Source organism: Eriocheir sinensis, chromosome 39 (genome assembly GCF_024679095.1).
Source record: "Eriocheir sinensis breed Jianghai 21 chromosome 39, ASM2467909v1, whole genome shotgun sequence".
NCBI classification, from domain to species: domain Eukaryota; kingdom Metazoa; phylum Arthropoda; class Malacostraca; order Decapoda; family Varunidae; genus Eriocheir; species Eriocheir sinensis.
In genome coordinates, this window is record NC_066547.1 from 15324584 (window position 1) to 15537083 (window position 212500).

A 212500-nucleotide genomic window follows, 5' to 3' on the forward strand; every position below is an offset into this window, starting at 1 on the left:
CATAAGAGGCGTGATGAAGCAGTGCATGGGGTGACCTTACGTCTGCTTATCTGTGTGTTGTTGGAACACGCAACAAACGCCGACGAAGCCAAGTCCTCGGTGCATCCCAAGTACTCTTTTATTACCCACCACCACTATATCGTCGGAAAACATTTGTGATACTAGTTTATATCTGTCTCACGCACGAAAAAGAGGAGATAAAAAAATACTAAGTGTCCGTTGGGGTCAGTGTGTTCATTTATCAAGAAGTGGTTTGCCTGTTAGCGATTTTCCGATTACAAAAGTTCAGTAAGACTTGTAGTACTTATTTATTTATTGGCGATGGTGGTGGTGGTCTATGTCTGTCTGTTTGTCTGTCAGTCTGTGTCTCTCTCTGTCTCTCTCTGTCTCTCTCTCTCTCTCTCTCTCTCTCTCTCTCTCTCTCTCTCTCTCTCTCTCTCTCTCTCTCTCTCTCTCTTAGGTTTAAGGACAGACCACCTAGTCTGGACCATGGGGTCTGTGTGGTCTGATTTTCTATGTAAATCTATGTAAATCTCTCTCTCTCTCTCTCTCTCTCTCTCTCTCTCTCTCTCTCTCTCTCTCTCTCTCTCTCTCTCTCTCTCTCTCTCTCTCAAAATGCATGGCACATAACTTCATATACACTCATCTACCATTTATTTCTATTATTTTAAATACATTTATTAAGTGTCACACACGGTGCCCCAAGTTTCCTTTTACCGTAATTGGAATATGAATAACTCACTCGTGTGTGTGTGTGTGTGTGTGTGTGAGAGAGAGAGAGAGAGAGAGAGAGAGAGAGAGAGAGAGAGAGAGAGAGAGAGAGAGAGAGAGAGAGAGAAATTTATCCTGCTGTTCCTTCTATTTATCTGAATGATATTTATTATCCAGTATTATTTTCCTTTTCGTGCGCGGCCAGGAACGGCCTGGAACATCCTGAGCCTCTCCAGGCATCACTGATTGCTCTTCCCTATTGAGTGAGCTCAAACGGCCGGGGATGGATATAGTAGGACTCTGATATGATGAGACCTGGAAGTAGCAAGATCAGTAAAGAGGAGAGTAAACCTACTACTGGTACAAGATGAGCAACAGCGCCCGTCTTAGGGAGGTAGCTACAGACATCTCCAATAAACTGCAATCATTACGTATTGTGCTTACGCTGGTTGACTAGCATTTCTGCACCGGGGGGCAGCAGAAGGCAACAAGAATGACGCCACTATAAACTACTTGCCCGCACCATTAACGGGCTGGGGCCGGACAACAGGCCCTATTTATGAAAAAAAATGGCGGGTCACGTCAAAAAGTCTTACGGCGGATTGGCTTAGCCTACAGTGTTATGGACTCTCAGCACACGTATATGGCGTTGTCGATATCTATACGGAAGTACAAAGAATATGATCTAGTCGCTCGTGCTCTTACTCTTTGGCTATGAGACATGGACATTGAATAGTGACCTGAAGGTGAGTTGATGCCTTTGGTAATAAGTTTTTTTTTTTTTTTTTTTTTTTACGTCTATGCCTATAGCGCCGGTAGGTTTGCTTGAGGGGCCTGGATGGTATTCGGCCCCAGCGCGTGATGGCGCAGGCAAGTGTTTATAGTGGCGCTATCTTCTCTTGGCTCATGCTGCCCCCCGAAACTCCTTCTTGATTGATTCTTGGTTGATGGGTGGTCTTCAGGACAGCATGTGGGTAGTTTTAAGCCACTCGGCGGTGACTGAAAAATCCGAGGTGGTAGCGTGGGGATTCGAACTCGCGTCGTCCGTCACGTGGTGAATGTGGGCCCAGCACGCTACCACTCAGCCACCGCCTACCGTTTACGCAGAATCATAAGATGTTGGAATGACTGTGCTAAATCAGCTATTACTGAGTGATACTGTATCGAGGCCTGTTGCCTGCATAGTCCTTGAACGCCAACACCGGCTATTCAGACGTACGGCATGCTACCTAACAGTTTATTTTGTTCACCATGTTGTTTATGTAATAGACAATACCGAGTGGAGGCGGCCGCAGGGACGCCCACAAAGCTTTCAATCCTGCCATGAGGTATTTTGGACGGGAAGGGGGTCTGCATGAAGACTTTCTCGGACTGTCCTCCTGGGCTGACATCGTAGAGAGTGAGGCGACGCGTCTCCCAAAGTATGCGGCTAATGACTGACTATTTGATTAATTGATTGTGTGCTTACGTGTCGCAAAAACTTTAAAAAATGCAACTGAGGGAAAAATTACTGTCAAAAGTGATGAGAAAAATTAAACAAGCAGAAAAAAAATATTAAAGTAAAATATAAAACGTGAATAAGTAAGAGAAAGGTCAAAGGATAATGATACAAAAGTACAAGATGAAATTTTATGATAAATACACCCAAAATACGGAGTGTGTGTGGTTTGTGTGTACATGTTGAAAACATGTACATACATGAAAACATGAAAACATCAATAATATTAGATTCCTACTACCCAATCTTAATATTACATTAGAGCATCGCCGGTTGGTAGGAAGTTTGACATTTCTATATAAAACTGTTAGTAGGTACTAATGACCATCCCCTTCATAGGAAACTCTCCCCACCTTTTAACCATGTTTGTGCTACTAGGTTCACAGAATCCCTTAATAGTAGAGCTTTTTCATATATACGGTGCAAAACTAATCGGTTTTCAAGATCATTTATCCTTGCCCTAACGAAACTATGGAATTCTCTTCCAGAAGAGGTTTTTAATTCCTGTTCATCTAATTTATTCAAAATTAGGGTTAATTCTTTTCTTCAAAAACACCCTATCTCATTTCTATAGCTATGCTGGGCCCTCCTTAGAGACCCAATCACGTTTGGGGTTATATTTAGTAATTTTGACTCTTTTGGGGGGCTCCCTCATGGTTCTGATAATAATAATAATAATAATAATAATAATAATAATAATAATAATAATAATAATAATAATAATAATAATAATAATAATAATTAAAACACGCGTATGTTTATGTGCCATGAATGAATAGGAAGAGATGGCAGAGAGGCTGGGAGGAAGGAGAAGAGAAAGTAAATGGAAGAATGTCTGACACGTAGAGATAACAATAAATGAGAGAGAGAGAGAGAGAGAGAGAGAGAGAGAGAGAGAGAGAGAGAGAGAGAGAGAGAGAGAGAGAGAGAGAGAGAGAGAGAGAGAGAGAGAGAGAGAGAGAGAGAGAGAGAGAGAATTATCATGAAAGTTCTGACCCTACAGCAAGGACCAAATGGCCGAGACTAGGTGGCCTGCCCTTAAACTTGAGTGAAACTACATCCAGTCATTCTAGCGGCTCTCTAGACGCTGCATTTATTTCTTCTTTTGCGAATCTCAAGGTGGTGGAAGTGGCGGTCGAGTTTGCTTTACAATCTTGTTACATTAAACCACTGAAGATGGAATTTTATATCAGTCACGTAAAACAACGTTGGTGAAAAAAAATGGTGGTCTGAATCGATTTGTGTACAATTACGTTGTGTGCCACAGTATCTCGTTCGCGACGCGTCAACGACCATAAGCAATTTGAATTCATTCATATTCGTAAAGCCATTAAGTATTCTGAAACATTCGATCAGTTTCCCTCGGAGGCAACGTATTATTAATTGAAGCCCAACATTATGTTCGTTTTATTTTCGGCTGCAATATACTATAGTGCTGTGAAATTTTGAGGTACGTTGTGATTTTGACACCAAGATCATTAACACTGTACGCTTTTGAGTTTCACACCTTATATATCGTAATCGAGGGAAAGTAGGGGGGGGGGGGATGAAGTAAAATGGGGAAAGGGAGGCCAGAGGTACGCGGGTGAGGGATGGTAGAGGGAGGTAAGTGGATGAGGAATGGTTGAGGGGAGGCAGGGAGAGAAGTGGACCAGAGAGGGGAGAGGGTAGGGAGCACTTTCATCCCCGTTAACAGCATCACTCTGGACCAATATTGCATTCACCTGGGCTCGAGTAGGCCCCCTCGTGTTCCCGCTTTGTTTCTATATATTTCTACATATCGCCGAATAGCTTCATTTTTTTCCTTTATTTCTGCATTCTTTCACTGCTGCTGTGGAAATTTGTAATTCGTCAGGGACTGAAAGATTTATTCCAAACGAGGTTCAAAGAGCAGGATGGCTCAAGACTCAACAGTTTCGTCTCTTTTCAAATTATTCTTTTACACACAAGGAGAAAATTAAGAACCAAATTGTATACTTAAAAGTCTGCAGCACACTACTACCGTCAGGACAGACGAAGATGTCGGAACTAAGAATGATCGACTTGGGATCTTAATATAACTATCTTCTTAATATAACTATAACCTACAACCATTCACTAGCAAGTGTGCAGATATGAGGTCCCCTTCACAACAAGCCTATTTGTTTGTGTGTAATCTTTCGACACTATAGAGCAGAGGTTCTCAGAGTGGGTGCCGCGGCACCAGTGCCAAGGGGTGCCACAAGATTATCATGAATTTTGAATCATGCCTTTTTTCTTCTTTTTATGTTTGTTTGCATTTATAACTCTTAAGTTAATCTAATTCTGCTGATGAGTTCTATGTTTGGGCATGTATTGTACTGTACGTTAATTTTGGTTTGAGTATGGATAGTAATTTTAATTAATTAATTAATTTAAACAGGTACAATTGTGTATAAGAAGTTAATTCATGTGAGGAAGGGGGGGTGTTGAAATAGGGGTGCCACAAAAGGGTTTATTAAGTTCAGGGTGCCATCACTGAAAAAAGATTGAGAACCACTGCTATAGAGGTTGAACTGAATTGAGTGTGAAGACCTCACCGATAACTCCCTCCCATAATGTTGCTCCCCGAGCACCGCAGTGAGGTTAAGTACAGCGCGTGGACAGTCTTGGTGAGGGGCGTGTGTCGCGGAATGCTTGCGTCTTTCCCCTTCAAAGCAGGCACGTGCGTCGCCGCCTCGTGTGTGCGTGCGGTTTGCTTAATTAAAAACAAAAGCGACATTCGTGACAGGTCGTGGCATTCGTGATAGTTATTACATATAATTAAACCGACTTAGTTTACCCTTCCTATCCGTCCATGCCTATATCTACATATCTTTATATCTCAATCAGTGAGAACACACACACACACACTTTTTTTCTACTGCGCGTGTGACTGTCTTCAACGCAGCAAGTGAAAAAAACTTTCCTTCTAGCACTAAAGGCACACTAGTTTCCTAGCCTCTAAAAGATTCCACCCAGCCACTCATGCTTGCTTGATCTAGTGATCTATGACGCTAATAGTTGTGTGTTAATAAAGGCTGCAAGGATAAGCTTGGCTGCGTAACGTGCTTTCTAAAGATCATTCTAAAATAAGCATGCTGTTGATATTTATTTTGGGGGGCATGTGCTTTTTTTTTTTTTTTTTTTGCTTAGAAGGGTATTGCAAGTTTCTTTCATTGCCAAGAATTTACAGTCATCAAGCTGGACACATCACTGTTTTGGTGCCTCGATCACTTCCATGCTTAGATCAAGTTCGTGTTTTGCCGTGGTTTTCTAAGCAAACTAGTGAACATTACTGCGAATGGTCCAGCATTCTACCTAAGGGTGTTCTATTCTCTACTGGGAGCGGTGACAGGCATGCAGAGTGGAAGGAAAATACCAAAGTCACTGTCGGAAAGATGAGTGAGGAGGAGTGAGAGTTGAGAACACCAGCAAGAGACACAGTGATGCGGTGGGCTGGGCGAGGCGCCTCACACACGCCCCCGCCGCCCCGCTGCCATACGTAAAACTCGACCTTTACCGCTCGTACTGCATCCCACGCAACAAACAAATCGTAAGTATATCTGAACACTACAAGTCATCAGAATCAAAACGATAACTCATATATTTGTATCACATATACTACAACCTTCATCCACATTTGCTAAGGACAAAACGTCCGGATATGAGTGTTTTGTTACGGCCAGGAGAGCATGGCGCATGTGCGGGGCCAGCGTGGGACGACAGCCTCTGAAAATTCAATAGAAACTTTCTCTACTTTGTAATGTTTAGCTGAATGCTTCCTTCAACATAGCTCAAGACTAACGGGACCAATATGAACCAAGAATCATCTAATGGCGACTACGAGACGGCGGGAACGGCTAAGGCGTAGTATCATGCCTGTAAGTAGCTGACATCATTGATTCCGGAGTGGTGTAGTGAAGCAACCTGTTACAGTGACGCCGCCCACCTTCCTGTTGCCACAGAACCCACGTCTACCGCTCACTGATCCGACGACTAATTGACCTCCAAGCACCTGCTTATATTATTACAGTGCTGGTATGGGCAGCAGTAAAAGTAATAGTGGTGGTGGTTAGTAGTAGTAATTGTAGTTGTAGTGGTGGTTTGTAGTTGTTGTAGAAGTAGAAGTAGTAGTAGTAGTAGTAGTAGTAGTATGATAGTGTTGGTGACAGTGGTGGTTGTAGTAGTGGCACTAGTTGAAGTGTTAGCAGTGATAGTAATAGGAAGAGGATGAGTAATCGTGGTGATGGTAGATACTGGACAGTAGTAGTTGTTCTATGATAGTTGGAGTAGTAGTAGTAGTAGTAGTAGTAGTAGTAGTTGCTGTTATTGTAGTAATGATTAAAGGGAAAGAGGCAACAGGCTCTATATGCTTAACTAAGCAACTAAATTGTCGCCTCTTAGCAAGGTGTCGCTGGGTAAAAAAAAAAAAATAAATAAATAAATAAATAAGTAAAATGTTTGCATCAGTACCAGAGATTGGAACCTCTGGTAACGGAGCTCTGGTAGCCGCGGGGGCTCCCCAATGGAGCTTACCAATGACATTAATTAGTAAATAGTATAAATTATTGCTCTCAAATGGTTATATTATTTCTTTAAATAGATGTGAAAAAATATTAAACAATACAGCAACACGTTGAACGGCTTCAATGGTAATGTGAGAAAAAAATTAGAAGAATTCGAATGACACCTGCTGACCAGTAAACGTCCTGCTGTGAATTTCAATTTGATTGACTGATTGTATATTGTTGCAAAAGTACACAATTAAAGAAGGGAGGACTTTAAGAAGTGGCTCTCCCGTCTCCCGTCTTGTCTGGATTAGTTTCTCGTTTGTTTAGTTACACGCGGTGGTCGTGTGGGAGTGGAGAAAAGAGAAAAATTCTAGCATTTCATAAGCAGCAAACAAATAGCAAGATCCTTCATCCACCAAACTAAGCTGGACAAAAAATGGATGTAGTGTATGATATAACGTGTGTAAGAAGAGTATCACCGGTGTCTCAAATATATTCACGTCAAAACCCTGACACGACATACCAAACAAAAACATGAAACAAAACACAAAAATATGAACACATTTCCTGACGCGACACGACACGGCGGGTAGATCACGCTGAGGGATGGTGAGCCACTTCCTCCGGGTTTAATGCCTGTACTGAATTTTGTTGGCTGACAACCTCGCAGTGCTTTCCCTGTATGGAAAAATGTGTTTTGACAACGTATCGAAACAGGTGATTGAATCGGAATCGAACAAACGCTCGAAGCTTCGAGCAAACAATTAACTTTTTCAGTCTCCTCAAACCAAAGATTCGAACAGGAGCAAAATAAACGGGAGAAAAAGACATTAATTCACATCACGTTATATACAAGGGCCTTGTCCGCCCCTATGGATTATGCCTCTCATAAAAGAGGTCTCCACGCTCTTTTGACAGAGTGAAGTCAAAGGCTTTTCATCTCCTCAGCTCCCCTCCTCTTAATGGCTATCTCTTCCTGCCTGATGTTCGTTGCAATGCTGTATCTATTTTTATCTTCTACCGATAAATCCATTCTAACTGCTCCTCTAAAGTTGCTATATGTATGCCTCCTTGACCCCTCCTGTGGCCTCGCTGTACTCTACTTCCTACTCCTCTGCTGCCCAAATTACTTCTGCAAGAGTTAACCAGTATTTTCATTATTTCATCCCTGTTACTGGTCAACACGAACTGCTTTTCTTCGTCTGTATTTCCTCCTTATTACGACTTGAAGCCTAAGTGAGGAAAGTAACAAGATATCTGTATCCGTCCTAGAATACACAGTTAGTTTCTTCTTTTATTTTTTTGTTTTTTACTTTTTTAAGAGTCCCTCATTTACCGTGTGATGAACGACGCGGGTTCGAATCCGCCGCTACCACCTGGGATTTTTCAGTCACCGCTGAGTGGCTTAAGACTACCCACATGCTGCCCTGTAGACCACCTATCAACCCGGACTCTAGAGGAAACCGTCCAAGTGAATCAAGCACGAGTTCCGGGGGCTGCATGAGCCAAGAAAAGATGGCACCACTATAAAACACTTGCCTGCGCCATGACGGACTTGGGCCGACTACCATCCAAGCAACTCAAGAAAGCCTACCGGCGCTATAGGCTGACACGTAAAAAAAAAAGTGCTACCCAGGACTTTTTTCTTATTTATTTTTTTGGCATCGAATGCCGCTGCGTGTCTTCCAAATGCACTCGTTTCGTGTTAGATTATAGGGAGGCTCAGTTATTTACTACATCCTTTCTTTGACACGGTAAAGGAAATTTAATAGCAATGGGGAGGTGATGGCTGAGTGGTAAGCGTCCCGGCGCCGCGTCCAGGAAGACACGGGCTCGAGTCCTGTCTGCCGTACAGCTGGGACTTTTCAGTCACCGCCGAGTGCTGCCCTGAAGACCACCTATCAACCCGGACTCTAAATTCCCTCTCTAAAGAGAGACTCAAAGATGAGCTCCGGGGGGCAGCATGAGCCAAGCAGGATGGCGCCTCTATAAACGCTTGCCTGCCCCAGAACGGGCTGGGCCGACCATCAGATCTCACCAGGAAAGCATACCTACGCAATAGGCCGAGACGTAAAAAAGAAAAAAAAAAACATACCAAATAGGTATACTTATTACTGACAAGAATATTCAATCTGACATATTATTATCCAATTGAACGGTATCACTACTGAAGTGAGAGCAGCGTTTGAGTCCAATACGTCTCTCGTTCGGTACGTCATGTCCATTACATTCATCACATGACCTCGCTATTACTTGTAGCAGATAGGAACAAGTCGTCAGAAGTCAGTCAACAGGGCGAACATATTTATGTGTTTGGGGACCGTGCTATATTATGAGTAAGTGAGGCATCCAAGTAAGAATATAGCACTGTGTTAGGAATGTGCAGTCCGTCCACCCTTCAAGGACAAGCACGGAGGGTGAGCAATCCCCGCATTGCAGCTTCCCAGCCCAAGGCAACTATGAACGATGGAATATAAGGTGTAACCACTGGGATACAAAGATCAGTCTATGCCATAGTGAAAGGGGAAACGAGGAATTATGTAAATCTCCTCTTATAACAGTATATATTACATTTTTCCTGGTCACTATATTAGGTATAAACTGTTCATGCAGCAAGTAAACATATGTTTATTAGTAGCATATATAACACAACATCTATTAAGAGTTTAAAATAAAATTATGTACATGGTGAATATATACAAATCAGTAATATTTATTAGTATAAAACATCACATTTAGTAAAAGTTAAGGGAAAATCGAAAAATATCGAAAATTAACACTAGTGACGACGATAATTAAAAAAAAAAGTGCAAACTTTCACGCGCGTTTTTCTCAACATCTTTTTTTATCACGCTTGACTTGTAATCAAGCTACAAATATTTATCAATCTTTTCAAATTTTAGAATTTCAGTATTATTATTTCCTGGATAATTTCGATGCACACCATCTGTATTGGTGCATTCTTTCAAACATTACAAACATTATTACATACAAAATTTATTGAATTTAGTTTAATTTAACATTTGAAACAGAATTTCTCGGCAACTACAAGGAATGGATTTGTTGAAATCAGGCAAGAATATTTTACACTCTGGTGCTTTACGTCCGTGCAAGGTTTTGACACTGGCAGCATCAATTTTTCCCGGATGTTTTTCTTTGCGGAAGGGTATTATTTTTCACATCTTTTTTGGCTTTTCATTTCTTTCAAACGCTTATAATGTACATAGAGCAATGAAACTATGTCTGTTAAAAGCTCCAAGATAACCTCAATTAACATAAAAACCAGACTCTTACTTTGATTAGGAATCATATTTGAGGTTCTTCTCTTCAATCAGTGTTAAATAGTGTACATTTTAAGCAAATTTCATAAAGTAAAATATGTTTATTACTATATTACACCACATTTAGTAAAAAAATAGATATACCTTTATATACAGATTAAGCATGATCTATAAAATAGAATATTCATTCACCTTGGTCGGATTCGAACCCCTTCCGTCTCTAGTGACCCTGTACTTTAACCTTCCAGATACCCGAGGTGCTCCAACGCCCCATCAGAGGTTCGAATCCAGACGCGGTGATAGAACAATATGTCACGGTATGATTACATTTATTATGAGCCCTGTGCCGCGATAGGCACCTAAGGCAAGCCATCGCTGCCCCCAGTTAGGTGATGCTGGGCGGGAGGAGCTTAGTGAAGCACCTGATCCGATGCCCCGTCAGGGGGTTGAATCCGACAGTTGTGATGGAACGGTTCGTCATGAATTATAGAACAGCTATGTTTATTAGTATATCACATCACATTTAATAAGAGTTCAACATTTATTTATGTTCAAAATAACCATAATGTTATATTGAAAGAACCTATATATACAATTTACCATAACACAGACGAAAGTTTTCTCACCTGTCCTTAGTAACGACTCCTGACGATAGGGGCAACACCTCATGTCTGCAGGTAGTGCCAAAAGGTGGTGGGACCCGGAGTCTTGAGTGCCAGGCCCCAGTGGGAGAGGGTGATGGCGGTGTTATAAGAGGGCTCATAGGTACAGGATTGGTGCTCTGAGAAGCTGCCCAGGTACAGGAGCGGCCCTAGCTGCACTCGGCCCACGATGTCCTCACCTGCCCACTTGTTTGTGTATATCACCTGGGAGAGATCCATTGTCAACACCCTCTCATATTTCATCTGCTTTTTTTACGTGCTATTAAAGATTATGACTTCAGAAATTAAAGAGGGCTAAAAAATTTGAGGTTGGTGGAATGGGAGCCCTCGATGGACCACTGGAGCTTGGCCTGATTCATCCTGAGAGGGCGATCGTCAAGTCGCACACATGTTTGTGACATCATTTTTCTTATTCGAGTTCCTCAAGTAGGTTTCGTTGAGTATGATATCGATAATTAAATTGTCTTTTTTACAACAAAGGAGGCAGCTCAAGGGCACAAGAAAGGAAACAATAATATAAAAAAAAGCCCTCTACTCGCTGCTCCTAAAAAAAAAAAAATCAAAAGGGGTGGCCGAAAGAGGTCAATTTCGGGAGGAAAGGTGTCCTGATACCCTCCTTTTGAAAGAGTTCAAGTCGTAGGCAGGAGGAAATACAGATGAAGGAAGATTGTTCCAGAGTTTACCAGCGTGATGGATGAAAGAGTGAAGATGCTGGTTAACTCTTGCATAAGGAGTTTGGACAGTAGAGGGATGAGCTTGAGAAAGTACTTGAGAAAGTACGTGGAATGTATGCCTCCATTTCAGAGACAATCACCTCTGTGATGCGCTGGGTACACACGGAAGGGTCTCTCTCCTGGAAGCAGTAATCATTCCACGGGATATCGGAAAAGAACATCCTCAGATCGTCTTATGAAGACAAGCTGAAGCATTTAAATCTACACTCTCTAGAAAGGCGAAGGTTGCGAGGAGACTTGATCGAAGTCTATAAATGGATGAAGGGCTTTAATAAAGGGGATGTCAATAAGATTTTGAGAGTAAAAGAGCCAGGTAGGACGCGTAACAATGGTTTTAAATTAGACAAATTCAGATTCAACAAAGGCATAGGCAGGAATTGGTTCACCAATAGAGTGGTAGTTGAATGGAACAGGCTTGGGAGCCATGTTGTGAGAGCCAATACCATAGATACATTCAAGAAGAGGTTAGATAATGCCATGGATGGTGAGGTAAGGTGGGGTTGATTGTACAGGAGCTGCCTTGAATAGGCCAACCGACCTCTTGCAGACTCCCTATATATATATATATATATATATATATCTATATATATATATATATATATATATATATATATATATATATATATATATATATATATATATATATATATATACATACATATATATATATATATATATATATATATATATATATATATATATATATATATATATATATATATATATATATATATATATATATATATATATATATAAATGAATTTCCGAATCTTAGTAGGGGGGGGGAGGTCTAATCAGTGAGGTAGCGGTTATGCAAGCAAGAAAATAAGGTTGGGAATTCATGGCCTAAGCTGAAAGTGTGGGATGAGATATCTGACCTTGAGGATGATGGCAGCGTGCTGCAGACTGTTCCGGGGCAGTGTGAAGACAGATCGGGTACGGATGACAGGGTCCTGGGTGACAGGCAGCTTGACAGGGGTGGAGGTGACCCGCTCAGTGCGATCCCCCTTCACCCACAGGCCAGCACGACACACCACCTCCACGTCATCTGCACCAGGCGGCGAAAGCTTAATAAACTATGGGATCAATATTTCACCAACAGGATATTTATATCTGAATTCCCTTTCACGGGAAGAAATCATAGATGAAGGATTGTTACTCGGAGCTCAGCTGAATCATTGCCCAGACTGATATCCAACAAATACATTTCCTCGACTATTTTCATATCATATTCAATATCATTGCAATACTGGTCATCATTATCGTTACTATTTTTGTAAGGGTAAAGTGGGAGAAGTGCCAACACAATGAGCTGCCTGTTCAGCATCTCCCAAACACCTGAGACGCCGAGAAAGAGATAATGAAAGCGAAAGCGACGAGAGGAGGAAGAGAAGGAGAGAACATATATATGATAACAGAAATGTAGGGAGAGCGAGGTAGGGTAATAACTATCTTAAGATACACAACAAACAAAGAAACATAAGAAAATGAAAACTGTATATATATATATATATATATATATATATATATATATATATATATATATATATATATATATATATATATATATATATATATATATATATATATATATATATATATATATATATATATATATATATATATATATATATATATATACAAGCACAAATCCCCACAGCCTCTTGGCAAGCTCCCACCTCTCATCCTGGAGGGCGCCGCCTTCCCTAGGGTCCCGGGGTGATAAGGCCGGAGGTTTTTTGCTCTAAGTACTTCGAGAATGAGTCTGGCCTCCCCCTGCCCTGCCCTAGCGCCTTCGTCTAGCACGCCTGGGTACTCGCAGCGCAGTGACACCTCGACCAGCCCCAGCTCCTCCGTCAGCTGTGGAAGTGATGGCGGTGGTGATGGTGGTAGTGGTGGTGGAGCAGCAGCAATAGCAGTAGAGGGAGTATTTGAAAAAGGAGTAGTAGTAGTAGTAGTAGTAGTAGTAGTAGTAGTAGTAGTAGTAGTAGTAGTAGTAGTAGTAGTAGTAGTAGTAGTAGTAGTAGTAGTAGTAGTAGTAGTAGTAGTAGTAGTAGTAGTTGTAGAAGTAGTAGTAGTAGTAGTAGTAGTAGATAAGTTTCTATAGTGTACTCGTAATATGGCCCGGAAGTAGATTAAGACATCAAAAACCTTTTGCTTGACGCTAGAATATCTGCCTCACGTCTTGGCCCGGGTTCACATACCGGGCAAATTTTGGGATAAAGTACAATCTCCCGAGTGGATCAGTTTCTTATTCCATTGATGATATACAAATAGCTACTGTTACAGTGTAGTGTGTCACCCCGATGGGACAGATCATTATTGGCTGACTCGCTATCCACCTGAGGGATTCAAGTCTTACTGCCATAGGAGACCGGCCCAACATACTAGACCTCTTCCTTACCTCTAACCCTTCTGCTTACTCTGTCAAACTGTTCTCTCCGTTGGGCTCCTCCGATCACAACCTTATTTCTGTATCCTGTCCTATCGCTCCTATACACCCTCTGGACCCACCGAAGAGGCGATGCTTCTGGCATTTTGCTTCAGCTGAAATGCCTGAATTTGCTCTTTACTATGCTCCCACACGACCACCGCGTGTAACGAAACACATGATAAATTAATCCAGACAAGGAAAGGTTTTACCGGCGCCGGGGATCGAACCCGCGACCAGTGAGACGGGAGAGCCGCTCCTTAACCAGTCGGCCAAAGAGGTACCCCACTGGCTAAGTGGGTTATGGGAGGCTCGCCCATCAGGTAAGTCAGCACTACACGGCTCCCCATTCCTATTTAGATTAATTTTTGTGTGTTGAGTTCCCATTTTCTATGAGCTTCGGAGAGCATGGGCCATCACTCAACCTGTTACCCCTTCGGGGAGACACAACAGAATCACAGGAGAGGATGCTACCGCCTTGCCACCAGTGAAATACCTGAATTTTCTCTTTTCTATACTCCAACACGATCTCTGCGTGTAACGAAACACGAGAAATTAATCCAGGCAAGGAAAGGTTTTGCCGGCGCCGGGGGATCGAACCCGCGACCAGCGAGACGAGAGAGCCACTCCTTAACCAGTCGGCCAGAGAGGTATCCCACTGGCTAAGTGGGTTATGGGAGGCTCGCCCACCATGCAAGTCAGCACTACACAGCACGGTGGGACGACCTGAGGATGTATATCTCCGATTTCCCTTGGAATGATTATTGCTTCCAGGAGAGAGACCCCTCTGTGTGTGCCCAGCGCATCACAGAGGTGATTGTCTCTGAAATGGAGGCATACATTACATGTACTTTCTCTATTCCTCATGCCAAAAAGCCAAAAAGCCAAAAAGCCGAGCTCCGCCCGCTACCCGTCTTCTTCACTCTTCTTGGCGCTGCTCACTCTTTTTATTTGCGTTGCTGGTTCGCCGGAAGTGTTGATCTTCCGGTGATGACTTTCCGGAACTTACAACGTTCCGGTGCTGATGAGTGCTGATTTAGCGTCAACCCAGCTTGGTTCTCACGATCATAAGCACACCATAAGCACACATAAGCACCTACGTGTCCACTAACAGCCTGTGGTGACACTGACCTTGTGTTTCGACACATACAGTCATACATTCATATGTACATGATAATATATATGTTACACTTTATAAGGTTACCTGGGAGTGGTTGTGCAGAGGCGCCGTGATGTAATCCGAAGACTCAGCAAGAGGGATGAGAGCCGTGCCGATAGCCGCGTGTTTCCATATTCTCCCGCACACCCACACCGAGACGCGCACCACGCCCCGTCGCTTCGCTTTGGCCTCCCGCGGCCCCTTCGCCAGCACCTCCAGCTGCAGGCACAACTTAGTTTATTCTTCTGCTGAGTAATGTAATCGATTTTTTTTTTTTTTTTTTTTTTTGCATATAATGCGTTCGTAAATTATACAAATACACTTGTATATATATATATATATATATATATATAGAGAGAGAGAGAGAGAGAGAGAGAGAGAGAGAGAGAGAGAGAGAGAGAGAGAGAGAGAGAGAGAGAGAGAGAGAGAGAGAGAGAGAGAGAGATCTTTCTATCTATCTATCTATCTATGCCCCTTGTATTCATAATTTATAGGATTTTTTTTTTTCACCGTTATCGAATTTGTCGTCTTTCAATTTTTGAATCTGTGACATGTCTCCCTACGCAGTTTCTTCAACATTTACCTCTTTACTTTAGCTTTAAAATCTTACATGATAGCATTATAGTGTACATGCCTTCTGCCTATAATTAATTGAACATATTCGAAAAAACTGCCCATGTCCTCAACATGTTAGGGCATACAATTGAATTATTTTTTAGATTGTTAAATGTAACTGATGCCACGAACTCCTTTATACTAAAGAATTCGATCAAGTTCTTTTCTAGCCTTATACGAATTAAAAATCCTTCCCTGTGTCCCATCTTGCTACCCCCAGGCTTGCCTCTACAGTAAAATGCATGACCGTCCATACGCACTTTTTTTCCTCATACAAACCCTCTTACCGCACATCCCAGTTGATATTCGAAAGCCTCTCCATAAGTACTAACAGATTCTCTCCTGTAAGTCCACAACTGACAGTAGGATTGAAAGTGCAAGAGTTCTAATGTTAGCCTGATCCATTACCCTGGATATTCTCTGCACCCTTTGTTCCGGAGTGACCCTGATAACCACCGTATTCAGACAGGAGGTTTATGAGGCGATATCTTTTTAGAAAAAAGTGTGTCATAAACAATGAAAATACTAAATAAATTTATTATTTGTAAGTTCTACTGTTTCTATTGTGTTTCTGTCTGATTATAATTTTATGTTTCTGCTTTTTTATTTGGTAGTTTAGTTTCTGATTAGTGTTTAATATGATTATGTTTTCAGCTTGCACTTCAAGTGCAATTTTCTATAGATTTTTAGCGAAGGTTTTGTAAATTCCTTTAACGCCACGATTTATTTGTTGCTAAGGAGGCATTTTCATTATTTCTAGGACGATGTACTCCTTGCAGCCACCATTTTAAATGCCAAATGCAAAAACGGTGATGTCCTCTATCTTCATAGTAAATGTGCATGGAACAGTGAATGGATGATTTTTCGTATTGCTTTTATTACACTAAATATACTCAGAAATATGAAACAATATAAAACTTTCAATCACGGCCCAGTATGCAACAGATTATCTATAAAATGAGATATCAATGTTGAATATTGGAAAAAAAACAATTAAGGTATTTATTTTTTCCTGAGAAGCAGTTTTGAAAAAATACTGAAAGGAAACAGGCAGCATTCTGTCACTGACACATGAATACTCTAACTCATAAACAACTATACACTCTTTGTCGGGCTACTGCTACTGTATTAGGTCATATAATTTCCTGTCCTGGCCGTACTAAATAAATGCCTCACGCAAACCTGTCGTTCCGGGAATAGAACAAACATGAATTAAATATTCATGTTCATTTTTCAGTTCAGCAATAAAGCAAACAGTAATTAATAAAGGATACGGTTACATACCTTAACGTTTATGGAGGGCCCGTGTGCGTGAGGCAGCGCCATCCAGCGGGAACGACCGCCGGGGTTGACGGCCACCTCCAGCATGATGCCCCCCGACCCACCAACCCACGGCAGGCCCGTCAGCCCGTTCACGCCCACGCGCACCCTGGCCAGGAGGAGTTTTTCATTTGAGAAGCTTCAGTTTTGATGATAGTTTTCTCTGGATTACATTCCCTTTACGTTTAACACGGAGGTATTTACAAAATAATCACCTTACAATCATATGGTTGGACTCAGTGGTGGGCACGGTTCCGCTAATCCGCCAACCGCTAATTAGCGAAGCTAACTTTTTCGTTTGGAAAGAGCTAGCGGGCCAATTAGATTCCGCTGAATGTAGTTCTTCCTCCGCTAACTTTGGGTCCACTAAAAAATTCATGTAGGTTTGTTTTTATCTTCGAGCGGGGCTCGAAGTTGCCGCCTGTTTGGCCGGGAAGCCTTGCAGCGCGGCGCTCTAACCGATTGAGCTACCGGTGTGTGTGTGTGTGTGTGTGTGTGTGTGTGTGTGTGTGTGTGAAACATGAAATTCTTCATCATCGAGCTAAAACATGTTAGTTATGTCTTCTGTTTACTTTCTTCCGATAAACTTCACACACCAGTCTAAAAGCAATACCAAACCGTTTCGCGGCTAATAAGAACATCACCAGCCACATTGTCTTGCCACTCACCGCTGCCATGGTTCTCACATACTGTTATTCACCGAGCAAGTGTTCATCGCGTGCAAGCATACGAACAACCCTTCCTCCTAATTCCTGGGCTTTGTATGTTAGATTGGTTACCCGGCGATCGCGACTTACCAGCGGCCCTGCCAGCCCAACACAGCCAGAGTGACAGCGCCGTAACATTCCCTGGCGGGGTCGTCGAGACCTCCCGTGGCTGGCCTCACCGCCTCCGGCCCCTCGTCTGACGCCTGACTCTCATCGCCCTGACCTGGAAGTAAACACACATGAACGCTAAAAGTCGTGCCACTTTTTTTCTTTTACCATCAATACATTACAAGATCGAGGGGCAAGTGAATTTAGAAGAAAAAACGCTGTAATGCTGCATGCGCTATAGTCATCATCCCCGAAGATAAAATTAATCAAGTTACAAGTCCATTCGTACTTTCATAGTCCCTAATGATATTTGCGGTTATCCTTACGATCTTTACAATGTATCAAGGTCAAGGTGCAAAAATCTGAAAAGTAGCGTCGATACGCACCGTATTTCATCTCTAGTTTTTGTGCTCACAATCCTTTTTAATTAAAGATAATTGTGTTGGTGTTGCTCGGCGTCCTTTTTGACTGAGGCGGGGAATGTGTCACGCCGCCAGAAAAGCACACAACTGGCCTACCGAGTGTCGGAACACTTGTGATCTGACAAAGGAAAGGGAAGGTACAGGCAACGGTGCAGGTGTGCTAATAACAAATACACTTGTTCGCGGCGGGTGACTGTTCCACTTTTACCCCAAATACGGGTCACATCTCACAGATACAGGTCAGAACCTTTCCTCCTCTCTGCGGATGCGTATCAGCCTGCACCCCAGGGAATAGGGTTGTCCTTATCTGTACCAATGGCCGAATTAAAAGTAAACAAAGTCACTCTGGAACAGACTTCTAAAACCCGTCTGCCGCTGAATCTCAGGGACGAACATGCGGGAAGACAGTAACTTTCTTTCCCTTTTAGAGTGGTGAAGCAGAGGACCAGACTTTTTATTCATATAATCCAAACAACTCACAGATATAACAGAGGGGGAAACATCACAATTTTTCATTTATTTAAGAATTTTTAATCAAAATATAACTGAGAAAGAATGCGTCCCTGGTTCTTTAAAGCTTTCAAAAAACGAAGCCAGTGAGAAACCATTCCATTAAAATTTCCTTTTCACCGCGCTACAGCGTTAGCTTCCTGAAGTCCCATATTGTTACCAACTTAGCATTTGGTTTAAATCGAATTAGAAAAAAATGTCACTTAAAAATTAAAATTCTCGGTCTGGCATTTCAAGGAGTCGTTGTTTGCCTCCCGGGAACACGCCATGAGAACAAATGATTATGACCCCTGCCTTCATATGAAAGTCATAATATAACATAGTCTCACTCCTAGCATTTTTTTTTTTCAATTTCATGTGACGAAATATAATTCAAAATCATCGTCAGATGCGAAAATGACAATCAAGGAAGGTATTTAGCAAAGACATAAGCAGAAAAAAAAAGACATCTCACGAAGCATGATTTTACTTGGCTTTGCAACAGCATGAAGACCAGAGGCCAAAGTTTTGTTTTCCTCTCATGTGTTATTTCTCAAGACTTTTTTTCAATTATTTGCATGATAAAACGTGTTATACAGGTGTGAGTATGTTTACACACGCAGAAGTAAATCACTGTCTGTATATTTACACACACACACACACACACACACACACACACACACACACACACACACACACACACTCCGTGGCGCAACTAGTTAGAGCGCTGCACTGCCAGGCTTCACGGTCTGACAGAGCAGCGGTTCTACCCCGCTAAGGCCGGATTCTTTCCGTTGACTAGGAGTGGTTACTGTCCCCCCTTCAGCAAGGGTGTGTGGTGTGTGGGGTCCTGGCAGTACCCATAGATCGACGATAAAGAGCACTTGCTCATCTCGGGAGGGTACCTGCTGGCGATTACGAGTCCAACACGTGGTCAGGCCGTGGTGGTGAATTACACACACCTAAGTCTCTACATGTGTCTATAATTACACACGAGAAGTAAAGCTCTGTGTCTGTATATTTACACACGCAAAAGTAAATCTGTGTCTGTACATCTACACACGTAGAAGTAAATCTCTGCGTCTTTACATTTACACACAGAGATTAGTCTCTCTCTGTATATATACATTTACACGCGCAGAGGTGAATCTCTATGTCTGTACATTTACACGCGCAGAGGTGAATCTCTATGTCTGTACATTTACACGCGCAGAGGTGAATCTCTGTTTCTGTACATTTACACGCGCAGAGGTGAATCTCTATGTCTGTACATTTACACGCGCAGAGGTGAATCTCTGTTTCTGTACATTTACACGCGCAGAGGTGAATCTCTATGTCTGTACATTTACACGCGCAGAGGTGAATCTCTGTGTCTGTACATTTACACACGCAGAGGTGAGTCTCTGTGTTTGCACGTTTAGTTCGGCGGGGCTGCATGAATTACTTTTAACAGTGATAGTGACAGACGCCTTCACAAGTCCCAAACTGGATATGAATAAAACACTCAGAGCGCAATATTCGCATGCTCACTGCGAAGTTAACTAGCCTGCAGGTGGGCAATAGATCACTTTTACCTGTGGTGGAGAGGCTCGATTCAGGTCGAGACGTGGGTGTGACAGCTCTCATCAAACTGGAGAATCCGGCCTTCACCACCTCCCAGCTGCCAGAGCGACTGCGGGGCGTCAAGGGCGTGCTAGCAGTCGAGCCTCCCGTGGGTGTGGGAGAAGAGCTGTCTCTGCTATGAATGGAGGGAGAGGCGAAGAATAGCTGCGTTGGGCGGGCAGGGCGAGGGCTGCTTGACGGAGTGGAAGGGAGCCGTCGGGCACTACCTGGGGACGCTGTCAAGGGAGTCTGTTGGTTGCTATGGGAAGGACTCTCACTTTCCTGCCTCCCGAGCCCGTCTCCTGACAAGCCTGGAGGAATCAGATGATGGCGATGATCAAAATAAGTGATGTAACATCAGAAGGCAACGTTTTCAACTGAATTTTCTCAGAACACATAAAATTGGCATGAATAAAGTTAATAAAATATCTATATGAAAAGTCAAATATCGTACCAATTTCAAATGTAGGCTACAATTTTCAGGATACAAAAGTTTTCATATGCAGGAGCCTTATCTTTGTAAAGAAAATTAATATTAAGAAATAGCAATGGTCAGGACACATATGTAGAGGAAGGACAAAAGAGGGACAAAAAGAGTGACAGACCGGGAAATAGCCGATACGAGAAGACCAAATGGAAGGACACTCAGGAGACGCTGTGATGATATTAAAAAGTTTAGGGAATGTTTACACAAAAAAATGGAGACTGGAGGCACAGAATAGCAGAAAAACAAAAGAGAAAAAATAAAAGTGATTAAGGAGCTTCCTTCAGCGCCCGATTTAAGTAAAATCGTATATCTATATAAGATTATATGTCGAAAGATGAAAAATTAAAGAATCACAAAGTATGAAAAGATTGAAAACCCCCGGAGATGATATTAGTGTAGATTTTATTAATGGACGTCGGAGAACTCGTCGTCGAAAATCTATCAAACCTTTCACTATGTCTCACGAAAGGAAAAATACCGAAAGTCTGAAAAAATGTAGCAACTATTGATACATAATTATGAAAAGAGTCCTTACAGATCTCAAGAGCTATTATGCCCTATCAGCTTTCTGTCAGTTTATCTAGTACAAATTATTCATAAAAAATGTCACAACCCATTTCGAACACATCAGACTCTAACGAGCCCAGGAAACAAGGTTGTTTTCGAAGTGGGTTCTACACCACAGATCACATCGAGGCAATGAAAAAAGTAACAGGGAAAACATATGAGTACTGAAAACCCTTTGTTTAGGACGCATTGCCTACGAGAAACTCTTCGACTCAATGGAAACTGTAGCGATGCGATTCGACAAAAGACCGTAGCGTAGGGAAAATTCATTGCAGAATTATTGAAGACTCTAAAGCGGCCTGATCACGAGTCCGACTCGCAATCGCCAGCATACCTTCCCGATTAGAGTAAGGCTAATTAGTCAATCTCTGGGTACTGCCAAGACCTCACACACCGCACGCCCCATCCCCCTTGCTCAAGGGGGGACAGTAACCACTCCTACTCAGTGGGAAAAAAAAACGGTCTCATCGGGGCTCGAACCTCTGTCTGCCACGCCGCAAAGCCTGGCAGCGCAGCGCTTTAACCGACTGAGCTATCGGAGCGGTGTGTGTGTGTGTGTGTGTGTGTGTGTGTGTGTGTAATTTACCCACGGCCTGATCACGAGCTAAACTCGTCATCGCCAGAAAGTACCCTTCCGATCAGAACAAGGGTCATTATAGGATATTTGACGGCGGTGATGCGAGAGAAGCCCTTGCCCATACTTCTCCGGATCATGTGATGGGTGTCACGGAGAGCTGGAGGCCTAAGACGTCAAGCGGCTCCCGAGAGGCCGTGTTGCAGGTGCCAGAATGGGTCTCCAGGCCTTCTTTTTTATTGTGTGTGCAGGGATGGAGTATTCGTATTCGGTATTCGTATTCGAATATTTTCGAATACAGTGATTTGGTGTATTCGTATTCGAATAATTATTGATAGGATTCAAAGTATTTTCATTCGTATTCAAATACAAGGGAAAAGTATTCGTATTCTGTGAATGATCTGACGAATACTTCAAAATTTAGGATCAGAAATAACAGCCGTTGTTCCTTACATGTTGTAAGGTAAGTGTGATAACCCTGTATTGAATAATGGCACCGGTCATAAGTTATTGTTCATGAATTAATTTTCCTGTAGCGTAACTTTAGAACAGTGCTGTACCCAGTTACGTCAAGAAGGTATTTTTCAATGAAAAGTATTCATCAATGTATCCATGAATACTTTAAAAAAGTATCGTATTTGTATTCGAATTAAAACCATGCAATGCATTCGAATTCGTATTCGTATTCGTATTCGTTGAAATTTGAAGTATTTGTATTCGTATTCGAATACACAACTCTTATATTCACTCCACCCCTGTGTGTGTGTGTGTGTGTGTGTGTGTGTGTGTGTGTGTGTGTGTGTGTGTGTGTGTGTGTGTGTGTGTGTGTTTCACTTATGCCTATTTCTTTCCATAAATCTAAACACTTGACCAAAACTGAAGTGACCTTGGCCGAGGCAGCCCGCATGGCAAGTCTCGCGCGCCCGCACTTTCGGCGAGGTAAGTGGGTCACCGAGCCGCATGTAACACAATGGACCTTCACCCCGCCAGATGGAAACGGCCATGAGGGCACCGCTGCGCAAACTGTTATATCATCAGGGGCGCTGGGTGCTTCTCAAGGACGATGAATAAAGTTGATCGATAACCCAGAACTACATATACTTCGGGCAAAGATGCGTTACATCAGATGTCCTTGATCCTTTTATCTTGGTGTTTTCGACGATGAAATCTTATATTATTACGGTACTCTGTTGCTCTACTTGTGTAATGGGTGTATTGATTTACATATGATTAGGAAAACGTTCATCTCGCATACGAAAATATTCATGCAAATCTTTTCGTTTAATCCATCAAACGCTTGGGTGATCTAAATATACGTGATACTCAGTGACAATAGTAACAACAGTGTGATAATGATGACAGTGACGATAAGAAAATAAAAATAAAGTTATAATAATAGTAATAATAATAATAATAATAATAATAATAATAATAATAATAATAATAATAATAATAATAATAATAATAATAATAATAATAATAATAATAATAATAAACTATAACAAGTAAGACAACTGAGTAGGACACGTAGTAAAGGGATTAAAGTGGATCAATTCGGATTCAACAAGGATATCGGCAAGAAGTGGTTTATCAACAGGGTGGTAGATGAGTGGAGCAGGCTTAGCAATCATGCTGTGAGTGCCAATACAATAGTCACATTAAAAAAATAGATTAGATAAATTCATGGACACTGATGTTAGGTGGGGTAAGGTTCACAGGGGCTGCCTTGCACAGGCCCACCGACCTCTTGCAGACTCCTTATATTCTTATAATGCTGATGATGAATACCACATGACTGATCTTACCATTCGTCTTCTGACCGCATCTGAGGTTCAGTGGGGTTTGCAGGAGGTCCAGAGGAATGGACGGCGAGGAGGAGGCAGAAGGCGAGGTCGAGTAGAGGCGGTTGAGGGCGCGGACGTGTTGCAGTTTCTCCTGAGGCGTCATCTGGTCTAGGGACGTGACGAGGGGGACGGTGACGGTGGGGCTGGGGTCCGCCTCCCCCGCCTCCTTGCCCAGGGACTCCGCCGATACCACTCTAAAAGTACGCCACCGGAAGTGTTTCAGGTTTAATCAATTCTTCAATCAACTCATTAGCTCGTAAAGGTTATTGAAGCATTAGTACTGCTACAAGGACACATCCACTACTTATATTTTGAGAGCGTGTGTATTTCACTGCGGCCTGATCACGAGTCCGACTCGCAATCGCCAGCATACCTTCCCGATTAGAGTAAGGCTAATTAGTCAATCTCTGGGTACTGCCAAGACCTCACACACCGCACGCCCCATCCCCCTTGCTTAAGGGGGGACAGTAACCACTCCTACTCAGTGGGAAAAAAAAACGGTCTCATCGGGGCTCGAACCTCTGTCTGCCACGCCGCAATGCCTGGCAGCGCAGCGCTTTAACCGACTGAGCTATCGGAGCGGTGTGTGTGTGTGTGTGTGTGTAATTTACCCACGGCCTGATCACGAGCTAAACTCGTCATCGCCAGAAAGTACCCTTCCGATCAGAACAAGGGTCATTATAGTCGATATCTGGGTACTGCTGGGACTTTCACACACCACACACCCTTGTTAAGGGGAAAAGTAACTCCTCTTTATCAGTGGAATAGTCCCGGGCCTGAGTGGGACTCGAACCTCTGCCTGCCAGGCTGCGAAACCTGGCAGCGCAAAGCTTTACCACTGAGCTACCGGTGCGGTGTGTGTGTGTGTGTGTGTGTGTGTGTGTGTGTGTGTGTTTTCTCTCTCTCTCTCTCTCTCTCTCTCTCTCTCTCTCTCTCTCTCTCTCTCTCTCTCTCTCTCTCTCTCTCTCTCTCTCTCCGATAACGCCAGTCAGTATGCAATCCCCTCACCTCGAAATCTTCCTGTGGGTGACCACCGAGGCGGGCAGGAGCGGGTGCTGAGGGTACAACGAGTCCATGCAGCAGAACAGACGCCTCCAGATGGATGTTGTGGCGGATGACCTCCCCCAATCTTCATCCCTGTTGTTCTCTGAAGGTTCTAGCGGACCTTCGTTCTTCTGGTTTTCTTCGCTCTTGGGATCGTCAGCATTGAACGGCCCATAGCCTTTGTCTCCAGCTCTAGCCTTTACGTTTGACATGGTGTTTTTCACCTGAAAAAGATAAAGAAATGGGTGGAACGCCTGAGAACGTCCATCCTTTTTTAATTGTTTTCTTGCTTTTGGTTATGAAGTGTGAATTGTATTAGTTGTCTTGCCTGCCATTAGTATGTGCTCGTTGTGTACCGTGGTCTATATAGATGTACTCAGGGTCTTGCAGTGATGATACATGTCCATAGTGTTGATGTGTTCATCCTGTATGTTACTGTCTCAGAAGGTAAGGTGTGTTCCAAAAGATAAGCTGATTATGTTCAATACACTAAATTGCGGGCTGTGTCATTTAAATCCATTGCAGGTTAACAACTGAGAGCTTAGCTAACAGAAAAAAATCGGAAAAAATAACAATCACAAACTGCTTTACGATCACATACATGCATATTCAAGAATTATGACACGATACACCCACTAAAAATCACTTGTAAGTTACACCGTGATGTTCACTGCACATTTGTACCTTTATCGAAAGTGTTCGCATCATTTTTCTTCGTATTAATCATTTAACGGATACAAAGCAAGAGAAAGAAGGTCATTGCGACCGCCTTGGAGTGCGGGAAGTAACACACTGAACGCCAATCGTGAGCAGGACCTGGGAGCTAACATCACACACACACCACCCGCACCTACCGTAATTATCATAAAAAATGACTCACAGAGCACATAAGCTTGGCACTTCGGTAAACGCATAGTTCCTACACTGGCCTCGAGCGAGTACACGAAATATGTTTTTTTTTTTTTCCGTTCTCTGATCTTTCTTACGTTGTCGATATTGCGAGATGGCGATAGAAGCCGACTCCAAGCGATAGGGTCGGGACGGTGGCACACTTGTGAGGCCACAGGTGTGGAAGGGACCATCCCTTAGGGAGAGCTGCTGCAGTGCATGGACTACGATTTCTACCTCATGTGATTGGGATCTCTATCATTCATAAGGATGAATAACGTACAATAAGCATTTAGCAAGTTCTTGCAGCGAAGCATGTAAGTGACGATCATACATATATATTTTTTTCCAACATGTTTCAAAAATGCAAAAAATAGAAGTAAATCATTATCACCGTTTTTATGGCGTTGTGTGTGGAGGGGGGCGTGTGTGTGTGTGTGTGTGTGTGTGTTTCACCACGGCCTGATCACGAGTTGAGCTCGCAATCGCCAGCAAGTTATCTACTGCTTAGCAGGGCATATAGTGAGGTAATGTTCGGGACAGTATTACGGGACGGTACGGTTATTTTGGGGCCAAAAATACGGTTAGATGTATTTCTTTAACTACGGTAAAGTATGAAAGTACGATTCTTCTTTTCGTACTTACTTCGTACCATTTCCGTACCCAATCGAGTTGCTAGAGGGATAAAAAGGACGAGGTCAAGTCACCTCACCTCAGTTCAGGGGAAGGCCAATGAGTCATAATGCTGGCCACATAAACGCTGGGCTGTAACCTCAATAGCTGGGTGAAGTTTTCAGTCCAGGTGCTTGACTGTGGACCTGGGCCATATACATACATGCATACATATATATATATATATAATATATATATATATATATATATATATATATATATATATATATATATATATATATATATATATATATAATATTTTTTTCCGGCCGTTCTATCTCTGCTGTGGTAGACGGTCACTGCTCTTCGCCTAAACCTATCAAAAGTGGTGTTCCACAGGGCTCTGTCCTATCACCCATTCTCTTCCTGTTATTCATCAATGATCTTTCCATAACAAACTGTCCTCTGCACTCATACGCTGACGACTCCACTTTGCATTATTCAACTTCTTTCAACAGAAGACCCTCTCAATAGGAATTACAAGACTTCAGACTGGAGGCTGCAGAACGCTTAACCTCAGACCTTGCTATCATTTCCGCTTGGGGTAAAAGGAACCTTGTGTCCTTCAATGCCTCAAAAACCCAATTTCTCCACCTATCAACTCGACACAATCTTCCAAACACCTATCCCCTATTCTTCAACAACGTTCAACCGTCACCTTTTTCAACATTAAATATCCTCGGGCTATCCTTAACTCAAAATCTTAAATAAAAACTTCACATCTCTTCTCTCACTAAATCAGCTTCCTCGAGGTTGGGCGTTCTGTATCGTCTCCGCCAGTTCTTCTCCCCCGCACAGTTGCTATCCATATACAGGGGCCTTGTCCGCCCTCGTATGGAGTACGCATATCACGTGTGGGGGGCTCCACTCACACAGCTCTCTTGGACAGAGCGGAGTCTAAGGCTTTTCGTCTCATCAACTCTCCTCCTCTTACTGATAGTCTTCTACCTCTTAAATTTCGCCTCCATGTTGCCTCTCTATCTTCTATCGATATTTTTTTTCACCCTGACTGCTCTTTTGAACTTGCTAACTGCATGCCTCCCCCTTCCCGCGGCCTCACCGCACGCGACTATCTACTCAAGCCCATCAATTTAAGCCCCTTTCACACGAGCGGTTTTTGCCGCTCCGGCACATGCCACATGGTTTAGCTTTACATTGACACTTATGGGTGCATTCACACGAGGCGCTCCGGCAGCCGCACCCTGCCGTACTGCCAGCAAGACCGCAGCGCCAAAAATGCCGCACAACGGTTTCGGTGGACTGGTCGTGTTGCTATGGGCGCCGTCACACATCCAGTATTTGCCGCGTGCGGCGAGGGATAGTTGTCTGTCAACACTGGGAGGAAGGGCACCCGACCACTTTGTCTGCATCATTGGAAAAGCTGGTATGCACTATATTTTCCATCTTATGAATTTTCAATCAATGTATATTGAAAATGTAAGTCTCTTACATATTAATTCACTCGCGGTCTTCGTTCTAATTTTCATTTGTGGAACACCATCTCTCCTCCTCTAAACCTCACCTTCTCTTCCTCACCGAAACACAGGTTTCTGAGGCTACTGACAGCAATCTCTACTCTGTTCCCTCCTACTATCTCTATCCTAAATTTCAAAGCTGGATGTTGCGCCTAGGTGCGCAACGACATCACTTGCTCTCGTGCCCACGACCTTGACTCTTCAGAATTTTCCACCATCTGGCTAAGACTTCATTGTCATTCTACTACTAAATACATCTGTGCTGTTTATCTCTCACCTAACTATACTAACTATGTAAAATTCTTTGACTACTTGAACTCTAAAGTGGAGCACATCTAGACCCACTCTCCCTCCGCTGAAATCTCCATCTTGGTAGATTTTAATGTTCACCACCAGCTTTGGCTTTCATCCTCTTTCATTGACCAGCCTGGACCTAGAGCAGTTGGTTCAACACCCTACACGTATTCCCGACCGTCTTGGAGACCGGCCCAACATACTAGATCTCTTCCTTACCTCTAACCCTTTTACTTACTCTGTCAAACTGTTCTCTCCGTTGAGCTCCTCCGATCACAACCTTATATTTGTATCCTGTCCTATCGCTCCTGTACACCCTCTGGACCCACCGAAAAGGCGATGCTTTTGGCATTTTGCTTCAGCTCAGTGGGACAACCTGAGGATGTACTTTTCCGATTTCCCGTGGAATGATTACTGCTTCCAGGATAGAGACCCTTCTGTGTGTGCCCAGCGCATCACAGCGGTGATTGTCTCTGGAATGGAGGCATACATTCCACGTTCTTTCTCTACTCCTCATGCTAAAAAGTCTTGGTTTAATCACGCTTGTTCTCGTGCTATCAAAGATGGAGAGGCAGCTCACAAAAGGTACCAGAGCCTTCGAACTCCCGCTAATCATGACCTCTCAGACTTACCAAAAACTCCTTCATTGATAGAAAATGTCAAAACCATGCTTTTTCTAATCCTTCCCAAGTTCCCATGACCTCTGTCATCTAGCCAAAAAACATCTCCTCCAACTTCACTTATTCATCTTTCCCTCCTCTCCTTAGTCCTGACGGCAACACCGCCGTCTCATCTATCTCTAAGGCTGAACTCTTCTCTCAAACCATCTCTAAAAACTCCACTCTGGACGATTCTGGGCATATTCCTCCTACTCATCCCCCCTCTGACTCCTTTATGCCTGTTATTAAGATTCTTAAGAGTGATGTTTTCTATGCCCTCTATGGCCTCAATCCTCAAAAGGCTTATGGACCTGATGGAGTGCCTCCTATTGTCCTTAGAAACTGTGCTTCCGTGCTGACACCCTGCCTGGTCAAACTCTTTCGCCTCTGCCTGTCAACATCTACCTTTCCTTCCTGCTGAAAGTATGCCTTCATACATCCTGTGCCTCAGAACGGTGACCGTTCCAATCCCTCAAACTACCGTCCTATAGCTTTGCTTTCTTGTCTATCTAAAGCTTTGGAATCTATCCTTAACCGGAAGATTCAAAAGCACCTTTCCACTTCTGACCTTCTATCTGATTGCCAGTATGGGTTCCGCAAGGGAGGTTCTACTGGTGATCTGCTTGCCTTCCTAACTGATTCTTGGTCATCCTCTCTTAGCAGTTTCAGTGAAACCTTTGCTATTGCGCTGGACATATCAAAAGCCTTTGACAGGGTCTGGCACAAATCTTTGCTTTCCAAACTACCCTCCAACAGTTTCTATCCTTCTCTCTGTACCTTTATCTCCAGTTTCTTCTCTGACCGTTCTATTTCTGCTGTGGTAGAGGGTCACTGTTCTTCCCCTAAACCTATTAATAGTGGTGTTCCGCAGGGTTCTGTCCTATCTCCCACTTTCTTTCTGTTGTTCATTGATGATCTTCTTTCCAAAACAAACTGTCCGATCCATACTTACGCCAATGACTCTACTCTGCATTATTCAACTTCTTTTCATAGAAGACCCACCCAACAGGAACTAAATGATTCCAGGCTGGAGGCGATAGAACGCTTAGCCTCAGAACTTACTATTATTTCCGATTGGGGCAAGAAGAACTTGGTGTCCTTCAATGCCTCAAAAACAGTTTCTCCATCTATCCACTCAACACAATCTTCCAAACAACTACCCTATTCTTTGACAACACTCAGCTATCACCTTCTTCAACAGTAAACATCCTTGGTCTATCCTTAACTCAAAATCTCAACTGGAAACTTCATATCTCTTCTCTTACTAAATCAGCTTCCTCGAGGCTGGAAGTAAGTTTCTATTACTTCCTCCATTTGAACATTTATCTTATCATCTCGTGGTTCATTAAATTGTGATTCTTTTGTAAAAACTTGTTGAAACTTCTTGTTTAGTAGCTCAGTCATGTCTTTCCCTCAGGTGCTGCGTGGACTACCGAGCCCTCAACGATCTCACCATCAAGGATTCATTCCCACTCCCACTGATCGACGACACGCTCGACACTTTGGTGGGCTCCAAGCGGTTTTCAGCATTGGATATGAAGTCTGGGTATCATCAAGTCAAAATGGCTAACCAGTCTTTTCTTCTCTGACTCAGTTACATATTTTTCGTTACTTTATTACCCTCTTTTATTTTTGCTTTTTTTACTCTCTACCCTGTATCTGCATGAATTAAGTTGAGTAATGATGACATTGAGCATGATGATGCCTTAGTTTATCTTTACAAAAATTGCCTTTATTTTTTTTATTTTTCTTTTTTTTTAAATTTAGGAGTGGTCTTTCCATGTTCTTTGGAAACACAACAACCAAAAGTTCTTACATTTATTTATAAAATATAATATGCATGTCATCCCTCATCAACTAACTGTTAAAAAGTGCTGGAGCATTTGTACAAGACTAATCTAGTGCCTTGCAAGTTTCCAGCAATAAGGTTTATATAAAACACATAGCACACAAAATTTTTCTGCATTATATTTCACTACATTTCTTTGTTATGATGAGTTTTTTCTGAAGATAATATATTAAGGCACAAACATTTGAACTCTTAGTCCAAGATCAATATCTCAACAAGGAAGGGGAATGACTTTAATTTTGTCATACTCTTAGTCCATCACCTGTCAGCCAAAATTCTTGCTGTTAATATTTTCTTATATTAGAGTTGATTAACTGCACCCATTTTCACTGCATTTTGCAAAATAGTTTGGAAATGTTGTTTTTTCATTATTCCTTATATATTTGAATATTTTAGTCAGCCAAATTGAACACACTCAAGTTTTCATGAATATTTTACATATCTGCATTTATGTGTAATGTAAGTTATTATTGAGCCTAAATTTTTTTTTTACGGGGGGGGGGGGGGGGATACACCCCAATGGAGGAAGGCGGAGCATGCCGCACAACCCCCCAGACGGCTCAACAACAGGGCTGAGGGTGTCGGAAAGAGCCCACCTTTCCACCCCCATGGCACAGGATAGATCTCGAACTCACGCTCTGGCAACCCGCCGAAGCTCAAGGCGGAGACTCTACCACGGGACCACGGCCTAAAATTTTAAACTTAGCAATTTTATATACCTACTGTTGAGGAAAAGTGGAACAAATACTATCAATTTTTAAAAATGGGATGGCACCCCATTGAAAACACTTAATATATCTTACTTGAAAAGAGTCTGATCAATACACAATGAAATTTCCAAGATTTCACATGGAAAACTTTACTAAAATAATTAAATAATGTTTGACCCTTTCCATGCCAACAATACATACAAAATACTGAACATTGCAAGTGTGTAACCATACAGTTTACATCTTAACCCTCTCACACATCATGGCATGAACTGCATCAAAACTTAATCATCTATGACTCAGCTTTTCATGCAAATCATGTAAAAAATTATTTTTTAATTTGCCAAAAATAAAGTTTTTGACAGAATTGCATAAAAAATTTGGTGCATTAAAGATCCAAGCGAGGCCTATCAAATAACCTAATTGTCAACTTTCTTGTGAGGGTAGCTTTGAAGTGACAATAGGAAAAAGTATATACTTAAAATAAATTTTCCAATATGTGCTGCATTTTTCCTCCATTTTCTTAAAAACTATTGGTCATATAAAAATTCTGATGGTAGCGTTGAAAAGCTCATAAACATCCACTGTAATTGGGATATGCAACATAAAAAGTCAACTCAAACTTTTGAGCTACAAGGTGGTGAATATAAGTATTAATTTTCTTTACACAATGTATATGCAGTCAGTAAAATTTACTGTATATTTCCATTTCTTGGTTCTTTTTCTTTTAATAATGCAGAATAATCCATTACAAAGCCAATGATGTATAAAAATGGCAGGGAAAAAGAAAATTTGTTGGTGAAATTGATAATAGAAAAAAATACATTTTACAGCGAAGTCAGGCCATTCCAGCGAGCCCCCTCAGGAGCCCCAAGCGTGTTGCAGTGGAAAAAGAAACTTGTTAAACTTTCAGTGTGTGAGAGGGCTGATGTAAATTAAAGGTATTTTACCAAAATTGTTGTGTTCAGATTGCCTGATTCAAATGAACGAAGAATAATAAACAAGTAACTTCACAGAACTGCATACACCACAGAGAGGAATATGGGTGTAGCTGATTGATCCAGAATGTTATTGTTGACAGCAAGAATTCTGTTCCTCCATTTCTATTTTCAGTAAAGACATCTTTTTAAAGTTTCTCCTACAGATCTATGGGACAGACTAAATGACTCTTCTCCCTTCACTTTCCTTTCAAATAAACATAGTTGCTTTCCCTTTCTGTCCTATGAACAAAGTCATGCTTTACCTCCCTTGACATACTTTGCCAGAATGGTTACTCTACCCATTCTTTTCATGAACATCTTAAGGATGAAAAAAGTCACTCTTAACTGCCTCTTATACAGGCATGAGATTGATAAAGTCAGTCAACCACCCTCCCCTTCTCTGGTTTAATAGAATGGACAAAGTCAATTGCTTTTCCCATTCTCTAGGTCTACAGGATGAACAAGGTCATTCTCCCCACCTCTTTTCTTAAATTTCTGCAGAATAAGCAATGTTACTCTCCCCAACCAGCAGTGCCCTCCTCTGAGCCTCAATGGCATTTTGCACAGCCCTCACTAAGGTGGTCACTGCTTGCATCTCATTTAGTGTTGCAAAGTCAACTGGTATGGTGTCCCCTGAAAGTGCCATTGTCAGCTGTAAAGAAGACAATACAAAACAAAAATTAATTAAAAAAAAACATACCTCAATTAAATTATCTTATTTTCAATGCTCCATATCCTGGGTTAAGCACAGAGCCTTAAGAAAAATGTTTAGTAAAAGGAGAAAAAGAATCTAACAAATTGGGCAAAACAGTCACACACATCACTTAAGTACTGTTGCTAAAATAATGACATGAATATATCCAAAGCACCATTACTGACACCACATAATATTGTTCAAATGGTCATAGGTCAAAGATTTTCAAGGTCGAAGTAAGGGTCAGTCTTGATTTATACATTCTACCTTGTATTTATTCTTTACTCCAATATTCACCTCCCTCTCATGACCTCCAACTACTCTGCCATATTGTTGTTACCCTGCCTCATTCAATTCTCACTGCCTCTACCACCCTCCCACAACCTCCTCATTCAGTCTCCATCACTCCACCATGAATCCTCCCCTTTCCTCCCCTCCCAGTCATCTACGGGAGGCTTATTTCGCCCCTATCCTCCCTCCTCGTCCCTGTATTCCCTATGGGTTTTCTCCTTTTACAGATTTGATGGGAGGAGGGAGGGAAAGAGTTGGGGCAGGAGGAGGGTTGGAAGGGGTGAAGAGAGAGGGGGGATGGGGGGTAGTGAGGGTGAGGAAGTTCAAGGGAGGGGAGGAATGGAGGAGGAAAGGAGTGGAACCACAAAGAAAACAAGTCACTAAGTATTTTCTTCACAGTCAGGGTTGCAAAAGGTAACTTTTCAAATTTGACGGGTCATGGCTCAGTAACTATTTGGTCTAGAATGCTCTGGTTTGGGTATTAGGTGTGCAAATTTAAGCTCTAAAACTTGGGCATAAAATCTTTTACTTCTGTAAGAGCTGGAAAAATTACCATGAAATACAGTCTGGGAGTCACTGTCAAAACACTGCACACCAGAGGGGTTAATATTCACCATTGAGCAGTAATTTAGAATAAAAAATAAAGAGGAACAGAATAGAGACTGTTGATATGATCTAGCGTTATCAAGATGATGGTGATAAAGCAACAAAAACAACTTCACCAACCTTGTATATCTGATGAACAACTGTCTTCATGTCATCCTTCAGAAGCCGAATGCTGGTTTGAAAGCCTCTTATATCAGTCTTGCGCCTTTCATTAAGCTTCATATTTTCATTTCTAAGCATATTAACCTGTTTCAAAAGTTTCTGGTTTCTTTCCTGAGAAAATAAATTCAACAAAAGTAAATTCTAAATACATTAGCTATCAAAGCAACAATACCACTAATAAACAGTAAATACTTTATGGATCTGTGTTGATTTTCACTAATGAAATCACAGAAAAGTATATATATATATATATATATATATATATATATATATATATATATATATATATATATATATATATATATATATATATATATATATATATATATATATATATATATATATATATATATATATATATATATATATATATATATATATATATATATATATATATATATATATATATATAATACCTTCAGCTTATGTTTCTTTTCCAAATCATATGAATTTTAAGATATTCCCTAATGAAGTAACAACAAATCAAAATTGCTACATGTTGCCTCACCTTGAACATTTGCTCAGTTGCCTCCTTCTCTTCCCTAAGTTTGCACATTCTCTGCTCCAGCTGTAGACACTGTGCCTCATACACAACACGCAGATCCTCAGCTTCTGCTGCCTCAACCTAGAAGGCAGATAAAGGCACAAAATGCAACTCCTCTTCATAATATTATCTTTTAATCTCTATTTATTAATCAATCCCTATCTCTAAAACTCTAATGCCTTGTTTTATAAAGAAGTAAAAAAAATGTTATCAAAGGGAAGGTAGCCATGACAAGTCTCAAGAATTTACAAGGATATAAGGAAACTACAAGAGCCCTGTCAGCCTACACAAGGAAGCTCCTGAGTGTTGACCTGCTAATGACAGCTCCCTACACATTTCCATGTATATGTAATATTAACACCCACCTACCTCTCATGTACTCCTAAATCTATTAATCCACCTAATTAGTATCACTATGCCACTCCACCACCCTGAATTTGATTATCATACACCCTCTTAACCCGGTAGCAGCGGGGATCATGTTTCTTAAAGGCCCCTCTCAGCGAAAAAAAATAAGAAAAAATCATCACTCACACAAACCATTTCATGATATACGGTACCCTCTCAAGTTTCACGCTTGCTTCATTCCGAAGGTATAGCGCTAAACTCGAGGATCACGAAACTCGAGGTATTGAAATACATGAAAAAGCGCTTATTAGTTCCGGCCTGTGGATTTTTTTTTTTTTTTTTTTTCCACTTGACTCCCTTATTATCACAATTTTTTTCAACTTTACTCTCTTGGTATCTCAAAATACGTACCTTCGTAATAGGCAGAAAATGTGAAGTGAGAACACGTCGTTCTGAAGCCGCAGTTGAAGGCGGCTGCCTTACAATTGGCTGGCAGTTCTGAATACACGCTTGTGATCCACATGGACGTGGTGTCATCTGTTAATGTAAGGGTGGTTGCTCGTGGTCACCCGTGTACAGTTGGACAAACCTATAGCTTCTGGTAGTTTTCTGTGTGTTATGGTATACTCTGCAAACTCTTTCTGTTATATATCATCAAATCACTGACATCATGATTGACTTGTCAATGCCTATTGAACGTAAACTGCCGCCGCAATTGCAAAATAGCTTGCAGAGAGGTTCAACTTGCTTACTGTTTCCATATTTCCCTCACCACTCATAAAGACCACAAGCGGACAAAAAAGAACAAATCCAGGCAAATTAACACTTTTAATGCTGTGTATTCCCACAGCGCGCATGCGTGGTGGACAGCAGAATGACTAATTTCAGCGGGAAGATATTTCTTGCAACACCGGCCAGTGTATAGTGGACCTTCTTCTTCCTTTGACTTGTAATGCTTTGTATCGCTTCTTGGGTCCTCCTTCTCCACACTTTTATACTTCACAACATGCACTTAGGGCCACTTTCACAGTCATTTTGTTTGTATTGATCGTTACCAATGGCGGTGATCGCCGCTCTAGTATTTCCACGTGAAACTGGCCGATGGGTAGTGATGTGATGTGATGGTGTCGGATGTATTGCCTTTACAACGGCACCTCGTGGCAGTTGCGGGGTTAGCCTCGCCCCACACCTTACCACACACTCTCAACACCTGTCGCTTTCTCTGCAGCCACCAACTACCCCATCAGCCAGTTTCACGTGGAAAACTATAGCGTCGATCGCCGCCATTGGTAATGATCAAAGCAAACAAAACGACTGTGAAAGCTGCCCTTATTGACTTCACAGTGCGCACTTATACACTTCACCCTGAACTTAGGTGTTTTTCTGTTATTTTCTTTCCCTGATTTTGGTTTTCTATGCCCTTTTGCTATTTTCCACTGTTACTTTTCACCGTCGCTGCCATGCACTACAGGTCAAAAGAAGAAGAAGAAGAGGAAAACATCACTGGGAGACCTACAATTTTCATAGACTCAAGAAAAAGTCTTTTGGACTGTGGTTCCACAGCACGGAGTGTTCTCTTATCTTGTTAATCAAGTAGTAAGCAAAGCAGCTCTGCCAGTCCATTTTACGAGTCTCTTGGTGGGCCATCTTCCACTGCTCCTCACTCCTCAGCCACTGCCGTCGTCTGTTTGTTTACATACAGCCGTGAGGTACTCACGTACCCACGCTTGTACCCACAACCGTTTTCCATTCATACAGACAATGAACAACTCGCTCCCGGTTGTGTATACGGGCAACCGCGGTTGCCCATAGCCCCAATGGTTGGTCACCACCTTTTAAGGCAGCACGCATGACGCTGACGGTAGGTAGACGTGACACGTACATGTCAAAGGAGCGCGAAACTCGTGGCGGTAATGCACGAAAGTCGTAATGGTAAGAATTTAGGACTAAGCGATAAACTCGAGGATCGCGAAACTCGGATAGTGCGACAAAACTCGAGAGGGTACTGTATACCAAAGCATTTGTGATCATTTTATGTATCTTCTATTTTAGGGGGTTTATATCATGGCACAAATTTGGCCCGTCGCTGCTACCGGGTTAACTAATGCTAAAGTCTTATAATATTGGCATACCATCACAGTTTACTACACTATGCCTGTTTCATCACTTTACACTCAGCACCTTCTGCTCTCCCATCCCACCCAAATTTCTTATACATTTTATCATTATTCAATCCATCCCCTTCTTGGCAACTCAATCATCCTCTTCCAAAATAGATAATTTTTACAGGAGTAAAAGAAAATAACACAAAAATACAGTATAAAATATGAAATACAAACACTTTAAATTGAGCCTAAATTCTTGGTCAAAAAAATTATATAAAGTGAAAGCTAATGATAGTTGCAGTACCCCCCATTCCCATAGCAACTTTCCATAGCAGTAGCTACTTCTTGTACAAACTTTTCTGGTCACAATACTGCCACTGTACAAAGTACACTGCCATATTAGCTATGCAGCCCATCTAAATAAACAGTTGACCATTGCAAGATCAACTTTAGTCACAAATCTACAAATCTCAAATGACCACTTAATTTCTAAAAGTCTCATACCTTTAATAGTTCATTATCCCGTCTTAAATCCTTCAGCTCACAAGTGGACTTCACTTTTGTCAGGTCTGTGTAGCTTCCTGATCTATCAATAGCCTGTAAAAGCATCAACATAATCATCATCCTCGTCACCATAAACACCATTACCATAGAAATCCTAAGAAAAGAAGGAAAAATAGAGCCTTGGTAGATAAGATATTGATAATAAAAAATATAGATACAGTCGAGTCGCGTATGGCGCAGTTAATTGGTTCTGAGTAACGGCCGCGTCATAGGAAACCGCATCATAGGATAACTAAACCTATGGAGAAAATACAATTTGGTTCTGGCCCTTGCCATTTTGCCCCCCCCCACAACCCCCCTCCCCCCCTTTTTTTTTCTAGCCCGGGTGCACCAGTAGGCATTATCTGCCTTTTGATGTTGCTCAGTCAGACCCCACGCTCACCACCTTATCCACTCAGCCACCACCAACACCAACTTTTTCACTCGGTACGTATGGGGAAAATACAATTTGGTGCTGGCTAGCCGCCAATTTATCCCACTTGCACTCAAATACGTGGGCAAATCTTGCCCGTGGGTTTCCCAGCAGGCTTGCAAGCCATTGTGCAGCATGTGCGTGGTAAGCGAGCAGACTCCTTGCCATGCGGGGGCAGGGGGGTTAACTAGACGTGTACTCGTCAGGTCAGGACCGGGAACCTGCCGCACCGTCGCCACATTCCGCCCAATCCCGCCCAACCATTTACTTTTCCCACCAACCCGAAATCAACAAAAATATTATTTGGCACGCATATTAATGCAATAATTAGTGGTGACCAACCACTTTCAAAGATCTCTCTCCCTCTCTCGTTAGTTTCTTTATACACCGTGTCTCTGATTTCTTCCCTTTCAGACTGGGCAGCGAGAAAGGCAAAAGAAGGGAAAGGCTCTGGGAACACCAATTTAGATTTTTAAAAGCCAGTTTGCCAGCAATCTGCTTACCTAACCATGCTTACCTAAACATAGCTAGAGGGGAAATAGGAAGGTACCTTCTTGTGGTATCCCCCACCTCTGGTATATTAATTGCCTGCGCTTGGTTTCATCCCACGTGCCTATCATACCTTGCCTTGAATGCAGAAATTGTAGGGGCTGTTACTACATGCTCTGGGAGAGCATTCCAAGGATCAATGGTTCGGATGGCAAACCAGTTCCCCTTCGTGTTCGTTCTCCAGCGGTCAGGTCTCACTAGTTTCAGGCTGTGTCCTCTGAGATTGTTGTTGCTGAGAGTGAAGAGTTTTGTGTATGAAATATCCTCATGGCCATGTAGCAGCTTATACACTTCTATCATATCCCCTATCAGCCTCCGGTCCTCTAAAGTTGGTAGGTTTAGGGCTCTGCATCTCTCCTCGTATGGCAGGTCCTTAAGATCAGGTACCAGCCTTGTCGCTCTTCGTTGTACCTGCTCAAGGAGTTTTATGTCCCTGACCAGGTATGGAGACCAGCTCTGGGCACCATAATCCACGATAGGACGGACTAGTGCTAGGTAGAGGGAGCGCAGAATCTCTCGGTCAATGTAAGTGAAGCTCCTCTTGATGACACCTAGCCTCCTGTTTGCTTTAGCGGCTACCTTGGCTGTGTGGTCTGATGATTTAAGATCTGAGGACACGCACACCCCAAGATCCTTCTCCACTGATGATGTTTCGAGGACTGTGTCATGCAAGACGTAGCTGGTGCCCGGATTATGTCTGCCGAAGTGCATGGTCCTGCACTTTCCCACATTGAACGACAGCAGCCACTTCCTGCACCATTCTTCGAGTCGACCTGGGTCTCGCTGCATTGCCTCGATGTTTTCTTGGGTGGTGATGGAACAGTATATCTTTACATCGTCAGCGAAGAGGCTTACTTCAGATTCCAGACCATCTGCCAGATCGCTGATGTATGCAATGAATAGGACTGATCCTAAAACAGACCCCTGTGGTACTCCACTCTTTACTGGCAACCTATCTGAATGCCTCCCTCTGATCCCTACCCTGTGACTTCTGTCCGACAGGAAACTGGCCACCCAACAATGAATGTTGCCCCGAATACCCTGGGCTTCTACCTTGGCTAAGAGTCTCTTGTGGGAGACTCAATCGAACGCTTTTTCACAGTCGAGGTAGTTCACGTCCACACACTCCTTCTGGTGTGTCTTTGCTCCATCACTTTTCAACATTTGAATGTACTGGGTATTATGCAAAGTTGCTGATCAAAGTCATTGCGGAGCATCTGTTGGCAATGTCAAGGTCACTGATCTTGTTTTTGTTGATGATGCTGTACTCCTTGCAGAATCATTGGTGGTCCACCAGGTGATGGCTCTCAAAGTGCTGCGTGACAAGGTGAAGCCTCAGGGACTGAAGGTCACCTGGGCCAAAACCAAGGTCCAGTTGTTTGGAGGCTTGCTGAATGACACAGGTGAGTCTGTCCATGCATGTAGTGAGGATGTCAAAGTCACCAAAAGCTTCACACCAATAGCATAGTGCATAACAATGGTGGGTCTCACCAGGAAGTCACTTGATGGATTGGCCTGGCCCACGGTGTTATGGACTCGCTCAATACGAGTATATGGCGTTGTCAATATCTATGCAGGCAGACAAAGATTTGAATCTTTAAGTTGCTTTATACTCCTCGCAAAAAAATGTCCTAGGAGTTCAAATTGAATACAATGTATATGAAAGAAGGAAAGAAGGAAGACAAAGTTAAGGTCAATTAATTCAAACTATAACTTGGTAGATAAATAAGGTTAAATCTATTCTTAAACATTAGGGCTTCCACTTACCTCTAAATGAGAGATTAGAGACATATTGTCCTGGACTGAGGCTAAGACAGAAAGGAGGTGGTCCTTCTCAGCAAGCCATTTCATCTCCTGTTCTTGCACCTTACACCTGAGCTTTATGGAATCTTCAGTAGTTTCTGCTACAAGGTTCTGGGATTCTTCCAGTCTATAAATGGAATGTATATTTTGTTAAAAGTTAGTGAAAGACAAAATAAAAAATTGAGATTAAGAATTACAGGATAGATTATTCTTAACAAACTCCTTTCACTTTCAAACTTTTTTCAGCCTAAAATATTTCAGAAATATACATGAAGGAGGAAGGTAAAATGAGCCTAACATATCATGTAGCAATCTTAACAAGAAGACAGAAATGAAGGTGATATTTGCAAAAGGGAAGATGAATAACAAAGTCAATGAAAAGAATGATAGCACTAGAAAATAATGTAACTAAATTAAACAAAACTTGTATCATGTAGCCAAGACCGGAACAAGAGGCAAAGTAATGCTTGATTAAAATGTTTGTTGCCGCCTTTGTAGGGGTACAGGACGCATCTCTACAAAAGACGCACCATGCTTTACGAGGCTATTTTGAGGAAAATTCTTTTATTTTACTGTTTCATCATAAATCTAATTAAAGTGATTTTAAAGTAGCCTTATAGGAGAAAACATGATTTGATGCATGTAAATACAGTATATATTGAAATCAAGTACATAAATAATTTGTAGCAATATTATATTTGGCCACCCAGACAGTTGAAATAGCAAATGCTTCCAGCACCAAGACTGCATCCTATCTTCTTGCATCTTATCTTGTATACATGTATTAGCTGAGCAACTGTTTGTAGTAATGATCCAGTTTTTGTTACTCATTTTATATATATTCATTAAGTGACTATTACATAATAAAAATTCATTAGTAAATAATTCCCAGTTGTATAATATGTTTTAAGCATCTGGAGATGAAAAAGAAAATGTTGGATCCTTCATAACCACTATCGATGCTGCATCATTTCTTGACATTTAATGCAGGTCTTTGAATACATTGTCTTGATTAGTTTTTCTTAACCCTTTCCTTGCGTGCGGGACAGGACACAACTATTCCCTCAGGCGCAGTCAGGCAGCCCATTGGGGTGTCTCTTTTAACCTCTGTATCTCAAAAACTATTCATCACAGCCAAAAACCAAAAACACCATTGGAAAGAGGAGCTCCAGATCTATAGGAGTCAGTTATGTATGCCTCTCTTGTGAACGTACATGCACGTTCAGGGAGTGTTGAATGTTAACACTTACGTCGGTGCGTGCGGGATGATCAGCCATATTGAGGGAACTGCGGACATCTCTCCTTCAGATTCTGGCACGGGAGTATTGCCAACTGCAATATTTACAACTATTTGGTCAAAGAATCAGACAGGTGATAGGTGAAGCTATGCAAAAATGCCGCTATATTGGGCAAGAACATCCACCAGTTAATCGTCTGTAGATTTGCTGTGCTGGGCTGATATGATTTTTCACCAAATTTAGTGAAGAACCCACTCAATTGGCAATCCTGTGTTGTGGGAATTAGTGTTGGAACACTTTCATACGCGGGAGATTTGAGTGCGGGTAGAGCTCGCAGCAAGTGTTTAGCACCACCAGCAAATACACCTAACGCTCGCTGCGAACGTTAAGCAATGAAAGGGTTAAATGTATGTATATCTATCTATTTGATCTTTACATTTCTGCCTGGAATCGTGCCAAATCTATTCTTCAACTTACCAAAAGCTCTTTCATTCTTGCTTTTTCTAATTCTTCCAGAGACTTCTGGCATCTGCCCAAAAATATCTCCTCCAATTTCACTTCCTCATCTTTCCCTCCTCTCCTTAACCCTGACGGCAGCACCGCCGTCTCATCTATCTCTAAGGCTGAACTCTTCCCTCAAACTTTCTGTAAAAACTTCACTCTGGACGAATTTGGGCATATTCCTCCTACTCATCTCCCTCTGACTCCTTTATGCCTGTTATTAAAATTCTTGAGAAAGATGTTTTCTATGCCCCCTCTGGCCTCAACTCTCAAAAGGCTTATGGACCTGATGGAGTGCCTCCTATTGTCCTTAAAAATTGTGCTTCCATGCTGACACCCTGCCTGGTCAAACTCATTCGCCTCTGCCTGTCAACATCTACCTTTCCTTCCTGCTAAAATTATGCCTTCATACAGCCTGTGCCTAAGAAAGGTGACCGCTCCAATCTCTCAAACTACCGCCCTATAGCTTTACTTTCCTGTCTATCTAAAGCTTTTTAATCAATGCTTAACCAGAAAATTCAAAAGCACCTTTCCACTTCTGATCTTCTATCTGATCACCAGTATGGGTTCCGCAAGGGGCGTTCTACCGGCGATCTTCTTGCTCTCTTAACCGACTTTTAGTCATCCTCTCTTAGCCGTTTTGGTGAAACTATCTCAGTTGCGCTAGACATATCGAAAGCTCGGCGGCCAACCGATGTGTGTGTGTGTGTGTGTGTGTGTGTGTGTGTTTTGCGTGTAATGCATGTGTGCGTGTGTTCATGAACTTTATACTTACCTTGCAATTAGCAGCTTGATGTGTGCCTCATCCTTGGAGGCCTGGAGTTTGCTTTCAGAAGCCTTCAAAGTTCTATCTTGAAGAAGAACATCTTTTTCCTTGTGCCAATTCCTTTCTGATTCTTGTAATTGTCTCTTCAAGGACTTCATCTCCGCCTTCAGTCTTAGCTCTGCGTCACTCTCCACTGGCAGATAGAATATACTAAATGCTCCCTGCTGCATGAAGGAATACAAGTAATATTCAAATAAGTCATTTATGAAAACTTATAAATCTCAAACTGAGTCAACTGATTACAGTACCCTCTTGAGTTTCGCGCTCGCTTCGTTTCTAAGGTATAGCGCTAAACTCGAGGACTGCGAAACTCAAGGTATTGAAAACACTGAAAAAGTGCTTATTTGTTCCGACCTTGGGTTTTTTTTTTTTTTTTTTTTTTTTTTACGTGGCCTATGGCGACTCTTACTTTTACTACCCTTTACCATCCCATTCTAAGACCAAGTGCTGCCCACCTGGCTGTCCTGGTGTAGGTTGTGGCAAGTCCTTCCTCAGCTTCTTGTGCAGTGCCCTGAGGTGAGGTGGCAGCCTCTGCTTGACAATGTGAGTGTGCCGGGGGTCACGCATGAATACCTTCAACTCTCCTTCTGTTAAGCCACTCAGAGTCAGCAGCAGCAATACCTTCTTTTCAGCTTCAAGAAGTGCCAACTAAAAATTGAAGAGAAAAGGTGTAAATTGGGGATTTATTTCTTTGTGGAGTAACAAAATATAAGACAGTATGAAAGCCTCATAAATAAAGAGCAAGTCATGAAGAGCTCTGGATGACAGTAGTGAGCGTTTCAATGGACAGTCTGCCATGTATGTGGTTTCCTAATCATTCTAGTAAATGTTTTTAAACTGGCTTTGTTTGAGGCTTTTTGGAATTCCTATACTTACTCTTTCTCTAGCATAGGAGGTTGCCTAGGGCATAAAAAAAAACAAAAAATAATCCCACAAAATATGTCTGCCACAAAAGAAAATACAATTTGTAAAAAGTTGAATTAAAAGAGATCGATGAGGTGTCTTGATGAGCGTTCAAGATGTAAGAAGAAGGAAATACACTTGACCCTCAGTTTCCCAGGGGGGCGGGGGTGAACCTGTTCAGAAACCACAAAAGTATGGGACTTGGGAATTGCTACAGTCCATAGGCCATGGCCCATTCCCAGAGGTTTACTATCCTCAATCCAGAAATCGACAATATTCAGTACCTGCCCCGGACTTTTACCACACTTTGTCCAACACATTTAGTGGCATATCAAAGTGAGTAACTAAAACAAGGTATGATGACTCGCATTATATGTCAACAAAGGACACACCAGCAGTGGTGGTCACAAAAGGTCTGACATTTTCTCTTTTGGCTTCAGCATACCATACCAAGCTTTAGCATACCATACAACGCAAATTATTTACTAATGAATGCTTTTTTCTGTAAAAATCAGTTAATGAAAATATGACATAAAGGGTAGGCGGTGGCTGAGTGGTTAGCGTGCAGGCCCTGCATTCACCGCGGGCTGGACGACGCGGTTTCAAATCCCCACGCTACCACCTGGGATTTTTCAGTCACCGCCGAGTGGCCTAAGACTACCCACATGCTGCCCTGAAGACCACCCATCAACCCGGACTCTAGAAGAAACCGTCCAAGTGAATAAAGAATGAGTTCCAGGGGGGCAGCATGAGCCAAGAATAAATGGTGCCACTATAAAAATTGCCTGCGCCATGATGGGCTTAGGCTGACCAACAGGCCCCTGAAGAAAGCCTACCGGCGCCATAGGTGAACACGTAAAAAAAAATATATATATATATATATATATATATATATATATATATATATATATATATATATATATATATATATATATATATATATATATATATATATATATATATATATACAGTACCCTCTCAAGTTTCACGCTATCCGAGTTTCGCGATCCTCGAGTTTAGCGCTTAGTCCTAAATTCTTACCATCATGACTTTCGCGCATTACCGCCACAAGTTTCGCGTTGCTTTGACATGTTCAGTTCACGTCTATCTACCGTCGGCGTCATGAGTGCTGCCTTACAAGGCGGTGTCCAACCATTGGGGCTATGGGCAACCGCGATTGCCCGTATGCCCAACCGGGAGCGAGTTGTTGGTTGTCCTTATGAATGGAAAACGGTTGTGAGTACGAGCGTGGGTACGTGAGTACCTCACGGCTGCATGTAAACAAACAGACGACGGCAGTGGCTGAGGAGTGAGGAGCAGTGAAAGATGGCCCACCAAGAGACTTGTAAAATGGACTGGCAGAGCTGCTTTGCTTACTACTTGATTAACAAGATAAGAGAACACCCCGTGCTGGGGAACCATAGTCTAAAAATCTTTTTATCAAGTCATTGAAAATTGTAGATCTCCCAGTGTTGTTTTTCTTTTCTTCTTCTTCTTCTTTTGACCTGTAATGCATGGCAGCAACGGTGAATAGTAATAGTGAAAAATTGCAAAAGGGCATAGAAAAGCAAAATCAGGGAAAGAAAAGGACAGAAAAACACCTAAGTTCAGGGTGAAGTGTAGCTATAAGTGCGCACTGTTAAGTAACTTAGAGCCGCTTTCACAGTCACTTTGTTTGTTTTGATCTTTACCAATGGCGGCGAACGCCACTTAGTATTTCATGTGAAACTGGCCGATGGGGTAGTGGCGGCTGCAGACAAAGTGAGAGATGTTGAAAGTGTGTGGTAAGTGCGGGGCTAGGCTAACCCCGCAGCCACCACTACCTGATCGGCCAGTTTCACGTGAAAATACTATAGCGGCGACCGCCACCATTGGTAACGATCAAAGCAAACAAAATGACTGTGAAAGCGGCCTTAAGTGCATGTTGTGAAGTATAAAAAAGTGTGGAGAAGGAGGACCTAAGAAGCAATACAAGGCGTTACAGGTCAAAAGAAGAAGAAGAAGGTCCACTACACTGGCCGGTGATGCGAGAAATATCTCCCCGATGAAATTAGTCATTCTGCTGTCCACCACGCATGCGCGCTGTGGGAATACACAGCATTAAAAGTGTTAATTTGCCTGGTTTTGTTCTAGTCTGTCCGCTTGTGATGTTTGTGAGCTCTGAGGGAAATATGGAAACAGTAAACAAGTTGAACCTCTCTGCGAGCTATTTTGTGGCGGCGGCAGCGGTTTACATTCAATAGGCAGTGAAAAGTCAATCATGATATTAGTGATTTCATGATTTTAAACAGAAAGAGTTAGCAGATTATTTCATAACACACAGAAAACTACCAAAAAAATATAGGTTTGTCCAACTGTCCCACGGGTGACCGCGAGTGACCGCCCTTACTTTAGCAGACGACACCACGTGGATCACAAGTGTGTATTCGGAACTGCCAGCCATTGATAATGATTAAAACAAACAAAATGACTGTGAAAGCGGCCCTTAGTTGGGAGAACCATAATGACTGGATGTTTGGTTTTCAAGCCCAAGAAATGTAAACTCCTGCAATAAATCCTTGATTCCTGCTAAATGGAGCCTTGACCATATTTTATTTTTATTTTATTTTATATCAAATATATATAATTGTTGACAACAAGGAAACCTGAGTCATGGCCCTTCACTTCACCTGCAACTGTTCATTTTCTGCATGAACACGAGTGACTTGCTGTCTCTCAGCATGCATAAAAATATTTATATCTGAGAGGGCCGACCGCAACTCAATCAGCTCACACGTCATATCCTGCCGCTCACTCTCCTCAAATGTGGGTCTTGATGCCTTCTTGTATCTGCAAGTCAGGAGAGTAAAGAATCACCTCCAGGCCAAATAGACATTATCAACTATTATCATTAATCATTACTGCTTCTTTTACTAGAATGGAAAACGTAAAAATAATCTCAAAATAAATGGAGGTACAAAAAAATGTTAGTAGGTCGTAAAGTTCGGTTGGAGTAGTTTAAATAAATATGCTCCCCGACCCTAAACCCTCTGCGAGCTATTTTACGGCTGCGGCGGCTGCAGCGTCGTCGCGGCAGCCGCCAGAGGAGACGACGCGCTTCCGTAAACATTATCCCCTATTTTCAAGAGTAAAAAAAAAGTCCTTGAATTGGATTTTCAAAGCATTTCCATGACTGTTGAAGGTTTGTAGAAAAGATATATGGAGAGATACTGATGTTTCATAAAGTAGATTATGAGATACTGGCACAGACCTAATACGAATCTTTACCGGATCTGAATACATGTGAAACTTTAATAATGACCTGATAGTGGGGAGGGCTACATATGTCGGGCGAAAAATCTTCACCCGACACTCATGATTCAAACCCGTTTATTAATTTTTTTTTCAAATGTCTGCCGAAATTAGAGGGTGCGTCTTATAAGCAGTCAAATACGGTATGTAAGTATCTATCGGCAGACATCCATGGATCCTCAACCCCCTCAGGTGTGTCCCTTGCCTAAGCTCAGAGGATGTTGAAGTTTGACTTTATTTTGTGGGAGAGAAAGAAGGAGCTGCTCCCATACGTCAGTAATTTGTTTAAGTCGGCAAGTCCACTGCCCCTATTGTGATGATTTTAAGAGGTTTTACTGTATTAACTTTAACAAATTTGCTGACATAATTTTAAAGCTTTACAAGCTTAAACATTAAAATATATCACAAGCTGAATTAGAGAATAAACACATAAAACTCAACTGCATTACATATTTCGCAGGAAAAAATAAAGTAGATTAATGTACATATGTATTTGAAAAGTTTTAACACAAAATTATTACTCACATTAACTTTTATATTTATACTGTGATCAATATGATTATGTATAAATCTCTCACCTTTCAAGTAATTGCAACACATCATTGTGTTGTGTTTCAAGCTTAGTGACTTTTTCCCGATAAAAGTCAACAAGCTGTTGTGATGGCTGCAGTTTGGCAAGCTCCTCACTGACATCGATGACCTGTTGAAAAAAAATGCAAATATTTGACAAAGCAAATGAGGCATCCAGCAGAGAGGGGGCATAACGGGTAAAGTCCATTTTTTTCTAGTTTGCCATGAGGAAGGTGGGCCACACATACCAGAAAAAGGAATTAAGAATTACAATGGAGAAGCAACCTTGTATTCAGTGAACTGAGGGTCGGGAGTCATGTAATTTGTTCTTGGTGCAGTAGCTGTTCTCAAACTTTAACCTAAATTTACTCAAGTAAATCATTGTGCCTTATGCCCCTTATTATCATAACATTCTGTTAATCTTTTTAGCTATTTTAGCTGAAATCAAATATAAAATACAAGAATTCATTTCTCTATTTTCATTTGAATATTATAGAAAAGAAACATCCATTAGGCCAGTTATACTCTGTATATTCGTAGCTTGCAACTGGATCCTAGGCTGTTTTTGCAAGCTTGTCGCTGATTGAACAGCAGCCTTAGGCAGCCTTTTTCTCACACATCATATAAACCAAGGAACTAGGTATTGATAAGGTACCAGTACCTTATTGATACCTAGTTCCAGAACTGGGTATCAGTAAGGTACTGGTTGGGTTCCAATATCGCTTTGTTTCGCCATTCCCGTCTGGCTGTGGAAAAAAGTCTTGCTGCCAGTCTTCCTGCCATGTTGCCATCTCGCCCTACACTGTTGCCTCCTCCCTCCTGCCTCCTTGATTTTATTTACTTAACTTTTAGATAATTCTTCATGTCCGAATCTTTTTTATAGGTTTGCTAATATATAGTTCTTGTTATTAGATTATGAGTTCAACCATAATAACTATACAAGCTGATTTTTTTTATCAAAAAAGTTAATATTCAGGGGGGGAAAAAAAGAGAGAGAGAGAGAGAGAGAGAGAGAGAGAGAGAGAGAGAGAGAGAGAGAGAGAGAGAGAGAGAGAGAGAGAGAGAGAGATATCCATATCACTGAGATATTACCTCAGGTTCTCACTTGTGTGAAGGGGAGCTGAGGGAGCATGAGTGACTAGTAACAGTACCGAGCAGTCTGGTACCGGTATTGTACCTATAGCCAGTACTGTTAGACCGCTACCGGTACCAGTACCTGCCCACCCCTACTATAGTAAGACTCACCTTAAAGTGCAGCTGTGTTGGTGCCTTGTGAGGAACAAGCAGGAGTACAGCGTTGCCACGTTTTTAACTCCACGTTGGTTGCCCCTCTCTCTCTCTCTCTCTCTCTCTCTCTCTCTCTCTCTCTCTCTCTCTCTCTCTCTCTCTCTCTCGTGGTGTTACCGCCACGAGGATTTGAATGTATTTTTTCTTACTTGTGTCAGCTTATTTTAACATACATTCCTTCACGATATAATCTAAATATAATTTTGAAACTACTTACACATCCCAAAACGAAAGGGAAACTCAATAATAAGTAGTATAGCATTTTTTTAGCAACAATGTAAAATACGTATGCCACGTTTCATTATTTGCTTATAAATATCTTATCCATATGGCGGTGGCTGAGTGGTTAGCGTGATGGCTCCACGTTCAGGAGCTCCAGGAGGGACGCGGGTTTGAATCCTGGCCACCGCACAGCTGAGGTTTTTCACAGAGCTGGGCGCATTACTGGATTTCGGGTAGTCCGCTACCGCTCCTCCACACCTCGGATGCAGGTAATCCACACCTGTACTTCCACGCCTAAATTTTTTTCGCTCGGTCCGCTACCGGACCTCCGCTACTGTACCCAAAACTATTAAAGCGCGCCTGAAAAAACTAGTCCGCACCTCAATAATAAAACAAAATAGTACAAGGCAATAATACATCAGAGGCTGAAGGTGCAGGCATGCTGGTTCTGTAGCTCACGCTATTGACGCAACTATCCCCAGACACACTCCTGCTCCTGTCGCTATCACCTCTTTTCACGTATCTGTCCATGTTTATTTGTAAACACTAAACACTAAACAATCGCAGTGAGTCACAAAAAGTCAAAAGATTCTGAAAAGAAAAAGAAACTTGACAAAGTGATCAGCTGGTAGCATATAGCCCGCCAAAACGCTTGAAAGTAATGCTGCGGACTGCTTGTCATCTTCGTTTTTTTATCTTTGAAAATCTCAGGTGCGGAAGTCTAGACCCAAAATTTTGCCTGTCCACACCTGTTACTTCTGCACCTTTGAAAACTTTCCACACTTCCGGACTTCCGCACCTCGTTTGGCGGTCTAAAGGTGCGGAGGAGCGGAGGTCCGGACCGAGGTGCAGAAGCACCCAGATATGGTTTTTCGTCACCGCCGAGTGGCCTAGAACTACCCACATGCTGCCCTGAAGACCACCCATCAACCCGGGCTCTAGATAACCTCTCCAAAGAGAGGCTCAAAGATGAGTTCCGGGGGACAGCATGAGCCAACACAAGATGGCGCCACTATAAACACTCGCCAACGCCAAAACAGGATGGGCAAACCATCAGGCTCCACCGGGAACAAGTCTACCAGCCCAATAGGCTGCAACTTAAAAAAAAAAAAAGTTAACTGTTCTTTCATACGTTATAATACTAAGACTAAATGTGTATGCATATTTGCCATGGTTTTACTTATATTAGAACATTTCTACATCGGGGGCTAGGAGACACGCGGCAATGTTGTACAAGGGGATCCCTTACGCTGAACCCCCCCCACAACCACACGTTTAGCCGAGCCAGGTCTAGTTGCAAGTAGACAGAGTATAGCCCATCTGCCTCAACCACATGCAAAGGATAAATCTTATCGCCTTTTTCCCCTTTTCTGTTTCCCTATTCTTTATCTTTATTTATACGTCTTCGTGGTCTAGTGGTCAGCGTGCCTGGCTTCTACTCCGCAGGCCCGGGCAGTTGTTGTTGTTGTTGTTTATCATTATTATTATTATTTATATTATTAATATTACACAAATACGCTTATTATTATTATTATTATTATTATTATTATTATTATTATTATTGTTGTTGTTATCATTATTATTTTTACTACTTATTCTCTAATTATCATTGATATTATTACTGTTATTATTATTATTATTATTATTATTATTATTATTATTATTATTATTATTATTATTATTATTATAATCATCATTAACATCATTAAAATAAAACAACAAATTATGTTGCCAAGGGCCTTCATTTATTGTCACCAATGTGGCCTCTTGCTGTCAGTTTCATGTTTATACACCTTTCTGAGACTTATGATGTTCCATTTCATATTTTTTTTATTTTCAGCAATACTGCCACATTACCTTCACTAATGTCCTAACACTGAACTTTGTCAGGGTAAGATTTGAATGGTGCCCTAATTGTACCCATAGGTTCTTAGCATCCCTGCTCTAGAAGACTAGAACAGGCTGGACTGTTGCCATGGCCTGTTCCTACCTCACTGCTGGGAACTGGGAGCAGCAGATACATCTAACATGATATGGAAAGGTTTAATCGTTCCCCAAAGAAAGAGAAGAGAACTCTAAGACAAAACCACAATGGACATATAATGGAGAAAATAATAACTTACATTAACATTTCTGGTTACTTCTGAGTTTCTTTTCTTTGTCAAAATACTTTGTTTCTTCAACGAACTTCTTAATCTGAAAATAAAAAGACTTGTTACATAGCTATTCAGACTCCTTCTCATTCACTTTTGCCCATATAATTCAACATTTAAGGGTTGATTGAAAATTTTAAAAAATAAAGAATTGTTACACCTAGGGAACTACTCATATACTGCTAGATTTAAGACCAACTGAATATTGAAAAAGAAAGATTGAATATTGAATACAGAAGCCCCCCGCCGTTCATGACCTCACTGTTCACGGATTCACTTATACGCAGGTAGGGTATTTGTTTGTTAGTTGCTTAGTTAGCTAAAGGTCCAGTATAACTCCAGCGCCTTAATTTTGGTCTATTTTCTTCCAAACCTTCACAAAACCCTTTGTATATATATAATACATTAGTAAAAAGTGGCGGACACCTAAAACACTCGGCAAATAGGTTGGGCTGCGTGTTTTAAAAAAATATAAATAACCACGCGTGATGAACCTGGTCTCACATGCATGGGCTAATCGCTAACCAAGTGTGCCATCGCTAACCAAGCATACCATTGCTAACCACCCTAAACACAACTCAAGGTCATCCAGGGCTCAGGCTGAAAGGGCCAGGGACCCGGATGACCTTGAGTCATGGCTCAGGGCTGTTTTAGGGTCGTTAACGGTGGTACGCGTGGTAATTATTATTATTTTTTTTAGGACACGCAGCCTAAAGGCTGCCGTGCTGAGGGCCTAAACCCTCTGCGAACTATTTTGCTGATCATCACGCACGCACTAACATAAGTGTTAATATTCAACACTCCCTGAACGTGCATGTATGTTTTGAGATACAGAGGTTAAAGAGACCCCCATTGGGCTGCCCGACTGCCTATAGTCGATCCACACTGGACATCCTATACTTGAGCCTTCAATTTTGGAGTATTTGGTTTTTAGCTGTGATGATCATAGTTTTGGCGTGGAGTCAATCTCCACTATTACCTTCAATTACTGGCAACACGAACCCTTGAAGCAGATTCGAAATGTGGTTAGTCAGGATTCACGTGTTCAAACAGCTCGGGCAGGAGGTTCAAGAGCCTGCATTTGCGATAGAACCCACAGTACTCTCTGGGGCGTGACGTTGGACGGATCACGGGTAGCTAGTAGTTTTGCTTGTGTCAGTGATCAACAACGAAGATACACCATGTTTGGTTCCACAGACTCTACTAGCAGGACAGAAACCTTACAATGAGGTGACAACCTACTAGAACTGGTGGTAGCGAGAGGGCATGAGTGTGGTGTAGGCGGTTCATGTGGACGCAGCTGGCCGAAGGCGCCTCACCAGACCGGTGAGGTCAGCATCGTTTGGTGGGTTCACTACGCTTCTCTCTCAAAACAAGCTTGGCTTCCAGTGGAAATGCATTGTTTCCATGTGGGAAACATTAAATTCGTCGCAAACACTTATTCTAGTGGTCGTTGGAGGATAAAAATCCCTAAATGTTGGGAATCTCCCTAGATCTAGGGTATTTTTTCCTCCCCCACACACACTAAAAAAATATGCGATTGCGACGGATTTCATGTCCCCCACCCGAAACCCCGAATTCCCACAGGTCCCCAAGCTTGTTTTTGGGGTGAGGGGGGATTAGGGCAAATACTAGAATTTTACCCAATAACACTCAAACACTTAGAATCACAACACAGATCGGTAAATCTTAGGAATAGCGGTTCCTAGCGGGAGCGCATTTAGGGCACGGTGTGGTGGTAATTACAACATTTCTAGCACGTACGACGGGGTTTTGACAAACGGACAGGCGTGTCTATGTCTCAAGGGGTGTATTTTTCCACGCTGGCCTCACGATTTCTTCCAAGTCAATGGGTGATGAGACTGTGAGCTCCGAGGTGAAGAAAGGGAAGAGCCCACACGGAAAAATACACCCCTTGTGACATAAACACGCCTGTCCGCTTGTCAAAACCCCATCATATGTGCTAGAAATGTTATAATTACCACCACACCATGCCCTAAACACGCACCCGCTAGGAGCCGCTACTCTTAAGATTTACCCACAGATCAAACAACAGGTAAACATGAAGCCACTTAACATTTTCTGGCAAGCACACAGACTTACTTATGTACCAGATCACACACTCACATTGACATATATACTTACACAACGCGGTCATCGTACTCATAACACACACAACCAAAAATACCACAAACACTGACGCATACAAGCGCCCATACTTTTCACACACCACACATACGTGACTGGAACAGCCTCCCTCAACGGACTGTAGGCTACTTCTTCTTCTTCTTCGTGGGTGCTTTATGGGGCTAGTTAGGCTGTGGTACAACAGACAAAAAACAAACACACACTTGTCACCCCAACACTAACAAATGCACGGGATTCCCTTCCATCCTGCCCCTGCACACTCGGCTCCCCCTACCCTTAACAGTCAAGCTAAATATGCGTGTTATGCGTCTGTACAGGTGTCCTGCGTATTAGTCATCAAAATAAAGAAGATGCCACATTAGTGACACTCCACTATTGGCACAGTGTTGTTTGTTTACGTCTGCACCCACCTGTCCCCCATGCTGCCGTGTTTACAAGTGGCGCCCAGACCTTCTTCTTCCTTTGACCTGTTCGTTCCGCTCTTTATCGCTTCTTACGCCCCAAATACACTGCCGAATTTTGCCTCACGAATGTGCGCGAATATTCAAGTCATCCTGTGTCGCGAACAAGTTTGGCATCTTTCTTGCCTGTTCTTGGCCGTTCGGGGACATGTCTGCGTCCACCTCTCGACTTTTGACAGTTGGTCACGACCGCCACGAAAGTTTCTTGTTGCATGAAAAATTCGCTGCCGCTCGCCCAATGTGCACGAATGCAAAATGGACGCCGAATTGTCGCCGACATGTCGCAGACAATTCGGCAGATCTTTTTGTTGATGCATTCCTGGTGTATTTTCTTCTGCTGACTTATTGAATCCTTATCCTGTTCAGCATTGACAATTCATTTATATTTAATATATTTAGTTTTGATATTTTTAAAATTGAGATTATCCTTTCTAAGCTGAAATCTTCTGCTTGTTGTGGCCCTGATGGTATACCTTCAGTATTTTTAAAGAGATGTGCCCCCTCCATTAGTGATCCTTTGCTCTTGTTGTTCAGAAAATCTCTTTTATCAATGCAAGTCCCATCTGACTGGAAGGATGCTAATGTTATGCCACTGTTCAAAGGTGGAATCCATTCTGATCCCCTCAACTATAGACCAATCAGTTTGACATCAGTGTGCTGTAAATCTTTTGAAAGAATAATTGTGTCTCAACTTACTTCTTATTTGGAAGATAATAACTTACTTTCACAGCATCAGTATGGTTTTAGATATGGTAGATCAGTTTTCGACCAACTGTTGTTTACTTATGACTATGTGACTCATTTCTATGAAAGTGGTATGTCAGTGGATGTGATATTTTTTGATTTCAAGAAAGCTTTTGATGTTGTTAATCATAGATTATTACTCTTAATGCTGTCTAGTATTGGGATTGGGGAGTGTTTGCTGGGATGGCTGAAAGACTATTTGAGTGGGAGAAAGATGCAAGTAGTTGTCCATGGAAGTAAGTTATAGAGCGGATGTAAGCAGTGGTGTTCCCCAAGGGTCTGTAATTGGTCCCTTGCTTTTTCTCATTTACATTAATCATGTTGTTTCAGAACTAAATTGTAAGTTTTGTTTATTTGCTGATAATCTTAAATTATACCTAGCTACTGAAATTTCTAAGTCTAACCAATTAATTTCTCACAGTATTTTGCAGAGACATCAACACTCTTACAACACAAGCAGCTCTTGGGGTTTATCTTTCTCAGTTGGCAAATGTGCCAGAATGAACTTTTGTAGGAATTTCCTTTATGCTCCTGCTCCTTTACCATATTTTATTGGTAACCAACCCAATAAGATGTAGATAACTATAAGGATCTTGGGGTCAGGGTGGATTCCTCCCTAAAGTTTCATTTGCATGTAAGAGAAATCACTGGCAAGGCTGGAGGCATTAGTTACAGTATTCTAATGGGTACCCTTTGCAGATCTCCTGATTTCATAAAGACAGTTTTTATCTCGCATATTCGCCCTATCTTGGACTTCGCCTGTGGTTTGGTTCACTGGTTATACAGGAGACATTAGGCTTTAGAAAATGTTCAGAGGAGGTGGACCAAGAAAATTACCGTTTCCATGATCTGCCATGCAATGAACGTCTCGCTAGATTGAGTCTTTATTCCATTAAAGGAAGATTAATTAGAGCTGATCTTATTATGGTGTTCAACATTCTGAAAGGGTTTTGTCCGAATCTAGGTCACCTCTTTGTTAGAAATTTCAACAGAGACACGAGAGGCCACTCCTTTAAGCTTTTCGTTCCTCGTTACAATACTGATGTTCGAGCTCGTTTCTTCTCTGTGCGGGTCATTAGCATTTGGAATAATTTACTGCGCATGCGTGGCCCGGGCGCCCGATGTTGTATGAAAAAACTTTGGGGTATGAAATATCTTCGGTGAAGATATTTCATACTTTGATCATCAACATTAAAACACTAGGTTATTTTTTTATGTTAGACTCAAAAATCAATATATCAAGGAGAAAAATCATTTAACTTTGCCCAAAAAATTATTATTCACTGCCTCAAATTTGATATTCCATATTCGTTTGTGAGCATGCCCTGGTATTGAAGGCACCGCAGTGTTGTGTTATTTGGTGTCCCATCGTCAAAAGCGTCAGTTTACAAACACTAGTCTCTCGTGAACTACGCATGTTCAGACCAGTAAGCATAGCCCTGTACAGTCTCACAAAGCTTTTTAACACATTAAGAGTAGTTGCTGGAAGGCTGAATCAGACATACAGTACCACCATCCTCGCTGTTTCTATGTAGAACGACACTCTGTACATATAAATACAACTCGTACAGAGTGTCGTTCTAGAAACAGCGGGGATGATGGTAGTTGTACTGTATGTCTGATTCAGCCTTCCAGCAACTCTTAATTACGGTTAAAAAGCCTTGTGAGACTGTACAGGTCTACGCTTGCTGGTATGAGCATGCGCAGTTCACGAGAGACCAGTGTTTGTAAACAAAAGCGCCTTTCATTGCTAAACGCTCGCTTCGAGCTCCACCCGCACTCAAATCTCCTGCGTATGAAAGTGTTCCAACACTAATTCTCACAACACAGGGTTGCCAATTGAGTGGGTTCTTCACTAAATTTGGTGGAAAATCATATCACCCCAGCGCAACAAATCTACGGACGAGTAACTGGTGGATGTTCTTGCCCAATATAGCGGCATTTTTGCATAGCTTCACCTATCACCTGGCTGATTCTTTGACCAAATAGTTGTAAATATTGCAGTTGGCAATACTCCCTTGCCAGAATCTGAAGGAGAGATGTCCGCAGTTTTCTTGATATGGCTGATCATCACACACGCACCGACGTAAGTGTCAACATTCAACACTTCCTGAACGTGCATGTACGTTCACAAGAGAGACATACATAACCGACTCCAATAGATCTGGACCTCCTCTTTCCAATAGTGTTTTTGGTTTTTAGCTGTGATGAATAATTTTTGAGATACAGAGGTTAAAAGAGACACCCCATTGGGCTGCCTGATTGCGCCTGAGGGGATAGTCGCGTCCACACCACGCGCAAGGAAAGGGTTAAATGTGCATTGCGTAAAAATCACAATAATTAACCTTTCATGATATATTTAGGCAATTTTATTTATAATGTTTCTTTCAGATTTACTAGATGATGTGCTACTCGGGACTTGCAGAGAAAGATTTTTCATTTGTCTTTCTGCTCCTGCAGGAAAATAATAAATAAATGCATGGCTGGAGTGCACCAAGCTTGTAGTGATTATGGCTTTAGCTCTGTAGCTAATGGGGAAGTCTCAGATTTTCAATGTTTGAAAAAATGCCTTGATAGGACAAACTGAGTCTCATTTCAGGACAGTGAGGCTGAAGATACTTAGAATGAAATCCTGATATTGGATGTCACATAAAGTCAAGTTTCATTAAACCTTTTATATCTCTTAAGCTTTCAATGTAACAGGAAATAATTGGTGTATCTTGTTCGAATGACTTTCTATCTGTCTTCTATCTGTGCTTCATCCCATGGTCCATAGATATTCCTGGAAAGGAATATATATAATTAATGGCAGGGCTTTGAACTTAGTGTAGCTTGTAATACTTTGCTTCAACATGTGATTGGTGGAACAGCTTTCTAGTCTGTTTATTACTGCAATGTTACAATAGTACTTTTGTGTGAAGTAGAGATGATCATTCCATATGAATTGGTGTTCATGGCAGAAGTCCATGCTAACATGCTATAATATATCAGTACCATTTAAGAACATTTACATACTGTTTATAACCCTGGAGGGAGATGTACATCACTGGAACAAAGAGGTTGCAGACAAACAGTGCAATCAGAAACAGCAGCAGGAGGTGAGGAGCAAATGACACTATTCCTAATGCTGTGAGTACCACCACCACCACAGTTGATGCCATGTGCCACCACTTTCCCAGCTGATTCTGTAAAGAAACATTACTGACTTTAATATTGTCTTTAACAATGGCAAGGTACATGACACTTGTATTAGATCTGTTCTGTCAAATGAAATGTGGGTGTGGGGTTAATGTAGAATCATTTAGGTTTAGGGACAGATCACCTAGTCTGGACCATAGGTTCTGTGTGATCTGATTTTATGTAATTTTTTAAAAATTTATCTCTCTCTCTCTCACTAATTGGAGAGAGAGAGAGAGAGAGAGAGAGAGCATGCATGAGTGTGTGGGAGTGTCAGTTTTTTGAGTGACCCCTTAAATGGTTTCCATACCACCATTCTCACCGCTGGTGCCGCAGGTGAGTAGAGTTTGGAAATATACGCCCAGGTACAGACATGCAAACAACGCCGTATCATAATAAGGCTGTGTTATGCAACAAAGATATGTGTATCAAGGTGGGGAAATACTGACTCCGTGACCAAACCTCGTCACGTCGCAAACTTTCATGCGTCCCGCCTTGCTGAATCGGAGTCAGTCTGTGTTTGGAGGTTCTACTGTTTCTCCTGTTTTCTTAACTATTTCTGTCCATGTAGCCTGCACCACTAATGGGCTGGGGCCACCCATAAGGCCTCTCAAGAAAGCCTACAGGTGCTACAGGCAGCACGTAAAAAAAAAAAATAAATAAATAAAAATAAATAAAAAAAAGGGGGCATGGGATTTTTGCAAATTTGGGCCCCAGAAAAATTGCAGTTGTTTTGAGGGTGCCGTTGTTTTGAATGCTGGATAAACAAGGTTCTACTGTATATAAAGCCATATGTTAAACTGGTCATTAAAATATATATTTATTTCATGAGAGGAGTGAAAAAGAAATATACCTGTGACCCAAATAGTATGAGTGCTCCTGTACAAACCCTTCATCTGCACATTGTTATCTATAAAAATTTGAACACTTTCCATCAGCTTTTATTTCCCCTGCCTTACCTGATGGTAGCGCCTGAAGCTTGGGAGGAGTGTGAAGAGAGCCACAGCCACAGTCATCAGGGTGAAGACATCAAGGTCATTCTCCAGTCTGGATGCCAAACAGACTGAGGCAAACAGACCAACATTGTGGGACACTGTCGGGTTCACTCTGCAGGGTGGAGAAAATAGCAGTTTATTATGATGCATTATGTTAAAATATGTAAGATGAAATATAGTATTTTGGAAAATGACATAATAGTTATATATTTTTCTATAGCTCTGATGACCTGTTTCCTCCAAAAACCACTTGAGGAAGTGGCCATGGCAGAAGTGTCCAATTCTCCCTGTTCATACAGTATTTTTTGCAAAATTCACACCTATCCCCACCTCTCTTCTTTGAGTACTCTTCAATAATGTAAGTATGCGGTCTTAGCTATCTAGCTTGAGGGATTATTTAATTACCTTCATAAAAGTTAAAAAAATTGATTAAAAATTAAGTTTTCAGTGAAAGTGCATCAAATTTGGGAGCAACATTTGTTGGGTTAAGTTTCTTAATGGCAACATATGGCAACCTTTCTAAAGAGCGTAGATGAGGAGCTTTGAGCAATTTTTATTTGTTAGCCTATTCTGACGGGAGAGGAAAAAAAATAGTTTTCTCGGTGTAACTTGGGAACTAATAGGTGTATGAGGATACCATAAGAATCCTCACTAAATTCTGCTTCGAAACATATATTCAGCTAAAACGTTGGCCCACAAAAGTTCGAGCTAGCGAATGGGGAAGAGTTGGTACTTCAAATTTATTGTCTACAATACTCTTCACAGAGACTTGAAACAACTTTGTATTGTTTATATATATTTTTTCCTCTATTTTTATTTGCGCATGTTCTAGTACAAGTCTTTATGAAGCCATTGATACCAAATTTATTGGGGTACGATATATCTGTGAGGGTAAAATACATCCGGGAATGTAGAGTATCGCGGCAGCAAAAAAAGGCCGGTCGGGCCTGATGGTGAGTGGAACAGAAACTTATTGGAAACTTATGGTGTGCGAGAGGGTTAAGAGAGCTAAGAGAGTTACCTGTAATGTATAGCAAAACCAATAAAGTTCTATGCAATAACTTCGATAAATGTAAAAAATGTAAGAAAGAAGTAGTACAGAGGATGCTCATAAGGTCTATTGTCGCAATAATACATGAACACAAAAATTTGTGGTAATACCATGAAATACATGAGAAAATAATATTAAACTGAACCACTACCTTACTTGTGCTTTTCAGCTTTAAAGGCTAAAAACTAAAGTACAGAATGGAGCCTATTTGAAAATGTGGAACAGCAGATCTGAAAGGGTGAGTTTAAAACAAATAAGGAAAGCCCAAACTGTGAGGGATAAAAGAACCAAAATCCCTGCAATTTTCAAATCAATATAAATGAATCCACTCTTACATTGCTACTTCTGTTCCATAGTCATGGACAGCCAGGCGGAGGAGCAAGAGGAATGTTGTGGAGGCATTGATGGAGTCTGTGGCAACGCTTCCTGTTAGGCTCTTGATGATGGGCGACGCACACGCAATCAGAATCACACAAAAACAAACCACTTTCAAGTCAAACCATACTGAAAAAAATACAAAGAGAAAGTAAGTGTGTGGGGCCCAGAATACTGAGAGGTCTGGTATGAGTTCATTTACTAGTTGAATATGAACTGCTTGAAGCTGTCTATTCTATCTTTCTATCTATTCTGATGGTAGCTCATTAAAGCTCCCTCAAAATTATGGCCTAAATTTTGTTGTATTTAGACTCACTCTTCTGTGCCACTGTCCATTCCTCCTTCCTTCTAGTCTCTCTTTCTCTTTCTAAAATGTTTTAAGACTTTCTCTTCCAATTTTGTAAAGGGCTGTACTCACACACATGCCATTCCTCTATATCTGAAAATGATGACTTGGGATATGAGTATTACTGAATATTGCTACAACTGGCAATACCTGAAATGGTGACTGGCTAATGAAATCTTTAATGTTATTCATGTATGCACCATTTACACTAAAAAGTAAACATATTCCATGAGTATAAGAATAACGTGCACATAAATTATGAAGGTTAAACTCAAGATCACCTGAGGCAGTGAGCTTGGTTCTGGTGATGAGGTAGCCTGCCACCCCCACCCCAGCAGTCACAGCCAAAACATTTTTAGAGTTGAGGTGGCCTTCTGATATGCCAAAAAAGAGGACCACTAGACCAAGGCAGCTGGAACAGAAACACACCTTTACTAATAATCCAAATGTCAAACACACTATTTGACCTAAGGATGCTGGATTGGGACAACACACACACTTCCCTGTGTAAGCACCAGTATCACTACATTTCTGCTTTTCACAGTAAGCCACAGCCTATTTCTCTTTAATGTAGTATATCAACAGGTTCAAAGAAAGTAAACACAGAGCTGTCTATGATATATGCATATAAAAAAAGTTAATATACTGTGTTTAAACAACTCAATAAATATTTTTACCTGCATATTTCCTGAGTGACTGATAATGCTCCATAACAAGCTTCAAAGAGTGACAATTCCTTCCCTGCAATAAATGAGCAAAACATGAGAAAAACAAATACAAAGAAATCGCTCTAACTGGGACATGGATACTCATACAAAAGACCAAGACTAAGAATATGGGCTATGAAGGTGAGTTGTGGGGTACCCTTAGGCTTGACGCTGGAGTGTCTGCCTTGAGTCTTGGGAGCCTGAATATAAGTCCCAAGCAAGTTGTTGGAAAAAGCATTTATTTCTGAATACAAGATCAGAGTTCCTCTAATTGTGGTAATATCCCCATGACAGAGATTTCAGGAGAAAAGAAAAACCTACTACTTGAAAATACTGTAGATAAATGTGTTAGAAGTGGTGCAAGAGAGAGGTAAAGTTAAGGGCATAAGCTGAGCGTGGCCTCAGTGCTCAGCTCCGTCACACTGGCCCTTTTTTTTTTTTTTTACAGCCACGGAGACAGTTCAAGGGTGTAATGGGAAAAAAAAAAAAAAAAAAAAAAAGGCCCGCAACTTACTGCTGCAGAACAGAGGTTAAAGGAGTGTTCAAAATCAGAGGTCAATTTCGGGAGGAGAGGTGTCCTGATACCCTCCTCATGAAAGAGTTCAAGTCATAGGCAGGAGGAAATACAGATGAAGGAAGATTGTTCCAAAGTTTACCAGCGTGAGGGATGAAAGAGTGAAGATGCTGGTTAACTCTTGCATAGGGGGTTTGGACAGTATAGGGATGAGCATGAGTAGAAAGTCTTGTGCAGTGGGGCTGCGGGAGGAGGGGAGGCATGCAGTTAGCAAGTTCAGAAGAGCAGTCAGCATGAAAATATCGATAGAAGATGGAAAGACAGGCAACATGGCAGCGGAATTTGAGAGGTAGAATACTATCAGTACGAGGAGGAGAGCTGATGAGACGAAGAGCCTTTGATTCCACTCTGTCAAGGAGAGCTGTGTGAGTGGACCCCCCCCCCCCCCACCCACCCAACACACGAGATGCATACTCCATACGAATGTAACTGTGTATTTTGAATGATAAGTCAGCATTATATACAATTATATGTTTCTTTCCAATACTAAACTAATAACCTCCACTAAAATAAGAGTTAGACTTAGTCCTAAAACAATTCAGCATGAGTTTCTTTGATACATTTACTTTGTGTTAAATTGATGTCCTACTTTGCTACTGAAGCTCTAAAGACTCATCATGTTGTCATATCATCTCCCTCAAGAAAAGGATTCATATCTGATATAATATATTTTTATACATAAAACATTTACAACATGCAAAATATTTCCATCAGATGATACAATACCACACCAACAACACATTATAACACTTACTCTTCTTGCTCACTCTTAAGAAAGAGTCACCCACATAGTTGTCTGGGAAAGGCTGTTTCTTCCACAGTACTCTTGTCCACTTGGGCTTCACCATCAACTCTCCCTCTTCCTTTAGCACCTGAAAGTTTAGGTAAAGTACATCAGACAGCAGACTTTACTTACAGAAGTTATCAGTGAAATTATTCTACAAATATTACATACAAAATCCAGTAACATTTTCTGGTAACCCATTAAAATTAAGGGTAATTATTTGCATACTGCTACAGGCATCCTTCGCTCTGTGATTGGGTTAATATTCCAAAGAAATTACTGTAAAGGCATTGGTCGTACACTGATAGCATAATAACATGGGATAATGGGATGTATTCTTAGCTACTCAAAAATAACAATATGTAACAGATTTTGGCTTTTTCTTGTTCCTGGGCAGAAAGTGTTATTTTCCCAATTGCTTATGCTTAAAAATTAAATGGAAAAGATCTAATTTTCTCTTCAAAATTTGCTTTTTTGTGACCTTGGTAATGAAATTTTCATATCTATCTATTTTCAAGAATTCAAGATTCAATACTGTACTTACTTGCTGAGATATTTTTTTTACAACCCTGCAGAACTTAAGTTTCAAGAAGTGAAGGAAGATGAAGATTCAAATTACAATTTCAGAGGTGCAGCTGGTGAGAGAAACTCGTATTACCACAACCAAAGAGACTTCAATAACTTGATCAGAGATCTTGGTCTAGCAAAGGCTCAAGGAGTGGAATTTGTTAGATTAAAATCCGTAAGTTACAGGTCATAGGAAGAGTTACCAATATTCTTTAACACATTAAGAGTTGCTGGAAGGCTGAATCAGACATACAGTACCACCATCCTCGCTGTTTCTTGAACGACACTCTGTACATATAAATACAACTCGTACAGAGTGTTAAAAAGCTTTGTGAGACTGTACAGGTCTACGCTTGCTGGTCTGAGCATGCACAGTTCACGAGAGACCAGTGTTTGTAAACAAAAGCGCCTTCTTCTTCTTCTTCTTTTGACCTGTAACGCTTTGTATCGCTTCTTAGGTCCTCCTCCTCTCGTTCCTCCCTTCTTCTTATTCACGCACTTTCCATTTCAGTATTATGTTATTTTCTAACCTGAAATAAAGTCACTTATATTCACTTATTCAGACATTTGTGCCCTTTTTCCCCAGCACTGTGCGAGGAACACTTTTGCCAACCTTACCATTCTTCTTTCTGTTTCCTTTTTGTCCCCATACAGCCCCAACACCGTGCAGATCGCACCGTTTTCCTCCTCTAGCCTCCTAGCCCACTCCTTTCTGCCTATTATCATCACTACTCCTGCCACTAACTCCCCTCTCTGCCTCTCATAGTTGCTGCATTCCACTATTAGGTGTTCTACTGTTTCTATCTGCTCTGTCCTACAGCAACAGTTATGGTTTCCCCCGTCCCTGTTCCTGCCGTTTACCTCCAGGGTTCCTGTTCTTGCTTTAAACAATAGCAATTGCTCCCCCAGTCTCCTACATGCCAGTGTACTCCCTCTGGTTTCTGTTTCCTACTGTACCATTTTAACGTTGACTTGCCTCTCATTCCTTCCTGCCATTTGACTTGTCCGTTCCTTTCTACTGCCTTCTTCACATCCCTGATCTCCATTTCATTCCACTCTTCCCTCAGGTGTTCTCTCCTTTTCCACCTCTCTAACTCTTTCCCCCAAGTGGACTTGTTTCCACTTTCTTGCAGTATTTTCTTTGCCCATCTCTCCTCACTACTCTTTTCAATTTTCTTTAGGAAGCCCAACTTGCCCTTTACAATTCTTTCCTTGAATGTACTCCATCCCATATCTCCTCTGACAGCCTCTACCGCTGTGCTCCTAGGGGCTCCTAATTCCCACCTGCCTACCGTGTTCTGAACCTTTTCTAGCTGTGCAATGTCCCCTTCTCTGTAGTGCGTTAACTCTGATCCATAGAGGCAATATGGTACACCTACTCCTTTCCACAGACTTCGCCCTACGTCATATTTGTTTACTACTCTATTGCCTCCATTTATTATCATCCCTGACATCCTCCTTGCCTTCCCTTCATTCACTTTTCCTCTGTTTCTCCCCTCCTATGCCTTCCTTGCTAACCTCCATTCCTAGGTACACATATTTATCGACTACCTCCAGCACGTTGTTTCCTAGTACCCATTGGTTACTGCCTCCACTACAAAACTCCATAACCTTACATTTTCTTTCACTAAATTTCAGGTCCCACTCCCTCCCATATGCCTGAGCTATGTGCAGGATCTCCTCCATCTCCTCCTTCCTCTCCGCCATCAATACTACATCATCAGCGTAGGCCAGGCACCCTAACCTCTCTCCTCCTATCTCTACTCCTTTCCCGGCTTTCCTAATTCTCACTATCAGCTCCTCGAGGTACATGTTGAAAAGCGTCGGGGACATCACACAGCCTTGCCTGACTCCTACATTATTTTCTAACCACCCAGTAGTGACGTCTCCTAACGTGAACTGCACCTCATTTCCCTCATATAGACTCTGTATTGTATTTACTATCTTTTCATCTACACGTACATGTCCTAGCAGTCTAATGAGCTTTTCCCTGTTCACTGTGTCCTACGCCTTTTCAAGATCTATGAATACTAGGTATAACTCCTTCTTCTGCAGCCTGTTCCTTTCAATAATCTCTTTTAAGGTAAATATATTTTCCAGCCCTCTTCTGCCTTTCCTAAATCCACTCTGTTCCTCTCCTAGCACCTTTTGCATCTCTATCCAGGCCTTTAGTTTTTCATTTATTACTATTCCAAATACCTTTGCCATGGTGTTCATTATAGCTATTGGCCTATAATTTCCTATCTCTGCTTTATCCTTTCCCCCTCCTTTATGTATCACAATTACCCTGCTCTTTTTCCAGTCCTGTGGTACCTCCCCTTCCTCCAAAATAACACAACACCGGTTCAGACGTTTCTAGTATTATCGTCCATAGGTACGTGTGTGGTTTTCAGGTTTTGTAAGTTTTCTAAAATACAGATAATGAATATTTGAATACATCTATGTTTTTTATTTGAAATATCACTACTATAGTATCGTTCTCGCCTGTCGGACTTATCGCTAGCTAGTATCAGAATTGTCGAATAATATCGGGTATCGGTTATCGGTTATCGCCTGTATTTGTGTTTCCAGTTAACGAATATCAGTTATCACCGATAAGGTTTTCCATTATCAGTTATCGGTTATTGGGAATAAGGTTTTCTGTTATCGTGCCCAGCTATGGTAATTGGTCCTTTTGTCAACCTACATGCATACCAATAAAGAGGTTAAATACTCAGTTAACAACTACCGAGATGTGAAGTAGACTGATATTTTGAGGGAGTGAGAGTGTCGGGACTTTCATCCATTATGGTGGCTTGAAAACAACTGACTTCAGGAACCCGCCTAAAGGTGCCACCACTGATACACCCTCACATTGTAAAATTTCACGAAAGTATTCCTTTAAAATTAGAAAATGCAAATAGCTGCAGCATTAGTTGCTTTAATATATAGTAGAAGAAAATAACATAGAACTCTTGAAAGACCGTTTTTTGTCCGAAATCGTTATGATCCATGCGCGTTCTGGATATTACTGACATAGGAACTAGTTTCTGTGGTGTAGTATAAGGCAGCTAAGAGGCTCAGTCTGCCCAGGAAGCCCTCGTGTCAAACTACAACATTAGACTTAGAAATTTTCAAGGCACCCCCACATAATCAAGCCGTTTACGCAGAAAATTGGGATGACCAGTAACTAAAACCTTCACAAATGTGAAACAAAAGAAGTATCCTATGCAGTACCCATGCTATTTTTTTGGTATATTCGAAGCAGTTGTTGGCTAGATTAACCAAAATATCATATTGTTTTCTAAATCAAGTCTACGTAGACTTACCATTTCCTGTACTTCTTGACCCCTTCCTCTCCCAAAATACCATGGGGGGGGAGGATCAACTCATCCTGTATACTTTTCTCATTGGGGAGCGCTGTCCTCTGGTCCTTTTCTTTCGCATCGGACACGCTTGTTTTTCCGTTCTCTTTTTCTTCTTCTTTTGATCTGCTCCGCTTTGTATCGCTTCTTAGGTCCTCCTTGGTGCTTCTCCACACTTAAGATACTTCACTACACATTCTTAGTTACTTCACTGTGTACACTTATATACTTCACCCTGCACTAAACTCTGTTTCTGTACACTTTGCTTCCATTGACACTGCTTTTCTATTTTCTTTTCATTTGTTACACTTGAGGGCTTGGAAGGCTGTGTTGGGGGTGAGGGTGTCGCTGCCTAGTAGGTCCTCTAGAGTTGGCCTGTGGATGTGGAGTCTGGTTAAGGATCATTTGAGGTTGGTGCGGAGGGAGTGGAACCTTAGGCAGTGAAGCAGGAAGGATTCCGGTGTGTCAGGCTGTGTGGGGCACCATGGGCAGTGGGGGTCCTGGACTATGTTCAGTCAAATCCTCAGGCGGGTGTCGGGTGATGGTGTTAAATTGCTGTGGGGCCACAGCCTCCAGAGCCGTGTAGTTCGTATTTGTAAACAAACTGTTGACGCTCACAAGTTTTGGGTTTTTAACGGGTGTACAAATATTAATTAAAAATAAAGAAAAGACTTTTTGAACCTTGTTTCAATAAAAAAAAATAAGTTTTGCTACACAATTATAAATGAAGTGAGTAAATTAATGGAAAGGAAAATATAATGGGTCAGGCTGAAGAGTTAAAAGATCTTGAAGCCCGCAGCCGCCATCTTTAAATTCCTCTGAGGTATTAACACTACCCACGAGCCACCGCCCACCCCGCTCAAGGCCACCCAGCGTTTCACTATAGTGAATCTACGAGGAACTAGCGGATTGGGGGGTTTCTGCGGGGGTCTCTCCTCCCGTACCACGCTGCCACATCTCTTGTCTCCAATTGTGGGATTAGAGTCAAGGTGTTAAGTGGACCACCATTAGCCTCCCTTCATTTCCTCCTCCTTTCTCTCTCTCTCTCTCTCTCTCTCTCTCTCTCTCTCTCTCTCTCTCTCTCTCTCTCTCTCTCTCTTCTCTTGTGACAATTAAGAAAATGGGCGCTGCAGAGCGGACTCAACATAGAAGTCCATCGTCATTATGTGTCTGCCAGTCTGTCTTGTCGCGTCTTCATTGTTTAACTTTTCTTGTACTCGTTTACCTTTGACTGTCCGTCTATGTCCTTTTGTTGTCCACCGTTACACATTGTTATACACATACACCAACACTTAAATGTTAACCTACACAAACAACATTCACACAAACGCATACCCACACAAACACCTTTTCTTTGTGTTGTGTTTGTCTTAATGACTTGTTGTATTTTTGTCACCCCGGCGGATATGACTTTCTCTATCCGTGAACCGATTAGCACTTAGAACACTCGCTACCACCAACAAATGGAGCTTACCAATGACATTAATTAGTTAATAATACAAATTTTTGCCCTCAAGTGGTTATATTATTTTTTTTAAATGGATGTTAAAAAATATTACATAATGCAGCAACACGTTCCAGGGCTTCAATGATAATATGATAAAAAAAAAATTTTGAAGACTTTGAATGACATGAACACACTTCACCTGCTGACCAGTAAACGTCCTGCTGAGAATTTCAATTTGATTGATTGATTGTTTATTGTTGCAAAATACACAATAAAGGAGACGGGAGGACTTTAATAGCCTACTTGTCACTATTATTCACCTGTTATGCCTTTATGGTCAAACATTCGTATTATTTTAGATACCATCATATGTATGCATGGGGCATACATATAACGAAATTAGCACGGTTATGTAAAAAATAAACGTAAAGTCTGCTAAATAGGTGTGAATAATGAACAAATGTAATTAGTAGCCTATATATAGGTGAAGAGTCTGTCGTGCTGACATCTGCCAAATGATGTAACTTTAATATTTGTCACCATTATGAAATAAATTTTCAACTATTATCCCAAGGAAATATTAGGCTATCAGCAGATTTGAGCGGTGTATTACGAGGCACTCCACATTTTATCATATTTGTTCTTCACATTTTTTTTTTTTTTTATTCTTCACGTTTACTTTTTAGTACGCTTATTTTTCACATTTATCCTTCATAATCCTCCGCTCAGCTGATGTAATGTTGACATTTCCCGCCCTCCGGCATACCAACACTGCCGAAGCACGCGCCTTCGTCTTGTCATGATCGTCACCACGCTGGTAGTCGCCGATACCACGAAAAGAGCGACTGTGAAAGCGGATCGAGGCGATGGTAACGGCTGCTACCAGGATGGTTAGGGTGCGTATACCAGACGACTGTGAAAGCGGCCCTTAAGGCGGTGTCACAATGGCCGTTTTCGTCCAACCGTTGGAGTTACGGGCAACGCCCATACGCCCAACCGGGAGCGAGTTCACCGTTATCCGCAAGCTGGTGTCACACTGCTTTTTTCTTCCCACCGCGTTGGCGCCACCTTGGGCAATCGGCAACTCCAACTTTTCCTGGTGTGCGTCACACACGGTCAAGGCCGGTTGCCCGTATCCACATCCACAACGTAAACAAACCACTTGCGCCCTGTATCAACATGGCGTCGTCTGCTAAAGTAAGGGCTGTCGCGGCTTGTGCTGCCACTACCCAAGTTATGGACTTGTTGCTGGAGTTAAATAGAAGGAAGAAACAGTTGCGGGTGTGGCATGCCTGTGGTTCCTTCCATGCCAGTTATCATTGTCAGCACTGCGCGTGCACGGCCAACCCACCTATCTTGACTCAACCACATAAACACATGGATCGAATAACAACAAACACACACACACATGCCAGACTCATTACCAACCATTTTCTGTGTGACAAAAAAAATTTCTTTCACATTTGGTGTGTTGTGAACGTATTTGGTGAGTGGCTCACGCTCACAAAGCTTAGCTCTTTGAAAGAGAGAGCAGTCGTCTTAAACACTGCTTTTTTTCTTTGCTTAGATATGTTTTTTGGTGGCGTACCCAGAAAAAAAAGGGGGGGGGAGTATATATATAATACTCAACCACATAAACACATGGATCGAATAACAACAAACACACACACACATGTTGGCTGGCAGTTCTGAATACACGCTTGTGATCCACGTGGTGTCGTCTGCTAAAGTAAGTGCGGTCGCTCGCGGTCACCCGTGCCCCGTGGAACAGTTGGACAAACCTATATTTTTCTGGTAGTTTTCTGTGTGTTATGAAATAATCTGCTAACTCTTTCTGTTAAAAATCATGAAATCTCTAATATCATGATTGACTTTTCAAAGCCTATTGAACGTAAACCGCTGCCGCCGCCACAAAATAGCTCGCAGATCGAGAGGTTGAATTTGTTTACTGTTTCCATATTTCCCTCAGCGCTCACAAAGATCACAAGCGGACAAACTAGAACAAAACCAGGCAAATTAATATTTTTAATGCTGTGTATTCTCACAGCGCGTATGCGTGGTGGACAGCAGAATGACTAATTTCATCGGGGATATATTTTTCAGCCAGTGTAGTGGACCTTCTTCTTCTTTTGACCTGTAACGCTTTGTATCGCTTCTTAGGTCCTCCTTCTCCACACTTTTATACTTCACTACATGCACTTAGGGCCGCTTTCACAGTCATTTTGTTAGTTTTGATCGTTACCAAAGGCGGCGGTCGCCGCTATATCTAGTATTTCCACGTGAAACTGGCCGATCGGATATATGGCGGCTGCGGGGTTAGCCTAGCCCCGCACTTACCAAACACTCTCAACATCTCTCGCTTCGTCTGCAGCCGCCACTACCCCATCGGCCAGTTTCACGTGAAATACTAAGCGTCGATCGCCGCCGTTGGTAACGATCAAAACGAACAACATGACTGTGAAAGCGGCCCTTAGTTACATAACAGTGCGCACTTATACACTTCACACTGAACTTCAGTGTTTTTCTGTCCTTTTCTTTCCCTGGTTTTGCTTTTCTATGCCCTTTTGCAATTTTTCACTATTACTTTTCACCGTCGCTGCCATGCATTACAGGTCAAAAGAAGAAGAAGAAAAGGAAAACAACACCGGGAGATTACAATTTTCATAGACTTGAGAAAAAGATTTTTGCACTGTGGTTCCACAGCATGGGGTGTTCTCTTATCTTGTTAATCAAGTAGTAAGCAAAGCAGATCTGCCAGTCCATTTTACGAATCTCTTGGTGGGCCATCTTTCACTGTTGCACACTCCTCAGCCACTTGTTTACATACAGCCGTTCGGTACCCACGTACCCACGCTCGTACTCACAACCGTTTTCCATTCATAAGGACAACCAACAATTAACTCGCTCCCGGTTAGGCATACGGGGAACCGCGGTTTCCCATAACCCCAATGGTTGAACACTGCCTTTTAAGGCAGCACGCATGACGCCGACGGTAGGTAGACGTGACCCGTACATGTCAAAACAGCGTGAAACTCGTGGTGGTAAAGCGCGAAAGTCGTGATGGTAAGAATTTAGGACTAAGCGATAAACTCGAGGATCGCGAAACTCGGATAGCGCGAAACTCGGGAGGGTGCTGTATGTATATAATTTTTCTGCGTCCAGTATTATTGCAAACGCAGGGATCCTATACAGCTTGAAGATTCGGGTTAGATCGCTAGGGTAAATTTATTATTTTTTATACATACATGCATTGATGCATACATATACATACATTGTATATTTTAGAAGTTTGTTGGTAGCATATAAGTGCAGCATAAATCTGGGAGATTTAAATAAACTTAAAAGTACTAATTTTACATGTTACTTGAGCGAACATTACTTTTGAAATCTTGTTCATTTCTGTAATTTGGACTGCAAAAATTTACCCTCGAAACAACACTACTTACTTTAGAACTACATGTTCTGATAAAAAAAAGTAATATACTGGTAAGGAAAAAAAATGTTATATTCATATAACATGTATAATCTTCGTTTATACAGGCTGCTGCTGTAATGCATATTTTTTACAAGATACACGGAAACTGGGTCAGGTATTTAATGAATACTAATAATAATGTAGGATACTCACTGAGCACAGCTGAAAAAAAAATTGTTGTTAATGAACCAGCCCACCATCTCACCTGGCAGCGAGTCCCATGCAGTGGCCCTGTGAGCGATAATAAATAAATAAATAAATAAATAAATATATATATATATATATATATATGTATATATATATTTATATATATATATATATATATATATATATATATATATATATATATATATATATATATATATATATATATATATATACACACACACACACCCACACACACACAGACACACACACACATATATATATATATATATATATATATATATATATATATATATATATATATATATATATATATATATATATATATATATATATATATATATATATATATATATATATATATATATATATATATATATATATATATATATATATATATATATATATATATATATATATATATATATATATATATATATATGTTTTCACAGTTTTTTTTGTATATATCCATCGGTCTTGCAAGATTTGCACATTCATCAAGACAGATACATGTCTTATGATATATTCAATAAATTTGTTTAAAGGTAGAGGCGAGGTCTAGTTTTTTGTTCTCCCCAGCGTGCGTCGGGCTGGCTAGCGTGTATTCCTCCGCGGGAGAGTCAGGCCGACCCGTCAGTAGTAAACAGAAGGCGTGGGGAGGTGGACGCCCGCCAGCCGCTCGCTTGTCCCCCCTGCCCTCCTACCTCGGACATGACTTCTCCTGCTCCTACGGCGTGATTTTTTTTCCTGCCGATTTCCAAGATGACCTCGCCGGAGTTCCAGTTCATCCCTCCGCCTGAAGCCCCCGTGTTTAAGCCGACGTGGGAGGAGTTTCAGGACGCCCTGGGATACATTAACAAGATACGGCCCATCGCGGAGCAGTCCGGGATCTGTAAAATAATCCCCCCGCCGGTAATAGCGTCGCACTGGCTCATTTATGTGTTTATTGTGTTCAGCAGGTTTCCTCGCGTGTCTGTGTCACAAGTTTCGTGTGTTGAGTCAGCTGGATAGGGTGGAAAAAGGGTGCTAACAAACAAGTGCTCGCCCCTGCCGAAGGCGTGCACGGAGGAACGTCTTCCCGTTGTGGCGAGGGGCGCGTCCTCCACCTACCCACGCTCGCTGTCTTAGTAAAGGGCGAGGAGGAATAAATCTTTAGCTGGGGTGGTGGCTTGTGTGAAATAATCAGCAATTTTGCCTGAGAAGTAACGTATGCTTGCCCCGCATATGCGTGAGGGAGGTGACGTGCACGCGTCTGTGGAGGATATGGCGACCCGGGGCTGGGCCTCTCATAACTTATTCGCCTTTCCCCTGGTGTTTCCCAGGTCATTGGAGTTATAAAGTAGGATCGTAGGGCTATTCGAATGCTAAGCTTCGGTGAAGACCGGTTGGGCGTGTGAGATATATACGTAAAGCTACACTAAAAACGTGATGGAACCACTGGATTTTAAAGACGCGACTCCTTTACACTGCAGGATACAGGTGGATGATATGGTGATAAGGTGTGGCTCATTGTAGTTAGCCATCCTTTAGCCGCATCTAGATAGTTCTAGTGAATTGCAATAACAACAACAACACAATGCTTTTTCGGTGCTTATGTCGCGTCTGGCATCAAAGGTTGATTTCATTACATGACCAAACAATGTTCTACGAGTATTATGCATTTAAAAGGTTTCACTACGTGTTATTGAACATCCTGCAAATCTTAGTGTTGGATGATGGTAATATCAATTACATTGGTGGGCCTATGTGAGAGGGTGGCGACCCCTGCATATCGCAGCATAGTAACCGGAATGGGAGGGGTAAGCATAGGGAGGGGAAGGGTGTATAGGGGAGTAGACCAACTTTGCATGGACTAATGAAGGTTAGCTAAGGTTGTTTAGGAGGATATGGGTGAAGGCACGTTAGGGAGGGTCATGGAGTAGATGTGGGTGGAAGCCATTTTGTCTCTTTTCAGAAACACTTCCCAATTTTTTTTTTGTATGCATCATATTCTTTGTTTCTGATATACTTGTCTTTTCTTCATTATATTTGTATTTATATATCATAACTGATGTTGACTGTACTTTTTTACTATACTGTCATGTAACCTAATGCAGTGTGGCATATATATATATATATATATATATATATATATATATATATATATATATATATATATATATATATATATATATATATATATAGTTTTATCCCTTAGTATTATGTAAGTGAATAATATCATGAGCAACAAATTTTGCATAGGTATATGGAGATGAATGTCAGTTGGTTCCAAATGATTACAAGATAGATATGCCTATGAGCATTTAGCTCCCTAGTTCTTTGTATTAACTAATTACTTCAGTGTATTATTATTGCTGTGACTATAACAAATATGTCACTTGAAACATCTAAATGGAGAAGTTAAACAATTACATTTTGTAGAATAAGATCAGTTGTTCTTGGAATATATTATCAGTTGTATAAGAAGAAGAAACTCGCCTCCCAATTATGTGTATGGTATATAACAGTAAATAACATACTTTCCAGGACTGGCAGCCTCCCTTTGCTGTTGATGTTGATAACTTCAAGTTCACACCACGTATCCAGAGGCTCAATGAGCTTGAGGCTCACACACGGATCAAGCTAAACTTTTTGGACCAAATTGCTAAATTCTGGGAACTGCAAGGTTCCTCTCTGAAAATACCTGTTGTTGAGAGAAAAGCACTGGACCTGTACTCTTTGCATAGAAATGTCTGGACAGAAGGTAAGAATTAAATATTAAGCATTATGTTGCCCTCACCCTTGCCCTTGGCCTGCTATAACAATCAGTGGCAATAATTGATATGTTGAGACTAGCACTGCTCTTTTACTTCAGTTATATATTTGTTGCTAAACATTGAATTTGGCATATCCTGTAAGTTTTGGTAAGTTTTCTTTTGGGACTCCTGATACCATTATAAACTCTTTGGATGAAAAACTTCTTCATAAACATCTATTCAGTATGTTTCAGATTGTTAAAATAGGGGTGCATAAATCATCAATGGGATTATGGTACTGTTTTGCTTTTTATTTCTGTAGAAAAAAACTATTTTTTGCCTGGTTAAAAGATCAAGCAAGGTAAATGAATAAAAAAAAATGTTATCACCTGCTGACTTTAAAACACTGACTCTTTGGTGCTAGTATAGTATGCGGTCTACCGCGGTGTGTGCTAGTATAGTATGCGGTCTGCCACGGTGTCAAACAATATAGCGTGCGGTCTACCTCATTTACTAGTATAGTATGCGGTCTACCGGGGTTATCTAACATTATAGCATGCAATCTACCTTATCTACAATAAATTTCTATAAATAGTAAATAGCTTGCTTCGTCAATCTGAATGGGGTTATCGTTTGTTCCAACCATCTTCTCTCATCGTTCATGAGAAACTATGGCTCCACACACCTTGCGGCACATATTGTACCAGTCAGTTATTGTATTTTTAGATTTTCCTGTTAGAGTCACTGCTGTGGTCATGGGTATATCCATGACAAAGAAAAAAAATCAATGAGGCTCAGCTTGCAGTTTAATTTGTTGTTTATGTCCGTATAATGGAAAAATTGGTTTCCTTTACGAACTGAACGTGAAGTTTGACACCCCTTTCGAGGACAACGAAGTACAGGCCTGAATTGTCCACCTCTGTCACACTTTCGTTTTTCATGCATGATTGCACCGCATCGATGGCAGGGATCTGCTTCGTGTTGTGTATCCAGCAGATTGTTATCTTGTAAAGATGCGACTGCTGTTTCCTCTGTCAAGATGGCACGTCTATAAAAACCTTTCAGCAACATTTCAATGTAGGGTATCCAGCTGATATTAATGGTTTGAGGCCAAGGAGGATTCTGATTTGGGTCCTTGGGAGCTCCATTTGCTTCCTTTTATGTGGACAGGTGAGATCAGGTGAGGTGAGGTAAACCGCAAGTGGACAGGTGAGGCGAGGTGAAGTAGACTGCAGGTGGACGGCACAAGAGGTGATGTGATGTCATGGTAGAACTCATACCGTGGTAGACCGCATACTATACTAGCACCGACTGTTTAATGCCTTGTAATGGCATACAATATCTGCCTAAGTTTTACCATTCTGCTATATGCTGGTAAGGTGTTCATAAGGAACTTGTCAAAGAAGTTTTTAATGATGTGGCAGCAGCCTGAAGGAATTTTGTTCAAATTTCTTTTCTGGCCATAGGTATGTCTTGTTTTGTAAGCAAGGCTTTTTCACCTGCTGTACAAAAAGTTTGCGGTTCCTGATCTTTGTTTGGAACAGTAACATTGTGAAAAGAGGCTCTTAAGAATATGGTCCATAGCACATGTTTTTGAATGGTCTTGGGGCTAATATGATCTACATAGCTAATACTATCAATATTTAGCAACATGAAGTCATTAACCAAGTGTACCCATCAGGAAAGCTATGTTCCCTACTATTTGTGGGGAATGTCTGGTCGATTTAGAAAAAAAACTATAAACAGATGAGCATTTTCATTTATTCAGTGTTTTATCCATCTTTCTGTCTGTCTCCGAGATCATGTCCCTTAACAGAAACTTTCCCCAAGGCGTATCTACTCAAGGAAAGGCTTATGACTGAAGGGATGAGTTTGAGCATTAGCCCGGGAGGAGTGCTGACACATAAAATCCCCACAACAACTTCAAATTGAGCCTTGGAAAGTCAGGCCGTAAAATTCATCACCTGTCTTTTAGGGGTTAAAGGCTTGTACTGGAATGTAATTGTCTTCTTCAGTGATTACCTTTATCTGATTTGGGAATGTTGGTGCTTTTCCTGGTAACCCTAAGAATTTTAAATTATAATGTTTCACAAAACTATGAAATCAACCTATGCTGTCATTAGATTATTTTCCCCCACTCTCTTCAAGATCTGAGAAGTTTTCATGAAGGCTATTTGGTTTGCCATGCAACAAGCTCATATCCACTGAAAGATTCTTATGTACCACAATTATGTTCTCTAACCACACATTTAAAGCTTTTCCTGGCTTTGAAAGTTCTTTATTATGAACTGGCTCAACAAGAAAACTACCTCTTATCACAACTTCAACAACAATGAAAAAACAATTGTGCTGGATTTATTATTTGCATATTGGTAGAAGACTTCTGTAAGTGACATGCTGCTTTGGCTGGGGGGAATTTTATTTTGAGTTCTTGGAGTCGTAACATCACTAATCTAGCTATGTAGGGCAGTGAAATAATTTGTATAATGATGATTGCACACATGAAGTTAATACAAGGACTGATCCAGCAAGTGGTCTAGTTTAGCCTTTTTAAGAACCATTACCAGATTGCATGCCATGCAGAGGCACAAATTTTTGATGTTAGGGTGGTTGGCTGGCCAGTGAGTAACAGACTCTCCAGACTGCAATTGAATTGCAATGTTGATCTTTTTTTGTTACATCATGTATTTTCAATGTACATTAATGAGTTTGTGTACAGTGTAACTATGAAGTACATCATAGAGTAGCTATTCACCAAGCGTGTTCGGTGCGCATGGTGAGGAATCGAATATCCCTCCTCGCGCACTCTGTATCTCAAAAACTATTCATCACAACTAAAAACCAAAAAACACCATTGGAAAGAAGAGGCCAAGATCTATAGGATTCAGTTATGTATGCCTCTCTTGCGAACATTCATGCCTGTTCAGGGGATGTTGCCTGTGAACACTTTTGTCAGTGCATCTGCAATGGTCTGCCATATTGAGGCATCTGTGGACATCTTTCTATGAGGTGCTGGCAAAGTACTCGTCCGTAAATTTCCCACGCTAGGCTGATATGATTTTCCACCAAATTTAGTGGAAAACCCACTCAATTGGCAATCCTGTGTTGTGAGAAATAGTGTTGGAACACTCATATGCGGGAGATTTGAGTGCAGCTGGAGCTCGCAGCGAGCGTTTAGCACTACCAGCAAATGCGCTACCGCTCGCTGCGAGTGTTTAGCATTGAAAGGGTTACTTTTGACATCACTATTTTACGCTGATAGTATACCATCAGTTAGGTCAAGATGTTGATATATTAGTTTATAAATAGTAACAAATTAATTAATCAAAAAGATATTTTTACCAAATTTATTGAGTTGCTCCATAAATAAATACAAAACATTAAATTGTTTTACTTAATTGGTTGGCAAATACAGTAGGACCCCGTGACTATAGTCGGTCCAAATTAGCTTGGCCAATTTGCACCGAGAAGCCCCTCCCCCATTCTGGCTAAGCTCGGCCCCCCTTTCACCTGATTGGCTGTTGATAACATCATAGATTGTATCAAAGACACGAACCAAATATATATGATTGAGATAATCTAGCTTCTTTCATGATTGAAAATATTCGAAACTTAATTGAATAACGACACTACTTAAACAATCAGTGACATCACCTAAGAAACAAAGTACAATCATAATACTACAAGTTTTCAAGGGAGAACTGGCCCTGCAAAACGATCACTGAAGGCAATGATAGTAGGCTATCTATAAAGTAATGCACACTTTCCGTCATTATCTCCTATATAGCTCATTCACATAGGCATACCAAATATAATCACATAAAAAAATATATTCTATAATAACTGAATACAGGTAGGAATCATTGTATTAAGGAATAAGATATGTATCTGTGGCTTGGAGGCGACAGGTGAGCCCACGTATATGCGCTCAGCGCAAGCCACAGATCTGAAACTTATTCCTCAATACAGCGATTCCTACTTGTAGCTGTAGAATATATTTTTGTGATTTTTCTAACTAGTGATTTCAAGTCTAGCAATAGGATAGAAACAGTCCCCAGTTTCATAACTAATGATCAAAGCCACTGGACTACCAAAAATATTCCCATTGGCTGGGAGGATTGAGTGAGCAAATTGTGTCAATATGGCCCAAGGAGAGGTGTGAGAAGTTACATGGGAAGGGTGGGCACCTGCTCGTGAAGTTCAGTTGACCTGTTGGCCACATGATGTGTAATGTTACACGATAGAGGTAATAGTCTTGCCAAGATTGTGCCAAACTACCCGCTGAATCGGGTGGGAGTGGGGTGGGGGGTAGTGAATGTAAACAAAATGCTGAAAACAGGTGACATAGTTATAAGTGGTGGTGGCATATAGTGTGATAAAATACTATAGTTATGATTTGCTTGGGTTTAGCAGTTATTAGTAATACATGGAGGTGGGTTTCAAGTTTTAACACATTTGAGGGTAAAATTTCGAATTTTGTAGATGCCTCTTGAACATCCGCAGTTTATGCGCATCTCTGGGGGTCCTATAACCATGTACCCACAGATAAGCAGGCCAACTGTACCTTTCTTTATCCCTGTGCTCACTTTTTCTCTTCATAACTCTCCGATGCACATATTATCTGTCTGCCCTCTCCCTCTATATTCTCATGCTTACAAATAACCATTCTTAAGTACTACCCCTTCCAGAACCTACACTGTTGGGTTCTCTGCCCTAACTCTGTATAGGTTTGCAAAATCAGTAGTCTGCTCGCCTGGCCTCTTTTCCTCTCAATTACTATTACCTTACTCTTGCCTAGATATAATTTTAACTTTCCCCTTACATATTGTCAGATTCATTCATGATCCGCAACATCCTCTTGTTTTCTGCCAGCAACACTTATCATTAGTAATTAAACCTGTTGCCAGGCACTGCTCCATACTGATTATTTTAAGCCTTGCACCTAAGTACTCTACTCTGGCTTCCATTTCCCTCGTACAATAATCCATGTAAATATTAAACAACCATGGTGACATTACACACCTGTGCCTGACCCACACCAATGCCAAAACTCTAACTTGGCTCCCTGTTCATGTACACAAAGGGACTTGCATCATATGAAAAACTAATCCCCTCAACTAAATGCCTTCCCACACCATAAATTCTAGAATATCCAGTTTTCATTACCTGTTTAAAAAAAAATTATCGAAAGAAACATGCATTAGTAAGTTATTCACAGTAAAATGGTGCATAAGCACTTTGGGAATTGAAGAGTAGCAGATGCTGCCCATGCTCCCTATCCTTTCTTTACACACCAGCTCATTTGATATTTTGATTACCCAACTTTTATAGAAAGATACATGCATTTGTAAGTAATTCGCAGTAAAGTGCCCAAAGATTTGAAAATATAAGTTGCTCACCACATCCTACATAATTATGTACAGAAATAATCATGAGCTCTGTATCCAACCAGAAGGCCTTAGGGCCCCCATGCTTGGATTATAATTTTTTCCTATATTAAAGCTGCATAATTTGTTTTGTGTTTGGTGTGGTGGTAGTGATGGGAAGGCCAACCCCATAAGTTAGCAATACAGGGGTCCTCGGGTTACGATGCAACCCCATAAATTATTTAAAAAATCCTTGTTTCGACTTATGACATTTGTGTTGTAATTACAAACTTCACGTGTGAATGAGTCCGCGACTGCGGCATAATTTAAGGTGTGGTCAGTCACACACGTTAGTTTCTCAGGAATTTTTCACCAAAATTATTAACCAACAAATTTCTGCCACGAATTTACCGAGTTTGGTCACATGGAGGACTGTTGCATTCTGGGAAATATCAGCTGAAAGCAAAACAAACAATGAATCCAGACGTTGCAGCGGTTGCTTTGTGGTGTTTGTTGAAGAAAAAGAATGAAATGAAAAGAAAGTGCCTGTGAACTCATGATTGGTTGGCTCATAGACAAAGGTAGAGCGTGTGTTACAGGTTGCAACCGTGAAATGCTACAAGAACTTAGCAATGAGGACCCAGACACGTTGAGACAGTGGCTACGCTTGGACAAGACTTTGAGGCCAAGACCTACTCAGCCTTGTTACTCCAAGCTTATCTAGCTTTGTGGAACTCATTGTGGTACTGGAATAGACATACGAATAGCTATTAGACCGATCAGCTGACATGCTCTTCTTTTTCTTGTGACCACAACTTGCCTACCTCTTGAGAAAATAACCAACTTGCTGGTGGCCGAGATCCTGATAGATTTTCGCTATATTTCCCATGAAATGCAGCCAACTTTGAATCTCTGCACAAAATTCCAGAGAAATTAGCTTGTGTGACCATTCTGTCATGCGGTGCTTGACCAAAAAAGAAGGCAAGCTCATTTCCCACTGAATGCCATTTTGATTTGTTGTGCTTTTGCTCTCCTTGGTTTGTGTTCTTTTTTCATGACTTTTGGCCTTCATTATGTCTCCGAAGCATTAGGCAGACTCTTCTGATGGCAATTCTTTGAAGAAAAGGAAAACCATCACCTTGAAAGCGAAATTAGATATTCTGAAACAATCGGAAAAGGGAGAAACAGCGACGAACATTGGTTGTGTGAGGGTTGGGGCTGACAGTTCCTTCTAAAAAAGGGTGTGTTTCCACTTACATACAAAATCAGGTTACGGCGTGTCGCAGGAACGAAACTCCAACATAAGTCGAGGACCCCCTGTATTAGTTAAGTTGATCGGGGGTCTCCCATTTGTGCCAACTTAATTAAAGAGGTAACACTGTTGGCAATATACAACATAACCCTTAAACGACAGGTATTGTTTTCACCAAATGGTCCCTAGATACAGGTAAAAACACCTGCCACTGTTTTGTTGTTTATTCATATTGTACGAAGCGTCTTAACTCACTGAACACAGCGGTGAAATTCAAATTGCGATAAGTTGTGTAATAGTTATGGTATAGCATGTGAAAGGTAGCTGTGTGTTACTGGCACGAAACACTGCTCTGGGTAGCATAGAGAGGGCCTCCGCCCATGCTGCACATGTCAACACATGCTTCACACTTCCTCCCTTTCACTACTGAATGTCAATAATATAAATACACTGAAATAATTTATAATTTAGACAACATCTACTTTACTCACTCACTTTCAGTCCTCCTCAGAGCTGGGTGTTTCAGTCATGGCAACACACACCTTACGCATAGCCTTCTTACTCTGCATTGTTGTGATGTAAGCACTTGCTGGGCTAGAGTTTAGTACAGATGGTGGAGTAACATCATCAGTCTCTTAATCACTCCCACTACTGCTACCACTGCTCACAATGTATTCATCACAGCCATCATTGCTCTCAGAATAATCTTCACTTTCTAGCCTGTCCTTTCCTCCTGATGTGTTACTGTGTTTCCCTGTGTTTTCCCAAGAGGTGCTGGCTGTGGACTCCAGGGCTCAGTGAGAAATGATCTTATTTCAAATCCATGAGGCCAGATATGCTGGCAGATAGCCACCAAATTTGATCAAAACATTCAAATTAGTGATGTGAAAGAGTCTGATTAAATAAACGATGGCCACCTGTGTGGATCGTGCCAGGTTTGATAAAATAAAAGATGGCTGTTGTTTAAGGGTTAAGTGCAGGCTAAAAGGTATTATTTGTGATGGGTAGAACAGCACTGGCCAGCATGGTAACTAGTGGTAGAGACAGGCATTGGCAAAAGGCTTTTGGTAGCTGTGATGACAATGAAATATTATACTGTTTTGGATGAGAGGGCAGGAGTGGATGGTGCTCATTTACTCCACTAGTAAGGCTATGGTGGAGGAGGGAGGGTAAATAAAGTGAAAGGCAGAAGTGGGAGGAGGGTGATTGGCATGAGTCAACTGACACCATGCTCCGCTTGAAATTGTCAATGGGAAGAAAAATCATTGAAGCATATTTTGGCATTGGGTAAGTAAAGGAAGAATAGTAAATAGTTATCTTTGTTATGGTGAATTTTCATTGCATTAATGCTTTTAAAGCAGATGTTGCCTCTATCTAGTTATACTACCTGTCCAGGATAGGAGGGTGCTTGGTGACAGTGTGACTTCCCTCACTGAGGCTTTCACAGTTTTCAGTTGTTTATTTGGTCTGGGTATCATCAATAAACATAAAAACAGATTTTCAAGCAGGATGAATACAGAAAAGTGATAAGATGTCAGAATGCTAAACAGAATGTACTCCCATGGCATCTAAAACATCCTCCTTGCACCACCACCCAGGAAACGGATAACCTTAGAAATGCATCAGACAAATGCTGGTTTTGTAATTTTTTTTAAGGCACTATCCTTCTAACATTACAGGTGAAGGAGAGTCAGGAATGTGTGGGGTATGTGAGACCTTTAACTGACCATTTTAATATTGCATATTTTGATCATGGACTTTACCACTTTCCACATCCTCTGCTCTCAGGTTCCACAAAGTTTTTTTTTTTTTTTTTCACAATTTATTCAGAAATGCTGACGTCCCATTAAACTTGTGTTTCTGATTGTTTAGAACACAGTATACAGATAGTGTAAGCAAAATGTGTACATTGTGCTGTCATTAAAGTGAAACCATTTAAAGATTGCAAAAAATTGAAGTTGTAACAACCATCCCCACATGGAAACCAAAAATTATATGAAGGTCAGTAATAACAAAGTTAGATAAAATGATACAGAAGTGGACTTCCATTCAATTTTTGCTTCTTTTTATTATTTTTTATATGACAAGTGAAGATTAATTTCATCAGAGGATTGGAAGTCAAGGTGATGGACATAATGAGGTTGTAGGTCAGAAAAGCATAGAATGCGTGGAGTGTATGGTAGTGTAGCAAGTTAAAAGTTCTTTCTTATCTTGGGAAGGATTTCTTGAAGAAGTAATGCAAAGATTTGGATGTACAAGAGATATTTGTGAAGAAATTTTGCTTAAGGTTTTTCAGTTTGGTGTTTAGATTCTTATCTAACAAATACCATTGTAGTGAGAAGTTAAAATCTTAATATATCTCTTTTGTTTAAGTTGTTTAATTCTTCAAATCAGTGAAGCATAATAATGATTGTGTAAATATTTTTAATGCAGGTGGTAATGAACAAGTCTCCAAGGAGCGAAAATGGAACAGAATAGCATCTCGCATGGGATTTCCTTCAAACAAAAACCTTGGAGCCCTGTTGAAAGCACATTATGAGAGGATTCTGCAGCCTTTTGACATTTTTAACAAAGGCAAATTAGTACCCCAAGTGGTAAGTTACACTGGTGTTTAAGGAATACATATTTAAATATTTTATAATTGCTCTTCCATAAGCATAAACACTAAAAACATTATTTGTTCAAGCCAAGCATAACTGTCAAACCAGTAAGCTTTACAAAAAATACTTGAGCATGCTAAAGTAGTAGCTTTGCATATTTTCCAACAAATGAGTGCTCTAAAGAGTTACAGAACACAATGAGGAAATTGTAAAAGTTAGAGATATTTATAACCTTGCCTTAACAAGAGATCAATTTATCTGCAAACCATAGAAAACAGAGGTGAAGGAGGAAGATGTTGATACAGTGGACAAGGACTACAAGCCTCACAAAATACCAAGCCGTATGGCAGGAAAGATCCCAGAAAGTGAAAAGAATGGCCGCCGCTCACGTCGCCATCCTGATCTCTCAGATGCCAAAACTGACACCCAGGTTGGTTTTGGCTCTGAGGATGAGGTTAGTATTGGTTAGGGTGTCTTTGCACTGACTGTGGATGCCTTAGTTTGCATTACTTCCTTCCTCTATTATCAAAGCCTTATTAGTACTGACAAGCATGTTGTAGCTGGGAATGATGCTGTAGTGCTCAGTACTATTCAGTTTTGCTTGTAGTTACAAATTAGTTGTCTCCATTTTGTTCAGTGTTCATTTGTCAATTAATTTATTTAATTTCTTCTGTTGTCTAATCTGTATCCTAATTTGTGTAGACTCATTATATCTTTGTGCTGTTGTTTTCAGTTTATTGCATCCATGAATTCCTGATACCAAGAATATCCTTGGTGGAGAAAACTATATTTGTGACTCATCATTTTCATTGTAGAGCTCTAGACGTGACCATCTTAAAGGTGTAATGCAAATGCTATTAAAAATCGTTGCTTTATTTTTTAGCAGTTACTTTTATCAAAATGTACTGGTTATATTTCCTACTTCATTACTCATTGATTGGTCCTCATCATGGCTGAACAATATAAAACAAACTGCATCACTTTTGCTAGTGCATTGTTATTGTGCATTTCAAGGAACTGCAAAATCCAAATGGGAAGCCTTTTTTATTCTGATCTGTTTCCTCTTTATTTCTTTGCATGTGCTTTCACTGAAGTTGGGATACATGATGTCTATAGTCTATCGATATTAACTTGAGCCCTTGGGTGTGACTCAGGGATTCCCCACGAGACCGTGCTGGTGCCACATAACTCCATTACTCTCCTCAGAGAGGGTCACTACGTCTCTCTCTTTTGCATGGCTGTGCAGGGTGCGAGAGTGAGATCTACTTGAGTTGTCCATTGTGTGAGTCGCGCCCAAGGGCTCAAGTTAAAATCGATAGACTATAGTATGCAGGGTTGCAGAGTTCTATTTCAAGCTAAAATTTCCGCAGTATATGTAAATCCCCAGGAATAACGACTTGAAAATTCTAGCAATTTTAATCACTTGCTTAGTTAGAGAGGAGTACAACAGCACCTGGAGATTACTCCTATTTAATTCCTTAGATTTGTACCTTTTAAAACTGTAAGAGTGAATGATGTATTGGAAAAGGATGAGAAAACGAGTAACTACTTTGGAAAATGACTGTCTAGTAAGGGAATGGGTGAGTTTGAAGACATAGTGTCTTATGGCCATAATTTTGTATTATAGGAAGATGGGAAAGGCAGCAAGGAACTTAAGAGGCTTCAGTTTTATGGTGCTGGACCCAAGATGGCTGGCTTTGACAAGTCTTCGCCCGAGGATACGGGAAAGACACGTGGAAAGAAAGTTGATTATTCAGACCATGACCCAGTGAGTAATATGGGTTGCTCAATTCTTAAGCTGGTCTAGTCCCTTTCCCAATCCTTTTTAAACTTAACTGTAGTGGTCATTTTATAATGCCATCATAGTGCCTTCATGGTTCTTGTTGAAATTACTCTCTTCCTATATTTAAGTGTATCTGGTGGCATGAATGTGTTAGTTAAGAGACACCTCAAAAGTTTTCCTGGCAGCTTACTAGTAACACATTGCACCTGGACTGATGAGACATTTCTGCATGAACAGTTTCTTCTTGATCTATTAACAAATGAAGCTACATCATAGTTGAATGCAACCACTCTTCCTGTATTAATATCTAATTATATTTGGACCTTGCAACCTTGCGTGTAGATGATGATAAAATAAAAAACTGGTCTTATAAGTTTTCTTGTTTTAATATGGAATTTCGTCCATTACACTCAGCTGGCAAAATACATCTGCCTCAACTGTGGACGGGGGGATGCTGAGGACCAAATGCTTCTATGTGATGGGTGTGATGACTCTTACCACATCTTCTGTCTGGTACCACCCCTTCTGGATATACCAAAAGGTCTGTAGGCTGTGCTAGGAAGCCTGTCTTTGTGCTATTTTTGTACTTATTTGTTTAGTCTGTATTGCATTTCCCATGGATAACTTCTCTGCAGTGTTTTGATTTTGTTATTTATTTTTTTGGACTTGTTTTAACTCTTAAACGATGGCTATCATTGATTTAATAAAAGCTGCTGCAGTCCCCCCAGCCAGCCATCATTGATTTAATCAGACTTGCGCACCACTAATGTGAAATGTTCTGCATAAATTTCACGGGTTCTGTGACTTGTATGGCAGCATATCTGACCCTTGTGGATGTGAAATAATGTCATTAGTTCTGAGCCACCATGGAAGCCACACCAAACCTTGCTTGGGAAAATACAGGAAAACACAGTGACGAGTTACGAGAAAAGGACAAGACAGAGTGATGATTATTCTGAGTATAATGACAGCAGTAAAAATACATTGTGAGTATTGTATTTGCTGGCGTCGAAGAAGCACTTTCCTTCTCAAAATGGCAAAAAAAATTTGCATGCGTCTTGGATGCTGAATGTCGCATTATCTGTAATGGTAACCTAGGCCGATGGGAAGTGTACAGAAATGATAAAATGTTAAAGGGCTGTGATGGTCTAGCAGAACCTACTCACCCTGGTAGTATCATTCGATGATGAGAAAACACTTACTGCAGTCGTTCTGCTGTTCTGGCATTGGTCTGGGTATTGGTCTAGGCCATGGTGTGGGAGTCATTAACTCCAGGGTGTTTTTTGTATTGTCATTTGTATGGTTTGTCATGTCATGTCATGATAATTGAAAAAAGTTGTAGTGAAACTGGTAACACATGTAGTATGGTATCCAGTGATAGTATGAGGTATAACCACACACTCCTACCAAGTCTTGGTTAGGTGCTGCTAGTTAAATGAAGACTCACTGTGTTTTGCACCAACCCTGGTGCTATGCTCATTACTAAACAGAAACAATACAGTGGTAGGCCAGCAGCCTGGTAGTATGACTCACTTGTGTTTAGTGAGTTAAGATGCTTCATATACTATGAATAACAAAAGAAAAATAGCAACTCTTTTTTATGTTGCTTAAAGAACATCTTATGAAAACAATACCTGTCGCATAAGTTTTAAGGAGTACATTGCTATATATAATTTGGGATTAAGTTACTTGAATATTATGATAATTCAGCTGTTATCAATATTTATTTTTTCTTATATGGGTCTTTTTTTATTAGATATTAGATATTAGAGTAATTTATTACAAATTAAATGTGTGATTTTCTTAAGTTTTTAACTGAATTGATTGTAAATTATTGCAGGAGACTGGAGGTGCCCCAAATGTGTGGCAGTTGAGGTCAGCAAGCCTGTTGAAGCTTTTGGTTTTGAGCAGGCCCAGAAAGAATACACTCTTCAGTCTTTTGGAGAAATGGCTGACAAATTTAAACAAGACTACTTCAATATGCCAGTACATGTGAGTAATTTGCTTCCTGTAGCAAACTATCATGATTATTATCTGTGCCAGGGTCACTCTCAGCGGTTAGGTTAATTTTTTTGGTTAAGAGGCCCTACTTGGCACACTTCTTCTGGACCTATGATACACCCATACCCTGTTATTGTGTCCTTGACTCACTCAGGCGTGCAGTGCAGTAGTGCCAACACAACTGTCCCCTTTCTCTAAGGTGGCTAGGGTCGGTGCCTCTTTTACGAAGTGGAGCAGGACTGAAGTTTTGGTTTACTCACGTCCTCATATGAGAGTGGCTTCTGATTGTCCCTTGAGGTTGTACATGCACACTTACAGGAGAGAGAGAGAGAGAGAGAGAGAGAGAGAGAGAGAGAGAGAGAGAGAGAGAGAGAGAGAGAGAGAGAGAATCACCCATCTCTACTCAAGTGAAGTGAGGTCATATGTTATTGCAAGCACAGTAGCTTGCTCACTCTTCATTGTTTTATATATTGTTTTGAAAACTCAGTGGGAGGAACAGTGGAAAATCAGTGCTGTTCTTGCTTGTACTTTTCTTCCTTAGAACATTTATTTTCATATTTTCACATTTCAAATGTCACCTAATTTTTTCACTAATTTCCTAACAGATTTTCATGTACCTGTTGTTTCCTCTTTTCTAGGTTTCTTCACTCTTTACAAACTTTCATATTTATTGCTTTTTAGTAATGTCTCTACCGTGATGCATTGTTAGACTTAATGGTTGCCTCAGTTATAGTTATTTAGCTCCTAATATTTAGGGGATATTTTTCTCATGTTTCCCAGAACTGATGCTTTACCAGTCCATCTTTTCATGATGGATTAGTAACTATCATTAGCATATTCAACTTTAGAAGATGAATTTAATAGTGACACATTTTACATGTATAAACACAGCCTTTCATCCTCTTTTGTCATTATTCATTCATGAGCATAGTGTAAAATCTGACAAATATTGGTATTTAATCATTTGATACGTTTCCAACACAGCTGATTCCTACTGACATGGAAGAACGAGAGTTTTGGCGCATTGTTTCCTCCATTGATGAGGATGTAACTGTGGAGTATGGAGCTGACCTGCACACCATGGATCATGGTTCAGGTTTCCCAACCAAGAATTCCAAGAACCTTCTGCCTGCAGATCAGGTATGCACATACAAAGTTATTGTGAACAACTGAAAGTAAATTACCATCCTACATCACAAAGTGATAAGGCCCATTCTTATACTGCTCATTAAAACAGATATAAGCATCACATGAGAGAATATCATGTGAATGTTCTGTATGTAAGAGAATGATGATCCTGTAAAATGAAAGGAATATTGAATTTTGTTGGAAAGTTTGAGGAGCAAGGTACTGGATCATGCAAGGACATGTGGGTGGATAAGAAAAGATCCAGATCTTTAATCACTTTTATTTAATCTTAAAGTAAATAACATCAGAATATATAGACTTGAATAACTATCGGGTTTGCAATGATAAATGACTATGTACTTTCATTCCTCAGGAATATGCCAGCAGCAGTTGGAATCTAAACAATCTACCAGTGCTGGAGGGCTCTGTCCTGGGTCACATCAACTGTGATATCTCTGGCATGAAGGTGCCCTGGATGTATGTGGGGATGTGCTTCTCAACCTTTTGTTGGCACAATGAAGACCATTGGAGTTATTCCATCAACTACTTACACTGGTTAGCAAAAATGGTTAATTTCTGTTAATGAATAATTTTAAATGTGATGCTTTGTGACAGTAATAGGGGTAATCAGACTCTCTTGATGTGCCTTCATGAGATGACCGCATTAGTACACCACATTTTGAGTGAAGATTTTTTTTTTTTTTTTTTTTTTTTTTTGTGTGTGTGTGTGTGTGTGTGTGTGTGGTGGAACTGAAGGGGAAGGCAGGTACCTTTGGTACTTTGTTTTTACAGGCCTTCTTTATCCTTCTTTATCTTTTTTTATCCTTTTATCTTTAGGCACAGGATGCTATTAGTTTTGCATGATCTAGTGTCCTGTGTGCCTCCAGGAATGAGCACTGCTAGCTGCCAGTGGCCCCTCTGGGGGTGGATGAAAAGTGGCTACATAGGGGCAGAGGGGGGGGTCTCCATCTGTCCCAGGGAAAGGGAGGAGGAGGAGGGGGGAGCTCCTCAGGGTGGCTTGCATGAATGTGAATGAAATTAATGTGGAAAGGAAGAGATGGGAGATGATAAACAAAGTCTAGAAAGGAAAGATTGATGTGTTGGTTGTGAGACACATTTGTGTGGGAGTGATGGCACGGAGAGGCTGTGGGAGGGTGTAGATGGGGGGAATAGAATGGGCAGGGGTAGAGGGGGAAGAGAGAGAAGGATGTGCATTATTTGCCTCCCCATGAGTGTGGGCAGGAGTGGATGGGCATGGGTGGCGTGGCTTGAGTATTGTGTGGATGACGGGGAAGATAGGGATATTAAAGTATGCATGGGTGGTGTCAGTAAATAAGACCTAGAAATTGACCATGCATCCTGAGTTGTTTTTGTTAGAGACAACCTTGAGTGGAGGTGACCAAACAGGTGTTCACAAATCTTGTAGCTATAGTATGTTGATGTATCCCAGTGGAAGGTACTTGGTATGGGAAAGGTGCCTGCATGGAGGCTTACTTGGTATGGGGTCATAGGGTAGGTGAGGCAACATGCCTAACACCTTCCCCCCTTGTGTGTGCCCCCATTGATTGATTGATTGATTAGTTGATTCACATTCATACTTTCAGGGGTGAACCAAAGACATGGTATGGCGTACCTGGTGGAATGGCAGAGCAGTTTGAGGAGGCTATGAAGAATGCTGCCCCAGAACTGTTCCATGCACAACCAGATTTGCTCCATCAGCTAGTCACTATCATGAACCCAAACATTCTTATGAAAGCAGGTACAGGAAGAGAGAAAATTTCATGTCACTGAGAAGATTTGCTTTAATTTTAGCTCCTTTGATATTTTTTTTATATATTTCTCCATTATTAATATTTAACATATATACCAATAACCATAATATATACTTATTTTATATGCAGGTGTGCCAATAGTACGAACAGATCAGCATGCAGGAGAGTTTGTCATCACCTTCCCCAGGTCATACCATGCCGGCTTCAATCAGGGTTACAACTTTGCTGAAGCTGTTAACTTTGCCCCACCAGACTGGGTAAGCATCCATTGTCTTATTAGCCTTATTATGATTTTTTCCTTCAGTTAATGGAATGTTGGGGCAATAAATAAGATGAAAATCTTATTTTAAAAATTATTAGCTGTAACCATTCATCTTTGGATTTGTGTTTATGAAGGTATTTATGTATCTATTTCATCATACACATCAGGTTATGCTAGAATGAACATGATTGGTTCTAGAGCATCATTTGTTATAGCTTACATTCATTCTAGCATAAATTGAGTTTATGGGCAATCCATTCCAGACTCACAACCAACACTAAAGCTACCACCCAACATGGTAAAGAATTATTTGAATAATTGTTTTTTTCTACCTCAAGAAATACTCTTTCTTTGTCATATTTGTTTTCTACTATGCTCATAATCTTCCAGAAAACCAAAGGGAATAGCATAGATATTTTATTTCAACAAGGGGGAAAGTAGCAATGAAATGTGAAAACCCACACAACACTAGACAAAATCATTGTAAGGCCACCACAGCTAAAATCCAACAGAAGTATTCACACTCTATCTTCTGGTGGAGTTTTGTTGCCATCAACCCTCCATAGGGTCACTAAAAGACAGGTGAAAATATATATATATATATATATATATATATATATATATATATATATATATATATATATATATATATATATATATATATATATATATATATATATATATATATATATATATATATATATATATATATATATATATATATATATATATATATATATATATATATATATATATATATATATATATATCAGCCACAGATACATCCTTCGGGAAGCGGAGTCTTATTATAAATAACAGCACCAGCACGGAGTAGAACATCTTTTTATTGTTGTTGCAACGTTTCGGAGAGACTTTCTCCATCATCAGGCATAACTGTGATTAATTAAGAACGAGAAAACTACATGTAAAAATTGTATAAAATATGTTCGTAAAATATAAAACAAAAGACTAAAAAGTGAACATATAATAAATTCAACACATAAGATAGTAAACCTAATAAAACACTAAAAAATAACACAATGAAAAATAAAAATTACAATAAACAACTATATAGAGTGGTGTACCTTAAAAACATAGGAGCTGGCACGAAGAATCCGTTTTTGTTAGAGATGGTCTCTCTTGTGATGTTATCAGAGACTCAATTATAATGAGGTCCATTGCGTGTTGTGTCCGTGCCAAGATGGAGAAGAGTCTGGCCGTATGGGGTGGTCGCTTTCGTGAGAATGATTCCGGATCGCGCTAAAACTAGGATTCATGAGCTGTTGCTTAGTCTTGACAGACTTCTTTATATGTTCGAAGATTCGGGCCTTTAGCTGGTGTTTTGTTTTGCCAATGTACAATATATATATATATATATATATATATATATATATATATATATATATATATATATATATATATATATATATATATATATATATATATATATATATATATAAATATATATATATATATATATATATATATATATATATATATATTATTTTTATTTTATATTTTTATGATGATCTATATTTAATACAGACTTAAGAGTAAATAATTATTTTTTTGTATTTTTTTGCAGCTGGCCATTGGTCGAGAGTGTGTCCTTCACTACAGCAACCTGAAGCGGTACTGTGTGTTCTCTCATAATGAGCTGGTGTGCAAGATGGCATCAACCCCTGATGAGCTGGATCTCACAGTAGCTGCTGCCACCTATCAGGATATGCTACGAATGGTTGACCTTGAGAAAAAACTACGCAGATCCCTTCTCCATTGGGTATGAAAAATCTTGTTTATTATGTTCTCCTCAGAAAGTCCAGTTTGCTGTGTTGTTGATTATAGTCATAAGAGCAGCTGTGAATGGTATTTTCGAATGTACAGTAAACCCTCGATATAATGGACTAATTGGGGTAGAATTTAGTCCGATAATGCTGAAGTCCATTTTAAGCGGCATAAATTTAAAAATATGTATAATAATACTGATGAACCTAATAAATGTAGGTATATATGTTTTTTATTGTGTGTGTTGTCTGCACGTTGTCTGTATACCCGCACAGCACACTTCGTGACGGACTGTGAGGCACTGAGGCTGCCAGCAGGTTGGCAGTGGGGCCCTGCAAGGGGCTGTATTGTTACGGGTATGGATAAAATTTTGCAAGTAAGCCAATCTCGCACTGGCAGACAAAATTTTTTTAATTTTCAATGTGTAATGAAATAATCTGCTAATTGTTTCTGTCACAAATCATTAAATGATTGGCTTTTCGATGCTTGTTGCACACCCGCCGCCGCAGCTTCAAAATAGCTCACAGACAGAGGTTCAACTTTCTTACTGTTTTTTATTTCACTCACCGCTCACAAAAATCACAAGCAAACAAACTAGAACAAAACCAGGCAAATTAATGTTTTTCCTGCTGTGTATTCCCCCAGTGCACTTGCGTGGTGGACAGCAGAGTGACTTATTTCTGTGAGGAGGTATTTCTTGCAACACTGGCCTGTGTATTTTATCACCACTGCCGCCGCTGTATCCTGTCATGCGCTGCATATTTCCGCTGCCCACACTACGTGCCGAATAAATTTAAACTAACCAAACCTAACTTAACCTAACCTACTTAACGGGGGACTTCGAACCCCTTGAGCTGTGTCAGTGCTGATACATTACATTTACGTCCTGGATTGATGCATAAAACTTTCTTGTATTGTAAATACGTTCTCCATTTGAATGAGAACCACAAGGAGGAAAATAGTTCATCAGGTGGGCTGAAAAATACTACAGTAACTGAAGGATGGGACAGCAGATAAAGGGAGGAAGGCGAGGTGGCTTGCCGGGCGCAGTTGGTTCAAAAACTATTCTCGGTCGGTCCTTGTGGATATTTAGCCCTCTGACCTTGTACATTGTATCTGAAATCTGTTATAAGTGGGTCTGTTATTTTGAGGGTTTACTGTATTTGTATATTTCATTACTCACATACTTCATTTTACTTTTTTTTTCATCAATCTACCAGATTTTATTTTACTTTTCCAGTTCAAGTTTTCTTCAGAGAAGATAAATTCATCATTTTCAATTCCATGATTTTATCTTAAGAATCTCAGTATTTTCCTTCCTTGTACTGTACAGAAAAGGAAACAGCTTAACCGGGTAGCAGCGACGGGCCAAATTTGTGGCTTTACCCTGTAGCAGCGACGGGCCAAATTTGTGCTATGATATAAACCCCCCAAAATAGATGATACATAAACTGATCAGAAATGCTTTGATATATATTATGAAATGGTTTGTATGAGTGATGATTTTTTCTCATTTTTTCTGCTTAGAGGGACCATTAAGAAACACAATCCCTGCTGCTACCAGGTTAAGGGCAATAAACAAAGGCAAAATGAAAATGCCAGCAAATTGCTGCTCCTTTAAAAGCAAACAGGAATATCCAGAAGATGAATATTCCCCTCTTAAAAGAGTTCAAGTCCTAGGCAGGAGGAAATAAAAAAAAGAAGGCTGTTCCAGAGTTTACCTGTGATAGAAATAAAAATACTGGTTAACTCTTGCATAATGAATTTGGACAGTGTAGGGATGAGCTAGAGTAGAGAGTCGTGTGTAGTGGGGCCATGGGAGGGGTGGAGGCATGCAGATAGCAAGATCAGAAGAGCAGTCAGCATGACAATATTGATAGAAGATAGAAAGAGAGGCAACAATGCAGCAGACTTTGATAGGTAGAAGACGGTCAGTATTGAGAGAGGAGTTGATGAGATGTTTTTATTTTTTATTTATTTATTTATTTATTTTTTTTACTTTTTTTACTCCACTGTCCAAAAGGATTGTGTGTGTGGAACCCCTCTGCACATGAGATGCGTATTCCATACGAGGGTGGACAAGGCCCTTGTATATGAACAGCAACTAGGAGGGGAACGAACTGGTGAACACAATACAGGATGCCTAACCTCAAAGAAGTTTATTTAGCAAAAGAGAGTTAAAGTTTCCAGTTAAGATTCTGAGTTTGGGATAGGTCAAGAATGTTTTGCAACATGCTTTGTGCCTTGGTTACGTATTCAAGCATGCCAAACATCAACTGATCATCAGATTGTACTTGGTTGGGCCTTCAAAATGCTAGCACCTTTTTCACTAAATCAAGGTTTGTCAGGTTGCTACCTGAGAGTGAAATTTGACTTTCCCAAACCAAAACATGGAGTCACAGATAGATTTGGTGTTTTTAATAGGTTATGGATTATTATTTAGATGTTATAGTTGATGATGTACCCAAAATTAAGATTAAAATCAAGAGCAACAGAACTTGAATGGTAAGGTTTTTCATATAGTATGTGCCATTTTATGAGGTGATTTTCTTCCTCTACTGAATTTTTATTTTTTATTTTACCCAAGCTAAGCATCAGTCTTGTATATGAATGGATGGTGCTTATAGTGTGTGATTTTGGCAGGGTGTAACCAGTGCAGAAAGGGAAGCTTTTGAGCTGCTTCCTGATGATGAGAGGCAGTGTGACTTCTGCAAAACAACTTGCTTCCTGTCAGCAGTAACATGCTCCTGCACTCAAGAACGCTTGGTCTGCTTGAGGCACTACAAAATGCTCTGTGAATGTCCACCAGAAAATCACACATTGAGGTAATTTAGTGTTGCCATTGGTCAATTGCAACATGCATTTATAGTAGCTTTGATGACATAAGCACTTGTGAATTAATGAAAAAAAAATATCATGGTAATTTTATTGAAATTTCTGCTCAGATTAATGGTTTATTGTCTAACTTATTGGAATTTCTACCCAAGCAAATGGTTTGTAATTTATCAAAACTATTATGACTAAAGAGATTTACATGTAGTGACAGCTGTTTGAATATTTTTGTCAATTTTTTTTCATATTCATGTTGGTTCAGAGTTCTAGTGGGAGTGTCAAACCTAACAAATATTGCCTATTAAATTAATGTCGGTATGTTTATATTTTAACAGCGACATAGGTAGTGCCAGTAAAACAAAACAAAACAAAAAAGTAATTTAGTACGGTAAGGCATTTTGTAACAACAGACGCTCCAGAGGCAGTGCACGTAAGGTAATTGTATTGTCACACAATGCCCCTTTCCTTTGTTTCATGATGATATTAACCAGGCGAAGTAACTTTGGTTTTTAAGTATTACTGGCTCTTTATATGTTGCTGTTTATAACTACTTATTCTGACTAAATTAGTATATTCCCCCGTTCCCGTGGAATGATTACTGCTTCCAGGAGAGAGACCCCTCTGTGTGTGCTCTGCGCATCACAGAGGTGATTGTCTCTGGAATGGAGGCATACATTCCACGTATTTTCTCTACCCCTCATGCTATAAAGCCTTGGTTTAATCACGCTTGTTCTCGTGCTATTAAAGATAGAGAACCAGCTCACAAAAGGTTCCAGAGCCTTCGAACTCCCACTAACTTTGATCTATACATTTCAGCCCGGAATCGTGCCAAATCTATTCTCCGACTTACCAAAACTTCTTTTATAAATAGAAAATGTCAACACCTTGCTTCTTCTAATTCTTCCTGTGACTTCTGGCATCTAGCCAAAAATATCTCCTCCAATTTCACTTCTTCCTCTTTCCCTCCTCTCCTTAACCCTGACGGCCGTCTCATCTGTCTCTAAGGCTGAACTCTTCGCTCAAACTTTCTGTAAGAACTCCACCTTGGATGATTCTGGGCATATTCCTCCTACTCATCCCCCCTCTGACTCCTTTATGCCTGTTATTAAGATTCTTCCTAATGATGTTTTCTATGCCCTCTCTAGCCTCAACTCTGAGAAGGCTTATGGACCTGATGGAGTGCCTCCTATTGTCCTTAAAAACTGTGCTTCTGTGCTGACACCCTGCCTAGTCAAACTCTTTCGTCTCTGCTTATCAACATCTATCTTTCCTTCCTGCTGGAAGTATGCCTTTGTACAGCCTGTGTCTAAGAAGGGTGACCGCTCCAATCCCTCAAACTACCACCCAAAAGCTTTACTTTCATGTCTATCTAAAGCTTTTGAATCAATCCTTAACCGGAAGATTCAAAAGCACCTTTCCACTTCTAATCTTCTATCTGATCGCCAGTATGGATTCAGCAAGGGGCGTTCTACTGGCGATCTTCTTGCTCTCTTAACTGACTCTTGGTCATCCTCTCTTAGCAATTTCGGTGAAACTTTCTCTGTTGTGCTAGACATATCGAAAACCTTCGATAGAGTCTGGCACCAGTCTTTGCTTTCTAAACTGCCCTCTTTCGGATTCTATCCCTCTCTCTGTTCCTTTATCTCCAGTTTCCTTTTCAGCCGTTCTATCTCTGCGGTGGTAGATGGTCACTGCTCTTCCCCTAAACCTATCAACAGTGGCGTTCCACAGGGCTCTGTCCTATCACCCACTCTCTTCCTGTTATTCATCAATGATCTTACCACAACAAACTGTCCTGTCCACTCGTACGCCGACAACTCCACTCTGCACTATTCAACTTCTTTCAATAGAAGACCATCAGAACAGGAAGTACACAACTCCAGACTGGAGGCTGCAGAACGCTTAACCTCAGACCTTGCTATCATTTCCGATTGGGGCAGAAGGAACCTTGTGTCCTTCAATGCCTCAAAAACTCAATTTCTCCACCTATCAACTCGACACAATCTTCCAAACACCTATCCCCTATTCTTTGACAACACTCAACTGTCACCTTCTTCAACACTAAACATCCTCGGTCTATCCTTAACTCAAAATCTCAACTGGAAACTTCATATCTCCTCTCTCGCTAAATCAGCTTCCTCGAGGTTGGGCGTTCTGTATCGTCTCCGCCAGTTCTTCTCCCCCGCGCAGTTGCTATCCATATACAGGGGCTTTGTCCGCCCTCGTATGGAGTATGCATCTCACGTGTGAAGGGGTCCACCCACACAGCTCTTCTGGACAGAGTGGAGGCTAAGGCTCTTCGTCTCATCAGCTCTCCTCCTCCTACTGATAGTCTTCTACCTCTTAAATTCCGCTGCGATGTTGCCTCTCTATCTTCTATCGATATTTCCACGCTGACTGCTCTTCTGAACTTGCTAACTGCATGCCTCCCCCCCTCCCGCGGCCCTGCTGCACACAACTTTCTACTCATGCTCATCCCTATACTGTCCAAACCCCTTATGCAAGAGTTAACCAGCATCTTCACTCTTTCATCCCTCACGCTGGTAAACTCTGGAACAATCTTCCTTCATCTGTATTTCCTCCTGTCTACGACTTGAACTCTTTTAAGAGGAGGGTATCAGGACACCTCTTCTCCCGAATTTGACCTTGCTTTTGGCCACCTCTTCTGATTTTTTTATGGGAGCAGCGATTAGCGGGCTTTTTTTTTTATTATTGTTTTTTTTGTGTGCCCTTGAGCTGCCTCCTTTGCTGGAAAAAAAAAAAAGTCATTAATCATTAGGTGCGTCACCCCCACCATGACTTTGAATCAGTATGGTGGCTGCCCAAACTTAAGCATTGTTGAGGAATTATAATATGCCTGATATCAAGTACACACAAGTCTTGGTGACAAAACATGCTTTTCTGCTTTGTTTCCATAGAGCCAAAGCATTGCTCCCAGGCAACTCTTGACCCATACCTTGAGCATATAAGGTTCAAGGGAGTTTTCAAAAATAATTTGAAGAACAAAATTTGTCATATGCCATCAAATACAGTAAATCCTACCTTACAGGAGACTGATGCTTCAGGCTTGGCTTCCTTCAAACATCTTTTACTAAAGCACTTCTCTAAACAGCAATGTGGTTTTATCTAAGTTTCCATCTTGACACTTCAGGAAACAGGGTTGCTAATGATAATGACAGTGCATAATTTTATTTCATACAGGTACCGTTATACTCTAGATGAGTTGCCACCTTTGCTGCAACGACTGAAAGTCCGGGCTGAGTCTTTTGATCACTGGGCTGTCAAGGTGAAGGAAGCATTGGAGGCAAAGTCAGAAGAAAAATTAGGTAAAGTACCTTCATGTTCATTTTTCAATATTTTTGTATTTGTTCTTAACCTGTGTAGTGTTTAGTACGTACAAGTATGTGCCTCTTAAGGATGTGTTTAGTACGTACTTGTACATTTGCCCTTTCAAACTGCAGTCATTTTTTTTTTCACATGAAAGCTAAAGAAAAGACAAATATTTTGTCCATAACACATTTTCTACATCTATTTTAGTCAATTTTATATATTTTTTCTCCATGTCAAGGCAAAAAGAAATCTATTACAATTTTTTTCATGAAAATGATGATACATAGTCTAAATGTTTTATGGATAAATTGTAGCAATGGGTGTAAATATTATTTTGTGGACCAGCAGTCAAAGGCATACTACCAAAAATAAAGGAGTGTCACATAGAATCAAGAGTTTTTTCTGAAGGAAAAAGTTTTTTCAAAAACTATTTGTCGAAATTTCATCAAACTTTTAGGTTTTTGATATTACATTATAATAATAGGTATAAGAAATATTTTGAGGAGCCCCCCCCAAAAATCCCATTCAAGAGTAACAGGCAGAGGGCCCCCTCAAGTTCAGTTCCAGTAGTGACACATCTGCATATGCAAAATCTATAGGTAAGGTAAAGTTGGGGGCATACGCTGTAGCAGCGCGTGGCCTCGATGCTCATCTCTGTAACATTGACCATTGAGCCTGTGGTGGGAGGGAGCCCATTACCCCGGGACACAGGGCCAGTGTGACATCCGGGTTACCACAGTTTACCTGCCCCAGGTTTCCCCAGGTACCCATTTATCGACCAGCCCGAAAGGGAGGATGAACAGCTGGGTGAGCTGCAAGCCGCTTGCCTGGGCCGGGATTCGAACCCGGGCCCACGGAGTAGAAGCCAGGCATGCTGACCACTAGACCACGGAGGCGTCTATGCCAACTATAAAATGATCAAATGGAATTCCAAGGAAAAGTTTCACTTTCCAAGGGATATTCAAACCACTCTGCTACATAAACAACATAACTGGATGAACAGCAATAATTGCCACTAGCAAGTGAGGGTTGAGATAGCGTTTAAACATTTGACCCTTCCCAATTCTTTCTCTTGCTCTAAAATTTGCTGGTTTTATCACTCCATCATGGTGGATGAAAAACTCAGTCATTTCCTTATATGATGTGTAATGAAGATGTAAAAGAGAATAAAAATATTGCTCATTGAGCTCATTTCTTTTTTAAATGTCCAGAGCTAAGTGAATTAAGAGAGCTGGTTGAAGAAGCAGAAACTCAGAGGTTCCCAGAGAGTGAGTTGCTGCAGACACTTATTCAAGCAGTTACAGAAGCAGAAAAGTGTGCTACTGTTGCTGCCCACTTAGCCACCAAAAAAGTTCGCACTAGGTAAGTTTTTACTGCTTTATTTTTTGTAGTTGTAATTTTTCCATTACTGCCTCATCTTTTCTATTATTACTTCATTATTTGCCCCTTTGCTCTCAGGCGGTGCATGTGGGCTCCCTGACTCACTCAAGCACGGTGAACTATCATGTGTTAATGTCTTACTTGACATCTTGTAGCAAAATTACTAATGATATTAGGAAGCTGACTTTGGTCTTGTTTGGAAGCTGTAGAGTTTTCTTTTCCTCTTCAGTTATATCCTTTCCCATAAAATAAACAAAAATATCAAATAGCATGTATAGATCTACACTGATGTAAGGGAAATTACACAATAGCAGCAAACACGTAATAAGATCTTGTTGTTGTGGTTGTTGTTATGGGCCGCAGCAATCTATTCGCTCGTAATAAGATCTGATGGCAGATTACAAGCTTTTTTAATACAAAGATTTTAAAAATTCACTTGTTGCCACCGCTCATGCTGCTCGCTGATTGGTTCCTGCGTTATGACGTCATGCCTGGGGGCGGGGCCAAGGCTGCTTCAACTCACATTTGTATATATCAATTATTTTTTCGCCATCCTCAAGAAATATTTTCGTATTGCATATATGATTTTTTGTTTTGTTTTCATATGCTTTATAGATATTAATTGTATGGGCACCATGCTTTAACTTAAAAAATATGAATAGACAATACATATTTGTATTTGTTGTTTCCCACCAAACAATCAGGCACTGCAGTGTCATAAAAAGCCAGGGCATTATACAAGCTTATAAAGTTAATGTAGTAATGCACTCAGACTTCTTAAGCTGCTTGCCAATATTGGTCCGCATGAATTAAACTGCAGATGATCAGTGTAGTCTCCCGACAATGTTGAGTTTGGAGTGAAGAACATTGATATATCATGTGTACTGCAATATAAGTATATGTACACTGTGATGTTTACTTAATAATATTCATTCTGAATTAATGTACTTATGCATGAGGTGTATGCAGTGGTATATGGTAATGCAGGTATATGCAATGGAGTCTAATTGTTAGGTGGGAAATGCAGGTATGTATTGTCTATTAATTTTTTAACCCAGTAGCTGCTGGGATCATGTTTCTTAACCCTTTCAATATGTGACGCAAACGTTGGCGTCACAGTATGGAAAGGGTTAAGAGGAAATAGAAGAGGATTAATCCTCTTCTAAACCTCTTAATCCTCTTCCATTTCCTCTTAATCCTCTTCTAAACCTCTTAAGAGGAAATGGAAGAGGATTAAGAGGTTTATAAGAGGATTAATCCTCTTCCATTTCCTCTTAACCCTTTCCATACTGTGACGCCGATGTCTGTGTCACCGTATTGAAAGGGTTAAAGGCTCCTCTAAACGAATTAATGAGAAAAAAATCATCACTCACGCAAATCATTATACAATACCGTATTTGACGGCTTATAAGATGTACTTTTTTTTTCCAAAAAAATGTCCCTAAAAATCACCTTGCATCTTATAAGGTCAAGGTTCAGCTTTGGGTCACTGGCCAGTGAAGTTATAGTGCAGCAATGGCACTTAAATTAAACTGCAAACCTCTCTGCAAATGTAATCAAAGTGGCAATCATTTTTACAGCAACAACGGCAACTCTTTTCTAAAGTAACAGGGTATAACAGTAGTACTTACCACTACTTCATATAAAATGACACCAGTCAGGAAGAAAATTACGTGACTTAATGCTTTAACCTAAACAAACTAGTAGACGGTTGTACACAAAACCTGACAACACGCACAAGACACGCTACGTTTCCTTAGTAGACAGGGATCATTGAGGTAAGACAGACCTTCATAAAACTGTTTAACCTTGTTTGATAGGTAAACACAAACAATATATGGATAATATTGACAAGATATTGAGAAGATAGGTTATTATTGGATATTTACAGGTGCCTGTCTCCATTTTGCACTTATTTTAACATTTTTACTTTACATACATGTTCAACAAACATTGAACCACATTCAAGTTTGAAATTTCACACTTCCTTATGTTTTAAAAGTGTATTAGAGTAGAAAGAATGGAAAGATGTTGAAAGATGGGGAAGCTGTGAAAGATAGATGGAGAGAATATTTAAAAAAGTTAATGAATTTTGAGGATGGACATCCAGCAGCTGTAACAGCAGCAGTTTTGAGTAGAGGTAGAGGAGGAGTATATAAAGAAAGAAGTATAACATATGAAGAAGTAAATCAGGCAATAAAAAGGTAAAAAAATGGAAAGGCAGCAGGAATTGATGGAATCACAACAGAAATGTTGAAGTGTGGAGGAGATGTAGTTGTTAAATGGATGGTCAAGATATGTAAAGTAGCATGGGAGGGGGGGGGGGGGGGTCCAGCAGACTGGACGAAAGCCATCATTGTCCCAGTTTACAAGGGGAAGGGCAGGAGAGGGGAATGTGGGAGCTATAGAGGTATAAGTCTCCTGAGTATACCCGGAAAGGTATATGGAAAAGTCATAATAGAGAGGGTGCAAAGACTTACAGAAGAGAAAATCAGTGAAGAACAAGGAGGCTTCAGGAAGGGAAGGGGATTTGTGGATCAGATATTTGCCTTCAGGATGGTAGTAGAAAAAATATTAGCAAAAGGAAAGAAACTATACGTTGCCTTCATGGATTTGGAAAAAGCTTATGACAGAGTCGATTGGATTGCATTGTGGGATGTTTTAAAGATTTATGGTGTGGGAGGAAAACTGCTTAGTGCAATAAAGTCTTTCTATGAGGATGAATCTGCATGTGTCAAAATTACTGGAGAAAAAAGTGAACATTTTGAGATAAAAGTGGGCTTAAGACAAGGGTGCATCATATCACCATGGTTATTCAGTATTTATATGGATAGTGTTATTAGAGAAATTAAGGGCAAAGTTGGAGAAGTTGGAGTAAGACTTTTCGATGAGGGAAGGAAGTGGGTACTGAATTCGATACTGTGCTGATGACACGGTGCTCATTGCAGAAAATGAAAGTGACCTACAAAATTTGGTCAGTGTTTTTGATAGTGTCTGTAATAGGAGAAAGCTGAAAGTAAATGTCAACAAAAGTAAAGTGATGGTTTGTGAGCAAAGTAGAAGTGAGGTTGTAGATTTTGTATGCCCATATAGAGTGGGAATTGAATGTGAAAAAGAATGCAAAATAATTTTAAATGGTGAAGAAATGGAGGAGGTCAATGAGTTTAAGTACCTTGGATCAATTATGTGTAAGCATGGTGGTATGGAGGGAGATATAAGAGAAAGGGCATTGCAAGGAAGAAGGGTGGTAGGGTCTTTGGGACGAATCATGAATGGCAGAAGTGTGAGCATGGAGGTAAAGAGGGATTTGAGAAATACAATAATAGTACCAACCCTCACATATACAAGTGAAATGTGGGCCTGGAATGAAAGTCAGAGGTCTAGAATGCAGGCAGTGGAAATGAGTTATTTGAGGAGTGCTTGTGGTGTGACTAGAATGGATGGAATGAGTAATGAAAGTGTGTACGAGCGTTTTGGAATGTGTCACAGGGGTGAAGGGAAGAAGTGTGGAGTGGTGAAGAAGTGAAGCGACAGACTTTAAAGTGGTTTGGCCACGTGGAGTGAATGGAGGAGAGTAAGATGACCAGATGGGTGTATGTGAGTGAGATAGAGGGAGGGAATGCTAGAGTGAAAAAGAGGGATAGGGTGCAAGAGTACGTTAGGGAGAGGGGGGAAAGATCTTTGAGAAACTTTGAGCAGGCAAGGAGGGAGTGTCTGGATAGAGACAAATTTGTCTACTACAATCTTTCTCTTTACCAAAACTTTCTTTATACCCCCTCCCATGCCTCCCCCTCAGTCACGACCGCAGGAGCTATATGAGACTGGTTGGCATCAGTAGATGACAATTCTACTCTCCATGGCTGCTAAAGAGCAACTAATATGATGATGGTGACTACATGGTGCGAAAGAGGGATGATGTTGCCACACGAGGTTCATTGGAATATACTTTGGCATCGTGGGAAATATAAATATTCACCTTGGAACATGTGTCATCTTAAGATGTCTGGCACACTCTAACTCATAGCATCTTGAGATGTCTGGTGCAGTTTATGGGTTAAATCGGATTTTTTTTTATTTAAATGATTTTTTTTGGCATTAATCCTTGTTTGTTTCCACTGATTATTTGTTTCAGTCTTATGAAGCCATTTTCTTGTATTAAATTTGGGCACTGTGAAATGAAACCATAGTTTAACCCTTATACCCCATGATAAACTGAGCGGGCGGTTTGAAGTTATGTACATAAAAACGGGTAACTAATGTAAATAGGTGTTCCCCTGCTTAGTGTTCAGTCAAATTATTGTAACAAATACTGGGACAATTATATATCATTTGAAAGCTTAGAAGTTGCTCTTTGCTATGGTATAATGATAAATAAACAAATGAAATTTATATATTCCTATAGATGGGAAACCTCCAGTATCACCTCACACTCGTCATCTGACATCATCCTCGTGGCACACTCCGCTCTTATCCAGGTCAATAAGCAGACAAAAAAACAATTCTCACGTATTGTCATGTATCAGATCATGTGCCTGAAATGCTTATTTACTCATAGAAATACATATCTATCTGCTATCTTGCCTAGAAATTGGTAAAAAAAAAAGATAAAATACAGCACACATCGCGACCGTGTATTCACCGTGGGAAACTCTGGAGCCCGACTACAACATAAACAAATCCTTGTAAAAGCTGGTACGTGATTGGCCAAGCATCCAGCATGTTGAAAACAAAGGGCCAATGACAAGGCTTGATGCAAACACTAAAATTATAAAATTATAAAATATTTTTTCTCCTGGTTCACTGCTTTCCCACATACTTTGCAAAATAAGACACAGTTGTCGTTAGAGAATATATCACTGCCAAATTCTCTCACCAAATCACTAAGTTTTTTACAAGACTTTCGTCATTATGACGCTGGGTGGTGGATGGTCTGGAGAACATTGAACCAGCAACACAAAGGTAGTGGCCAGGCCAACTTGGGCCATCTGGCAACAGCAACAAGCACTAACATTAAAAAAAAACATGTTACACTCGGGGTGCCAATAGAAATGTTAAATTTTAGCTATAACTAAAGAAAATTACAGGATATACACTTGTAAAAGCCAGAATAGGCACTAAATTGTCAAAAAAGGCATTATCATGATAAAATCACTCAAAAGGCACAAATAGGCATTTTTGGCATTTATGGCAAAATCTGGTCTCTAGTTATTATCAACAAAAAGACCTGACTTTCTTTTTTATGCTTTTGAATATTTTTCTTGTAAGAGATTGCAATGATTCACTGGTGCCTGACTTGCTATAGGACCCGTACAGGATCAGTACAAGACAAGTAGACTTGATACTTTTCCTGTACATCTGGTTCACATGCTCTTCCTTCTCTTATATATATATATATATATATATATATATATATATATATATATATATATATATATATATATATATATATATATATATATATATATATATATATATATATATATATATATATATATATATATATATATATATATATATATATATATATATATATATATATATATATATATATATATATATACATATACATACATACATACATACAGTAGAGCCCCGTTTAGTGCGAGAATTAGGTGGATGAATCCGGTCACGCTAACTGAATTTGCGCTAATTGAATAAAGTAACCAATACGAAAAAAAATATTTGGTGCACACGTGGGTCTGACTTTTGGGTTTGATAATTACTCAAAATAATCACTCACATTAAAAAAACAACCGTACGATTGGCTGAGCTCTGAAAACACGCTTGTGATTCGCTGGGAGTCCGATGACGTCATCGCCGGCGATCACCCGGTCAGCGGCTTCGCTGCCTGAAGGCAGACTCGGACAACCGGCAAATCCAAATTTTCCGGGTGTGCGTCACACACGGCCAAGGTCAGTTGCCCGTATCCACATCCACAACGTAAACAAAGCACTTGCCCTGTATCAACATGGCGTCGTCTGCTTGTGCTGCACATCATGGCGGCTTGTGCCGCGCATCATGGCGGCTTGTGCCGCGCATCATGGCGGCTTGTGCCGCGCATCATGGCGGCTTGTGCTGCGCATCATGGCAGCTTGTGCTGCGCATCATGGCGGCTTGTGCTGTGCATCATGGCGGCTTGTGTCGCGCATCATGACGGCTTGTGCCGTGCAACATGGCGGCTTGTGCCGTGCAACATGGCGGCTTGTGCCGTGCATCATGGCTGCTTGGCGCAATTTTCAAAATTCAGTCGTGGTGGCTGCTCACGCTAACTGAGGCTTTCGCGCTAATTAGTTTTTTTCTTGGTAGATGGTGGCTCGCGCTAAGTGGGGCTCTACTGTATATATATATATATATATATATATATATATATATATATATATATATATATATATATATATATATATATATATATATATATATATATATATATATATATATATATATATATATATATATATATATATATATATATATATATATATATATATATATATATATATATATATATATATATATATATATATATATATATATATATATATATATATATATATATATATATATATATATATATATATATATATATATATATATATATATATATATATATATATATATATATATATATATATATATATATATATATATATATATATATATATAGATATATATATATATATATCAATCATTAGATATTTTATTCTTGATATAACACTTAAATCATTTTAAATGCAGTATATTTAATTTTGATTTAAATCATGATTTTTTTTTACTGATTTAAATTAATTTAAATCACTAGATTTAAATAATTTGATTTAAGTGAAACCAACCTTGGTTTGCTGCTATTATTGTATAATTTCCATCGCACCATTGTAGATTTTTACATGCCATTTGATGTTTTTGTTTAGTTTATGGGAAAGGAGAAAATTGAGGTGGAAAAGAAATTTCTCCCAGGCAGAGAGCATTCACATACATTTTGTGAAAGGGCTTTAGTTCAGTTTTTATTTTAAACTAATGATGCTGCAATTATCCAGGACACGTGGGAGTGGAGAAGCCAAGAGTAGACTGACTCTGGAAGAGCTGAGACTGTTCCATGAGCAGATAGAGTCTCTGGCATGTGTAGTGCGAGAAGGGGAAGCTGTGAAAGACCTCCTCAACCGAGTCACTACCTTCCAGCAGGAGGCAGTAGAATTGCTCAACCAAGACACTCCAGATTCAGAAGTTCTTACCAAAATGGTGGATACTGGCTGCTCACTGGACATAGACTTGCCAGAGCTTCCTAGGCTTAAGCACAAGCTGCAACAGGTAATAGTGTTTATGCATAATCTTGGAAACTGTATATGTTGTGATTGAAGTCTAAAATTCCTTATCTTGTATTGTAAATGGGAACTCTTAATTTTATTTCATTTGGTTAACAAACATCTTTCACACAGGTTGAGTGGCTAGAGGAAGTGGAGGAGACATTGGAGGGATCAGTAACAGTTGATTGTGTAAGGAAGCTCCTGGACTCAGGTATATCTCTGCCTCCACACCCAAAGATTGAAAAGGCCATGGCACAACTGCAGCAGCTTCTAAACAACATGGAAACTTGGGAAGAAAAAGCTAGTCAAGCACTGAATGCCAAGTAAGCTGTGTTTATTTTTATAGTCATCATTGTCACCCTGTATCATTCCACTGCAAGACATTGGTCTCTCATCCTTGGTCCCACCCACACTTTTACCCCCACATTGTTTGGGCCCTCAAAGCCCCGGTGTGGTGCTCTCCGTTCGTTCCCGGTCCCCATCTGCCGTCCACGCTAAAGCCGGCGCAGCGGGGCAGCGGCAGGGATCCACCACAGGGTTCACGCAGCACCGGTCGCAGGCGGGACACGCTCATGCGGTGTGGGGCCAATGGCTTGGTGTGCTGCGACTCGCATTTCGCGGTGGCGGTCGAGCCCTCTCGCCACTCATGCCGAGATCTCAGATTAGCGTGTCTCCGGCCCTTCTGTGGAATGCACTAGGCTGTGTGGGGGTGGGGGCTCTGGCTTTCTCTATCGCCAGCTTACGGCCCGGCATTTCAGATGAGATGTCGACGGTTTTCAATTTTCCCCAGAAGAATAATGGTTCAAAGTTTGCGATTTCAACGTTTGCGACCTGCAACGTCAACCTATTTATTGCAAACTTGGAGACAGTACTGTAACACCATTAGAAGGAGATCCATTGCATGTCTTTTTTGTTTCCTCTTGTTTTTTGTGCCATTGAGCTGCCACATTTTCTGTAAAAAATATAGACAAATTGACAGACAGGTTGAAAAAGGGAGAGATAGAGTTGTGATATACAGGAAATGAGCCACAATCATGGCGTCCCTTCTCTGAATCTCACTTGGTCAGATTTACCTTTAAACTCATTTAAGTTCTCGATTGGACAACCTCTTTTTCCTGGCTGTTCCATTTCCCTAGGCATCTGTTGGGAAAGTTATATTTCATAATATCTTTCAAACATCTTGTCTTCAATGTTCATGATTATTTGCTCCCTCACCTCATACAAACAAATCCTCTCTATCAATTCATTGCCAGTCATCACCCTAAATATCACCTCTGTTTCAGGCAGTGACAAACCAAAAAGTATCAAGATATTTTAATGGAATGTATCAGCAAGAGTTGTCTAGAGATATGGACACCTAGAGAGCTTTCCTACCTGAAAACCTCTTATCTCTCAGACTTTCATCCTAGGTGGATAGCAGTGTTCTTTTTCTGAACTTTTCAAACTCATTTTTTATGTATATACTCTGCTTATGACAGGCCATTTTGACCCTTTATCATGGCAACAGGAAGTAGGGTGATGTGATTTTTATCATTACTGACCTCATTTCTCACTTAGTATAAAAAATAGCCATTTGATTATGAAATATATAAACTTTTTCTCTGAAAATTTCAGCTTGAAAACATGTTGCATATTCATATTTCAGACCAGGCATCAGTGTAAGTGAGGGTGAGGAACTAGTGAAGCAAGCTGAGGAGGTTCCTGCTCACTTGCCTAGTGTTGCTGCCCTCAAGGATGCTGTAAAGAGAGCCCGTGAGTGGACCAACAAGGTCACTACACTCCAGAAAGGAGAGACTGCCCCGTTGCTAGAAACAGTGGAAAGCTTGGTGGCGAGGGGACGTCCCATCCCCCTGAACCTGGAGCCATTGGCAGAACTTGAAGAAAATGTAGAAGCAGCCCATGCTTGGCTAGAGAAGACAGCTCGAACATTCTTGAAGAAAAACTCTCATCTGACTTTGCTTGAAGTAAGTGTTTAGCATTATTTGGCAAAATTCAGCTCCATATTTTTTGTTACTCATGTTCATATCTCATTCTTTCCACTTTTGAGGTTTATTGGGTAAATCCTTTTTTTTCCAGTACTGTGTACAGTATTCACTGTATACAAGAGTTAGACTTAACAAAACTTTTAACTTTTGAGTCAGGAGTAAATGCCAGGAACCAATCTTGTTTGAAAATAGTGCTATGCCTATATATATATATATATATATATATATATATATATATATATATATATATATATATATATATATATATATATATATCAAAGCTGGGCACTTCCGATCATCAGTCCGATCTGATCGGAACAGCACTTGGCGATCGGAACGCAAAGATTGGATCATCTTTGTAAAAGGTAATCGGACTGTGGAGATCGGAACTTCACAAACTAACTTCCAATCACCAATCACAGAAAAGAAAGTGGTCAACGTTGTCATGGCAACAAGTGACTGAGTGGCCTGCCCCAGTTGTCAGTTATGCATTTTCTGCTGCAGTGTTATCACCCTCTAATGGCAGCAGCGGCAGTTCCTTTTCGGAAAACCAACAAGACCTAAGCTAAAAGGGGGGGCTTCGCCCCGCCTCGACTTCCCCACCTTCTTCACTGGGGGGAGGGCTTTGCCTTCCCTCGACACCCCCCCACCCACCCGTCGGGCTCCCCCCGCAACAAGAGCAGGAGGAGGAAGGAGGTCTCGCGAGACAGCGCGACATGCCACCCAGACCACGGCACCAAACTAACACCCCATACCCCTCCCATCCAAGAATTTATCTAACCTCTTCTTGAATGTATCTCACTGTTGGTAAACCAATTTCTGCCTATGTCTTTTTTGAACCTGAACTTATCCAACTTAAACCCATTGCTTTGTGTCATCTGCCATCCCGTATCCTAAGACATCCCCCATCCATCACGCATGTGCAGGATTTGTTTACAAACAAATGTTTTTTTATTTATTTATTTATTTATTTATTTATTTTTTTTTTTTTGAAGTAAATGTTGACGTATGTTTTGAATTTGAAAATTGCTTGAAATATGAAAGTTTCTTCCTGCACCCTTTGTATGTCAGTAAATGAGGTATATCGGTATGTGATAAATGAGATAACTTGCACCCCTTGTATGTCAGTAAATGTGATAAATGAGATAACCTGCACCCCTTGTATGTCAGTATATTTGATAAATGAGATAACCTACACCCACTTTGCAGATTTTCGCCTATCGCAAGGGGTTCTGGAACCTAACCCCCGCGATAAACAAGGGATTACTGTATATATATATTATATATATATATATATATATATATATATATATATATATATATATATATATATATATATATATATATATATATATATATATATATATATATTACTGTCTCCAAGTTTGCAATAAATAGGTCGATGTTGTGGGTTGCAAACGTTGAAATCGCAAACTTTGAACCATTATTCTTATGGGGAAAATTGAAAACTGTTGACACCTTGCACTTGGCCACCCATCTGGGTTACCAAGCGCATGTGTGTAGACAGCCCCGGCCGTGGGCTGGGCCCGAACAGCTGACGGGGGGCCGATGATGGTGATGGTAATGATGAGTGTCAGCAGTGCCACCTGAACGGTATTTTTATCGGGGCCCATGTGTGTGTGTGTGTGGCTGTGTTTATTATGGGTTTGGGCTTCTCAATTTTCCAATTCTTATTTTCCACATGTTGCATGGGACCCCTTTCTTTTCTTCCATTTCTTCTTTTTCAAAAAGAAGAGATGGAAGAAAAGAAAGAAGTCCCGCACAACATGTGGAAAATAAGAATTAGCAAATTGAGGAGCCTGGGCCCACAATAAACACAGCCATACACACACACGGGCCCCAATGAAAATACCGTTGGGTGGCGCCAATGCAAAGGCCACGCCGCCGACACTCATCATCACCATCACCATCATCAGCTACCCATCAGCTGCTCAAGCCCAGCGCGTGGTTGGGGCTGCTCGCACACATGCGCCTGGATGCCCGGATCCCACTCACCATGCCTCCAGCGGCCCATGGAAAGGCCCAGGGGGTGGGTAAGAGTGAGAATGGGAGTCAAGGACCACAACAAGGTGTGAAAAAACCCGGTTTTAGCAGCCTTTTCCTTTTCCTGTCGGGTCATATCGCAATTTCAGTGTGTGTGTGTGTGAGAGAGAGAGAGAGAGAGAGAGAGAGAGAGAGAGAGAGAGAGAGAGTCCCAATTACACCCTACCTTGCCTTCACAAATCACTCACATTTACATCAAGCTTCCATCCCCAACCCTTTATTTAGGTGTCTGTGATTGCCAGCATGTCCAATTTACATCTCATGAAAGTACTTGTTGCCTCACTACTACTACATTCTTTTATCAGAAAGTTGATATTAAAATGTCGTGTTCTTGCAAGGAGCGCAATCATTGAGATGGTTTGGGCATAACATTAAAGTGTTTGTGAGAAGGTGTGGGTGTATGGTTATTGAAAGACCCAGTCAGATGGTTGAGGAATATGTGAGTGAGAGATGGGACAACAGGTCTTGATGCTGCAAAATTGAAATAGATGAACAGAGAGAACTCTGCAGCCATCATTTCATGAGAATTTCCTAGAGAAAACAGCATTAACCTTTTCCAGGAGCGTACATTATACCCCGTCCTTGCGTCCCATTGCATATCCGATACGCATACTGCGTCGCCTTAACCTTATATAATATATATTTATTTATATATTTATTATTATTTACATCATTTATCTATCTATTATTTTATTTTTTTTTTATGTTGCTCATTTAATTTTGCATGTTTATATATAATACGTCATGATTGTTGAGTTTAGTGATGAAAAAACTTTATTATATATTACATTTATTTGAAAATTTGGCAGTGATCTGATCTCGGATACGGCGCGGGGCGCTGTTTTGGCCCGGTCGTAGTGAAGGGGTTAAACCTATAGATAGAATAGAGCAGATAGATTTCCTCTTGTGTCTGGCAAGTAGGGTTTGCTAGGGTTAGGGAATAAGTATACTTTGACTATGTTCTTATCTTTTTTTCTAGGTTCTGGTGCCAAGAACAGACATTGGTGTTGTATCTGGCAAGAGGAAGAGAGTCAAGAGAGAGGAGATGTCAGCTCAGCAGCAGCAGGCCCAGCTCTTGGACATATCTTTGGAGGATGCTGCTAATTCAGCATTAGTAGTGAAGGCCTTCAAAGTGAGTTTTCATAAAAAAATAGTTAGTATCAGTTACTGTTCTAATTGAATCCTACATATATTCAGTAATCACTCATGTATTCAAACTAATTTGTCCAAAGGAAGATCAAATATGCATTTTTTTTCTTCAGATATATAAGGTAATGATTTCTACAGCTAACCAAGGGGTTAGTTATTTTCTAGCCACTGTGCCCATATCTGTCATTTATTTAGACCGTTCCATTTTATTTACATATCCAGCCTCCATTTTCTTTCTATGGAAAAAAAAATCAGTCATTGCCTCATTTAATAGGCCCCTTGAAAATGGTCTTTCTGAATGTTAATACAGTCCACTTTGTACTTTTAAAGGAATGCGAGGAGAGGGAGCTTGGAGCCATGAGAGCTCTGAGGGCTCACAACCGCAATAAACGAGATGGTGACATTCCACAAGAAGGAGCTACATTTTGCCTCTGTCACAAGCCCCCACAGCCCACCATGTTAACATGTTCTCTGTGCCTCGATCTATTTCACAGTACGTATGTTATGACTTTAAGATGCATGTTTCTTTAGGTGATTGCATCCCCTGAGGGAACCTCTCAGTCGTGAGGCAGACACGAAACCCCTTGAGCTACCAAACCCCCTGCATGTTTATTAGCAATTTATTATTCAGATGGCTGGGTTACAGTATGAAGTTCTCATTTGAATATGTAGAGTTTTTGTACTTGGGAGACAAATTATGAAGGAAGTGTACTTGGGAGACAAATTATGAAGAAAGTGTAGCATATACTAGCTTAATTGCCAGACTTTGAAGTAGATTGAGGAAATATTGGGAGATTTTCCTTGACTGATAATGAAAGGAAAGGAATAGCTGCATGCAGCTTCTTTGTGGAGTTCAATGTCATGTGGTAGTGATGGCTCAGGGGTGAAGGAGGAGGATGTCTTTTTGTTAAATAGATGTGTATTACATCTCTGAAACACAGGCCTTATGGGAGGGGCATATTTCTTATGAGGATCTGAGATGTGAGAAATGTAAATACTTGAAGAATAGAGATTGGAAGGGAATGCGAGTGTTGCAACAAAGAGAGTGTACAGATGTGCGAACAAAACACTGTAACATAAAAAGGCTGTGTTCCGTGATGAAGATCTGTGAATAAATGTGTGAAAATGTGTTCGTAACCAAACCTCATCACATTGCAAACTTTCATGGGTTCCACCGTGCTCAGTCTGAGTCTGTTCATATTTTGAGGTTGTGATGATTACAGATTACCAATTTACCAGTTGCTGTTTCTGCATGTATTTACATACATTACCATACACTGAAGAGAAAGAAAATGGTGGCAATTTCTTCAACTGTTTTCCCCATTTTCATGGTTATGTCTATCCATACATCATTGGGAAGTATTTTATGAAAATAGCTTGGGTATTTTGGATTCCACAGTAAGTTCTGGTAATATCTTATATATAGCTGGACATTGTTGTCATCCACTCAGCCTTGGTTTTAAACACACAACTCGCATGTGGCAGACACTAAGGTGTAGCCAGTTGATACATGCCAAATACATGTCCACATACTGTGTAATCTCATCTTGTCACATCCTCTGATGCAACGCGCAAACACCAACTATTGATGGGACTGGAACGAACCCCAATGCCTATCAACTATGTTCGCTTGGAGGTTATGTAATGGCATTATGTGATCCCATCCACACTGGCATGTTTATTACACGACGGAGTTGCGATACAATGTTCTGTTTTCATGTTTGTACTCAGCTGATGAACAGGCAGAGCTGGAGATTTTTCATCTTTTTAAAAGGCATAAGCATAAAGAAGAAGGGGTTAAGGAGAGAAGATACATTGGGAGAGAAAGGAAAATAGTAAGAGTGTACAGTGGTATGGTGAAGGCTTCTTAACTGTTCTGTCAAGGGGGGTTGAACTTGTTATATCAAAGAAGTGGATGAGACTGAACCAAACCCATCCCATCAGTTGAAATTCAAACTGACGGTGTATATATGATGTCTATTTATTTCCACTGTTTCTGACCCATCTTAAAATTTGTCATCTCTATTATTGTTTTATTTTTTTTTCAGGTGCATGTGTTCCTTCCTCTCACCGTAGTAAAGTGAAGCTGAGTAATGAAGGCAGGTTCTTGTGTCCGTCATGTGAGCGGTCAAGACGCCCACGCCTCGAAACCATCCTCTCTCTCTTAGTCACACTCCAGAAATTACCTGTCAGGTATGAGGTTGATAAATATCTTATAATTATACACATTATTTATTAACATTTATATTTTACTTAAGTTTAATTATAGTTTTCATATCTTTTCATTATATTTCATTGTCGTCCCTAAATATTGATTCTCTTCCATAATCTGTTGAAGTAATATCACCCCTTTATTACTTGTCACATTTACTCTGAGAAATTGACAGTTCCAATGTTAAGTTTTTTCATTCAGTAATTGTAAAGTAATCACACCCACTTTATTAGTTTTCTCATTAACCCTGAGACATGGACAATTCCAACATTCTTTTGCATAAGTGCTCCTAACTCAGTATCCCACTTTTTTTCCCCCCTTCCTTACATGTAACGTATTCCCTACTTCTTCATTAGCATTTTCCATTTATGTGCCCCCCCCCCCCCATACACACACACACATACACACACACTAAAGGTCTCTTGGTGTAAGGTTGCTCTGACAGGCACCTAGCATACTGAGATTCGAGCCTCACTCAGGCAGAAAGGATATGAGCATGTGTGGTGTGTGAGGTTCCAGCATGGCTGTCATGAGTCCAGCACATGATCATGCCATGGTGAATTACATGTACAGACACATAGACACACACACACACACACACACCAAAAAAAAAAAAAAAAAAAAAAAAAAAAAAGTAAACTAGAAAGAATACAAAGATCAGCAACAAAAATTGTCCCAAGTCTGGCAGGCTCAACTTCTGAGGAAAGATTAAAGGAAATGAACCTACCTAATCTAAGTTATCTGACTGTGTTTTCACTTCTTGGATGAAGATATGATGATGAAGTTTATAACCACAATGATTAGACCAAATTAGAATATGCATAAGTTGTCTGGTCTCCTCACACAAAAACATGAGAAGAAACTGGAGAAAATTAAAAAAATAGCCACCAGTATGGTACCAGAACTAGAGGACGTACCTTATTAAGAAAGACGAAAAGAAATTTGGCTGTTAACACAGGAGGAAAGAAGAGAGAGTTGACCTAATTACATACTGTAAACTCATGAATGACCTAGAGGAATAAGATAACAAAGATCCATTATTGAAAAGGGGAAGTGAAGATAGAGTTAAGAGATCCTTAAAAAGGTTGAGGAATGGAACATTTCTTAATGACAAAGAAGTTGAGTTTTTCCCATAGGAATATAAATGCTTGGAATGAATTGAAAGAAGTGGTGGTGACAAAGAGTGTATGGAATTTTAAGGAAAAACTGGACAAATGTAAACATGGAGATAGGACTACATGAGTATAGGGTCAATGCACACCAAGATTCACACCTTGCCACTACTTAGGGATTTGGGCTCAGTTGTCACCTGACTTGACACACTACTCTCACCCTCACTCCCTCCTCCCTCCCATACCTCACTATATTGTGTTCTCCCATTTTTGTAAATTTTCAGCCAAAAGGCTGCTGAGCAGTAAATAAACCATAATTATTATTATTATTATTACACACACACAAACACATACACACAGTAGTGACGGAGCGCCACCAGTCAGCAGATGTGGGATCAGAGCTTCCACATTCTGAAGAGGAGTACAGGTTTGCTGATGGTCTACAGGCCTAGGATGTGGTTGAGGGTTGGGAGAGATGCTTCAGTGTTATCCTGTCTCTAATAAATGCAGTTTTAACATATAAAGAACGAGAAAACGGAAGGTGCCGGGGCCAGGTTAATGGAAGATCTGGGCAGGATGTGGGTAATCTCCGCCACTCGGTGATGGTTGAAAAATCAGCATGTTTCAGTGGGACTCAAACCTAGCTAGGTTCACGGGCTCACCATGCACACATGCTGCCCACTTGGCCACCATCTTCCCAAGATTTAGGGGGATATCTTGAAAATTGGATGTACCAGAACAAGAATTGCAAGAATTCCACAAGATTTTGGGGTTTCTTGCTCGCCAGATGTTGGCTTATGTAGTAGTGATGTGTTTACACAAAGAAAAATATTAGGAAAATAGAAAGAATCCAAAAAGCAGCAAAAAAAATTGTTCCAATCTTGAGAGACATGACAAATGAGGAAAAACTGGAAAGTTGAGCTTATCTACCTTGAAGAATGGAAGAGAAGAGAAAGAGGAGATCTGATTGCATTATACAGGTGATGAAGGAAATGGAAACAAATGACAAGAACAAACTGAGAAAGCTTAGATGCAAGAGTGAAGAAATACAGCTATCTAGACAGAACCATAGATGCTCTAAATTGATTAAAAGAAATGATTGCAGCAAAGAGTGTTCACAAAAGAAAGGCTGGACAAAAGTGGATATGGAAAAAAGACATGACAAGCATACCTCAGACCATGTACACTACATACACTCAACCCTCGATTTGCCGGACCTCCATTTGCCGGATTTCGGATTTGCCGGACAAGAGTCCGTGGGGTAAAAAAAAAAAAAAAAAAAAAAAAAAAAAAAAAGTCCGGGACAAGTCGATTTCAAACTACCGCGCCAGACAAAGTTCGCAAATCGGGCACTAGATGGCAGCGCGGGCGGACATACACGTCTAGTACTGGACTGTACACAAGTCTGCCGCGTCACACGAGTGTTGTGCTTACGTGCTTGTCGTGGATACACCTATGTATGTTGTATATGTGCATGTTGTAGAAGGTAATATATTATATTACAGGACAGTATAGGACAGCTATGCGAGGTGTAGTCCGGGGGTGGGTTGTGTTTCCTGGACATATATAGGGTAAAGTCCGGCAAGGGGGTAGACCCCCGGACATTTTCCATTGCCGGACATTTGCCATTCCCGGACAAGCCTTCCCCCCTTTTAGTCCGGCAAATCGAGGGTTGAGTGTATAGGTATATTCAGTTACAAATACATACACACTGCGAGAATAGACCTTTAGATTATACTTTATGAATGATTATTATAATTGCAATTATTTTTCAATTCTTATCTTGTACTTTTCTCCAATAGGTTGCCAGAAGCAGAGGCTTTGCAGTGCCTGACAGAGCGAGCCATGTCTTGGCAGGACCGTGCCCGTAACCTTATGAAGACAGAAGAGTTAACAGATGCCTTGGCTAAGTTGTCAGTATTCTTACAAAAACTAGTGGAGGCCCAAGTTAAGCAGCAGCAGCAGCACAAAGGAACACCCTCTCAAGGACAAGATGTGAGTACATTTGATATGAACATTCAGGTTTAATATTTTGTTAAAGTTTTGTTAGTGTTTACTGGTATTGATTTGAAACTTAGACAGTAATGGTCAGTGCACAATTCTTACAAGTCATAGGACCTGAAAGTATCAGTAGAGATGATATCATGAGAAATGCAATTGAAAATAGCAAGCTAATTTCATACATAAGTTTTTAATATACTTCATATGAACAGTTGTTTTATTTTTTTAACATTAGAGCAGTTATATATATATATATATATATATATATATATATATATATATATATATATATATATATATATATATATATATATATATATATATATATATATATATATTTTTTTTTACACACACACACACACACACACACACACACACACACCATTGAGCCTTTAGGATGTTGCATTTTAAATGGGATGGATTTGTGGTGTGGGGCTGAATACAGGCCACTCTCCCTTTCCACCCACTGCACCTCTTTCCTTTCCCATCCCCTTCCATTTTCCTCCTCATCATCACTTGGGTAGTTTCACAAAGCTTCACCTCAAACCTTTTAACGTTAAACCCCAGACAGTGTTTCACATTTGAGAACTTGCAGTTGACACTTAACCTGTGCTGTTTCACATTGGACATTTTCATTTTTTGTGTGAGTTTAATGTGAAACTCCAGCTGGTGTTACAATCCCACTGAATACATACCTTTTAAAAGTCTGTTATATATTTATGTATTAGGCCGGGTTTCCACTATTCTGTTTTCACGGTTCCGGCGGCCGTCAGTGATGTCATCAACGGTGATGGCAATGGGAACCCGGGCCATGCATGAAGCCCCGCTAGAGATGAAACCGTTAACTTTTGGGTCTGGGTTGGTGGCGGTGGTGGCCCGTCCAGTGATGTTGAATATTCTACATATGAAAATGTAAAAAAAATATAATATAGTTAAGTTTCAAGATAATATTAATTTAGATATATTTGCATTATGTACGTCTAGTATGTGTGGTGATAAGTAAATTTTGTTGACTTTTCTCATTAAATGCATCCTTTTGAATGCACTTAGTTTCCCATGGGTATACAAACCAGTAGTCTGGTAAAGGGTACTTAAGAGTAACCAATAGCACGGTTACTGTAAGAATAAAGGTGCGTGGGGTGTGCAGTGAGCTGCAGGTGCTCTGGTTGGCCACAAAAGGTCTTGAGAAAACCCATGGATACCCAAATCTTTGACGTGATAAAGTCCACGGGCTACCTTGTAGATCCCCGTTTCCCAACCCTTGGGTCGCGACCCCACTTGGGGTCACCGAGTGCTTTTTCTGGGGTCGCCAAGACTTCAAAATATCAACATGGTGTTATTATGTTATAATAACACATATACAACTAAACTAGTGAGGTCGCGGTCGTGTCTAGAGGTGCATGATTAGGGTCACCTGAAAAAAAACTTTCAAGTAGAAAAAAATATCGAAAAATAAAATGTCATGAGAACATTGTAGGACTTTGAACATATTTTAAGGCAAGATTAAATTGGACGTGCGTGATCTATGCAGAGTTGGGCACATGCATATTTTTGGCACCACAAGCACTCTGCTGCATCACTGCAACTCTGTTGAAAAGTCAAGCCACAAGGGCAAACACAACTATTTTGAAAAGTTACACTGCAGGTGCTGCCACAATTTTTAGATATACCAAACAATTTTATCCATCAACAAATAAAACATGATAGATATTATAATTTATTATCAATATATTATTACAAAATATCATACAGCTGTGTTTCACAGAAGATCTGGGTTTCTCTTCATGAAGACCAGCATCTCAGCATTTGGATCACTTAAGTCCCCAGGCATGGGCTAATCGTAGTCTGTAATCATAATAGATAATAATTAGTTAGATTTTTGTTGAACATTGTTCTATTCAACTACTTCAGCATTTTTCAGATTACTGATAATTATAATTGATTACCCTTACATTGTAATCATTATTATGATTAGTTTTACAATTAATAACCACAGATCATTTATTACTTGAGAAATGGTTATTGGTTTAGTTGCACAAATATTAATGAAACTGATAATATTTCAACTCAGTTAAATACACATCCCTAGAAAAAAAAAAAAAAAAAAAAAAACAATAGGTCATCACTTGGAAGCCTCTGTCATATATATATCAGATGTGTGTTACTAAATTTCCAGCATAATTTGGTACAAGGAAATGTATCCTTCCCTTAATGCTCTTTAATGAGATGAGTCAACAATCCTTGGCAGTCCAGTGGACAAACATTACTGGCATTTAACATGATCAAGTATGGCTTAATATTTGTCAATTTGCTTGTGCCATACTAAGAATGTGGAATATGTTTGAATATGGAGAAAATTGGTTTTGCTTATGTTTCACTAATGTTAACTTCACATCTTAAGTTTTTATAAAATAATTTTTTGATGTGCTAGACTTGGGTTCCATTAAGTGGCTATTGTTACCGAGATCTGAAATTATACTTGGATTATAATAATATTTGACTGGGAAGATCGCAGGTAGTACAAATGTTAAAGCAATGAAAGGGTCAAAGATAAGTTGCTTGACTTCTGAGAAAGAATAAAATACTGCAAATTTACCAGAAATAAAGCAAGATAGTGAAATTGTTGTTTTATACAGAGTAACAGTAGCCACAGTTTTTCGTAGAACTTAACACTATAATCTTCCCAGTGCTGGTAGTTCTCATTGAAATCATTTCCAAATAAGATAACGTAGGAAAATGTCAAACATTTTTCGTGCAAGATAATTCTGCTATAAAACTAGTTTTAGATTGAAGTGTCAAGTAAAAAAAAATATATATATATATATATATATATATATATATATATATATATATATATATATATATATATATATATATATATATATATATATATATATATATATATATACCTCGTGATACGAACTTAATTTGTTTATTTAGGCTGTTCAAATTGAGAATGTTCGAATGAGGAAGCAATTTATACCACTGAAATTAATGTAGAAAAAAAAATCTGTTCCAGGCCCCAAAATCCTAATATTTTTTAACATTTTTATGGGATTATGTTGTGCCATGTGGCCAGATCACTCAAATAAATACATTTAAAACACTTAATATTTGCAGGGACCTACCAGAATTAGTCTGTCTTATAGACACGTGTAACTGGCCTCTGGGGTAGTGGCGGCTGCAGAGGAAGCGAGAGGTGTTGAGAATGTGTGGTAAGGTGCGGAGCTAGGCTAACCCCACAGCTGCCACTACCCCATCGGCCAAAACAAATAAAATGACTGTGAAAGCGGCCCATAACGTGTCTTGCGTGTGTTGTCAGGTTTGATTGATAGTGTCAGGAAATTGGGTAGGAGTGAAATGTGCGCAGTTGTTGGCTTGGAGCGGTGACAGCAACAAAGCCAGCCTCAAACGCACTTTATCTCTAGTCTATAACTTGAACTGTATGCTTTGACAGTCACCAAGTGGCTATGTGTGGCTCTGGCTGTATAGCCAATACGGTCCATTTCTGCACCTGTGGTGACACTCCAGGCAGTCAAACAAACAAACAAACAAAAATAAAAAACGCAATGAAAATGTAGAATGTAAACAATAACATTTGGAAGGACACTATGGAAGGTGCATTGCGCACCACATACTTTTTTGTTTACAATCACCATCGCTCTCGCTGCCTCATCTCAACCACCACTCCACATCACAACTCCTATCAGTCAGACAAAACCAAACAAAATAAAAAACAGAAACAAGTGATGAAAATGTAGAATAAACGATAACATTAGAGGAGCACTGTGGAAGGGGCATCTCATACTTTCCTTTACAATCACTTTCACCCTCCCCGCCACCTTGTTGCAAAAGTAATTTTAATGCATTGTACGGCATTATATCCAATTTACGTGAACTATATGTATGTGTGCCTTCTTAGTGTCCTGCATCAAGGGTGTGGCTGTGCAGCAGCAGCTGCACCCGCTCGAGTGTTAAGGTCCAGTGGCTGAGTCTTGTGTGTTGGCATGGTGTGTTTTTAACATTTTGAGGTTCCCTTCTAGTAATCTGGAAAATCTGATTGTTCAGAGGATTTGTGACCTCCTGCATTCCAGATTAAAGGACTTTTATTGTAGCTTCACACTGATTACAGTGGTCCGGATTAGGCGCGAAATTCGGTGCACCGCTGTACATCAACACCTCTTGCGTTACCTCTCATGTATTCCTCAGTACAATCCATCCATCTGACCAGTAGTTTACCATCTAGTCCACTTTTTTTTATCTTTCTTACAACCTTTGTACAAACTTACTACTCTGGATTCTAAGTTACATAATCAAAACACATTGTATTATACTTCATCCATTTTATCACTCCACACTCAACTAAACTACTTCAAAGTACACCTGCATATATTGTCATGACTAACTGCCCCATTTTCTTCTAAAGTTTATTATTGCCTTACCCTGCACACAACCTTGTCAGTTGTTCTTCCTTTCATGCTTATACTGCTAATACTTGTGACCCTTTCAGAGCTCATATAATTATGTTGTGACTCAAGCCTTTCTTTACTTTCATGGGTTTCTTAAAAAATTGATAGCTTTGTTGAATGTTACTTTATTAAGTGAAAAAACAGACCTGTGAATCCTGTAGTGAACAATACCAAAACTTAAAACAGAAGAATTGCTAAACACATGTTAAGGATTATAGGCATGAGTTGTTCCTCTCACTAATGGTAAATCATAATTTTTCAGGAAAAAATGGAGATTGATGAGTCTACAAATGATGATTCCTTGCTCAGTGAAGACAGTGAACCCAAAGTGGATGTTGAAAAGGACAGTGCAGGCAAAAAGCTTGATGAGGGTAGCTGGGAACATGCTTATTCCAGTAACAAACAGAGCAAGGAAAAGAAGTCTGAAGTCGACAAAGCACGTTGGAGCCGTCTGGTGGCCAGTCTCATGGAGAACCAAGATACTCCCCTCATTACCCTTAATCCGAGAACCCGTTCCCAAGTGCAGGACCTTTTGGTGGAAGGAGAATTGCAGGAAGTGAGTCTTGATGAAACTACACACATGTGGAGGGTTCTGCAGGCTGCCAGTCATCCACCATCCATGTTGCAAGATACCCTTCTTTCATTTAATAATGCAAGTGGAGGAAATGATGAAAACAAAGCAAAGAAGACGGCTCCTAAAAAACGCAAGTCCCAGGTCGAGGGATTGGATGAGTCACCAAAGTCCCCTCACAAATCTCTTATAAAGAAAGCCAAATTTGGGAAAGTTTCTCCCATTGATGGAAAAACTCCAAAGGGTGTAGTGAAGAAGAAAATGCTTCCTAAATCTATAGAGAAGAAAAAGAAAGAAGGAACAGGAGCAGGAGCTAGTGGACCAGGGGGAGGAGGAGGAGGAGGAGGAGGAGGAGGAGGAGGAGGAGGAGTAGGAGGAGGACCAAATAAAGATGGCCCCAAGAAAAAAACCACAGGTGTTGGTAGAAAGAAAAAAATGCAGTCTGCCACACCAAACAGTTTACAGAGTGATGATGATGATGATGACATAGATGAGGCCTGTGCTGCTAGCAAGTGCCAGCACCCTGGAGGTCAGAATGTAGATTGGGTGCAGTGTGACGGGTGTGAGGGATGGTTCCACTACGTATGTGTTGGGCTGAAGGCTGGCGACGTGCATGAGGATGAAGAATACATGTGCTTGAAGTGCACCACCAAACAACCTATACCCAAGGTAGGAGACGATGATGTAACTGTAAGGAATGTTTTTTTTATTTAATTCATTAATCCGATTCATATTGTAGAGAAATTGGTGTTGGAGGCATATTTATTTTGACGTCTAGAAATGAGGAAAGTGTTTTAAAGAGTTGAAAATGTCTTCAGTGCTGGAATGGGTGTAGGAAACTGATGTCCCATTAACTTGCAGCCAGGAGAGTTGACGGAAGAGGAAAGTGTGGACATCCTCCTCAGCCTGGCCTCAACCCTGCCACCTAAGGATTCTGTTACTCTGAAGTAAACCTATTATTCTCCATTTTGTTGAAAGAAAAATTAAGGACTTTTAGCTTGACAAGGGATCTTACAGCCTTAACTGTACCAAGCTCATGAGATCTTGGAGGAAAGCAAGTGATCTAGAAGACTTGATACATTTTTCCCTGAAAATCATGGTTACTCTGTTGTTAAAAAAAAACCAAAAAAAAAACAAAAAACATGTGCTATGTGTACATGTAGTTCAGCATTGTGTAAGGGTAAAGTATAGTGTGGATCATTCAGTACCTGCTGTGAAGTCATTTTTTTAAGGTTATCCCTCAACCAGTTAACCTGATATAGTATTAAGGAAGTTTTGATTGTGTCATATGAAACAAATCTGTAGTTTCTGACATTTCCTAGTTAAGCATTTGGTCACATGAGCAGTGCTGACAGCCAAGTTTTATTTTTTACAAATACTGCTATACTTATCGTTTTGTCCACAGTAGGCAGTCCAACTACATATGTTAATTAGTAGATCTGAACTTGTGACTTTGTGTATTGGGCAGTTATTAGCAGTTGTAGTATTGAAGTGCCCTTCACTAAGTGTAGGTTTCAGAACAAAGATAGTGTTTGTGTCCAGACAGGATTATTTATTTTTCTCATTTTTTTTATAGGTATTAAGGAGGGAAATCCTTTGGTTAAGGATTATAAAACTTTAAGGGCGACATCAGCTTATACTTTGTTTTCATGTCCTAATGCAAGTAGTTTTGTACAAATATGAGTGAGTGATTATGTATGCTGTAGATTATGCTGTATTCTGTGTTTGTAATATTTGCAATGGCAATATTTCTGGATTATGTTATAATTTTAATTTTCACTATCTTTCCCTAAAACGTACAAATTATTGTCCATCATGTCAATTTCATCAGATTCATTGTATATCCTATAAAATGAAATATTTATGATGGCACCCAGAAATTAAATGTTTCCACAATGTAGATTTCATTCTTCCATGGCTGTGTAGTGTACTGAAAGTATTTCACATGTTCACAAGTTACTAGGTATCATAGTATTACTGAGCTTATACAAATTCATTCTTTTACCTTCCAGGAAATGTGTATGTAATTTTATAAAGTCAGAACATTTCACATAAACTACTTTGGTATTTATAATAAATGGAGAGTATTATTCTAGTATGCTTGTGAAAAGCTTGTAAATAATTGTATTTCACAGGCATCAATGAAGTAGCATTGCTTGTATCTTTGATTTTTAGAATTTATAAAAGTAAATGAGTTATAACAAGATACCTTACAGAGCTACAGTGCAGTTTAGTGTTTTCAAATTAAACTTACAAACATGTATAAAAGTTAATATTAAGATAATTGACTCCATCCATCCACAAACAAACATTATCAAGGCCTTTTTTTATTTTTTCAAAATGTTTTGTGGGGTAACAGTTTCCCAGTACAACTGCATGTTCTTGATATGTTATGGCTGGGTAAGATGCTCTAGAGCACTGGTTATAGCTTGTGACTAATGAATGCTTCAGCTTACATAAAATTTGGAATTAAAGATCTAATGTATCTTAGCAATAACAAATTTAGTTTCATAAATGCAGTTCCTTTTGAATTCTGGCAATGTTTAGGTGCTATCTTCCCTTTCCTCCATAACTCATTTCATTACCATATCATCAGTCCACCCAGCACCCAGTTTGGGTACCCGATCTCAGTTGCCACCCGCCTCATTTTGAAATCTATCAGTGAAGTGGTAGATTTACTTTCTTATATGTTGATATGTATCACTGCTGTCTAGTTGCAGAACTATCTAAGATAAGCACTTCATTTTGACTCTATGTACATAATACCACAACACATTATTGTATACTATTTGTTTCATATCCCCTTTTTTTCTCTCCCACTTGTAAGAGCAATCAACAGTGCTGAAATGTCCATATTTGTTACAGGTACGTTTTTCCTCTACTATACAGGCATTTCAGAATTGTAATCTTTTCCCTGTTGGGGCAACTGTTCTGCGTGTGCCACCTCTTGGCAGTTATCGAGGAACAAATTGGTAATCATTTCTTTGTGATCAGGTACAGTAGAGTGGTAGATATTTTTACAAACTGGCCTCTCACAAAACCTTTGCTTATAGCCACATCTGAATATTCAGAATATATTTTGGGTGGCAGAGAGCATAATCACAAGGTAATTTTCTTTACTTCAGATGTCACAGGAACATGTTACTGATTTGTGCCTCAATTTACCAGTGTACCTGTGTTAGTTTAGCTGCACTGCTCATGGTATTAAAGGATATCTTGAAGCTTTATAATGTTTCATATCCTTAACTATCTCAACATAACTCAGAAAATACTCTGGCTGAGGTCATAGATTTGATAGGTCCTGGTAATCTTGTCAGGAAGGGGTGGTAAGGGGAGGAAGACCAGAGCACTGATTAATGTGGGCTGCATTCAAAGTCAGGAAATAGCTAACATGGGAAGAAAGTCCCTCAAGACATAAGTAATCCATAGGTAGTGGATGATACAGAGAAGTTGAGGAAAGTTCCTAGCTTTTTTTTTTTTTTTTTTTACAGCAGAGGAGACTGCAAGGGCGTTAAAAAAAGCTACTTACTGCTCCTAAATACAGCATATAGTATCACTGAAGATTATGAAAATTAACCGTGATCCTGCAAGTACCACCACCTCTATTACCAAGCCTCTAGATAACTTAAAAATCCTTAGTTTCAATGCGTGTAGCCTAAGAAACAAATTTGATGAACTGAGATGTCTTGCTCTAACAGAAAACTTTGACATAATTGCTATAACCGAAACATTTATTGACACCACAAACATTGATTTAAGTTCCGAATACAACATAGATGGCTACAGACTCTTCAACAAAGATTGTGTAAACCGTAGAGGTGGTGGCGTCGCCCTTTTTGTCAAAAAGCTATTTGCAACCCACTGACAAAACACCAAGAGACAGTAACGCTGAACATTTGTTCGTGCGAATAAGCATTGGAAAAGTCAATTTAAATATATCTGTCACCTACAGACCTCCCGGGCAATCACTCGATGACGACCTTGAAATGTACAGCATTTTAAGGCAATTTTAATAACAACGACTCACTGATATTAGGAGACTTTAACCTCCCCCATATCGACTGGGCGACACTGTCAGGTATAGAAGGAGAAAATGCGCAATATTTTTGGCTGTCATAACTTTTTAATTATTATTAGTAGAGAAGTTTTATAACCACCATATATACTAGATGAATATACGATTATTGCAAAGAAGAAAGACACCATTTCCACCTCTTTTAAATGCCTAAATTTTCCCCGTGCACAGCATCCAGAGAAATATATCGCCACCCATACTGTAAGGATTAAATTTGCATGTTTTTTATATATAATACATGATGATTGTGTTGAGATTATGGCTGAAAACTTGTTATAACTAGAAGCGACGTTTGAAATTTGGCGTGCACGGCTAGCCCGGATACGGGGCGGGGCGCCGTTTTCGCCCGGCCGTAGTGAAGGGGTTAAGACCCTGACTTTGGTCATGATCTGAACATCACGGTAGAGATGGCAGGATGGTCGCAAATTACTCCAATGGACAAGACAAACAACTTACATTCCAACAACATTTGGCTAATGTTAACCATTTGGTCTGCAAAAATGGTCATAGTTCAGAAGTATGGTGCAAATGGCATCTTTTTATGGCAATTAGATAACTATGACCATTTTTACAGACCAAACAGTTAACATTAGCCAAATATTGTCGGAATGTAAGTTGTTTGTCTTGTCCATTGGAGTCATTTGCGACCATCCTGCCATCTTTACCGTGATGTTCAGATCAGGACCAAAGTCAGGGTATTAACCCTTTCCATAAATGACGCAGACGTTGGCGTCACAGTATGGAAAGGGTCAAGAGGAAATGGAAGAGGATTAATCCTATTCTAAACCTTTCAATCCTACTCTAAATTTCTCTTAATCCTCTTCCACTTCCTCTTAAAGAGGTTTAGAAGAGAATTAAGAGGAATTGGAAGAAGATTAAGAGGTTTAAAAGAGGACTAACGGTGATGACGTCGGACGCCCTTTGGACGCCGACGTCAGCGTTGCCGGATTGAAGGGGTTAATAAATGCTATGGGGCTACAACTTTGACATGACCTCATGACCTTGTTCACCACTGCAGGCCCGGCAGACTTCAATTTTCATGCATGGGCAGACACAAGGACCATTGCTATGTGGGTTTGAATTTGTTACCTTTCCAGCTAGGCTGACCTCCCATGGCTCCCGGTCTAATAGTTCCCTCACTCTGGCTTTCATTTCTCTCATACAACCATCCATGTACACAATAAAAAGCTATGGTGACATCCCACACCCCTGTCTCACACCCACACCAACACTAAAACTTTCACTTAACTCACCATCCATGCATACAGAGGCACTTGTATCCCTATAAAAGGATCTGATACCCTCCACCAAATGCCCTTCCACACCATATATTCTTTGAACAAATGGACTATTTGAAATGGTTTCACTATAGGAAAATTCCAGATCACCTAAATAGAATAAATTAATTCATGATTCGCAGCATGGGTTCACAATGTGGGGAAGTGAGGGGGGGAAAATGTGCTCTTCCAATGCTGGGTATATTTTGACATTTTCCCAGAAATTGTTCAATTTCCATATAGGCTTATGGGCTAATGCAACGGAGATGAGTACAGTAAATCCTCCCCTTCATGGACCCTGATATAATGAATTTCGCCTTTAACCCCTTCACTCTAGGATGCGCACACTGTACTTAGTGGCAAAGCATGGGGTGCAGTTTGCTGGTGCTCTTCTCACTCGTGCAGTCTTCGCCAATTAATTAGTGTCTTTTTAGCATAATTTTGTCTACTTTGATTATTATCCTTATCATTTTGCTATATGATTCACTCATGATGACATTACATTTGTTTCAGAGTAAAAAGATGCATATGTATGAATAATCAAGCCACATAATGAGTAAGTCCTCAACTGGATATAAAATCCATCACCCCTGGGGGTTTGCGTGAGGCACATAACTTTCCAACCAACTCACCATCAAAGAATAGCTTGAATGCATCAGTGAATGACATCAGACACAAGTCCCCAGGTGGAGGATTCAGTCCATAAAACTGAGAAACAAACTGTAGCAGTGGATCAGGATGCCTGTCAGAAAACATGTCTCCTATAAACTAACCTTCCTCAACCTCCCTCACCTCTACCTCAGGACCCTCAATGGGAGTCATAATCATCATCACTATCCTCCATGTTTACCATATATTCATCCCCACTACTCTCATAAGAAAAGTCATCCATAACGACTGGGAGACAAGTAACTCCTCTCAACACCAAAGACAAAGTGAGTGGGTGGCAGCAGTGCGTCGGGCCAGGCAGCCAACCAGGGGGAGTTTTCCCATATGGGTGGCATCACAATTATTTTGTTTTATGATTGAATGATGACCAAAGGGGATGAAACCAAGATCTGAGTGAGTGAAGCATTCCAAGAATACACTGCTCTTCCTGTAACCCAGTCCGAGATTCACATTCCTCTGAGTCTCGAGCACAGAGGGATGACGCGCCAGGTGCATCACTGAATGGCTGCACAGGAGAGCCATGACACGCTTCGTGTGTTACCATAGTGAAGAGGTTAATGAACTTTTTTGACCCTCTGGTATGTGTGGAGATTTACTGAACTAGTTTGGTAATTGCAAGGTTATGATCGATGGTGGCCTGGACGAGCATATACATGCATAATTATATATGAATAATTATATCCAATGTCCTAGATTAAATAAAAAAGTTTGTGTATAACCATAAATAATTTATTTACCTTGCATACCTACCACTATGATGGCTCCTTGTTATCTCTTCAGCAAGGTGAGGAAGGTCTCCCGTGGAACTTCAATATTGCCAAACATTTTCATATTCTTCTTTTTGCCTTCAGCTTGGCGTTTTAGTAGCTTCATCTTCCTAGAAATATCTCCACCATACTGAAACACATTTAACATGGCAATATTATTCATGAGATTTGAAGTTCCTACATGTATACACACTGTATACAAGTATGCATCATAACTGTCCTAGAACATTTTTTACCCTGTCATGTTGCTATTTACCCACAAATCAGGTTATTATTACAGTTACTCTGCTCAGAAGAATGGTGGAGGCATCTGGTATCTGTACACACTCTCATTCGTCTCCAGCACTAACTTCTGATTTTGTACTTTAGAATAATATCATGCTAATGACCATTTATAAAACTTCATTAAATGCAATCTTACAAATGTTTTGTACTTTATGAAACGAGCAGATTCTCTCTCTCCCTCTCTCTCTCATATATATATATATATATATATGTATATATATATATATATATATATATATATATATATATATATATATATATATATATATATATATATATATATGTAATAAAAAAATAAAAAATTCTCCCTCTCCCATCACTGAATAAGTATAGAATTTAATAAAGATATTCAATGAGCTCTAATTGATCATTATACAGTACCCTCCCGAGTTTTGCGCTATTCAAGTTTCATGATCCTCGAGTTTTGCACTTAGTCTTAAGTTCTTACCATCCCGACTTTCGCGCATTATCGCCCTGAGTTTCGCACTGCTTTGGCATGTACGGGCCATGTCTACCTACTGTCGGCAGCACGCGCACTTCCTAAAGGTGTTTCCTCTAACCATTGTGGCTAGTGGCAACTGCAGTTGCTTGTATGACCAACCAGAAGCGAGTTGTCGGTTCTCCGTGCGGATGGAAAACAGTTGGGGATACAAGCAACTGCACGGCTGTATAAACAGACAACGGCAGTTGCGAAGGAGTGAGGAGCAGTGAAAAATGGCCTACCATGAAACTCACAAAGTGGACTGGCAAAGCAGCTTTGTTTACTATTTAATTGACAAGATATGAGAACACCCTGTGCTGTTGGACCACAGGTCAAAAAACTTCTCCATTCTGTGAAACTTGTAGAAGGACTCCATCTTCACAGCACAGTTCTCTGACAAGGTTTGGGTAAACACACCTGTCCTCCTTTCTTTGAAGCCATGATCGTGCCCACAACCACTTCTTCCTTTCATTTAACTGCAGCAACAAGTCCATAGCTTGGGTAACGGCAGCACAAACCGTACTTTAGCAGAAGGCGGCATGCCGATACAGGGCGATTATTTTGTATACGTTGTGAATACAGTGGAACCTCGCATCTGGCATTATTTTATCATGCGATTTCGCATCTGGCGATAGGTTAGAAACTTTCCAAAGTGCCTCATTTCGTGAGATAGTATTGCATCTAGTGATCGCCCTGTGCGCATCCAGCTTTTCACTTGGCGGTGGCCATTTTTAATTGGTACCATTGTTTACACCGTGGTGCCACTGTACATGGCCCACACCACAGCTACCTGCCTCCTCCCCTCAGTCCCCTGACTAGTTTTTGTGCTGTGCACACGTGTTTCAACTGCCACCCATTCATAGTTATTCTTCAACCCAAAACACACACTTTTGGCCCAATAAAACACTATTGAATATGATATTGGTGAGTTTTTATATATCCCTTTACTTATGTTGATGCTTTGTGTAGTTATGATTAACATCCTTGGGATAAGAGTACGGAAATATGGGAAAATTACGGTAACTTTCATTTAAAGCTTGTCCCAGATCTGGCGATTTCGCATTTGGCATGATATTTTCAGACTAATGTATTCGCCAGATGCAAGGTTCCACTGTACAGGCAACTGACCTTGGCCATGTGTGACGCACACCTGGAAAAGTTTGAGGTGCTGGTTGCCCCTACTGCCAATGTTCTTGTAGGGAAAAGGCCCAGTGTGACACCAGCAGCTTAAGGCACAGTCACACAAGCTAGTTTCTCAGGAATTTTCTACCTTAACAATCTCCTGACAATTTTCTGCTGCGAATTTATCCTCAAGTTTGGTCACATAGAGGACTGTTGCATTCTGGGATATTTCAGCTGAAAAGCAAAACAAGCAATGGATCCTGACATTGCAGAGTTTGCTTTGTGGTGTTTGCTGAAGAAAAGGAAAAAATAAAAATAAAGCATTTGTTGGCTCGTGAGTGGTTAGCTCGGAGACAAAGGGAGAGTGTGTGCCCCCAACTTTACCCTTGCCTCATGGTTGTTTTGCTTGTGAATTAGTAATTTTCTCTTTCCATATTAGTCACATTGGATTTGAAACTATAACTGGCAATGGTAATTTTTCATGTATTCATGGAAATTCCACATCAATAATGTCCTGAGGCTCCTCAGAATCCTGAATATAAACTTTTCTTTCAATAATTAAGATGAAAATAACCATATTCATCACTACTTACACATTTTGCAAGGACATCTTTCCTCATGGCTTTTATGTTAGTCCTTGCTAAGATGGTTCCTCCAACTGCTGCCTGTACTGCAATCTGGAATGAGGTTAGAAAAACATTTTTAACCTACATAAGTGTTCAACAAACATTGAAGCACATTCAAGTTTGAAATTTCACACTTCCTCATGTTTTAAAAATGTACTAAATTATTATACCTAGAATTATAATGTAGAACAATGATAAAAAAAAAAGTACAAATTTCATACCAGTTACCCCCCTGACAATGTTACTGTCTCAGCCATGTTTGTTTACGTCTCAAAGCAGTACCCTCGAGTCTTTTAGAAGAACCCGTTGTGATAGATTCCAGCAATTATTAAGGGTTTTAAATGCAAAATACAGGTAACTCGATTTACGCGAGTATTGAGTCCTTGAAGAGGTCGCGTAAATCAAAAACAATGTAAATCAAACAAGAGGTAGGTTTCTGTCGAAAAATAAATACCGTATTTTGCGGCGTATAACGTGCACCGGTGTATAACGCACACCCCAAACTTTAAGACAGCAATTTAAAAAAAAATAAGTTCTTAAATTGCTCAGAAATATGTAAGGGTTAAAGAACATTGACAATGTACAGTTTCCAGAAATTTATATATTTTTGGTGTAATCTTTACTGCTTGAATTGACAAGTGTCCTTGAGTAAAGCAATGAAAATGGCAGCCGGGCTGGCGCTGTGAGAAATACATCCCCGTAAACATACTGATGATGCACAGCTTCTGGTATCATAATGAGCATATTATTCTCACCATCACTCGAAGGTTACGACAGACAACTAGGCAAGACACAATTCACACGGTTCTGGTGACACGCGGCATGCAGCTGTTTGTTGTTTGGGTGTGGTTGTGTGGTTTTCAAACAATGCAAATGGTGGCCGGGCTGGTGTTGCGAGAAATATCTCCTCGTACATACTGATTATGTACAGCTTCTGAGATCATAATAAGCATATTATTCTCACAGTCACTCGTAGGTTATGACAGACAACTAGGCAAGACACAATTCACGTGGTTCTGGTGACAACACGTGGGTGACAGTCTTAGGCCACTCAGGAATCAAGAATATTTTTTTTATTTTTTTATTTATTTATTTTTTTTTATTTTTTACGTCGCAGCCTATCGCGCCGGTAGGCTTCTTCCCGGTGGGGCCTGATGGTCGGCCCAAGGCTTCTTTCCGGTGCGGCCTGATGGTCGGCCCAGCCCGTTCTGGCGCAGGCGAGTGTTTATAGTGGCGCCATCTTGCACTGGCTCATGCTGCCCTCCCAGAGCTCATCTTTAATCCTAGAATCTAGAGTCCGGGTTGATAGGTGGTCTTCTGGACAGCATGTGGGTAGTTTTAAGTTTTAAGTTAAATCCCAGCTTGGTGGCACGGGGCGGGGATTGAACTCGCATCCTCCTGAACGCGGTGCCGTCACTCTGTCAATTCAGCCACCACCTCCCCAGTGTTGAGCAGGGCTTGAACACGTGTCTTCCAGGACACTGCACCCACACGCTGCCCACTCAGCCACCACCTCATCATAATAGAGGGCTTTGTCACATAGGACTAGAGCTCTCCTGAGGAGAGACAAAGAGAGGTATGTCAGGAGTCTCACTGAAGATGTTGAGGAGTGTTTCAATGCAAATGACCTCCAGCCTGCTTTCTGAGCCCTGAAGAAGCTCCACTCCAAGCCTTCCTCTCAGGTGAGTGCTTTCCAAGCAGCAGATGGTTGCCTCAAGTCAGACATGGAAGGGCAGAGGGCTCGCTGGGCTGAGTACTTTGCAGTCAATACCAAACCAACACCAAGATCAATAGTGTAATATATCCAGCACCTTAGCAGGTCGCTGTTGAACAAACACAAAACATTGTAGTGCTAAAAATGAAAAATACCGACTGAACTGAAGGATGCTGATACAAATGACAACCAAGAGCCAGAGACTCACACACCAAGACCAACACCAAAACAACAACAATGGCTGTTGTAAGTGTTTTCTTGTTGTCACAAAAAACTGCAAGGGCAAGCAGGGTCTGCTAGACTGTCACAGCCCTTCATCAACAAAAGCAACTAAAACATCTTATCTGATCTGTACACTTCCTACAGGTCTAGGTTACGCCTACAGGTAATGTAACGCTTGGTGTTCAAGATGCATTCTAAATTTTGCAGTAATTTATTGAGGAAAAAAGTGCATCTTTGATGACAATAAATAGTCTAGGAGGCAAGTCTGGGAGACAAGGGAAAAGCATGTGATGAAGAATATAAAAACAATACCAACAACGATAACTGTCTGGGACAATGTAAGACTGAGGAGTGAGGCGATGGCGGTGGCGATGTGGGCCCCCTGTGGTTATGCCACACATTTAAGAATATTTGACATTTAGTTACTTTCTAAGAAATAATATACAGTGTGACTTTGACTCAACATCCTTTGATTATGGGGTCCCTAAGAAGTGATGGTGACAGGAAAGTAAATTGAAAACTAAAGTGGCAGATGCTGCATCACAGCCACACATGGAATGCATCCTTTGCAAATGCTTCTACTTCTGTAATGAATGTTTTATATTTTTATTACCCAATCTCTATAAAAAGGAACATGCCTTGAGTAATATTTAGCAGTATGAAACATTTCAGTGGCTAAAGGTTTTAAGTTTTTGGGGGGAAAGTTGGCTGAGAGGCCAGTCCCATAAGTTGGCAATGGTTAAATTGGTAAGGTCTCTGCCCCAATTTAACTTATACCTAAAATCTATTATAATATTTAAACTGCATCATGTAATATAGGAAAAAAATAATAATAGTTCAACATCAAAAGGCCTGAGTTATTTCACTTAATAAGTAAATGCAGCCTCTGCTTGTACTATATAGTACTGAGGAGTTAAGGTCATACCTGAAACAGCTGCTTTGGTAATGTATCTTTCAGCTTTTCCGCCATCCGTCTCCCTTCAGTTCTTGCCTTTGAAGAGTGGACTATTCTTGATAGCTCTGGTATTACAGTACCATTTAGCAGAATATCCAGCTGTGTGAAAATGATTATCTTACTACATAATAATATTAATTTCCTTACTGCACAAATATCCAGTTCACAACACAATTCTTCTGCATTCACACTTTACATTTTCTGCTCTAGCCATTCCTTTGTGACTTCCTTACAGCTGCAATTCACTTCTATCACACACACCCTAAAAGCTACCATCTTCTTGTTATCACACACCTGAAATGTGCTATCACACACACAAAACCTGAGTGTGTTGGGCCCTGGGCCATGCGGTACAGAGCAGTTGATTGGTGTATGTCATCGACCAACCTTGCTCAGTGACTGGTCGACACTCCTGCCATTTTCCTAATTATTCAGTCAAGTGTGTCTCTCTCCAGTGACAATAGTGAAAAGTGCCCTACATGCTGATGACATAATGTCCACCAAACATTGTGCATTGTTATGCAATGGGGTGAACAAGTTGCATCAAGATGGCAGCAGTAGCCAAACGGCCCACGTTGGTGTACATGGGGTTTTGAGGGTAGGGTGGGGGAGGTAGTATTTGTAAACAAAGGCAGAGGCAGGAGCATAGTTATATGGGTGTGGCCAGTGTCGCCTCTCCTGTACCTTCTTACCTTCTATGTATGTTTCATGGGAATATTGTAAGGGAGCTGTTGTTACTGGTAGCCATTGTGGCTGCACTCAGCTGATAGACTGTCCAGTTTGGATCACCTCCCCACCTGCAGTGAGTTGAGCGGATAACAAGTTAACCGAACCCAGCCCTGTTTTTTTTGTGTGATAACAGTGGTCAGGCAACCTTGCGAGAATCCCCCAACCATCACTGAGCGTAATAAGGTGGCGTTGTGATTCTTGTAATGAGTATAACATCATATGTTGGTACAGTGTTCGGTGGAAAAACATGTCCAAAGAGAGGTATAATAGGCAAAAAATGTAGGTAACCTGGTCACTCAATAGGTGCCGTGCACAACTCGTTAAGTTCAAGCATGGGCTGAACTCTGGAAGACCAACAAAACAAACTGCTCTTCTTCTTTTGACCTGTTCTGCTTTGTATCTCTTCCTCCTCCTTGTATTCCCCAATAAGTCATTCTACAGATTACCAGCTGTGGATATGAAACAGGGTTTGAAAAGAGAGCAAAACACAAGAGCGCTGAGGGCAGTGGTTGGCCAGCCTGTTGACAGGTTGCCAGCCACAGCCCTCAGCATTCTAGTGTTATTTTCTCTCCTTCCAGTCTCTGTCTCTTGCCCACAGCTGGTAGTTTGTAGTTTGGCACACCCTTGGTATTTTCATGAAATTTCTTTCTTGTGCCTCTGTCCCATCAAATTTATGCACAAACACTCTCTGATACCAATTTCTGTAAAGAAACACACTGTTTTTAAGTAGCAGCTTGAATAACTTCCTTAAAACTAGAATTTTACATTCCAGATAACTGTAATTGATCAATCCCCATAAATTTGTTAACTTCATCTGAGAAAATAACATTTTAAATGTGCCAAGAACACAATGTATTCACCCTTACCTTGACTAGATGGGAGAGCTCAAACCCCATTTCCTCATAATCAAAAGTTGCGTATCCAGAAGACAGAGATTTCAAAATATCATAAAAGTCAACGACAATTTCATTTAATGGCAACTTGTAGTGCATGATTATCCTGGTCTGGTCAATGTTTCTGATGCTCTGCTGCACCCCTCGCCGGCCCTGACACAGACCAATTATGTCACCCAGGTAGTCAACTGCAAAACAGTGAGAAAGGGTGGATCTTTTGACTTGGTTAATTCATAATCTATTTCAAGCTATAATCTAATCCAATTTCCCAATCTTGTTATCAGTAAAATATCTAAAGCAAACTCAATAAAAATTCAAATGGAAACAAACCTGGTGTAATAATTGTCCCTCTAACAAAAGGTTCAGATGTTTCGACAATGTTTGGAGTGCTGGGCCAATTTACCGGGTTGTTTATGATGACCTCCTCTCCCCTATACTGCTGGATGACTTTAGCACCATGAACTCGAACCTAAGTGGTCATGAAAAATTAGTGTTACTGATGCAGTATTATCATCATTATCACCATCATCAAAATCAACGGCAGCAACAGCAACAACAAAACCTGAAATAGCAGTAGCTGCAGTTTGAATGGTACCTTCAATATTCACACTGGTAAATATTAGGTAGATCATGGCAGATCTCAAGGTATTTCCTCTGATATTTCTCTGTCAAATCCTTTACAAAATAATTAATTAATTTTTCATTTATTTGATCCCATGTTTTCTTTGCAAAAGTTGTTAGTGAACTATTTTCTCGCTGCAGGTATTTAATATACTTCACCTAATCATTTCCATCCATTCTTTCCAAATGGCCACAATTTGTCTGTGCTCAGAAATCTGCTCAAGTGCACATTACATCTTTCCTTCTCAAATTTTGTTGACTTCCCCTCACCACATGTCAAGTATTATTATTACTTCATTACCAATAACTATCATACTTTTCATGCATAAAAAAATAATACACATTATAGAATTCAAATGCAGAAAAACCTTTCAATTACCATATGAGAATGAGCTTTCTTCTGTCTCTCTTCCTCCATCAATTTAACTATATCACTTGACTAATAAGGTTTCATGAAAACATTTCCAAGACTCACTTCCTGTACCAACATCTTCCTTTGATTCACTCGCGGCCTACTTCCGCCCGGAGCAGAGGAACTGCTTGACGCGTCACGTGACATGCCAGATGTATTCCGAACAAAAGAGGAAAATTATCTGTGGCCTTCGGTAGGCTGCGCGTAGAGACGAATGAGTATGTGTACGGATGCCAGATGCCTCTACCATTCTTCTGAGTCAAGAACTGGCGGTATATTTGAAACGTAGGGAGCATAGAGCGTGATGATTATATATACGATCCTCGTACGGGTGGGGCGTGTGGCAGCGCACTCATATAAACGATCGCCGTAATGTAAGGGTTAAAGTATGGCAGCCGTCAGGCTGAAAATATACAAATTAAAAGTACAATAAACTATAATACTAAATAGGCTACACTACAGGGGGGGGAGGGGAGGATTGGAGGTGGTTTAGGAGAGCTAAAAATAGAGACAAAAGGGAAAGGGAGGGTGGTGTTAAGGGAGCACTGAGAGGGTGGCGGTGAGGTGTTAATCTGCACTGCGGCCCTTTGGGTTTGACTGTCACTGCTGGGCATTGTTTATAATCCTCACTATTGCTGGTACGCTGCGCTCTGAAGGGCATGAGTATATTGTGGTGTCTGGTGAAGTGGGCGGGGGGGAGGGGCGTCGGGTGGCAGGAGATGGCGGTGGCGAGGATGGTGAAGCAGGGAGACGCCGAATTTTCTGAGGGCGTCCTGGTGTCTGTCAGAGAGCCTTGGGAGACTCAGGGTGGTCAGGGCATTGTCGTAGGCGTGGTAGTCAGGGCCTAAAATGACCCTGAATGCCCTCTTTTAAACCCTCTCAAGCTGCTGTTGTTGGGTGAGGGTAAGGGGTGATGACCACGCCGGGGAGGCATACATGAGCTTTGGCAGTATGAAAGATGTGTAAATACTGCACAGCTCAGCAGCCGGTGCCCCCAGCGTCCTGAGTCCACGCAGCATGTACAGCTTGCAGGAGGCTGCTCTGATGGTGTTGGAGACGTGGAGCTTCCAGTTGAGTTGGTTGTCCACAGTGATGCCAAGTAGTTTGGTGGACTGGACAACCTGGAGGTGGTGTGAGCCTATAGACAGCAGCGGAGGTGGCACATCTCTCTTGGACGTGCAAACGTGCATCACCATGGTCTTGGTGTGGTTAATAGTGGCATTATTGTCCACCGTCCATGCCTGAAGGTTGTCGAGCGACGCTTGAAGAGGTGCATAGTCTGGATCCCTGTTGTTGACGGGGACGGCCAAGGTGCTATCGTCAACATATTCCCAGCGATGCGGTGTGTCCATGAGGGCATTGTTAATGAGCACCAAGAAGCAAAGCAGACCCATTTTAGTGCCTTGCGGGACGCCACACGTCAGCTCAAGAGGAGGGGAGACCGAGCCCTGGGAGCGAACTATTTGCTGGCGTGCGCTGAGGAAATCAGTCAGCCACGATACAATATTAGGGTGAGGCCCCAGCTCAATGGCCTTAGTAATGACAACAGTGTGGTCTACAAGGTCAAATGCTTTCCTGAAGTCGACAAAAGCAAGGGCAAGGGAGGTGTCTCGTTTGTCCAGGTGGCTGTGTATGAAATCTAGAAAGCTGACCAGGCAATGAGTGGTGGAGGAGTGCTTCATGTTGCCAAACTGTTGGATGTCTATGAGGCTACTAATGTCATCAAAAGCCCAGTTAAAAGTAAAATCTTCACAAATGAGGCTGGAAATGGGCGTGATGGCGATTGGCCTTAGGTCATTAAGGGACTGCGGGCTGGAAATTTTGGGGATGGGAGTGACAAAGGAAGTTTTCCAGTCGCTAGGGCAAGTGTTTTGTTCAAGGGAAGCATTTATTATGGAGCAAATGGGGGTGGCAAGTTCAGGGGCAAATTCCTTATAGATTTTGACAGGGAGGTCAGTGGGCGTGGCAGCTCTGTGCATCCTTAATTTCTTTAATTTATTGGAAACGTCAAGCTCCTGGACGGAGGGGGATGGGGAGGGGGATGGTAGGTATGTGGGGAGGGCGGTGAGATCAAGTTTTGGGAGGCTTTGACAGATACCCATGAAATGGGGTTCATCTCCTCGGCCGCTTGGTCAGGTGATAAATGTGAAGTGCAAGGGAAGGAGGGTGAATGTTTGCCGAGTCCACAAAGAGACCTGACCTTGTGATACCACTGTCTGTTGTTGGCCTGTTTAAGATGGTGTATTTTTTTAGGATAATAGTTTGCTCTGGCAGTTTTGATCTCCCTGATGACTCTGTTCCTGAGCTGTCTGTAGCGGGCAGGGTCTGTGTTGTGGGCCCTGTTTCTCTGCGAGATGAGCCTCTTGACGGTGGGGTTGATCCAGGGGGCGTCAGATGGATGGACTGGGAATGTCACTGCATGGAGAAGGTATAAGGAAGGAAGGAAGGAAGGAAGTAAAAAGAGAACAGAGACAGCGGGATGGATGTGAGGAGGAGGCAGCAGCTCCCGCGTCCCAGAGCCGAGGGGGTGGTGAGACAATGCACTCACTAGCAAGCCAGTTGGCAACTCGAAGGAAGAGGAACTCCACACACATACATATATATCATTTCTTATCATTTTTGTTATTTTCTGTTAGAATAATGTTGATTGTTACTGTCAAGTGCAAATGTGCATGACACACTTACATTATTACACAATACAGTCACCTCTTGATTAACACGAGTTTAAATAACACATTTTTTATTTAACACGAGTTGATACTTAAGGAGATGTTTAACTAACGTGACATGTTCAATTTAATACGAGTTTCATCGATGATGTCATGCTCGATGACGTCACCGCGTGGAGATGCTGTCTCAGTCTGAAGCTATCCAGCACTGTGAGTGGAATGTTTCTCTGGAATACGTACACTGCATTTTGACCTTTACTATGGCACCCAAGCGTCCTTCCACCTCCTCACAGGAGGTGGAAGGACGGGGTGAGGAAGGAGGAGGGAGAGCGGGGTGAGGATTCGGCAGACGATGACAACCAGTGACGCATCAACAAAGTGATGATGAGTGTGAGGACGTGTTTTTGTTGTGTCAATGACTTACAAATGTAATGTAGCAATTCTTTCTTTAGAAAACTTTAACTAGAGGAGTTATCTTTGTCACCAGTCAAGGGAAGAGGAAGGAGGCAAGTGAGGCGGAGTGGCGGAGGTGAAGGGAGCGGCTGGTGACGGGAACGGGGGGTAAATATAAGAAGTATGACAGAGAGAACGAAAATGATGCAGGTGTTTCTGAGTGAGATGGGAGGACTGGAAGGGAGTGGATGGTGCTGCTGCTGGGGCTGAGTGGAGAGATGAATGGACGAGTGATTGAGGCAGTAAAAGAGTTCCTGGAGAGCATGTGGCGTGCAAGATGTAGGGAATGATACCTTGCCCCAAGTACAACATAGACTTTCCGCATGTTTTTGTTTTCTTTCACAGGAGCTGCCGATACAAAGGCCTGGCTGGGGAGAAATCCCAAGCCACCTGTGACATCAAGATCAAGATCGAGGAGGGATATACAGCTTTCCACAGAGAAGTATAGACTCTTGGAATGGATTAAAGAAAGAAGTGATTGCAGCAAAGAGTGTTCACAGGGCTGGACAAATGTAAATAAAGATAGGACATTATGAGCATAACTAAGGCCTTGAAGGCTACAAAAATTGTACCTTGTAAGGAACTGATGGTGTGGTCACAATCACTTGTGTTTTATGTTCTTGCTCAAGCCGCTGGTTGAACACATCCAAGTGCAGCAAACCAAGGAAGCCCAATCTCCACCCTTGACCTAAAGCAGAACTGCAATAAAAATAATTTTGATAAAGGATACAGAGGTCAGAGACTGTCTGTTGCAACATGTACAATATTCTTGGTATGCTAGTTGAAAACTCATTGTAAATTCTAAAAATTACTAGTCATGAAGACATAACAGTATATTTATCTTATATATAAAGTTTATTCACCTTCTACAGTATTCCTAAACAACTTCACAATTATCAACATGCAAGTTTCAGCATGTGAGGGCAAGCATTTTTGAAGTACCAGTGGTAACGATAGAGGTACTGGATGAAAACAGTAAATCTTTTGAAAAGTACGGGCAGTAGCAATAGTAGTACTTCCTATCATTACTTTTTTTATTAATTATTTATCTCTTCCATTAAAATGAGGCAAAGCTAGGTAAAAATTACATAGGAACACTAGGTTATTTTTTATGTTAGACTAAAAAATCAATATATCAAAGAAAAATCATTTAACTTTGGCCATAAAATTATTATTCACTGCCTCATTTTGATATGCCATATTCATTTGTGAGCATGCCATGGTATTGAAGGCACCCAGTGTTGTGTTAATTGGTGTCCCATTGTCAAAAGCTGGCGCTTTGTTTACAAACACTGGTCTCTCGTGAACTGCGCATGCTCAGACCAGTAAGCGTAGCCCTGTACAGTCTCACAAAGCTTTTTAACACATTTAGAGTTGCTGGAAGGCTGAATCAGACATACAGTACCACCATCCTCGCTGTTTCTAGAACGACACTCTGTACATATAAATACATCTCGTACAGAGTGTCGTTCAAGAAACAGCGGGGATGGTGGTAGTGGTACTGTATGTCTGATTCAGCCTTCCAGCAACTCTTGATTATAGTTAAAAAGGTTTATGAGACTGTACAGGTCTACGCTTGCTGGTCTGAGCATGTGCAGTTCACGAGAGACCAGTGTTTGTAAACAAAGCGCCAGCTTTTGACGGTGGGGATACCAAATAACACAACACTGGTTCAGGCATTTATAGTATTACCGTCCATAAGTACGTGTCAACGTGTGGATTTCAGGTTTAGTAAGTTTTCGAAAATACAGATAATGAAAATTTGAATTCATCTATGCTTTTATTTGAAATATCAATATAGTATCGTTTTTGCCTATCGGACTTATCGCTAGCTAGTATCGGAATTGGGGATTTATATCGGATATTGTGTATCAGTTATTGCCTACATTTGTGTCTCCAGTTAATGAATATCAGTTATCACCGATAAGGTTTTCCATTATCAGTTATTGGGTATCGGGAATAAGGTTTTCTGTTATCGTGCCCAGCAATGCTAAACTGTCACTAAACTGGAAGGCTTACTGCATTATGCATTTTTTTCTAATAAATGTCTCGTAGCCCAATCTGTATAATGATAAACCATGAACTGCTAAACGTGTTGAATGTAAACTCTCATGGCCCAGTCTGTACAATGAGCAACCATGAACTGTTTAGTATCTGTTACATGTGCTGAATGTAAACTCAAGTGTGATAACAAGTACATTCGCAGACAGAAGTGAAGACACAGATTTCAGAACAATTCAGTCAGCTGGCGAAAACTGGCAACTAATATGCAGGTACCGTTAGTTTGAGTACCGGTAATACCGGTCGCGAGAACTCCAGTACCAGTAGTACCGGTACCATATATGCTGTCAGTATGTATAATAGATAGGAAAAGTTGGCGCTAGAACTTTGCTAACATCTGCTGTTAGTGTTATTAGATAATGAGTCTTTTCTTAATACCTATATTGTGAGGGTGTAACTACACCCTGCCGGCCTCATTACCGCCCTGGCTCCTCCTACTTCCGAGCCAACGTCATAGCCCGGCTGGCGGGCTAAGGCAGACACCAGCTCACCACCACAGAGTGCACACCTTGCCTGCCTTCTCAACCTCACGCTGGTCCTTCGTCTCACTGGGAAAGCTGCGTGTCTGGGCTCCTTGCTGCTTCTCCCCTGGCTGTACTGCCCAACCAAGTCACCACTGCTGTCTCCCACTGCACTCCAGCCTATGGACTTCACTTCCCTGGCCTTTAGCTGAGAGGATTACAACCGGTGCACCAAACCCCGGTGACTCAGCAGGCCAACCCCTTTGCACACTACAGTGGTTTGATTACTTTGGGGTCATTTTGTTGTCTTTGTTTGTATTAATACACTCACCCTTATTTTGTGCTGTTTTCCTCTCCAAAGGGCTATTAGGGCATTCTTGGCTATTACATCTTAATATTGAGGGCGAGAGATTGTGGCCTCTCGTTTTCCCTCACATATATACTGATTTTTTATGTAGATAGTAAGCACTCAGAGAGAAAGGGCCGGCACACTCCGGTAATGGTACCGGTACTAACGGTACCAACGATGGTGTCGAATGCAGCATGGGTCATGCTTTATTATTTTTTAATTTCATATATTTATTTATTTATTTATTTATTTATTCATATATTTATACACACACACACACACTTGCTTCTTCTAATTCTTCCCGTGACTTCTGGCATCTAACCAAAAATATCTCCTCCAATTTCACTTCTTCCTCTTTCCCTCCTCTCCTTAACCCTGACGGCAGCACTGTCGTCTCATATGTCTCTAAGGCTGAACTCTTCGCTCAAACTTTCTGTAAGAACTCCACCCTGGATGATTCTGGGCATATTCCTCCTACTCATCCCCTCTCTGACTCCTTCATGCCTGTTATTAATAGTAATATAAATATAAATATAAATTATAGTAATATAAATAACGGAAAGATCAGCCATTGGTAGTTGCCAGAAAGCAAAGTCAAATTAATGACATGATAATTGTTTTAGCATTAAATGGATATTTTCACCGCCAACAAAGTACTGTTACCTTCTTTTCTTTATAAGCAAGTGTTTTTATCAAGTATTTTACAAATTTATTGCTTGTGAATCAAATTAAAAAGGAAAACTCTTGACTGTCTGTGAACGAAAGTTACTGAAATCTGCGTTTTCACTTCTGTCCGCGACTGTACATGCTGAGGCAAGATAATTATTTGGTATTGAAAATGCAGCCCATATCAGCCACCAAGTGTTGCCTACAGATCAAAACATTTGTATTTCCTAAATCAAACATGTGCTTTATGATCTAACAACCCCAAAGAATATTATATAAAATGTATTTAAAAATACTGATAACTGACCTTGACTCCATACTGACGGAGACACTTCTGTCATTGAGACAAAGGCGTTCTATTGCTGCCTTGAGTACACCATGTTCACTCTGGTCCATTGGGTAAATGCCAGCAAACACCTGAGAAGTACATAACAGATGAATGTACAGTGGCAGTATCATATCACAGTTGCTGCAGAAAGCAATTGTCAAAAAATATGGAAAAAAAAAAAAAAAAAAAAAAAAACTGGCTGATCTGAATCTTTTCAGGGCTGCCAGTGTCTATGCAAGTGGCAAAGCTGTAAGTATATATCTCCTATATCCAGGGGTTGGAAAAAGGAAATACAGTAAAATCCTTATAACTAAGCATTCTATAACTCTCTAAATTCTCTAAATAAAGTCAAAATCAACACCAAGACTGCCCATTGAGCGTAGAATCCCAATGTGATTAGTTCCCTCAGTGGACTGGCATAAGGTACCGCCTGCACGCTGCGCAGTGAGTGAATCTACCAACCAACCCTTTATTTTACCATTTCAAAGTCACAGGTCGTAGCAGTAAGAGCACTGTAATTTTTTAACCAACAGTGGAACACTTTGAACACAGAGAAGGGCACAGAGCAACATACGGTTTCGTAGTCATATTGTAAGTAAGGTGGCTAAATGTAATACTACATATACATTAAGTTCAATGAAAATGTGGAGTTTTTTATTTTTTTCTAAGTATGTCTTGCCAAATTATAGGTGTATCTTATATGGTGGGAAATACGGTAAGATGGCGCCACTATAAACACTCGCCTGCGCCAGAACGGGCTGGGCCGACCATCAGGCTCCACTGGGAAGAAGCCTTGGGTCGACCATCAGGCCCCACCGGGAAGATGCCTACCGACGCAATAGGCAGCGACGTAAAAAAAAAAAAAAAAAAAAATTGATATCTGGGTCTTATAAACAGAATACACTTACCAGTGGTTTTGCCTCTCTGAAACCAGGAAGAGGCTCAACCATTTCTTCCTTTAAGTAGAATGTATCTCCCACAAGAGCATCCTTGGTGTCCCTGATATTAGCAGTGAAATAACCAACCTGTCCTGCATACCTGTAATAAGAAAGGCAACTACTATAATATATGCACCAGCGTTCCTGACAAAGCTCTAAAGCAGAACCTACAAATATCAACTGTTTCAAATTCCCCAAACTTTGTAATTCTTGAATTTCATACCTATCTGTCATGTCTCGAAAATTGGAATGAGGGGAAACTGAATCATGTAAAGGTTGATAAAGGAGAACTGATACAGTTGAACTATTGACCCATATTGCACATGCCACCACCTTGATGAAACTTTTAACCTCAATTGGGAAATGTTACATTTGGTGCTAGTTACAAGGGAGAGGGGTGCTGCAGTATTTAGCATGTGTGAGCTAATGCACATAACAAATTAATTGATAAAGGGTCTGGCATGACATAAGGGGACAGGGCATTTGGGCATATTAAGATGGCACAGCTGCCAATCTGTCCCCTTTGCCCCTCTAAAAAACATTATGATCCAGATTTCCACAGTAGGTTTATAATTTGTAGTCCTTCAGGGATAATAACTTATAGCCCTTCAGTGATGAAATCTATGGTAGTGAACAGCATGTTACTAACGGGCTGACTGCAGTTGAATTATTCAGATAAATGAACCGTATGAACTTACAGTTGCTCAGTGGAGATTTCATGAGGGGCTAAGATTCCTAAATTCTTCACCTCATAGGACTTTCCTGAGTGATAGGATGTCACTTGATCGCCTTTCTTGATGGACCCGTCCACCACCAAAATCAAACACACAACACCCTGGAGTTGAGTAAATGTAGAGATTCTGTGATACATAATTAACTGAAACATACTTTGTAAATCAGGCTAAACACAGTGTAAACAGCTCACCAGATTATAGAAACTAAAACTATACTTTCCTTTGTATATTTTTTCATTCATAAAATGTAAAAATATTGTTTGTGAAAATGAAAGGGAATCAAATTTTTGGCATACTTAAGAAAAAAGAATTCTTGACATGTTATTGATAAACATGAATTAAAATCCTCCTTACCCTGTATCTGTCAAACCATGAGTCAAACAAGAAGAGCCTGAGAGGAGCCTCCACACTGCACTTCTCTGCTGGGGATGGCACGCCCTTGATAACTGCCTCTAAGATGCTGGTGATACCAAGACCTAACTTGGCAGACACCTATATGGTTAAGAGCTAATTAATTTTAACTCTTTGACTGATGAAGAATTATTAATTGAATATAGAGAAAATAGTTCAATTATATATAAGGAAAACAAACCATAACAACCTCCTGCTTATTCATACCCTTGCAACTTATGAGGGTGACATTCAAATAAACATTGCAAATAGCAAATAGCAAAAAATATCTCAGGGGTCAAAAGGATTAAAAAAAATCCATGTAGCACAATCAAAAAGTTGGTTCAGCACCCTATTCGTATTCCCGACCGTCTTGGAGACAGGCCCAACATTCTAGACCTCTTCCTTACCTCTAATCCTTCTGCTTACTCTGTCAAACTGTTCTCTCCGTTGGGCTCCTCCGATCATAACCTTATTTCTGTATCCTGTCCTATCGCTCCTGTACATCCTCTGGACCCACCAAGGAGGCGATGCTTTTGGCATTTTGCTTCAGCTCGGTGGGACGACCTGAGGATGTACTTTTCCGATTTCCCGTGGAATAATTACTGCTTCCAGGAGAGAGGCCCCTCTGTGTGTGCTCTGCGCATCACAGAAGTGATTGTCTCTGGAATGGAGGCATACATTCCACGTACTTTCTCTACTCCTCATGCTAAAAAGCCTTGGTTTAATCATGCTTGTTCTCGTGCTATTAAAGATAGAGAGGCAGCTCACAAAAGGTTCCAGAGCCTTCGAACTCCCACTAACTTTGATCTATACATTTCAGCCCGGAATCATGCCAAATCTATTCTCCAACTTACCAAAACTTCTTTTATAAATAGAAAATGTCAACACCTTGCTTCTAATTCTTCCCGTGACTTTTGGCATCTAGCCAAAAATATCTCCTCCAATTTCACTTCTTCCTCTTTCCCTCCTCTCCTTAACCCTGACGGCAGCACTGCCATCTCATCTGTCTCTAAGGCTGAACTCTTCGCTCAAACTTTCTGTAAGAACTCCACCTTGGATGATTCTGGGCATATTCCTCCTACTCATCCTCCCTCTGACTCCTTTATGCCTGTTATTAAGATTCTTCCTAATGATGTTTTCTATGCCCTCTCTGGCCTCAACTCTCAGAAGGCTTATGGACCTGATGGAGTGCCTCCTATTGTCCTTAAAAACTGTGCTTCTGTGCTGACACCTTGCCTGGTCAAACTCTTTCGTCTCTGCCTATCAACATCTATCTTTCCTTCCTGCTGGAAGTATGCCTTTGTACAGCCTGTGCCTAAGAAGGGCGACCGCTCCAATCCCTCAAACTACCGCCCAAAAGCTTTACTTTCATGTCTATCTAAAGCTTTTGAGTCAATCCTTAACCGGAAGATTCAAAAGCACCTTTCCACTTCTAATCTTCTATCTGATCGCCAGTATGGATTCCGCAAGGGGCGTTCTACTGGCGATCTTCTTGCTCTCTTAACTGACTCTTGGTCATCCTCTCTTAGCAGTTTCGGTGAAACTTTCTCTGTTGCGCTAGACATATCAAAAGCCTTCGATAGAGTCTGGCACCAGTCTTTGCTTTCTAAACTGCCCTCTTTCGGATTCCATCCCTCTCTCTGTTCCTTTATCTCCAGTTTGCTTTCCGGCCGTTCTATCTCTGAGGTGGTAGACGGTCACTGCTCTTCCCCTAAACCTATCAACAGTGGCATTCCACAGGGCTCTGTCCTATCACCCACTCTCTTCCTGTTATTCATCAATGATCTTCTTTCCATAATAAACTGTCCTGTCCACTCGTGCGCCGACAACTCCACTCTGCACTATTCAACTTCTTTCAATAGAAGACCATCACAACAGGAAGTACACGACTCCAGACTGGAGGCTGCAGAACGCTTAACCTCAGACCTTGCTATCATTTCCGATTGGGGCAGAAGGAACCTTGTGTCCTTCAATGCCTCAAAAACTCAATTTCTCCACCTATCAACTCGACACAATCTTCCAAACACCTATCCCCTATTCTTCGACAACACTCAGCTGTCACCTTCTTCAACACTAAACATCCTCGGTCTATCCTTATCTCAAAATCTCAACTGGAAACTTCATATCTCCTCTCTTGCTAAATCAGCTTCCTCGAGGTTGGGCGTTCTGTATCGTCTCTGCCAGTTCTTCTCCCCCGCGCAGTTGCTATCCATATACAGGGGCCTTGTCCGCTCTCATATGGAGTATGCATCTCACGTGTGGGGGGGCTCCACCCACACAGCTCTTCTGGACAGAGTGGAGGCTAAGGCTCTTCGTCTCATCAACTCTCCTCCTCCTACTGATAGTCTTCTACCTCTTAAATTCAGCCCCCCTATTTTGGGGGGTGCCAAAGATTTGCAGAAATTCTCTATTCACAGGGGTCCATGGCCCCTAACCTCCAAATAAAAGGGGGAACAGGTGTATACACAAGTGATTTGCGCTTACACTTTACGACATTGCACAAGCTAAATAGGCTGAGTGGTCAGAGTGCAGGCATGGTGGGCCCAAGGACCAAGGTTCAAGTCCCACCGAAACATGCTGATTTTACAAACCATTGCTGAGCGGCGAAAGATTACCTACATGCCACCCAGATCTTAAATCAACCCCTACTTCAGTGACTTCATTCAAGTGGAGCACTGGGGGACAGCATGGACCAAGCAAGAGTCATATATCACGTCAACCACGATATTTAAAATTCGTCTACACCACTTATGGGCGAGGGCCATCCAAGAGGCCTCTCAAGAAAGTCTACAGCACTACAGGCAGCACCTTAACCCTTTGGGCGCATGAGGCCACGAACGTGGTTTGGCAGGCAAGCTATGTCATGGTTCAGTTCAAAATTCGCGCTTGTTTCAAGCTGGCCTCCAGATACCAGCTACATCATTGGCCAACAGAACTCTGCCATCTTTGACACCGAGCCAATAAGAAAATTAGGATTTATTTACATATTACTGAGCCAATGTAGTGGCAGTGTGGTGGTGGTAGCGATGCGGCGTAATGTAATATTTCACATTTAGTTCTATTTCCGGGGCTTTGAAGGAAAATACTAATGAATTATATATCCTTTGAGATAAATAAAGGTTTGAGAAACATTTACTGTAATAATGAGAGATGAGCGGTGCTGAAAAGAGTCGGCTGAGAGGAGCAAAGGTGGCGGCTATTACGCACGGTGACGAAACAGATGAATACGAATCTGATGATAATTATTATTGAGATTATTATCTGAACAGTAACTGACGATGCTAAATCACACACCATTGATGATCCTGAGGAGGAAATGAGTGGTGTGGGTGGTCTTGGTGATGACAGTGGCAGTGTTGGTGTGGCTGGTGACACTTGGTGATGGAGATAATGCGCTGCCATTTACAGGACATGTGGGACTTATTCACCCACCTATCGAGTATGTAAAGCAGTTTATCACTAGAGATTTAGTTACTACACCTGAATTTTGTCAGTAATGTCACTAAAATTACCTATATATTTGTATTAACACATCTCATACTAACTTCATTTTGTTCTACAAGTTTACTCAGTTAAACAATTTATTTTGTTTACCCACTAGTGTATTCCTAAATTTTGCCTATGTCATGTGAAAGATCATTTTCTAACCTTTCCATTGATACATAGTTTTACATATTTTGCATCCTAACATGTGTGGAAGAGTAAATCAATACAATAAATCTCATTCACTTTTGATCCCATTTTTTAATGTCTGGGTCCAAAGGGTCAGAAAAAAAGGGAGGGGGGGGGGGGGTAATTTTTTCAGTATTGCCTGGAAAAAGAAAATGATATAGTTATCTGCACTACAACAAAAACTCACATAAACTCATACCTGCAACACATCATCAGGATTTATGTCAAAAAGATTGAACAGCTGCTCCTTGACAGCTTCTGGATTAGCATTTTTCAAGTCAATTTTGTTCAATACAGGAATGATGGCCAGCTCATTGGTGAACGCCAAGTAGAAATTCGCCACAGTTTGTGCCTGGACACCGTCATTGGCATCAACAAGCAGTATGACTCCCTGGCAGGCAGCCAGTGATCTTGACACTTCATAGGTGAAGTCGACGTGGCCAGGAGTATCAATAAGGTTAAGCAAGTAGTCCTGAAAGTTAAAGGAGAAGATGAACTTTCACCATGTAACTCAATGCATCATATATAAATATACAGTAAACCCTCGATACAACGGACCCGCTTATAACGGATTTCGGATATAGCAGACAAGGTCAGAGGGTCAGAAGACCACGGTGACCGACCAGGAATAGTTTTTGAACCAACCGCGACCGGTAACTGCAGTAGTGCCTGCTAGCCACCTTGCCCTCCTCCCTTTATCTGCTGTCCCATCATCTGGTTTCAGTAGTCTTTCTCAGCCAACCTGATGAGATAATTTCCTCCTTGTGGTTCCCATTCAAATGAAGAACTTATTTACACAACAAGAAATTCTTATGCATCAATCCGGGACATAAATGTATTGGAAAATAGCCAAGTGTTTGTGATTGTCAGTGATTGGGTGACTCCAGACTTCAAGTTTAAGTTCAGGAGGGGGGGAGGAAGTGACAGACCAATCACAGACGCACAGACTCACGGGTCAATCAGACACCACGGGAGCAAAATTCAGCCAGCTGTGAGCAGTGCCTTCTCCACCCCCCCCACACACACACACACCAAAATTTGAAGCACTGGTATCATATAAGTATGTACGTTATCAATTTATTAATAATTAATGATTCTTTCCAAATTTAACACGTTCACATGACTAAGTTGTCCAGGTTTTCTCTTCAATTACTTTTAGTCTTGGGTTTTGAAACGGGCAAACTTTTGTGGAGTGCACAGGAACATATCTCAATGTCTATAGAGGAAGTATAAGGGGAAATTCGCTTACATTAACAAATTTCTGCTTTACTAAGAGCAAATCCTTGGGAACAGAAATCGCTCCTAATTGGGGATTTATTGTAGAACATGTCTGATTCTCGTATCATACCCGTAACAACACGCCCTCCAGCAGGGCCCCACTGCCAACCTGGCAGCCTCTGTGCATCACAGTACGTCATCATGTGTGCTGTGTGGCTATACAGACAACGTGCAGACAACACACACAAGAAAAAACTATTTAACTTACGTTTAATAGGTTCGTCGGTATTATTATACGTAGTTTTTTTATTTCCGCCGCTTATAGCAGAGTTTCGACATTAACGGACTAAGTTCCCCCCAATTAGTCCGTTATACCGAGGGTTTACTGTATATACAGACATATCTCGGTTTATGAGTGCCTTAGTTAATGAGTGTTTTGATTTACGAGCCAAAAAAAAAAAAAGTTGATTTACGAGCAGTGACTTGGTATGCAAGTATCCTGTTTGTAAAAGATTTTTTTTTTTTTTGCCACCTCAAGGGTGGGGACATATACTACAGTCTGAATCAATTGACTTTTCGTACTGCTTTTTTCACATGTAAATACGCATTCATTGTGTGCAAACCTTGTTATGACAGTTAAATAAATCAATAAACAAGCATTTGATTTTGCACAAAATACACACCAATTATGTAACTAATACTTGGTTGGATTGCTCTTCCTCTTGAGAGCTTCCTTTAGGTGTTTGGGAAGAGATTTTGCGAGGCTCTTCAGATTGTCGGGGTCAAGCGACTCAAGGGCACTGCGCAGCTCCGCCTCCAGCTCGGGCAAAGATAACGTGTCTTTTTCTCTCAACCTGGCTTTGATTAAGGCCCAAAGGTTTTCGATGGGTGAAAGATCAAGAGAGTTCGCTGGCCAGTCCGGGTGTTGCCATACCACCCACACTTATCATATACCTCTCAAAGGGTGCATATCTCATAATTTTATAAAGAAATGGGCCTCCTCTACTCACAAAGTTATATTTCAAGTTGAAAAATGCGATTTATAAGCATTTATATGTAAATCTGATAATATTGTTAGCGTTACTATCAGCTCCGAGGCAGTAGTTATTTAACAACAAATTTAGCGTCACACAGAGCGCGGTAAACGTTTGTAGATCCACGTGCTAACCCGTGACGTCATCGATTAGTTGGTAGTTATTGGCGCGCGAGCTTTGTGAATCTCGATGTTCTCAAAACTACGAACTAAGAGCACAAAACTACGCACTAAGCCTTAGTGGATCCAGGCCCAGAAAAACACCTAAGTTCAGGGTAAAATGTATAAGTGCGCAGTGTTAAGTAACTAAGGGCCGCTTTCACAGTCACTGTTTGTTTTGATCGTTACCAATGGCGGGGATTGACGCTATAGTTTTCCACGTGAAATTGGCCTGCAGAGAAAGCGACAGGTGTTGAGAGTGTGTGGTAAGGTGCGGGGCGAGGCTAACCCCGCAGCCGCCACGAGGTGCCGTTGTAAAGGCAATACATCCGACACCATCACATCACATCACTACCTATCGGCCAATTTCACGTGAAAATACTAGAGCGGCGATCGCTACCATTGGTAACGATCAATACAAACAAAATGACTGTGAAAGCGGCCCTAAGAGTTGTGGTGAAGTATAAAAGTGTGGAGAAGGAGGACCTAAGAAGCGACACAAAGCATTACAGGTCAAAAGAAGAAGAAGAAGGTCCACTGTACACTGGCCAGTGTTGTGAGAAATATCTCCTTGATGAAATTAGTCATTCTGCTGTCCACCACGCATGCGCGCTGTGGGAATACACAGCATTAAAAGTGTTAATTTGCCTGGATTTGTTCTTTTTTGTCCACTTGTGGTCTTTGTGAGCGGTGGGAGAAATATGGAAGCAGTAAACAAGTTGAACCTCTCTGCGAGCTATTTTGCGATTGCAGCGGCAGTTTACGATCAATAGGCATTGACAAGTCAATCATGATGTTAGTGATTTAATGATATATAACAGAAAGAGTTAGCAGAGTATACCATAACACACAGAAAACTATCAGAAGCAATAGCTTTGTCCAACTGTCCCATGGGTGACCGCGAGCAACCGCCCTTACTTTAGCAGACGAAACCACGTGGATCACAAGTGTGAATTCAGAACTGCCAGCCAATTGTAAGGCAGCCGCCTTCAACTGCGGCTTCAGAACGACCTGTTCTCACTTCCCATTTTCTGCCTATTACGAAGGTACGTATTTTGAGATAACAAGAAAGTAAAGTCGAAAAAATTGTGATAAGAAGGGAGTCAAATCGAAAAAAAAAAGTAATTTTTTTCCACAGGCCGGAACCAATAAGCGCTTTTTCATGTATTTCAATACCTTGAGTTTTGCGATCCTCGAGTTTAGCGCTATACCTTCGGAATGAAGCAAGCATGAAACTCGAGAGGGTAATATATATATATATATATATATATATATATATATATATATATATATATATATATATATATATATATATATATATATATATATATATTACCTGTATATCATATCTTAATTGGTATTGCCAGATACATCCAAGGAAATTACTTACCTTTCCATTGTATTTGTAAACTACAGAAGCAGTCTGAGCCTTGACTGTTATTCCTCTTTCTCTCTCCACTTGTAACTTATCAAGAACCTGTTTGTTTTTGTTGTCTGCTTTTATTGCACCTGAAAAAAAAAAAAAATGAACACTCACAATGCCTTCTAACTCCAAGTCATAATATCTAAATATAAAATAAGTATTTCTAAGTTTCAACAAAAAGATATATGAGCAAGAGTTTATTGTACCATATATTATTTCAACCAGTTCTCATTATGAAAATAAAGACGTTCAATACAAAATATAGCAAGGAACCAACGTACTGTACGAAGCTGATTTAGTGAGAGAGGAGATGTGAAGTTTCCAGTTGAGATTTTGAGCTAAGGATAGACCAAGGATATCTAATGTTGAAGAAGGTGACAGCTGAGTGTTATTGAAGAACAGGGGATAGGTGTTTGGAAGATTGTGTCGAGTTGACAGGTGGAGGGATAGGGTGCAAGAGTACATTAGGGAGAGGGGGGAAAGATCTTTGAGAAACTTTGACCAGGCAAGGAGGGAGTGACTGGATAGAGAAAGTTGGAAGCTCTTCTGCCGTGGCCATACCGTGGTGGGAGCTCCTAGGAGCAGCCGTCGATGAAATGAATGAATGAATGACAGGTGGAGGAATTGGGTTTTTGAGGCAATGAAGGACACAAGGTTCCTTTTACCCCAATCGGAAATGATATCAAGGTCTGAGGTTATGCATTCTGCAGCCTCCAGTCTGGAGTCTTGTAATTCCTGTTGAGAAGGTCTTCTGTAGAAAGAAGTTGAATAGTGCAGAGTGGAGTCGTCAGCGTATGAGTGGATAGGACAGTTTGTTATGGAAAGAAGATCATTGATGAATAACAGGAAGAGAGTGGGTGATAGGATGCACCAGATCATGTATGGGCAAGCCATAAAATGCTCAGTATGAGAATGGATGCAATGATGGACCGAACACTTGGTCAGGGTCTTAGTCTTGGCTAGGTAAGGTTACGTATGTGTGCATGTAGATAGGTAACGTAATTCCAAACCAAGACCCCCGATCTAGGTACTTCATCCATTGTTGTATTAATCTGATGCCATAAAATTGTGCAATTTGGCATGCCAGACCATCAGTGACTGGATTAAATCTTTGTTATATAAATTTTTGTCTCCAGAACTAAGCTAATTCAGTGTAATAACGCCTTAATTTCTTTACTTTGTTATACTTATCATAGTAAATTGACATCCTTGCCTAGATGTTGATTACCTGTCAGTTCAAGAATTCGGTCAGCAAGAGTACTTTTGCCATGATCCACATGAGCAATTATGGAGAAATTTCTGATGCGTTCCAGAGGAATGGCTGTTAAATCAGGGACATCTGGTGTGGCATCCTTTTGATTCTGCAGTTGACAATTGCGGTTGCCTGTCAGGTGCATCCAACGTGATGCTGCAGCTACATGGTTCCACACACCTCTGCATATCATTAGAAGATCAAAACAGTGTAAAAAATAGTATACTACAATATATTTGTTTGACATAAACACTGGCATAAATGATGCTCTAACATACAGTCAGCCCTCCATCACTTGGTTTTCACTACTGTGGATTTCAGCACCGTGACACCCCCAAAAATACAGTGATCCCTCGTCTATCGCGGGGGTTAGGTTCCAGAACCCCCCACGATAGGCAAAAATCCACGAAGTAGACTTTATATATTTATTTATATATATATATATATATATATATATATATATATATATATATATATATATATATATATATATATATATATATATATATATATATATATATATATATATATATATATATATATATATATATATATATATATATATATATATATATATTTATATATATAATATATTATATAATATATTTTATATATATTATTTATATAAGCACGAATCTCTGTGAATATAGCCCCAGCCCGTGTGAACACGTTCACCCGACAACTAGTTTCTCAAGATTCAAAGTCGGCTACATTTCACGGGAAACTCATCAAAATTCAAGTCATGGGGTCAAGACGTGTCACTTGGCGCTCCCCATAGCAGCCACAGGGTTAGTTTGTTGACCCTTTTCCTTTTCTTTTTGATCTCCCCATTCCCCTGCCTCTTCCCATTGTTTTCAAGGTACTCATTATTACAAAGAACACTTGTGAAATGTTGTGACATTATACAGGCATGCAGTGAGTGCAGTGTGTTAGTGGTGCTGGAGGGGTAGTGAGAGCTGTGTCGCCAACACAACACCGAGGACACGCTCAAGCTCCGGAGGACGAAATCACCCAGAAGCAGGTATCGGTACTGGTACCGGTACCTGCCCACCCTTATTGTTGAGTAGCGTGGCAGCATGGGTACTGTATTGTTGTTCAAGTGGCGCACGGGAAGAACTGAGCTCAGCTGTGTGGCCGCAGCGCCGTGTGAATCCAGTTGCGTGAAACATCTGGTGGCCACTCCATAAAATATCGCGTATAAGTGAAAAAAATGTGTAAATTAAACATTTATTTGGATTTTGGACCCCGCGTTATTTAAAAAACGCGTAAACCAAACTCGCGTAAATCGAGAGTTACCTGTATAACATTCTGGGGTTGCCGCAAATTGAGATGTCATGAAACCTGATGCTTCAAGTATATTACAAAATTATCTGCCTATTACACCTTACATCCTGACAAAAGCATGAAAATTGGCATGGGAAGGGAAGGCCCCCACCGGCACCTAAGCAGAACTTGCTGTTATTTTCATGGACAGAGGGGAAGATGTCACATAAAGCATGTATATGATTGCCAATTAAGATTATTTAAAAATACAATTTTCTAGCAAATAAAATAAAATGGTGACTTCAGGGATCACAATGCCAGCTAGGCCTTTTATAGGGTTTCATTGTCTGTGATCTGTGTAGAGCAACCATGTTGGTGGAGGGACGACTGCATGTTGTTTAATACTTATCTCAGTTTAATACTGCATCAATTGTCAACTAATTGCATGTTTTCTAAAAAAAAATTCAAGAAATCTTTTAGAGATTTTTTAAACATTTTTTTATTGTTATGTTGCATCTTAATAATTTTCTTCAAGACACATTACAAGCATAAAAAGTTCAAGATCAGTTAACATATCATTCATTACCTTAAAGCCTTGTGATGTATTCTTGTGATTACTTTTGAAAGTGCAAACATCCTCTTTGGCTTCTTGCACCAACTTCCCACGCATCTGATGGAAAATTGGCTTGGATCAATATGCAGACTGTAGCTCCGAAATGTTATTTTATTTTTCTAGAGATAAATCAATCAATTGGTGAAATAGAAAATGAGATATTATTGTGCTAATAAAACCAATCTTTATCTCTATGCTAAACTGGCACGGATGTTCATTACGTAGTGATTTCTTTTATTACCGCTTCTTATTTTTGGCATTTGACTCCAACCTAACCTAACCTGATGCAACTCTCAACTGCAGGGAAGGGGGGGGGTACTTCATCCCAACCACTTGCAACGGAGGGCTTCACCTCAACCACTTGCAACGGAGGGCTTCACCTCAACCACTTCCAACGGAGGGCTTCACCCCACAGCTCTGCTTGCATCTACTCAAAGGTGTCAGGCAAGTATCAAAATTATTTGACTAACCTAACTTAACGTGACATAACCCCTAACACCTAACAGGAGGGGACTTCAACCCCCCCAACTGCTACAGTGGGCTTCAACCCACAGCTCTGCCTGCACCTCTAAATCTGTCTGTCTCATCAGTTTTGATTACACTTTGGAAGCTCAGAACACAGTGATTACACAAAAGTCAACTGATTCTCAACCCTTAAAGCGCGGGCTTGTTTTGCCGTGCCTGTCCTCCCACGTGGGCATATTCAGGCAAAACCATACCTCACTTCAACCTTTTATATTTTCACTTCTACTTAACTCATGTGACTGAATGAAGTATCACTGTGAAGTATACTTACCCTTATCTGTCCTTTGACGTTAAGTTGAAGACTATTATGACCATTGATAGAGCAAGTATGTGATATTGCAGTAGGATCACTGAAAGCACATTATTATAGACAGTTTTCCACCCCTATTTTTTTTTTCTTTTTACAGCACAAAGAGCAACTCAAGGGCAACAAAAACAAGATGTGAAAAAAAAGCCCAATAACTGTTGCTCCCATATAGGGATAAGTATAGAGTGGCAAAAACAGAGGTCAATTTCGAATGGAGAGGTGTCTTGATACACTCCTCTTGAAAGAGGTCAAGTCATAGGCAGGAGGAAATACAGATGAAGGAAGGCTGTTCCAGAGTTTACCAGTGAAGGAGATGAAAGAATGGAGATGCTGGTTAATTCTTGCATAAGGGATTTGGACAGTATAGGGATGAGCATGAGTAGAAAGTCGAGTGCAGCGGGGCCGCGGGATGGGGGGAGGCATGCAGTTAGCAAGTTCAGAAGAGCAGTCAGCATGAAAATATCGATAGAAGATAGAAAGAGAGGCAACATGGTGGCAGAATTTAAGAGATAGAAGGCTGTCAGTAAGAGGAGGAGAGCTGATGAGATGAAGAGCCTTAGACTCCACTCTGTCCAAAAGACCTGTGTGAGTGGAGCCCCCCCACACGCCCAACCTTGAGAAAGCTGATTTAGTAAGAGAGATGTGAAGTTTCCAGTTGAAATTTTGAGCTAAGGATAGGCCGAGGATGTTTAGTGTTGAAGAAGGTGATAGCTAAGTGTTGTCGAAGAATAAGGGATAGATGCTTGGAAAGTTGTGTCGAGTTGATAGGTGGAGAAATTGGGCTTTTGAGGCATTGAAGGACACAAGGTTCCTTTTATCCCAATCAGAAATGATAGCAAGGTCTGAGGTTATAGAAGGGAAGTGGACTTCCCTTCTATGATTTAGTAATAAAAAGCATAACTTTTACACAGTTTATGTAAAACACACCAAAAAAAAAACATTACTTCCAGGCCTTCTTGATGCCCTTGATGGGTGCTGAGGTCAAAGGGCCCCCATCTTGTGGATGAAATTCACTGGAAGGTGAGAAGAGGTGGGATGTCTAGCGGACATCTTCTCAAAGCTAGCGCAAGTCATACACTGACCAATGATTAGTCAAGGGAGAATGGTTGGTTATTGTTTGAAAGAAAACGACATGCTTACTCTACTTCAGCACAAACAAATTAAATTTGACTGCACGCTAATTCAAAAAATGCCTTGTCGACTAATGTCGACACCCGCAGTTTGAGCCCAGGCACCAGCTGTCGACTATTGTCGACACCCACACTATAAAAAAATTGCCAATATGTTGTAGCATAGACACAGAGCTTTCCCCTAATTATTGAACCATGTGGCTCAACTAGTGCTGTGTCTGCCCACAACGGACAAGAACAAACCTGTATGAAATTTTTAGTGGACTTAAGAGTTAGCAGAGGAGAAACTACATTTAGCAGAAGCTAATTGGTCCGCTAACTGTTTCCAAAGTTAGCGAAAATGCATTATAATACTAATTCTTTCACGTGCTAAATACTACAAATATTGGTTTGGAGTGGTTATTCTTAAGTTTTGCCTAGGTATGCCCTTTCGCTGCTTCTGATGTGTGCTATAGTAGCTGTGATGAAGGCACAATCATATCTTGCAGTTTCAGGTTTTCGCACATTGCTTTCTTCTTCTTCAGTGTTTAAGGAGGATGGTATATGTATAGTAAGGAAAGATAAATAGTGTAACATGAATGAAAAGCAAGGTGTGTGAATGTGCTTTAATGTGAGCAATGCTGAGCAGGCTTTTATTGCTTTCTTTTGTTCTTTTAGACTTTGAGCAGCTTCCTCTAGTACTGCAAAATATACCTATATAAAAAAAAGGTATTATTGTAGGAGTACACCAGTCTAGAGATGGCTTTTCTTACCCTGACCATTAGAAAGAGCTCCGCATTCTGAGTAAATTCATCCCCATAAACACCCCTCGGAAATCATTTATAACGGAGGGAGGGAGGCCGTTAGGTTAGGTTAGTTTTAGGTTAGGTTAGTGTTAGGTTAGGTTAGTTTTAGGTTAGGTTAGTGTTAGGTTAGGTTAGTTTTAGGTTAGGTTAGGTTAGGTTAGGTTAGTTTTAGGTTAGGTTAGGTTAGGTTAGGTTAGGTTAGTTTTAGGTTAGGTTAGGTTAGTGTTAGGTTAGGTTAGTGTTAGGTTAGGTTAGGTTAGGTTAGGTTAGGTTAGGGTTATGTTTAGTTTAAATGCACCTGTGTGGACGAAACTAGTTTTTTCTGGTAGATTTCGGTCTGTTTTGAATGAATGTGCTCTAAATTTTTTATCGCAAATCATTAGTCTCTTGGTTGGAAGGGGGTAAAAAAACACGTGATTTGCGATAGAAATGACACGCATATTCATTCAAAACAGGCCGAAAACTACCGAAAAAAACTAGTTTCGTTCGGAAATGCGAGACTGGTGAAGTGCTACAAATTTACCAAAAAAAAGAGAACCTCCGATATCAACTTCAACTTAGGTGAGTGCTGGACGCAGGCCCAAGGGCCTCTATATCCAGATCTTCAGTAACAGCTCAAAAAAAAACTATGATATGGACATCTGTGGCGAAAGACAACTTTGCTTCATAGTTAAAAAACACTTCTTGATGCTGCCAGTGGCAGTCAAGTCTCTTTTCAAATGTATAAATACTTGGGGCCTCTACTACAGAGGAGGGAAGACTATTCCATACATTTACTATCCTATTCATGTAACTGTTTTGACGGATCCTTGTGTTGCACCTCTTTTTATTCAATTTGTATTGGTGTCCTCTTGTCACTAATTCTTCACGTACATTATAGTCAAGCACTGGAGCCACTCTGGTGTCATATTTCCCCCTTGCAATCTTATAGGTCTCTATCATTTCACCCCTTAACCTCCTATACACCAATGTTGGCAAACTAAGTTCCTTTAAAAAAAAAAAAAAAGAGCAACGAGAAGAGGAAAATGACTCAAGAAAAGAAAATATGGAGGAAGAAGAAGAACAGAAAAGGATGAGAAAGAGGGAGAAGAATAGAAGGAAAAACAAGGGGACAGCCAGGAACACGACACCGGCGTGAGGGAAGCTAAACATGCTCTACTTGAAGGTTTTACTTGTTGACAGATTGTTAGTATATTATTGGAGGATTGCCCTTACCTATACTGTGTCTTAGAAGAGTTAACACACTGCAGCGACGAGCACTCCCCAGCTCTTTTGCACTTGCTCTTCACTTCAGTTGACGGTCGGAAGTCTTGCCTTTGTAACGGCACTCGTGATCTTGATCTTGATCTTGATGTCACAGGTGGCTCGGGATTTCTCCCCAGCCAGGCCTTTATATCGGCAGCTCCTGTGGAAAGAAAACAAAACATGCGGGAAGTCAATGTTCTCGGGGCAAGATATCATTCCCTACATCTTTCACGCCACATGCCCTCCAAGAACTCTTTCACTGCCTCAATCACTCGTCCACTCGTCTTTCCACTGAGCCCCAGCAGCAGCACCATCCACTCCCTTCCAGTCCTCCCGTTTACATCACGTCCCATCTCGCTCAAAAACACATGCATCATCTTCGTTCTCTCCCTGTCATACTTCTTGCATTCCAGCACTACATGCTGCACAGTCTCGTCCACACCCCTGTCACACATCTGGCATACTTTGCTGCGGGACTCAGACCATCTATAGTTCCTTGCATTCACATCCAGACACTGCGCTCTAGCACGGAAAAGAAGATCACCTCCCAGGCTTCCCTCATACCACACCTCACACTTTGGGGCCTCTTTCTCCCTATACCAGTCGAGAGTTTCCTTTCTTTCCATCTCATTCTTCCACTTGCTCAATCCCTCATCTTTAACTGCCATATCTATCACATTCTTCCACTTTCTTACATCCCACTCAAACCCCTCTCCATTTCTGTTTGTTATTCTCCATTCAAACACATTCTGTCTATCTTCAAAGGGTCGGTACACCCACCTACTTAGCATAACATTCCTGTCTATCATTCGCCCACATTTATTCGCCCATTTGCCATCTCTTATACTCCACAAGTATACTTTCCTTGCTAATCCTTGATGTATCTTTTGATCTTGATCTTGATGTCACAGGTGACTCGGGATTTCTCCCCAGCCAGCCTTTGTATCGGCAGCTCCTGTGAAAACAAAACAAAACATGCTCTGTGGTGTCTCGGTCTGGGTAGTTTGTGTTTCCAAACTTCCTTACGTCTCCTCTTCTTTTCTCTTTTCTGCCAAAATTTATATAATACTGACTTTATTGTCTCCATTCCTGTGTTTTCAAAAAGAGCTCTTCCAATGCTGTCCTCTTCGTCCTGCTGGTATGGACGCGGGGATGCTGCTCCTTTCCTCGTTAAGGCGGATACACACTGCGATGCGGCCTGTCCGGCGGCTGAAAAGCGGGAGGAGCTAGAGGCCTTAAGGCGGGTGTGGGCCGCCCTAAGTGAGTTACGGCCTCCTTTCCCTGCACGCCTTCGCTGCTACGAGTGAAACATACAGCCTTCATACAGGTATGAAATGCATATAAACGATGTTTACGTAGTTATACTACTTATACAACTGTAAGAAGTGAATGAACTACCAGTAAGATGTTTAGTAATACAGTAACTAGGAAGTTTGGTGAAAACTTGTGAGAGGGCTTCCCACTGCCTCTTGCAATGATACATTTTTATTATGTGGAGTTGCAAAGAACTAGTAAGTAGATAGGTATGTTGCCATGTTCCTATGCACTCATACTTTATGGACAGCATCACAATTGAAGACGGAGTACATATATATGCATGCAGTTTACGCGCACAACACCATTTTCCTCATATATGCCTTCCTAAATCCTACAGACTTGGGGATACACCCCCCATCCTTCCCAACGTAGTATCTTGCACGCGTGGGTGAGCAGGGACATCACTGTGTTGCAAGTATTGTATATATGTAGTGCGGCGACGGCCTGATGAACGAGCCTCCCATAACCCACTTAGCCAGTGGTGTACCTCTTTGGCCGACTCGGTAAGGAGTGGCTCTCCCGTCACGCTGGTCGCGGGTTTAATCCCAGGCAGCCAGGGAATACTCTCACTTTGTCTTGATTAATTTCTCGTGTGTTTCGATACACGCAGAGGACGTGTAGGAAAATAGAAAAAGAGAAAATAAAAAAAGCCCGGGGCATTACAGTGGTGGCATAGCGGTGGGCATCCTCTCCTGCAGTTCTGTTGAGTTTCCCCGAAGGGGTAACAGGTAGGATGGCCCATGCTCCGAGGTTGATAGAAAATGGAAATATTGGAGGTATGTCTCAAAGGGACATTGTGGAGTTATGTCTCAAAGGGACATTGTCAACGCACAAATTAATCTACATAGGGGGGAAAGCTGTGTAGTGCGGCGACGGCCTGATGAATGAGCCTCCCATAACCCACTTAGCCAGTGGGGTACCTCTTTGGCCGACTCGGTAAGGAGTGGCTCTCCTGTCACGCTGGTCACGGGTTCAATCCCAGGCAGCCGGGGAATACCCTCACTTTGTCTTGATTAATTTCTCGTGTGTTTCGATACACGCAGAGGACATGTAGGAAAATAGAAAAAGAGAAAATAAAAAAAACCCGGGGCATTACATATATACCATAGTGCTGATGAATGTTAAAGGTAACTTTTCACAAAAATAGTGTTAGCTTGCATATAGAATATAGCAAAGTCTGAATGTCGGAGGTTATGAACAAAGGTAGGTTAGGTTTGTGTCAGTGCTAATACCATTAGTAGCTCCTCTTCTGAAAAGTTCGGCCTCCTTTTCTTCGTAGGGGGCAAAGGCAGAGCTCATTGGCTGCTGGCTCCCTGCTGGCTGTTAGGGGAAGGTGTGCAGGTCTGACACAATTATTAAGTGTGCTCAGTTTCAGTGGACGACCTGAAACAGAAATACAGAACAGAGCGTGTGCTAGCGTTTGAAAAGCGCGGCGAAAACAGGGCCAATAATGGCATCCAAATCTTAGGTTGTTGGAACTCTCTCTATCAAGGGACTCTAGTGTTGAGTTGACGGTCGTGAGTTTCGCCTTTGTAACGGCACTCCCTGATGTAGCTCTTTGGGTTTACTCACCTGGTTTACTCACCTGGTGGGGTTCCCAACCCCACAATCCACATGATGAGGAGGGGGTACTAGGAAGCCAGCACTCTGCAGATGTGCCAGCTCTCAATATATAATTACATACAAAAAAACAAGTACAGGTAACTCTCGATTTACGCGAGTTTGGTTTACGCATTTTTTAAATAACGCGGGGTCCAAAATCCAAATAAATGTTTAATTTACACGTTTTTTCACTTATACGCGATATTTTTTGGAGTGGCCACCAGATGTCTCACGCAACTGGACTCACACGGCGCTGCGGCCACACAGCTAAGCTCAGTTCTTCCCGCGCGCCACTTGAACAACAATACAGTACCCACGCTGCCACGCTACTCAACAATAGGGGTGGGCAGGTACCGGTACCAGAACCGGTACTAACGGTACCAGCTATATGGTACGGTACCGGTACTAGATTGCTCGGTACCGGTACCAATACTAGCCAGTCGCTCATGGTGCCCCTAATTTCTTCCTCACACGAGTGAGGCTGAGACTGAGTGCCTGAGTGGATATCTCGGTGATATGGATATTCTCTCTCTCTCTCTCTCTCTCTCCACTGAATGAAGTGAATATTTATTTTTCGATAGAAACCTACCTCTTGTTTGATTTACATTGTTTTTGATTTACGCGACCTCTTCAAGGACACAATACTCGCGCAAATCGAGAGTTACCTGTACTAATGAAAGAGCTGGATAGTGCATCATATCCAGTCAACTTGTAATGGCATTTATAAGATTAGATGAAGAACTATTGTCCATTTAATGATATTCTAAAAGTTTGTCCCCAAGATGATGAGCTAGTGCTGATTTAAAGAGATAAAGACTGGAGGGTGACTAGGGACTCTGGGAGGGAATTCCACAAAGGAATTCCACTGACATTAAAGGACCTCTTCCTATAGTTCAAGCTGGGTCCTAACATGTGCTATTTTGTACAGGTGGCCTCTGGTGGGTAAATCAGGAGTTAGAACAAAAGGTCTGAAGGGGAGATTGCACATTTATTATGAAAGGTCTGCCAGTACTTGATCATGTCATGACGGAGCAAACGACTATGTATTGAGAATAAATCTAGTGATTTTAACCTTTCAAGATAATTTAAATTTTCTAAGCCCCGAATGTACTTTGTCAAACGCTTCTGAACTGACTCTAATAACTTCAAGTCTCCAACATAGCCTGTATTCCACACAGCTGAGGAGTATATTCCATCAGGGTGCACACATGAGTAATGAAGAGAGGGACCATAAAGGAAGCATCACGATTAATTGTTAGTTTAAGGATATTCTGCATAACACCTTCAGCTTTGTTGACTATATTAGCAATGTGCTGATGAAACTTCAAAGTGCAATCAACTGTTATTCCTAAATCAATGGCAATGTCTTTTAAAGGATGGGGTATATGTAAGTCACTCATTAGCCCATCAGTCAGGGAATTATTCAGACAGTCAGTCAGTCTGTAAGTCACTCAATTAGCCTGTCAGTCAGGGAGTTATTCAGACAGTCAGTCTGTAAGTCACTCAATTAGCCCATCAGTCAGGGAGTTATATTCAGACAGTCACTTGGGTCAGTCAATTAGTCATTTAGCCAAAAGGTTCATCAGGATAAAAAAATAAATGTAACATAATGATTCTATTAATGCAGCTCGTATCCACATTTTGCTACACAAAACATATGCTGTAATATATGTCAGTGCCGGAAGAAAGCAAAGCACAATACTCTAGAGCAGGGTGGGCAACCTTTTCAAGGGGAGGGCCCTCGGGAGCAGGCCATGGGCCAGCGTGAGACATGACAAAGCCCAAGGTAAAAAAAGTTTAAAGTGGAAAACATAGAGATCAGCGAGACAACTGGTGCTGCTTGCCATGAAGAAGGACTTCATAGCTGAGTCTGACTATAAAGACATTTCCAAATGAAGTATGAACCTCAGCCTCCTTACAAATGTCTGTATTAATGCTAATAAATAAATTAATTAGTATGCAAACAAACATCATTAATACTAATCAATTATAAACAAATAATTTATATCACATAACAGATCATTAACCTTTTTTCCAAAGTCTTCATCTCCTGATACTAAATAAATGTGTTACTAAATGAATAAATGAATAGATAAAAAGTACTAACATCTTAAAGCTGGCAAGATTTCCTCAATCCTTCTTTTTTGTCTTTCTTAAAACTCTTCATTAAAAAATCAGGTGCTGCTGTTCATGCTACTGCATGCTACCTAGAAATGTGTAATATTGTAAGACTTTGATAATCTTGTGATGTGATGCAGTGCTCAAAACCGTACAACGGCAAGAGGCAAGATTAGGTAGTACCAACCCTTGGAAATTTTCCCTACACAACTACAGCCATCCCTTCTGAGGTGCCTTTGTTAGGGTCGGGGAGGCTGCTGGTGGTGCTTGCTTGGAGGAGCATGGCTCTGAAGAGGGAGTGGGGGACTGTTTGGCAGGAGTAAGTGTGGGGTCATGAGTGGTAGCAGAATTTTGTTTGGTGGAGGTGGTAGTGTCGGAGGCAGGCGGTGAGTTGCCTTGGCCAGTAACTTGGCCTTGAGCATGAAGGGTTTGTAGTTTCTTCCAGCCTCGGCCATATTTCTGAGAGGAGAACAATGGAAAAGCAACTCTAAAAGGAAGATTTTCACATGAAGGCAGAGCTTCATAATGAAAGTAATGTTCAAATTACATACAACTGACCTAATTTCCTGAGGCAGATCATGGCTGGTAGCTGGGAAATCAATTGAATGGGAGCTTCTCAAACACTGTGCAAATAGTAGGCAGAAATATGCCATCTGGTCCCTTGGTGTGAAGGAGGCGGAATTGTAATAATTCTTGTTTGCTTCTCTAAAAAGGCTGTAAGACTGAGTACTACAATATTTAATTCAAATCATTCAAATCATTTGATATGAATATATAGCAGAGAAGAAAGCATTGTTTACCTTCCTTTATTGCTTCCAAAATGAAGCAATTGTAGGGAAAACCTGGCAACTCCAGCTACATCTCAACACCCTTTGATCAAGCTGATTGAAAGGTGGGTAAAATCAGTCTTTCAGTGATATGAGATCCACCCTGGTGTATTGACTAAGCACATTGTAGCTAGTATTTTAATTTTTGGCAAAAAAAAAAAAAAATAAATAAATAAATAAATAAATAATACCTGTTGACACATACAACTCCAGACACCATCCACCAGACAAAAAAAGCTGCTGCTGTTTATTTCTTCCAGCACACTTGCAGAAAGACAGTGACATAGTTACTGCAAGCCTTCTTAGAAAAATTCACTATCTTGACTAAGAAAATGTATATACGTATATCTATTGGCTTGATAGCATGTTGGCACCCTCTGTCAGCATTTCAAATAAAATGAACATCATAAATTGCCCTCACTTTGAGATAGTAGCGAGGAGTATAGAAAGCAGAGAGGGGGTCCTTGTGCATGTCTCTATGGGAAACCTGTAACATGGGAACAGTGGCAATGCTAAACAGCGAGCACATAATTTGTGATAGCAGTTGTATGCTCAATTGCTTCACTCTTGTCATTTCTATAACAATGCACTAATTCAAAAAGATTACTAAATATTCTACAGAAAATAAATGAGTAAATAAATACACAGGAGCATCACTCGTCATGTAGTGCGGCGACTAGGCCTGATAAGGGAGCCTCCCATAACCCACTTGGTGAGTGGGGTACCTCTTTGGCCGACTCGGTAAGGAGTGGCTCTCCTGTCACGCTGGTGGCGGGTTCAATCCCAGGCAGCCAGCGAATACCCTCTCCTTGTTTTGATTAATTTCTCGTGTGTTTCAATACACGCAGAGGTCGTGTGGGACCAGGAGTGTAGTAGAAAAGAGAAAATCAAAATCTCGGGGCATGACAGTGGTGGCAGCAGTGGGATCCTCTCCTGCAATTCTGTTGAGTTTCCCCGAAGGGGTAACAGGTAGGATGGCCCATGCTCTCCGAGGTTAATAAAAACTGGGAATATTGGAGGTAGGCTATGTCTCAAAGGGACATTGTGGAGTTATGTCTCAAAGGAACATTGTCAACACACAGAAATTAATCTACATAGGGGGGAAAGCCGTGTAGTGCAGTGACTAGGCCTGATAAGGGAGCCTTCCATAACCCACTTGGTGAGTGGGGTACCTCTTTGGCCGACCCGGTAAGGAGTGGCTCTCCCGTCACGCTGATCGTGGGTTCAATCCCAGGCAGCTGGCGAATACCCTCTCCTTGTCTTGATTAATTTCTCGTGTGTTTCAGTACATGCAGAGGTCGTTTGGGACCGAGTGTGTAGTAGAAAAGAGAAAATCAAAATCTCAGGGCATGACAGTCTCCTGCATGATTCCCTCATCACTGGCAGCTCGTACCTACCTCTTGACTTGTGGTTTGGATCTTTAACTAAAACTACTAGCACCATATACTAACCATATACTACACATGTAGATAGCCCATTACTTTTCCTAGAAGGACCGTGTTATTAGGTTTCAGCTAAAGTAATATGAAGAGATAATGTTGTTTATGTAACTACTTGTAGGCTGAGGTGACTATTGGTGGTGGTGGTGGTGTGGCAGGCTGATTGGCTAAGTGGTAGTGGCGATGATGTGGCTGGCTGACTTGGGGGTGGTGGTGATGGTGTGGCTGGCTGGCAAGCTGACTGGCTGAGGTGGGTGGCAAGTGTGAACTAGTCATCTTTATAAAATGTAATTGAAAATATAAGAATCACCTTACATAGTCCTTTGGAAATCAAAAAAAGGGTAACTTAGGACTTTTCTTCTGAAAATTGTCGCTATTTATAGCAGCATAGAAGTGAGTGCTATCATGCTGTGGTTTCCATCCACCAACCCACAATACGCTTTCGCCACTTGGTGCGCCACCATTGCTGTGACTACAAGGGAATGTCGCAAGTGTCCCTTCTGAACTTTCTATTCTCTTTGATATTACTACATGTCAAAATTCATTTTATTTTTACTTTCATAAAATATGAAGCAAACACATGCAAATCTTGTGCTAATTTAATACATAAGCATGGATCAGACATCACAAAGAGTGGTGGAGGCCTGGAACAGCCTGGAAAAAGAAGTGGTCCACGAAAAGAAGATTCATGAATTTAACCCGTCCAGCCCCGCTGACGGCTCTGAGCCGTCGCATATATGTGTAACGCTCAGCCCCGCTGACGACTCTCAGCCGTCGCAAGTTCTCGACCCTTTATCTCCGTACATAATTGTCTTAGGCTTGTAATATTCACACACGTTATGAGTCAAGATATGGGGCAAGTTTACACTACTTGGCAACTTACCTATCAGTCCTCACTTGTCACTCACAGTAGGAATATTTGCGGCTTTTGCGCGCGGTCAGTTCAGCCTTTGTGCTGGGTGCATGCAGACATGTCTGATTGTGTGTAAATATATACTAGCTTACTTCTTTCTCGCTTATACCTTTTTTTATCACATACTGGGAGTTAGATACAAATTAAAAATAACGCAAGTGGGTGATATAGGCGCAACAAGGCTGCCCCACCACCTGCACCTTGACAACCAACACGCGTCAGAGCCTTGTCCCAAAGTTTCACATAATGTTGAATTTTATGTTGCTAAAACAACTGATGCTCTATTCAGGAACATCCTAACACAACACTCATGTATTATACGCCTAAACCACTGCCTGATGTGTGATGCTGACGGACTCCTGTCAACGCACCTTCCTCCCCGCCACCAGCCGGATGACGCGCGGAGCATAACCCCCTCTATTGAGTACTAAATGGCTATTGTGAGTGATTTTATGTATTTCAGGTGTTATAACTTCGGGTTTCCAATAGATTTCCGAGAAAAAAAAAATATTCAAAAAATTTGGCGGGTCTGGGTGTTACCGTATCATATAACTTTGGCGGGGCTCATCAGGTTAAAGCCAAGTTGGATTATAGTAGATACAGACTCATTATAGAGATAGGACAGTACCAGCATAGATCCTCTCCCATATACAACAACTAGGTAAATACTGGAAACCTGATATTACTCATCTTTGTATCACCTTGATAGAAAAATGTTGAGAAGTAGCAAGAGTTGCCAAGTTTCCTTTACAGTAGTTTCCTTTTACAAGAAATGCAACAAGCTGAGCAATATTTTCTTCAATGCTATGTTTTCATACCATAGTAATTTGCTTTACACACCATTTAGAGAAGCAATGGAAAGGTGTTAAATTTCCGTCTTCTTTATGCCAAGAGAAAATGCTTCCCCCTATGAAAATTCAGTTTGGAAACTTCCATTCACTAGCACCATCATCATCATCAATCTTTTACTATACATGCTATAGTGCAGTCATGAACAACAATACCACAAATAGCTATGTATCACTGCTTGCTAATTTAGTGTCTCTTTGGACTTACCTTCTGGGGCATATCAAGGGCACCCAAGTCCCGGCGAGCAACCTGCAGAGTGGCTTCATTCACCTCCTCCCCCTTGAACACTCCGCTCCTTTGGTAGTACTGAACCTGCAAGTGTGTCATTAATTTGTTACTTGAAATGACTGGTTGATATTTAAACACACACACACACACACAGTTGGATAAATGCAGATACGGAGACGGGACCACACGAGCATAAAGCCCAGGCCCTATAAAACTACAACTAGGTAAATACAACTAGGTAAATACATACACACACAAACAAAACTTGAAAGTGACAAGTGAGATATGGAAATGACAGTGCGGAGGTGATGGCTAACCAGTATAGTTTGTAAAATATGCAAGAAAGTGATAAAGAAACAATGAGCGAAATTTCTAAAACATAATTTAATTACAGAAAAACAGTATGGCTTTAGAAAAGGGCAGTCATGTGTAACAAACTTACTGAGCTTTTACTCAAGAGTGACAGACATAATACAGGAGAGGGACGGATGGGTAGATTGCGTGTACTTGAACCTGAAGAAGGCTTTTGATAAAGTTCCACACACAAGATTACTATGGAAGCTGGAAAATAAAGGAGGTTTGAAAGGGAAAATGAAGAACTGGATGGAAAGTTACTTAAGGCCAAGAGAGATGAGAACAGTGGTAAAGGACATGAAATCGGAATGGAGAATTGTAGATAGTGGAGTGCCTCAAGGATCGGTATTGGCACCAATACTTTTTCTGGTATATATAAATGATGTGCCAGAAAAAGTACATAAGCAGTTATATGAGCCTGTTTGCAGACAATGCAAAACTGCTGAGACATATAAGAAACAGTAAAGACTGAAATTCTGCAAGAGGACCTGAATAAGATTTGGGACTGGAGTATAAAATGGGAGATGGAGTTCAATGTGAAGAAATGTCATGTAATGGAAATGGGAAAGAGTGAAGGGAGACCAAAATGGACATATAGAATGGGAGATGGAGAAATATTAAAAAAAAGTTCAAGAAGAGAGAGATCTGGGAGTGACAATACAGGATAATGAACAGCCTAAGAGTCATGTTAATAGGATATTCGGTGATACGTATGGTAAGAAATACAGGATTAGCATTCCACTACATGGATAAGGATATGATGAAAAAGATAATAACCACTATGATTAGACCAAAATTGGAATATGCAGAAACGATGTGGTCTCCCCATAAGAAGAAACACATAAAAAAAACTAAAAAGAATACAAAGGATGACAACGAAAATGGTTCCAGAATTGGAGGGATTGTCATATGAAGAAAGGTTAAAGGAAATGGACCTATCAACACTGGAACAGAGAAGAGAAAGGGGAGACCTAATACAAATATATAAATTATTGATTAAAATGGAAGAAGTAGACAATGAGGAGTTACTACTAAGAGAAGGAAGAAATGACAGCAACACACGAGGACACAGTAAAAAATTGAGGAAAGGAAGATGCTTGAGAGACAAAGAAATATAGCTTCCCGCAAAGAAACATAGAGGTTTGGAACAAAGTGAGGAAGTAGTATCGGCGAAGAGTGTGCACAACTTTAAGGAAAAACTGGACAAATACAGATATGGAGACAGGACCACGTGGGCGTAAGCCCAGGCCCTGTAAAACTACAACTAGGTAAATACACACATAGAGCTTCATAGCACAGTGGTTAGTATGCTCGCCTCACAACTAATAGGTCCTGGGTTCGATTCCCGGGTGGAGTGTAGACAGATGGGCAGTCTCCTGTAATCAGTGCCCCCAGTATACCTAGAACTGAATGGATTGTGAGCTACAAGCTCATTCTGGGAGGGGACTGGCTGGTGATTGTGAGTCCAGCAAGTGGCCAGACAATCTGATATTAGTGTCACCTTCATCCCTCCATTTTCTTAGCCATCAAAAAGTCAGACTGATATGGAATGCTATCAGTGCAACAAAGTGCAGATATAGATTATGAATGACTTACTGTCTTCCAGGATCGAGTGGCACTGGTAGCACGTGTATTGTGCCTCAGGCTGGTGCGCCTCATGCTCGCGCGGCTGGATCCAATGTGGTCTGTTTTACGAACACTCATTCGCACCTCCCTGTTCCAGTCTTTCTTTTTACTTTGCTGAAACAAAGGAAAAGTCATGAAGATCTGAGCTAATCAATATACTCAAGTCTATTTTTGTTTTTGTATTGTTTTGTCACTGTTTCTGTCTTGGGTAAAACTATGTTTTATAATATAGGCATTATTCTTTGCCTTGACTGCAAACAGACCAACCCCTTCAGTCACTCAGACTTCATGCACATGCACTTACCTTCATCTTAAAGGCTGCCAGAATATTAATGGATTTCTTCACAATCCCAGCTAGTGATCTGTTGCCTTCAATGCCTTCAACCAGCCCAATGTTGAAGCCCTTCATAAGGCGTCGTTCTCTGGCCTGCTGCTTCTTGCCAAAGGTTGCTGCACGAAAACAGAGAAGACTCAGCAGGAATGAAACAAGGAAGTGGCAGGTGGAAGATGGTATCAGTGAATGATAACGCAAAGATTAACGTAAAATGATTTTTATATAAACATTTTTTTTTTTGAGATGTGGGACGCATTAATGGAATTTACATTAATTTCAGTGGAGACTTTGTGGTGAGTATCTAACAGTAAAGTGAGATTTTAATAACTATGTATCTGTAAAAGTTTACATAAATTGCATTACAGTTTATAGTATGTATAGCTGATAAATGATACTATCTATGATAGTTTGTGCTACTTTTGGGTAACAGAAATGCTTTAGTAGGTATAATAATTTCTGTGCAAAATTGTTCTCTAAATTTTTTGAAGGAGAGTCTTTGTCGGGGGAGCACCAAACATTCAAAGAAATTTGCTATTCATGGGGCTCTGTGTCCCTTAACCCCTGAGAATAATGGGGGACAGGTGCATAATGCAACTTACTTTCAGCCTTGTGGTGTACGGAGCCGGTGTTCATATTGTTCGCCCTGAGGATGTTGAGCAGTTCATACTTGAAGGAAGAGATGTCTTGCTTTACCTCATTGATGTCATCCTCTGTCACACTGCGTTCATCATTTTTTCTTTGCATCTTGGTCACATAGCGACGTACCAGGTTTTTCATAACATTCTGTAATACCTCATTACCATTAAAACTTAAACACACATTATAGACAAACTTTTTGATTACACACTTTAAAAGTAAGACACCTATTTTATTGAAAAATCACTAAAGCATTTGCTACTGCTGTGGGGACAAAGCCTCTCACTGTTACAATAATGAACTTTTATTTTTGCTGCAGTGAAAATCTAGAAACTATAAATACATACTAGATACTGACAACCCAAAACTTTAAACTTTCAGCTGCTTCATCAAATTTCTATTGCTCCATTAGAAATGCATTAGAAAATTACAAATCAATAAACTTTAAAAAGATCATTAAAAAAATATTGATCCAGACCTTTCTTTTTAGAGAAAAGGGATCAGCTCAAGGTTGCAAAAAATTGGAGGAAACAAAAAAGCCTGCATACTAAATACTAAAAATACAAAATAATTCCAATTTGTTTTCGCATTATCTTTCAGTGCTAAAGAAGCAACATAACGATTGAAGCACCTGATACTGGGTTTCGCGAAGGGAGTCTTGCCGCTTTCTGAAGGAGGCACGGGTCACTTTGTTTGTTTTAGCTAATAGTGCACCGATGTTAGGCAGAAGGTTGAAGGGAGGCGGTATTTCTTGTCCTTCCTCGAAGTAACTCATCCATAACTTTGATCGTGCGAACTTCCACTCCACATCACATTTTGCCTGCAAGTTGGAGTAGTAATGGTTGTGTCAGTGTTGCATCCCTTTTATAAGGCAAAAAACAACTATGTGTTTATATTTACACAAAATCTCTTTATTTCAAACCAAAGGATTATAAAATAGAATATGAACAAGCTTTAATTGATCGTAATTTATAAAATATATTACACCCAAACACCAATTTAATCTACCATGTCACTGGTTACAACTCATTTCATTATAAATTCTATGCAAATCCTTATCTAAAACATGACAAAAAACATAACTCACACAGATGCTGGCGTACGAGTTAGACATCATAGCGATCAGGAGGTTCAGGAGCACAATAACGTTGATGACGTTATAAGAGCCATACATGAGGAGACTCCAGAACCTCGTGAATGTTTTGATGCCCGTCAATTCAAAATTATCCAGGTCCACCAAACCAAAAGAGGCCCAGAAAAGTGACTGTGATGTCTCAAAAAGGCTGTGAAAAGTGGAAATGGTATAAACTGTGCGTACACACACACACACACACACACAATAAAGTGTCACACAATCAAAATGGGCAAGAGTAAAAATAGACAAAGTAGAGTGTATAAGATGAGAGGGACAATCATCGACACAATGAATGAAGAAAAAGACTTAGGAATAATAATACAAGATACACTAACACCTGAGAAGCACATAAACAAGATATTTGGAGAAACATATAGTCTGCTGCAAAATATTAGAGTTGCATTTCACTACTTGCATAGGGACATGATGAAGAAAATAATAACATTGATTAGACCAAGGCTAGAGTATGCGGCAGTTGTCTGGTCACCACACAAGAAAAAGGACATAAGGAAACTTGAAAGGGTTCAAAGGATTGCAACTAAGATGGTACCAGAGCTATCAAGCCGTCCATACAAGACTAGATTAGAGGAGCTGAGCTTACCAACACTCGAAGAAAGAAGAAAAAGAGGAGACCAGCCAAAACTGTTTTATAAGTTCATAAATGGAAAGTTGAAAAATGGAGATGAGATTCAAAAAGTTAAAGTTAATGGTGAAACTTTTGATAGTATAAGTGATATAGTAGAAGTGATGAATAATTGTTTCCAAACACTGTTCACAAGGGAGAGTGAGTATGAAGGTGTAGATGCAGTGCCGGGGAATACAGTGGGTCTGGAGAGAATACAAACATCAGCAGATGAAGTTAGAAAATTATTGGAAGAATTGGATGCGAGGAAATCAGCAGGACCGGGTGGTATATCAAATTGGGTGCTAAAAGAGTGTAACCAGCAAATAGCTGAAAAGTTGAGCAACTTGATTAATGTCTCACTAGCACAAGGGAAGGTACCAAGAGACTGGAAGAGGGCTAACATCGTCCCAATATATAAAGGAGGAAGTAAGGAAGACCCGTTGAACTCTAGGCCAGTGTCATTAACAAGTGTAGTAGCAAAGATGTGTGAGAAAATTATAAAAAACAGATGGGTGGAGTATTTAGAAGAAAACAGTATATTAACAAATAGCCAATTCGGATTCAGAGGAGGACGGTCTTGTGTAACTAATCTGATCAGCTTCTATTCAAGAGTAATTGATATAATACAGGAAAGGGACGGTTGGGCAGATTGTGTGTATCTGGACTTAAAGAAGGCGCTTGATAAAGTACCACACAAGCGATTAATATGGAAACTTAATCATGTTGGAGGTCTGGGTGGTTCAATATTGGATTGGATTATGGACTTTTTGACGAAGCGAGAAATGAGAACAGTAATTAGGAATAATTAATCAAGCTGGATGGAAGTGACTAGCGGAGTCCCTCAAGGATCAGTGTTGGCTCCGATTATGTTTGTAATATATATTAATGACATGACAGAAGGGGTGACAAGCTATATGAATATGTTTGCTGATGATGCTAAAATAATGAGGAGGGTGGCTAATGAAGAAGACTGTGTAGCCCTGAGCCAAGATCTCGATAGAATAAACGAATGGTCACGCAAATGGGAAATGACATTCAATACGGAGAAGTATAGCGTGATGGAGTTTGGTAAGAGCAGTAGACGAATATCGGGGAACTACTCTCTGAGTAATGAAAGAATCATGAAAAAAAATGAAGAAAAAGATCTGGGAGTGATAATAACAGACAAGTTATCCTTTGTAAAACATATAGACTGGATAAATGGGGAAACATACAATCTTCTTAGAAACATAAAAGCAGCATTTACATATTTAGATGAAGAAATGGTGAAGAAACTAATAACATCGATGATACGCCCAAGACTGGAATATGCAGCATTAGTGTGGTCACCTAGATTGAAGAAAGAAATTAGAAAGTTGGAAAGAATACAAAGAGCAGCGACTAAATTACCGGAAACTCTGAGAAAACGTAACTTATGAAGAAAGACTGGAGAAATTGGGACTTACAACACTGGAGAGAAGAAGAGAGAGAGGGGACCTAATAGCATTGTACAGGATACAAGAGGGATTGGAGAAATTGGACAGGGAAGACCTAGTGGTACGTGACAGAAGTGTGAGAAGAGGCAATGGTAAGGAATTGAAGAAGAGTGGCTGTAGGAGAGACATCAAGAAATACAGCTTTCCATACAGAACCATAACAACATGGAATGGACTTGACGAGGAGACTGTGTGTGCAAAAACGATTCATGAATTTAAAGCCAAACTGAATAATAAGCGTTATGGAGATGGGACAGCACGAGCCTAGCACGGCTCTTTCCCTGTATTTCACAACTAGGTAAACACACACACACACACACACACACACACACTGTTCAGATGCATGCATCAGCTATTGCATAAAGTATAAGCAAACTCAGGACCAGTGGCAATTGGAGAGGATCACTTGACTGCAAATGCTAACTGTGATAAAATGCACTGAACCCAGAGGTGGCGTGCACAAGAGTAACTGTTCATCATCGCAACGTGGTTACTATCAGGTGGGAGGTAGCTGGTAGTCTGTAAAAGACTTGTTGGGAAATTTGTTTGCTTTATTGCTGCACCCCAGCACTGCACACAATATAGTTTCTGTATATCTTTCACATGCCATTTGTAATCTCCATCTAGGAGCAGTATCATTTTCTTTGGTCATAAAAATGTTATCCCAGTGCAATTTCCCCAAGTTAATACAAGTACTATTTTTTTTCATTTTAGTGTTGGGTATATTGCACTTGTTGATATGTAACTAGATATGCCACTCAAGCAGTTCACCTAACACAGTGTACTACCTAAGAAATGTCCATATTCAAATTGCTGACCCAATTTTGGTATAATCTGCAAACTTACTTCTTGTACTACTTACACTTGAATACTGATCACTGATCTAGTCCTTCTTTAATCTATGTGTTCTCTTTTTTCCCTCCTCTTAACTATTGTGGTCTTTTGTACCACTCTCTTCCTGCCCTTTTTCTCCTCCATTCCCCCCTGCCCCTTTTCCCCTCCATTCCCCTGCATATTATCACCCTTCTGCCTTTTACTTACTTAGAGAATCTTCTCCAGATTTCACACGAATTTGAATTTGGGTCTAGTCGACCACCTGGCAGGGAGTAACATATCTTCATATCCAGGTCAGCATAGTACCCAAGCATCTGATTCAAACCTGGAGGGGTGAGAAACAGATGGGACAGTTAACTGGTATGACTGGACAAAGGTGAATTAAGTAGGAGAAATTGATAACATTTTTGGACTCAGTAATGTTGCGAATTTATTCTTTAGTAACACACTGGTGAGGCCAAAACCTCACATACACCGACTCACCTGTGACATACAAGGACCTTCCTTCCAAGCACCACCTTAAATAAACCTCCCCTCAGGCCTAAAGGTACAAGATTTAAGGTATACATATGTTTGGAGGGGTTTCAGTTAAAGTCAATTTAAGGTGTGGCAATGTAAGCCAGCCAGTAGAAATGATGAGTTAATATTTTGATGCCACGTTGCTTGCTCCATGTTTGACAGCAGACTATGTTAAACTGAGGTGTTGCCTCGACTGCTCCTCACAGCTGACTGAACTATGGGGCAGCTTGCATGCCTTAGTCTTACTGGAAGCCAGTATTTTCACTGGACATTCCAGAATATTCTTTCCAAGGTTTGAAGCAAGTTCTAATAGCAACTGCTAATTTCATTAAGTTATTTTACTTAATGTCATATATTAATCTCAATTTATTTAACAGTCATGCCTTTAGGGAAAGTTTCTAAAGAGGTGATTACTAATGCAACCTCTGGGCAGTGAAGTATTGCCTTTATTGTGAAACAACTCAACCACCCAATTACCCACGGCTGCTTAGCTTCGCTTTCAGATCCCAGCCCACTTCCTAGACAACCCTTAATTTCTAACAGTAAGCCAGTGGCTAAACAAAAATTAAATGAGCTGGTAACATGGGTAAGTAATTGTGGGAACAGGTAATTGGAAATTGTGTTGGATTTGAAATGGGTAGGTAAGAAATGGTAGAGAGGTAAAAATAAGTGCATGTAGTGTACTATTTGCTAGTGGTGGCTGATCATTTACATGACAATGAAGAGAGTAAAAACATCGTTGGCCAAGCCAGAGTAGCTGTTGGACATAGATTGAAAGTTAAACTGATATACAGATATGTAGAAAGAGATAGATGTAGATATAGATAAATAGACAGATAGACAGACAGATGGATAGATAGATATAGGTGAAAATGTGGTATGGAAGATAATTAGCTGTAGAATTTAACCCATAGACAAGAATGCAAATTGTGTGCACTTAATTATGCAGAAAGATGTTATAAGACAAGAATAATATACCTTTACATATATCAGTATCATAACACCCATAATATCATGTACGAAGTTTGAAAGACACAGTATTATTTGCCATACAAATGAATCATTTAGTATTAAAATGCAATACTAAATGAAATCCTGCATTTAAAGCATACATAAACTTGATTTTTTAAGTGGTTAAATAATTTTCATGAATCGGGATAATACTTGCCTGACACGATCCTGTACAATGCAGTTAGATAAAAGCTTAATTCACACACACACACACACACACACACACACACACACACCACAGGAGTATTTACTGTCCCTCCTTGGGCAAGGGGGATGGGGTGTGTGGTGTGTGAGGTCCTGGCGGTATCCATAGATCGACGATAAAGAGCACTTGCTCATGTCGGGAGGGTACCTACTGCCGATTACAAGTTCAACACGTGATCAGGCTGTGGTGAATTACACACACACACACACACACACACACACACACACAGAGTTTGTCTGTTGATGATGCCAGTAGTGGCACCAATACTTTTCCTAATATACATAAATGATATGCCGGAGAGAGTAAATAGTTATATGAGTTTGTTTGCAGACGATGCAAAATTGCTGAGACACACATGAAAAAGTAAAGACTGTGAAATTCTGCAAGAGGACCTAAATAAGATTTGGGATTGGAGTAAGAAATGGGAGCTGGAGTTTAATGTGAAGAAATGTCATGTAATGGAAATGGGAAAGAGTGATGGGAGACCAAAATGGACATGTAGAATGGGAGATGGAGAAATATTAAAAGTTCAAGAAGAGAGAGATCTGGGAGTGATAATACAAGATAATCAACAGTCAGAGAGTCATGTAAATAGGATATTTGGAGATATGTATAGAATGGTAAGAAATATAGGAATAGCATTCCACTACATGGATAAAGATATGATGAAAAAGATGATTACCACTATGATTAGAACAAAGATGGAATATGCAGAAACTGTGTGGTCTTCCCATAAGAAGAAACATGTGAAAAACTAGAAAGAATACAAAGGATGGCAACAAAGATGGTTCCAAAACTGGAGGGATTTTCATATAAAAAGATTAAAGGAAATGAACCTGCCAACATTGGAACAAAAAAGAGAAAGGGGAGACCTAATACTAATTTACTAATTTATAAATTGTGGAATAAAATGGAAGAAGTAGATAAGTTGCTACTAAGATAAGTAACAAACACCAGCAGCACACGAGGACACAGTAAAAAATTGAGGAAAGGAAGATGCTTGAGACATAAAAAAAAAATATAGCTTCCCACAAAGAAACATAGAGGTTTGGAACAGACTAAGTGAGGATGTAGTATTGGCAAAGAGTGTGCACAACTTTAAGGAAAAACTGGACAAATACAGATATGGAGACAGGACCACACGAGCGTAGCTCGGCCCTGTATAATTACAACTAGGTAAATACAACTAGGTAAATACACACACACACACACCGACCACCGCCACGAGAGGACGTGAGAAGACAAAGCGGAGGACAGCAATCTATTTGTCAGTCAAAAGGGCCCGAACAACAGCTAGGTCATTTGGGTCCCGTCTCCTAGGAGTTCAGGAATTGAGAGGATTATGAGAGATTGGATGGAAAGTAAACAAATATACAAGATGGCGGACTCACTGTCTGAGTCCCCCCGGCCTAAACGACAGGGGGAGGAATCTTTGGAGTGTTTTGAGGGCTTCACGCCAAAATCAGTAATGGAACCGGTACAGTGGAAAAGAATAAACAAAGTGTATCAGGACTGTGAAAGAATAATAATAGAAATGAGGAAGTAGAGAGAAGAGTTTGGGGAAGTGATTCAGGCTCTGACCGAGGTTAAAAATGAAAGAGATGATGAGGCAAGGAGAAGAGACAAAAAGACAAAGAATTTGGTAGAGAACTTCTGGGAAGAAATAATTAAATTTACAAAGGAACAGCTGGAAAGCCAAAAAGAAATAGCACAACTGAAGATGGAATAATTAAAAAAAAGACCATGAGATACAAATTTTGAAAATGGAAAGAGAGGTTAGTGTGATGGGGACAAACAAAAACATGGAGAAGAAGATGGAAGAAATGATAAAAAGTGAGGCAGCAGAGAAGATAGGAAATGATCAGCAGAGTGTGGGTGTAAAGGTAGAGGAAAAGATTAAGCATGTGGTCAATGATGAATTGAAGGAGTGAAGTGAAAAAGACAAGGAAAAAACGAGCTTTAGGGAAATCCTAGAACAACAACAACAGAAACAGAGGCAAGACATATAAAAAGAAGTTGTGAATGTAATAAAAAAATAGAGAAACAATGGTGAGGGACGTGGCAGAAAAGGAAAAAAATGTGTCAGTTTTTTTTTGTTTTTTTTTTTTTTTTTCATTGATTGCCTATTGCGCCGGTAGGCATCTTCCCGGTGGGGCCTGATGGTCGGCCCAAGGCTTCTTCCAGGTGGGGCCTGATGGTCGGCCCAGCCCGTTCTGGCGCAGGCGAGTGTTTATAGTGGCGCCATCTTGCATTTGGTTTCGTTTGGTGTCAAAGTGAAAAAAAAACAGTAAAAACTTAAAGAGAGAGTTATGAGAGGAGTAAGGTGAAAAGTATATTGAGAAATATGAATACTGAAGAGGAGGAAAAGTTTGAGAAAGAAGTAGATGAAATAACTGGATTGGGAAGATATGAAGAAGGAAAAAACAGACCACTAAAGATAAAGCTAAGGTCCCAAATGACAATGGAAACCTTACTAAATAGGTCAAGGAAACTAAACAACTCTGAAGATTACAAGCAAATATATGTGAGGAGAAATATGTCTGAAGATGGAAGAATGAAAGTAAAGGAAATGATAAATGAAGTGAAAAAAAGAAATGATGAAAGATCAGAAGAAGAAATTTTTTTGGAGAATGAAGAACGAAAAACTGATGAAGTGGTGGATAGGAGGCGAAAAGAGGGAGTAAGGGTGTTGATAGAAAGAGGGAAAAGAAAGGGAGAAGGGAAGAAAGGTTTAAAGATTGCATACACAAACACAGATGGTCTTGTATCAAAGAAAATTGAACTAACTGATTATTTAAGGGAGAGTGATCCAGATATTATATGTATAGTTGAAACAAAGCTTGTAAAAGAACTGGAACTTTGATAAGCGTAATGTGCAAGATTTGTGAAAGTATAATAAAAAACAATGGGTCAAACATTTAAAAAAGGGAAATCGTGTGTCACCTACTTACTATGTTTCTACTCAAGAGCAACAGACGTGGTGCAAGAGAGAGAAGGATGGGCTGATTGTGTATATCTCGATTTGAAAAAAGCTTTTGACAAGGTTCCGCACAAAAGGTTAATCTGGAAACTACAGTAGTAGGGAGGAAAGGGCAGAAAGGTTATTGAGTGGATGAAGGATTACTTAACAGGAAGAGAAATGAGGACGGTGATTAGGGAAGAGAAATCAAATTGGAGGAGAGTACAGAGTGGGGTTCTTCAGGGCTCAGTTGTGGCACCAATAATGTTCATAATATACATAAATGACATGCCGAAGGGTATAAAAAGTTATATGAGCCTTTTTGCAGACGATGCAAAGTTAATAAGAAAAGTGAGGACGGGGGAAGACTGTGAAGAACTGCAAAAAAGACCTGGATAGTGTATAGATGGAGCCAGTTATCGGAGATGGAATTTAATGCAAAAAAATGCCATGTTATGGAAATGAGGAAAAGTAAAAAAGACCGAGGAAAACATACAGGATGGGAGAAGAAAACTTAATGGTGGTACATGAAGAAAAAGACTTGGGAGTAACGATGCAAGACACACTATCCCCAGAAAAGCACATAAACAAGCTGTTTGAGAAACCTACAGCATGATGCAAAATATAAGGGTATCATTCCATTTTATGAACAAAGAAATGATGAAGAAAATAATAACAACACAGATAATACCAAAACTTGAATATGCTGCAGTTGTGTGGTCACCTCACAAAATGAAGGATATCAGAAAGTTGGAAAAAATACAGAGAATTGCAACTAAAATGGTCCCAGAACTCTTGAATATGACGTATGAAGACAGATTGAAGGAGATGGACTTGACGACACCGAAACAAAGAAGGGAGAGAGATCTGATCACGCCGTATGAGTTGGTAAATAAGTTTGATGAGGTGGATAGAGATGATCTCTTCTCAACTGCAAGAATGCAGGGGCTGAGAAGACATGGAAAGAAAATTAATAAAGGAACCTGTTTGAGTGACTTGAAAAAGTATAGTTTTCCACATAGTGTTAACACATGAAACAGGCTCAGGCCTGGTAGACTACAAATAGGTAAATACACACACACACACATAAGATCTTACCACAACCGAAAGCGAAGAGTACAAGGGTGTAGATAAAGAAGAACTTGATGATGTCAAATACCATCCTGCCGAGAGCAACCTGCAGTGGCCCCATGTATGGGTTGACACTGAAGATGTGCACCAACTTGAGGAAGCTGTCCATCGTGACATAACACCCGCACCAGTGTTAAGATGAAGGAATAAATAAACAGACCAATTAATAACTATAATTCAAGAAATATAAAGAAATCATATATATATATATATATATATATATATATATATATATATATATATATATATATATATATATATATATATATATATATATATATATATATATATATATATATATATATATATATATATATATATATATATATATATATATATATATATATATATATATATATATATATATATATATATATATACCTAGGTACATACAACATTTTTTTTTCAGCATTTTGAATTTTTTCCATTTTTTGGTATTATTTTTGCTATATCATTATTCCTTTTTTAATTAGAATTATTTACTCTCGTGGGATTTTAGTCCTTTCATTGCTGTTGTGGGTGCAGCAAACCATTTTAAAAAAGGTTTATTAGTTTACATGTAGTGTGTAGTGTCATTGTTTTATGTAAAAAAATGTGTTTTGAGAAATCAGCATTGAAAGTTCAGTGTTCCCAAGAAGTCACTGGGAAGTCATTAGTGGGTCATCAAAATTTATAGTATTTTTTATATGCTTATATTACATCTTGTACATCTATTTGAGAGCATTCTGGCACCTGCTTTCCTCCTCTAATGAGGATATTATGCACTCATAGGTGAGTGTCATGTGGTGCCATTCTTTCTCTTTGTTGTCAGACTGGTGTTCTTAATTAAGTCAGTGGTTCCCTGGATGGTGCCTAAAACCCTCCTGGCTTGTAGTCACTGTCATCCAACCTTGTTTTCTTTGGCTTCTTCTTGTGCTGTGATGTAACATGTTTTATAAGTCGCAGAATTTCAAAACGACACGTTCTGTTTTCTTGTCTGCAGTGACAGCTTTAGGGATGAGAATCGGTCATATAGACTTAGCAGCTGGTGGTGTATCAGGTTTTGAAGAGGTGCCAGCAACAAATATTGGTGTATCAGGCATTGAAGAGGTGCCAGCAACAGGTGTGGAATAGGCGGGGGTGGTGACAGTAATGAGACAATGAGGCGTACCTCACCAGGAGCGACAGGTGCTGGCTGACCCTCCTGTTCTTCCTATCTCCCTCTATCCTTCCCCAGTCATAGTTCATTCAGTTTTCTTATTCTCTCCTGCACATCAGGGGTCTTTTTGAAAGCCCTCGAAATTGATGAATGCGTGAAATAAGTATTGAGGCAGAAAAATGCAGCATCATAGTCTTGCCTCTCCAATAGCAAGCCTGCTTGCTACACTCTGGCCACGGATGACACAGAGTCTCATATTGCTCAATTTCATATAAAAATAATGAGAGAATGTTTGAAAGATATCTATAACAGAGAGAAGGTGGCGTGCATGAATGTCCAGGAGCACGGTCCGTGTGGTGATGGAGTTGGAAACGGTCAATTATTGCGTTATACGGTAAATTTATGACACTTGTTGCTTTACTATAGTCATCCACAAGCCATAAGGTACTCAACAAACCATAAACCGAAAATGACTTAATTTGATGAAAACTATGGGAAACACCCCCCTTAAGGAATCGCGTGTGACGCTGACGGTAGGTAGACGTGACCCGTACATGTCAAAGCAACGCGAAACTCGGGGCGATAATGCACGAAAGTTGGGATATTAAGAATTTAGGATTGAGCGCGAAACTCGAGGATCGCAAAACTCGATAGGGTACTGTAGAAAAATAGGCAGATAAAAGGACTGAGTGGTTGACTGATTAATATATTGATTTACTGATTGACATTCAAAGAAATAGAAATCCAATACAAAAAAAATTACATTAACAAACACTTTTTATGAACCAATGAGTTTACTTTTTTATCAGCAGCAACAGCATTTATGCCTCCACTTACCATGCAAGTCATCACTAGCTGCCTCTCTAGAGGAATTAATTTAATTAACTTACAAGCAAATTATGATCCATCGTGTAGATGAGATGAGGTGTAGGCTACTAAAGTTTGAGGGAAATTTGGTCTATTTTTTATGTATAACTACTGGATGAACCTTGTAAAGCTTTTATTGAGAAAAATTAGTTATAAATTACCTTAAAATGTTGGCAGCACCAAACATTCCCTCGGAGATCAGAATAGGGTCAAAGTCAGGCCACATCTCCCTCGGATAGTAATATTTCTGGCCAGACCACTCGGCCCGCTGAGACAAAAAGAAGGCTGTCGCTCTGGAAAGATGTGTGGCTAGATTCAGAGGAGAATGCTTCCATTGCTATGACAAGAAATTGCTTTGAAAGCCATAAAATCATTTAATAACCCCTGAACTGAACTAAAACACTTGAGCAGGCCCATCAATAGGGGGGGCAAGGGGTGGCACTGCGCCCCTTATCAGGTTCTCTGCACCCCCAACTTAAATTCCAACATTAATGAGAATGTTGTTAATGATATTAAGGAGGCTGACATACTATTTTCAGCATTAAGTCTGATGGAACTCATGACACTACAAATTCAGAAAATATATCTGTAGTTGTAAGATATGTAAAGGGTGGTAAAGTAAAGGAGAGTCTAATTTTTATGCCAACAACAGATGATTTTGACGCAGAAGGCCTGGCCTCATTAATACTTAAAACACTAAATGAATGTGGACTAGATTGCAGTAATATATTATCTCAGTGTTATGATGGAGCATCTGTGATTCCAGGTCTGCATGGAAGTGTTAAAAAAAAAAAAGCTACAAGAAAAACTTCAAAAGAAAATAACCTGCCCCTCTCAATATCTCAATTGCCCCCCTATGGTTAGACTTCTGGGGACGGGCCTGCACTCGAGTACAATAAAAGTCAAATAATTCAAATGGCAGTAGACCAAAGGTCATTTGGATTATCGAATTCTACAAATTATTGGGAGGGACCTGTGAAACTGTAAATTATATTCACATTCTGAGAAAAGACATGACGTGTTTTATTACTCACCAGTAAGCTTAAGAGTATGGAACAGCTGTTTTAGGAAGGTAAAAAGAATATACGTATCCGGAGGTAATAAAGGCACAAAAAGTAAAGCAAGTTCATGAAAGTGCCAAGCAGCAAGGAAGTGAGGTTGGAAAGGTGAACCCTTCCAACAATCATGGAGTAAAGTTGAGGCTGCCTGAGTATTGTATTTTCATTTAATCTATTAACTTTTCCAGCATTTATAATGTTTAACCTAATTATTGTACTGTGCAAAAATTCCTTAAACCTACTAAATGCCACTTTCTTTATCCTTTTCATTCATTGTCCAAGGACCTAGAGGATCAGCTCAGGACCAGTACCTGTAGAAGCCATGGGAGCCATCTTTATGGCAATAAAGGGCATTATATATATAGCCCAAGAATCAAGTGAATATTTGGCAGTCAACACCTAATCTAAATTTATCCTATATCTCTCCTGAGTCTTCTGATGCTTTGTTTCTTGTCCTTGTTGCTTGGTGTAATTGGTACCTCATCTGTTTTTTTTTTTTTTTTTTTTTTTTTTTTTTTTCCAGCAACTATAAATTCAAACTATTGAGACATTCTTTGTATCCGTGTTCAGATTATTGGACTTTTGCTGTATTGATTTATATCATCAAATCATAAAAAGAAAAATAGAAAATGTCTTTCATGACCACTCACCTTAAAAATATCCAATTCACGTAAAAGAAAAAGGAAATGAAGTCGATGATGTTCCAGAGATCTTTGATGTAGTCACCGAGCCCTTCCTCCCAGAGAGTGGACACCTCATTGACGATGAATCCCACCACAAAGATCACAAGGAACATCTCCACGATGGAAGGGAAGCCACCTCGTGCCTCTCGTTCTGCCTCCCTTACCCGCTGCAGCATCCAAGCGTTGCCAAACATTTCCATAACCAATGTCTCCACCCTCAGAGACACAATCACCAGCAACACTGTGGGATGGTCAGTGTGGTGTCAGAGGATGCAAGGCCGCAAAGTGGTAATGAAACTTATAGTGTACATCAGAGAATTACATGAATGTGGTCTACAATAGAGTCTGAAAACCCAGTATACTTTTGACTCAGGTTGTACTTACACAAGAAAAAAGAGTAGGCTGAGGAATGGATAATAAACTTGATAAAAGGCTTCTTCATAGCAGCTCCAAAAGATGATTTTGGAGCCAAGAGGAAGGCAAAGCAGTAGAGTGGGAAGAGACAGCCAATTTTTGCTACCTCGGCCAGCTGAGCGACAGGACCCATACGCTTGAATCCAGGCATGCCATCATACCATACCTGTCCCAACAGCTGCTGCACATTGCTGTGGGCGACAAACTGCGACCACATACAACAAAGGTATTAGAAAAGGCTGCAGATGCTAGAGTAGAAAGTTGTATGAATCAGGACCAGGGGAGGGGTGGAGGCATACAGGTAGCAAGTTTAGAATACCTGTTGGCATGAAAATATCAACTGAAGATAGAAAAAGAGGCAACACTGCAAGAAAATTTAAGAGGTAAAAGACTGTCAGTGAGAGAAGAGAAGGTGATGAGGTGAAAAGGAAAGGAAATATTCCTAGATTGGAGAAAAAAATCTGCCATCACCTTGTGCATTAAGGAGGGCCGGCAGAACTTAAATGTTACCACTTATTACCATCATATCATTATTATTGACAAATTATTCACAAAAATTATCACAAGCATAATTTAAGACACATTAGATCAGGGGTGTGGAGTCAGAGTCGGCATCGGAGTTGGGGTCAGTGGAGTCGCCTACTTTTTGTCAGAGTCTGGAAAAATACCTCTGACTTCCACTCCATTAAACAATTCTCGTATAACGTACAGTACTGTACTTGGCTACACTGCTAGGACAGTGTTGACAATTTATGAAAAATTTCTACAAATTTGTGGGCAAGTTTTTGTATGAGCTATTGTGGGAAGATGTTTAAAAATATTATTTGATATGTTTTTTTGTGGAAATGTGGATTATTAATCTGTAAATTAATTAGATAAATTACTAGACGATGTCACAGAGGACATACCCAGCGACATGTGCCGTATAGGGTGAGTCTGATTCCTGTAATATACTCGTGTGCATCTCCACTCGTCTCAGCACTGAATCTGTGCTAGGCTCCTCATAACTCAGCACTGGGTTGCCTTATAAGAATAACCTGTCTATTATATGGTCTGGATGTCCAGTTCATGCTACACAAAAAAAGATAAGGCTGAATCTGTGGTCGTAGTGTGAATCGATGTGTAGTGTGAACTGACAGAGTGTAGCTAATGTAGTGCAGTGTGGCATGGCATGGATGGGTGTTATGCTGTATGCTGTGGGTGGGTGCTGTATGGTGTGGTGTGGCTGGGTAAAATGTGTGATGTGGGTGTGGCTGGGTAGGATAGTGTGTGGTGTTACTTGGTGTGGTGTAAAGTGTGGTATAGCTGGGTCTGATGTGTGGTGTGATATGTTACTGGGTATAATGTGATGTGATGTGGGTGGGTGTGATATGTGGTGTAGTTTGGCTGGGTGCAGTGTGAGGTGTGGTCTGGCTGGGTGTGATGTGTGGTGTGGTGCAGCTAGGTGTGATGTGAGAGAAGGTGTAGCTGGATGGGACGTGAGGTGTGGTGTGGCTAGGTGTGGTTTGAAGTATGTTGAGACTGGGTGTGATGTGTGATGTGGTGTGGCTGGATATGGTGTGAAGTGTATTACATGTGAGTGGGTGTGGTGTGTGTGAGTGTGGTGTAAGGTGTGGTGTGGTTGGGTATGGTGTGAAGTATGGAGTGACCGGGTGTACTGTGTGTTGTGTTGTAGGGACCACTGAGGCTGGAAGCTTATTCTATTCTTGCACTACAACGTTGGCGAAGAAAAATTTGCTACAGTCTGGATTTAGTTGTTTATATTTAAATTTTAGGCCGTTATTTCTCATTTACAAAGTATCACTGATTATAAACAATTTTGATTTGTTCACATTCATAAAGCCATTAAGTATTTTAAAACATTTTATCAGTTTTCCTTGGAGGCGATGTTTTTCAAGAGAGAAGTCTCAGAGAACAAGTTAAGAATTGAGAGCCTTTCGTTGTAAGGTTCGTTGTGTAAGGAAGAGATCATTTTCATTGCCTGATGCTGAGCACCTTTTAATATAATGTGTCCTTTGAATGGTGGGGAGACTAAAACTGAACCACATATTCCAAGTGGGGTCTGATTGAACTATTGTAAAACAGGAGTATTACTCTATTTTTTTTATAAAAGTTTCTCTTAACAAAGTCCAGCATTCTGTTCACTTGTTAGGAATTAAGGGTTGTTCAGGAAGTGGGGGTGGTTCATTAGTCTAAAACTAAGTATTATTAACAAAGAAAAGTGTAGTCTGCCCTTAGCTCTCGTGGCAAGCCCAGTCTCTGAGCGGCAACTGTCCGGTTAAGACGTCCTCTAGTCCTCGGTCTCTACAACTACATTCTACTACTACAAAAGATCAGTCTCACACAGTGCTGACAGTTTCGGATTACTTATTCTGAAACCCCCTCATCATCTACAGCTAAGTGATTCACAAGTTAAACTCAGCTGGGGCCCTATTGTTGTGTCTTTAATTGTTAGTGAGTCCTTAGCAGGGTGATCTATCTATTATTAGAGGTAAGTTGGCCATGTGTGAGTGCGACCTTAACGTGTTGTTATAAATTAGCAACATTGGTAGTTCCACCAGGGCATACAGAAGTAAGATTTTATCACATCCTGCTGCCAGTCAGCGAGCGCCCCTGATGACTGAATTTTTATATGAATACCCCTGCTCGAGAGAATCTAAAGATGGTGGGCTGCAGGTTTCAAGTTTACCATGGAGTTAACTGAAAATACATTTTGAGATCAATGAAAAAAACGCGAATACAAGTGGACCTTAACAAACACATGGAATGACCTCATAAAGGAAATAATTGAAGCCAAAACTATTTATGCTCGATAAATTGAGATGTGGAGGGAGGACCCCAAGATTGTAGCTCACTTTCTGCATGTATATCACAACTAAATATATACAACAGGTAGACACACACACACACACACACACACACACACACACATGCACACACTCACCTCTTTCTGATCGCTGGCCACAGCTTCCCTCAGTCTGGTTAGGTGCATGAACTCACCCTTCTTGTACGGTTCTCCCTCAGGGTCATAGTTAAGTACAATCTCGAGCTCGGTACAAGTGCGGGTCTCGTCCACCAGGTCCATGGTAAACTTTTGCACTTGGTCCCTCATTGCCTGTGGTACAAAAGTTTCCTATTTTTTTTTCTATTTACATCAAAGGATGCACCACTAAGGCTAATATGTATTAAAAAAAACATGCACTGTTCATGAAAGGAGGATAACCAAAAAGAATGGTCAAATACAGTCTGAAGTATCTTGATAGGCTAATCTTAAAAGTATTCAAGTAATATGAAAGGAATGTTGACGAAGGAAGGCTGTTCCGGTGTGGTGTTGTATTCCGTCCCACTCTCAGGAATCATAAGCACATAAGTACATAAGTGTTAATTTCATCTGCTTCTCTGCCTTGGTTGATGGAAATGCTCCAGAACAAGCCGAGTGTCCTAAGATTACCCACATGCTGTCCTGAAGACCAACTATCAACCCGGACTCTTGAAGAACTCTCCAAGTGAATCAAGAATGAGCTCCAGATGGCGCCACAATAAACACATGCCTGCACCATGACAGGCTTGGGTCGAACACCAGGCCTCTGAAGAAACTTAAGCCTACCGGCACTACAGGCCATAACGTAAAAAAAGAGGGTAATGTGTTCATACATACTAACATATAGATTAAATAAAATAAAAAAAACAGCATTTTTACAGCATGTCTATGGCAGATGGAGGTGTGTCACAACCATTTGTTACCTGTTGCAGTGAAGCACAGAATACTTGGTGGTACTTTAGTATGCAGTCTATCCGGCCGTTTCTACTTTAGCTTGCGGTCTACCACCATATTTACCATTCAGCGTGCAATCTACCTCACTACAGGAACCTTATACTGCAGAATAATGACAAAAAAGCTGAATAGCGCTGATTATAGATTTTATTATTATATGAAACCAATGAAAATCATCAAAGTATAACTATAAAAAATGCTAAATGGCATATTAAAGCAAAAAATAAATAATCATAGAACAATGCTAAACAGTACGTCAAAATAAATAAAAAAAACATATTTAGATCCTCTAACGGTACACACGTTGCATATCATTCAAGAATGTCACAAACATATCAGCTGCATCTTTTCTGAGAATTTTCCAACAGATAAGATCAAGGTGTGACTGAAAAAGCTCACAACTGACTCCTCTCATTGTCTTTAAAATCTTTGTTTTGGCATCCAACCATGATCGTTCAATAGCTTGTGTGTGTGCTTCTGTCGCTTGATCTACATAATGTTTTGGTGTTTCACTGTAGTATGGCAGTAACCCATGACATTTAGATAACTATACGCTGGCCATTCACCGAAATGAATTACAGAACCTTTTCCACATTTCCCCTCAATGATTTGATCTGATGCTATCGGCTACAATGCAAGGAGGAGGAGGATATGGGTGTTGTAGCAGTCACCGCTAAAGCCGTGTGCTCTTCTCCCCCAGTGACTCAAGGAAAATGGAGTGCAGCAGCACAGACTCTAATTATTTTGTCATTAATGTTTTCATTGTTGTGCTCCGTGTCTTGTCGTGTCCTCATTGTTAATCTTCAACTGTCTGTCCACATCCTGCTACAGTTCTCACATACATATTGTACACCACATACACCAACACCCCAATGTCATTTACACTACATAACATTCACATAAATGCATATACGTACACACAACAACGTCTCTTTTGTGTTTCGTCTATCGCAACGACTTTATGTAATTTTTTTAACCCTTTCATTGCTAAACGCTTGCAGCAGGTGTTAGGACCTACACCAACACTCAAATCTCCCACTTAAGAGAGTGTTACAACACTAATTCTAAAAACAATTGATTGACAATTGAGTGGATTATACTCTAAATCTGGTGGAAAATCATATCAGCCCAGCGCTGCAAATGGTAACTGGTGGATGTTCTCACCTATCACCTATAGATCTGGACCTCCTCTTTCCAATGGTGTTTTGGTTTTAGCTGTGATGAATAGTTTCTGAGATCCAGAGGTTAAAGACCCCAAAGAGTTAATAAAATAACGGACCAACTAGCAGTTTGAACACTCACTAAACAATAACAATTGGTGATCCTGCAGTGTTGCTATGGTCCTGGACCTGGGTCAGAACACCTGATCCATTCGTCTACCTTCTCCTGGGGCAATAAATCTCACCTCTGCTTGGGGTTCGTGAGATTGAGCCTCAGGTCGGGAGAAGCATTACGTTGCCACCTTCAGGGTTCTCCCCAGCCCTCCTTGGCACCCTCTGTGCCCCCTCTTCAGGACTTTCAGTGCCTTCTCCAGGCACCTTCTGTGCCTCCTTCAGGCACCTTCTGTGTGCCCTTCAGGCACCTTCTGTGTGCCCTTCAGGCACCTTCTGTGCCCCCTTCAGGCACCTTCTGTGCCCCCTTCAGGCACCTTCTGTGTGCCCCTTGAGATGTTTTTTTCCGCATCACTATGCACCTCTCTGGCATTCCTCCACCGAGACACGCAAACACAGTGTGACACACTACCCACTGAGACATGCAAACACAGTGCCACACAAGACTCAGTGAACATGCAAACACAGTGTGACACTCCCCACTGGATTACTCAGTGCCCTGTGGATTACTCACCACCCTTTTGGATTACACAGTGCAGTGAGTTCCCATCAACAGTTCAGTGCAGTGAGTTCCCATCAACAGTTAGTGTCACAATGTTATCTACTAGGCGTGCAGTGTTGTGTTACAGTGCTTTCTTAGACACTGTGGTTCGCTCCCTGAGCTCCCTGAGTGTGATCTTCTTGATCACACTTGTCAAAGAGACTGACCTATAGTTCCAAGGGTCTTCCTGGCATCCTCCTTTGTAAATTGGTATAATGTCTGCTCGTTTCCAGTCTGCTGTGACCTTGCCCTCTGTTAGTGAGCTAACAATGATGGATTGGTTCTCATCAGCTAATTGCTTACTGCACTCCCTTAGGACCCAACTTGACAAACCATCCGGTTCCAATGCTTTTCTCACATCCAGATCTTCCATTATTTCTTTTACTTCTTGTACTGTAATTTGTAGTCCTTCTAAGTAGTCTATATTTTCTTCTCTTCCTTCATGTCCATTAAAGTCAATCTCCATTGTAAACTGCCTAAAAAAATATATATCTAATTTCCACCATTTTTGCTGTATCCAAGTACTCCTCACCATCCGCCTTTAGTTTTCTTATTTCTTCTCTCTTTTTCCAGCTTGCTGTAGACATATCTATGAAATAACTCCATGTTCTAATGTGTTCATTTCATGCATGCTTGTTTGTACTTCACCCATATGTCCTGTCTTTTCTTTCTTCTCTACCTGTTTCATTTTACATCTCTTTCTCCCTTTACTATTTCACATCTACTGAACCAAATTTTATTTCCAATCTCCACTCTTCTCCTTTTTCGGTACGTGATGCCTTACTCCCTCACTGTAAATCTCAAGTAAAGACAGTCACTTTTCTTCCACTGCTCCAGCTCCGTAGAACTTACTCCAGCCCTCTTCAAAGTGCTTTCTCAATTGTGCAAATTTCACCTTGCTGTAATTGTATCTCCCAATTCTGTGGTCTTCTCTTCTCCTCACTTCCCTTCTATCATTCATTGTAAACTCATTAATTACGTGATCACTTCTACCTAAAGGACTTTTGTACAACATTTTCTCTACTATTTTGGGCTCGTTTGTAAACACTAGATCCAGCCTTGATGGTTCATCACTCCCTTGAAATCTTGTGTTTTCCTTGATCCATTGTGTCAAGAGTGTTGTCCATAGCCATCTTCGACTCACTCTTTGCAGATGAAGTCCCCCATCATGGTTAGGTTATCACTCCCACACATTAGTTCCTCCACACCCTTCCCTGTGTCTTTCGTCATACTCTCATCTTTTTTACCACAACATCTTGTTTTAGGGGAAAATACACTACTTTGAAGTCTATTTCTTCTTCCTTCCTGTTGTACTCCTACTTTTATCATTTCGGCACATCTTTCCTTGGCTTACGTTTTCAAGTGCCAGGTCTTTCTTTACCAACATCATCACTCCCCTTTCTTGTTTTTTTCTTCTCTTTCTTCCACACATTATACTTTCCTTCGCCAATTTCTAGTGACACGATTGCATCACTTAACATAGTTTTGATGATTCCTATGATGTCTGGTTCATTTTCACATTGGTGTATGCCGCACCCATTCTGCTCTCATTTTTCCCTCGGCTCCTTCCCACAATTTGTTAATTTTTTGCCCTTTCTTCCTCATTTAAGTCCTTCCTAATCTAAACGTGAAGAACTGAATAAGGTCTGTTACCAGCTTAAGTCTGTGAATGCCAACTCCACCTATATGAGCATGTGGTACACCCTCCGGATGTCTGTCTTGCTTATAGGGTTGTTTCTGTAGACGACAAACCTGAATGGAGACTACGGGGACACCCACATAACTAATGGCTATAGTCTATCGACTATAACTTGAGCCCTGTGGCGTGGCCCAGGGAAACCCCCATTGTTTACAAATCTAGCGATGACTTGAGCATGGCGATCTGTCTCACGTACTGTTAGTCTGTACGTTATCTATTTGTGGAATATATATATATATATATATATATATATATATATATATATATATATATATATATATATATATATATATATATATATATATATATATATATATATATATATATATATATATATATATATATATATATATATATTTTTTTTTTTTACAACAAAGGAGGCAGTTCAAGGGCACACAAAAAAAGGAAACAATAATATAAAAAAAGCCCGCTACTCGCTGTTCCTAAAAAGAATCAAAAGAGGTGGCCGAAAGAGAGGTTAATTTCGGGAGGAGAGGTGTCCTGATACCCTTCTCTTGAAAGAGTTCAAGTCGCAGGCAGGAGGAAATACAGATGAAGGAAGATTGTCCCAGAGTTTACCAGCGTGAGGGATGAAAGAGTGAAGATGCTGGTTAACTCTTGCATAAGGAGTTTGGACAGTATGGGGATGAGCATGAGTAGAAAGTCGTGTGCAGCAGGGCCGCGGGAGGGGGGGAGGCATGCAGTTAGCAAGTTCAGAAGAGCAGTCAGCATGGAAATATCGATAGAAGATAGAAAGAGAGGCAACATTGCGACGGAATTTAAGAGGTAGGAGACTATCAGTAGGAGGAGGAGAGCTGATGAGACGAAGAGCCTTAGACTCCCCTCTGTCCAGAAGAGCTGTGTGAGGGGACCCCCCCACACGTGAGATGCATACTCCATACGAGGGCGGACAAGGCCCCTGTATATGGATAGCAACAGCGCGGGGAAGAAGAACTGGCGGAGACGATACAGAACGCCCAACCTCGAGGAAGCTGATTTAGCGAGAGAGGAGATGTGAAGTTTCCAGTTGAGATTTTGAGTAAAGGATAGACCGAGGATGTTTAGGTTGAAGATGGTGATAGCTGAGTGTTGTCGAAGAATAGGGGATAGGTGTTTGGAAGATTGTGTCGAGTTGATAGGTGGAGAAATTGAGTTTTTGAGGCACTGAAGGACACAAGGTTCCTTCTGCCCCAATCGGAAATGATAGCAAGGTCTGAGGTTAAGCATTCTGCAGCCTCCAGTCTGGAGTCGTGTACTTCCTGTTGAGAGGGTCTTCTATTGAAAGAAGTTGAATAATGCAGGGTGGAGTCGTCGGCATATGAGTGGACAGGACAGTTTGTTATGGAAAGAAGATCATTGATGAATAACAGGAAGAGAATGGGTGATAGGACAGAGCCCTGTGGAACACCACTGCTGATAGGTTTTGGGGAAGAACAGTGACCGTCTACCACCGCAGAGATAGAACGGCCGGAAAGGAAACTGGAGATAAAGGAACAGAGAGAGGGATAGAATCCGAAAGAGGGCCGTTTAGAAAGCAAAGACTTGTGCCAGACTCTATCGAAGGCTTTCGATATGTCTAGCGCAACAGAGAAAGTTTCACTGAAACGGCTAAGAGAGGATGACCAAGAGTCAGTTAGGAGAGCAAGAAGATCGCCAGTAGAACGCCCCTTGCGGAACCCATACTGGCGATCAGATAGAAGGTTAGAGTGTCAGTATTATACATAATTTTGAAAACAATTTTGAGAAAATGGTTGTGTCATGTGCATGTAGTTTGGTGAGAAAAGTAAGAGAATTTGTCTGAAGAGGGCATGCTATACTATTGTCTGGGCCCTACTTGAGACAAAGAGGAAACAGAAATTGAGAACACGGGAGGCCCTCTGCCTCCCTTATATACTTCACTGCCTTTGGTCAGTTGCAGCAGGTTCTTTGATCATTACTGTCTGTATAAGGAGAACAAAACAAAATTATGTGTGTCTCAACAAGAACTGAAATGCAAGCAGGCAGTGGCATGATATACTTACCACATAATCCTCCATGAACTCCTTTTCCATGCCGGCGAGGCTTTCAAGGTCTTTGCTGAGGATGAAGGCGGTGAGGAGTGGGTCCTTGCTGGAGAGGCACATGAGAGATGGGGAGACCAGGGCTCGGTAGGCATTGATTCTTGACAGGGAGTGCCTAATGGGAAGTTTACTGCATAAATACTTTACAAAAGTAATAGTAATGATGATGATAATAATAATAATAATTATCATAATATGGTAATAATAATAATAATAATAATAATAATAATAATAATAATAAAGATGATGATGATAATAATAATAATAATAATAATAACAATAATAATAATAATAATAATAATAATAATAATAATAATAAAAATAATAATAATAATAATTCCTTTTTTGTGACCTTGAGCTGTCTTTGTTGTAAAAAAAAAATAATAATAATAGCAACAATATACTACTATTGTATAATACTACTCTTACTACTATACTACTACCACTGCTATTTATAATAACAATGATAATAATAATAATAATAATAATAATAATAATATTAATAATTACAATAATAATAATTATAATAATAATAATATAATAATATATTAATTATTATTATTATTATTATTATTATTATTTCATAATTTTTTATAAGAATCCTATTATATATATTAGCAGTACTGTCTACAACATGAGTAACATCACCAATGACAACAATAATCGCCGTACCTGAGGGAGTCATCTGCGCTCGAGACAAGACACTCGTCGCAAGCACACTTGATGTCGTGTGGTGTTGGGAGCGATGCGCCGCGGTCAAGCAGCAGCTTCAGAATCTCGTAGTTGTTCTTGTGGGCAGCGAGGATTAGCGGCGTGATATCGGGTGTGAAGGTGGACCGTTCCAGCCTCCCCTTTTCCCATGACTAATAGAAAGAACGTTTTAGGCAACACACACACACACGAGATAAGGATGATGTTCAATGAAAAGTTCAATGAAAAGAAATGCCACACAATGAAAACGGGCAAGAGTAAAAATAGACCATGAAGTGGACTGTATAAGATGGGAGTGACAATCATCGACACAGTGAATGAAGAAAAAGACTTGGGAATAATAAGGCGTTTTCAGTAGTGTCACCGTCAAGTCAAGCGATCGCATACAACACAGCATTTTTACTATACACGAATTAAAGCCCCGCTGCCAGACGACAGACGCCACCGCCCGGGAATAACTCGTGTACATCACTCTTCAGACCCAAGTACTCAGAGTGCACACTGTTGGAAGTAGGAAGATGGAAGAACTCGACGATTTGTTCCTAGAGGATGACTACAAATCACCTGTGCTTAATCCTTTGTATATGCCCCTCATCTTTTTTTATTTTTTTATTTTTATTTATGGGGCTAGTTAGGCTATGGGACCACAGCTATGCCCCTCATCCAGCGGCAGACGATTTATCGGTGGGAGGAGTTGTGTTTATAGTTCGCGTGTATGAGTTCTGAGCCAACTCTAATTTTCTCCTTGTTTTAGCTTGATATCAACTATAATATTTCAAAAATACATATTTCCTCGTCCGCACATGATGATTATGTTAACAGATGATGCAAGAAACGCACCAATATTAAAAAAAAACAGCTCTGCTCCGGGGTTAAAGTCATAGCCACGAAATAGTCTGACAACACTGCCTAGCGGTCAAAAAGATGCGAAATGTCATCACAAAATGCACCATCTTCCCTCCTTTCCCTTGCCTTATGTCATTTTCAGGTTCTTTTTTATGTGAAATGACAAGAAAATAAATATTTCTTTATACAACACCAATTTTCTGGGTCGCAAAGAGCATTATATTCTATAGAGGTTTTGCAGTGACGTCACGAAACAGCGTCGTCTGCAAACCCGCTGGTGGTCACCTCCCTAGCAGAGTGAGTAGACGGACCACGTGTGCCCCATCCCCAAGTCACTACCCGCGGGCAAATGGCAGGACCTTCAGCATCATTTATGTTAAGTGATTACGCGAGATCGCTTGAGAATGTTGCGAAGCTAATTATTTAAGATACATAAAAAAAATCAATGCTTTTGGCGGAGGAGACTGGTAGACTTGCTGGCTGGCTGGCTGGTTGACTGGTTGCCTGGTGGGTTGATTGGCCGGCTGATTGGTAAACTGACTGTCTGTCTAACTGACCGACAGGATGGCTGACTGGTTGATTGGATGAATGACTGGGTGGTTGATTGACTGGCTGATTGGTTGGCTGGCTGGCTGGTTGACTGGCTGATTGGTTGGTTGGTTGACTGTCCGGCTGGTCGGTTGACTGGCTGTCCCTCTGCCTGGCCGATCTCCTGTTGCTGACCAGTGATGCCCAGGTAGGCCCAGGTAGGCAGCACAGGCAGGCAAACAGGTGAGGGCGCTCCAAACCGATGATTGCACACACTTCACTCCTAGCCGATTTCAGTTTTTCTCCATCTCAAATAGTAGAGCCAAGAAATCGGGTTGAAGTAAAGTGTGTGCAATCGTTGGCTTGGAGCGGTGGCGGCACAAAGGCCTTGTATCCTGGAGGCAGCCTCAGACGCACTCTAGTATATAACTTGTATTCTATGGAAAGTACTGCTTTGACAGTTCACTGAGTGGCCACGTGTGGCGCTGCCTGTATAGCCAATACGGTCCATTACATATCCTTAGCAATAAAAAAGCGCAAAATCTGACTATGAATGAGTGACAAGATTAATATGTAATGGTTTTCTAATACATTTTCCTAGTAGTCTATAATTCTTATGCCCATCCCTACCCCCCAGGCTTAACCTCACAGTGAAGAGCGGCGCCCGCTGAGGACCACTCCATGTATTCTTCCTCCAAGGTGAAAGCAAGTGATCAGCGTGGGGGCGTGGTGAGTCTGTGGACCAGCGGGATGGGGTTGCCAAAGAGACCCCTAAAGAAAGCCTACCGGCACTCTAGGCAGCACATAAAAAAAAAAGAATAAAAAAAGACAGCAATAAAGTTGTAAGGAAGTGTTTTATCACGTCCTGCTGCCACTCATGCAGCAAGCGTCGATGCCTGAATTTTTATATGAATACCTCGGCACGAAGGAATATAAGGATGGCGGGCTGCGGGCTCAAAATTTGCACGGAGTTAATCAGTCCATATATTTTGAGATCAGTGGTTTATGACTAACCACTCACATTGTCTGGACCATTGGGTCTGTGTGGTCTGAATATTTATGTAAATTTCTCTCTCTCTCTCTCTCTCTCTCTCTCTCTCTCTCTCTCTCTCACACACACACACACACACACATCACATCCACTTACGTACGTAGGATTCCCCAGGCTTATGGATGGTCTCCTCGAAGGTCAGCAGCACCTCCACCCCCTCTACGTACTGCTCCGCAATGGCCATGAGTAGCGCGTCCTGTTCAAGTGAAAGAACACTTGCTTAAAAGCCTATGGTGCCCATGCAGCCAAATAAATCATCGGCACACAAGTAATGTGCCTTGGAATGGAAAGCAACATTTTTTTTTTTTTTCACAGTAATGAAGACACTTCATGGAAGCCCTTGAGCTGCTTCCTTTATTGTAAAAAAAAAAAAAAAGAAAAAAAAAAAAGCTGGCACTGCTAAAAATGGAGGAAGGTGAGGGTAGCTGACAGAGAGGGTCTGATTCGGTTGGGGAGGTGTCTTAATATGCCCCCATTGAGAATATTAAGTCTTGGACGGGAGGAAATACATACAAACGAAGGCTGGCAAAATTTAAGAGGTAGTATTTGAAATAAAGCCTTCATGAAATTTACAACTACCTAATACAGGACTGTGACGGACTGCCTTTATCACTTACCCCAGGATCTATCTTCTCCCCCAGCAGGACTTCAATTAGTTGTAGGTTTTCGTTTTCGATGGCAATGATAAGTGCGCTTCGTCCCAGAGGGTCTTTGCAGTTGATGTTGAAGCTGCCGGGGTTGGCGTTGTTGTCCCTTTGTCCCTTCCTGACAATCCTGGCGATACAAATAAGGCTCTCTGAGTTCGTTAAAATGTGTAATGGACATTAAAATACAAAATAATTTACTAATTTTGTTTCAATTAACATTTTCGTAAAGCTAGATTTATTTTACCAAATTCTTATATATATATATATATATATATATATATATATATATATATATATATATATATATATAGATATATATATATATATATATATATATATATATATATATATATATATATATATATATATATATGTGTGTGTGTGTGTGTGTGTGTGTGTATATATATATATATATATATATATATATATATATATATATATATATATATATATATATATATATATATATACAATGTATATTTGTATATACTATATAAACTCTCTCTCTCTCTCTCTCTTGAGAGAGAGTGGTGATTGACGGATTTAACTCAGAGTGGGCGCCGGTCACTAGTGGCGTGCCTCATTGCTCGGTTCCTGGTCCAGTGCTCTTCATTATTTACATCAACGATGTAAATAATCGATCAATAATCGCATTGGTAAATTTGCAGACAACACAAAGATTGGTAACTCGGTTCACACTGACGAAGACAGGCAAAGGCTCCAAGAGGATTTCCACGAAATTTCAGCTTGGTCGGATAGATGGGAGATGCCCTTGAACGTAGACAAGTGCCAGGTCTTTCAAGTTGGAACAAGAAATAAGAAGTTCGATTACGAAACGCGCGGCGTTAAACTCAAAAGCGTTCAATGCGTTAAGGACTTGGGGGTCAAAATCGCGTCAAACCTCAAATTCTCGCAGCAATGCATCGATGCAGCAAATAAAGCGAACAGAATGTTGAGCTTCATTAAAAGAAACTTTTTATTCAAGAATAAAGATGTAATACATCCACCCTACAACAGTATAGTTAGACCCCACTTGGAATATGCGGTACAGTTTTGGTCTCTCCACCATGCAAAGGACATTGCTAAATTAGGTGTTCAGCGTCGGCCAACAAAAATGATCCCTTCCTTGCGCAACAAATCCTACGAAGAAAGGCTATCCACCCCTAACACATTCTCTCTTGAGAAACGTTGCCTCCGAGGAAAACTGATCGAATGTTTTAAAATACTTAATGGTTTCACGAATGTAGACAGATCAACATTTTTTATGATCGATGACAAATGTAGACAAGTAAATTCAGACTGCACCAAATTTTTCTTCACCAACGTTGTATGGCGAGAATGGAATAAGCTCCCACCTTCAGTGGTCCAGTGTAACACGATTGTCTCCTTTAAAAGCAAGCTCGACGGTCACTTCCTTGAACTTAATATTAACTAGAGTTGAAATGCAACGTTTTGGAGCCATCTGATTAATGTAGAATCACTTAGGTTTAAGGACAGACCACCTAGTCTGGACCATGGGGTCTGTGTGGTCTGATTTTCTATGTAAATCTCTCTCTCTCTCTCTCTATATCTATATATATATATATATATATATATATATATATATATATATATATATATATATATATAGATATATATATATATATATATATATATATATATATATATATATATATATATCTCTATATATAGATGGAAGAAGGAAGAACATGTGAACCAGTTGTACAGGAAAAATATCAAGTCTACTTGTCCTGCATTGATCCTGTACTAGTCGTGTAGCAAGTCAGGCACCAGCGGATCATTGCCATCTCTTACAAGAAAAATATTCAAAAGCATAAAAAACTGAAGTATTCGTCCTACTTATTATTTTTATGTGAAAAACTCATCTTGGGTACTGTATATTAAACTATGGTTTCATTTAACATTGGCCAAGTTTAATACAAGAAAATGGCCTCATAAGACTGTAACAAATAATCAAGTAAAACAAACATGGGTTAATGAAAGAAAAAAAATCGATTTAAAAAAAAATCCGATGTACTGTAAATCAAATACCTATAACTATAACTATAACTATAACTATAACTATAACTATATATATATATATATATATATATATATATATATATATATATATATATATATATATATATATATATAGATATAGATATAGATAGATATAGATATAGATATAGATAGATAGATAGATAGATAGATAGATAGATAGACAGATAGATAGATATAGATATAGATAGATAGATAGATAGATAGATATAGATACAGATATATGATGTAAAGGAGTGTTCCTACATAGCCGCCAGACTTACTTTTGGACGGAGACCACGTCACCTCGTTCCACCTGTAGCAAAAAATTCTTTTCTTCTGTGTTTAGAATCTCCTCCACGTCTTCTTTTTCTAGAGCCTCTAAATCCTGTATGATTTTATCTGTGATACTCTGGGACTCTGTGCCTTCCTCGGTAGGGTTTGACTGTGGCACCAGACTCTCCTTGGGCGCCATGATTGCACTCTATGACATTCTATGACACTGAGAATCAAAGAAGTCTTAATGATGACCAATAACAGTTCTCATCTGGGTTTTTTTTTCCGGCGAAGTATGACACAGTCCTGAAATGCTGTCACGAAAGTTTTCTCTCTTTCGCACGTTATTCTCCCTCGGCACTGGCACCGTCCTTTAAGCGCCAGTCTGCCATTACTATGGGCCGTGCTTGCTGGGAACACACTGAAGTGGCGCTTAGTCAGCACTCGCAATTCTCGTCTGTCGCGCTGTGGCTAATCCTTGCACCCCTCCTCTCCCACCCTGACTCCAGGCTTGATAATTCTTAACACCCTTCCCCCTCTCCCGACCTTCGTTCTAACCCATTGTTGTCATAGTCAGCTGAGGTGTGTACTCTTACTTGTACCCTTTCTGAACATGCTTTTATGGATTATCTTTTTCCGTAAATAACGTGCTTCAAAAGTACCACCTTGAGAAGGTGGAATAGGATATATGAAAAAATAAACATCGGAATATCAAGAGATTGTCTTCCTCATCACAGTGAACTATGTCTTGCTACTCGCGCCTGTATTTAACGACAAAGAATTAGGAGTGAAACAGAACTAGGTCAGTCGGACAACAAATTTTTAATGGTAAAGGTTTTGGAGGTGCTTCCTTCCTGTTTTGGGATGGCACTTGCTCACTGCCCCAGTTCCTGACGGAATGGACTCCTCGCCATTCGTCTTCTCTCTGAGAGAGAGAGAGAGAGAGAGAGAGAGAGAGAGAGAGAGAGAGAGAGAGAGAGAGAGAGAAAGCACCCACTTTGACCTTCCCTCTCTAACCACCCCGGCACATGCTGCTCTCTCCTCACGAAGTATCGTTGTTCAAACTTGAACTTGTGACTAATCGTTTACCAGCAGGGGATCAGGACACAGCATTTGACCGCGAGTTTACTTACCGCTTCTACTTCAATTTCTTGCGGTTACTTGCATCTCTCTCTCTCTCTCTCTCTCTCTCTCTCTCTCTCTCTCTCTCTCTCTCTCTCTCTCTCTCTCGGGTACGTCTCTCCCCCTGTGAGGTCACTCCTTGACGCAGTGCTGCCAGCGCACCGGACGCCTCTTTTAAACTTGGGTGCCATGGAGTACTTAGGACCAGCCTCCATCGCAGTGGCAAATCCAGGGGGGGGCACCTGGTCACGTGCCCCCCCAAACCAAATATTATAATTTTTAATAATGGAATTAATAATAATAATAATAATAATAATAATAATAATAATAATAATAATAATAATAATAATAATAATAATTATCATTATTATTACGTATTATTACTATTATTATCATCATTATTATTAAGCCGGTATTTCACGGGAACGATTTTGCTCGGGACCCAGACTTTCGGGCGGTGACTTTTGCTGAGCTGCTGAGGGAACATGACATGCACTAACCACACGAGGATGCTACGTTTGATGGGCATTGGGAAATTTTGGTCTTGATCTTGACTTTCAGCAGAAATAGATGTTGATTAATTTCTGTCAGTCATATTATGTTTTAATAAAGTTATTTTTACACCGAAAAACAAAAATGCATTTACAATAAATATACACCTCACCCTTCCTCCCTCCTTTCCTCACCTCAGCTGGATGAATGAGATGAATTTAAGGGTTGTTCAGTTGATACAAATACAGTTGGAGATTTAAATGTAATGTTAAACAGTTTTAAAGACGGAATAAGGCAGAAGGTGAATGAATAACAAGTGCTCACGAGTAGTATTGTGGAGCGAAAACAGTGGATTGCAAAAGACTTAATCAGAACCCAACTAGGAATAAATACGATGTATGCAAAGTCCCTACCAATAGATATTCAAAGTAGTATAAACGAGAGAGAGAGAGAGAGAGAGAGAGAGAGAGAGAGAGAGAGAGAGAGAGAGAGAGAGAGAGAGAGAGAGAGAGAGAGAGAGAGAGAGAGAGAGAGAGAGAGTGTTTGAGGCTGATGACGTCATTGAGGTGGGAGGAGCAGTAGAACCAGCCGGCGATTCGAGGTGAAGTGAGACGCCCGGGCTACCGTGAGCGGGCTGCCTGAGAAGCAGAAAATTGCTCCAGCCTATCCGCTCTAGTACCCCCAATGGTCCATGAGCAGAGCCCCATCTCTCAGCATTTTGCTTACGGACGGGGCCTGCTCAACCAAAATCGTTCCCGTGAAATACCGGCTTTAGAGGAGAGGATGAACCATCAAGATTGGACTTAATTTTCACTAAAGGAATAAACTTGTTAAGAGAAGTGCAACACGATTGATCACTGGAAAAAAAGTGACCATGAAGTACTACAAATATAAACTGACGAAGTTGACGATTGGACTAGAGAACCATAAAGAGAAAAGAAGAAATTAAAAAAAGCTAGGTATAATGATTTGCGAGCTTTTTGTGGAAGTATAAATTGGTCAGAAATGAAAAAGCTGAGAAAAATACAACAAAAATATGAGTACTTCCTTAAAACTTATAAAGTTTTAAGATACCGTATAATGAATAGAGAAAAAAAGAGTGGTTTAATATAAGATGTCTGGAAGCAATTTCGAAGAAAGGTAAAGCATGGAGAAACTTGAAAAGGAGAAGGAATGCCTTAAATAGGGAAAGCTATAGACAAGCTAGAAATAATTACACCAAAGTAGAAAGAGAAGAAGAAAAAAAAGTATGAAAAAAAATATATTAGAAAAATGTAAGGAGGACCCAAAACTTTTCTCCAGACATAAATAAGAAATTTAGGTAAATAGCAGCTGTGAATGTGATCAAAGTGGGTGACCAAGTCTATGAGGATACAAAAGAAATCTGTGAAATATTAAATGAAGCCTTTCAGAAAGTATTTACCCAAGAGATAGTATCTGAAGAGAGGAGAGAGATGAGAAGTATCAAAAGAATGGAAAACATAAAAGTGGATAAAGAAGAAATAATTGGGCTATTGAAATCACTAGAAGGTACGAAGGCAATGGATCCAGATGAAATATCAGGCCAAGTACTGAAAGAGTGCAGTGAACAGTTACTAGATTTAATTCATGACATTATAAGTTGTTCAATCAAGACTGAAGAAGTCCCAGTACAGTGGAAAAGGGCACATGTGGTCCCATTATATATGAGCGGAAATAAACAAGAGCCACTGAACTATAAACCGGTTTCCCTAACAAGTGTAATGTGTAATCTGTGTGAGAAGGTAATTAAAAGACAGTGGGTAGCCCATCTGGAAAGAGAGAAGACAATAAGTGAAAGTCGATTTGGATTCAGACAAGGTAAATTTTGTGTCACAAATCAAATATGATTTTATTCAAGACTCAAGAGTAATAGATATCGTACAGGAGAGAGACGCATGGGCAGACTGAACATTTTTGGACCTAAAAAAGGCATTCGATAAGGTTCCACATAAAAGATTGACGTGGAAACTAGAACATAGAGGAGGATTAGGAAGAAAAATGACAGAATGGATGAAAAATTACCTCACAAACAGAGAATGAGAACCATGTAAAAGATGAAAAATCGGATTGGAGAAAGGTCACAAGTGGAGTGTCACAGGGATCAGTGTAAGCGCCAATAATGTTTCTAATGTATATAGAAATTATATGCCGGTAAAAGTAGAGTTATATGAGTATGTTTGCAGATGACGCCAAACTGTTTAGAAAAATAAGAAATGATGATTGTAAAAAGCTGCAGGAAGATTAAAATAAGATACATGAATGGAGTAAAGAATGGGAAATGGAGTTTAAAGAAATGTCACACCATAAATATGGGAAAAGTAAAAAACAGACCAAGTGAAGTATATAGGATTGGAGGGACAATCATCGACACAGTAAATGAAGAAAAAGATTTAAAAATAAAAATACAAGATACAATGACACAATGACACTTGACAAGCACATAAGCAAGATATTCGGAGAAACATATAGTTTGCTGCAAAATATTAGAGTGGCATTTCATTACTCGGATGGGGACATGAGGAAGAAAATAATAACAACAGTGATTAGACCAAGGTTAGAGTATGCAACGGTTGTTTGGTCACCACACAGGAAAAAGGATATAAGAAAACTTGAAAGGTTTCAAAGGATTCCAACTAAGATGGTACCAAAACTATCAAATCTATCATACGAGAATAGATTGGAGGAACTGGGCCTACCAACACTCGAAAAATAAAAGAAGGAGGAGACCTGACAGCGTTGTACAGGAATACAAGTGGAATGGACGTGTTGGATAGAAATGATTTAATCGAGATGGAAGGGAGGAGGCAACGAAGAGGACATAATAAGAAATTGAGAAAGGGGACTTGTCTGAAAGACGTAAGGAAGTTCACTTTCCATACAGGAGTGTGGATACATGGAATGGACTAAGCAAAGACATTGTTGAAGCGGGCAGTGTCCATATAATGAAGGTAAAGTTGTACAAATATAGATTGGGAGACAGGACTGTCCGAGCTTGAGCTCAAGCCCTGTATACTACAAATAGGTATATACACACACACACACACACACACACACACACACACACACACACATATATATATATATATATATATATATATATATATATATATATATATATATATATATATATACATATATATATATATATATATATATATATATATATATATATATATATATATATATATATATATATATATATATATATAACCTGTGTGTCTGTCAATTTGTGTGTGTGTGTGTGTGTGTGATCAAATTTGAGTGCGTGTATCCAGCTGGTTCACGAGGGAGCATGCATGCATGATTGAATAAAAAGAAGACTTACACAGACATAATCCCGTTATCCTTCTTTGGCCGCAACCTCCAACAGCCTCCTAAGTCATTATTCGCTGAAGTTAAGAATCATTGACCTGAATAATTTTTCAGTCTAGAAAAAAATATTCAAACCGGAGAAAAAGCAAGTATACTGTATGTTGGAACCTAAGAAAAAAATATAAGCGCGCGGTTCCTGGGACCTCCTCCCCCTCTCACGCCGTACATCGTCATGCCTTCCTTCCGTTGGAAGTGAACCTCCGTGCATTGCAATATGCTACACTTCTCTAATCACCCTAAATGTACACTATTTATTGTAGGAGGTCACGGACCGCACTGCCCTGAACACAACCACGTCCTGAATCTTCCCAGAACTGCTCGGAAGGAAGCGTTGCAGTGGCTCATCACCAGTCAGGTCAGTTTTGCTGATCTCCTTCTCGAGCACACACACACACACACACACACACACACACACACACATATACACAAACTAAAAAATAAATAAATAAATAAAATAAAATGCGCCCGCGCGCGCGCCCGCGAACCTCCAAAGTGGAGTGGTTAACACGCTCGCTTCACAGTTAAGGACTCAAGGGGTTCCGTGTGTGATTCCCGAGCGAGTGGAGACGGATGGGTAGTCTTCTTTAATCCGTGCCCCTTGTCCATCCAGCAGTAAATGGGGTGCCGGTTGTCAGTCAGGGGTTGTGTCTCGCCTCACGTGTGTGTGTGTGTGTGTGTGTGTGTTTGTGGAGGGGGGTTATGAGATTCCAGCCGTAACAAAGATCCGTCGCCTTAATTAAGTTCAAGCCAGGGACGCAGCAAAAATACAATTTGGGGGGTGGGGGAGGCGGGATGACTAACCAGGAGTAATGTAATCCCCCTAACTGTCCCGATCCACTATCACGATCACGACTACCACCGGGATCGGATTTCACCTGTAAATGTATAGATGGTGTGACGTCACCGATGACTTTCCTCCAGTCTCCGGGGGAAACGGTCAGCAAAACGGGCTGGTCTACATTTGATAACCCATCACGCATTTTACGTCTAAAAACAAGTATTCGACGTAAGACTCCTTATCTGAAGCACATGTTAAAATTTAGGGGGCTGTGCTACTGGTCCAAACTCATTCGGGGAGGATACCGGCCTTAGGATCACGAGTCCAGTGCATGATCAGATAATGGTGAACTACACACACACACACACACACACACACACACACACACAGTGTTGGCCACGTTGAAGTTTTTGTGTAAATGACGAATATAATGCAGTCAACATAAATATTACAGTTTACAAGAAAAGCAAAAACAATGTACGTCACTACGTGACGTGTATTATAATTATATAGTTAGTTAATTAGTTGAACGTGCTTTAATTAGCTACTCATCAAATTGATTCGTTTTCTGTTTAAATCTTAGATTTAGAATATGGATAATTCTTTCAATGGGTACCCAAAAGAAATATAGGAAAAGAACCTACATTTTTCTGTTTTATTTCATGATGACTAACATTTGTTATTTCACAATCCACTGCAAAAGTAGTTTGCAAGAAAATACATATCATACATGCTATATATAGAGGATGTAACAATGAAATGACGCGGAAAATAATGTTTTGTGCGAAATATGGAGACTAGGTAACGAGTGTTTTTTTTTTCCATAAACCAATAAAAAGCTAGTAGCTAGGGGATAGAAAAATTCAATAAATTAATAACTTCGTAATGAAGTGTTTAACCACGTGCTACTGCCACTCAGCGAGCGCTGATGCCGATTTTTTTTACATATATGCCTCGGCCCGAGGGAATCTCAAGATGGCGTGGGGGCTTCAGGATTTGCACGGAGTCAACCAATCCAGTTATATGAGAGATCAGTGGTCCTGCAGCGTCCTCCTGCTTGGGTCGGCAGAGATTCAAAAGTGCTCGATCGAACCTCACAAGTATTCGACTGAAAATAAAGTAAAGGTGCCCGATTTCAAAAGAGCTAACTTCGTAGAAATCCGACGAAACCTAATAGAAATGCAACTATCAGATGACGGTAATGTATAGGACGCCTGGCTAAGTTTTAAAAATCATTTACTCACTCAGCAAAACACATTCGTCCCTTTGTGTGAGAAGCGAAGTAACACTAATAAAAGCCCACCTTGGTTTAACAGCGAAATTATAAACACTCAATCAAGGAGAGAAAATTGTTTTACAGGCTAAAGAAAGAGCAAAGCACGCCCGAAAACATTAGACTTTACCATGATGCCAGGCGACGAGTAAAAAGATTAGTATGTCAGGCAAAGCGTAGATATTATAATTATATATTATTATTATAATTATAATGATAATAATAATAATAATAATAATAATAATAATAATAATAATAATAATAATATTATTATTATTATTATTATTATTATTATTATTATTATTATTATTATTATTATTATGCATGTCTAAGATGTAAAGGATGGTGAAAGGAGAAAGGCGCTGTAGCAGTATTCATAACGTTTATCATTACATGTATTGAGAACTTAATAGAGAATATGACTCCTCTTCCAAAAACGAAATTTGATCTACGCCTATGCCATTTTCAAATACCCCAAAATTGGAAAAAGGTCGTTTATGGCACTTTGACCAAACAGTCGGGCTGAAGGCTACTTTGAACAAACACGTATATCCATTATGACTGCATGAATACTCCCTAACCAAGTGAGAAAAGATAAAACAGAGCAGGAATCCCGCATGACCTAGCAAAGCATGCATGGATCCGCTGATCAGCTAATCTATAAGCATGGCCCAATGGCCCCACTTGTTCTTTAGTTGGCCTTTCTTCGTACTGCCGGTATTTCAGTACAATTCATGTCTTTAACTACTAGCCCTACTACTATTTACTTTTTACATCTGTTAACTGCGTCGTTTTTCTCATGCAAATTAGAGATCCTCGAGAACATAATCAGGGTAATCCAAAGCGAAATGCCATCTGTAGCATAAGTTTTCTCTGTACCTCATAATTATCTATCATTATACACTTTCTAGCGACCTACTTAAACCTGACCTATTTTATTAAGGAGAAGCCAGAGCGGGATTGCATCTTGCAGAAAGGAACACAGACAAGGTAGAAAGAGGCTTGTTGACAACAAAGAAAGTGAAGCCCCAAAGCGCGATAAGCCCTGCCAATCATGGAGGCCCGCAGACGTTCATCGCCGCGCCGGTGCTTCCTCTGACCTTGCTGAGCATACTGACACAGTAAGTGGCGTGCGAGTGGTCGGGTTGCTTCAGACATTATGTAACGTACTCGTTGTTGCTACTACTATACTACTACTACTACTACTACTACTACTGCTGCTGCTGCTACTACTTCTATTTCTACTACTACTACTACTACTACTACTACTACTACTACTGCAGCTGCTGCTGCTGCTGCTGCCGCTGCTACTACTACTACTACTACTACTACTGCTGCTACTACTACTACTACTACTACTACTGCGAATATTTCTACAACTACTACTACTACTACTACTACTACTACTACTACTACTACTACTACTACTACTACTACTACTACTACTACTACTACTACTACTACTACTACTACTACTACTGCTACTATAAAAAATAGTCTACTACTACTACTACTACTACTACTATTACTACTAATAATACTAATAATACTATTACTACAACTACTATGTACTACTGATGTATCGGATACCAGATTTTAGAGCTCCGCGGAGGCAGAGGCGGAGCTGGATATCTGTTTTTCATAAAATGCGGTTGCGGATTCAACTGCAGAGGTTAAGATATTATTTTTTTTGCGGATGCGGACACAACTGCGGATTATTTTTACCTCCATGTCCGCGGTTGCGGATGTGGACGCGGATTTTTTTTTAACACTATTACAGTACAAAGTACATTTATTCAGTATACATAAATGAGAGAGAGAGAGAGAGAGAGAGAGAGAGAGAGAGCAGCCTACTGATTGCGATATTTCTCTCTCTCTCTCTCTCTCTCTCTCTCTCAGCAAAGATGAGCTCAGGCTATCAAAGTTGACAAGCTTGCAAGATACATATTTCCAACCTCCTTTATCCTGCTTAACCTGCTGTACTGAGCGACCTTCTGGGAGTACCTGTAGTAGTAGTAGTAGTAGTAGTAGTAGTAGTAGTAGTAGTAGTAGTAGTAGTAGTAGTAGTAGTAGTTGTTGTAGTAAAGTCTGTAACCAAACTAGTAATTAAAATAAATAAATAAAATATTATTACTAACTTATTATTATTATTATTATTATTATTATTATTATTATTATTATTATTATTATTATTAGACAAAGACTGATATAACGACCATTGGGTACAATAATAAAGGAGAGAGAGAGAGAGAGAGAGAGAGAGAGATGGAAATATCGCAATCAGTACTCTCTCTCTCTCTCTC

The 212500-nt window shown here is 40.5% G+C and overlaps 6 protein-coding genes and 1 long non-coding RNA gene across 21 annotated transcripts; 2 read left to right on the top strand and 5 right to left on the bottom strand.

Moving 5' to 3' along the window:
- Positions 1 to 9335: 9335 nt before the first annotated feature.
- LOC127009057 (uncharacterized) lies at positions 9336 to 25551 on the bottom strand. 4 transcript variants are annotated; one of them, XM_050881768.1, is made up of 11 exons: positions 25451 to 25551; positions 24731 to 24990; positions 23684 to 23916; positions 20223 to 20561; positions 17720 to 17852; positions 16887 to 17031; positions 15033 to 15206; positions 13077 to 13257; positions 12276 to 12445; positions 10628 to 10867; positions 9336 to 10423 (listed from the first exon to the last, which is right to left on the bottom strand). In XM_050881768.1, exons 1-10 carry the CDS (start codon positions 25472 to 25474, stop codon positions 10667 to 10669), a joined length of 1860 nt encoding a protein of 619 aa, XP_050737725.1. In that variant the 5' UTR covers positions 25475 to 25551; the 3' UTR covers positions 9336 to 10423; positions 10628 to 10666. The 4 variants fall into 4 exon arrangements, with proteins under 4 accessions (XP_050737725.1, XP_050737727.1, XP_050737724.1 ...); XM_050881770.1 differs by adding an exon at positions 25123 to 25311 and having other exon boundaries at positions 9336 to 10867; positions 25451 to 25547; XM_050881767.1 differs by having other exon boundaries at positions 9336 to 10867.
- Positions 25552 to 30702: 5151 nt separating this feature from the next.
- On the bottom strand, positions 30703 to 54477 carry LOC127009058 (coiled-coil domain-containing protein 77-like). 3 transcript variants are annotated; one of them, XM_050881772.1, is made up of 11 exons: positions 53921 to 54477; positions 51333 to 51405; positions 47709 to 47830; positions 46509 to 46668; positions 43392 to 43584; positions 42886 to 43069; positions 40336 to 40498; positions 37548 to 37640; positions 34555 to 34671; positions 34005 to 34157; positions 30703 to 32945 (listed from the first exon to the last, which is right to left on the bottom strand). In XM_050881772.1, the coding sequence occupies exons 1-11, from the start codon at positions 53929 to 53931 to the stop codon at positions 32781 to 32783; spliced, it is 1434 nt and encodes a 477-aa protein (XP_050737729.1). In that variant the 5' UTR covers positions 53932 to 54477; the 3' UTR covers positions 30703 to 32780. The 3 variants fall into 3 exon arrangements, with proteins under 3 accessions (XP_050737729.1, XP_050737730.1, XP_050737731.1); XM_050881773.1 differs by lacking the exon at positions 51333 to 51405 and having other exon boundaries at positions 53921 to 54473; XM_050881774.1 differs by lacking the exons at positions 51333 to 51405; positions 53921 to 54477 and adding an exon at positions 48946 to 49049.
- A 2898-nt stretch (positions 54478 to 57375) lies between these two features.
- LOC127009059 (phosphatidylinositol N-acetylglucosaminyltransferase subunit C-like) lies at positions 57376 to 67243 on the bottom strand. Of its 3 annotated transcripts, none has more exons than XM_050881777.1 (8): positions 67068 to 67243; positions 62695 to 62812; positions 61337 to 61400; positions 60941 to 61071; positions 60274 to 60442; positions 58852 to 58999; positions 57731 to 57900; positions 57376 to 57497 (listed from the first exon to the last, which is right to left on the bottom strand). In XM_050881777.1, the coding sequence occupies exons 2-8, from the start codon at positions 62786 to 62788 to the stop codon at positions 57452 to 57454; spliced, it is 822 nt and encodes a 273-aa protein (XP_050737734.1). In that variant the 5' UTR covers positions 62789 to 62812; positions 67068 to 67243; the 3' UTR covers positions 57376 to 57451. The 3 variants fall into 3 exon arrangements, with proteins under 3 accessions (XP_050737734.1, XP_050737732.1, XP_050737733.1); XM_050881775.1 differs by having other exon boundaries at positions 66600 to 67243; XM_050881776.1 differs by lacking the exon at positions 67068 to 67243 and adding an exon at positions 63269 to 63501.
- Positions 67244 to 68954: 1711 nt separating this feature from the next.
- LOC127009062 (lysine-specific demethylase 5A-like) lies at positions 68955 to 126042 on the top strand. 3 transcript variants are annotated; one of them, XM_050881779.1, is made up of 24 exons: positions 68955 to 68978; positions 74249 to 74465; positions 83509 to 83669; positions 83947 to 84129; positions 85303 to 85443; positions 85873 to 85999; positions 87299 to 87450; positions 88444 to 88599; positions 88961 to 89142; positions 90192 to 90346; positions 90489 to 90616; positions 92207 to 92401; positions 95050 to 95231; positions 98440 to 98564; positions 99780 to 99930; positions 106983 to 107253; positions 107382 to 107572; positions 108895 to 109213; positions 112278 to 112430; positions 112778 to 112940; positions 114496 to 114640; positions 117574 to 117766; positions 122504 to 123481; positions 123674 to 126042. In XM_050881779.1, the coding sequence occupies exons 1-24, from the start codon at positions 68970 to 68972 to the stop codon at positions 123761 to 123763; spliced, it is 4767 nt and encodes a 1588-aa protein (XP_050737736.1). In that variant the 5' UTR covers positions 68955 to 68969; the 3' UTR covers positions 123764 to 126042. The 3 variants fall into 3 exon arrangements, with proteins under 3 accessions (XP_050737736.1, XP_050737735.1, XP_050737737.1); XM_050881778.1 differs by lacking the exon at positions 68955 to 68978 and adding an exon at positions 72349 to 72634; XM_050881780.1 differs by lacking the exons at positions 68955 to 68978; positions 85303 to 85443 and adding an exon at positions 72349 to 72634.
- On the bottom strand, positions 119477 to 162205 carry LOC127009063 (translation factor GUF1, mitochondrial-like). Of its 6 annotated transcripts, none has more exons than XM_050881782.1 (16): positions 161308 to 162205; positions 157319 to 157402; positions 155446 to 155651; positions 154185 to 154303; positions 150584 to 150856; positions 146674 to 146811; positions 146284 to 146420; positions 145556 to 145685; positions 144627 to 144736; positions 141355 to 141481; positions 136958 to 137096; positions 136601 to 136815; positions 134976 to 135104; positions 132082 to 132165; positions 129584 to 129730; positions 119477 to 119617 (listed from the first exon to the last, which is right to left on the bottom strand). In XM_050881782.1, exons 1-15 carry the CDS (start codon positions 161517 to 161519, stop codon positions 129602 to 129604), a joined length of 2232 nt encoding a protein of 743 aa, XP_050737739.1. In that variant the 5' UTR covers positions 161520 to 162205; the 3' UTR covers positions 119477 to 119617; positions 129584 to 129601. The 6 variants fall into 6 exon arrangements, with proteins under 6 accessions (XP_050737739.1, XP_050737742.1, XP_050737738.1 ...); XM_050881785.1 differs by having other exon boundaries at positions 129580 to 129730; XM_050881781.1 differs by having other exon boundaries at positions 129571 to 129730.
- A 103-nt stretch (positions 162206 to 162308) lies between these two features.
- Positions 162309 to 165328, top strand: LOC127009066 (uncharacterized). The gene is made up of 2 exons (XR_007761555.1): positions 162309 to 162664; positions 162992 to 165328. It is a non-coding gene; the product is annotated as an uncharacterized LOC127009066 (long non-coding RNA).
- Positions 165329 to 165858: 530 nt separating this feature from the next.
- LOC127009065 (transient receptor potential protein-like) lies at positions 165859 to 203577 on the bottom strand. The gene is made up of 18 exons (XM_050881787.1): positions 203148 to 203577; positions 200794 to 200950; positions 200277 to 200372; positions 197713 to 197903; positions 197002 to 197155; positions 190579 to 190749; positions 187605 to 187839; positions 187188 to 187461; positions 185641 to 185772; positions 183442 to 183575; positions 177857 to 177974; positions 174668 to 174863; positions 174212 to 174400; positions 173544 to 173727; positions 172915 to 173060; positions 172581 to 172724; positions 170610 to 170714; positions 165859 to 166833 (listed from the first exon to the last, which is right to left on the bottom strand). The coding sequence occupies exons 1-18, from the start codon at positions 203336 to 203338 to the stop codon at positions 166585 to 166587; spliced, it is 3066 nt and encodes a 1021-aa protein (XP_050737744.1). The 5' UTR covers positions 203339 to 203577; the 3' UTR covers positions 165859 to 166584.
- Positions 203578 to 212500: the final 8923 nt, after the last annotated feature.

Excerpts from the sequence above, each read along its gene's own strand:
- LOC127009057 (XM_050881768.1), bottom strand. The coding sequence starts at position 25,474 with ATGATGCGAACACTTTCGATAAAG. Across the intron at positions 24,991-25,450 it reads TGCGAACACTTTCGATAAAG|GTGAAAAACACCATGTCAAA; the intron begins GTACAAATGTGC and ends TATCTTTTTCAG. Across the intron at positions 15,207-16,886 it reads GGCCCTCCATAAACGTTAAG|CTGGAGGTGCTGGCGAAGGG; the intron begins GTATGTAACCGT and ends TTGTGCCTGCAG.
- LOC127009058 (XM_050881772.1), bottom strand. Across the intron at positions 43,585-46,508 it reads CAGAAAATGAACAGTTGCAG|TTGGCACTTCTTGAAGCTGA; the intron begins GTGAAGTGAAGG and ends TTCAATTTTTAG. Across the intron at positions 32,946-34,004 it reads TTGTTCATCAGATATACAAG|CTGACAATGGCACTTTCAGG; the intron begins GTTGGTGAAGTT and ends TCTTCTTTACAG.
- LOC127009059 (XM_050881775.1), bottom strand. Across the intron at positions 61,072-61,336 it reads GTCACTCAGGAAATATGCAG|CTGCCTTGGTCTAGTGGTCC; the intron begins GTAAAAATATTT and ends TTTCTGTTCCAG. Across the intron at positions 57,901-58,851 it reads GCTTCAGGCGCTACCATCAG|AATCAGCTGGGAAAGTGGTG; the intron begins GTAAGGCAGGGG and ends GTTTCTTTACAG.
- LOC127009062 (XM_050881778.1), top strand. The coding sequence starts at position 72,485 with ATGACCTCGCCGGAGTTCCAGTTCATCCCTCCGCCTGAAGCCCCCGTG. Across the intron at positions 84,130-85,302 it reads GTTTTGGCTCTGAGGATGAG|GAAGATGGGAAAGGCAGCAA; the intron begins GTTAGTATTGGT and ends TTTGTATTATAG. Across the intron at positions 89,143-90,191 it reads TCCATCAACTACTTACACTG|GGGTGAACCAAAGACATGGT; the intron begins GTTAGCAAAAAT and ends TCATACTTTCAG.
- LOC127009063 (XM_050881782.1), bottom strand. The coding sequence starts at position 161,519 with ATGTTTTGTTTTCTTTCCACAGGAGCTGCCGATATAAAGGCCTGGCTG. Across the intron at positions 157,403-161,307 it reads TCTTCTAAGACACAGTATAG|ATGCGTGGGAAGTTGGTGCA; the intron begins GTAAGGGCAATC and ends ATTTTCCATCAG. Across the intron at positions 129,731-132,081 it reads AAGATGTCCTTGCAAAATGT|TATGGTGGAGATATTTCTAG; the intron begins GTAAGTAGTGAT and ends AATGTGTTTCAG.
- LOC127009065 (XM_050881787.1), bottom strand. The coding sequence starts at position 203,338 with ATGGCGCCCAAGGAGAGTCTGGTGCCACAGTCAAACCCTACCGAGGAA. Across the intron at positions 197,904-200,276 it reads ATAAGCCTGGGGAATCCTAC|TCATGGGAAAAGGGGAGGCT; the intron begins GTACGTAAGTGG and ends TCTTTCTATTAG. Across the intron at positions 187,462-187,604 it reads AGCCTACTCTTTTTTCTTGT|TGTTGCTGGTGATTGTGTCT; the intron begins GTAAGTACAACC and ends ACCATCCCACAG.